This window comes from Calliphora vicina, chromosome 3 (genome assembly GCF_958450345.1).
Source record: "Calliphora vicina chromosome 3, idCalVici1.1, whole genome shotgun sequence".
NCBI lineage: Eukaryota > Metazoa > Arthropoda > Insecta > Diptera > Calliphoridae > Calliphora > Calliphora vicina.
Window position 1 is genome coordinate 7223990 of NC_088782.1, and position 216011 is coordinate 7440000.

At 30.5% G+C, this 216011-nt stretch overlaps 14 protein-coding genes across 15 annotated transcripts in view; 6 read left to right on the forward strand and 8 right to left on the reverse strand.

Annotated features, from left to right (window-relative positions):
• Positions 1–39781: 39781 nt before the first annotated feature.
• On the forward strand, positions 39782–118918 carry Nrt (Neurotactin). Its single transcript, XM_065506429.1, has 3 exons — positions 39782–39953; positions 115504–116215; positions 116286–118918. Exons 2-3 carry the CDS (start codon positions 115615–115617, stop codon positions 118223–118225), a joined length of 2541 nt encoding a protein of 846 aa, XP_065362501.1. The 5' UTR covers positions 39782–39953; positions 115504–115614; the 3' UTR covers positions 118226–118918.
• A 6676-nt stretch (positions 118919–125594) lies between these two features.
• Noc1 (Nucleolar complex protein 1) lies at positions 125595–129239 on the reverse strand. Its single transcript, XM_065504448.1, has 6 exons — positions 128862–129239; positions 128687–128801; positions 128271–128624; positions 126833–128032; positions 125966–126766; positions 125595–125898 (listed from the first exon to the last, which is right to left on the reverse strand). The coding sequence occupies exons 1-6, from the start codon at positions 129153–129155 to the stop codon at positions 125678–125680; spliced, it is 2985 nt and encodes a 994-aa protein (XP_065360520.1). The 5' UTR covers positions 129156–129239; the 3' UTR covers positions 125595–125677.
• A 580-nt stretch (positions 129240–129819) lies between these two features.
• On the forward strand, positions 129820–130950 carry Bgb (Big brother). Its single transcript, XM_065505100.1, has 2 exons — positions 129820–129884; positions 130019–130950. Exon 2 carries the CDS (start codon positions 130111–130113, stop codon positions 130750–130752), a length of 642 nt encoding a protein of 213 aa, XP_065361172.1. The 5' UTR covers positions 129820–129884; positions 130019–130110; the 3' UTR covers positions 130753–130950.
• Positions 130951–132745: 1795 nt separating this feature from the next.
• alphaCOP (coatomer subunit alpha) lies at positions 132746–137321 on the reverse strand. The gene is made up of 2 exons (XM_065504229.1): positions 136179–137321; positions 132746–135823 (listed from the first exon to the last, which is right to left on the reverse strand). The coding sequence occupies exons 1-2, from the start codon at positions 137122–137124 to the stop codon at positions 133074–133076; spliced, it is 3696 nt and encodes a 1231-aa protein (XP_065360301.1). The 5' UTR covers positions 137125–137321; the 3' UTR covers positions 132746–133073.
• An 807-nt stretch (positions 137322–138128) lies between these two features.
• Positions 138129–140728, reverse strand: mus302 (mutagen-sensitive 302). The gene is made up of 3 exons (XM_065503481.1): positions 140266–140728; positions 139961–140110; positions 138129–139877 (listed from the first exon to the last, which is right to left on the reverse strand). The coding sequence occupies exons 1-3, from the start codon at positions 140591–140593 to the stop codon at positions 138229–138231; spliced, it is 2127 nt and encodes a 708-aa protein (XP_065359553.1). The 5' UTR covers positions 140594–140728; the 3' UTR covers positions 138129–138228.
• A 2132-nt stretch (positions 140729–142860) lies between these two features.
• LOC135953527 (cold shock domain-containing protein CG9705) lies at positions 142861–143932 on the forward strand. The gene is made up of 4 exons (XM_065503466.1): positions 142861–143008; positions 143069–143277; positions 143333–143455; positions 143573–143932. Exons 2-4 carry the CDS (start codon positions 143138–143140, stop codon positions 143715–143717), a joined length of 408 nt encoding a protein of 135 aa, XP_065359538.1. The 5' UTR covers positions 142861–143008; positions 143069–143137; the 3' UTR covers positions 143718–143932.
• A 2917-nt stretch (positions 143933–146849) lies between these two features.
• On the forward strand, positions 146850–149205 carry LOC135954970 (acetyl-coenzyme A transporter 1). The gene is made up of 2 exons (XM_065505232.1): positions 146850–148531; positions 148605–149205. The coding sequence occupies exons 1-2, from the start codon at positions 147119–147121 to the stop codon at positions 148800–148802; spliced, it is 1611 nt and encodes a 536-aa protein (XP_065361304.1). The 5' UTR covers positions 146850–147118; the 3' UTR covers positions 148803–149205.
• eIF3e (eukaryotic translation initiation factor 3 subunit e) lies at positions 149188–151008 on the reverse strand. The gene is made up of 3 exons (XM_065505233.1): positions 150783–151008; positions 150314–150706; positions 149188–150253 (listed from the first exon to the last, which is right to left on the reverse strand). The coding sequence occupies exons 1-3, from the start codon at positions 150870–150872 to the stop codon at positions 149429–149431; spliced, it is 1308 nt and encodes a 435-aa protein (XP_065361305.1). The 5' UTR covers positions 150873–151008; the 3' UTR covers positions 149188–149428.
• A 4910-nt stretch (positions 151009–155918) lies between these two features.
• On the reverse strand, positions 155919–166298 carry JIL-1 (JIL-1 kinase). Of its 2 annotated transcripts, none has more exons than XM_065506239.1 (8): positions 166143–166298; positions 162343–163589; positions 162046–162114; positions 161844–161977; positions 161551–161635; positions 160668–161488; positions 160108–160568; positions 155919–160042 (listed from the first exon to the last, which is right to left on the reverse strand). In XM_065506239.1, the coding sequence occupies exons 2-8, from the start codon at positions 163394–163396 to the stop codon at positions 158644–158646; spliced, it is 4023 nt and encodes a 1340-aa protein (XP_065362311.1). In that variant the 5' UTR covers positions 163397–163589; positions 166143–166298; the 3' UTR covers positions 155919–158643. The 2 variants fall into 2 exon arrangements, with proteins under 2 accessions (XP_065362311.1, XP_065362310.1); XM_065506238.1 differs by having other exon boundaries at positions 165340–166298.
• A 3399-nt stretch (positions 166299–169697) lies between these two features.
• On the reverse strand, positions 169698–170813 carry Iyd (Iodotyrosine deiodinase). The gene is made up of 2 exons (XM_065502979.1): positions 170587–170813; positions 169698–170522 (listed from the first exon to the last, which is right to left on the reverse strand). The coding sequence occupies exons 1-2, from the start codon at positions 170741–170743 to the stop codon at positions 169810–169812; spliced, it is 870 nt and encodes a 289-aa protein (XP_065359051.1). The 5' UTR covers positions 170744–170813; the 3' UTR covers positions 169698–169809.
• Positions 170814–173765: 2952 nt separating this feature from the next.
• On the forward strand, positions 173766–181634 carry LOC135953213 (novel acetylcholine receptor chaperone). The gene is made up of 4 exons (XM_065502981.1): positions 173766–174031; positions 179290–179428; positions 179489–179640; positions 181294–181634. The coding sequence occupies exons 1-4, from the start codon at positions 173912–173914 to the stop codon at positions 181360–181362; spliced, it is 480 nt and encodes a 159-aa protein (XP_065359053.1). The 5' UTR covers positions 173766–173911; the 3' UTR covers positions 181363–181634.
• Positions 181635–181759: 125 nt separating this feature from the next.
• On the reverse strand, positions 181760–184884 carry Vta1 (vesicle trafficking 1). Its single transcript, XM_065502980.1, has 5 exons — positions 184769–184884; positions 184526–184697; positions 184400–184461; positions 183110–183260; positions 181760–182843 (listed from the first exon to the last, which is right to left on the reverse strand). The coding sequence occupies exons 2-5, from the start codon at positions 184633–184635 to the stop codon at positions 182279–182281; spliced, it is 888 nt and encodes a 295-aa protein (XP_065359052.1). The 5' UTR covers positions 184636–184697; positions 184769–184884; the 3' UTR covers positions 181760–182278.
• Positions 184885–185387: 503 nt separating this feature from the next.
• sinu (sinuous) lies at positions 185388–187069 on the reverse strand. Its single transcript, XM_065504966.1, has one exon. It carries the CDS (start codon positions 186987–186989, stop codon positions 186249–186251), a length of 741 nt encoding a protein of 246 aa, XP_065361038.1. The 5' UTR covers positions 186990–187069; the 3' UTR covers positions 185388–186248.
• An 18121-nt stretch (positions 187070–205190) lies between these two features.
• Oatp74D (Organic anion transporting polypeptide 74D) overlaps positions 205191–216011 on the forward strand; it is a 25159-nt gene continuing 14338 nt past the window's right edge. The window contains exon 1 of the mRNA XM_065502728.1: positions 205191–205663. The gene's annotated coding sequence lies outside the window, so the exon portion shown is untranslated. The remainder of the gene's footprint in view (positions 205664–216011) is intronic.

A 216011-nucleotide genomic window follows, 5' to 3' on the forward strand; every position in this document is an offset into this window, starting at 1 on the left:
AATTATATTTTTTCTCTGCGTGCGGTAGTGTGCTGGACTATCAATCTGCGAATTGCGGGTTCGAATCCCGCCAGAGATTCTGGGTGTATTGCAGACAAGCAAAACGCTTCGCAGTTTGTGTTTGTTTAAAAAAAACTACGTCTACTATAAGCGCTGCAGAATCGTTAAAATAAGATGATCTTTAGTTTCAGCAGGAATCAACGGTCCATCAAAAGTAACCAATAGTATGAGTTTGTTGGCAAGAGGGGTGCAGTAAAAGCAAATTCAAAAGAGAATTGATAAAATTGCATGACTGAAAAGTCATAGTTTGAATTCCGTATTAACCCATTAAACGTCTTGTCGATGTCAGTTGTCTGCCTCAGAGCTACAATTTGACCCCGTCAGGATCGATGCTATTGGGACAGTTCAGAAAACATGATTAAGGCGAATATTGTTAAAATACGGACAGAAAGCTCAAAGCATTCTATACAAATGGTGTATTTTTACTTAATCTATTCCTTTTGTATTAAAGGCTCAGATTTCCTAAAAACTGGACTAATTGCCTTAACACTCTACTAATTCTTTAACAATTATCACTAAAGGTATTTATAGACGGCAACACTGAGTATTAATATTTGTCAAAAACTCAAGTATCATAATACAATTTCATCGTCAAACCCCCAGTAAAACGAAGACTGGTTATGTGTTAACTAACAGTTATACTGACAGTTTTCATACAAAAATAATTTTAACCGACAGTATAACTATTAGTTAAGGCATAACCAGGCTTCGTGTTAATGGGGATAAACAAAATTTTGTATTAGATTTTCAAAAAATACAAATGATTTTTTTGATTTACGGTCGGTATTTAAAATTTGTTTAAAACAATTCAAAAACTTTTTATTTTCATATGTATCGGGTATGTATTTACAAAAATACAAATAAGGCAAACAAAAATGTTAAGAAAATATAAAATAAAAATAAAGTTTGCAGAAAAATATCAATCAACAAAGAAATAAAATATTTGTAATACTATCGTGTAAACAATAAATGTTTTTTTCGAAACGATTTTTTGAAATACCGAATGATTTCAATAATATTTTAATACTCAGTATTGCCGTCAATAAATACCTTAATAAGCACCTAATTGTCGAATATCGATAGCAAATCACATTAAGATTTCATAATATTTAATATATAATGAAAGTTACAACCGGAATAATAGAATCAATAAAGTCTAATATTGTTGATAGTGGATAAGTATTGTATGTGAACTAAAATTTTTAATATATCTCTGAAACTTTTACTATTTAATAAAACATTTATAATAATTAATAGTATTTTGTTATTAAAAACCTTAAATAGACACGAAATGAATTTATTAAGTCACGACTTTAAAACAATTTCCAAAAATAAAAACCGGATGAGATCCACTCTCATTAAACTAATTGTTTTGTTTCAATATTAAGTAAGAGTAAGTAAGAGTAAGTAAGATGTCAATGATTTCATTACAATTCATAAATACACCTAGCACTTGTTCGTATTGTTTGTTGAATAACAAATTAGATAGATTAAATAATTATAAAATATTTTTTATTAGTTAAACACACGACTCATGAATGAATCCTATTTGTCATGTGCCTATGCAATTGTCATGAATATTCAATTTTCGAAGATAGTAAGAAGTTCAAAACCTAAAAGTAGTGGAAAGTTCATGGAATAAATTATTTGTATGATTTTTTTTTTATAGGTTGGTTGCCTATTATTAAAACTTTTATCGTGATTTAGTTTAAGACTAAATAGTAATTAACATAAACAAATATTGAATGCAATTAAAACCAATAAATATGATGCAATACTTTAGATAATTTAGTATAGAATTTTATAAATATTAGTTAAGAATTAAATTTTAAGTAAAGTGTGCTAACATATGGACATGTATTTAAATATGTACTAGCAAATTTGAAAGGCAAATAAATAAAATAAATATTTCCTTACAAAAACATTTCAATATTTTATTAGTTTGTTCTACATTTATTTAAATTAGATATTGTGCAAAGATTATAAATTGAATACTTTAGTATGTAAAGGGTCTTCTAAACTTTGTCAATTGATAGCAGCCATATTGTTGAAGCAACATCTGTTGAATTGGCTGTCATTTATTCAGTTTGTTTTGCCAAATTTCCATGGACGGAGATTTGGCAGCTTTCAACAACACGTGCAAATGCTAAAATTATTTTATCAAAATCGGCCCTGGAGCAGCTGGAAACTGACAATAATTTTCATAAAAAATCATCTTCGACAAACAAAATTGTCAATTTCAATCCACATGAGATCCAAGAATGTCCAATGCATTCCGAAAAATCACTGTTTGTTGTGGATTTTGGGCTGGGGGGTCATCGGTCCATTTTTCATTAAGACAGACATTGGCCAAGCCATCATCATATTTTGGCCTGAATTGGATGGACACTAACGACATGTGGTTTCAACAGGAAGGCGTTACGTGCCACACAGCTAATGCCACATTGGACATTCTGCTCGATCGATTTGAGGGCATGGTCTCACGTGGTGGTGATATAAACTGGCCACCGAGATCGTACAATTTGACCCCATTAGACTTTTTCTTGTGGGTTTTTCTTAAGTCGCAGGTCACAATAATAAAAAATAAGTCACAAACCACAGCGGCCCTCAAAGCCAACATAATCCATGCCATCGGTTACATTCAGCCTAATTTATGCGCCAAAGTCATGGAAAATTTGATATTTCGGATGTGCACCACAAAGCGAAGCCGCGATAGGCCTTTCAAACTAATAAAAAATGTCGATGATATCTCATACACACTTTGTTTTATATTAAATTTAAAAGAGAAAAAAATAGAGAGAAGAGGGAAAATTTATTGATCCACCCAGTAAATAGTTGTTATTCCTAATATAAGCCAAAAATGGTAATTTTTAGTTTTTTGGCTATAATATCCATATCAGGGTCGGGGTTATCGGGACCCTTTACAAAATAATTAGAAACATATTGAGCCACCTATAATCGGTTACTATATTTTGATATCGCATACGCGATTTGAGAATTTTTGCCCTAAAGTTTTATTTTACATAAAAAATAGGTGTTTTTTGAAAGGACCTGGTCCCCTCGGTAACAACAATTTTGAAACTGGTTTTCCTTTAAAATATTTTATGAAAACTAAGCTTTCAGAAAGTAGAAATTCCTTATACATCCTCTTAGAAATTTTTTGCGATAACTTAAAAAGAAAAAAAGTTCTTTTTTCTTTTTTTTTTACATTTTTTTAAATTCAAATGCGTATAACTTTGGACTTATTCATTATTTTTAAACAGATATTTTTCCATTTGACACATACATGTGTTGTTAGTCTAATAAAGGAAAACTGGAGAAAATCGGGAAACATTTGGATACGCTGTTATCAAAAAACTGGAGTAGGGTGGATAAAAATGTTGAAAATTTAATTTTCAAATTGGAATATCTCCTAAGCTATAATAGATAATTGATAGCTACGACGAGGATTTTTGTAGTGCTCGATGAGAAGATTCTACATGTATAATGTTTTTGAAATCAGAACTCAAACCAAGAAATAATATCGTTTTAAAAATGTAACATACCCGAGATGTCCTACTTTGAGGGCCATTGGTGGCGCCCCTGGTGGGCCCATGAGGTCCACGTTCAAAACTTAAACTCGACAACACTTCTTCTTTGCGTATGTGAAATTTCATTCAAACCAATTTAAGTATTTAGAAGTTACAGATTTATTTCCCTCTATTTTTTCTATACCACTGTGTGTCGCTTATGATAAAATTTGTTTACTGTAAAATATAAACATATATTTTTGATGTTATTAACAATTATGATATTCTGAGAACGCAAAAACATCAGTCGGTCATAAAATTTTAATTTCTGCAATAAAACAAAAATTTTAAAAATGTCGCTTACGATAATTTGGCGCTAAGGGCTCGATATCACGGCGCGCCGCGGCGGTCTCCTAGAAAATACAAAATATTACTTTGATAACTTTTGGGGATCTTGACATGCTATCCTCCTAAAAGATATCTTCCAACTACTGCAGTAAATGTTTTAATTTGATCCCCGCATTTAGAACTTTATTATTTACAGTGATATAATTATTATAAAACTGAAAATTCAACAATATTGGATGGAAATTATTATTAAAACATTTTTGTTATAATATTATCATTGTCATACAAGTTTTAGTGTTTGTGTTGTTATTTGTTATTTGTTATAAACTGTACTACATAAGCATATGGCAATACTGATCAACATGACTTTGGGTTTATGTCTATGCTAGATTATGTATAACAAGTGGCAACACCCTATGAGCCGACGCGGCTGACTTTAGCAAAACTACAGATGCCAGATTGGCAGCATTTTCACTAGTTTTTTTTTTGTAACGGTTTAAAAAACTTAATTTTTAATTATTTTAAATGTATATTATTGTAACCCGTTTTTTAAAAATTAACATAGCTTCAAATAGTTCAAAATATTTTTCACGATTATATTTTTTTATTAAAACAAATTGGTTTTGTTTAATTTTGAAATTAAAGCTTAGAGACGTACACAATTTTTGTAATTTTTACAACACTATTAATGTTGGAAAATATATTTGGATTTTAGATACAGTGGTTTTTCGGTTTAACGAAAACTGAGGAAAAGTAAAATATTTGTTGAATTAATTTATTATAAAATGCCTTAAACATTTTAATGATTTCAATTTTGCTAATTCAATTCTAATCGAAATTGTATGAAAATAATTGTTTTTCATTAAATTTGTGTTTGTTTTTAATTTTAAACATTCAATAAATATTATTAAGCAATTGAGGAGCCGCAGAACAAAAGGTACTTTTTTGAGAATTTAAAAATTTTGGGAAATTGATTTTTTTCTAGAAGATTTCAACCCAAATATTATAAACATACCAAAAAATCAATTTGTAAAAAAATTCGAAAAAGTAGCTTTTGTTCTGCGGTTCCTCAATTGCTTAATAAAATTTATTGAATGTTTAAATTTGTAGTGGATTTGAATTAAAGAAAATTTGCATGATTCCATAATGAATACTCAAAGGAATGAATTCAATAATTTTGAAATTTAAACTATGAATTGATTCTTAATGAATTCCTTAATGAAATGGAGTGCAATTTAATTTCATTTTAAAATCTAAATATAAATTAATTGTTTTGAAACATTGTTAACTACCGTATTGATAAAAAAAATTAAAATTTAAACAATATTTTAATGCAAAATAACGTCCATACACAATTTAAATTTAAAAATTGTTTATGCCTTATATGTATGTATTTGATTTTATCCATAGACTTTGTATAACTTTTTTCAGCTACGAACTGTAATTGTTTAGTACATGCAGCAAATATTGTAGCATACTTCTAGGCTTATTTTAAAAGTCAAGTAAACAAATTGCCAGTGCAACGGAATGAATTTTTAATTATTATTTTAAATTTAAATTAAAAAAGAAAAACGTTGTTAAGACAAAAACAAATCAAGCTTACTTATTTCAAATTAGTTTGGCTTGTGCTAGGAATCTAATAAATTTAAAAATCTACAAGAATTACACAAAAAATATGATATTTTCAAAACGATTTAATTTCATTCTTTTGTAAAAAGTTCACAGATTTTATAGTTTTTAAATACGATAAAACATGTGTGCAATAAATCCATTACAAGATGTTTATAACTGGTATGTGTTGTGTGAAACATCTGCTCTATTAAACACAAATCATTGTCATTATTAACTCACAGTAGCTTAACAATAAAATCGAAACAGAAGTATTGATCAAAATACAAATAAGAGGATTAAATAACACAAATGTCAAACAATATCAAATTGGAATCCCTTATTGTCACTGCATGTCATAGAAATTTCTATTTTTTTTTTATTATTTCAGCACGAACCATATTTTTGATTTCAGCTACAGCTACAGCTATTAAGTTGCATTCGAAAATTATTGATTTATTTGTTTTGAAACAGAATATGTAGGATTTTATGTTAATGGGAGTGTTTTTTAGTGAGAATAGATAACATCTTCCAATTTACTTGGATATTTTTGTTTCACATCGAGTATGAAAAACTTATGGAAATTTTGTAAAGTGTTTGAATTCAAATTTCGTAAACAGTAATTCAAATTTAACTTTGCTCAAAAAGTTTATCAAATCAAAGGTTTTGCAATCTCATGTCATCGATTTGTTTTAGCATATTATGTTATAAATGCATATTTTGGAATATTTATGTAGCTTTCGTTTCATGATTTCCTATAATTTAAACTCCAACTAAATGTAGCAATCTTGCTATAAACGACAACATGGCCAAGCCGTTCGTTGCAACCCTCGTATATATAACAATAAATTAAAGATTTATATGTCTAAATACATATGTAAAAATCTGTTAAAGTTAAGGGTGACATTGAAATACAAATGGAAAAATTAAAAGCAAATACTTTTCGAAGTGAAAGTGAGTAGTGATTTTCGAAAAATCACCCTCTATAATACAATATATGCAATCGAAATACAAACAAACAAAAAAAGCCTAAATTTTGAATGCAAATGCATTTTGCCAAACGATGGGAAAACAACAGAAAAAAAGTTATCACTGCAACCCTTATTATCAACAACCACTAACAAACTGCTCAAAGTAACCCCCTGAAGGACAATATTACATTACAAACGAACAAACAAACAATCTGTAACATAATTATTATTGATTAGTAGTCTGAAACTGAAAACAAAGGAATATACATAAAGTATTATGGTTATAAAAATATAGATGATTCAATGAACGATTCTTAAAAAGGGGCTATATTTTGACTTCATCTGAATACTTGTTAAGTTGATCAAATCATTGTAGAAGACATTTGCTTCGAAGATTTATGTAAGACGTTTTTGATTTTGTCACTTGTAGCTTAAGATGTCCTTAAAAGTTAGTTTTGTAAATGATAAAATGAGCGACAAAGACTGAGAGTTGTTTTTTTTTATAAAATCCTGCCGGCTTTAAAAGCTATTTAATCTTAAAATATGTCTCCTATCAACTCTGATTACACTGTGTGTAATTTTTTAAGTCATGGAATATAACCATATACGGACACCACTACGTGAAAAGGCCAGTGTCTCCTAGTTTTGCTCAAAGTCATGCACTTTTTTTATGGGCCCCCATAGATTTGGGGCCACGGTTGCATTTTTGCAAACAAGTGATAATTTTCTGAGGCTCATATCTTGCAAACAGTTCGGAATTATGATTTACTTTCTGAGGCAAAGTTGTAGCCCTTGTCATAAAGAACAAAAATAATCGTTGGCGACAAATTGAAAGATGTTATCGCCTATATTAACATTAAATACAACATGGCGAAATTAACGCTCTATAATATCGTCGAAAGATATATAAACTGGTCCCTTTTGCAGTGTCAATGACGACAACATGATAAGTGACATTGTCGGTGAAATTAAAGTTTTAAAATGTCGTAGAAATTATATAGAAAGATACTGGTCCCTATGGCAGTATTAAAGACAACATGATAAGCGATATTTTCGCTTTCGGCATGGATTATATGGACGAAATTGTCGTCCCTATAATCGTTGCCGTCTAAATGGATATTATCGCTTTTATAAAAGTTGACGAACAAATGGAAAGCCAATATAATATTTGGCGTCAAAACAAATTGCATTGACACTCATATAAACATTGAAGGCAACATGGTGAAATGTTGCCGACGAATATGTAAAGAAACTGTATACTATTGCAGTGTCAACGAAGGCATGACAAGCGAGATTTTCACTTTTGTAATCTTAAATTGGACGAAATTGTCATCTATGTAATCGTTGCCGTCCAAATGAAGGATTTTTTTTGGCTTCTATAATCATTAACAACTAAATGGAAAATTTTGTCGGCGGTATAAAAATTTAAGATAACATGGTGAAATAACGTTTTGTAATCTTCTATTATTTTCGCGGAAAAAGTCGTTGAAGACTTTATCTTTATAATCTTTTAAGATCAAATTGTCGCTCATATAATTGTTGGCGACAAATTGGAAGTTAATGCCACTTGTATATTCATTGGTGGTGGCATGATGGAATTAATATTTAAAAGGGCAGTTGATAAATATTTATATAAAGGAGATTTTCATTGTTTAGATAAGCGACATTGTCGCTCTTGTATTATCGCGCGATTATTGTGGCACTTTTTCCAAAATCTACTCAGATTTAGACGACCCAATTGAAAGCATTTTTATACCTAACAAATTGTTGACGACATATAATACATTGATGACAATGTACACGCGGAGAAAAAATATAGTTGGGCATGGTTACTGTAACCATTTCAATATTGTTACAAGTTTTTTAACAATATTATAGTTACAGTAACCATTTACATGATTGTGGTAACCATATATGTATATGGTTACAGTAACCTAATATATGTTTGTGAAGGAATTATCATATTATGTTGCTCTCGGCTTAAGGCTTATCATAATCTGAGAACAACATATTATGATAAAATTATTCATCATAAATATGGTTGCCACAAACATATATTTGTTTACTGTAACCATATATATGGTTGATACAATAATATTAATCGTAAATTAACCATATTATGGTAACCACAATCATGTAAATGGTTACTGTGACTATAATATATGTAGTTAAAAATCTTTTAACACTATTTAAATGGTTACAGTAACCATGCCCAATTATATTTTTTCTCTGCGTGTAGTTAGATTAAACTTTTATAGACCAGTCAGTCATTATTACAATATGAGCGACATTCTCGCTTTTGTATGCTTGCGATGACGAATAAATGTACAATCTCTCCTACATAATCTTTGGCGTCAAAATGGAAGATATTGTTGATAATCTTGTCGATGAATATATTAAGAAATCTGTCATTGTAAAAGGATCAATTACAAGTTTAGAGACATTTTCGCTTTGTAGTCTTGCTCAATTTTTACAATACTTGTTGGAAAATATCGTATACGTTGTCGCCCATATAATCGTTGACGACAAAATGAAAGAGTATCCCGCCCAAATAACCATTGATGACAACATGGTGGAATTAATATTATGTAATGTTGTCGATGGAAATCTATATAAAAGGATTGTCATATCCACAACAAGATAAGCAAAATTATATTCGCGAAACTTGTTAGGAAATGTAGCTGAGGATTTAGCAATAGAATTCTAGACGACCAAATGGAAGACATTGACTAATACTATATAGTTATTGATGAAATTGTCGCCTATTTAATCATTGACGACAACAATATTGCATTAATCTTGTTTTTTTATTATTTTTAATGAGCGACAAGAGTTCAATTTTTGCGACACTTATTAGAAAACGTCGCACAGTGGCCCCATTTGAGTTTTTAGATGCTAAAATCATAACTTTTGAATCAAATGAGATAATTAGAAAATGTAAAAGGCATATGATAGATAATTGATCAGTCTATGAAATGAGTTTTTAAAAAGAGTTCAATGCCTTTTAGGTGCCTACTTATGGGTTACCAAAGTTGAAATTTGTGGAAAAATCAATTTTATGGGAAGTAAAATAAAATAGTTTTTTTTTAAATTTTTGATTTTTTATGTTTCTTTTTATGATTTAAAATTATTCCAGATAAATTTTTTTTTTTAATTTATTTTTAATTTTTTTTTTGTAAAATACCAGAAAAGATTTAATTATTTTATAAATTTAATTTTTAATTTTTTATAAACTTTGATCACAATTCGTAAAAAAAGTATATCTATTGGGTTTTCATGGTTATATGTCATAAATTGCCTTAAAATTCATGCAACACATTTTTGGAACCATGTCTTTTTTCAAAATTTGAAGTCAGGAAAAAATGGGGAAAATAACGGGCAGCAGGACATTTTTGCATTAGGCAAAGGAATGATCAAAGAACTTATTTGGAAAATATGGCAAATATGACAAATACATAGTAAACAGTACAATTTTTTATTATTTTCTTAATAAATAGATCTATCAATGGAATCAAAAATAACGACGATCCGTTACCTAGTTTTCAAGATATTGGCTCATAATCATAGTCAAACACTAAAGTCGGTTCTTTTTAAAAACAACTTTAAAATAAAAACCTGCTTTTTATTAATTTGCAATCATAGTCATAATTAAAGTATTTTTAAATTGAACCGACTTTAACTGGGTGTCACCTCAAATGTAGAAAATGTTTTCATACAATATACAACAAAAAACAGACAAGTGGCAACGCTGAACAGCTGACAAACAAAATTAAAAAAAAAATCCAAAAAACGTAAACAATAAAAGTAACCGGGACATCTAAAGAAAGAAAGTTGTTTGTTGTGGAAAAATGGAAAAGATAAGATTAATATCATAATTACGATATTTTGGTACTAATTTTATTGATAACTGTTCAATAATTGCAAAATCTCTACCAATATCTTGTAACTTAAACATTTTTTACTTTGTGACGAACTTTTTTACTCGGCGAAGAACAGCTGATGCTGTTGTTAAACGAGTTAAAAACTACTTTTATATTTAGAGTCGACTTCAGCGTCAGAAGTATACTTTAACTTGTCTATGATAGACCTAAAGTCCACTCTTAAGTAAAGTCGAGTTTAATTCTCTTAAAATGTACTTTACTTTTGACTATGATTATGGGCCATTGTATCTGAAAACGGACCAAATTACCTAAAAATACTCTGTTTTTTGAAAACTGAAAATCAGTCAACTTTGAAGAGCTATATCTTCAGAACCAAAAATCTGATTGTAATAAGAGTAGCATATTTGAAATAGTTAGATAATTTCCTGTCAAATAGGTTTATTCAATATTTTTTAGGGGCACATGAAATTTTTGATTTTTGCAACGATTTGACTATATAATTGTCGCCCATATCGTTAACGGCAAAATTAAATTTCGCCCATTTATCTGATGTCAACATAATGAAATTAATATTCTATAATGTCGTCCACGACTATGGAATGTTTTCAATCAGTTTCCACGTATTGAGCCAAATCCATATAATTTAAAACCCTAAGAAGTCACTAGGGTCCTTGTCAATCAACGAAGGGTTATGTTTTATTTCCATAGACTTGTTTCACAATCCAATTTTTGTCATTTAATGAATTGAATTAATTTGTATAAGGTATCAGAAACAGAAACTAAAAAACTAAATATTTAGACGATTTATGTATCCCACGTTCCACTATTGTGCAATAAGGGCTCAACACTTTATAAAATTTACATTATTTCATGCCAGCATTATACTAGTATGTACGTGCCACAAACAGCTGCAACTTTTGTATTCAGTTTTGTTATTGTTTTAATGACGTATTTTGATCTACCGCTAACGAGATTGTTTGATGATGCCCAACTACCGGTATTAGAAGGTACAGTTTTGTTCTAATTGTACATTTGTCAGTAAGAATTTCTAATAAAATAAATACACATACACACAGAAACACACATGAATGTGTTTTGTTGAATATACTTTTTAAAAAAAGATAAAACCTGATGAAGGGTTGTTTGATTACGTATGTGTTTGCGTTTGCGGCATGTTGCAAGTATGAGTGTATCTTATACATTACCCAGCAAATGTTATTTGAATTAGTTAAATTTTGTTGGATTCTCAGGTTGCAAACAAATTTACTTTAAAAATATGAGATATTGAAGAAATTCCTAAAGCGTTAAGCTACGAATACATGGTTGTCAGATTGTCAGAAACATGCACAGAAAATGGTTAATACAATGGTTAACCATTTATTGAACATTTTCTAACAACTTTGTAAGAATATGACAACCGTGTATTAGAGGCCTTAGTTATGAAATTTTCTATAATTTAAGTAAAAAATATTAAAGTTTGAGAATATAATAGAAGCTTAAAAAACTAAAAACCTAAATTGTCTAGCAATTGTAATGGTGGCAGGCTGGTCTTTGGCTATACATACTCATGTATATTCATTTATACCTATTGTTTTTTTTTTTTTTTGTAAAACCCTTTTTTTTATTAATTCTTTCAATTAAAAATTACATTTATTTCTTTTACGTTTCGTTTTTCTCCATTAACATGAACATCATGCTGCCCGTTTCAATGGTTCTTAAATTACCAATGTAGAACGAGTAAATAGTTTATAAATAACAAAACCTTTCTTAACCAACAAATGACAAACAGCAAACCTCTATTTGTAGGCATGTCATGCTTTTCTGTCATTAGAAAACTGTGAGGATTTACAATAGTAACGATTCACTTTTATTGCATTAGATAATTAGATTTAATGACAAAACCGTTCGTTCCATGCTTACATTTTGTAAATTAAATACAAGTTAAAGAAAACTTTTATAAATATGTTCAATGTATTTAATTGAGCAAAGCAGCTCAATCTGTGATTACTTTTAATTTTGAGCAAATTCGTTTTTTTATATAAAAAGCTCAAACAATCTTTTATGGTCAAAAACTTTCTAAATAAGGGTTTATTTAAGAAAAGTAGCTCAATCTTTGAAATTTGTTATTTAATACTTAAATCGTAGTTTGGTATGGACAGTAGGCGACAAAATGGAAACTATTGTCGCTCCTATAATCGTTAATGGCAACATAATGAAATTAATATTTTATAATGCAATCGAAAAATATGAATATGAGAGTAAATTTATTAATCTGGCTCAAGTTCATTTTTTTAATGTAATAATTCATTGTTACAGTGTCAACGATAATAGGAGCGTCATTGTCGCTCTTGTATTCTCGCACGATTTTCGCGACACTTGTTCAATAACGTACGTACTTAAGTTCGCATAGTTAACGACAAAATACATTGTCGCCCATATAAACATTGATGAGAACATAATGGCCCATAATCATAGTCAAACACTAAAGTCGGTTCTTTTTAAAAACAACTTTAAATTAAAAAACCGCTTTATATTATTTCCCAACTATAGTCAAAATTGAAGTATGTTTTAAATTGAACCGACTTTAACTGGGTGTCACCTCAAATGTAGAAAATGTTTTCATACAATATACAAAGAAATACAGACAAGTGGCACCGCTGAACAGCTGACGTAGAAAATTAAAACAAAAACCAAAAAAGGTAAACAATAAAAGTAACCGGGACAACTAAAGAAAAAAAGTATTTTGTGGTGGAAAAATGGAAAAGATAAGATTAATATCATATTTAGAATATTTTGGTACTAATTTTATTGATAACTGTTCAATAATTGCAAAATCTCTCCCAAATTCTTGTAACTTAATTTTTTTACTTTTTGCCGAACTTTTTTACATGATGCTGTTGTCAAATGAGTTAATAACAGCTTCAGCTTGTTTTATATTTACTGTCGACTTTAATGTCAAAAATATACTTTAACTTGTCTATGGTAGACCTAAAGTCCACTCTTAAGTAAAGACGACTTTATTTCTATTAAAATATACTTTATTTCTGACTATTATTATGGACCAATGAAATTAATATTATATAATACTAGCTGACCCGGTGCGCTTCGCCACCCCATTTAGAAGAAAGAAATAGTACTATCAAGTCTCACTTTGTGAATCTAATTGTAAATGTCTAATTTCATATTTCTGGGTCCATTATTATAGAAAATGCAAAATGTGTTCCTAATTTTAAATTTTTAGGTTTATTATTATAAAATATTCAAAAAGTACCATTGCAATAAGGAAATAGTACCATTGATTATCACTTTTAAATTCGCATTCACTAAACCATAACCCGTCAAGCTTGAATTTTAGATTTGTATATCATTTCCTATATTATCAACTAATTTTGTTTCTATAATACTTAAGATTTAATAAATTATCACAAAACCGAAACCGATCGGTTTTTAATTTTTTAAAACCGGTTTTTAATTTTTTAAAACCAAAAACTTCGATTTTTTGGAAAGTCTAGGTCCATTATTATAGGAAATTCAAAAAAGTACCATTATAATATATAAAAAGTACCAAAAATCCCCCACTTGTGGTTTCCCACTCACTCGGGTCCATATAAGCTTAATTTCATGGCTTTAGGTTCATTGGTGTAGAAATTACAAAAAGTACCATTCGAATAAAGAAAAAGTACCAAAAAGTCTCCCCTAGAATTCTAACTCACTTAGGACCATGTATGCTTAATTTCATGTTTTTAAGTCCATTGCTATAGAAAATTAAAAAAAAGTACCATTAGAATAAACAAAAGGTACCATGAGGTATCCGCTTGAATTTTCAATCACTTAGGACCATATACGCTTAATTTCATATTTCTAGGTCCATTATGTTATAGAAAATTCAAAAAGTACCATTAGAATATAGAAAAAGTACCAAAAAGCACCCACTTGTAGTTGCTCACCCACTCGGGTCCGTATAACCTTTATTTAATGTTTCTTGTTTCATTGGTGAAGAAATTACAAAAAGTACCATTTGAATAAAGAATAAGTACCAAAAATTCTCCCCCTAGACTTCTCACTCACTTAGGACCATATATGTTTAATTTCGTGTTTCTAAGTCCATTGTTATAGAAAATTCAAAAAAGTACCATTATAATATAGAAAAAGTACTAAAAAGTATACACTTGTGGTTTTCCAGTCACTCGGGTTCATATAAGCTTTATTTCATGATTCTAGGTTCATTGGTGAAGAAATTACAAAAAGTACCATTCGAATAAAGAAAAAGTACCAAAAAGTCTCCCCTTAGAATTCTCACTCACTTAGGACCATATATGTTTAATTTCATGTTTATAAGTCCATTGTTATAGACAATTCAAAAAAGTACCATTAGAATATAGAAAAAGTACCAAAAAGCAGCCACTTGCGGATTCCCACTCACTCTGGTCCATATAACCTTTATTTTATATTTCAAGGTTCATTGGTGAAGAAATTACAAAAAGTACCATTCGAATAAAGAAAAAGTACCAAAAAGTCTCCCCTAGAATTCTAACTCACTTAGGACCATGTATGCTTAATTTCATGTTTTTAAGTCCATTGCTATAGAAAATTAAAAAAAAGTACCATTAGAATAAACAAAAGGTACCATGAGGTATCCGCTTGAATTTTCAATCACTTAGGACCATATACGCTTAATTTCATATTTAGGTCCATTATATTATAGAAAATTCAAAAAGTACCATTAGAATATAGAAAAAGTACCAAAAAGCACCCACTTGTAGTTTCCCACTCACTCGGTTCCATATAAGCTTTATTTCATGTTTCTAGGTTCATTGGTGAAGAAATTACAAAAAGTACCAATCGTATAAAGAAAAAGTACCACAAAGTCTCCCCATAGAATTCTCACTTACTTAGGACCATATATGCTTAACTTCATATTTCTATGTCCATTATTACAGAAAATTCAAAAAGTACCATTCGAATATAGAAAAAGTACCAAAAAGCAGTCACTTGTAGATTCCCACTCACTCCGGTCTTAATTTCATGTTTTTAGGTTCATTGGTGAAGAAATTACAAAAAGTACCATTCGAATAAAGAAAAAGTACCAAAAAGTCTCCCCCTAGAATTCTCACTCACTTAGGACCATATATGCTTAATTTCATGTCTCTAAGTCCATTGTTATAGAAAATTCAAAAAAGTACCATTAGAATATAGAAAAAGGACCAAAAAGCCCACACTTGTGGTTTCTCACTCACTCGGTTCCATATAAGCTTTATTTCATGTTTCTAGGTTCATTGGTGAAGAAATTACAAAAAGTACCAATCGAATAAGGAAAAAGTACCAAAAAGTCTCCCCCTAGAATTATCACTCACTTATGACCATATATGCTTAATTTCATGTTTCTAAGTCCATAGTTATAGAAAATTCAAAAAGTACCATTAGAATAAAGAAAAAGTACCAAAAAGTCTCCCCCTAGAATTCTCACTCACTTATGACCATATATGCTTAATTTCATGTTTCTAAGTCCATAGTTATAGAAAATTCAAAAAAGTACCATTAGAATATAGAAAAAGTACCAAAAAACCCACACTTGTGGTTTTCCACTCACTCGGTTTATATATAAGCTTTATTTCATGTTTCTAGGTTCATTGGTGAAGAAATTACAAAAAGTACCATTCCAATAAAGAAAAAGTACCAAAAGGTCTCCCGCTAGAATTATCACTCACTTAGGACCATATATGTTTAATTTCATGTTTCTAAGTCCATTATTATAGAAATTTCAAAAAAGTACCATTAGATGAACAAAAAAGTACCTATAGTACAGTTCACACATTTTGGTACCTAAATATTATCCCCTATTTCTAACACTAACTTCACTCAAATACATATCAGCTAACTTTAATGTCGATAACTGAAATAATTTAAAATTTTAAAAAAAGTACCATTAAGAGAAAAGTACCAATTTCCCTTTTCTTACTTTTCTTACCCCTCAAGTTTGAAATTTAAAAATATTCCATTTTGCCAAAATTGTTTATGCTATATGCATGTATCAAAATATTAAAATATGTGTTAATGCCCAAGAATAAATATGTTTTAAAAAAAGTACCAAACTGTTTACCCGGATTTGGCCCAATATACACCTTGGTACTCGAGTTCCAAATAACACGCTGTTAGTTAATTTTTGTATGAATCCAGGAACCAACGTTAAAAAAAATTATCAAAATTGGCTTAATAATTTCAAATAAAATGTATTTTCCCGATTTTATCCCCTTTTTGGTACCTTTTTTATCCCCAATGAGGTGGTACAATTTCATTCAAATAAATTTCTGTAACGTGGTGGGAGCTCATAATAAAATATTCGTATGTCTATGTCAAATTATAGAAAAACATATTTTATGAAAAAGTACCAAAAATTAACACAATTTTTATCCCTTAAAGGTTCGAATTTCCAAAAAGTACCAAACTTATATTTTTTATTTTTTGTTAGTTAAAGAATACGATTTAAAATTTGTTTCTATGTTTATTGGTTTAAAAGATACATAGGGTGCAAAAAAAGTACCAAAATACAGTTTTTACCCGTTTTCTCCCCTAAAAGTTTCGAATTTCCAAAAAGTACGAAACACCTGTCAGCTTATTTTTTAAATGGAGTAACATGCTATTTTAAGTTTTTTTGTATCTTTATTAGTTTTGAAGATATAAGGTTACCGAATTTACCCGTTTTTACCCTTTTTTACCCCCTAAACGTTCGAATTTCCAAAAATCCCTTCTTATCGGATCGTTTTGGGGAGGGAGGAACCCACAGTTAAAATTTCGTGATTCTAGCTTCAGCCGTTTGGGCTGTGCGATGATGAATCAGTCAGTCAGTCAGTCAGTCAGTCAGTCAGTAACGTTACTCTTTTATATATATAGATAGTGTCAACGAAAAGATGAGTGACATTTACGCTCTTATTAGACTATTTTTTTGGCAATTGTTGGATAATGTCGTGGAAGCTTTTCTTATAAACTCGTAGACGACCTTCCATTATAAATGAAATTGTCACTATTACAGTGACAACGATAAAATAGCGACATTGTCGATCTTGTATTCTCGCAAGACTTTCACTGGTACATTGTAGCCCATATGATAGTTGACGACAAAATGCAATACATTTTCGCCAATATAAAATTAATATTATAGAGCGTCATCGACAAATATATAAATGTCAACGACAAGATGAGCGACAATGTCGTTCTTCAAAGATAACATGAATACAATATCGCTTGCACTATTTTCGCGACAATTATTATCGTTGAAGATTTGCTTACACAATCGTTGACGACCAATTGGAAAACATTGTCGCTCTTGTAATTATTAACGACAAAATGAAAGCTATTATCGCTCATATAATCATTAACGATAAGATGAGCGACATTGTGGCTCTTGCATTCTGACACGATTTTCGCGACACTTGTTCGAAAGTGTACTTAGATTTGTCCTAGATTACAAAAGCGGCAATGTCACTTAACACAGCTTTTGAGGTCAATAACGAATCAAACCAATATCGGATATTCTTTTCCAAAGTGAAGCGTTTCCCATGTTAAATTCTCTGCGAGTTGTTAAGTTTTCCCTAATTAATTTGCCACGTTAAACACATAAAGTAGACATGTTATATATCAATGGATAGGGTCTTTTATCTATTTTTCAAAAATATAACTTTTGACAATTTAAAAATTCATGGAATACTTTTATAAAAAATTTAACAAAAATTGCTTTTTATTGGGTTTTTGCAAAGATACAAATTTTTCAATCGAAATTACATTTTTATTTATGAATATTTTTTAATCAAATTTTACAGTTACATACATATATAGTTTTTGTCATTGAAAATAGAAAACTAAAAACAAATTTTGAAATTTGTAATCAAGAATCCCGCAATTCCCAAAAAAGTATTGAAAAATCCCAAAAATGGGCTTTTTTAGTTTTTTGGTTATAATATCCATACCAAGGACGGGGATATCGGAACCCTTTACAAAACAATTAAAAACATATTTGGCCATCTAAAATGGGTTACTGTATTTTGATATCGAGTATGCGATTTGAGAATTTTTGCCCTAAAGTTGAATTTTAGATAAAAAATAGGCGTTTTTTGGATGGACCTGGTCCCCTCGGTATCAACAATTTTCAAATTTGTTTTCATTTCAAATATTTAATGTAAAGTTAGCTTTTCAAAAATTATAAATTCCTAATACACCTTTTTAGAAATTTTTCAGTTAACTTAAAAAGAAAAAAAAGTACTTTTTTCCCAAAAACTTGCGAAAAATCGATTTTTTTAATTTTTAAATTCAAATGCATATAACATTGGAGTCAATCACTATTTTTAAACAATTCTTTTTTTGTTTATCATAAATATCTGTTTTTAGTCCAATAAAAGAAAAATGGAGAAAATCGGGAAATATTTGTTTTTTAAGTTGAAAACAATTTGTCAAACCATCATTTCGAGATTGTCTGTATGAATAATATAAGAATTATACGGCTGAGCATTTCAAGAGTTGTAAGATAATACCTACATGAGTCTCATACAATTCTTGGCATGCTCTATTACAGACTCTTTAGATAAACTCTACACAAATCTCAAACGATTCTCTTTACGATTAATATTAGCGTCATTCGCTGTGTTGTCGAAAAATCTCACAGAAGAATCAGATGATGAAACAGTTACTCCCGTGCAAGGGATCTTCTGCGATTAAAAAATGCGCTCGTCGACGATCAAAAACGACCTTCATCGGATTCCCACTGTACTCTTCGACGATTGAAAATGCTAGCTGGGTCTTGTTGAGTTTTACAACAATCTTCATGGAGTAATTTCTCCAATTCTTGGACTTCAAACTTTTTTGGCAGGCCTGTTCAAAATGCACACATACATATAAGTTATTAAAAACAAAACAAACTAAGTTCAAAAGATATTGTAAATCGCACAATTAAGACAATACACCCAATAAAAAATGGGATTTACGATTTGCATTAAATTTTATGAATTTTTATATTTCGAAAGCCATCACGAATGTAACACGAGTACTCTTCACCATAAGTTTGTAATTCCGTTAGTAATTTCTATATTTTTAATTTGCGACCGCACATTTCTGGATTGTTATAGATAGCGGAGTCAATATATCCATGTCTCTCTGCCCGTCTGTATGTTGAAATCAACTTTCCGTAGCCCCCAAAGAACTTAAATACATGATTCATAAAATAACATATCCACTTGAAAAAAACCAGGACCTCGATTTTTGATCTATATCTGGATTACTAAGTCATTAATATAGACAATATGGACATCTAATGATAGATATTTCAAAGGTATTTGCAAACACCATAGTAAGTCGGACCTACAATGGGTCAAAATCGGGAAAAAAATTTTTAACTTGATTTTTTTTTTCACTAAAAACATTTTTTTTGTAATACAATATTTTTCAACAATAAATTTCAAAAAATAAAAAAAAATTTAAAAAAAATGTTTCTATAAAATTTTGACACAAATATTTTTTAAAATTTTTTTTTTAATTTAATATAAGATTCGTCACAGAATATAGCTATAAATGGCTCGGATTCAATCAGTAACTAAAAGTTCGAGGTAAAAAATTAAAATTTTTTTCTAAAACTTTCTTGGAATCCATCGATCTTTATTATAATTGTTTAAATAAAGTTCATCCTACTTAACATTTTATATTCATTCCATTGATTACTTTAGAAACAGCCAGCAGAAATGTACAACAAATTGTGTCTACTTGATTATAAATAGTGTTTATTACATTTTATTTTATTGTATTCCTATTAACTAATTCCCACATTTTCAAGTGAAACCAATCTCAGACAATATTAACTAATTATTACATAAGTAAATACATACTACATACGATTTTATTTATTGTATTTTTGTACTCGAACAAATGAAAAATAAATAAAAGAAATTGTTCAATTCGTTGTTTTCTTATTAAGCTGGATGGAGGTGGTTCAATATGACGATGATGATGATGCTGATCTGAATGTAAAAAATACATTGGTGTTTTACATACGACAACTGTGTATTGTGTAACTATTAGGATTATCGAGAATTCTATGGAATACCAGCTCAATATTAAAATTAAAAATTATAAAAACTCATAAATTTATTATGGTTGCATATGGGAGATAAGAGAAGCTTGTTTTTTTATAGGTTTTATGAAGAAAAAATGTGAATAGTTTTCAGTGAATTAAATCAATATACTATACATAAGTTACATTTAGTTTTTATTTTATTTAGAAAAGCTCATAATCTGTTGTAGTAGCAATGTACAGTGGTTCTTATCGCTAAACAAAGGGTAATGTTACTGACTGACTGACTGACTCAACATCGACCAGCCCAAACGCCAAAAGATAGAGACATGAAATTTGTACAATAGGTTCCCCTCTCCCTAGGAAATTCGAAGGTTTAGGGGGTAAAAAACGGGTAAACTGTTGGTTGTATGAATTAAAAATGTGGAATTTTTTCAAATGTTTAGCTTTTATTTTTAAACATTTGTACAATATAAATTTATTCAAAGTATTGGCCATTGTTAGTTATGACCTTTTTCCATCTTTCTGACCAAAGAACTGCTCATGTTTTGACGTCAAGAACGAATCAAACCACTTCCAGATACTCTGTTTCGAAGTGAAGCTTATCCCAGAGATAGCGTTCTGTATCGATCGAAACAAATAGTAGTCGGACGGGGCAAGGTCTGGACTATAAGGCGGGTGAGACAAAACTTCCCAACCACGTCTTTCTAAATAGTTTTTAACAGGTATTGTAACATGTGGCTGAGCGTTGTCTTGATGGAATATTACGGTTTCTGTTTAGCCACATATTTGGTCGTTGTTCGGGAAATTATTGTTTCAAACGAATCAGTTGCATTCGCTACAGGTTCCATGTGATGGTCTGGCCAGATTTCAGCTGCTCATAATAGGTAGGACCCTTTTGCTCCCACCACTTAGCGCCATGGATATTTGGCTTTGGTATCAATTCAGCTGGTTGGCAGGGCTTCACATACGACCTATTACGATTCAGGTTATCGTGCAAAAAGGATTTTATTTTATAAACATCATTTCAGACTTGCAAAATCGTTATTCAAGATCTCTCGGGTTCAATTCGAATGGTAGCCAATTTCCTTGCCTTTGGATGAATCCTGCTGCTCGCAAACGTTTTGAAATTGTAGCACCCAATGATATTGCAAGCTCTTGTTGAGTTTGACAACAATCTTCATGGAGTAATGTCTGCAATTCATGGTTTTCAAAATGGGCGATCTTTGTCTTCCGTATCAAAATCACCATTTCTGAACCGAACAAACCCTCTCGCTCTCGTTGAAACCGATGAAACACATTCACCATAAGCTTCGGTGAACAATCGGTGTGCTTCAACGAGACTTTTTCAAATTAAAGAAGTAAAGCAAAACTTCCCGCATGTCGCTTTGTTGGCACAAAATTCGACATTTTTGAATCAACAAAAAACATTGTTGTTTACACTATAATGTTCAATAAGTCAGAATAAATGACAGATATGTACCATTCAAAATGACATAAAGGTTATTAAAAACCAAAACCGCGTTCAAAAGATACGTCATTTACTGCAAATCCCGCATTTTTAAGTCATAGATTATTTGGGATTAAATAATCGCGGGCGATTATTTCCGCGAGGTTTAAACTCACTCCTCCAAAGTCAATATTCTGAAAGATGAATTCTCCTTCTATTAACGTTCTGAATTTAAGGGAAATTTAAACAGTATTCAAGAAGTAACATTTGCTCCATGGAAATTGCTTCAAACTAACACTTCTGAAAGATGAACTCCTCTACTATTGACGTTCAAAATTTTAAGAAAATCTAATCAGTATTTTCAAATTAACATATTCCAAGACAGTATTGTAAAAGATCAACTCATCTATTGACGTACCAAATGTTTAATGAAATCAGACCAGTATTTTATCATTTATTTTGAGGGAGATCATACTGAGCTCTTTAGCGCGGTCTGTGCTTAAAACTTATACCTGCAAAAATAATATACCAGAGAAAAGAGATGATTCCAATTTAAGTCGGAGTTTGTTAGTCAATGGGAAGCTACATATACATGAGCTCAAACAAGAGATTTATTTCGCTGTCCAGAAGCAATTCCCAAAAGCTAATACCGCTGGACCTAAGGGTGACCTTAGGATACTTATGGGATAGTTTACTATACTGTTTACTAGTGATCTTAGATACCACCAGTACGTTCTTAATGCTGCCACGGGACCGTGTAAATTCTATAGGTTGCTAAACTAAACCACATAGCATGTACTTTGAGACTTCTCCCTGGATGGGAACATGTATAACCCATTTTATTGCAGTTATCATATCACTTCCAGGGCATTATTTAAATCTTCCACCACAAAGGATTTGAGCTTCATAACATATTATAGTAAACTGTAGGACTGTGCAAAATATAATTCCATATCATCGTACGTGACATTTGTACGCCTATAGAGTGGAATAGATTTTTCAAAAATAAGAGTAACTGAAAAATAATTTGGTCCTTATGTTCCATTCAGAGGGTACTATATTTTAAAATAATAAAAAGTTCTTTCGAATCATTGTTGTCCAAAATATTGAGCGAAATAAACGAAATATTTTTCCTTTGCAATCCGTCTTATTTAAATAAAAACAATCTATGGATGATTTTATAATAAATAAAATTTAATATTGTACGTGACATACCGTACGTGACAAATTTTTCTCTTATAATTAAACAATATATATTCTGTAAATATATGTATACAAAAACTAAAAACTGAATAGAAAATATACATTCGGATTCAATAAACAATTTGACAATAGCAAAAAAACAATCAGAGTCAAATTCATTTCATACTACAAGCTAATTGGGAGCCTACTTTTCGCCGCAATTTTAGCCTAAAACATACATTAAAAAATTAAATATAATGGCCCATAATCATAGTCAGAAATAAAGAATACTTTAAGAGAATTAAACTCGACTTAACTCTAGAGTGGACTTTAGGTGTATCATAGACAAGTTAAAGTATACTTCTGACGTTGAAGTCGACTTTAAATATAATACTAGCTGAAGCTGTTATTAACTCGTTTAACAACAGCATCAGCTGTTCTTCAACAAGTAAAAAAGTTCGGCAAAAAGTAAAAAATGTTTAAGTTACAAGATATTGGTAGAGATTTTGCAATTATTGAACAGTTATCAATAAAATTAGTACCAAAATATTCTAATTATGATATTCATCTTATATATTTTATTTTTCCGCAACAAACAACTTTTTTTCTTTAGTTGTCCCGGTTACTTTTATTGTTTACCTTTTTTGTTTTTTTTTTAATTTTGTATGTCAGCTGTTCAGCGTTGCCATTTGTCTGTTTTTTGTTGTATATTGTATGAAAACATTTTCTACATTTGCGGTGGCACCCAGTTAAAGTCGGTTCAATTTAAAACATACTTTAATTTTGACTATAGTTGCAAAATAATTAAAAGCAGGTTTTTATTTTAAAGTTGTTTTTAAAAAGAACCGACTTTAGTGTTTGACTATGATTATGGGCCAATCAGTTTAAACTATTATTTTTGTCTTTAAAATGTTGTAATATGAACTTTCACATAGTAACATTTTATTATTTTCTTCTATTCAAATCATCTTGAAAAAAATAGGCGATACATTTTTGAAAGTTCTATTGATGTTTCAATAAGTTTGCGATCGGCCCCACTGTACAATGTAATGTCTGAATAGATTATTTATTGTGGTGAAACTGTTGTGATGATTCTCATGTAGACATTACTTGAGTCATCATCAGTATAAAATATGTCACAGTAACCAGAAAATCATTAGACTTTTGATGATTTGAAAGCCCAGATTTTTGTATAATTTTTATTATTACAATTTCAATGTGAAATTCAATTATATTTGAAAATCAAAATAAAATTATGGACCCTTAGAAATTACTGCGATTTGAAAACATGTGTGATAAATAAAGAAATACAGAAAACTAATAAAATTAATTCAATACAAAATATGTATGTGTGACTGTAAATTGATAAAATTTTATTTAAACAAATAATACAGACCCTTAACAAACTACAAACATTTATTATTACAAATCGAATTATTTATAGTTATGAGCTGTAATTGTTACATGTAGGGAACCCATTCATTTTCAATAATCAATCCGATCTTTTGATCTTTCAACACCACAGAAATGCAACATAATTATAATGCATGACCGAACGAGCAGACGACCACCGGCATAAAAACTCCAAATTACTACTGTTTTCTGATTTATTTTACAGCTTTATTAAATTACATTAATTGAATTATGTTTATGAAACCTTTCATTGGTTTAATTAAAATTTATTTAAAAAAAAATCTGTAAAAATTTACCAGTTTATAATTCTTTTTAAACACACAAGTAACATTTTATGTTGTTTTAGTATTTCGACAGTTGTGTGTGTTCGTTTTATGTTTTTTTTTGTTATTATTTTATCATAAAATTTATTATTTACCTGGACATTTGAATTTGGAAAAATTGTTTATCATTATCATCATCATTGGTCGCACTTCGTTAATCAGCTTAATTGTTGTTACAAACCATTGTTTTTATTTATTCTAGCACTCACTAACTTGGTTTTGTTGTGTTTCTGACCATATTCGCTAACTTCTTCTAACACAATTGCAGACACGCATAAACATGCATATGGATAACAGTGTTGCCATTGAGAAATGTTTACGAAATTCTATAAATTTCAAGTTTAACTACTATTATCCTATGTCTATGAGTGATACATTTTTGTCATGATAAACTTCAAAATAGTTGTCAAGTATTATTGCTCCGTTATGACAACATTTTTATTGTTTTTATTCAGATAACTTTGTGTTGACAGCAAACGTTATTAATTGTTATGATAAATATTTGTCAAGTATAGACCGGGGGTTATCGTTAAGCTAAGTATAGCTAAAATTGCCAAAATACCATCAATAATATACGAATTACCCTTATAGTGCATTTACACCGACGCGAAATCTAGTGGATTTGAATTGAAATCTTTGTCAAAATCTATACCATTTATACCGCTGTTTTCTCACATTTAGCAAGATTTCATTTAATAACAAAATCAGCTGACTAACAAAACCCACAGTAAATAAGTAAATTTTTAGTATTATAATTGGTATTTTGAGATGTTTCCTAACCTGTGCATATGTATCACTTAACTTTTATTCATATTTGCATCCATTGAAAATATTTATCAAACGCTAAAATTTTTCCGCACTTTTTATATTTTTTTTCATTTGTATCTGTCAAATTTTATTTGTACAGTGCTGTATTTTTTAGTCCATTATTAAGAAATTCACGGTTGCATCACTTGGTACTGAGTAGATTTGAGAAGATTTCCCCAAAATCTTGTCACGAAGTAGATTTCATTTTGTATGGGAAATCTCGTCAAAATAACTAGATTTGGCTCGAAATCTCATATGTACTAGATTTCGCTTCGGTGCAAATGCACTATTACCTTTTAATCGTTTTGAATAGGTAGCCAACCTTGAATTTCGTTTGAAATCAGCTATTTAAATGAAAATATTGGGTGTATGACTTTAAACTGCGGGATTTACAATAGATGGCGTATCTTTTGACCGCGGTTTTTGTTTGTAAAAACTTATATGTCATTTTGAAGAGTAAATATCTGTCATCATAAATATCATATCTAGTTGTTGAACATTCACCCTTGTCGCGAATCAATATTTCACATGAAATATGTTCCCTTTTCCCATTTTTCGTTCATAAACTTTGTTCATGTGAAAAATTCCCCATGTAGGGAAATTTTTAGATGGAATTTTGTAAACAATAAACATCTGTTACGAACAAAATCAACTATTGTGAATGAAAAGTTCAGGGGAATATCACGATAGCAATTTTCCCTTCGAGGGAAATGGATATTTCATGGGAACATAAATTTTACATGTTTTTCATGATATGGGTGATTATAGTGTAAGCAACAACGTTTTTTTTGGCATATCAACAAAGCGTCATATGCGGGAAGTTTTGCTTTACTTCTTTAATTTGAAAAAAAGTGCCGCTGAAGCACACCGATTGCTCACCAAAGCTTATGGTGAATGTGTTTCATCGGTATCAACGTGCTAAAACCACCCAAATGGAGGCATTACTCCATGAAGATTGTTGTAAAACTCAACAAGAGCTTGCTAAATCATTGGATGCTACTTAAGTAGCAATTTCAAAACGTTTGCGAGCAGCAGTATTCAAGCAAAAACAGGGATATTGGGTAGAATTGAAGCCGACAGATCTTGAAAGACAATTTTGCTTGAACGCTATAAAAGAAAATAATTTTTGCACCGAATTATTACTTGCGATGAAAAATGGATCCATTACGATAACTCGAAGCCTAAGAGATCGTATGTGAAACCCGGCTAACCAGCCGAATCGACACCAAAGCCAAATATCCATAGCGCTAAGGTAATTCTCTGTGTTTGGTGGGAGCAAAAGGGTTCATCTATTATGAGCTGCTGAAATTTGACCAGTCCATCACAGGGAACCTGTACCGAACGCAACATATTCTTTTTAAACTCCCAGAATATGCGGCCAGACATGAAACCGTAATATTCCATCATGACAACGTTCGGCCACATGTTGCAATATCTGTTAAAAAATATTAAGAATGAAGTGATTGGGAAGTTTTGCATCACCCGTTTTATAGTCCAGACATTGCATCGTCCGACTACTATTTGTTTTGATGGATGCAGAACGCTTCACCTTGGAACAGAGTATCCTAAATTGCCTTGATTCGTTCTTGGCATCAAAAGATGAGCAGTTCTTTTGGCTCGGAATCCATATGTTGCCAGAAAGATTAGAAAAGGTCATAGCTAATAATGGCCAAACTTTGAATAAACTTAGATTGTATAAAATGTGAAAAAATGCCGCATTTTTAATTCATTGTATGAGAAGTTTTCAAATGATATTTTTTACTACACAGAGAAAACAGATTCGTTGTTGCAACCATAAATTATAATTGTTTTATGTATGATGTGAGTTAAATCCTCCATTCCAAATTGATGTAAGTACATATGTAGATAGAAACTTGGTCTTGCCTTGACGGTCACAGGCTTTTTTCAGGATTTTCATATAAACACGATGATTTTATCACAACCAGTTCAATAGCCGACAACCACCTGCAGCGGATCTGCAATAGAAAACTCTCTAATGTTATACATTCTCTGGTTTCAGTTTAGGCGCTGGTTTATAGTTACACGATTGTTCGTTTACAATTACAGGATTTTTATTCATATTAAAACAACTAAAAGAACATAAAAAAGTCATTACCAAAACAGAAATAGATTTAGGGAAATAAATTCATTAAGATGTTACTTAACTTACCGTTACATAAACATTTGTTGATTACTGTTTATAATTCAATTTTTCCTGCCCAAAATTTGTACACAAATAAATTATTTCTGTTTCTATTTTATTTTTTCATAAATGTCAATAAAACCAATAATTTCATTATTTTATGTCGGAACCGAATTTTTCGATTACAAACCCTAATAATATTGATTGTCTTTTCCGAATGAATAAAAATCATAATAGTAAAGACACAAACCGACGTTTTACAGTTATTCCAACCGTAATTCAATTACAAAAACGATTTTACAGTTTTAAACACAAAAAATCGATTAGATATATAGTTATTTAATGATTACAATAAAATCTTGATTATCTTAACTAAATTTTATTAATTACAACCTATTTTCAAGTAATCTGTTTTCTGTGTGTAGGAAGGGTTCAATTAAGTTTGAAGAAAATGGAAGATGACAACCCCAGGCGAAAATTTAATAAAATAATAGTTGGCTACCGAATTAAGGAAACCAAAAAGCAGAAAGATATCACCTTTCTAATTTGTTGGATAAAACCCAGAACGGCAACACTGCCGGCCACAAACTACAAAATGTTTGCCTTTTAAAAACCCAAATCTATTAACGGGCGGGCGGATGTTTAAAGAATTTTTTGTTTATATTTTTATTGCTCTCTTCATGTTTTGTTTATCTTTTTTTTTGTTCAGTATGTCACTGTGCTGAGTTGTTTTGTGTCTTATTACGAGCATATTTTTCGTTTGTTTATTTATTACATTTTTTTGTCGGTGTAATTATCGATTAAGTTGAGGTTGTTATCGTTGTTGTTGTTTATAGTGCGTTTATTGTGTGTGTTTGTGTTTCTGTCATTAGAGGTGGGTGAGTAGACTGAGTGATATTTATCACTAGTTTTCACGCGTTCGCATACATATGTCACATTTTTATATGTTTTAACAATTTTTAAAAATTCATTTCATCATTACATGTGAATTTAACAACTGTACAACACAAATTAATGTTTTTTTTTATCTCTGCTGTACTTTTTTCTGTGTCTAGCACTCTTTCGGCTTTTGCATTTTCTTTTAGTTACTTATTTATGTTGCATATGAGTGAATGTTGGCTTATTTATGTCTGGTCATTAGAGAAAATCAATATGTAGTAATTTAATTCATATATTTTTTTTGGGGTCCGTGTGGTTCCTTATGCTTTAAATGTTTTACAAGGTGTTAGTTGATTCGGGTTGTTCGGTTTGGTTTGGTTTGGGTGGGTGGTCATGGGCTTGACAACAAGCAGCTTTTTGTTGAGAAACATGTAATTAACCGGAAGTTGATTATCGCTTCTTACAGCTGTTAATTTATTGTAAATAAATAATTATTGTTATAAATAATTGCTTTACATTCTGCAGTTTGCTGTTATTTTGATTATAAAATAAATTTGATAAGCTGCGGGTGGGAAATTTAAACAAAAAAAAACTAATTATACAACCTAACTTGTTTATATCTGTGGCCAAAAATAAGCGGGGCATAATTGACAGGTTGTCAGACAAATTTTAAAATCTGTTACCCGCTGTCTATACTTGACAAATATTTATCATAATAAATAATGACATTTGTTGTTAAGACAACTTTGTCTGCGAAAAAGCACTAACAATTTTGTCATAACGAAGCAATAATACTAATAAATTTAGACTATACCTGACAATTTTTTTATCTTGACAATCATTTTGATGTTTATCATGGTTAAAATTTACATATTCGTAGTACAAAGTTGAAATGTTTTGATAGCTGTAGAATCCTTTTAAGAAGCTATATGATCTATAATAATCATGACAAATCCTGCATTTCAAAGAAAAAACAAATGACCATAGATTTTTAATCTACATTTTCAAATCAAGCTAACTTGAATTCGGTTAATATTATTAATTGTCTATCATTAATTATTTTCCCTATTAATGTTGCAGAAAACATCCCTAAAAGTTAAACTAATCGATTTTATTGAAGTGATTAAAGCAATGATGTTGCTTGCACCACCAACAAACATAAAAGCGTCCAATTATTGGCAGCTGATTTTGTTAAATAATAAATTTCGATTAAAAGCAAAACCGTCTCGTCTACTAAAGTTTGAGCAAACAAAAGTATCTTCCAAGGGTAAATAAACCAACAAAAAATAAAACACTGTTATTTAAGCCCCTTTCAAAAGGCTTGAAAACACAACACGTGACTTTCGCCAATTCTACGGATATTGTTAGGAAATATTGTATAAACTCATACTTATTTACTGGTAATAAAATATAAAAATTCTATACAATTATTTATGCAGTGTGGGAGTTGTTGTAAACAGTGGGAAAAAGCAGACAGACGGAAAGTATTCAAATTATTGTTTTCATAAGAATTGAAAAGTTTTCACAGAACATAGGAACGTGAGTTTTTAATTGGTAATTTTAAATTCAAACTTATTAAGAAAACAGAAATAGAAAAAATAAATGGCAACAAATATGGTTAATAAAAAATAACATAGGATAACTCGAAAAAGTTATCCTCCATATTCTAAAGATTTTCCTTAATTATAAGCCATTGCACTATTGTTCAAAGTATCACTTTTTCCGTGCGAAATTAATAACTATTAACGTATATCAGAGCTGTAAATGAATCATTCTTTTTTGATTTTAATTCATTATGAATTAGCTAAATTTTGAATTAATTCATTGAATTGAAAAAATGAATTGAATGAAATTTGAATCAATTCAAACGAATTAGGCAGAAATGAATTTCAATTCATTTCTAATTCAAATGAATTTGTAAAAATGAGTTGCAATTCATTTACAATTCATTTGAATTGAATTGATTTTGAATTAATTCAAACGAATTAGAAAAAAGAATTAGCAATTCAAATGAATGACTCAAAAATGAGTTGCAGTCAATAAGATTCGAGAGCAGATCTCTAGGGGGAATGAAAGATTTCTCCTACCAAAATGAAAATATCCAGTACAAAAAATTAAAAGCCTTGTCCTGTATACGCGCATGAACAATGAAAACATGGTGTTTGTGGTTTATTTCTTCAAGAAGAACTGATTTTTATTTTTAAATACGCTGAACGACAAAAGATATTTAATATTCAAGAAGCAATTAATAATTTTTCAAATTTTGTGACCCACGACCACCCAACGACAAACTTTTTGCTAATATTTATATTATATTTATTTCAAAAAAACAAAACTATCTTCCAAAAATAATCAAAAATCAGGAAAAATAACAATGTATGAACAATGTTTTGAACTAACACAATTGAGTTTCATAAATAAGGCTAATTATATTTAATTAGAATGCATCATTCACCTTAAACAATAATAGCTTTTCAAAATTATCATCTGAAAGAGATCCACGTTTAGGGATGTTTAGAATAGAGGCGTACGAAAATAATCTTTCAACGCCAGCTGACGATGGTAACGGCGCATTATATTTAAAGAAAGATTTTTTAACCGTCGATTAATTATACTGCATACTTGATGACTTTGAACAACCTGCTAAATATGCTGCGAATTTCGCGTCGGAGTTGGAAATGAATTGCTAATTTTTTTTCTAGTTCATTTGAATTAATTCAAAATCAATTCAATTCAAATGAATTGTAAATGAATTGAATTAATTCAACATCAATTCAATTCATTTGAATTGGAAACGAATTGCAATTCATTTTTACCAAATTCATTTGAATTAATTCAAAATCAATTCAATTCATTTGAATTAGAAACGAATTGCAATTCATTTTTACCAAATTCATTTGAATTAACTCAAATTTCATTCAATTCATTTTTTTGTGTGAATGATTCGTGAATTAATTCAAAAATGAGTGATTCATTTACAGCTCTGACGTATATATGGTCCAAAATTGGACCATAGGTAGAAATACTTATATTTTCAACAAATTTAAGAAAAAATTAACCCTTTGCCGACCATTAACCCATCAGGAGAAAAATAAAGTAAATTCATTGCTTTTGATTAGAAAAAATTTATTTCATATTAGTTTTCAGTCAAATTAGTTGAATCAGTAATTCATTTTGTAAACACATTTGATTCAATACATATTAATTGAAGTATCAGATAAAACTTCGCACAGTGGTATAGAAAAAAAGAGGGGAATAAATCTGTAATTTCTAAATCCTTAGTCCTTAGTTATATTTGAATAAAATTTGACATGCGCAAAGAAGAAGTGTTGACGAGTTTAAATTTTGACCGCATGAGGACACCAGGGGTGCGTCCTGGGGTCCCCATATTAGCATATGTATTAGGTTATGTTCAATTTTTAAAACGATCCTATTTCTTCGTCTGTGTCTTATATCATCTGCTTCGAATGTATTAATGCCTTGTGTACGGTGGATGTCATTGGTAACCAAAGATACAAATCTGAAAGCATATATCACCATTAAGCCATATAGTGTTTTCATTTCGAAAATTATCTTCCTTTCTTCTGCATTTTTGACATTTTACTTTTAAGTAATTGCAGACAAAATGGCGGACTTTTTCATCCAATAATTTCTTACAGCCTTTAGGAATAACAGGAGCACAAATTTTCTTCAAAATATATTTAATAATAGCATCATACTTTGTGTGTTTTGGGCCAAATTTCAAAAAGTTAATTTTTTTTATAGCACAGTAACCTAGAAAAAATTAAATTACTCAGAAAGCGCAAAAATGCGCAGTATGAAATAAAGTGAAATGAATTCACAACATTCCAATATATTTATTTCTTTTTAATTCAAGTTTAACAAACGTTAACATTTTTTTAAAAGCTTCTATAAAGTTAAAGTTTTGTAATCAAAAGAAATTACTTTAAGGTTATGTTTAAAATTTGTAATTTTTAATATAAAAGGAAATAGTTTCCAAATATTTAGGAAAGAAAAATTAAGTACTTAGACGTCTCGTTGTTTTCCATTTTAAACATTATTTAAATTATTCACACACTTTCCACAATTAACGGTTAAAAGTTACAATACAATATTGATACTATTCACAATTTTTTAAAAATGTATCGAAACTTTGACTTTGAAGGCGTGCTGTCAAGCAGTATTTTGTATTTTACAAAAACCAATTGCGAATTTGATTGCATTGGAGTTTTAGTAACAGATTGACAACAAAAAATAATGAATAATGACAACTTCGAAATTTGAATTTAGCACGGAAAAAGTGATACTTTGAACTATAGTGCATTGGTGTGGTTAACAACACATAAACAACTTAGAGTTGGACCATGAGGGTATCCCGAGATAATAAACATTTTGTAAAAATTTCTTAAACTTCGCTGAATAATCAAAAAAATTCAAATATATTTTTAATCATATCTTCGTCATGGGCTTGACAGTTGGCCGATTTTCATAAATTTAGTATATTATTAATCGTAGGAGACTTTAGTTTCCATTTCCAAAGGAAAAAGTATAATAAATTTAAACAGTATCCTTTAAGCAAGAATACTTTATAATGCATTTCCTTAAATTCTATAAATTATTATTTTAAAATTAATAAAATTTATTCAAAGTATTGACCAGCTATGACCTCCCCCCTTTTTCTGGCAACATATGGCTTCCGAACCAAAAGAACTGCTCATCTTTTAAGGCCAAGAATCAAGCCAATATCGGATACTCTGTTCCAAAGTGAATCGTATCCCAGAGAGAGCGTTATGCATCAATCGAAACAAATAGTAGTCGGACGGGGTACGATCTGGACTATAAAGCGGGTGAGGCAAAACTTCCCAACAAATTCATGAGCGTTGGGAAGTTTTCGATCAATGCTCGCTTCAAACAAATCAGTTGCGTTCGGTGATGTCCTGGCCAGATTTCAGCAGCTCATAATAGATAGGATCCTTTTGCTCCCATCAAATACAAAGGATTATCTTGGCGCCATGTACATTTGGCTTCGGTGTAGCAGCAGTGAATGCTGAGTTGACAGCCCTCGGCCGAGGGCTGTCGTAGAAATACTTCGGTGTCGATTCGGCTAGTTGGCCGAGCTTCACAGATGATGTCTTTCGCTTCGGGTTATCCATTTTTGAAGTAAAGATTCGGTGCAAAAATTATTTTTTTATAGCATTCAAGCAGCATTTCAGACATGCAAAATCGTATTTCAAGGTCTCTTGGTTTAAATTTTTTAAACTGCTGCTTGAGTAGCTCCCAATGATTTTGCAAGCTCTTGATGAGTTTTACAACAATCTTCATGAAGTATTGCCTCCAATTTTTGGTCCTCAAACTTTATTGACTGGGCTGTGCGATATTTGTCATCTGTGTCAAAATCAACACTTCTGAACCGAACAACCATCTCTCGCACGTTGATACCGATAGAACACATTCATTATAAGCTTTGGAGAACAATCGGTGTGCTCCAGCGCCACTTTTTTCAAATTAAAGAAGTAAAGCAAAACTTCCAGCATATGACGCTTTGTTGGCTCAAAATTCGACATTTGCGAAGCAAAAAAACTATAATGTTCAATAACTAAGTGAGAATAAATGACAGATATTTACTTTTCAAAACGACATATAAGTTATTAAAAACAAAAACCGCGTTCAAAAGATACGCCATCTATTGTAAATCCAGCATTTTGCCAATATCTCGAAAACCACCATGGTCCCATTCTGAATTTTAAATATGTTTTTAATCGCACAATGGCTCATATTTAAGGAATATTTTGGAAAATAAAAGAGAGTTTGAGATTTTCAACTATAGTTTTCTATGATACATCCTGTTTTGATGGGAAACGGAATCTACGATTGATTAGCATTAATATGAGGAAAATTTTAAAATCTGACTAACATTACTAAAGTTTTTAACAGTTTTACTTAAATTACTTTTTTAATAGAAATTTTTCGTTTCGTCCCTAAAAAAAACTCCTTAAATTCAAATTTAAATGCTTTAAACATACTCCTAGTATACATTTCAAGCAGTTACTTTAAATCCTGCCACTATTTGCTGTTACATGCTTCTCAATTCTATTAATATTGATTGTTTTATCCTTCTGTACACAATAATTTCTGTACACTGAATAACTACTCTACATACAAGTGCATTGTAAAATAATATGAAGAATATGATATTTTTTTTTTTACAACTTTTATTGTATGTTGCTGCTGCTGCCACAATAGTACGAATAAATATTTAATGTTCTTTTGTCGAATACGTTGCAGGCACGTACACAAACTCGTTATTATCGATTATCACCCACAGACATCAATGATTCGTATCTCATTTTAAATGGATTAGTATCTGGTCACTCCATATGCAATGTTTAATGGTGCACTATTGCGATGAAACTCCCTAAAATTGCACTCTTTTCTTCGGAATGGAGAAATAAACAGTGATGGTAGTCGAGGCACAATTGTTCTAGCATTAGTTTCATTTAATATTATTTTCTAAAATTTAAAGTGTCTGATTTACATAATATTCTGTACAAAATTTGTTTTAAATATTGCTAAAATGATGGTAGCGGTTCAAAAATATTCGCCATTAAACAAAAAACATTGATAAACTAATAGCTATCTTCAAAAGTCGTTGATTTCTTCCTAAATTTTTTAATTTATATATATTTTATTGAACAACCCAAAAATCACATAGTTTTCCGTAATATACTCCAATCCGGTACTTAATAAAATTGGTATTTAAATCTCATCACTGATTACAATTTTATTCCAAGCTCTCTCATGTTTTGATTACATTCTCTTCGATTTTCTTATTTTCCAGTTTAATTGGTGATGCTAAATAAACGATTTTTTTGGTTAGCTTCCCAAAGATCGTAATTTTGCAAATTTAAAGTCATTTCGTTATTATAACTATATAAATAAAAATCAAATGTCGTTCGTTGGTAATTGCATCAGTTGAGAACAGCAGTACCGATTTGGACAAATATTTTTTCGTCATAGTTTAACTTAGATTTTTGAGGAAATAAAAATTGACCATGCCCACTTTTTTCGATTTATCTAAAAACGGAAAACGTTTTTAGATAAACCTACTAAATATTCGTAGTAATCCAATTTAAGTTTTTTCTGAAATAAAAATTAACTGGATGATGTCGAACAAGCTATTATCTTAGTTAGGCATGACAGCTCCCAATCGTCCGATGCAGACTGCGTTTAATCAAGAAAAACATTTTGATTGCGGTGCCTTCGAACAAATGTTCCCCTGTTGAATTGACAACCAAAAAATGCGTACGACACTCTTATGAAAGTTGTGAAAGATGGAACTAGAGAGATTTATATTTGGGACGCTCCTGGTGGAGCTGGAAAAACTTTTTTGATTACGTTGATATTGGCTACGATACGTTCGCAGAATGATAATGCACTTGCTTCACCAAGAATTGCCGCTACGTTGTTGGAAGGCGGTCGCTCTACATATTCAGCACTCATGTTGTCATTCATTATGCAAATCAATGAAAATCCATCATGTAATATTTCCAAGAACAGTACGATGGCCAAAGTTTTACAGTAAATCAAACGGTTGGGATGAGTGTTTAATGCCGCATAAAAAGTATTTGGAGACATTAGACAAAACGTAGATTGGTGCGATGATTCTGTTGGCAGGTGATTTTTGGCAAACATTGCCAGTAATTTCACGGTCAACGCCAACCGATGAACTAATGCATGTTTAAAGTCCGTTTGTGGAAACACGCCAAGAAACTCAAATTGATTGTGAATATGCGTGTGGAGCTGCAGATTGATGAGAAGTATTTTCCAAACAATTGCTAGACATTGTCAACGGCAAAATTCCGGTTGACATTTCGACCGCAATCAATTTCTCGTGGCATTCTGTCAGGCCTCTGAATCAAGATGATGTCGTCTACTATCCAACCGAGTTTTCAAACTCGCTGGAATTACCCGGATTACCACATCACAACCTCCAACTGGAAGTCGGATCGTTAATCATAATGTTACGAAACATAAATCTACCACGTCTTTGTAACGACATCGAAGCAACAATACTTAAAGGAAAGTACAAAGCAGAAGACGTTTGATACCACGGATCCCAATGGCTGCGACCAACATGTCATTCGATTTTAAACTCTTGCAGTTTCCGGGCTGCCGTTGCGTGTTTGCGGCATTAACATTGAAAATCCATGGTTCCCGCATGGTCAATTGTATGTCTCCTGTTCAAAACAAAAAATTTCGTGTATCATAAATCAGACACAATCATTTTTTCTAATTTGGACAGGACAACGTCTGTCGGGTTGGCTAGTATGAAATACAGTAAGACCTCGATTATCCGTAATCGTCAGGACCGGGAGCATTCTGGATAATAAATTTTCACGGTTTTGAGTACCAATTTTTAGTAGTTTTTTAATATTGACAGTTTTTTGATAATTACATTTAAGCTCCATATTGCAATCTGGTGGAAAAATTTTCACAATAACGTTTTCAGAATTGAAATCCTACACGTCTGCATGTGCTGGGCAGTTGTCCTGTAGCAGAATGATTTTACTATCATCTTTTAGACCGACTTTCTTAAAATTCTCTTTCACAAAATTATTCTCTGGTACAAAATTATTGTTAAACCATTCTCATGGACATTTTTTAAAGCTCTATCCAATAACAAGTGCTTTACACTAATGTGGGTAGTAGGGTATTCAATTAATCGGGTTTCTGATTTAATCGGTTAATCGAGCAAATAATTAATCGGGGTTTAGATTTAATCGGTTAATAATCGGTTAATTTTAAATTATTCGATTAACCGAATAATTTCTATTTAAATATTAAACTGAAACTAAATCATGAATTTTGTGTACTTATTGAAGTATTTTATTAATAAAAAGAACAAAAACATAAAAAATAAACCAAAACAACAATTCAACCAAAAAGTAAATAATTTTCTTTAGTTTTAATAAAACTCGACTTGGAAAAAACTCTCTCGCTAATTGTAGATGTTGGAGAAATCGAAAGTAAGACGTGATAAATAATATCCAATTTGTCTGTTATTTTTTTTAGTTTTTTCTAAGCATATAAAATCCTCCATTATACCATAGGAGTCCTTTTTAGATTTTAAATACTTTTAATAATTTCGATAAGTTCTGATAAAAACTCGTTTCAGTAGTGTCTCCAGTTTCGCCTATTATCATGTTCTCATCCGACAATTACATGTAAATTAAATATATGTATCAGTTATTGTACTCCCTAAACATATTTCTTGAATGTTAGAAAAAATATGAAATTTTACTTTGACATTTGTATTTGAATTAAAATGGAAAATTAAAAACAAAAAAAAAATGTTAAAGTGCAAAAAAAATAAATTTCGGTTAATCGGTTAACCGACACAAATTAATCGGTTTATTCGTTATTTGAAAATCGGCAATTTTGAATTATTCGAACAGTTAACCGACCAAAATTAATCGGTTAACCGATTGAATACCCTAGTGGTTAGTCTCTCCTTTGAGACCTTGTGTCATTCTATGAAATTTTCATTATGGCAAGCCAAACTACTCTCAAGTAAACACTTTCCATTCTCCATTATCTCATTGGTGAGATAATGACAAATTGTGTCAGCTAATGACTTTTTCTGAAATTTGGGTGCCTGGAATATGATTTTTTTGATATGTGCTAGTGGAAATTTTTTTCCTCATGCCAAAAGCTATCGAAAAAATAGTCAGTTTAAATGACATCTCATAGACAGTCCTAAAAACAGATTGCTTGTAAACAAAACGTCCTTCGACCACACTCTAGGTTACTTAGAGACAATAAAGTGACAATTGACTTCACGCTAGGTTACATGGAATGTCAGTATACATAAGCTAAAAGAAAATAAACTGTATGGGAATTATATCAACACTATTTATATATTGTCAGAGTTGCACGTTGTTGTCACTCTTTGTCTCTTGACCTCGTATTTATACCCTACACCACCATAGTGGGGAGGGTATTATGCGGTTGTGCAGATGTTTGTAACGCCCAAAAATATTAATCTAACAACCAACGATGTCCGTCCGTCTGGCTGGCTGGCTGTCCATGTAAACCTTGTGCGTAGAGTAAAGTTCGCAAATTTTGAAGATATTTCGATCAAATTTGGTACATATTACTTTTTCAGCCCAAGGACCAAGCCTATTGAAACTGTCTGAAATCGGCCTAGCCCCCATACAAATGTCCTCTAGAAATTAGACTTTATCGGTCATAAATGTTTAATTTATCTATGTATCTACACAAATTTCGCTCCAAATAAGTTTTATATACACAAAATTCATGTCACCAACTTTTTTTACAATCGGTCCATAATTAGTCATAGCTCCTATATAGACCCGCTTCCAAAAATCACTTTAACATGCATAAATCTCTTTAAAATGTTGGCATATACACAAAATTCAACATAAATAACTTTCATATAGACATAAATCACACGACCTAATTTCATGGTGATCGGTCAATAATTGGTCATAGCTCCCATATAAGGCCCACTTCCGAAAATCACTCACGAATATAAATTATTGAAATTTTAAAAGAAAAATGTTTTTGCTTTTTTACTTAGTGTAGGGTCAAGCCCGACCATACTTTCTTACTTGTTTTATATCTTATTAAGGAGATCAAAAAGATAGACTTCTTTAATTTTTCTGTCTTATTTTACTGTTGAGCTATAGTTATTACCTATCTTTACAGTTAATTGCCTTCTTGTTGCGAATTTTTCTTATTTTGCGATAAAACCAGCTGGTATTAATTTGACAACACTTGCAACATAAATATACAGTAAATTTTATACAAGTTTAAGCATAAAATCATGCAAGTATATGGGTGTGAGTAACTGACTGACTGACTGAGTGAGTGCAAGTCGAGTACAAGTTTATTTTATTCTCTTTTTTTGCAAAGATGTTTTGCGACTCCATTCGTTGCAAAGTCGTGGCCGGCAAATGTATTGTATCTCGCGTTTGAAAAGTTCTCTGTTAATGTTAAATACAAACAATTAACAAATAAAAAGTTTGTTGGAAATTAAACAAAAAATAAAAACAAGTTGTTTGTGATTCACAAAAAAAAATAAAAAATATAAATAAAACAAAAGTTACTATTATTTTATAATAAAAAAATAAAAATAACAGAAAAAAAGGAAAGATATAAAACATGAATTAAAGTGTATTTGTGTTTGAAAGTATTGAAATAAAATTATTAAGATACCGTTAATTTTTAACAAAAACAAAAACAACTAAACCAAACTTGGATACGAACAGACAGTTGGACGAATGCGAACGGAGAAAAAGGAGTGTAAGTAAGTACCTACAGACAAATTTGATTTTTCAACCGGGTGTGGTTGCTTGCAATTAAATCAAACTAACTTAGATAGACAAATATAGGTACCAGTTATTTATTTAATTTATAACATTTAGTTTCCTTTTTATAGCTGGAAAACTTAAATATAAAACACAGTAGATTACAATGGACAGGGTTAAGAAAGATGCCTGCCTGCCTGCTATATATTTATTTGAAACACCCCCTTAACTATTTTGTACAATTGATTTTTCAAAATCCTCAAAAAAGAAGATAGAATAAAAGATACATACATAAATAACAGTTTAATGTGCTCATAGGATTTAAATTTGTCATTCGTTTATTATAACAATAAATTCATACAAATAATAAAAACTATCACTAACTGAACAATAAAAAACATTTAATAACACGATGTAAGAGATCATCCCCATGGTCCACTTTATTTATGTATGTTCGTTTTTTATTTATATCTATAGATATCTGTATGTTGGTACTTTTGCAATTATTCAGTATGTATTCATTTGTTAGTTCCTTTATTCATTTCTTTATACAAAAAAAAAAAATAAATATAAAAAATTGAATGTAGCTTGATGTGACGATGACTCCCTTTTTTTTCAAGATACAAGAAGAAAAGATATATTTACTACTACAGCAATAATTTTATTATTTTTTTATTGCTTTTATTTCGAACGTTTTTCCATTGTTATTGTGTTTGTTTGGGGTGTAATTGTTTTCAGCAAAAGATGTTGTCATTGTATACTTGTGGGACGGGACGGGACGGCACTGGACGGACAATCATACAAATCCATACAATAGAGTGGAAAACAGTAGTGTGCAATCAGTTGAGAACAAGTACAACAAAAATTGCAATAAAGGAAAATAAAGTTTTAAACAAATAATTCAACACACAAATGGGAATTTAAACGGTAACATGATTTATTGTATTAGTACGGTTCGATTAGTCGCTAGATATCGTTTTGAAACATGACAGCTGAGACTCAAACCCTCATAGATATTAACTAAGTAAGTAAGAGTTATCAAAAAACCGTACAAGGGGGGTGAAAAATAGAATTTGCACTCCCAAATTGGAAAGTTTTAATATAACCAAATAAGTTTTAATATAAACAAGAATTAGGTAAACAAAATTTAAATTTTTTTTTTTCAAATTTTTTTTTTTAATTTATTAGCGAAAAAATTTTATGACAAACAAATTTTTTTTTAAATTTCTTTTCACCATGATCAAGAGTATATATAAGTATGTCATTCCGTTTGAAATTTCTACATTTTTCATTTCCAACCTCACAAAGTGTATATATTATCGTTATATATAGCGAAGTCGATATAGCCATGTCCGTCTGTATGTTGAAATCAACTTTCCGTAGCCCCCAATTATCTTTCAGACATGATTCATACATCAATATATAGGGAATTCTTCCGGCTAGGTTGTTGTTTAAAATCGAGAATCGGCCCACAAATGACTGAGATATAAGCAAAAACCGGGACAACCTCGATTTTTGGGCTATTTTTGATCTATATCTGGATTACTAAGTCATTAAGATAGACAATATGAATATCTAATGATAGATATTTCAAAGTCCATTGCAACGATGTAATGATGCTATAGTAAGTTGGACCTACAATGGGTCACAATTGTTAAACATATTTTTTAACCTGATTTTTTTTTTTTTTTCATCAAAAAATTTTCTTTTGTTTAAATAAAAATATTTGCATTATAAAGCCTTTTTTGACGCTGAGGCGATATTTTTTACTATTGAATTAAAAATATGAAATAAAAACAAGTAAGAGTGCTATATTCGGCTGTGCCGAATCTTATATACCCTTCACCAAATTATACTTCAAAATTTTAAATATTTTTAGGTAAACAAAATTTAATTTGTTTCCAGTTTTTTTCATTTTTTGGAATTTTTTTTTTTAAATTTATTTTTTTTTTTAAATTTTAAATTTTTAAATTTAAAATTTTTTTTTGTGAAAAAAAAAATTCGGGTTAAAATTTTTTTTCCGATTTTGACCCATTGTAGGTCCATCTTACTATGGTCTTATATAAGTCGTTGCAAATGTCTTTGAAATATCAATCATTAGATATCCATATTGTCTATATTAATGTCTTAGTAATCCAGATATATGTAGGTCAAAAATAGGTCAAAAATCGAGGTTGTCTTGGTTTTTTTCCTCATATCTCAGCCATTTGTGGACCGATTTTGCTGATTTTAAATAGCAAAATTCTCGAAAGCATGTCTGACAGAATTATTGAAGATTTGGATCCCGAAGATATCTGGGGTCTTCAGAAAATTGATTTCAACAGACAGACAGACGGACATGGCTTAATCGACTCCGCTATCTATAAGGATCCAGAAAATATGTATATACACTTGTGGACATTGAATTAAGTCATTTAATGTCTCTGATATTGCAGTTAATAAAATAGCTTGTTTAATAAAAAGTAAACAAAAACAACTTAATTTTTATTAAATTTTAAACTTATTCTACTATATTATAACAAAACAAATTCACTTTTAATGATTTTATGTTCTAAATTAAGTTATTTCAAAATTGTTTGAAAAAATAGCATTAAATTAAAATATTTTAAATTAAATATATTTTTAACAACTAATATTTAGTAGGAAATCCTTTCTGGCGAATTACTTCCCCACATCTATTTGGCATTGTTTTTACTAAATCGTTGCACTGTTGTGGAGTAATATTATTCCATTCTTCTTGAATAATATCCCAAAGTGAACGTTGGTTTATGGGCTTTCTGTCCGAAACGGCTCGTTTTATGATCCCCCATAGATTTTCTATGGGGTTTAAATCGGGACTTTGTGGTGGCCACTCAAGAACATTTATTTGATTTTCATCTAACCAAGACTTAACGACCCGAGATTTATGTTTCGGGTCGTTATCTTGTTGAAACGTCCACCCTGGTGGTAAATTTTCAGCATAATCGCCATTAAGGTAATTTTCTAATATGTTCTTATACATTTCACCAGTCATTTTACCCTCTCATTTTACACCAGACGAGGAAAAACACCCCCAAACCATCACTGATGACCCACCGTGCTTCACCGTTTTTTTCGTGTACTTGGGGTTCAATTCAGCATTTATTGGTCGTCGTACATATGGCCTACCATGATTTCCAAACACATTAAATTTAGATTCGTCGTTCCAGACTATCATTTTCCAAAAATTTGAATCTTTATTGATATGATTTTTGGCAAACTGCATACGTTTCTTAATATTCTTCTTTGACACGGTTGGCTTTCGACGTGCTATGCGACCATGAAGGTTATTTTCGGCCAATCGTCTTCTTACAGTTCTTGACGTAATTTGAACATCATATTTTGATTCCATCAGAGATCTAATTTGAGTGGATGTCAAAAATGGGTCAGCTTTACTTATTCTGACCATAATCCGGTCTTCAGCTGCGGTCGTTTTTCGCGGTTGTTTTCTTTTTAAATTGTTAAAAGTTTCATATTTTTTATAATGCGTAACTGCGTTAACAATTTTTCCCCGGGATAATCCTAATGTTTGTACCACTTTGGCGATAGAAGCAACATTTTGGAAACAATTCCAAATTATCTCCCTTTCAGCGGGAGTAGTGCTTTTATTTTTACCCATTATTTAGAAAAATCAAACGACGTTATGGGGGAGGGTGCTAAAATATTTAAACTGTCCATTAGATCCATTTTTACAACAATTTACCTTTTTATTATATCCATTTACCTTTTAAAATTAAAATGACTTAATTAAATGTCCACCTAAATTTTGTTGAGGTTTCAAGAAATGATTGACTATTAATAAAGCAAAGCACTAAAATGACAAAAATTCTTATATTTACAAATAATCCTAAAGGAACTTTTTTTTGCATAAACATTGCAATGTAAATATAAAAAAATAAACAAGTTTTTTACACTTAAAAAATAACTTGCATTAATAACTTAATTGCATGTCCACAACTGTACTTTATAGGGTCGGAAATGAAAAATCAGTTTCAACGTCCGAAAGATGGTTTATGCGGTTCAGAAGTGGTGAATTTGACACGGAAGTCAAAGCAAAAAATGTTTGAAAACCAAGAATTGGAGGCATTCCTCCAATAAGATTGTTGTCAAACTCAACAAGAGCTTGAAAACCCATTGGGAGCTACTCAATCAGCAATTTCAAAACGATTGCAAGCAGCAGGATTCACCATGCGAATTGAAGTTGAGAGATATTGAAAGACGATGTTGTATGTCTGAAATGCAACTTGAAGAACATAATTTTTGCACCGAATCATAGCTTGCGATGAAAAATTGATCCATTACGATAACCCAAGGCGTAAGAGATCTTATGTGAAGCCAAAGGCAATTTGGTGGGCCCAAAAGGATCCTATCTATTCAGTTCTTTTGCTTCTGAATCCATGTGTTGTCAGAAAGATAGGAAAGTTCATAGCTAACAATGGCCAATACTTTGAATAAATTTATGTTGTACAAATGTTTCAAAATTAAAGCTAAAAATTTAAAAAAAATATATATGCACATATTTGCGAGAGAAATATAGCGACGCTGACAAATGAGCCGCTATTTATTCTCACGTTTTTCATGTATTGTTGGGAGTCATTGTTCAGAAAACTTTAAAATATAATTGAAGGAGCAAATCTACGCATAGAAAACAGATTTGTGTTCACAACCGAATTTGTCCCCAATCGAATTTTTCGGTTGCATATAAAATCTCACAATTCGATTCCGACTACTGTAAGTATGGTATACGCAACGCCTTTGAATATAAAGAAAATTGGGTCTGTAAACGGCAAATGGCACCCAAGACGATCGAAATGTCGTTAAAATCATCAAATGTGATCCATTTAAATCTGTCAGACAATAAAAAAAAGAATTCAATTTAGAAGTTAGAAATTACTGCACAGAGAATACAGATTCGTAGTAACAACCGAATTTGTTGCCAATCCAATGATTCCGGTGCGCATATGCAATTTTTGGTTCTATCAAGAAAAAGTCAGTTAATAAAGAAGAATTTCGGTTGAAGCAACCAAACATTTGTTACCCCTTCTCTGTTTGTCATGGTAGTTCCATTATCCATTTTTTGCGAATTTACGTTTTCAATAAGTTTCGACAAACTTGAGTAAATTATACAATACTGATAAGATACAGAAAGATTAAAAAAGTCATAGAGAAATATACATAGAAGGAGACACTCCTTTTTGTCAAACCAAAATAAAACAAATCTCATGTAAGTTACAGCAACAAAATACATTGACTAACATGGAGAGTTAGGTTTTTGACAATAACATTTCGCCTCTATGTTGGCCTGTTATATTTTTATTAAAATCAGCCTTATCATGTAAGGCGTAGGCGTTTTACGACAACGACAGTTTCGTACTAGATTAATGATACAGGTTGAATAATTTCTTTAATCTAGTACAAAACTGTCGTTGTCGTAAAACGACTAAGCCTTACATGATAAGGCTGCATAAATATGTAGTTTTCATTGTTAAATTTGAAAAATACTTGGATTTACATTCATAAAATCCCAAATCCCCGGAATTAAAAATCCAGACCGTTTGGCAATCCCAACTCTTTTTGGATCCTAAAACATATTTTAAAAGGATAGTATAACAACTGTCTATGTCAGCTGCAACAAAACTACTAAAACACTGCGGTTAGACACAATTTCTTGTTTCGACGAATGCTACTACTGCCACTTATTACTTAAGAAAATTCAGTGGCTCAATTTCGGTAAAAAAAAATAAAGAAAACTGTCTGTAAAATGGTCATAAAATAAAATAGAAAATTGGAATAACATTTGTTAAGATTAACAAGACGAAATGAAATAAATAATTTTAAAAAACATGTTCTATTAATTGCAACATTTACAAGATAAGAACTTTAAACAAAAAAAAAACTGTGTCATACTGACTGACACACTCAATTACAAACTTATTCTAATTCCTAAGAAAAAAAGAGAGCAACAAAACAAATGGACAGTAAGACAGACGGACAGACGGACGGACACGAAATACTTGTAGAATTATTTCATTTAATTTCATTTCATTTCTTCACTTGAGTTTTGTCTATGTTACTTTATTTATTTTGTTCTGGACTTTATTTAATTGTTGTAAATTCTTTAGAAATTACAATGGTCGTTCGTTTTAATTAATGTTAAAGTTGAAATAAGTTTTATTTTATTTAACAAAGTTGTTGTCGGCTGGATTATTTTATTTCTTATTTTTTATTTTTTATATTTTATGTTTAGAATTTTGTCCATTGACCCCTTTATTTGTGGCAGGAAAATTGTTAAACAAAAAAAGTTGGTTTATTTATTTGTTTGTTGGTTATTACCATTTTATTGTTTTCTTTTTTTTGCTGTTTTTAAGTTGTTAATGCATCTGTGTATGGATCTGTTTACCCAGCAGTTCTGCAAGTAGTCAAGGATACCCCTTATAGGCAGTAAATTTCATTAAAGTCTGATAACTACTTGGCTGACTCCAATTCTAAGTAATCTAGAGTTCCTAATTAGCATTTTTAATGGAATTCAAGTTAAATTCAAGTGTAATTCAAGCCTTGAATTATAATCAAGCAATTGAATTACAGTTGTATTACACTTTATTCAAGCCATATGCTTTTTGTTTGAAAACTGTTTAATTTTTCAAGTTTTTGCATTCAAGTCAAATTCCAGCAAAATGTTCAAGTGCTTGAATTTTTGGGATTTTGGTGCTTAGTGAGTTTAAAGGTTTATTTTGTACTGGAATTTTTTGTGAATAATTCGAACTGGATTTTTGCTTCCCAGGTAATCTAGCGTGAAGTCAATTGTCACTTTAGTGTCTCTAAGTAATCTAAAGTGTAGTCACTTTATTTTGTACTGCACTTTAGAAAGTACTTATTTTACCCACCAGAAGTAATCTATGGGAGAGTAGTCGGAGGAAGGTTTGTTTACAAACAATCGGTTATTGGACTATAGGAGAGGTCACCCATAACTGCTGGGTGTGTTTAAAAAACACACTTGTAGTTTGTGCATCCGTTATAGTTTTAAAATGATTTTTTTTCATTTCAACTTCATTCAGCTCGTATATCAAATGCACTCAGGCATGTCTTACAAAATGTTGCAGTTTTTTTTGTTTTTTCGTAAATTTCCTTCATGTGTGTGAGTTTTTGTGTTTAAAAACATACTTTATTATTGTTACTTTTTTTAATTGTTTTTTGTGTAAAAGTCTGTTAAAAACACATTGTATTTTAGAACTATAAAACACCACACAACGCTTTTAACTATTGTTCTTTTTTTTCGAACAACAATCATCATGAAATAGACAGATAAATCACTACGTCAGTATACGTCACTGTGACAGCAGTGATTGTTTGTTTCATAATTTTTTGGATTCTTTATATGAGATTCTTTGTTATTGTTACATTTTCAATTGGTCTTTCTTTCATTCTTTCTTATTATCCATATTATTTTACATTCATTATGTTTTCGATTGTTCTAATCAATTGATTTTTCATACGTTAAATATCATTATTATACTGATGGGATAAATATGTACAAGAGAATAGACTGCTCCAAAATATTTTGGAGAAATAAAAAAGTTCAAACTAGGGTCTGTAGCTCTCTCTTTATCCATCTCTTTCTTGAACTGTTTATTTACTTTTATATATAACCACATGATACCCCCCAAAATACCCTTTCTGATAATTACAGTTACCGACTTAAAATTTTTCTAAAAAACTTTTTTTATAAACTCTGATTAATATATATTATATATGTATTAATAAGATATTAGTTAAAAAACAATGGCCCATAATCATAGTCAAAAATAAAGTACATTTTAAGAGAATTAAACTCGACTTTACTTAAGAGTGGACTTTAGGTCTATCATAGACAAGTTAAAGTATACTTCTGAAGCTGAAGTCGACTCTAAATATAAAAGTAGCTGAAGTTGTTTTTAACTCGTTTAACAACAGCATCAGCTGTTCTTCGCCGAGTAAAAAAGTTCGTCACAAAGTAAAAAATGTTTAAGTTACAAGATATTGGTAGAGATTTTGCAATTATTGAACAGTTATCAATAAAATTAGTACCAAAATATCGTAATTATGATATTAATCTTATCTTTTCCACTTTTCCACAACAAACACCTCTCTTTCTTTAGATGTCCCGGTTACTTTTATTGTTTACGTTTTTTGGATTTTTTTTTTAATTTTGTATGTCAGCTGTTCAGCGTTGCCACTTGTCTGTTTTTTGTTGTATATTGTATGAAAACATTTTCTACATTTGCGGTGGCACCCAGTTAAAGTCGGTTCAATTTAAAACATACTTCAATTTTGACTATGGTTGCAAATTAATAAAAAACTGGTTTTTATTTTAAAGTTGTTTTTAAAAAGAACGGACTTTAGTGTTTGACTATGATTATGGGCCAATGTTTTTAAATTTATTAGTGATAAAAATTTTATAATAAAAACAATTTTTTGGTGAAAATATTCAGGGTAAAACTTATTTTTCCCGATTTTAACCCATTGTAAGTCCGACTTACTTTGGCCTTATATACACCATTGCTAAGGTCTATCTATTAATTATTAACTAGTAAATCAGACTTGGTAATCCAGATATAGATAAAAATAGGTCAAAAATCGAGGTTGTGGGCCGATTGTCTCGATTTTAAATAGCAACCGGAAAAATTCCCGATATATTGATGTATGAATCATATATGTAAGTTATTTGGGGGCTACGGAAAGCTGATTTCAACATTCCGTGACAAAAGAACTGTTCATCTTTTGAGGACAAGAACGAAACAAACCATTTTCGGATACTTTGTTCAAAATTGAAGCGTATTCTATAGAGAGCGTTCTGCTTCGATCGAAACAATTAGTGGTCGAACGGGGCAAGTTCTGGACTATAAAGCGGGTGAGGAAAAACTTCCCAACCACTTCTTTCTAAATAGTTTTTAACAGGTATTGCAACATGTGGCTTAGAGTTGTCATGTAATATTATAGGTTTTATGTTTGGCCGCTTATTTTGGGCGTTTCTCGGCAAATTGTTGCTTCAAACGAATCAGTTGAAGCAATTGAAGCTGATCATAATAGATAGCTTCCACCAAATACAGAGAATTACCTTAGCGCAATCGATATTTGGCTTTGGTATCGATTCGGCTGGTTGGTCAGGCATCACATACGATCTCTTACACTTAGGGTTATCGTAATGGATCCATTTTTCATCGCAAGTAATGATTCGGTGCAAAAATGATTTCGGACATGCAAAATCGTCTTTCAAGGTCTATCGGCTTCAATTCGTAACCAATTTCCCTGATTTTTAATGAATTCTGCTGCTCGTAAACGTTTTAAAAAAAAATGTTTGGCTGACCTGGGCGATCTTTGTCATTCGGCAAATATTTGGGGTCTTTGAAAAGTTGATTTCAACAAACATGTGGACAGACTTCTTTATCTAGTGCGATTAGGTGAGAAATTTGTTAATAATATCAACTGTTCGATTATTTAAATAACGTTTACCAATTTCCAGGCAATAGGTTTTCCAATTTTTTTTTCGAAAATTTTGTAAAAAAATATATTTTTAAACTCGAATTTTTTGGTTTAAAAAATCCTTCAAAAATTAACTTTTTGCTGGAAAAAATCAAACTCTTTTTTTGGTCGGAAAAAGTCGAGAAGTTAACTTTTCAGTCGACTATTCCGAAATTTATAAAAGTCGAAAAATCGACTATGCAAAAAGAAATTTTGTTTTAACTAAAATAAGATAAGAAGTCGTCCAAAAAAGTCGAAAAACGGCTTTTCATAAATACTATTCAAAAATTTATAAAAGTCAAAGAATCCACTATTCAAAAATAAAAGAAAGTCTAAATGTCGTTGTTTTAACTATAGAATCCTAGATTTTATAGTACGAAAATTCTAAAAGTCGAAAAGACGACTTGTCATAAATTAGCAAAAGTTGAAAAATCGACCTTTCAAAAAATTTATAAAAATTTAAAAGTCGACAATTCGAAAATCGAAGAATGTTGAAAAGTCGACTTTTTGTTTTAAATATAAGACCCTAGATTTGAGAAAACAATATTAAAATAGAAGGTTAAAAGGTCAAAAAAGTCGAAAATACGACTTTTAATTTATAAAAGGCGAAAAATCGACACTTCAAACTAGAAACAAAAATATTAAAATAGAATAAAAACATCAATAAATCGACTTAAAAAGAGAAACAAGATAAAACAATACTCGTATTAAATAGAATAAATTGTGGACAATTTTGAAGCAGTCTAATACCACATTTATGTAACAAATTCAAGTACTTCAAGTGGCGATTTTCTTTGTTTTACTCATCAAAATTTCTCACACATTTTCTCAACGATTTTCATATTTAATTACATACATATTTCTCATAAATTTTTGATAAAATTGAAAATAATTTTAAAACAAATTTCTTTTTATCTTGTGTGTAACCCGAGAATGGCGCTGGTGCTAAGTTGAAAGTTAAAACCAAAAGGTGTCTTGGGTGAATTATAAATAGAGTCGGGCCTTAACCCTGAATTAAACAAACGAAACTTAAATCTCTTGGATTCGTTTAGAGCAAATTCTGGTCCACCTGATTATATATAAAAATAGATTGCTACACAGAGAAAACAGATTCGTGATAGCAACCGAATTTGTAGCCAATCGAATGATTCTTCTTAGTGACCGAATTTTACAGTTGTGACTACAATATTTTGTAAGGGGTAACTAAAGTTTGGTTGCCTTAACTGAAATTCTTCTTTATCAACTGACTTTCTGTTATTAGAACTGAAAAATTTTATGTGTGCAACCGAATCATTCGATTGGCAACAAATTCGGTTGCTATCACGAATCTGTTTTCTCTGTGTAGTGAATCATATAAAATGCTAAACCAACATTTTCTTTACTCCATATTTAGAGTGATTTTACTAAAGCGGAAATATGTCTGAATAAAACATATTTTAATGATTTCTTTGGCCATAACTCGTCCTGTCTACGTACATACATATGTATGTATGTTTGTATATACGGGAACTTTACTAACATTTAATAATGCCTTAGAATTTCATAGTTTTCTTCTTTTTTATTTAATTTTTTTATAACATCCGCTATATCTTCATTATCTAAGAGTACATACACAAGACTTAAAACTTTTTTTTAGCATTTTTTTGTTGCTGTATAGCCTGAAGATGAAATGCATTTCTATAACTTGTTTGCCAGTTTCCTGATGTTGTTCTCTTTCAAGAACGGTCTAACCATTTCAATTTCTTTTCATTGCAAAAATAAATAAAAAAAAAAACTAATAAAAAACACATCATCAAGCTCTTTAAGGAACAACGGCAAACAAGTAACTACAGTGCTAAAGAATAAAATTCGTCTATTTTTATGGGATTAAGGTTTTAGGTTAAAGGAAAAATTGAAGTTGGGGAATTGTTTAAATTAGATTTAATAGGGAAACTAGTAGTAAGTAGTTACCGGAAATGATTATATACTAACATTTTTAAACAAATGCATTAATTTATCTTCTATCTATATAGAAGAGTAACCTTACTGATTCAACATCTCCCAGTCCAAACACCAAAAGGTAGAGAGAGACATGACATTTGGACTATAGGTTCCCCTCTGCTCATGTAGTCCCAATTTATCTCCTAAACTAATGTAGATACAAACAAAGTGTCTTAATGTCTGCTTTAAAAACTGTTTGACACTTTTTTGAAATTCCAACCTTTTTTTTTCTTGGACCAGCACTCAGGGGATGACACCTACTCATGCAAAGTATTGTGTTGGAACTAGGAAAATAGGTTATGGGAGAGAGGATAGAGGGAGTAGTGTTTGTCGACATTAGATTTGAATTTTCATATATTGAAAGTGACAGGAAAGACTTCAGGAGGTATCTTATCCACATACGGTATTTGGTACTTTTTTGCTACCCCATGTATCTTTTAAACCAATAAACATAAAAATAAATTTTAAATCGTATTCTTTACTTATTAAAAATTAACAAATATAAGTTTGGTACTTTTTTGGAAATTCGAACCATTAAGGGGTAAACGGTATTTATTTTTGGTACTTTTTCCAAAAAAAAATATGTTTTTCAATAACTTGAAATATGAATATTTTATTATGACCTACGAATTTTTATCATTTTAATTTTGATAAAAAAAAATTTACTAAAAGGTAGAGTGATCAAATATTGATAATACTTAACTGATAACTGATAATACTGATAATGTTTTATAATAATGTACCTAGAAACTTGAAATATATCATACATGGTTCTGGGTGAATAAGAATGAACCAACTTTTGAAATCAATGTCTTCCGATCGGGATGAAATTTTCACCAAGGTTAGTCATGTTATAGTAAATTTTTCAACAAGATCGGTCCAGAACTCTCTGAGTCAGGGGGGTCAAATTTTGGTCAAACTGGTTCTTAGCAAAATATGTCACAAATAGTTTAGATAGCTATTTTTTAATCTTTCGAAAAAAAAAAATAAAAAATTTTTAATTTTTTTTCCGAAATCAAAAACTTTTTTGACTTTCTTTTTAAATGGTCCCGTTTTTGTTCTCAAACAAAAGTTTAGATATTTTCCTTGAAGACCTATTTGGTCGCTTAGTGTCCTTTTCTCATTTTTCCTATTCAAATTCAATGTGAAAAAACTCCCGAGGATAATTTTTGACTTTTTTTTGCAAAATCAAAAACTATGTTGATTTTTTTTTATACTTTATGGGGTCGCAAATGAAAAATGTAGAAATTACAAACGGAGTGACAAACTCATGGGATTTCACATTTTATCATGTTTTTGATATAACATGGGCTATCGATGTTAGAAAATTTTTTCATTTAATCGTCTTTTCGACTCTTTTGATATACACATATTGAGTGTTCGGACCAAACAGTCGATTTCGATTAGTTCAGCAAAAATGTTATTGTTCGAAAGATGATTTATAGAACCCTAGTAAAATCAAATAAAATAGTGGACTTTTGTTAATTTATGAAACGTCGAAGAGCTGACATTTTTTTATAGATTTTTTTCCGATATTTTGTATATTTATTATTTTTATACCCTTCGCCTTCGTGAGAAGGGTATATAAAAGTTTGTCATTCCGTATGTAATTTCCACAAAAAAATGTTCCGACCCTATAAAGTATATATATTCTGGATCCTTATAGATAGCGGAGTCGATTAAGCCATGTCCGTCTGTCTGTCAACTTTCCGAAGCCCCCAAATAAATTAGGTACACGATTCATCTATATATATAAAAGAGTAACGTTACTGACTCACTGACTGACTGACCGACTGACTGATTCATCATCGCACAGCCCAAACGGCTGAAGCTAGAATCATGAAATTTTAACTGTGGGTTCCTCCCTCCCCAAAACGATCCGATAAGAAGGGATTTTTGGAAATTCGAACGTTTAGGGGGTAAAAAAGGGTAAAAACGGGTAAACTCGGTAACCTTATATCTTAAAACCTAATAAAGATACAAAAAAAACTTAAAATTGCATGTTACTCTATTCAAAAAATAAGCTGACAGGTGTTTCGTACTTTTTCGAAATTCGAAACTTTTAGGGGAGAAAACGGGTAAAAACTGTATTTTGGTACTTTTTTGGCACCCTATGTATCTTTTAAACCAATAAACATAGAATCAAATTTTAAATCGTATTCTTTACTTATTAAAAATTAACAAATATAAGTTTGGTACTTTTTGGAAATTCGAAACCTTAAGGGATAAAAATTGTGTTTATTTTTGGTACTTTTTCATAAAATATGTTTTTCTATAATTTGACATAGACATACGAATATTTTATTTTGAGCTCCCACCACGTTACAGAAATTTATTTGAATAAAATTGTACCACCTCAATGGGGATAAAAAAGGTACCAAAAAGGGGATAAAATCGGGAAAATACATTATATTTGAAATTATTAAGCCAATTTTGATAATTTTTTTAACGTTGGTTCCTGGATTCATACAAAAATTAACTAACAGGGTGTTATTTGGAACTCGAGTGAATAGGTGTATATTGGGCCAAATCCGACTAAACAGTTTGGTACTTTTTTTAAAACATATTTATTCTTGGGCACATTAACACAGATTTTAATATTTTCAGACATGCCTGTAGCATAAACAATTTTGGCAACATGGAATATTTTTAAATTTCAAACTTTCAAGGAAGAAAAGGGAAATTGGTACTTTTCTCCTAATGGTACTTTTTTAACATTTTAAATTAATTCAGTTATCGACATTAAAGTTAGCTGATATGTATCTGAGTGAAGTTAGTGTTAGGAATAGGGGATAATATTTAGGTACCAAAATGTGTGAACTGAACTATAGGTACTTTTTTGTTCTTCTAATTGTACTTTTTTGAAATTTCTATAACAATGGACTTATAAACATGAAATTAAACATATATGGTCCTAAGTGAGTGAGAATTCTAGGGGGAGACTTTTTGGTACTTTTTCTTTATTGGAATGGTACTTTTTGTAATTTCTTCACCAATGAACCTAGAAACATGAAATAAAGCTTATATATAAACCGAGTGAGTGGGAAACCACAAGTGTGGGTTTTCTGGTACTTTTTCTATATTCTAATGGTACTTTTTTGAATTTCCTATAATAATGGACCTAGAGTTTCCAAAATATCGAAAAATTTCAAAACCGCGGCTTCGGTTTTAAAAAATTAAAAACCGATCGGTTTCGGTTTTGTGATAATTTATTAAATATTAAGTATTATAGAAACAAAATTAGTTGATAATATAGGAAATGATATACAAATCTAAAATTCAAGCTTGACGGGTTATGGTTTAGTGAATGCGAATTTAAAAGTGATAATCAATGGTACTATTTCCTTATTGCAATGGTACTTTTTGAATATTTTATAATAATAAACCTAAAAATTTAAAATTAGGAACACATTTTGCATTTTCTATAATAATGGACCCAGAAATATGAAATTAGATATTTACAATTAGATTCACAAAGTGAGACTTGATAGTACTATTTCTTTCTTCTAATTGGGGTGGCGAAGCGCACCGGGTCAGCTAGGTTTAAATATAAAACGAAGCAGGACTGTACCTGATATATTTAGGTATCAATAATGTTTTTCAGTTATTTGGAACATCGTCGCAAATGAAAAATGTGAAAATTACAAACGCAATGACAAACTTATGTTGAAAGGTAATAAAAAAAAAAGTATTACAGACAAATTACTCAATTTACACAAAATGTGTGAGTCCTTTTTGAACGGCAACAATTATGTTTCTTTGTAGCTAAAATTTTGGAATGCTGTCCAATTCATACAACATCATCAGTTACTCCTCTTAAGGAACTCAATTGTTGTTGTTGTTGTGTTATTAAGCAGTGTCTCAAAATAGCTTTGTTTACGCTTTAAAAAAAAACAACAAAGTAATCGCAATTCCCAGCATTGTCAATAGTATTATTACTCAGTTGTGGTGGCTTGAAATGGCCTTTTATATATTTTTATTTATTTATTTAGTTTTAAGAAAAAATTCTTATTCAATTACATTTTTTTTTAGAAAAAAAGAAAAGAAAATTATTTATATTGTCCATTTAAGGCCGCAATATTGTTGTTATCTTGACAAGGAATGTGTGATAACCCAGCAAACAAAAGCACTATTGGGATTTCAAATAGTTTAGATTTGTATAAAAAAATATGTGAATGTTATCTGTTTTTTATTAATATGTTTGTTTTTTACAATAATTTTTATAATTTAAAACAAAGTTTGCTGGGTAAGAGCTAGAAATGGATGTGAGAAGTTATTTTGTATAAAGTCTTGGCTGTAAGATAATAATGTCTTAATAAAACAAGCAAAAAATATTCATTCAAAAGATAAAAAATAAATTATTTTCAATTTAAAGCACGTAATTATTTTGAAAATGTAATAAAAAAAAGATCAAAAATAAATAAATTTTTCAATTATACAAAAATTCTAATTATTTGAACTTTGACCTTAATAGGAAACTGTTTAGGGTGGCTTGACTTTTCTTTGTTTTAAACCAAGTGTCTCAATATTTAAATTACTCTTTTTAGATAGTGCCAGTCTAATGCACATTTACTTTATGTATCCTTCTATATAATAATCTTTAACACATTTATGTATAATGGAAATTATGATAGATGTGATTATTTTTGTGGGCACCACACTCACTCACTCCTACTCCTACTAAACTCCTATTTTTACACAACAATAGATTTGGTTACATACCAATATTTACTTTCTACATACATACATACATATGTATGAACACTCGTTGCATGGTTTACATGTCAAACACAATCAGAAATTGGCACGCAAACAACTGCTACATAATTTCTGCTTGGTTAAGTTTTTGGTAAACATCGCTTAAGATCTGCAATAACTATTAACAGCCAACCAGCCAACCAGCCAGCCAGCCAGTCAGTCATTCTGTTAGTCAGTCCTTTTCTAAGGTGAGGTTGTTTGGCTGCAAGACAAATGCCACGCCTGGTTAAATATGATTGTAACATTTATGTAGTTTATTTTTAGTTTAGATTTTTTTGTTTGTCATTGTCGTCAACGTCAAAATCAGTCTTTTAAAAATATATTTACTAAAAAAATGTCAATATTAAATGGCACATTTATGTCTTAGAATACACCGAGACAAGGCATTTTTTGCAGACATCATATTCTTTAATCAAGACTTCAATTGTAACAACTAACATGTTGCATTGTAGTAATAGAAATTGGAAAATAAATAAATAGAACCTTTCATATTTCTTACGACAATATGTTGATGAATCATCAACCCTGTCTATACTTGACAAATATTTATCATAACAATTAATGAAGTTTGTTGTCAAGACAAAGTTGTCTGAGCAAAAGCACTAACAATTTTCTCATAAGGAAGCAAAACTACTAATAAATGGGGACTATATCTGATAATTTTTTATCTTGACAACCATTTTGAAGTTTATTATAATAAAAATTTATCAGGTATAGACAGGGGGTCACTCACAATGTGCTGCATAACATTTTTCTGTTATTGGAATGTCGACTTTTCGCATTTTGCTCATTTAAAAAACTCGTATTCACGACTTTTTGTAGTCGACTTTTCGACTGTTTATACTCTTGTTATAAACAGCTAGGACCTTTCATTGATGAATCATTCATACTGTGTATTTTAGGGCCCCTTAGTTAAAACAAATAGTCGTCATTCTTCTATTTTTGAATTTTTAACTTGAATTGTGCACATTTAAAAAAATCGTATTCACGACTTTTCGACATTTTATACTCTTTTAATATATAGATATGACTAGAGCAGGGAAGCGCAAAAAGAGAAATTGTAGTTTGTGTGCATGTATGGGTTAAAAATAAAAAATTCGCAACAACATCAATCAACAGAATGAAATATATGTATTTTTACGCTCTATTGTTTGCAACTAAATGAGTTATTTGTATTTTTTACGCTCTTGCTGTGTGTTTTGTTTACTTTCGGGTTGTGTACGTGTAAATCAGAGGTTCGCAAAAATAAATCCTCTCACCAATACACTTACTCTCACCAACACATTCAATTCCTTATTTTATTCAGTGCACCTACAAACACACAAATACAAAAACTGAAAAAATAAAGAAAAAGTCATACACCAGTGCTCATGCGTATTCCTAGTTGTCTCGTTGAGTGGACAACGACTACTAAAATGTAAGAGCATAAGAATACGTGTGATTTTATTTTCCACAATTGTGCTATGGCCTGCGCATTACTGGTGTAAATTCACGAAAATGTTCATAATCTCAACAATATGAACGCCTACCAATGGACTAGAGCAGGGAAAGGCAACCTATATTATTGCATTTTACGATTGTATTAGTTATACACTCTCTCCGCTCTCACCACGAATCGGTGTTGCCAGTAAATTTTCGTCTCTTTTCCCCAATTAAAAATGTAAAATCTCTATTGTTCACCATACATCTTTAAAAGTTGGGACATTTTTTTTTCACTGGCAACGCTGATTCTTAAATTGTGCGTTAAAAAAACGATACACAGCCTGCTTGTTTAAGTTCTCAAGCTAGACTGATTAAAAGTTGTTTATTTCTCTACAATGCGTGTGAACACGTACGTAAGAGAAGAGTAAATGAAAAACGCGGCGCCCATGTTTTGCCTTTCCATGGACTAGAGTATCCAAAAACGAAACCGAAAACCGGTCAACCAGTTTTTTTCATCTTTGTAAGCTACACCGGTCTTAATGAAATATATTTTCTAAAGCTCATTCAAACATATTTATGGAAAACTTTGATACCATTTTCAAAAACATTGATTTATTTGATAGAAAATTATAGCATTTGACAATATTTCGTAAAAGATATAAAATAATTGCATAAAGATAGAGCCTTAAGAATTCAAAAATGCAAAATGTCCGAAGATTAAGTACACAATTCTTAACACATCCCCTATTAGCGTCCACAAATAAAAATTAATTTAAAGAGACCTTTTTCATATTAAATAAAAATGTAATATAATCCGGTTTTTCTGAAGACAAAAACCGAAACCGTTTAACCGGTTGTTTTAAAACACAATAATCAAAACCGGTTTTTTCAAAAACAGAAACCGGTTTTTCAAATTTGCCGGTTTTTTGGACACTCTAGATATGACCTTCCATTGATGAATCATTCATACTGTACTCTACAACTATACATTAGACAGCTGCAAAAGAAATTGAATTTTGTCTGTAACTTCTTACAACTGTGGAATATAGGGTCCCTTAGTTAAAACAAAATGTCGACTTTTTTGACATTCTTCTATTTTTGAATAGTCGACTTTTTGAATTTTGCACATTTAAAAAAAATCGTATTCATGACTTTTTAAGTCGACTTTTTATACTATTGTTTTATTACTGTGAAATCTAGTGTTTTATAGTTAAAACAAAATGTTGTCATTCTTAGATTTTGAACATACTAGATTTTTCCATTTTAGCTAAGTTTTGAAGTATACTTTTCGTCTTTTTATCATATTTTAATATTGGTTATCCTTGTTTCCACTTAAAAAAGCGAAATTTACAATTGATGGCGTTTGTTTTAAACGCGATTTTTGTTTTTAATAAATTATATGTCATTCTAAAGGGTACATATCTGTCATTTATTTTCACTTAGTTATTGGACATTATAGTTTAAATAACAAAGTTTTTTTTGCTTTGAAAATGTCGAATTTTGTACCAACAAAGCGTCATATGCGGGAACTTTTGCTTTACTTCTTTAAGTTGAAAAAAGTGCCACTGAAGCACACTAATTGCTCATCCAAGCTTATGGTGAATGTGTTTCATAGGATTCAATGTGCAAGAGATGGTTTGTTCGGTTCAGAAGAGGTGATTTTGACGTGGAAGTCAAAGACCGCCCAGGCCAGCCAAAAAAAGTTTGAAGACCAAGAATAGGAGGCATAGCTCCATGAAGATTGTTGTAAAACTCTACAAGAGCTTGTAAAATCATTGAGAGCTACTCAAGCAGTAATTTGAAAACATTTCATCCAAAAGTAGGGGAAATACGATTTTGCATGTCCGAAAAGACAAAAATCACAGTTAACCTGTACCGAACGCCACTGATTCGTTTGAAGCGAGCATTGCCCGAAAAACGCCCATGTTAAAAAGTAGAATGCAGTCCAGAACGTGCCCCGTCCGACTACTATTTGTTTCGATCAATGCATAACGCTTCACTTTAGAACAGAGTATCCGATATTGGCTTGATTCGTTTTTGTTCTCAAAAGATAAGCAGTTCTTTTGGCTCTGAATCTATATGTTGCCAGAAAGATGGGAAAAGGTCATGACCTGACAATGGCCAATACTTTGAATAAATTTACAGTGGTGGCCAGGAATTTAAGACAAAAATTGTTTGCTAAATTCCATGTAATTGTCAATTATTTTTTCAAATATTTCCACAAATATGTATGCATGAGGACTGTTTTAACACACAAGTGTGTTTTATTCGACTGAGTCAATTCATACATATTCACCACGAACACATACAATTTTTCTACAACTTGACCAAAAATTTGTTTTTTTAAATAAACATATTTTCTCACATTTATATCATTATAATTTTATTATTATAAAATATTCGGACCAAATTTCGTATTTTTAGTTCCATTAGTTTCGGTCATATCATGTTATTAACAGCTGATGTTCGCTGAGGTGTGTCAACGTATTTCCACATATCTTTGTCCATATATCTTTTACCGATTTTTCCAAACATTTTTCAGAAACTAGAAACATTAATAATAAATTTCATACCCTTAGAGGTCCTTTTATTTTGGCTCTATCGCACTTAAAATTCAGTTGATGAAAAAAATTCAAGTATTTGTGTTAAATTGGTGGCCACCACTGTATATTGTACGAATTAATAATCTGAAAAAAATCCCGAATGTTTAAGTCATACACAAAACATGTGTTGGTTTTTTCGACTTTTATAAATTAAAAGTCGTGGTTTGGACTTCTTTGGTCGATATAGTGACCTTTAATCTCCTATTTTAATATTGTTTTCTTAAATCTAGGGTTCTGTAGTTAAAATAAACAGTAAACTTTCGTCGATTTTTGAATAGTCGACTTTTAAATTTTTATAACCTTTACTAATTTATGACAAGTCGTCTTTTCGATTCTTTAATATTGTTTTCTTACTTTTAATTCTAGGATTCTGTGGTTAGAACGACTTCTAGACTTTCTTCTATTTTGAATAGTGGATTCTTCGACTTTTATAAATTTTTGAATAGTATTTATAAAAAGTAGTTTTTTTTTCCTACTTTTTAGTCGACTTTTATAAATTTCTTATGAAAAGTCAACTGTGAATGTTTGACAAAATTATTGATTAGAAAACTGATATTTTTAAATTTTTGTTATAGAGCCCATACACAACACCATCGTTATTGAGCAATCAAGTGATTGTGCAATTAAGCTTGAAGCACACAATACAACAGCATGCTGGTACAAAATTATTTTTTTTTTTAAATTGTGTGGAAACTGTTATAATGAATAATGATAAAATTTGTGGTGCACTTATTGTTGCTATTATCCTAAAACGAAAAATGAGCAAAAAAATCGTATTTGGATAAAGAAATTGATAGAAAACAAAGGGGAACTAGAACATATTAAACTTCTAAAAGAATTGACAATCAGCGCAGAAGGTGATGATGGTACATTTTCCTTCTCTGGAACATTACTGATCTTCCAAAAATTGAGTTTATCGTAATACCACAACGAAGACTCAAAAACATCATCTGTTCCTGCAGCAGATTTTTCACTTTTTTGGTCGAAAAACTTGTAATTTGTTCGAAATTTGTTCTTTTTACCACTTTTTCTCTATCTGCTTCTTGGTCCACCTGTTTTAATTGTTCTACCATTCCTTACTTTTAACATTCCATAGGCTAGGCATTGTTTACGTTCGAGAAATGCTCCCCAAAATATTTTTTTTTGGCATTCATATTAATTTTTTTTATTTTTTTGATGTTTATGCCATGACGATTTAAATTTTATGATCTAATTTTACAACACACGATTCAATTATTATTCATTACAAACTTTTCCACAAAATTTTTGGTAAAAAATTAATTTTGTACCAGCATGCTGGAGTAATGTGTGCTTCAAGCTTAATTGCACAATCACTTCATTGCTCAACAATGATGGTGTTGTGTATGGGCCATATTAAGCACCAGCAGCTGGTACAATCACACCACAAGCTCATACACGGTCAATCAGCTGGCACAAGCACTTGATTGCACAATTATATATTGCTGTGTATGGGCCCTATTATAAAGATTACGATTTCCGAACAAAAAGAACCTTAGCAAAATCAAATTGAATATTCGACTTTATTGAACGACTTTTTGCGATTTTTCACCTTTTTATTCTATTTTAATGTAACAAATACATGAGTGTAAGAATTATTTACAACTCTTGAACTTTTGTAAAATCAAATTTGAATAGTCGACTTTTACTAATTTATGAAAAGTTGATTCTTCGACATTTTCCGATTTTCATCTTGTCACATTTTTAAAATTTTTGTAATAAAAATAAATATAAACATAGAACCGTAGTAAAATCAAATTGAACAGTCGACTTTTACTAATTTATGAAAAGTCGACTCTTCGACTTTTTCCGATTTCTCGTTTTTATACCCTTCAGCTTCGTGAGAAGGGTATATATAAGTTTGTCATTCCGTTTGTAATTTCTACATTTTTCATTTCCGACCCTATAAAGTATATATATTCTGGATCCTTATAGATAGCGGAGTCGATTAAGCCATGTCCGTCTGTCTGTCTGTCTGTCTGTCTGTCTGTCTGTCTGTCTGTCTGTCTGTCTGTCTGTCTGTCTGTCTGTCTGTCTGTCTGTCTGTCTGTCTGTCTGTCCGTCTGTCTGTCTGTCTGTCTGTCTGTCTGTCTGTCTGTTGAAATCAATTTTCTGAAGGCCCCAGATATCTCCGGGATCCAAATCTTCAACAATTCTGTCAGACATACTTTCGAGAATTTTGCTATTTAAAATCAGCAAAATCCGTCCATAAATAACGGAGATATGAGCAAAAATCCGAGACAACCTCTGAAAATTTCATCAAAAAACACAATGTATTGCATGCTTTGACAAAAAAACAACAAAACGTATGCTTGGGTGTGCAAGCTTTGTGTATTTGGTTTTTTTTTTGTTTTTTGTTTCTTTTGGCGTTGTTGTTGTTTTTTATACAACTAAACGTTTGTTTGGTTGTGTGTTGGTTTTTTAGACAAAAAAGCAACAAAACGTATGTTTTTGGATGTGCATGCTTTGCGTATTTTGTTTTTTTTTGTGTTTTGTTTCTTTTGGCGTTGTTGTTGTTTTTTATACAACTAAACGTTTGTTTGGTTGTGTGTTGGTTTTTTTGACAAAAAATCAACAAATCGTATGTTTGAATGTGCATGCTTTGCGTATTTTGTTTCTTTTGGCGTTGTTGTTGTTTTTTATACAATTAAACGTATGTTTGGATGTGTGTTGGTTTCATTGCCTTGCGTATTTTGTTTTTTCTTTTGGTGTTTTGTTTCGTTTGGCGTTGTTGTTGTTTTTTGTGTTCTTGATAAATTTAGGATGCTGTACGCTGAAAGTGGGCAATGTACATACATATATACTAATTATAAAAAATAATAATGCATCCACAACAAAGGTGAAGGGTATATAAGATTCGGCATAGCCGAATATAGCACTCTTACTTGTTTTATCTAATTTTTGTGTAGATCGAATGATAATAGTTTTTGGTCCTAAAACATAATTTGATTTGATAAATAAAAAAAAAAACTAATTAATTATTTCAAGTGTATTTTTAGCATGTTTTGCATTGCAGCTAACGCTATGTTTATTCACATGCATACAAATGTGTTCGTTGATATAAATTTATGTCGCTTACCGAATATTGACTGCTGCATGTTGTATGTATTATCAGTTGTTGCACATCCATTTATGGCACAATGACAAGAGGGGGCCACTCATGCATTACACGCAAGCACACGTGTTGCACTTTTTAGTTTTTGCAGCTGCAGATATCCAAGGAGACTAGAGAGGAGACACTTATGTTTGTTGCTCCGTGATGTTTTGTTTTGTTGCCTTTTAACATTTTCCAACCAAATCAAAAAGCAACAATTTTCCACAAAAAAATCAAGTTTGTTTGTATGTATGGGTGATTTTGAGTTTTTGTATGTATTTTGTTGTTGAAAAATGTCAACAACAATTATTGTACAACATACATGTTGTTGCAATATGAAGTTGAAGGTATGAACTTGAAATCAAATCATTTGGATGTTGGATTTACACACATGTGGGCCACACTCTTTCTTGGTGTCTGTCTGTTTGACTGTCTCCCCACCTCCATTATCTCTTGTTATGCGAGTTTTTTTTTATTTATTTTTATGCCTAGAAATAATGGCATCGCTCTTTCGCAACCAGATCGTTACAAATGAAAAACTGCAGTTTTTGAGCAAATAGTTTAAATAGGTTTTTATGTATGCAATCTAATGATAATTTAAATAATTTAACGAGCATAGTTACTGATTGCCTTCTGGGTCCGAATATGATATTTTATTTACCTGCAAACAATACGAATGTCAATGAAGTTCGTAAAAATTAGCAAATAAAAAATAAAATTCACAATCAATAGCAGATCGGAATACAAAAGAGAATGAAAGTGCATAAAATTATAATCCAAATTCGATGTTCTTTTTATGACGACCACTGTCCCAGACTGATATACATATGTACTAGCCTATCTGAACTCATATTTTGTTCAAATTCGGAAATAAGTCCTTTTTGTTTTCACATGTATAAGCTAACCCCCAGTCTATACTTGACAAATATTTATCATAACATTAAATGACGTTTGTTGTCAAGACAAAGTTGTCTGAGCAAAAGCACTAACAATTTTGTCATAACAAAGCAATAATACTAATAAATGCTGACTATACCTGATAATTTTTTATCTTGACAACCATTTGCACGTTTATCATGATAAAAATTTATCAGGTTTAGAGTTTGGATGCTTTGGTCTACAGAACTGTATTTACATACATATTTTCCATTGATATCTCATTCGATATGAATTTCGGCGAAATGATTTGTAGTTAAATTTTCAGTTATGACAGTTTTTCGCAAATGAGCCAAACCAGAGAGTGCATGAGAATGTATTTATCCATTCAGGGATGGAAACTTTTGTTCGGTATCAAAATAATATTCAAATAGTGCTTTTTCACTCACAGAGTTACTTTTGTAACTATTTTTTATATAGTGCAATTCACAATCTCTATAAACTATTATACACCAAATTGTCTGTAGAATAAACTGTTATATACAGAATTGTATATAAAATAAATTTTTTTAAATATTTTTAGGTGAACAAAATTTAATTTTTTTTTAATTGTTTTTCAAAATTAATTTTTTTTTAAAATGTTTTTTTAATTGTTTTTTTAATTTTTTTTAAAAAAGTTTTTTCCAAATTTTTTTAAATAATTTTTTTTTTAAATTTTTTTTTTTGGAAAAGAAATTTTTTGATGAAAAAAATATTTTTCCCGATTTTGACTCATTGTAGGTCCAACTTACTATAGCCTTATCTACATCGTTGCAATGGACTTTGAAATATCTATCATTAGATATCCATATTGTCTATATTAATGACTTAGTAATCCAGATATAGATCAAAAATAGGTCAAAAATCGAGGTTGTCCCGGTTTTCTGCTCATATCTCCGTTATTTATGGACCGATTTTGCTGATTTTAAATAGCAAACTTCTCGAAAGCATGTCTGACAGAATTATTGAAGATTTGGATCCCGAAGACATCTGGGGTCTTCAGAAAATTGATTTCAACAGACAGACAGACAGACGGGCATGGCTTAATCGACTCCGCTATCTATAAGGATCCAGAATATATATACTTTATAGGGTCGGAAATGAAAAATGTAGAAATTACAAACGGAATGACAAACTTATATATACCCTTCTCACGAAGTTGAAGGGTATAAAAATAAAAATTCAATATACGTTTTTTTGTTTAAATTATTTACGTAAAAATAGTTAAAATTTTTACTTTAAAGTTCAATTTAGTGAAGGGTATTTAAGATAAGTTCTCTTACTTGTTTCCATCCCTGTATCTAGTATTAATATTTACATTTGTGTCTGTTTAATGTTGCAATTTATTTTCGGAATTATTATGGGGAGTGCCACAATGATTTGTAAACTTAACGTATGTATGAATTCTTATTGTTGGGAAATGTAAATTGGAAATTACGATAAACCGTGTTTAAATTAGGTTGGCCAACTTGACATTCTTTTTAATTCTCAATTAATTGTTAGAGTTTTGAATGTTATACAAAATATCCAACAAAATAAAAATCTCATTTTGTATTAAATCATTTCCAGAAACATCCATTATTTCAATCTCTAGACAAATCAACAAATTTCAAAACAAATAGCAACCTTTTAAACAGCACGTACGACAAAAATCCAACACAAATATGTCATCAATGAGCAGAAGAGCGCGAGCACGCGATGCATCACTTCCTTTACAACAACGAAACAAAAAAGAAGAAGAAGAAGAAGTAAACATGGAAATAATTAATGTTATAGCCACAGTGGCAACATACATACATAAATAAATAAATAAACAAAACAAAAAAACCATAAACAAAGTTGTACCACAAATTAACAAGGGTGAGAATTCTAGGATACCAAACTAAAAGTATCTTCAACACCAAACGACACCAACATATCAGGTGTTAATGTTAAATTGTTTAGCATTGTTATTGTAAATAATGTTAACTTTTAGTTTATTTCGTATTTCGTATTTGTTTATGTTGGCATTTGTTAATTGGTTGGTTGGTTGATGTGTTGCACTCGCAGTCTTAGTATGTATCTTGCAACTCATTAGATATAAAATATGTGTGGAAGAGATGAAACAAACAGAAGACAAAATAAAATTGAAGCAATTGATCTGTTTTATTTCAAATAAAAACAAACACTCACTCACTCATTAACTTTGTCTTCTGTTTTCATACTCTGTATCGGAGGCATTGCAATCAGTGTATCAGTGTATGCTTTGATGCTGCAGATCTATACATCGTAGTATTTGATCTCTGCCACCCTCCTACTCACAACAGACTTATACAAGATTTTCCAACATTATTTCTATAATTAAGACCACCAACCATGTGTGTTTCGTGTAAATAAAATGAAAAAAATAGAACGTTTATGAATGGATGAGGGAGATAATTTATAATTTTAATTAAATATTTTGCTGAACTTGATCATGAACTTATTATTATTATTACTTGCTGAATTGAATTGAAGTTGTATGTATGTTGAGGTTTTATGTATGTACGTGTGAATTATGAAATAATCTTAGAAAAAATAAATTCTACAAGAAATTATATTGAAATATTTGTTAAAGGCATTTAGTCAGATAAAAATAGGATTGAATTCTCTTTCACTCAAAAAAAAAAACTCAATTACTGCCAAATTGAAAATGATCTGGCAACTTCGTCATGAACTAACGCGCAAATTTTTTCGCTAAGAAAATAATTTAAGAAAAATTTATTAAATTGTAATAAAGTGGTTTTTATTTATACAAAAGTTGTTAAAAAGTAAAATTTTAAAGTGCCATCTGACAACAATATAAAAGTTTATTTCATACATTGTTTGTTTACTAAATACAAGTAAACATCCTATAAGCCGTACTCTGTGGCCGAAATCATACTGGCTGCTTATAATATTGGGGTTGCTGTTTTATACCAATTATTGTTGGCGTTGAGAATACAAATTTAATTTGTTCTCCAAGATTTGCTGTTCTTGTTCTTCCAATTTGGAGTAATTTGGAGAACTCTTGTTTATATATTGGTGCTGCGGCTGCCTGAACTACATTTGTTTATTTACATCAGAGCTGGGACTTATGAATTTATTGCTATTTTAATCATGTCTAAAGTTCCATTTAAATGCCCTATTTGTGATAAAAATATAACGAAGACAAACAGAAGTATTGATTGCTCTTATTGTGAAAAATATTTTCACATATCCTGTAGTAATGTATCAGTAGAGCAACATGTTTTTCTTACGAAGAATAGAAATTTAAAATATGTTTGTGAACACTGCTCAAGACTACCAAAATACTGCAACATTCAAGAAGAACTAAGAAATGGATTTTCGGCTCTTATGTCCTCCTTAGAAGAAAAGTTGGAACAAAAATTCCTTGAAGCTAAACGTAAACTTGAGGAGCAACTCGAATGCAATCTTAAGTTACTGGAGGAGAAATCTAAGTCTGCTAACAAAAATATCTTGAATTGTGATAGTAGTGAGCAAATTAAATCGGATATAAAAAATTGTTTTGACGTCATTAAGGTTGTCGATAATGCAGCAAACGATAGAATATTATATTTAGAAAATCAAAACAACATTTTACAGAGGCGCTTAAACCGGTCAAATATTATTATTTCGGGACTGCCAAAGAAAATTAAAGATTTAAGAAAACCTATTTTAAAAATTTGTACATTATACAATGTTCTATTATCGTACACTGACATTCAACACTGCACATATTTTGCTGGTGGGAAAAAAGTCCTTGTGAAGTTCAACTCTGTCCAAACTCGTGATGCGATAATGATAAATTATCATAGGAATCGAAACCTTAAGCTGAATGATGTGATTGGTGGAACCTTACAATCAAATGTGTACCTTAATGATCACTTTACTGAAGTTGCTAAGAAGCTGATTACTGTTTGCCGAAAGTTAAAAGAGAAAAGTAAAATTATGAAATATACATTTTTGAATTATGACGTTCCCAAAGTTATAATTAAAAACACGGAAAATGCGGAAGAAACTCTCACATATGATCAATGTTTAAAATTACTTGAGGGAGACGAATTGAATGACTGCTCATTATCTTCTGCAAATAATCTTTAATCTGGAGATAGCTCAAGTATATACCTATTTATTTACATACATTATATTCATCATGAAATTTTTATCTTGTCGAAGCTTTGTAAAATGATTTTTTTTCTCTCTTTTTTATGAAAATATTGCTTTATAAAACTTTGATAATATATGAATTTCATTTTGAATAAATGATTCAATCCATATATTTCATTGTTTTATATAATAGTAGAATGTTATGTTCTCTCTATTGAACTTTGTATATCAGCTTTTATTTGCAATTTATATATATTTTTCTTATTTATTAATTTATATTAATTATTCATCTCAGAAGTTACATTTTTTTTAACGTCAGATTATTATATTATTAATTTGCATATAGTTATCAGCTTTTTTCTTATATATATTTATTATGGATTCCTTTGTTAATTTGGGTCCAGTATGTAGCAACAACTCTGTGCTTCGTACTAATCTTTTAAACTTTGTGGGACATTTAAAGATCGGTCATTATAATATTCAAAGTTTTAGTACATCCTCATCTTCATTTAAATTAAATGAGATAAGAAACATTCTTAGTGGTAATGTTCTTGACATTGTGGGTCTGAGCGAAACATGGCTTAAGCCGGAAACTTTGACTGAAACTGTCAATATTTCTGGTTATGATATGTGTAGAAGTGATAGACCTAGACCTGTAAGGGCTGGGGGAGTAGCTTTGCTTATATCTAAGAATATTAAATATAAGGTGGTTTTTAAATCTGATAGGTATGGTGTATTTGAATCAATATTTATTGAAATAATCTTACGTGGAATAAAGATTCTAATAGGTGTGGTTTATTTACCTAAGGGTGATTTTAATATTATGGATGAAATTGTTGGTGATATAATTGTTAGGTATACTAATGTTTGTATTATGGGAGATTTTAATATAAATATGTTTTGTTCTAGAAATTCTAATATAGTTAGACAGATATGTCATGGTATGGGTTTGATTTGTCATCATAATTCGGCTCCTACTCATTATGATATTAATAATAATTCTACTTCTCTTATCGATTACTTTCTGTTGAGCCCCTCTCTTGTTGTTGGTACATCTGGTCAAATGCAATGTCCAGGTATTTCTCATCACTCTTTTATTTATATTTCTCTTGATATTCCTACTCAATCATTCACAAAATATGTCTCATATCCCGATTATAATGCACTAAATATGGAAGCATTGGAACATACTGTGGATTCGTTAGATTTTTGTGGTATGTACTCGACTGCGGACGTAAATATTCAATTATCAGTTTTTATGTCGAATGTTGATATTTTGCACTCCTTGGTACCAATTGTGCGGCGTAAGATTTGTTTTAAAACTGATAATTGGTTTAAGTCGCCTAATATATTATATCATATCTCGTTACGGGATATAGCCTATAAATATTATCTCCGAAATAGGAATCATAGAAATTGGACAATATATTGTGAATATAGAAATCGAGCTAAGAGAGTAATTAAAGTAGCTAAGGAGCGTGCCTATTCAACTATGTTTCAGAACTTTGGTCCGAAGAAAATGTGGAATTTCTTAAGGAATAATGGTTGTTTAGAGACTCGAGATGATCTCATTACTATAAATCCTAGTGAAGTTAATGAATATTTTGTTTCATGTCAAAATGAAGATGTACCTTTCTCACTTGACTCTCTAAATGATAACACTGCAGGAGCTTTCTCATTCCATTGTGTGGATCTTGAGGATCTATATATAGCTTTTGGAAAAATTAAGTCGAATGCATCAGGTCATGATAGGTTGTCGTTGAAATTCTTAAAAATTATTTTTCCATTTCTTTCTTCCCATATACTTCATTTAGTTAACACAATCATTACTACATCGGTATTTCCCGTAGAATGGAAAATGGCTAGAGTAGTTCCTATAAGGAAAGAAGGTGATTCTGTTTCTTTTAATAATTTGCGTCCGATATCTGTCCTTCCGATTCTGTCTAAAGTTGTTGAACATATTTTTATGAAACAAATGTTGCTTCATCTTGATGGTAACTCATTGTTACATTCAGCCCAATCTGGGTTTCGATGTGGCTATAGTTCCAGTGCACTTCTTGTTGGTTTAACGGATTCAATACGAAATTTTGTAGATAAAGGCAAGAATGTTGTTCTTATTTCTCTTGATTTATCGAAAGCATTTGAGAGGGTTATACATTCAAGACTTGTGGTAAAATTATTACGGCATTTTGATTTTTCGTTTTTGGCTTGTAAGCTTATATATTCTTATTTATGTGGTAGAAGCCAGTATGTCTCGATTGGAGACTCCAACTCCCCAATACTTCGTGTAGTAAGTGGTGTACCCCAAGGCTCTGTTATTGGGCCATTACTATTTATGTTGTACTTGAATGACCTTCTGAATATAGGAAATGGTCTGCCTTGTAGGCCTTTTGTCTATGCAGATGACGTTCAGTTTCTTTACTATGCAGACTCACAGTTTCCTGATGTCTTAAAGGAAGGAGTTAATTACATTATTAGTAGAGTTTTAACTTGGTCTTCTGAAAATGGATTTAAACTTAATTCAAGAAAGACTAAATTAATGGGATTTGGTTTCCGAACTGATAATATGGATATTACACTTGATGGCACATGTATTGAATTTGTAAATAGGATGAAATGTCTCGGTGTCTTAATTGATGATCACTTAAATTTTAAAGCTCATATTAACAGCATTTCTTCCAGAATATCATTTTTATTGAGAAGGTTATATTCACTTGATATATATCTTCCATTTTCTATTAGAATGCGTGTCGCTAATGCTTTATTGATGCCACATATTTTGTATTGTATAGAAGTATTTTCTGGTACTACGGGTCGTGAATTTGCTACATTTAAAATAATTTTCAATAGAATCGTGAGATTTGTTTTTCATTTGGGAATACGTCACCATGTAACTCCCTTTGTGGACAGATTCCTTCGATGTTCATTTCATAATTATGTAGCTATACGGTTATTAATATTTTTTTACAAGATTTTTGTAAACGGTTTCCCTGATTATATAGTAGACAACTTTCATTTGATAAACTCTGATAGGAACCCTCAATTTTTATATCCACTCTTTCATTCCGCAATATTTGAAAGATCATTCCAGATAAGATTATCAAGAATATGGAATACACTACCTAGGGATCTAAGATGTTTCTCATCTTCGCCTTATGCCTTTCGAAGAAAACTAATGAATTATGTAATTACACATGATTTATAATTTTTTCTCCTTCTCTTTAACTAATCCTCAAAATTTAAAAGATATGCACTTTCATGCATTATAATTTTTTTGTTTTATTATTATATAATGATTTAAAAAAGGGTCTGATAACTATATTTTTTATTTTTTTTATTAAATTATATATACATTTATATTTATTTAAATGTTTGCATAAAAGAAAAAAAAATGTTAATAATTTTGTAATTACTTGTTTTTAACTATTTTTATTTATACTATTTTTGTTAAAAGTTAATATATTTAATTATTTTATTTAGTAGCTTTTATTAGCCATTAATGGCCCCTAAGGCTTGGTTATATAAATTGAAGAAAAATAAATAAAATATTTATTATACAAAAAAAAAAAAAAAAAAAAAAATTATCACTCAAAAACTTGATAATCACTTTTAATTACTGAATAAAATACTTTTCAATAGCTACTACATACCATCAGCATTACTTAGAAGTAGTCGTATAATGACATATTTCTTATCTATTATATACGGCTTCCGTGTAACTAATTTTAGTAACATTAAAGTAATGACTTATTTATAAGCGATTGTAGCAAATTGTGGTAAGTTCTTGCATCCAATGACACTTTTACAAGTATGATCCAAAAAAAATTAGTTTGTAGAAATAAATTTTCCGAAGACTCCAGATAATCTATGAGACCACATGTGATATCAATATATCAGATAAACATTCGAGAATGCTGGTATTGAAAATCAGCTCATATTTGAAGGTTGATACCTTTGGAATTACACAGATACCAAATAGAAATAAAAACAAGTAAGAGAGCTATATTCGGCTGAGCCGAATCTTATATACCCTTCACCAAATTATACTTCAAAATAAAAATTTTAAATATTTTTAGGTAAACAAAATTTTTTTTCCAAAGTTGTTATTTTAATTTTTTGGAAAAACTTTTTTTTCGAATTGTTTTTTAAAATTTTTTCAATTTTAAAAAATTTTTTTTTGTTTTTTAAAAAAAGCTTTTGGTGAAAAAAAATACGGGTTAAAAAATATTTTCCCGATTTTGACCCATTGTAGGTCCAACTTACTATGGTCTTATATACATCGTTGCAATGGACTTTGAAATATCTATCATTAGATATCCATATTGTCTATATTAATGACTTAGTAATCCAGATATAGCTCAAAAATAGGTGAAATATCTCAGCCATTTGTGGACCGATTTTAACTAGCAACCGAGCCAGAAGAATTCCGGAGATATTGCTGTATGAATCGTGTATGTAAGTTATTTAGGGGCTTCGGAAAGTTGATTTCAACAGGCAGACGGACAGACAGACAGACGGACATGGCTTAATCGAAGGATCCAGAATGTATATACGGAAAATTATATTGCAGAAATTGCAAACGGAATAACAAACTTATATATACCCTTCTCACGAAGGTGAAGGGTATAAAAACTGTAATATATAAGTAGAAAATACTGTTACGAAATTGTACTTGAATTCAAATATAACGATTTTAAGGGCTGATTTAAAAGTAGCATAATGCTTTCAAATAACAGTGCTGTAATAGCAAACTGTAACATATCTGTGGGCATTATTAAATAAAAGCTTTCAGTTGACCATTGATCATAAGTTGGCAACGCTGTTTGCTGCGACCGTATATCCCTGTTCGGGATCCAACACCAGACCAACCATGTTTTCTACGACAAAATAAAGTGAAATTCGTCGCTCTACCCAGACCACCACATCTGATATAATCGTTAATTTTGTTCTTTTTAGTTTAAAATAATTTATATAATGTTTCTCAATTTAATTTAGAATTTTCCCAATTTCATTTAGAATTTTCTCAATTTCAATTGGAATTTTTCCAATTTCATTTGTAATTTTCTAAATTTCAATTTGAATTTCTCAATTTCATTTGGAATTTTCTCAATTTCAAATGGAAATTCTCAATTTCAAATGGAAATTCTCAATTTCAAATGGAAATTCTCAATTTCAATTGAAATTTTCACAATTTAAAATGGAAATTCTCGATTTCATTTGGAATTTTCTCAATTTCAATGAAAAATGGTGTAGAATATTCGAACTTTGACAGTTAAAAAGCAATCTAGAGTGCAGATGGCAGTGTTATAAATAGTGGCAGAGGTTGCAGTCGTGAGTGAGTTTATCAGAGACGCTTTTCGAATAAACATCAACTGAGTGCCTTAAAGAGTGCTGTGTTTTTCAAGTGAATTCGTGTACATTATAAAGTGTGTCTGTATTTCTGCGAATTTCTAAACGTGTATAAAAAACATTGAGTGACTATTTAATTCTATTGTTGTACATTTTAAATAAATAAAGAGTTGTTACAATTTTCAAACTACTAAACGGCTTTTATTTGCAATCAAAAGTATCCGGTTTATTTAAAGGAAATAAACCAAACGTTTTGAAAAGGTTAAAACGTAACAATACTTTCTGAAGTATTGAAAGAATCCATATCGGTCCATAAAGGGCCAGGTTTTTGGTTCTACACCATTTTCAATTGTTTTTCAGAATTTTCTAATTATATTTCAGAAACGTTCATAAATTTAAAGAGAATGCAAGGTTTGTGAGTTTCCTAAATCATAATGTACTAGTATTTGGTATTATTGAAAACCTTAGGACTATAGGATTAACATTTTAAAGAATAAAATGTATCCTATCAATTTTCAGAATAAAATTTTTATAGAAAACTGAAATTTCATGATTTAATTATTTTGGGTGAAAAAAATATTACCAACGAAATTTCGCTTTACTTCTTTAATTTTAAAAAAAAGTGGCGCTGCAGCACACCGATGCTCATCAAACTTATAATGAATGTGTTCCATCGGTTTCAACGAGTGACAGATGGTTTGTGAGGTTCAGAAGTGGTGATTTTGACACGGACCTACGAATATCGCCCAGGTCAGCCAAACAGTTTGAAGACCATGATTTGAAGCCATTACTTTATGAAGATAGTTGTAAAACTCAACAAAAGCTTGCAAGATCATTGGGAGCTACTCAAGTAGCAATTTCAAAACAATTGTAAGCAGCAGGATTCATCCAAAAGCAGGGAAATTGGGTACCATACGAATTGAAGCCAATAGAACTTGAAAGACGATTTTGTATATTTGAAATGCTAAAAGAAAATAATGTTTTCTCCGAATGGATCCATTACAATGGTTCCATTACAATAACCCGAAGTGTAAGAGATTGTATGTGAAGCCCGACCAACCAGCCGAATCGACAGCAAAGCCAAATACTAATGGCGCTAAGGTAATGCTCTATATTTACTGGGACCAAAAGGGTCCTATCTATTATGAGCTGCACAGAACGTAATTGATTCGATTGAAGCGAGCGTTGGCCGAAAAACTCCCAGAATATGCAGCGAGGTATGAAACCGTAATATTCCATCATGACAACGTTAGGACACGCGTGTTGCAATACTTTTTAAAAACTATTTAGTACGAAGTGGTTGGGAAGTTTTGCCTCACCCGCCTTTTGGTCCAGAACTTGTCCCGTTCGACTACTATTTGCTTCGATCGATTCAGAATGCTCTCTCTGGGATACGTTTCACTTAAGATAGAGTATCCGAAATTGGCTAGATTCGTGTCCTCAAAAGATGAGCAGTTCTTTTGGCTGGAAATCCATATGTTGCCAGAAAGATGGGAAAAGGTCAAATGTTTCAAAAGGAAAGCTGTTCAACACCGAATGTATCCGAAATATAACTGATATTCCAAAAAAATCGACCCTAGGTAGGTCCTTCACATGAAAAAATTTAATTTCTTAATTTTTCATTTGCGACCCCACAAAATATATATATTCTTGATCGTTTAGATAGCGTAGTCGATATAGCCATGTCCGTCTTTATGTTGAAATCATCTTTCCGTAGCCCCCAAATAACTTACATACATGAGTCATACATGAATATATATGCTATATACCCAGTTCGGTTGCTATTTAAAATCGAGAAAATCGGCCTACAAATGGTTGAGATTTAAGAAAAAAACCAGGACAACCTCGATTTTGACCTATATCTGGATTACTAAGTCATTAATATAGACAATATGGTTTCCTAATGATAGATATTTCAAAGGCTTTTGCCAAAATCGGGAAAAGCATTTATTCATAAAATTGTTTTCACTAATAAATTTCCAAAAAAAAATCTTTTTCAAAAATTTAAAAATTTAGGATGTTTTTTGATATATTTTTCATTAGATATCCATACTAGCTCTATTAATGACTGAGTTATCCAGATATAGATCAAAAATCGAGGCATTTGTGGTTTTTTGCTTGTATCTCAGCCATGTGAGGGCCGAATTTAAATAGCAACCGAACCGGAACTATAGCGGATATATTTATCTATAAATATTTCTGAAATAAATCGAAATTTTCTTCCAGTGCTAGTATTAGTATTCAACATAGTAGCAAATTAAATTTCAAATCGTATGTGGTTAAAACTTATAACAAAGTTATAACTTTTGACTTGTTGTAACCAAATCAATTTATGTAATTTCACCCTCTCTCGTTTAAGAAAAAAAGCTACTTGTACAAAAAACTTAATCTCTGATAGAGTTATAAATTAATCAACCACATAATATTTCTATTAATGTCAATTGCGGTTTCTCCAAACCAACTTATTAAACCCACTTGTGTTTCAAACATTTATCTCGTAGATTTAGTTTATATTGGCCGTCCGTCTGGCCGGCCGGCAGTTTCCATTTCAATGGCTCTTAACTTTGACTGACAGTGATGAAGGCAGAGAGTGAGTGTTGGTTGCCATGTGTTCATGGTTTGGAGCCACAAGTACGTCGTCAGTTGTTATAATTGTTGTGTAGATTATGTTACATAAATGAACAGATGATGCTTTGAATTTAATGTGAAAATAAAGGGTATGCTGTGGTTTAATCAGTAGATGAAAATCTATTTTGTATTCATTCAATAATTAAAATTTTAATTTAAATTAATTAAACGTTCACACAGGTGTTTTGAATTATAGCGATTTGTTGAAAAATTTTTAGATAATTGCAAAAATCTTTTAATAGAAAGATAAATATACAAATATTGGTGTATTGTACTAATAGGTACATTTATATTGTTTAAGTAATTAATGTTTAAAGTCAATATTTGTTTGTTCCTACAAGACTTTTGTAAGAGCAAATAGCGTACAAAGAGCTTCGTACAACGGAAGAATCAGCTTCATAGCTAGTTGCTCCTTCGTCCTATGGTTGTTAGAAATATAGTTCGGTATTGATTACGATTATAAAAGGTAAAGGGTGTTTTTTATAGAGGCGGCGAACTTTAAATAAAACAGAAAAAACGTTTCATATATGGGAAGATTTGCTTTACCTTCTTTAATTTTAAAAAAGCACACCTCGGTTTCAATGTGCGAGTGATGGTTTGTGCGGTTCAGAAGTGGTGATTTTGACACGGAAGACAAATATCGCCCAGGCCAGCCAAAAAAAGTTTGAAGACCAAGAATTAGAGGCATTACTCCATGAATATTGTTGTCAAACTCAGTTAAAGCTTGTAACATCATTGGGAGCTACTCAAGCAGCAATTTCAAAATGTTTGCAAGCATCAGAATTCATCCAAAAGCAGAGGAATTGGGTACCATACGAATTCAGCCGACAGACCTTGAAAGACGATAATTTTTGCACAGAATCATTACTTGCGATGAAAAATGGATCCATTTCGATAACCCGATGCGTAAGAGAGAGATCATATGTAAAGCACGGCCACCCAGTCGAATCGACACCAAAGCCAAATATCCATGTCGCAAGGTAATTCTCTTTATTTGGGCGGAACAAAAGAGTCTTAACTATTATGAGCTGCTAAAATCTGACCAGGGAACCTGTACCGAACGCAACTGATTCGTTTAAAGCCAGCATTGGCCAAAAAACGCCCAGACATGAAACCGTAATATTCCATTATGACAACGCTAGGTCACATGTTGCAATTAGAGATGCCAAACGGGGAATCCCGTTCCCGAAAATCCCGGGGTTTTCGGGATTTCTTAAACCCCGAAGCCCGGGATTTTTCAATTTTAAATCCCGGGTTTTTCGGGATTTTCCAAATCCCGTTTTTCATAAATATTGTCATAAATATTGATTATTTTGACAATTGAATATACAATTTTCGTTATTGGTTGAATTTCAAATACAAAAATTATTGAATAGATAATTTTCGTAATTGAAACACAAAAAATAACAAAAATGTGTTTTCAATTACGAAAATTATCTATTCAATAATTTTTGTATTTGAAATTCAACCAATAACGAAAATTTTATATTCAATTGTCAAAATAATCAAATTCAAAACTCAAAATTCAATAGAAAATATCAGAAAATTTAGTTTTTGAGCAAATGAATACTTGATTTAATTATGAAATAATTGAAACCAGTTCAATATGTGACAAATATTTGAATTGAAACGGTTTAAGAAATAGTTTTTTCTGTGTAAAGACATAATTATGTACGTTTCTTTCTTATAATTTTCGGGATTTTAAATTTCCCGAAACCAAATCCCGAAACCCCGGGTGGGGTTTTCGGGATTCTTTACCAAATCCCGATCCCCGGGATTTTCAAAAATCAGTCCCGATTCGCATCTCTAGTTGCAATATCTGTTAAAAAGTTAAAAAGTTTTGCCTCACCCAACTTATAGTCCAGATCTTGCCCCGTCAGACTACTACTCTCTTTGGGTTACGCTTCACTTCAGAACAGAGTATGTGCTATTGGTTTGATTAATTTTTGGCCTCAAAAGATGAGCAGTTCTTTTGGATCGGATGCCATATGTTGCCAGAAAGATTGGAAAAGGTCATAGCTAACAATAACCAATACTTTGAATAAATTTATACTGTATAAAATGTGAAAAAATAAAGCTAAACATTTTAAACAAATCCTAAATTTTGAATTCATATTCCTAATAGTTAATTAATAAATCCAATTGGATGGATATTAAAAACGTTTTTCTATGTTTTATTTCAATTTAAAGTTATCCGCCTCTATAAAAAACACATTCTTTGGAAAACCTTTTCAATATTTAGGGCTTCTAATGAAAATAATAATCAATATTCAATCATAGAGCGTAATTTTTATAGTCAAAGGAACAATTCAATTCTATAATTTTTGTTAATTACTTGAAAACTTAAAAGATAATTACTGTATATTCGAATGTTCAAATGTTTGTATTAAAGTAAATGCTATTAAAAATAGAATATTACATATTTTCATTATTGGGATGTTGTTGATTAGCAATATCTTCTGATCTTTGCAACGCCTATGTATTTTAAATCATTATTTATTGTAAAAACTATAAAAAACACAAGCTTGATATTGGGAAAAACCAATGAAAAACATAAATACTTATTACTCCTATAGTTAGTTTACATTTTCGTTTGTACTTATTATTGAGTTTTCTGAATAGAATAATTGTTTTCAATTTCGAACTCGTATTTCATCTAGGCAATTCACATTCAAACATAAATACAACTAACTACATAACCAGCAGTTCTGGAAAACTGTCCTTAACTAGTGATTTTACCTAACATTTAGTGCAACCACTAGTTAAATAAATAGCAGGGGCTCAATTGACTCTTCATAGATTACAAAGAGACTGTCTGGTAGATGGTCCAATGTAATCAATGCTTAGGATTCACATACTGATTATATGGAGTCATATATTTTACTAGCTACCTTACTGGTTAGTTACTTTTACATGTTCTTAAATAGAAATACAATTAGGCTTTAATTACTTTAAATTGATCTAACAAGGGACTGTTAAATGATCATTATAAACACTATAAAGATTACAAAGGGACATTGACTCTCGAAAATATTTTAAAATTTTGAGCTTTTCTTTTAAAACATTTGTTCAATATAAATTTATTCAAAGTATTTGCTAGGGTATTCAATCGATTAACCGTTAATCGGTTAACCGATTAATTTTGGTGGGTTAACTGTGCGAATAATTTAAAATTTAAGATTTTCAAATAACAAATAAACCGATTAATTTGTTTCGATTAACCGATTAACCGAAATCTATTTTTTTTTTTGCACTTTAATATATTTATTTTGTATTTATTTTTCCGTTCTAATTAGGGTTTTTATCCTGGGAATTCCCGGTACAAATTTCCCGGGAATTTTGCCAATTTTTCACTACCTGGATTTTTGTCGGGAATCCCGGGAATTAAAAACTGACGAAAATACAAAGGCTTTGGAATGAATCTAAAAAATTAAATATTAGGAATGGATTTATGGAATGAAAGGCTGACATTTTTTAATTACGGATTAAGATTTTAGTGAATTAAGCTCAAATTTTATTAATTAATTCGAAGCTCTGATATTTAATAATTATAACACTAAGGCCCGTTTTCTCAATGTATCGACAAACTGCCTGTTACTAAATGTCGACATAAATTTATTAGGCCGATAAACTGTCCGTTAACAATTTTGTTTTTCTCAATATACCGACAAAAAAGATTATTTTCAGTTGGCAATACCTCTCAAAATAGATGTGAATGTTGGGAACCCTGCCTTCAATTGACAACATGTTTACGTAAATCAGCTGTTTAACGTGGCCATCGAAAGCCGGAATCTTTTGAAATATTCATTATCCTCCATGTCTGCCAGGTAGTTAGGTCTGGCATGATAAAATTTTTCAGCATTCACTTGGCACTCATGTTTTTCGTGTTCATCCTCCATCAAATTAATGTTAATTCCTCTATTAAACTTTTTTTTATAAAATCTATTTAATTTCGTTTACAAAAACACAAACACATACATACTATGAACAGCAGTCAGCTGATTGAATTTATCTGTACGATAAATAAATAATTGGCAGATGAGGTCGGGTTAGCTTTGCGACAGAATAGAAGAAAATGAGACATTGAGAAAACCAAATTTCTTTAATCTGCAGTTTTTCGTTGGGAAAAAAGATAATCGCCTAATGAGAAAACGGTCTAAGTTTTTATATGAAATTTGGATATAATATTCCTAATTTACAGTATCATTATATATTTCGGGAATAGCTGGGTACCCGGGAAATTAAAAACCCTAGTTCTAATTCAAATTCAAATGTCAAATTAAAATTACGTATTTTTCGAACATCCAAGAATCATGTTTAGTGAGTATTTAATTTACATGTATTTGTCGGAGGAGGACATGATAATAGACGAAACTGGAGACATTAGTGAAACGAGTATTTCATCAGAACTTATCGAAAAAGTATTCAAAATCTAAAAAAAAAAACCAAAAAGGACTTCAATGGTATAATGGATAATTTTCTATGCTTAGAAAAACTAAAAAAAGAACTGAGATATTGGATATTCTTTATCATGTCTTACTTTCGATTTATCCAACATCTACAATCAAGTCAAGTTGTATTAAAACTAAAGAGAATTATTTATTTTTTGGTTGAATTGTTATGTTTTGTTTTTGTTCATTTTATTAATGAAATACTTAAATAAGTACACAGAATTCGTGGTTTTATTTTCAGTTAAAAATTAAAATAGAAATTATTCGGTTAATCGAATAATTTAAAATTAACCGATTATTAACCGATTAAATCTGAACCCCGATTAATTATTTGCTCGATGAACCGATTAAACCAGAAACCCGATTAATTGAATACCCTAGTAATTGCCATTGTTAGCTATGACCCTATCCCAACTTTCTGGGAACATAAGGATTCCAAGCCAAAGGAACTATTCATCTTTTGAGACCAAGGATGAGCGTTCTGCATCGTTGGAAGCAAATATTTAGTAGTCGGACGGAGCACTTTCTGGACTATAAAGGAACTATGAGAAAAAACTTCCCAACCACTTTATTCTAAATACTTTTTAACAGGTATTGAAACATGTGACCGAGCGTTGTCATGATGGAATATTAAGGTTTCATGTTTGGCCGCATATTCTGGGCGCTTTTCGGCCAATGCTCGCTTCTAACGAATTAGTTGCGATCGGTACAGGTTCCCTGTGATAGTCTGGTCAGATTTCAGCAGATCATAATAGATAACACACTTTAGCTCCCACCAAATATAGAGAATTAGCTTAGCGCCATGGATATTTGGCTTTGGAGTCGATTCGGCTGGTTGGCTTCGGGTTATCGTAATACATTAATTTTTCATCGCAAGTAATGATTCGGTGCAAAAATGATTTTACAAAATACAAAATCTTCTTTCAAGGTATCTCGGCTTCAATTCATATGGTCCCGATTTCCCTGCTTTTGGATGAATCCAGCTGCTGCTTAAGTACCTCCCAATGATTTTGCAAGCTCTTGTTGGGTTTTACAACAATCTTCATGGATTAATTTTTAGTCTTCAAACTTTTTTGGCTGGCCTGGGCGATCTTTGTCTTCCGTATCAAAATCACCACTTCTGAACCGCACAAACCAACTCTCGCCCGTTGAAACCGATGGAACACATTCACCATAAGCTTCGGCGAGCCATCGGTGTGCTTCAACGAGACTTTTTTCAAATAAAAGAAGTAAAGAAAAACTTCCCGCATATGACGCTTTGTTGGCACAAAATCGACATTTTCGAAGCAAAAAAAAACTTTGTTATTTACACTATGGCAGATAAGTATCCTACAAAATGACAAACCGCTTTCAAAAGATACGCCAGCTATTGTAAATCTCGCATTTTTAAGTCATATACCCAATAACTATTGCCTAAAGTTCGTTACAAAATAAAACTTTAAAGTGACTACATTTTAGATTACTTAGAGACACTAATAGGGACAATTGTCATCACGCTTGATTACATGGGATGTATAAAGTAACCAATTGACTTATATCTGAACTACAAAGAGCACATACATGTCAAATGTTCTAAAATATATAAATTAGAGTCAGCCAAGGCGAATTCATACAAGGTGGTGTCAAATGTCAAAAAAAAACAAATTGAAAAATTAAACAAATAAGTATTTAAACATAATATAGTGTAGATAATTGAATAGTGAGGGCTTTACTTATTTATGTAAACAATAAATATTTTGTTAATAAGCTTAGAATATGTAGATATTTAAATATAAAAACAAGCTTTGACAGTTGTTAGAACCAAAAAGCGAAAAAAAAATTATCAGCTGTTTGACTGACTCCACCTTGTATAAATTCGCCTTGGAGTCAGCCAAGTAATCTGACATTAGTGATAATTACTGTCTATAAGGGATACATTGACTATTTGTAGAACTGCTGGGTATTTAGAACAACACAATATGTTCTAAAAAAGTAATACTCGCTCGTAGTTGGTACAACAATGCACTCACTCGCTCATCATTACTGCACGTTTGGTTCGGTACGTCCCGTTCCGTAGTATTCCAGTCCAGTCATGTTATATACACTTTGTACTCTATAAAGAAAGCTCTGTGTAGTTGTTGTTGCTGTAGTTGTTGTAGTTGTATTATTCAATAGTTTAACAGGCAGTGTTTTATGGGTTCAATGCTCTGGGTTCATTCTAAATAAACTAAATGATGGCCCCTCATTGTTGGTGCAATATTGTATTGTTTGTGGCTGCAGTCGTTAGTTGAGTTGAGTTTTTCGCTGTTGTTTTTGTTTGTGTTTGCTGCTGCTGCTGATGATGATGATGATTTCTTCATGCACTTTATTTTCTTCAATTTATTTGTACCTCTTATCTTACAATTGAAATTAGATTTAATTTATCGCTGCTACCTAACACTTAAGTCTTTATCCAGATATTTCACTTCAATTCAATGCACATTTAAACTTATAAACAGCATACGGTTAAACATATATATAGATATATAGATGGATGGATGGATTTGAAATTTGACCCGCAGGTTGATATAAAAATATTTAGACTTTTTAGCATTTTACTAAATAGGAAATACATTTTTAATTTGTTTAAATTATTGATCACAGATCGCCAAAATTTTGTCAAGTCTGTCAGACAAATTTGTCTCTAGTCGTCTGTAGCATAATCACAAATTTCGGATACTCTGTTCTGAAGCGAAGCGTATCACAGATAAAGCATTCTGCATTCATCGAAACAAATAGTAGACGGACGGGGCAAGGTCTGGATACTTCTTTTTAAATAGTTCTTAACAGGTACTGCAACATGTGGCCGAGCGTTGTCATGATGGAATATTAAGAATTCATGTCTGACCGCAAATTCTGAATATTTCGGCCAATCCTCGCTTCAAACGAATATGTTGCTTTCGGTAGAGGTTCCCTGTGATGGTATGTTCAGATTTCAGCAGCTCATAATAAATAGGAATCTTTTGCTCCCACCAAATACAGAGCATTACCTTAGCGCCATGGATACTTGGCTTTGGTGTCGATTCGGCAGGTTGGCCGGTCTTCACACACATACCATCTCTTACGCTCCATTTTTCATCGCAAGTAATGCAAAAATTATGTTCTTTTATAGCGTTCAAACAGCTCTCAGCTTCATTTCGTATGGACGCTTTTGGATGAATCCTGCTGCTTGCAAACATTTTCAAATTGCTGCTTGAGTAGCTCCCAATGATTTTGCAAGCACTTGTTGAATTCGACAACAATCTTCCTGGAGTAATGCCTCCAATTCTTGTGGTTCAGCTGCACTTTTTTTTAAATTAATGATGTAAAGCAAAACTTCCCTAATATGACGCTTTTTTGGTACAAAAAACAACAAAAACACTTTGGCCCATAATCATAGTCAAACACTAAAGTCGGTTCTTTTTAAAAACAACTTTAAATTAAAAACCAGCTTTATATTATTTCCCAACTATAGTCAAAATTAAAGTATGTTTTAAATTGAACCGACTTTAACTGGGTGCCACCGCAAATGTAGAAAATGTTTTCATACAATATACAACACAAAACAGACAAGTGGCAACGCTGAACAGCTGACATAGAAAATTAAAACAAAAACCAAAAAAGGTAAACAATAAAAGTAACCGGGACAACTAAAGAAAAAAGTGTTTTGTGGTGGAAAAATGGAAAAGATAAGATTAATATCATATTTAGAATATTTTGGTACTAATTTTATTGATAATTGCAAAATCTCTGCCAAATTCTTGTAACTTAATTTTTTTTACTTTTTGCCGAACTTTTTTACATGGCGAAAAACAGCTGTTGCTGTTGTTAAATGAGTTAATAACAGCTTCAGCTTGTTTTATATTTACAGTCGACTTTATATATATATATATATGTATATATATATATGTCCTTTATTTATATTAAAATAATCATAGAAATACATATATGTAATATAAAAAAATAAAAGTTCATGTTGAACATAGGGCATTTACAATTTCCTTCCATTTTCTTCGATCCCTGGCAAGATACTTAATTTGGTTCCATGACTTATTAACAGTATTACATTATTGTTTAACCGCTCTTATCCACGTAGTGCGTGGTCTTCCAGGTCTACGATGACCATGAGCGTTCCATTGAAGTGCTGATCGGGTGATATCATCTTCAGGTCTTCTTAAAATGTGGCCAATCCATGTCCATTTTCGCTTCATTATTTCGTGTTCTATTGGTGTGTTGTTTGTAAGTCTTAAGAGGTCTTCCGTTGATATGGTGTTTGGCCAGAAAATACAAAGAATCCGGCGCAAGCATCGGTTTATAAAACCTTGAAGTTTCTTTAAATTGGACTGTGTTATTCCCCATGTAGTAGAGCCATACAACAGCACAGACTTTACACTGCAGTCAAAGAGCCGTAGTTTTGTTTTCCTACTGATGGTGTTGGTTCTCCATACCTTATGCAATGATTGAAATGCAACTCTTGCTTTATTTATTCGCGCCTGTATATCATCAGTAGTGCCGCCATCTTTTGTAATTACGCTTCCAAGATAGTTAAATGATTCCACATCTTGTATTACGATATTTTCCAGTTTTAGCGGCGTGATTGAAGTTGTGTATACGCATAAGCTTTGTCTTTTTTAAATTAATTTTCAAACCGATCTTCTTCGCATTTACAGAAAGTTGTTTTAATTTAGCTTCTATATCATCGAAGCGGTGTGCCATTAGGCAAATGTCGTCGGCATAATCTATGTCATTGAGTTTTTCGGCCATGTTCCACTGTATGCCATTTGGGGCTTCGATATTGGTTTGCTCAAGTACACTGTCAAGAAGCAGAAGAAATAATGTAGGTGATAGAATACAGCCTTGTTTCACTCCAGCAGAGGATGAAAATGGTACACTGGTGTTACCATTAAAACGTACTCGACTGGTGGACTCGTTATATAGTTCTCGGATGAGCATAACAATTTTATTGGGAATACCTTTAGAAGAAAGTGTATCCCACAAGTGAACCCTTGATACTGTGTCAAAGGCTCTTTCAAAGTCAACAAAAAGAAGGTAAAGGTGTGTGTTGTATTCCTTGGACTGTTCAATGATGATACGTAGAGAATTAATGTGGTCAGCACAGGATCTACCAGTACGGAATCCTGCTTGTTCATTGCGCAGTATAGATTCTACTGATGGTTGAATGCGTTCTAGTAGAATCGTTGCCATTAGCTTGGAGATAGCATTTAATAGGGTAATGCCCCTCCAGTTCTTGCATTCACTTATCACTTACGTGATAAAATACCAAAAAAAAAACACCCGTGTCCCCAGTTTTGCGATTTTGGTCTTGAAGATGAAGTTTTTTTGATTCTATATGTTCGCAATTTTTGTTCTTTATGACAAAGGCTACAGGTTTGCTTCAGAAAGTAAATCAAAATTCCAAACTGTTTGCAAGATATGAGCCTGAGAAAATGGTCACTTTTTTGCAAAAATTACAACGTGGCCCCATATCTTTGGGGGCTCATAAAAAAAGTGCATGACTTTGGGCAAAACTGTGAGAAACGGGCCTTTTTTTGTCTTTTATTAAAGAGGTGGTGTCCTTATATGGTTTTATTTTTTCGTGTTGCACTGTGTTATTAAAAAACGCGTTCAAAAGATATGCCATCTGTTGTGAATCCCGCATTTTTAAATTATACACACAATAAAACATATGTATTTGTTCGGGCACTTATCGGCAATAAAGTCCTGCCTCAGGAAGATATTTGTATGTGGGCTATGTTAAATAATGGAGAGATTTTATTCAGTTTGATTCGCCCAATAAATAGTGACTCGGCAAATTTCCATACACTACCTCAAAAATTGCGACCTGTACAATTATTGCAATTTTTACATGGACAGACAGATGGACGGACATTAGTAAATTGATGCAGGAACTGTTTCTGTTTCGATTTGTATATTTGTATAAAGTGGATTTTGTTCGATCCCCAGAAAATTCGGCTAATATCTCCGGAATGCATGCAAAAACATATTAAGCGTTAATTTGTAAATTACCTTCATCTAGATATTTACTTATATGTATATTTCCCTCAATATTCTTCAGACATTCTTAAATAAGTAAATATTTCTCGAGAAATTGGCCCATTTTCAATTAAAATTTCTTATAATTTGAAAATTTTAAAATATTTTGTTGTTCCCATTACTTTTGCAAACATTATAATATTCATACTTGTTTTCTTTGCAGAAATTTAAATAAACTTGCAATAATTGCAACTACAAAAACATTAGTAAGTCTATTTAAGTAACTAGGCATATTCGTAAAGTAATTTTGTTTTCAATTTCAAAACAAAAATTTAAATGGCTTCTCAATGAGGTACTAATACTATGGATACCTGTACTAAATATATAAAAATATACTACATAGACACAATACATTTTAATACAAATTTATAAAATACTGATGAGTGGTTTTAAAATTTGAAATATGTATGGGTATGTACAATATAGAGACATACATAAGTAATGATTTTAAAGATTTATTCCAAACTTGAAATATAATTTGTGTAAATGTAAATAAAATTTAACCCTAAAGAAAACAAAAGTACTCTCAATTTTATAATACTAAGAGCTAGTTTCTGGGATAAAGATAATCTACATTATTCGTTTAAATTCGTTATTTTTATAAAATCTAATACAATTTTTGTTTGGACGATGAAATTGTATTCAGATACTTGGGTTTTTGACAAATATTTATACTCAGTATTTTCGTCTGTAAATGCCTTAATTAGCCTTGAATTTTGTTCCGCCCACAAGACAGATAATAAATTAATATAACTTAGCAAGACCTAAGATAAATGCTAAGGCTATTTAAAAATTGTAGGATTTAATATTTAAAATTTCATTTGTTCATTTAATTATCATATACGTATGTGTAAAGGCTGGCTATAAATAACAATTGGGTGTTATTAAAGAAAAGACTTTGAGCATCAAGTGCTTTCATTAATAAAATACAGAAATGACAAATTGATATTAATAACAGAATAAAAGAAAAATCACATTATAACTAAACGTATGATAATATTGTGTGTAATTTTTTGAGTCATGGAAATATAACCATATACGGACACGGACACCAGTACCTGATAAAAGACCAAACAAAAAAGACCCGTGTCTCCCAGTTTTGCCCAAAGTCATGCACTTTTTTAATATGGAACCCAACAAATTTGGGGCCTCGGTGTCATTTTTGCAAAAAAGTGATAATTTTCTCAGGCTCATATCTTGCAAACAGTTCGGAATTTTGATTTACTAACTGAAGCAAAGTTGTAGCCCTTGTCATAAAGAACAAAAATTGTGAACATATAAAATCGCAAATACTTCATCTTCAAGATCAAAATCGCAAAAAACTTAAAAAAATTCGAAATAAATTTAGAAATACATTTTTTTAAGCTGCCTAAAAGCAGTGTTTAAAAAACTAGTCTACAAGTAGCAGTAGCAACGAAAAAACACAAGTAGTCTAGTTAAAAAATTAATAAAAACTCGGAGTCAATAATTACTACTACTACTGCTACCTTCACATTTTGGTAGAAGTAGTTGTAGTAGTACTAATGAAAGAAAAATTTAAAAGTAGCAGAGTAATTTATTTTCTATTGCTACCTTATTAATTCTGCTACTTTTAAAATTTAGTAGTAATAGAAGTAGCAGTTGAGGTAGTAGAAGAAGTAGCAGTTGAAGTAGCAGCTAATAATTCTTTCAAACTCTCTCAAAACAAAAACAACACACAGTGTTTAATTCTGTCAATTTTGGTGTTATGACTGAAGATTTTCTTTTTTGACTACTTTTATTGCTACCTTAACTGCTGCATCAACTGCTACTTTACTGCTACCTTAAAAATTAAAACTCGATATAGAGCAGTAGCAATGATTTGTATTTTTATACTACTACTCCATTTACAATTCATGTTTTTATTACTTTTTATTACTACTGCTCTGTTACGAGTTTTATATTTTGAAGGTAGCAGTAGTTTTAAAAAAACAAGAAAACGAAAAAAGACAAATGCTACTGCTACCGCTACATACACTTTTTTGAAGCAGTAGTTGTAGCAACAGTTAAAAATTTGTTAGTTATCGTAGCTTTTTAAACACTGCCTAAAAGTATGCTTATAATAATTTAATAGTTTATGGCCCAAAACACTTCATTCCTTTAGTTTTTTCTTACTAACTTATATTGACATATCTAAACGGTGTTAAGACTCATTCCTAGGAAGTTCATATGTTCTAGAAAGTTGTTTATTGAGATCTTAGGTACATTTTTGCAGTTGATTGTTTCCTTGAATTTTTAACGGTTTGCTACCTATGAACCTAAACAGGGGAAAAAGGTAAAAGAAATCGAATTTTTTAAAGTTTTTTGCGATTTTAATCTAGAAGATGAAGTTTTTTTGATTTTATATGTTCAAAATTTTTGGTCTTTATGACTAGGGCTACAACTTTGCCTCAGAGAGTAAATCAAAATTCCCAACTGTTTGCAAGATATGAGCCTGAGAAAATGAATGACTTTTTTGCAAAAATGACACCGAGGCCTAAAATCTTTGGGGACCCATAAAAAAGTGCATGACTTTGGGCAAAACTGGGAGACACCGATCTTTTTTTTGGTCTTTTATCACATGGTGGTGTCCGTATATGGTTATATTTTTTGTGTTGCACTATGTTGTGGTAACCATAACTATGTTTTTTTTTTGTTTTCGTTTAGCAGAAATTTTAATTGTTTTGGTTGTGCTACTGCCAGTTGCCGCTATTTGCTAATATTGTGTGCGTAATATACAAATTCAATATAAATACAACCGGTAATAGCTAAAGCTTAAAAATATATTTTAGTCACTGCACCACAAACACTAGATGAATGCTGTTTATATGTGTGACTAGAAACTGCAATATGTGAACCCAAACCGCAACTACTACTACAAACATACTTTTAATAGCAATGTTATTCAAGAATGAAAAAGTAAATGTAACTATTTTTATTAAAGCAACTTATGACTAATATAGCAGCTATTTTAAACGCTGGTTTCAATAACTGTTTAACACCCACTCAACAATGACTCAGCAGAAAACTACCACGCAAGTACATGAACATTTACATTTAAGCGTCCATGTGCTTTTTGGCGAATGATTCATAAAGGAAGTGTGTAAATAAATATGCTAAAGAAAAAAGTTAAAATTTAAAAAAAAATAAAAGCATATATGAAACAATGGGGTAAAGAAATTTGCCACAAAAACACACGTTACAAGAAGAAATTTAGTTTTTTGAAATAAATGCTCGAATTCAAACTTAAATCCAAGCCAGCAGCAACCAATTTTTGGTTTATAGAAGTTTCTATGGTTTCTTAGTTTCGCAATTTCTACAAATGAAAACAGCCTTATTTGGAACAAGAACATAAAATTTTGCGCAGTTGCCATAAACCTTAATCTATCAAATGTTTTGTTTTTATCCCTGGAAAACATGGCAATAACTTACAATTACACGCTGAGAATGGTTGTCCCAAACGACTTTATGATTAAATACAATTTATTTCAATGTTATTTACTTGATTTTATAATTACATGATTGTCGCTATATGATTGATTTTGTGAAAATTATAACTACAATTAAATTATGATCCCAAATACTCTATAATATATATGGCCATGTCGTCTTAAAGGGGTTAAAAATCATGTTGTAATTGAGCTGGATTCATAATTAAATTGTGTTCAAACTTGGGGTAATTTTTTAAGTCTTGGAAATATAACCATATACGGACACCAATACGTGATAAAAGACCAAAAAAAAAGACCCTTGTCTCCCAGTTTTGCCCAAAGTCATGCACTTTTTTAATATGGGGCCCAAAAGATTTGGGACCTCGGTGTCATTTTTGCAAAAAAGTCATTCATTTTCTCAGGCTCATATCTTGCAAACAGTTGGGAATTTTGATTTACTCTCTGAGGCAAAGTTGTAGCCCATGTCATAAAGAACAAAAATTGCGAACATATAGAATAAAAAAAACTTCATCTTCAAGATCAAAATCGCAAAAAAGGATCATATTATGATATTTTATAATCCTAATATTATAGGAGCAGATCCAGGGGGTGAAAAAAAAAAATTTCGAAATTTTTTATTTGACAAAAAAAAATATTAAAAAAATAGTTCTTTGGAATAATGAAAACAATTGCAAGGAAAAATAATTTTTTTGGTCACAAAAAATTCGGGTTAATAAATAGTTTTCCCGATTTTGACCAATTTGACTTACTAGAAAGTAAAGAGGTAACTTCTAAACCCTTAGTCCGATTTGAATGAAAGGAGAAGTATTTTTTATTTATTTATTTCATTTATTTTAGATTGTAAGCCCTTAGGGCCTAATTATTGTAGTAGTATTGTCGAGTTTAAGTTTTGAATTTTGATCGCATGAACCTACCAGGGGTGCAGCCAGGTGACACCTCGGGCATGTTTAATTTTTAAAACGAACGAACAATTACATATGTATATAGAATCAGATCATCAATCACTACAAAAAATCAAATATCTTTAATAACTTAGCAGATATTCGCATTTAAAAATTTAATTTTCAACATTTTTACCCACCCTACTCCAGATTTTTGATAACAGCGGGTCCAAATATTTCCCGATTTTCTCCATGTCATCCTTCGTTGGATTAACAACAAATGTATTTGTCAAATCAAAAACGAATTGTTTAAAAATAATGACTGAGTTAAAACTTATTTGCATTTGAATTTAAACAAGTAAGAGAGCTATATTCGGCTGTGCCGAATCTTATATACCCTTCACCAAATTATACTTTAAAATAAAAATTTTAAATATTTTTATGTAAACAAAATTTAAATTTTTTTCCAGTTGTTTTTTCGAAATTGTTTTTCAAATTTTTTTTTTAAAATTTTATAATTTTTTTTTTTAATTTAAAAAAAAATTTTTTTTTAGTTTTTAAATTTTTTTTTTAATATTTTTTTCCGATTTTGACCCATTGTAGGTCCAACTTACTATGGTCATATATACGTCGTTGCACAGGTCTTTGAAATATCTATCATTAGATATCCATATTGTCTATAATAATGATTTAGTAATCCAGATATGGGTCAAAAATAGGTCACAAATCGAGGTTGTCTTGGTTTTTTCCTTATATCTCAGCCATTTGTGGACCGATTTTCTCGATTTTAAATAGCAACCGAGCCGGAAGAATTTCAGAGATATTGATGTATCATTCGTGTATGTAAGTTATTTGGGGGCTTCTGAAAGTTGATTTCAACACACGGACGGACAGACGGACATGGCTATATCGACTCCGCTATCTATAACGATTCAGAATATATATATACTTTGTGGGTTCGAAAAATGTAGAAATTACAAACGGAATGCCAAACTCATATATACCCTTGCCACTCATGGTGAAGGGTATAAAAAGGCGATTTTCGCTAGTTTTTGGGGAAAAAAAGTACTTTTTACCTTTTTAATTTATCTAAAAAGTGTCTAAGAAGATGTATTAGGAAAGCTAACTTTACAACAAATATTAAACTAAATGAAAAAAAATTTGAAAATTGTTGATACCGAGAGGACCAGGTCCATTCAAAAAACGTAAATTTTTTTATGTAAAATTCAACTTTAGAACAAAAATTCTCAAATCGCGTAGCAAATATCAAAATATAGTAAACCATTTTAGATGGCCAAATATGTATGTTCTAAATTATTTTAAAAAGGGTTCCGGTAACCCAGTTTTATTATAGCCAAAAAAACTAAAAAAAATCCCATTTTTGGAATTTTTCAATACTTATTTGGGAATTGCGGGATTTCTGATTACAAATTTCAAAATTTGTTTTTATTTTTTTCATTTTCAATAGAAAGTTCGATATAACTGTAAAATTTCATTAAAAAATATTCATAACTAAAAATTTATAGCCTGGCCCACGATGTCGAAAGAAAAACGAATCGAAAAAATTTGTATGAAAAACACTCAGTTTTTAAAATTCTTTCGAATAGATTTCATACAAATTTGTTCGAATCGTTTTTCTTTCGAAATCGTGGGCCAGGCTGTTAATTTCAATTTGAAAAATCTTTGCAAAAACTCAATAAAACGAATTTTTTGTCATATTTTTCAAAAAAGCATTCCATAAATTTCTTAATTGTCAAAAAATATATGGGGGATTTCAAGTCAAGTGAACCAACTTTTAAAATCGATGTCTTTCGATGAAATGTCAAATTTTGACCCCCTCTAACTCAGAGAGTTCTTCACCAATCTTGTTGAAAAATTGTGTCTGAATTACTATCCAATAGGTCTAACCTCGGAAGACATCGATTTTAAAAGTTGGTTCACTTGACATGAAATCCCCCATATATATTTTTGAAAAATAGACAAAATCCCCTAATCATTGATATATAACATGTCTACCTTATGTTTTTTACGTGGCAAATTGATTTGGAAAAACTTAACAAATCGCAGAGAATTTGCCACTCATGTTGAAGGGTATAATAATAAAATGTATTTAATCATAAAGACGTTTGCGACAAACTGCGTAAAACACAGAATAGTTGCAGAAATCATGTCATATTTCTTAAACTATCTAGTAGCCCTGGTCAAGTTTATTTTATGTTATTAAGTAATAACTTATATTGTAAGCATCCGTGGTAAGTAGTTGTCCGCGATGACATCTGCACGTTAAAGTAATGAGTTAAAATGCTAAATTATAAGTAGAGAAAAATCATTATTATAGCATTTTAAATCATTACGTGGTAATGAATATTTGTTTATGTAAATATGTAGTAAATAAATCTAAATAAATATGTTTTAAAGTAGTGTCCATTAGAACAATTACTTTCCGGTTAATTAATTAATTAACATTTGTTTTATATTTTCACTTATAATGGAAAAAAAATAATTCAAAAATACTGCAACTTCAAGAGGCTACAATATTAAAAGGCAAAACAACTTTGCAAAACCCTTAGGGGGTAATTTTCTTTTAGTATAGCCAGACAGACACTCATATGTATATTTTTTTACAATTATTTGCGGGATTTTTTTCATGCTAAATATTGAAACGAATCACATTTACAGCAAAAGTGTAAAAGATCATTATAACGCTGAGTTAGCGTAAAAATAAACAGTATTTACAATATGCGTAACACGTGTACTGCATGAAGCGTCATCCTCATTCACAGCAACTCCTCTTGCACACTTTCCTCTCTTACTGCCAAAAGAATTGTAGACTAGATAGAATATAGATTAAACACAAATTGTGAGATGCGTAGTCGTGATAAATAATCTCATCCACATTGGACGTACTATGTAGTTGTAGTGTGCGTATGCACAAATATATAAATATTTATATGTTTGACTTGTCCTACTTCCGAATATTGTTTATCTGTTCGAAAGAAGTTTGAAAATTAAAGCGAAAACAAAAAAATATTTTTGTACCACAAACATTTTTGGAATTAATGCACAACGCATGACAACAATACACAACACAGTGTCAAATGAAACAAATTGTTTTATTCTCATTTTTATTGCAGATTCAACCACCACACATACTTATCTACTTGCCCGGTTATTTTAACATCCCAGCAGTTCTAGGAGACTGTCCAGAACTAGTGATTTTTATTAACATTTAGGGTGACTAAGTAGTTACATAACTAGCTACGTGTGTAGTTATTTTAACGAGTGCTTGTCGTGAGCAGGGGGTCAATTGACCGTTTTTGATTACAATGAGACAGCTTGATAACTAATTCAAAGTATTCAACGTATTGGATTCACATACCGGTTACATAGCGTTAGTTACCTAGCACAACCATAATATGATTGTATACAACCATATTGTGATTATTATGTTTGTAGCACAATCATATTATGGTTGAGACCGACCCTATTATGATTTCTGCTTAATGACCATATTATTGAGTATTTTTGATCATGTTATGATTATAAGTATAACAAGTAAGAGAGCTATATTCGGCTATGCCGAATCTTATAACCCTTCACGAAATTATACAGTGAGACCTCGATTATCCGTAATGGTCGGTACCGGGAGCATTCTGGATAATCAAATTTCCTGGTTAATTGAGTACCAATTTTAAGCAGTTTTTTAATACATATAGTTTTTCGATAATGACATTTACGGCTTTATATTGCACCCTGATCCATCAGTTGGATCAATATCGTCCAATTTGGTGGACAAACTTTCACAATAACGTTTTCAGCATTAAGGCAAACTGCTCACAGGTAAACAATTTCAAAAAATGTCTGTTTAATCTCCATTATCTCATTGGTGAGTTTTTTCATTGATATGAATTCATTTAATTTTTCCACGAAAATTGTAGCAGCTATATTTCTCCTGCTGCATTAAGTTTGTGAATACAATGTCGCTTTTTTATTTAATTTTGAGTGAAATAATTTAGCCTTTTCTTCGCTGTTAATCCAGAAATTGGAGCTCCTTTAAATCGTTCCTTCCGGAACCATTCATAAACAGCAAAATCTACTTTTGTATATGCTTCCGAATCATCGTATGCAATAGAGGGAATTCCCCTTTTTCGTTTTATTCACATTGTTCAAAGATAATCGAACAAAATTATGCTTATAATCCCGGATAATAGAGGTAATTACGGTTAGTCGATGCAAAAAAATTAAATCGATCCAAAAATATTAATCGAATCACGGATAATCAAGGCCTCACTGTACTTTAAAAGAAAAATTTTAAATATTTTTAGGTAAACAAAATTTAATTTTTTTCCCAAGTTGTTTTTTAAATTTAAAAAAAAAATTAGTTTTTAAAATTTAAAATTTTTAATATTAAATGAAAAAAAATGTTTGTGAAAAAATTGTGAAAAAAAAATTCGGGTTAAAAAATATTTTTCCCGATTTTGACCCATTGTAGGTCCAAATTACTATAGCCTTATATACATTGTTGCAATGGACTTTAAAATATCTATCATTAGATATCCATCTTGTCTATATTAATGACTTAGTAATCCAGATATACTAGGTCAAAAATAGGTAAAAAATCAAGGATGTCCTGGTTTTTTCCTTATATCTCAGCCGTTTGTGGATCGATTTTATATAGCAACCTAGGCGGAAGAATTTCGAAGATATTGATGTATGAATCCTGTATGTAAGTTATTTGGGGGCTTCGGAAAGTTAATTTCAACACACAGACGGACAGACGGACATGGCTATATCGACTCCGCTATCTATAACGATCCAGAATATATATACTTTGTGGGGTCGCAAATGTAGAACGGGATGACAAACTTATATATACCCTTGCCACTCATGGTGAAGGGTATAAAAATATTGGTTCATAGGTTGGTTGTAGTTAGAATTTTCACAAACATAACAGCGTTCAACAGGCCAGCCAAAAAGTTTGAAGACCATGAAAATTGTTGTAAAACTCAACAAAAGCTTGCAAAATCATTGGGAGCTACTCAAGCAGCAATTTCAAAACGTTTACGAGCAGCAGGATTCATCCAAAAGCAGGGAAATTGAATACCATACGAATTGAAGCCGGGAGACCTTGAATGACGATTTTGCATGTCCGAAATGATGCTTGAACGCTACAAAAGAAACATTACTTGCGATGAAAAATGGATCCATTACGATAACCCGAAGCGTAATAGATCGTATGTGAAGCTCGGCCAACTAGTCGAATCGATACCAAATCCAAATATCCATGGCGCTAAGGTAATGCTCTATATTTGGTGGGTCCTATCTATTATGAGATGCTGAAATCTGGCCAAACCATCACAGGGAACCAGTACCGAAGGCAACTGATTCTATTGAAGCGAGCATTGGCCGACATGAAACCGTATTAGTCCATCATGACAACGCTCGGCCACATGTTGGAATACCGGTTAAGAAGTATTTAGAATGACCTTGCCCCGTCCAACTACTATTTGTTTCGATCGATGCAGAATACTCTCTCTGGGATACGCTTCACTTTGGAACAGAGCATCCGATATTGGCTTATTTCATTCTTGGCCTCAAAAGATAAGCAGATCTTTTGGCGCAGAATAGCTAACAATAGCCAATACCTTGAATAAATTTATATTGTTCAAATGTTTCAAATTTCTAGAAAAATAAAATTCTTTACTGCTGCTCGATTTAAATATAAACAAGTATTCGGCTGTGGCGAATCTTATATACCCTTCTCCAAATTATACTTCAAAATAAACATTTTAAATATTTTTTTTTGGTAAACAAAAATGTTTTTTCCTAAATTGTTTTATTTAATTTTTTGGAAAATTTTTTTTTTTAATTTTTAGCGAAAAAAAAACTTTTGGTGAAAAAAAAATTCGGGTTAAAAAATATTTTTTCCGATTTTGACCCATTGTAGTTCCAACTTACTATGGCGTTATATATTTCGTTTGAAGGTCTTTGAAAAATCTATCTTTAGATATCCATATTGTCTATATTAATGACTTAGTAATACAGATATAGGTAAAAAATCGAGGTTGTCATGGTTTTTTCCTTATATATCAGCCATATCTCGAGTTTAAATAGCAACCGAGCCGGAAGAATTCCGGAGATATTGATGTATGAATCGTATATGTAAGTTATTTGGGGGCTTCGGAAAGTTGATTTCAACAGACAATCGGACATGGCTTAATCGACTCCGCTATCTATAAGGATCCAGAATATATATACTTTATAGGGTCGGAAAATTATATTGTGGAAATTGCAAACGGAATGACAAACTCACGAATGTGAAGGGTATAAAATTACGAATTTTATAAGCCAGACCAAAATCGGACAAACCTAACTTTTTCGCCTCTGGGGTCAAAGGTCAAATTTTGAATATTTTGTAAATAAAAAAAAAAAAAAAAATACGAAATAAAATGATGAATTTTTAAAGAACTTCTAAATATTAAATTTATTTAGTTTTTTTCAATAGCCTTTTTAAGTGATAAAAGAAAAAACATACAAAATTAAAATAAAGATTGTAAAATGTATGTTTTATTAAACACTCCAGATGTGTGTGTGTTTCTACGTAAAACAAAAGTTTCACTGACAGCTGTTAAAAAGATCTCAACCCTCGCAAAAAAATTAAAGTAAAACGTAAAAAAAGGCAGATCGATTGGTTAGGTGTTGAAAACAAAAGAAAAGTTGTTTTTCTCATGTTTTGTTTTTATTTTTTTGTTTAATGTGAACTCCCAAAAATAAACCATAAATAATAACAAAAAATAATGTTGAGATGGTCTGCTTATTTTCCTGATTTTGTTTACTCTTTCTTGTCTTTAACACAACACACACAGTTAGTCTGTCAGTCGTTTTCTCCCCTAAATATCAATTTTCATCCACTTTTTCTTCCTTTCAAACTGTTTTTGATTTCTGTTTTCACTGTTTTCTTTACGTAGTATCGTACATAGTTCATGCTATGATTTCACATTAATTGTTTTTTTTTTCTTCTGTATTTTCTTCTTTATTTATGTTTTATGTTGTTTTTGCTGTTATTGTCATTATAATCATCCTATGCCACAGAACTGTTTTCCAGTGTAATTTAACAGATTGTTTTTTAAAGGAAATTCGTTAGGGCAGTTCTCTAAATGTATGTTTAGTTAATTTCGTTAAATGAAATAAATATACTGATATGTATTTAAAATGCATTGAATAAAATTGTTTACTTCCACAAGGTTAAATGTCAATATTCGGAGTTATATATATCCTTCTCCTTCGAGAGAAGGATATATATAAGTTTGTCATTCCGTTTGTAATTTCAACAATATAATTTTCCGACCCTATAAAGTATATACATTCTGGATCCTTATAGATAGCGGAGTCGATTAAGCCATCTGTCTGTTAGTTGAAATCAATTTTCTGAAGACCCCAGATATCTTCGGGATCCAAATCATCTATAATTCTGTCAGACATGCTTTCGAGAAGTTTGCTATTTAAAATCAGCAAAATCCGTCCATAAATAACGGAGATATGAGTAAAAAACCGGGACAACCTCGATTTATATATGGATTACTAAGTCATTAATATAGACAATATGGATCTAATGATAGATATTTCAAAGTCCATTGCGACGATGTAGATAAGGCTTTGCAACGACGTATGTATATAAGACCATAGTAAGTTAACCTACAGTTGGACCTACAATGGGTCAAAATCGGGAAAAATATTTTTTGACCCGATTTTTTTTTTTCATCCAAAAATTTTTTTTCTCATAAATTTTTTTTTCCAAAAAAAAAATTTTAAAAAAAAACTTTTTAAAAAAAATTTTAAAAACAATTAAAAAAAAATTAAATTTTGTTTACCTAAAAATATTTAAAAAATTTATTTAAAGTATAATTTGGTGAAGGGTATATAAGATTCGGCACAGCCGAAGATAGCTCTCTTACTTGTTTTTAATAAATTTGTTGCAATTGAATATTTTTTGCAGTCTTAATGAAAATTTAATGAAGAAACTTATTTAGTTTAAAAAAGTAGTCGTTAGTAATTAAAATAAAAAAAACATAATAAAATTAAAAAAAGTATATATAAACTGCTTTTATTTAAAATAAAAAAAATATTTTTATTTAAGTTTTTATTTTTCCATAAAAATTTATATTGATGATACGTTTTTTTTGTTTCAGAAAATAACAATTCAAAAAAACGTAAGCCATTTTTTTTTTCATAAAATATATTTCTAGAGTCATTGGCCCATAATCATAGTCAAACACTAAAGTCGGTTCTTTTTAAAATCAACTTTAAAATAAAAACCTGCTTTTTATTAATTTGCAAACCATAGTCAAAATCAAAGTATGTTTTAAAATGAATCGACTTTAACTGGGTGCCACCGCAAATGTAGAAAATTTTTCATACAATATACAACTAAAAACAGACAAGTGGCAACGCTGAACAGCTGACATACAAAATTAAAAAAAAATCACAAAAACGTAAACAATAAAAGTAACCGGGACATCTAAAGAAAGAAAGTTGTTTGTTGTGAAAAAATGGAAAAGATAAGATTAATTAATAATAATTACGATATTTTGGTACTAATTTTATTGATAACTGTTCAATAATTGCAAAATCTCTACCAATATCTTGTAACTTAAACATTTTTTACTTTGTGACGAACTTTTTTACTCGGCGAAGAACAGCTGATGCTGTTGTTAAACGAGTTAAAAACAACTTTAGCTAGTTTTATATTTAGAGTCGACTTCAGCGTCAGAAGTATACTTTAACTTGTCTATGATAGACCTAAAGTCCATTCTTAAGTAAAGTCGAGTTTAATTCTCTTAAAATGTACTTTATTTTTGACTATGATTATGGGCCATTGTAATTCAAATTTGAAAATTTTGTTTCAATATCTCAAGTAGTTTTCATTTTATATCGTTTTTTGCTTCTCCTATGAACTTGAAAAGTGATGTTACGTTATTTTGCATTTTAGGTGACGATATACTGAATACTTAATAAATTATCACAAAACCGAAACCAATCGGTTTTCAATTTTTTAAAACCGAAACCTCGGTTTTGAAATTCTTCGGTTTTTTGGAAACTCTAGGTAACCTGCAGTAGCTATTCCAGACAAGCTATTCCAGTTATTTACAGTTAAATAGCCGATAATGTTCGGACCCTGGTTGGTATTAGTGTCGATCACTGATTTTAAGTTAAATACAGCCATAAACTTAACAAACAAGCCACGTATGTTTATGTATTTTGAAAAATGAATTTGTTTTTGTTTTAAAAAGAGTTAATACTTGGAAAAAAAAGTGTACTTATTAATATTATTAGGAATGTAAGCATAGAAATTAAAGTGTATATTCGTATATTCGAGTATAAGCTAGTTGTGGTATTGGAAATAATAAGTTACACAGACACACACACACATGTAATGAAATAATAAATTGGAAGTATAAACCATCAGAGAAATATAATCCAAAACATCCCCTATTTTGGTTTTTCAACTTAAAGCAAAGTACAAGTATCGAGGGTCTTAAAAAGTCTGTATGTTTGGCTACATGTGGATGTTTTTTGGATTATTTTTATTGTTGTTGTTGTTGATTTTAAAGAAGACTCTTTTCCATTAATTATGAGAGTGTGTTTGTGTATCTATGTTTTAACACTCACTCTCTTTCTCCATGTGTATAATTGTGTGTGAGTGTGAGTTTATGCATTTTTAGATGCAACGGATTTTTCAAAGTGGCGTTTTTATGTTTTTTTTTACAATGATTATTTGTTGTTTGTTGTTTGTTTTTGTTCCCTTCTTGTAGTTGTACAATTGTTGTTTGGTGGAGTGTGGAAAATTGGATGGGTACGACTGGAGTAAATTTTATATTGTTTGGTTTTGGAACAAGTACATAATAATGCATACATACATACAAAACTATGGAACTGAGTAAAAATGCGTGTTTGTGTATGAGTTTATAGAAAAATAAAACTTCTCTGGTGATTTTACTTTTCAAAAGTTTTTGTGCGCCGGCCAATAGTTTGAACAACGCTCTGAAACGGTACGAACGTGTCGTAGAAAGTACCACGGATCGAAAATTAAAGAAAATTTTGAATTTTTATTTTTCTTGTTTAAATTGTGATTGAACTAAAGAAAACATCATCATTACAAATTGTTTCCATTTTAAATAATATTTAGCTGTGTGTAAATGAGAATGATGTTTTGTACAACAACACAGTAGTACAGTACTTGTAACATTTTAACTAGTGATGAGATACATAGAAGCAAGCAACTAAAAAACTCAGGTTGCAACAATAAAATAAAACAAAATTATTAATAATAAAAGCAAATAAATTATTTTTATATTAAAAATAATAAAAAAAAAAATTAAAAAGTGAGTGTTTTTTTAAATCTAATATTTTTTTAAATAAAAAATTCAACAAATATCTAAATTATAAACTTAAAAATAAAGAAAAATATCCTTTTTTGTTGGCTAAGTGTATTTGTGTGAATTAGCTCACAAGCAAAACTATCACACTTTACTAAACTAAAATAAATGTATCTATGTGCAAAATCATACTTAGATAGATACATACATACATCTTTATTTAGGTTTTATGTGTATTCATGTATTTGGATGTGTGTATAGGTAAATTCTAATCAAACAAAACTAAAAAAACAACTTTTATCTGTGTATTTTTTTTATGCAAAAACACCTTATAAGTCGTCATAATTTGTTCTCCACTTCCTTTTGCTAAATCGTGCTAGGACGTTATCGCAGTCCTAAAAGGTTTATTTACATTTGAACTCTGTATTTTTAAGCAGCAACATGGCAACAACTGATTTTAAAGGATTTTCTTTCTTTAATATTTTATTTAGTTGAATACCATTAAACTAAAATCATAAACTTAAGTACAAAACAATCAAAGCTTTAAGCCTCTTTTGAACACTTTTTGTTCTAAATTGGCAAAATATGTAAATAAAAAAGAGGGAATTATTTAATTATTTCCTAAAGATTTAAATTTATCGCATTTAAAGAGATAATAAATACTAAGAGCACATTGACCCCCTGGAAATAATCGTTATTATTTTGTTTTATAAGGATTCCCAAAAAACATATGGCGAACGTGACAGCCTTTGATGTGAAAAAAATAAAGAAATCTACAAATTTTCTTTTTCTTATTAACATTTTTCGATAGCTTATTTGTAGCTGTATGTTTTGTGCAAAACTTAGGTTTGGTCGATTAATTGGTATCCTGGTATCCGGAACGTGACAAAAAAATATAAAATCAAACACCCTAACCATGAAAGAAATTTTAAAGTTAATTTTTGTTAAAGTCGACTTTATTTTAAAATAGAACTTTTGTTTTTTTCATACCATAAGAAATATTTAAAAAAAGATTTTGAAAACTTTTTCCAACATATGCATATAAATTAAATAAATTAAATATAAATCAAATAAATTAATTTTTTTTTTCAACGAATGTAAATAAAACAAGTAAGAGAGCTATATTCGGCTGTGCCGAATCTTATATACTCTTCACCAAATTATACTTTAAAATAATTTTTTTTAAATATTTTCAAGTATACAAGAAAAAATTAATTTTTTTTTTTAATTGTTTTTCAAAATTTATTTTGAAATTTTTTTTGATAAAGTTTTTTTTAAAATTTTTTTTTAATGTTTTTCGCAAAAGAATTTATGACTAAAAAAATTTTTGATGAAAAAAAATTCGGTTTAAAAAATATTTTTCCCGATTTTGACCCATTGTAGGTCCAACTTACTATAGCCTTATATACATCGTTGCAATGGATTTTGAAATGTCTGCCATTAGATTTCCATATTGTCTATATTAATGACTTAGTAATGTCCTGGTTTTTTCCCTTATATCTCAGCCATTTGTGGGCCGATTTTGACGATTTTAAATAGCAACCGAGCCGGAAGAATTCCCCATATATTGATGTATTAATCATGTATGTAAGTTATTTGGGGGCTACGGAAAGCTGATTTCAACATATAGACGGACATGGCTATATCGCAAATGAAAAATGTATAAATTACAAACGGAATGACGAACTTATATATACCCTTGCCACTCATGGTGAAGGGTATAAAAAGAAATTTCAAAAAATTAAAAAAAAACAAAATGCTAAATTAAATTATATTTGAAATTTGTTTTATGGTACGAAATTTAAAATAATAGTCAACTTTATGCACTTAAAATCGACTTTAAGGCTTTTGTAGTTAGGCTGAAATAGTTATTTTAGGGAATACAAAATAAGTTTTTTCAGTAAGATTTACTTTTAATGTGCTTTTTTGCTGAATCGTTTTCGACTACCATGCAAAAATCAACGAATTGGAACATAATTCATTACGGATTTTTTTTAATTAAAATGGAATAATCTAGAATTGTGTTGATGAAATGTTAACATTGGTTTTTATTTTACAACCTTTAGTATGTTTTGTCACGCGACATTAGTAACGTGACATATTTTCCCGCATTGTTTGTAATATCGATTAGTCAAGTAAATTCATTTCCAAAGTGTGACACCCGAACGTGACACACTTTGGAAATCAAAATAAAATGTTTAAGATGATAATTAAATGCCAATTAAGTTCATAATTATGTTTGAAAATAGAATGATAGAATGTAATCATCTATCATTCATCTTAAATCTCTTGTAAATTACCAAACATTTAACCATTCAAAGGTTTAATAAATTTTGTTATGAATTAATTCAACCATGAGTGAAATAAATCCAAATAAAAACATTCAAAGGGAAACTAAAGATTTTGTTGAGAATGGTATAAAAGAATGAATTATTGATATGTTTAATTCTGAATTAAGATTTCAGTAAATTAAGCTCAAATTGAATGCTTTGTCCGTTAACTCTGTGTAGAATATTTACTTGTTATTAAATATTTAAAAGGTTTTTTACGAAAGCTTGCTTTTAGAAACTGCTTAAAAGCACAAATTATATTTTTAGATTTTAGCCACGCCCACTTTGTAAAATGTTGATAGTGGGTGTGTTGAAAATTTAAAAAAATAATATTTTATATCACAAGTTGGTTTCAAATACAATTTGAGTTATGATTTACAAGTTCTTGTCAAAAAAGTAATGAAAATTAAATAATATGATAAAATTCTACCCCATAGGGTAACATAGAGACGAGACGTAATTGTCAAAAACCTAAGTCTGTTGTCAAAAACAAAAAGAAAGAAATAGTACTATTAAGTCTCCCGCGCACTCGGGTCCATATAATCTTTATTTAATGTTTCTAAATTCATTGGTGAAGAAATTACTAAAAGTACCATTCGAATAAAGAAATAATGGCAAAAAGTCTACCCCTAGAATCCTAACTCACTTAGGACCATATATGCTTAATTTCATGTTTCTAAGTCCATTGTTATAGAAATTTCAAAAAAGTACCATTAGAAGAATGAAAAAGTACCTACAGTTCAGTTCTCACATTTTGGTACCTAAATATAATCCCTTATTTCTAAAACTAACTTCACTCAGATACATATCAGTTAACTTTAATGTCGATAAGTGAAATAATTTAAAATATTGAAAAGGTACCATTAGGAGAAAAGTACCAATTTGCCTTTTCCTCCTTGAACACCCCTCAAGTTTGAAATTTAAAAATATTCCATTTTGCAAAAGTTGTTTGTGCTACAGTTTTTATGCTACAATTTTTATCCCTTAAGGGTTCGAATTTCCAAAAAGTACCAAACTTATATTTTTTATTTTTTGATAAGTAAAGAATACGATTTAAATTTTGTTTCTATGTTTATTGGTTTAAAAGATACATAGGGTGCCAAAAAAGTACCAAAATACAGTTTTTATCCGTTTTCTCCCCTAAAAGGTTCGAATTTCGAAAAAGTATGAAACACCTGTCAGCTTATTTTTTAAATGGAGTAACATGCAATTTCAAGTTTTTTTGTATCTTTATTAGTTTTTAAGATATTAGATTACCGGATTTACCCGTTTTTACCCTTTTTTACCCCCTAAACGTTCGAATTTCCAAAAATCCCTTCTTAGTGGATCGTTTTTGGGAGGGAGGAACCCACAGTTAAAATTTCATGATTCTAGCTTCAGTCATTTGGGCTGTGGGATGATAAATCAGTCAGTCAGTCAGTAACGTTACTCTTTTATATATATAGATGACAATTAATGGCTTTTGTAGTTATAAATCAAGACACTAACAATTTTGTCATAACAAAACAATAACACTAATAAATAGAGAGAGAGACTACACCTGATATTTTTTTATCTTGACAACCATTTTGACGTTTATCATGACAAAAATTTAACAGGTATAGACATGGGGTAAATGAAATTCATTAGCGAGCTTATGATTTTTCAGACAACATTTGCTATTCGTATTCATGCAATTAGTGCAGTTGTCGGCACTTATAACCAGCAAGGCCCGAATATGATCAAGGATATTCATAAAAATTAAAAACAAAAATTACAATTACAATTAATATGGCGACCACTAAATTAAAGGCTAAGCCTTTTGGAGTCTAGGATTAGATTTTGTTATCAGTTTTATTTAGATCGGCATCACCTACTTCACTTATTTTTTTTAGAAATAAAAATGTCGTTATTAATTTAAAAAAAAGAAATTGAATACATGTGTTTTTTTCTCTCATATCTTATGTGTATGCTTAAAAATAAACACACACACCGAAAATGTTTATATTAAAATTCCACTTGTAATGTGAAAACATAATGTAAATAAATATTGTATTATTTTGAATTATTTTCTTAAATACAAACAAATTTTTTTCAACACTTTACACCAAAATTACTACGTGTATTGCTGCAGTGTGTCTCCCTATTCAAACATAAACAAACATTTTTCAAATTCCATTTAAGTTTAACGGAAATTCTAGTGTTTAGAATTACAAAGAAAAGAAGAAAAAGGGTAAACGCGTGTCTATGATTTTGAAAATTTGTGTAAATATTTTTCATTGTTTATACTAAAAAGAAGAACGTGTTGGACAAAACAATGTTTGGAGATAATTGTAGTGGTGGTGTTGGTGTTGGCGTTGAAGCGCATCATAAGGGTCTGGGTCAAATGTTTTATATCTTTCATTTCCGGCATTATTAATTAATGTTGTTAAAAAAGAAAACTTCTTAAAAATTTTGTTTCGATTCAAATACTTTAAACAGTAAAAAAACATTTGCAAGTGAAAGTAGGTTGAATTTGGTTGTTCTTTTCAAACTGATCACTTTTGGTTCAAGCTTTCTCAACGATCGCACTGTACATCAGCAATGATCTCCTGAATGGAATTCATGCTGGTTTTACTAATGATGCTGTCAGTTTTTTCAAGAGTACAGCTTTGAATGTAGACTTTTCCAATCGATAATAACTTTTTGTAATTATAATCACAGTGGGATCTTCTAAAAAGAATTTAAGATTAATTTAGGGATACAGCAGAGCTCCATTGTAATTCCTATAATATTTGTCAAGAGTGATGGAGATTGGGCTCAAGAGGCAAAACATGAATACTATGCTTAAAACGGATCTTGTAACAATTTCTAAATGGCGTATCACGTTTCTTCAATTGTATTTATGGATGCTATAACTATTATGGTTTCAGAAGCTCTTGATGTTATTGATATTCAATATGATGTCTGCTAGACTAAACACACTTTCAAGTGTCGAAAAAAGCATTCAAGTGTCTGGGTACAAGAAATACTTCATTCAGTACATGTGATCTCCTCATTATTTGCTCTACCTACATGGAATACAATTCTCATGAATGAGACGATGCTGTAAAGCAGAGTCAATCCAATAGTGAAATGCTTTAAATGAATGAATGAATTAATTCATAAATTAACTCATTCAACCTTTGAATAATTACAATTTTGTTAATTCAAATCTAATCCAAATTGAATTAAAATATAATTTTTGTTTTAAAAAATTTTTTTTTTTATTTTTTTTTCAATTTTTTTTTCAAATATTTTTTTAATTTTAATTTTTTTAATGCCCACGGATTTTTTATTCATGATTGGTCTGATAATTAAGAGGATTAAGCTATCAAATATGAGCATATTGATAAAAATAACAATGTCTCTAACTGTATCAATGATCTTATGTCTCAGCAAATCAATTTCCTTATTGAGGTCCAAATGTTACTTTATAATACTTTCTGATCAAATAAACTTTTGCTGAAAATTAAGGTTTGGTTGAGTAGAGGGGAGTCCATGCCAATTCAGGAAAGTGCTATTTTCTTCATATCCACAAGTCTATTGAAATAGGAGTCGGCTAGTTTAAAAACTTAATCCCCTCTATATGATTTGTAATATGAGTTCCTAAGATATTGCAAGTTTGTCATGGTGCCCATATGTTCGTTTCTAATTCGACTAAATGCCGGGTATTGGCACAGGTAATACTCCAGAGTTTCGTACTCCTCTTCACAAGTTGTACAGATCGTATGATTGGACATATCCATTCGAGCCAGATGAGACTTCAGCCCTGTATCTCCAGTTAATACATTAACTAGTCTTCTGAGTTTTGGTGTAGTTAGAAGGGTATTCATTAGACTAATGATCGTTCGATTAATCGAATAATTTCTTTCGAATAATTATTCGAACAATTTAAAAATGGCCATTTTCGAATAACGAATAATTCGAACAATTTTATGTAGAATAATCGAATAAAACGAATAAATGTTCATATATATTTAAATTTATTAAATTGCGTAAAATTTTTCATAATTTCAAATTTAAATAAGTACTAATGACTCACATAAATTGTATTGTTTCTGAAATTCGACAAATAACTAAATACAAAGGGACTTTCGATGACTGTAGATGAGTGTTCCGATAGCTTCTTTTATAAATATATAAATATTACTGCAAGAACTTACAATTCTAAAAACAAATCTTTCAAAATTTTAACTTAGGACTTGAACCAATGAAAGTAAAAGGTACGGAATAAAATATTTGTTATTTAGGTGGCGAAATATTAGAAGAATCGCAATTAATAATCAAAATATTAACTTTGATTAAAGTGGAGTTGAATGTGATGGAGAATGTGATTTTGAAACGGTCGTCGAAAGTGATATTGAGGATGACATTTATAATGATTACATTGAAATAGATGAAGGCCATGGTCTTAAAATATATGTATATAAGTAGTGTTATTAACCGCGTACGTAAGTGTTGCACAATATTTAATAAATCGAATGATAAACACAAATATTGCAAACTAACGTTTTGTTGCAAGAAAAGCATGGATTTCGTCTTATATAAGATTTTGAACATCGTTGAACATCTTTGTCTAACATGGTAATAAACTTTTTGCGTATTTGTAAATGCGTCAATCATGCACTGCCTGGCTTCAAATTAGCCACGTTCACTGTCAATGATATCAAACTTTGGACAGATTCCCTTTATTGTGTAATTCCCCAAAACCACTTTATTAAGCAAAGATTTGGCAATTATATACAATTTGTTATAAATAATTTAGAAATAGTGAATAATTAATTTACTAAAGAATTAGTTACTCAATTTAAAACCCGAATTAATAAACGACATAAAAAAGTTCTTAATACGATTATATTGTTACGTTTTAACCTTTTCAAAAAGCTGGTTTATTTCCTTTAAATAAATCGGATACTTTTGATTGCAAATTAAAGCCGTTTAGTAGTTTAAAAATTGTAACAACTCTTTATTTATTTAAAATGTACAACAACAGAATTAAATAGTCACTCAATGTTTTTTATATATAATGTACACGAATTCACTTGAAAAATACAACACACTTTAAGGCACTAAGTTGATGTTTATTCGAAAAGCGTCTCTGATAAACTCACTCACGATTGCAACCTCTGCCACTATTTATAACACTGCCATCTGCACTCTAGATTGCTCTTTAACTGTCAAAGTTCGAATATTCTAGATCTTACTAATACATACGCCATCTGTGGTGTACTTTCTACAATGTTCTTTAAGTCTGCTTTTACACACAGCAAGTTTACTTGAAGCAAGTCTCTTCGATTCCCTTTTAAACTTGCTCGACTGTTTACACACAGCAAGTCTGTGTTCAATTTTGTATGTCAAAACCTAATAGACGCCATAGTGAAAATGAGAAAACAAAAGAGAATTGAAGAGACTTGCCAGTACAAGCAAGTGTGTACCCCTCTTCTTTCTTCTTGCCTCTCTCTCCTATAAACTCTAGACTTGCGCAAGAAAACTTGCCCTGTGTAAAAGCAGACTAACTGAATATTCGAATTCGAATATACGGTCGCAGCAAACAGCGTTGCCAACTTACGATCAATGGTCAACTGAAAGCTTTTATTCAATGTTAATAATGCCCACAGATACGTTAAAGTTTGGGCACTGCTATTTGAAAGCATTATGCAACTTTAAATCAGCCGTTAAAATCGTTATATTTGAATTCAAGTACAATTTCGTAACAATATTGTATTTGAATTCAGGATCATGTCCTAGCTCATTTTTTTTAAAGAATAGCTCCAAAACGGAAACTAAAGGGTTTGACAGTCAATTGTTTTATAGATTATTCGGGAGTTAATCTGATCAGAATATTTTTGTTTAAAATTTAATGATGGACTTTGTTTTCGAATGTTTTTTAACATAATCAATACTTGAATTGTTAACTTTAATGTTATGTTTTGTTTTTCATTAACAATAAAATATAAAAAAAAACCGTCATAAAAACTGCATTCTTTACTTTATTAAAAAAAATTAAAATATTCGAATAATTCGATTAATTTTAAATGTGTGATCGAATTATTCGAACAAGTTAAAATCTCTTATTCGAATTATTCGTTTTATTCGAACAAAAGAAAAATCGAATAATTCGATTACCCTAGTAGTTATGTTCAGAATTTCCATTGTATACTATTGGTTTGGGTTTCCCCATAGAATGTGGTAGTTCTGCCAGTTACTGATATGTTTATTAATTGCCCTATTCTTAAAGTTCGTTCTTAAACTTGGGTAAGGTTTGACATTATCTAGGGTAATGAAAATGTCCTAGAAATATTTTAAATATTTGGACATAGCTTAGCCTCCCACCATTTTAAATCATTAAATTCCGTTTAAAAATCAAATTTTATTTTCAACTTAATTTCATATAATTCAACGTATTAAAATCTGCTGACAAACACGGATTTAAATCCATTCCCAATGCAATTTTTCAACTTTAATGAATTGTACCTTTCCTTCAAAAGGTTTCTTGCGAAAAAATTACAATCTTGGCACAGACTAATGACTTGCAATTTAGACAGGTAGCTAGCTGTCCACTAAATATCTAAATAAATATGAAGATTAACTTTCAAGACCACTACTAATGATGTTTGACCATGTCTTATTGACTCTTAAGTGGAACTAAATGTTGGACATCGCCAAAGTTTTAAATGAATTAAACAAAAAGTATGAATTTAAGGTTTTAGCAAAAAAGAAATGTACTGGTATGATGGGTGAGTAGCTGCGTGTTGTAGTTGTTTATAATAGTAGACTGCTGTCTGCAGGAACATTTCATGTCAAACAGGTAATATTTTGTTTTTATTACTTTGTGACTTTAATCCGGAAGAAAGCAGTATGAGGCAGTTTTATGACAATAGGCGCCACACGAAAGCAACATTTTTAAAAGCCTTTTACAATACATATTTACATAAATTTATATATAAAGGAGCCCTTTTCAAACTCCCACTGTTATTTTGCAAAAAGTACTTAAAATTATGCTTTAATGGTAATAAACCGTAACATTCGAAAAACACAATTTTATCGAAAGATTTTTAGATAAGTTTTTGCATCAAATTAAATTTTCAATTAAAAACAAAAATTCGAAAACCTGCTCTTTGAAATACAATTTTCTAAAGGTTTTGATTTTCCTCTATGATTTTCAAAATATGCATATGAACTTCTCTATCCCACTGTAACTTAATTGTTGAGCAACAATTAAGTCTGATGTTGTTTTAAAAATAGAAATTAGCTGCTGTTTTAATTTCCTAGTGTTGCAACATATTTATAATAAACTAAATATTTAGTTCAGTTCAAATATTACAACAGATACGAATCGTTACTCATACGACAGATAAGATGTTTTTTTTTCCCAATAATTTCTTACTGGGATGATCTTTGGGTTCAAATCTATTAGAAATATTGTAGAAAACCAACATTGTTTGTACAATATTTTAAAAGTGCGTAAACTGTACAGAGGAATGAATGCATGGCAATGTCTAACACGTCATCTTTCAAGTAGCGTGACTAGTTGTAGTTTCAATTACCACTCACTACTTGCAGCAATTAATAAAATTACATACAAAGTTTTTTTTTCTTTAAATTATATTCGTATTTTACCAAATTTTTTTTAATAATTGTTGGTGGATTTAAAACAATGATGTCACATAGATGTGAATTTGTAATTATAAAACCAAATGTTTGTAATTTTTAATAGTTTTTAATGAAGTCTAAAGATGTTATTGCATTTGTGATCTAAATTAGTTTAAAACGTTAAAGAACACGATATGCTTGGGCCCAATTGCATTTAATGATTAATTTTCTAAAGTTTCATTTAAGAACTGTAAACTAGTCCAATCTGGGTGAAATGATTGTAGCCTTCGTAATGTTCTGGGTCATAATAATATGACAATGGCAACGGCTCTTTGGTATGACTAAACGCCTAGAACGTTTATCTGGTCATATCATATCATTATAAACCCAGATTGATCTATGCCGTCTTATTTTGGTGGGAAATGTTGGAGCAGGTCAGTGCTATAGCTTTATTGGATAAGTTTTATCGCCTTATTTGCTATCCATCACGGGGGTAATGAGAACCTACCCTATATTTGTCATGGGCTTTTTTTGCACATTCTTCGCTTACCGAGCATAGACGCCATTAAAACCGGAGACTTGAAAATAAACCGTACATCAGGGTTGCACAGGACCTTTTACGGGGATTAACAACATTTGGTAGCTGATCAATTATAGTTGATTGGTGGACCTAAACAGGCAAATGGCGAAACTGTTGCGGGTATTTGTTGTCCAAATGTTAATTCTCATGGGAGAATATTCCACAATCTTTCAAGAGAGAGCTTATGCAGAAGTTGGAAGAATTCTTGTGATTTCGGATAGTCAGACTTCACTCAGGGCCTTTTTATATTAAGAAGTGAGATCAGGATATACATATATCTTTGGACGAAAGATCGAGATACCTGCTCATGAAAAACGGAAATGTCTGACCAATCTTTTGCATCCATTATGGATGTACTAGGGAAAATTCTGGTTCCTGGATTGAATGGGAGTTTGTTCGCCACAGGAGACCCATTTTTGGGCTCAAACAGATAAAGCGTTTCTCACACTGTCAAGGCAAATCTTTATTGGACCAGAACCTTTCTTTAGCATCCCTTATGGATGTACTAGGGAAAAATGTATTGAATGGCAGTTTGTTCGTCACAGGATACCCATTCTTGGGCTTAACGTGTTCATACTGTCAAGGAGAAAATCTCAAAAACTATAAAACTCCTCATGATATTAGTCCCCAATTCCGACACATTAAAGCCTTTATGAAAAAAAGACGTCGAAGAAGAAATTTGTTACCAAAAAACGGCAAGAAATGAACAAATGGTAGGACGAGAAGTGTAAAGTCACCAACGGAACTAAAAACATAGCACAGAGGCCACTCCTGCTCATATGGCAACGAAAGCAGTGTTGAGGAGGGAAGCATAATTGTATATTTGGAAGATAAGATCGATAATTATCAATGACTGACATTATTTTGCGCAGAGATGAAAATGGAAATCTGTTGATAGGGAAATCGTGTTGAGGAGGGAGCCAAACTCATATATTTGGAAAATGAGATCGAGAAGATCGAATACTATCGAAAGAGAAACGAAGCCAGAAAATTCAATGAACGAGTTTATCACCAAACAAAGGACTCTGATACTGACATTATTTTGTGCAGAGATGAGAATGGGAATCTGGTGATAGATATGTAAGTCATGTAGGCTGAGTATTTGGAAACAACATATATTATGGACGAAGTTCCAGCTAAATCACTATTGTCAATGACTTTGGATCTTCAACTAATAAGTTGAAGATAGAAATGTTTCCAAATACTCATGACAATTGCATCTATGCTCCGGAACGACGAGAGTTTCGTGAGATTCGAGAACTAACGGAAAATAAATGCGGCCAACGAGTTTATCACCAAACAAAGGACTCTGCTACTGGGGCATTATTTTGTGTAGAATTGAAAATGGGAATCTGGTGAGAGATATGTAGGTCATGTATGCTGAGTATTTGGAAACAACATTCTGGACGTAGTTCCAGCTAAATAATTGACCTAAACTATTGTCAATGATTCAGCAGGATCATCAACCGTTAATAAGATGAAGAAATGTGTTTCCCAATCCTCACGACGCGAGTTTCAAGAACTAACGGAAGAGATTCGACGCCAACGAGTTTATCTCCAAAAAAAAAAGAACTCTGCTACTGGGGCATTATTTTGTGTAGAGATGAAAATGGGAATCTGGTAATTTCTTCTGGACGAAGTTCCAGCTGAATAATTGACCTACACACTTGTTAATGATTCAGCTGGATCTTCAATCGCTAATAAGTTGAAGATATATGTAAATGTTTCCAAATCCTCACGACAATTGGATCTACGCTCCGGAACGAGGCGAGTTTCTCTCGGCCGAATTTTGGGAGTTTCTTGAAATAACGAAAGAGAAATGCGGCCAACGAGTTTATCACCAAACAAATACCTCTGCTAGGTATTATTTTGTGTAAAGACGAAAATAGGAATCTGGTGATAGATATGAATATTTGGAAACAACATTTCCTCTGGACGAAGTTCCTGCTGATTCAACTGAGTCCGCTAATAAGTTGAAGAAATGTGTTTCCAAATCCTCAACGTATCAGTCACGACAATTGGATTTATGCTCCGGAACGATGCAAGTTCCACTCGGCCAAAGATTGCAACTCATCGAAAGAACTCTAGACATCAACAGAGTTTACAGTGTCTAGGACATGTTAGTCGAATGACTATCTGGTTAATTTCCTTAGGCAGAAACTGATCAAAGGAATTTGAATAATTTCCAACTGATTTTGGTGTTCAATATAAATTACAATTTCGTTATAACTAGATTATAAAGTATTTTTATTTAAACAATTTTAAGGTGTATAACTCTCTGAGGAGTTAAGCCGCCTACATAGCCAAATTTCGCTTCCCAAATAGCTCCACGAAATTTGTTACAACGTGAAAATAGTGGCTGAAATTATTAACAAAAAAACATTGTAAAGAATGAACGAGTACGCCCCAATCTAATAAATTTCCTGAGGCAAAAACTGATCAAAGGAATTTGAATAAATTGAATAATTCCCGACTGAATCTGGTGTTCAATATAAATTACAATGCTTTTATAACTAGATTATAAAGAATCTGAGGAGTTAAGCCTACATGTAGCCAAATTTCACTTCCAAATCGGGACATCCAAATTTATTATACCGTGAAATATGTAAGTGGCTGAAATTATAAAAAAAAACTTTGTAAAGAAGGAAAATCAAGGGTATTTTATTTTAAAATGTGGAGAAAACTCTAATTTTAAGGCTTTTCCATCTCGAAATCCCAGTTTTTGTATAAAAAAAATATTCTTATGGCACATATTTCTAACGTATGCCAGTTTTCAAGAAGGTTTATTTCTATATCAATTGCAGATAGCAATACATATTAAAATGAATAGGAAAAACAAAAATTTGTGTTTACCTGGTTTGGGAAATTTCCAGGTAGTCTTATTGAAACGGCCAGGTAAACAAAATTTCAAAAGCGAGGGATTACATTGTGCAAAATCACTTAAAATATAAAAGAAACCTAGAAATGAAAATACAGGAAAATTGTGCACGTACTATTTAAACAATGAAAGGAAATGTGTCATTTGTTTTCCGATCACAAAACCAATGATACTTTAAGCACACACAAACACAGAAAAAGGACTCAAATTCACGTACACAATTGTGTACATAGTACTTACATACATACATATGTACTAATGTATATACAATTTTAAAAGATACACAAAGCAGGGTGGTTTTTTTAATACAAATTTCCAAGATACGAAATGCTAAGCAATATTTATATAAAGCCAGCTTTATCAGCTAGTAGTTAGTCATTACAAATTTATCTTTCATACGTGATAGATCCTAGATCCTTTAGAAAATAAAATAAAAAAATAGATAGAATAAATAACAAAGTTATTGTTTACGTTAGTATTTATTTTTGGTATACAAATAACTATAAATATTTATTTAAACAAATAAATTAACATCTTTATTAATATTGTATTTTTCTTCTTTTTAGATTTAACTAAACTACAATAAATACTAGCTAAACGCAGCTTGAGTCCCAGACGCAAAACAAAAGTGAAATTAAATATAAGAAATTGTGAAACATTTAACGACAATTGAGAACATGGGAGAACAAGAAGAAAAAGAAACTCCCCAGACTGAGAATAGCGCCCAACAAGAGGTGGTTGATGAGCCCAAGGAAACCGACAAAATGCTCGAAAAGAAAGAAGATGAGACCAAACAAAGTGCAGAGAAATTAGTGGAAGATAAAAAGAAATCCGCTTCAAAACCCTCTACGCCTACTACAGACAAGAAAGACAAAGAGTCAGCCGAGTCTGGCGAAAAGAAGGCTAATGGCGGTGGTGAGGAAATAATTGATATACCAGAAGGTGGTGCTAAATCGGAACCCTTAGAGGGTAACGACGAAAGAAAGTTATCTGCCGAGGAACGCGAAGTTAAGCCCAAGAAAATCCCCATTGGTGGCTTGAAACTTCCCGGCTTCTTTATGAAAAACAAACCCAAGTCAGATGGTGATGGTGCCGAAGGTGAATTACTGGAAAAGGAAACTAAAGAAGAATTGGAAGAGGTTGAGAGTAAACCAGTTAAAAAGGAGGAAAAACCAGCCAAAAATTTTGGTGAACGTTTGAGGAATTTTTTCGTCCGTAAACCCGCAGAGAAACAGGCCAAGCAGCAGGCTTCAAATGCGGAAGCTGATAATAAAAGTGGTAAGTTTAGCATACGAATGAAAAAAACGAAATTTGTTTATTTATTATTTGTTTTTTTTACAAATTTTAGAAGCTACCGCCGAAGCAGCTGAAGCCGCTGGTAATGAACAGCAAAACTCAGATGGCCCTCCCAAAAAACGGGGTCTTTTAAACGCTATCAAGCTGCCCATAGCCAATATGGTTCCAAAAAAGAAATCCGATGATGATGTAGAACTTGGCATGGGTAAAGCCGGCCTGGCTTCCATGGAGACCTTGGATGATTCCCTAAAAGATCAAGACTGTGTCGACAAGGCTTCAACTAAGAATAATGGTGTCGAAGAAATTGGAAAACTTAAGAAAACTCCTAGCGGGGAAATTAAACAGGCTAATGATGAGAAATCCCCAGAAGAAATTGACGAACAGCCAGTGTCATTTTGCCAGCGTTTACGTTCATATAAATGCTCTGTGGATGATGCCCTTATAGCTCTAGGCATTTTACTTTTTGTCTTGCTTATCGCTGTTATTGGTTATGTGCTCTCTCATGAGACGCTCACCTCTCCGCCCATTAGAGAGGGACGTTATATGGATGCTGTTACCGGCTGTGGCATGGTAGAAGGTTTGAAGGAGGATGGTGCTTTTGCTTTCCGAGGAATTCCCTATGCCTTGCCACCGGTGGGTGATAGACGTTGGCGACCGGCCCAAATAATAGAAGGAATCGACGATTGCTGGAATGGCACCTTAAAGGCTCACAACTCCAGTGAACTGTGCACCCAGAGACTGGGCAATGGCACTATTATAGGTGACGAGGATTGTCTGTATTTGGATGTAGTTACACCGCATGTGCGCTACGATAATCCCCTGCCAGTTATTGTAATGATTGGAGCTGATAGCCTGACTGGCCCCTCACCTGGTATCCTAAGGCCATCAGCCCGCTATTCCCGTTCCCATGATGTCATCTTTGTACGGCCCAATTTCCGTTTGGGTACATTCGGCTTTCTGGCCTTGGATGCCCTCACCAAGGATACTTATCCTCATTCATCTGGAAATTATGCTCTCACTGACATTATTGCCGCTCTTAAATGGATCAAATTGAATATTGCTCACTTCGGTGGAGATCCCAAATCAGTTACGCTCTTGGGCCATCGTGCTGGCGGTACTTTGGTCTCTGCCTTGGTTACTTCGAAGAAGGCGGAAGATTTATACACTCGAGCCTGGGTTTCCTCGGCCTCGGCCATTTTGCCAGGCAAGGTATTAGCCGAATCTGAGAAACGCAATCAAGAAATTATGCAAGAAATTGATTGCCAAGATGTGGCTTGTCTACGCAACACTACGGCTGAAAAATTATGGGATGCCACCCCCGATACCTGGTTGCATTTCCCTCTTGACATTCCCACAGTAGAGGAAAACTCCACTGCTCATCATGAGTGGCTGGTAATCGATGGTGATATCTTACAAGAGCATCCTGCCGAATCATGGAAGATTGAACATACCGGCAAACCAAAGTTGGTCATGGGCACAACCGCTCATGAGTCACACACTGAGAAATTGCATAAGCGCACCAACTGGACGGCCGAAGAAATACGCAACTTCCTTGAATCATCTAAAATTGGAGCTCTTAATCTAACCGACGAAGCCATACAACGTTATAATGCCACTAATTATCGTGCTCTCATCTCCATGATCAGCGACATACGTACCATTTGCCCCCTACTAACAAATGCCCGTCTCCAGCCCTCAGTGCCATTCTATGTGGTCACCCAAGGTGAAGGCGATCAGCAATTAGCGACAGTTGATGCCGATATCCAGGCTATATTGGGCCGTTATGAGCCACACACAGTGGAACAAAGACGCTTCGTATCCTCCATGCAACAACTATTCTTCTATTATGTCTCACATGGTACCATGCCACAGTACGAGCCCAGAAGACGAGTACTTAATATGGGTCAAGATCCCCTGCCACAAGAAGATTATCCCAATTGTAATTTCTGGATTAGCAACGATATAGTGCCTCGTTATGCTCGCGTCGATTAAGTCTACAATAACCAGAGACCCTTCAAAAACACTGTGCTCAGCTACGACTGATAATGATGAAGATGCTTATGATGACTGATTTAGTTTAACTTTATATTCTCGCCCACACTCACACCAAATTTAACAAATAAATTTACTTTTTGGTGTTCTCTTCATTCTGGGCATCCAGAATGTGGGTGTGTTTAAATAAAAAAAAATCCCAATAAGCAGACGATAACAAAAATCTCTCCAATTTTTATCCCTCATTCTAAATTTGTGAAACTTTTTTTTCATATTTTTTTTATATGAATTATTTTAAAATATATTGTAATTTCCAAAACTAACTGCGAAAAATTCTCAACACTTTTCATTTTTTGTTTTTAGTTTAGCTATTAAGCAAATTTAGTATTTAAAGTTTTGTAAATTTTATTAATAAGTTTTATTTTTTATACATAAAAGAAATCATTTTTATTTTTATTTTTAAATAATATATAAGTTATGAACTAACAAAAAAAAAAGATAAGAAAATTAAAACAAAATAATAAACATACGAACATAATAATTTATGCAAAATACTTGATATAAAACAAAACATTCATACGTATTTTTTATGTAATTTATATATTAAAACAAAAACAAAACAACAACAACAAAAAAACACAAACAACATTTTTTAAACAATAAAAAAAAGAAAATACTTTAAAAGTATACAAATTTGCAATCTCTATTTGTTTTTTCGCACACACTGTGCACCGTGTGTACTGTACTATACCATCAATGTTTATTAGGCCGTTTCTCCGTCCATGCCAGTAAAGTTCCCTTTGTAAGCAGCGCATTACAAAGAATTTTTCAATTTCTATTTAACACTTTTTAAAGTTTATCCGTTAGTCTTACATATTTCACATTTAATTTACGATTGTAACTTCTGAAAAAACTCACATCACATACCATTATACAAGATCGGTAAACTTCAGATAAGCAAATTGAGTTAGGATCATTAGAACCTCGATTGTTGCATTAACCGAGTATTCAAAAATACATTAATTTTTTAAACAAAATTCAAAAATAAATGTTGAAGTTAAGCACGAATTCTTATGCCGCTTATTTTCAGAAACAAATTTTGAATTTTTTCAAATGCAATTCACATTACAAAGTAGCTAAGACTTTTGAAAATCGTATGTATAACAGTTTATAGCTGAATTTTCTATAGAAAATCTTTTGTATAGCTATACTTTTTTAGAAAATCTTGTGTATAACAGTATTTTCTATAGAAAATCTTGTGTATAAAAGTATTTTCTATAGAAAATCTTGTGTATAACAGTATTGTCTATAGAAAATCTTGTGTATAACAGTATTGTCTATAGAAAATCTTGTGTATAACAGTATTGTCTATAGAAAATCTTGTGTATAACAGTGTTGTCTGTAGAAAATCTTGTGTATAACAGTGTTTTCTAGGGGAAATCTTGTGTATAACAGTATTTTCTAGTGAAAATCTTGTGTATAAGAGTATTTTCTATAGAAAATCATGTGTATAAGAGTATTTTCTATAGAAAATCATGTGTATAAGAGTATTTTCTATAGAAAATCATGTGTATTAGAGTATTTTCTATAGAAAATCATATGTATTAGAGTATTTTCTATAGAAAATCATGTGTATAACAGTATTTTCTGTAGAAAATCTTGTGTATAACAGTATTTTCTATAGAAAATCTTGTGTATAACAGTGTTTTCTATAGAAAATCTTGTGTATAACAGTGTTTTCTATAGAAAATCTTGTGTATAACAGTGTTTTCTATAGAAAATCTTGTGTATAACAGTGTTTTCTATAGAAAATCTTGTATATAACAGTGTTTTCTAGGGAAAATCTTGTGTATAACAGTGTTTTCTAGGGAAAATCTTGTGTATAACAGTGTTTTCTAGGGAAAATCTTGTGTATAACAGTGTTTTCTAGGGAAAATCTTGTCTTTGACAATATTTTCTATGGTAAATCTTGTGTATAAAAGTATTATCTATAGAAAATCTTACATACAATAGTATTGCTATAGAAAATCTAAAATACAGCAGTATTTCTATAGAAAATCTTGTGTATAACAGTATTTTCTATAAAAAATCTTTTCTATATATCATCTTGTGTATAACAGTGCGTTCTATAGAAAATCTTGTGTATAGCTGAATTTTACATATAAAATCTTATGTATAACAGTATTTTCAATAGAGAATATTCTGTATAACAGTATTTTCTATAGAAAATCTTATTTATAACATTATTTTCTACAGAAAATCTTGTGTCATTCCGTTTGTAATTTCTACATTTTTCATTTGCGACCCTACAAAGTATAAATATTCTGAATCGTTATAGATAGCTGAGTCGATATAGCCATGTCCGTCTATACGTCTGTATGTTGAAATCAACTTTCCCTAGCCCCCAAATAATTTACATACATGATTCATATATCAATATATCGGCTATAGACCCGGTTCGGTTGCTATTTAAAATCGAGAAAATCGGCCCACAAATGGCTGAGATATAAGGAAAATACCAGGACAACCTCGATTTTTTTTTACCCATTTTTGATCTATGTATATCTGGATTACTAAGTCATTAATATAGACAATATGGTTATCTAATGATAAATATTTCAAAGTCCATTGCAACGACGTATATATGGGTCATAAAAAAATATTTTTTAACCCCCATATGTCATACAGTTTTTTCACCAATAAATTTAAAAAAAAAATATTTAAAAATTTAAAAATTTTTTTTAATTTTGAATACCTTAAAATATTTAAAATTTTTATTTTAAAGTATAATTTGGTGAAGGTTATATATAAGAGCCGAATATAGCTCTCTCGCTATTTGTTTTCTATAGAAAATATTCTGTATAACAGTAGTTTCTACGGAAAATCTGTAGAAAATCTAACATAAAACTGTATTCTTATAGAAAATCTTAGATTTTCTATAGAACATTTTATTAATAAACGATTTTTCTATAGAAAATCTTGTGTATAACAGTACTTTCTATAGAAAATCTTGTATATAACAGTATTTTCTGTATTATATAGAAAATCTGGTCTATAACTGTTTTTTATGTATTATATAGTAAATCATGTGAAAGGGAGTTTGTAAAATGATGTTTACAACAGGCATTAGGTATTTGAAATTGACATATTTTTGTATGTTAATTATGAGCGTTATACATTGCTATCATTTTGTTGTTGAATTGCAAAAGAAAGCTACGATATTTTGCAAAAAGATCTGCATTAAAACACAAGTACATAGTACATATGTAATAAATTGAAAACTATTAATAAAACATATTTCATAATTGTTGTTTGGAAGGCGATCGGTCTATAACGTACATTTGTGTTCGGCCATCATCTGCATACACTTAAACCAAAAAAGTAAAAATTTAGGAAATTATACAACAAGAAAATAGGAGTACATTTTTTAAATTAATTTTATTATAATGAACTATTACAATATTAACATTTGGAAAGCATTTATTTATTTATTTATACATACATATATAAAATGTAGTTAAATCCAAAATTTAAAACACACAAACTCTTGAGACTGTTATTAAAACCAAAATCAATAAAAAAAAACAAAATAAATCTTAAAAAAAATTAAATAATAAATCCAATTTTTTTACTCTGCTACAATTAAATATTAAACTTTTAAATTGTAAACTATCTAAATATATGCGTGTCGAAATTAAATTCAAACAAAAGAAAAAAAAGACAAGTTTATTTCCTCGAAATTTACACAAAACAGACGCAAGAAAGTTAAAACGTAAAAGATATTGACTAGTGACCAAAGTTTTATTTTTTATTGTATATAAAATATAATGGGCACAAGAGGGTTAAATATTTTAAACTCGTATAATACCCAGCCTTAAAAATTTATTTATTGATTTATTAATTTGTTCCCCCCTAAAATATTATACAAAAAAAGTTTATAAAGTTCTTATACAAATAAAAGTTTTGCATAAAAATTGTATTGTATGTAGATGTTATAAAATAAAAATAAAAACAAAAAATTAATTCAAATTGAAATGCTTTGAAATCGACTACTATATAGATCTTTTCATAAAATATGTAACTGTTAATTCGCTAAACAATCTACACTTACCATACATCCATACATTAATTTAATTAAATTTATTTTTTAACTTGCAGACTTACATACAAACAAACAAACAAACATTCTTTCAAATAATTACAATTCGAAAAAAAAACTTGGTAATACATACAAAAATGGTAATTATAAAAAAATTAAATCAAAAGATGTAATCGATGTAATTTTATACATATGTACATGTATACATTTACATACATATGTACATACTTATATATACATATATATACATACATATATATTGAAAATCCAAAATTTAATAAAACATAAACCTTTAATAAAACTTAAAATTTATTTAAAATTGAGTTTAATTTGGATAATTGAACTGAGAAAATGGGTTTGTTTGTCTTATCGTTTTGAACGTAAAAATAATATTGTTTCAAAGTTGAATTAACGATTTGAATTTAACAGTCTATAACGGCTGCTTGCAACACTCATTATAAATCTTGCCAATGCTCGAAACTTCTTCGAATATATTCAGTTTATAGACGCTGAAATATTGTATAAATCAGACATTTGTAAATTCAAAATTTTTAAAAACTTGTTCGACTTAACCCCATGTTTTAACATCTATCTATATATATAAAAATTAAATGGTACATGTATGTAATGTCATCACGTGAGAACGGCTGGAGCGATTTGGCTGATCTTTTTTCATTAGATTCGAAATTTTCAGGAAAAAAAATTAAAATAATTCCGAGTAAAACTCGGAAATTTTTTTTGGAGTCCAGTCAACAGTAATAAAAAAAGCTCCCTAAAGTATGCTGTACAAAATTAGATATTTTATTTGCAAATAAATAAAAACAGGCAGGTGTATGTGGGTTGGAGAAATTTGAAGAACTAACAGTAGTAAATAGCTACCGGGGGAAGGCGTGGTGGTGTGGTCAACTAGTAAAGCTATAATTACTGTTTTCATACAAAAGATATGTTAACCTGCAGTATAACTATGGAATATAATTAAATTTCTAAATATTTGTATTAAATGAAATCGAATGACAGGAAGACTAAAACGATATTCTTATATCAAACAGCAAATAATTCTGAATCTATAGGAATGTGTAAATTTGTATTTTTATGATGGTGGATTAAAAAGTTCGTGCTTTTTGGATAAAAAATTATTACGGAAAGCTTTCTCATACCCAAAAGATCATTCCAAGTTGAAACCGCTGAGTCATGTGATATACCTATGGCTTCCACAATCTCTCGCACTTTCAATCTCCGATCTGCCAACACCATACGTAATTTTTTCAATTGTTGCAGGTGTAGAGGACTCAACTGGGCGTCCAGAACGTTCGGCATCTTCCGAAATTCAGTACACCACTTTTCGAGCATTTAAATTTATGGTGCAGAGTTCCCATAGTACTTGTCAAGCTTAGCATTTTTTCGCAAAAAATAATGCTTAATGAGCAGACTAAATTAACTTTCCCAATTTCTACTCAAGTCAAGAAGTAGTGTGCTATCAATGGCTGTCAAAAACAAACTACCTGTTGACAGGAACTGTTCAAAATTATCAGATGAGTCGCGTTAGTAATATGTACGATACTTTTCAATCAGCCCAATTATGAATAAAAAATTCCGCGGGAGTTTGTTCCCCGGGAGTTTTTACCCATTGAATTTGAATAGGAAAAATGAGAAAAGGGGAAAAACTCCCGTGGAATTTTTATTCAAATTGGGCTGAATATGAAATAGTATAAAAAAAAGATACGAATTTTATTACCAATATAATTGTTGTACCTATTCTCTTATTGATTGTTACGAAATTAGATAAAATTTAAGACAGTGTAAAATAGGAAATTTAATATTTAATCAAGGGATAACATTAAAACTTACCCCGTATTTATCACTGTTTTCTTACTATCCCAATTCAGGAATAGTTTTCAGCTGCTGGTATAAGTCGATAGCGAACACTTTTTGGAGGTCATTGAAAATGTGCTAAGTGAACAAATAAATTTAAAAGTCGAATTTGCACATTATTTCGATCTTGTTACCAATTTTTGAAAATAATTTACAGTTCAAAATGTTAATTTGGAATTTGCAGCACTTCTATAATAACTACACATTTATAGGGAACCACCGTATTTATCTGCAGTTTGTTGCAAGTGTGTTCAATAAATAAATATCAAAATTCCAAATCTATTTTATTTAAATTTTACAATATTCTTATTATTTTAACTTTTATTGGTATTGTCATTGTTAATTAAACTCTTTGAAAGGTTTTTCAATATTTTTAGAACTAAATTTTCTTCCACCATTAAAACGGATTGAGCAAATAAAAATAACTGGTTTTAATTGTTGTGTTAAGAAATAAACTTTTTTATTTACAATTATTTTGCATTGTATTATAAATATAATCAAAAATTTTCACAAATAGAAAGTTAATCAAAATACATAAATACGTTTAAAAGCGCGTAAACTTAAAAAACAAAGAGTGTCAAAATGACAACATGCGGCCAGTTGCAAAAATTAGTACTTATTAGTATTATTTATGTATGTAAATAATAACACCTCAAATCTTTAAAATTTAGTTAAATAAATATAATGTTCATATTGTTATAATCAAGCCTTTTGTGATTGACTGTATGTTTACATAAGTTATACCGAATTGGATGGGTGGATTTCCCTTTATATTTAAAAAAAGTCGAAAAGTCGACTTTTTAGAAATTGATAGGTTAATCTAAAAAGTTGACCCTAGTAGTAGAAATTTGGAATATACGATGCCTTTTAAATCATGACTATGAGTTTATAAATTAAATTTGTATTTTTACGATAGTGTGCCTTTTTGTATGAAACACAGGTTTTTGGATACAAATTTTTTTATTTTTCTCCTTTGAGAAAGGTTGCACTTTATCCAACGTTTCTCCAATTTTTGTATCCCTTCCAAAAATTAAGATTTGCCGAGGTCATCAAAATAGGTATTTATTGTGAGATGATTTAATCGATGTAGTCAAATCTCTTTCCGCCGAGACATTTCTTCAGGTTTGGAAACAGAAATGTCACTCGGGGCTAAATCCGTAGAATAAGGCGGAAGTATTTCGTCGCTTAATTCATGGATTTTCCCCATGGAAACTGGAATGCCTCACTCCACTGGGATGGTCATAATTAAAAAATTATTTATAGAATATCGGTAATGGTATTTACAGGTACGGTAAAATACCCATAGTCCACCTGAATGGGTATTTTAGGGGTAACCTTAGCTTCGCAGCAACATTGACTAATATACATACCTAATTGATGGCATATATTAAAAACCCATTATTGTACATATATAAAATTTTAAACTTTTTTTATTTTTAAAATAAACAATAACTATTGTAAATAAAAATATAATGTTATTATTAATGTTTACGTTTCTTCGAAAACATTTTACCACCGCTTGGTTTTGATTTATTTTTGTATGATTTTGTATTCGAACGCCTCTGTTCTTCCCATTGTAATTGTTTTTCTGAGGACTTGTCGGCGTTGAAAACAGCATTTAAGGTACCTTGACCTTTTGTTTTGCCCGTTTCTTCTAACAATTCAGCAAAGTCATCGGCAGCAGCAAAGAGGGAACTCATATCTAAAAGAAAGGAAACCATAAAAATGATTATTTATACATAAATTTAACATTGATTTTATTATCTTACCATCACTGTGTTTTAACTTTTTGGCAAAGTTACGTTCGTTCATGTCTGATAATGCATCTTTCTTTGATTTTTTATGTTTTGGTTCATCGTCATCATCATCTGCATCGATATCACTGTCACTACTATGGTCCGGTTCATCTTCGTTGTCCTCAAATTCATCCATAGATATTGATTGATCGTCATCGTCTTCATCGCCATCTTCATTTTGATTGAGATCAATAGAACCATCCTCGTCCATTGACAAATCACTGCCTTTGTCATCATCATCATCATCGCCCCAATCGGCATCAATATCTTCCATATTATCCTCTTCATCAGCAGCAAGTTTTTTCTTGGCTTTTCCTTTACTCTGTTTTGCATCTGCTCCCAGGACATCTTCAAACTCTTTGAGAAAGTCTAATTCTTCGGCATCGGCCTCATGTTTCTCTGCCTTAGATGACTTTTTACCAAAGAATCCATCTAGATACTGTTCAAATTCATCGTCATCTACATCTCCAGTTTTTAGTGGACTCTCCTCGTCATCTTCTTCGTCTTCAGTTTTTGGTTTTGTCACAACCGATTGCTTACGCTTTTGTTCCAGATAATTAAATATAAACATTTCCTCTTCGCTGCAATTGTTACGAGTTAGATTCTTTACTGGCATGCCACGAGGTCCATACGATATATAATGCTTGTGACCTAATGCCGTTACATTTGATTTCTCTTGGTCCAGCTTTTTGGGATTCTTGAAAGAAAATCTTTCCAAAAAATGTGGTAGACCAAAATCACGCAGTGGGTCACCATAGTAATCAATACGTTTATCTAGAAAAACAGACACAACACATTAAAATAGTTACTACAAATAGAATTGTTTAACTATGAACTTACTGTTTAAGATGCTTTCGGCAAAAACTTGAACAGTGGGATGAAAATGTTCCCGCAGCAATATTAGCTCATTTCGCAGACAGTATTCGGCTCCGGCAAATGCTGGCACTCTATGATAGGGGTCATATTTACTGGGATTCATTTCACGAACTTTACTTTCAATCTCACATGGCGCTACTTTGGAATGATGCCATGAAGATTCGACATTGCCAGTGTCTGGGTTTTCCTCAATCTTGCCGTCATTTGTGTCGACAACATCATCATACTTTTCTTCGCCATCACTATCGAACTTTGACAATTCTTCGTCAGTCACTGATACTTTCACGGCATTACCACCAGTTGTGTCGCTTTCCTCCTCAGGACAAAGTTCCTTACGACTACGTAATAATTTGTGTATTACGATTAAGCAACCAGCTGCCATATTTGAGGGCATGCAAAGAGCCAACTGCAGCAACCGTTTGACAAAAGCTTGAGCACGAGCCAAATTCGTATCGATAAATATCGCCCTGTGGACAATGTGCAGCAACTGGGCGGCACATTTCGTGCCAATAGTTGTTAGGTTCATGTCAACCAATTTAATGTATAAGGCATTATAGAAACGATCACTTTTCTCTGTCTTGACGGAAACCAATTGCAGCAACAAGCCAAGTGTCTGTATAGAAACCCGAATATCGGCCAAATGCACCAAACGATATATAGTATCTTGCATCTCTTTGCTTAGCAATTCAGTGCTGCCAGAAGCCGGCTTGGCTTCCAATATGGCCTTTTGTAAACAGCGTAATATGGCCTGCATAGTTCGGTTATTGATAGCTCCCTTTTGGACCAGAACCTTGAATAGGGAGAAGCAAATGTGAACTAATTTTGTGCAGACCTCTGGTCGACCGGCAGGTGCTATGCTTGACAAGTAGCAAAGAGCAAAATGTTGGGCTCGCTCGGAGATATTATTACGGAATAGAAGTTTCTCAGTTTCATTAACAATCACTCCACACATATTGGGATGACGATGGGCCACATCACTCAAATGGTGCAAAGCTTTCGATGCTATTTTAGCCACCGGGTCACCCAATTTATTAATCAGCATTGTCAATAACATTTGCTCTTTTTCAGGGGCAAATGATAACAGTTGTGATGCCGTTAGAATTGATACAGTTTTATTATTATCCTGTCCGGTCTGGATGCCTTGTTGAATATTCTTTAAAAATTCTAAAAAGACATAAGAAATACAGTGGAATTACTAATCGCTCAATTAGGAAAATGTCAAGATTAGACCGAAAGAAAATGGGTTTTGTTACTCCCTCAAAATAAAACTTGGTTTGTTCTTCATAGTTAAATTTTTGGAAACATCATAAAACAAACCAAAGTTTATTTTGAGGGTAATTTTTCCCCCCTCTATATGAAGTGAGTGGCACTAATATCGATATACCATTAAGTATAATCTTACCAAAATACTGGTCCTTCAGTTCATTTTCAAAATGCCAATACGCATATATTTTTCTTTGCTGTTCTTTAGTAAGATTTGTGTCCTTTCTAACTAATTTCCAATCCGCACCTCGCATTTGAAGGGAATAAAGCTTTCGATTAGGAGGCAGCAGAACCTCCTTCCACAAATCAGTAACTATAGATATCACTTCAGCGCTAGATTTATTTGATATCTTGGTAAATCCTATGAGTGTTGAAAGTGCCTCAAGATTAGCTAAAGGATTACTGGTAACTAATAAGGCACCAGCATTAGCTCGATCTTTGGCTGTACCTTTGTGGAGAGCAGTTTGAAGCCACCTAGAATCGGATGGATTTTCTAAAGCAAAAATAAAAAAAAACATTTAATGATTGTTCTATGTTCTCAACAAATATACCAACGTTTTAAAAATATCGCTTTTTCCTGATCATACGAAGAGCGGCAAATATTATACAATTCCATCTGATCATTATCTTTCATATCTAAAATTTCCTCAGTGGCAGGGTATTGTGGATACTGGAATGAACACAGAATCAATAAAGTTCAAAAACAATATACCTATTTAATGTTACTTACAATGTAATACCACTTTTTCTGTGTCTCGGATTCCTTCTCATTGTTATCATTTTTTTGTTTGGACTTTTTCTTTTCCCTCATTGAGAAATAGTCATCTTCTTCCTCTTCAGCAAAATCTCCAATTTCTGCATCATCCTCATCCTTGACCGCATCTACGTTCTCTGCATCAGTATTTTTCACCGACTTTTCCTTTTTATTTTTCGATTTTTGTTTTGCTTCGCTGACGATTTCGCCATCATCATCAAATACAATTTTTTTCGGTTTTGCATTTGATTCGATTTTTGGAATAGCCATTTTCGAAACACAATGGATATTTATTATATTTTGGAAACAAATTTATTTTATTTTGTTTTAACAAGACTATTTATTCCGCACGTGTAGGAGCATAAAAAATATACACACACATGTTTTTGACAGTTGAAACAATATGGATTGGAACATGAAAATAATAAATTGTTTAAATCTACGTCTACACGAGACAGAAATTTACGGCATAAATAAAGTCGAAAGTTCGAAAAGTCGACTTTTCATAAATTAACAAAAGTTGATTATTCGATTGGTCGAACGACTTACAAATCGTTTAAATCTACATCTACACCAGAAATTTATCGGTATAAAAAAAGTCGAAAATCGAAATGTCGACTTTTCATAAATTACCAAAAGTCGAATTTTTAAAAATCAAAATACGTCGAAAGTTCGACTTTTTGTTTCAACTATAGAAATACTACACATTCATAATATATGATCTCCTGGTAGAGAGAAAAATAAAAAAGACATTATTGTGATGAAATGTGAGCCGACGCGGCTGACATGAGCAAAAACTTTTTTATATTAAGTTTTTCGTAGCTAGAAATGGGGGGTCTTCAAACCAATCTGTCACATAAGAAATGCACGGTGTGTGTGTGTACTCATGTTGGATGTGAGCCAGATGAGCCGGAGGAGTATAAAGTTGCCAGATAAAAAAATAAAAATAACATGGCATCACTGTGATAAACAATAGCCAGGAAAGAAAACCGCAAAAATGTAAGTATAACACAATTCGTATTGAAAAATTAAATACTGGAGAAAATTAAAGCAAACCGTGGAAGCATTCATTTTCTTTAAATAATATATAAATATACTGTTAATTAACAAAGAAAACATTTCTTCTGGGTCAGTGTAAAGTAAAAAATCATCAAAAATTGCTGCTCAACACAAGTGGGACTACTCCCAAACGAGTCTTTGTTGTTTTTTTGAAAACCAAAACACCATGAACGAAGCAGCCTTAGCTGGAATGATACCGTACGATACAATTGGTCTATACGAACAACCGAAACCACGTTTCATATTTAAAATGCCTCGTGTTGTCCCCGACCAAAAGTCCAAATTCGAAAGTGATGAACTGTTCCGCCGTTTGAGCAGGGAGAGTGAGATACGGTACACCGGATACCGTGAGCGAGCATTGGAAGAACGGCAAATACGTTTTCAAAATGGCTGCCGAGAGGGTCACACTGAGATTTCATTTGTTGCATCGGGCACAAATTTACAACTTGTTTTCAATGCCACCCAGAATCCCTATATACATGACAAGGAGTGCGAATTTGAAAAGGAGCCGGGAAAAGTGCACATTAAATCGTATTTCATTATGAATGGTGTTTGCGTGCGATTCCGTGGTTGGCTAGATTTGGAACGGCTTGATGGTGTCGGCTGCTTGGAATATGACGAACGCAGAGCAATGCATGAAGATGCTATACTTCGAGATCAAATAGATCGATATAACCAAAGATTGCGTGAATTTGAAGATTCAAAAAGAGCTTATCGAGAGAATCGTCCAGAAGACATGGATGCAGTACGCCGTGGTGTCGCTACCGGAGGCATTGGAGTTGGGGCAGCAAGCATGTGGCGACGTTAGAGATAATACTGATAAAAATACATCATATAACCAAATTTCATTTAACATAAATCAGATCCAATTGCTCTCATTATCAACACATTTTTAAATATTTAAGATATTCGAATTAAATGTTAAGTACTAATACATTGATATATAATAACTGCATTCTATTATAACATCACCCATAAATATATAAATAAACCCTTGAAAAACAAATTGTATTGGTTTTGTATTCTCAAGTTAGTATGAATCACACCTTACTATCATTATTAAAAGCCAATCTAGCAAATACTAATTAATCAAACTCGATTTCATATATTGATCTACTTTGGATTATTTGGATAACGAGAAATCACAATTTTAGATGTATGTATTCTAAAAGTATTTCTAACAGATATATACCTATCTCTAGAACTCATAATTATAATATGTGCTACAATTCTCAGTACTATACATGAAATAATAATACATGTTATTTTGGGTGTTCGGAAAGTTGATTTCAACAGACTGATTGATGGGCGGGCGAAATGACAAACTTAAACGCTAATGGTGTAAAAACAAAACTACAATTAACAAAAGAGCTATATGTATTCTGCTGTGCCGATTATTCTATACCCTTCACCAAAGTATACTTTAGGATAAACATTAAAAATTTTGTCGGTGAAACAAATTGTTTTGGTAAAAAAAATATATGAACAAAAACAAGTAAGATAGATATATTCGGCTGTGCCTAATGTTCCTAATATTCACTAAATTATACTTTAAAATACATATTTTTAGGTAAACAAAATGTAAATTTATTTTTCAAAATTAAATTTTTTTAAAATTTTAATTTATTGTAAGTCCAACTTACTGTATATAGCCTTATGTACATCGTTACAATGGACTTTGAAATATGTCATTAGATATCTATATTGTCTTATTAATGACTTAGTAATCCTGATATATTTAAAAAAAAATCGAGGTTGTCCCGGTTTTTTCCTTATATCTCAGCCATTTGTGGGCCGATTTTGTCGATTCCGAATATATTGATGTATGAATCATGTTTGTAACTTATTTGAGGCCTACGGAAAGTTGATTTCAACATACAAACGACTTCGCTATCTATAACGATCCAGAATATATATATAAAATATTACTTTTTGAAAAATGTAGAAATTACAAACGTATGACAAACTTATATACAGTGAATGTCACTTAAAATCGTACACCAACCATCGTAGTCAAATTTTATTCATTAGTTTTAGAAAGTTGATGTTTTGGAAATATTTTAAAATGCTATTTTTATATTGTGTGTGCTATTACCTATCAGAAAATTGGGTATAATTTTAATTGCCCTTATTCACAAATAAAAAAATGGGTAAGACTGTCAGTGCCCAGAATATCAACGCTTCATTTAAAACCGTAAAGGCACTAAAAAATAGCAAATGATAGGATACAAAGTATTAGGATTATTTAATATTAACATTTTTTTTTTAATTTTTAAAATTTTAATTATAATTTAATATAATTGTACGAATTTAAGTGAAATATGAATTTTGTTCTTTAATGTTCTTTAATTTTCATCAATATTTTTTTAACGAATTGAGGTTTTGTTAACTTTTTTGTTGAAATACATATTTTTTGTTCCAATTAATAAAATGACTTTTAATTTTTTATATAATCACCTATTATTGCCTGTATAATTTCATAATATTTAAAAAAAAAAAATATGTTGTACGATTTTGAGTGACACTCACTGTATACCCTTGCTGATGATGAGTATAATGAAGTGAAAAAACTGTTTTAGGAAAAAAATTGGGTTAAAAATATGTTTCCCTATTTTGACCCATTGTCGGTCATTTCTATGGTTATTTGAAATGTCTATCATTAGATATCCATATTGTCGATATTAATGACTTAGTAAACCAGATATATAACGATCTTTATGGGGTCGCAAATGAAAAATGTAGAATTTACAAACCAAAACTAAAAATCGTGTTCATATTTCATTAAAAAAATTCGTAAAATATTACTTTTTGAATTGTGTAGCTTTTTATTTAAAATTTGGTTTATTTTAGCGTTTTTGATATTTCGAGTAATTAAAGAAAGATCCAAAATAAATACTGATTATTTGATAATTATGTATGTAGTATATTTATTTTTAAAGTAAAATTATGTATTAGACACATAGTAATAATTATAATAGTGTGGAATCGTTTAAATCGTGTTTTTTATAAAATAATTATTGTTGGACACTTGAAAAAAAGTTAAAGTCATACATACATTTAATGAATGAAAGCTAAACATTTGAAATATGTACGTATGCGTTTTTAATAATATTGCATTATAATAATAGTCTAACGAAATTGAAGATTAGATATCCGTAATCCAATAGAATCCTTGCCAATTTGGCTCACTTCACAGACGGTGCATATCTGGTTCTTGTATTGAGGATCGTACGATGAGGCGCAGAAGGGACAGTTCACTTCGGGTTTACCACGATACAGGGGTTTAAAGCTGATGGCACATACGCTAAATGGATTGAATTCTTCGTATTGCAGATGATGTTCATCGACGGGGTTGACTTCACAAGCTTGTAAGATTTTACGAACTTGTTGAGCCACTTCGGGACGTGGTCCCAATTCTAATAAACGTCTTGCAAATGAGGCTGCCGTCTTGTAATTCTTCAGTTTAAAGAACATGTTGAGAGCAGTGCGCAGAGTAAGTATTTGATGTACTGGCTGTAGTTTGCAGTGTGTAAAGTAGGCTGCCATTTCACATAATCTCTTCTGTTCTTCCAAAGTTGATTTGGGTAGACCTTTACGTATTGTTTCCATTTTCAATCCCAGTATGTACTCTGCACAGATCTTTAGCAACTGTTGGGCTTCGGCTATATCTTGTTTAGTTTCGACAACCAAGAAGGGAATGCTTAATAAGATTGAATGGAATTTTTCAACGGCCTCGGAGAATTTTCCAGCAGTGGTCATTTGATAGCCAGCTTGAAGTCTTTGCACCAAGTCATTCAACTTTATACCCAACGCAGGTCGCTGTTGTTTGGCATTACTTTCGGCATAATTGCGTAAAGGATAGGCTGTTAATGACTGTAAATTGGGCATGGCGGTAAAGCTTGTTTTGGAGCAACTGTAGTTTTGCATAAAGAGCATCTTGAAAGGCTGGAAGTCGACTATTCCCAACTGTTCGTTAAGCAAACGGAATGCAGTTTCAAATGAGCCTGCTTTTACATGATCCAATACTAAAGGCGAGTGGTTTGCCCAGTGTTGTGGTGGAGATTGTCCTCTGTTTGGAGCAGCATAATATCCACTGTCAAGGGCAGAGGCTTTTATTTTCGAGGCCAACTCTTCAGGCACCACCAAATCATCATCGCCTACATCCCAGCCAGCTCCATCTTCTCCAGCGCCTTCGACAGCACCACCTTCTTCCGCGTCATGCATTTCGTCGTCACCATCGTCGTCCAGACCCAAATCAGCATCAGCACCCCAACCATCGCCTGCCGAAACATCTAGGGCTGCATCAGCATTAACATTTAGTGCCTGTCTTGCTGTGGCACTAGTGCTTGCACGAGTCAACATGGCGCCTTCAAAGAAACCCTTGGATACACTTAACAGAGGCCAGTTGGTTTCGACCTGTTGTATTGGAACTGGTGGCTTCAGCAAAGTAGCATTGTGGTTTACTTCGGGCAAAGTATTTCCTTCCTGGGCTATAACTTCACCTAATGCAGCTGCCTGTTCCTCAAGACCATGTGTGGCTGCAGTCAGGTAGGCTAATGACATCTGTCCGCAATTCTTTAGGACATTGACGCGTTCTTTGACATCTCCCAAAAGTAGGGCTCCCTGATACTGAGCCGATACATCTTTTCTGATTTCCGCAATCTTGTTCATTTTGCGAAGTTTCTCCAAGTTACCCGTAATAAGATAAAGGAAACTTAATTTGTCAAAATTCTTGGTGCGTTGGTAGCACATCTCCACAATTTGATGGTTTCCCTGCAGAAGCGCTGCCTGGCCTAGTCGATCCCAACACTCCTTGTCATCGAGGGCTTTAGCGGCCTCGAGGGCTATTTCTATATTACCGCATTCGAGGGCAAGACCAAATCGTGTTTTCTCATCTTTTACGAAATGTAGGGCCACCTCTGGATAGCCCTTCTGTTGCAAATAAGCAATAATGCTTTGACCAACCAAGCGGGCATTTCGGACCATATGCAGTACTTCGTCATATTTGCGGTTGATAAGGGCCAGCTTAAATTTATATTCGGTTGGGTCGATATGCAGCACACGAGTGCGGCACTCACGATCTAAACAAAATACTTGGTTGCCTTTGACTCGTGTCAAATATATGGGCAGATCTAGTGTTCGAATAATTCCATGATCACCATTTGTCAATGCATACTTAATGTGGTTGCTGGTGGTATAAATAAACACTCCAGAATCATCCCAAGCGCCCGATTTGACACGGCAATTCTCCTGAATGGTACACAAATACTGCAAACGTCTATCGCAGATAGTAACCGAATGCTTGCACAGTAGTGCTACCAGCGACATGTCTGGAGACCAAACAACATAACGACATTTCGCCAGCTTAATACTGCCCACAGACACTAAACGTTGAACTTCATAAAGAGTCACAAATTCAGGATCACGTATTAGCAGCATTCCAGTGCCAGCATAAAATATCTCTTCGCAGAATGTTGGTATCTTTTTGGTCACTTCATTTTTAAAGTTCTTAATAACAAGTTGCTGATTGCGGTCTAGAACAGCAAATCGATTGCGTGCGACCCAAATGGCAGTTATACCAGAAGAACGTTTACTGTCATTTTCACTTTGAGATTCGGCATCTTTGGGTATTTGACACAAATCGTATGTGCTATTTTCCAAGTTGTTGGTGCGTGTGCATACGAGAACAGCATTTAAAGCTGGATTATATGACATGCTGTGCACTGGGGACTTACCACCGCCGCGCAATTGCATAACTACGGTATCCTTGGTGGTGGTAAAGTCCAATTTTCGCAGAAAACGTTCTTTTACATAATAAAGAATGTTTCCGTGGACAGCATATGCCGGACGTTCCCGTTCCAATTTAAAAACGACCATGCCTGCAAATGAAATACAAATACGTTAGAACTTGCTTATATATAAAGGTTTGAAAGAATTAATTCTTAATTCCGTTTTTGAAATCAAATTAAATGTTTGAATCATTCACATTTTCTTAAATTCATTACAATTAGCTTGAAAAATATATTACATGATACAATTTTTATTCAATTCAAAATAAAATACTTTAGTCCATTTGCATTAGATTTGAATTAACAAAAATTTTATCATTTAAAGGGTGAATTAATTATGTTATAAATTAGTTCCATTAGGAATGGCTAACATTTTTTTATTCCGAATTAAGATTTTAGCGAATTAAACTCAATTAGAATTAATTAAACAAATTTTAAAACTCACCTCCATCATGGCCAGCTGCAAACAAATTTAACGTGGGATGAGCTGTTAAAACCCAAAAACGTTCACCATCACGACGGAATGTATACAAACATTGGCGTTTTGTCATGTCCCAAACACGGATACTACGATCTTCACCATTTGAAATGATGAGATCTTGACGTGGATGAAATAGAACACATGAAACATTGTTGTAGTGACCACGGCATGTATCGACCTCCCAAGCTTTGTATTCGTTCATGCGCCAAAGTTTGACCAATCGATCGTCTGCGCCTGAAACTATTAACGGCAACGTCGGGTGGAAACTGGCCCAGTTTACACCACGATCGTGTCCCTCTAAGACATGTTTTACAACAGCATCTGCCTGTCCAAATAGATCGGCGGTGCCGGGATGTCCCTTTAAATGATCATCCAATCCTCCGGGACCGGGTGCAACATTTTTCTTACGAAGACCCGATATATCCCAAACGCGTACTGTTTGATCTAGCGAAGCAGATACAATCTGATCTTCAGTGGGATGGAACTGAGCGCACATTACATAGTGATTATGACCTGTTAACACACAAATACAGTTACGCGACTGCCAATTCCAAATACGAATAGTCTGATCATCAGAAGCGCTAAGAATCCAAGGATATTCGTGGTGAAATGCCACGGTACGCACATAATCTAAATGAGCAAGCAACGTGAAGATGCAACGACGCTGCTTATAGTTCCATACTTTGATTTTGTAATCATCACCACCGGAAACAAACAACGGCATTTGCTGATGAAATGCTACGCCACGTACTGGACCATCATGCTCATCGAATTTCTCCAATAGCGTATGCATGCGATAGTCCCACAGCTGAATTACACCACTATGTAAACTTACTAATATCCATGGTCGTTTGGGATGAAAAGACAGCCCCTTCACACGGGCCGATTTCGACTCGAAGTTGGTCAACATTTTTCAATCAATAATTATTCTGTTTATTTGTATTTAATCTTATTACCACAACGTACACATATAAAGTTATTATTTCTTAATTATTATTTGCTTTTTTCCGGTTATTTCGTAAATTATGTCGTGTACAAATTTCCTTTTTTTATTTTCTTAATACAAATCGCTCCCAAGAATATTCCACGTCATTTCACACAATAAATTCAATGATGCCACTTAACAGAGATGTCACATTTAACGATTTATCGACATTTTGGCGATTTTTGGTCAAAATTTATCAGTGAGAATTTTTATTTTTCATTCGTATTTTTGGAATAAAAATTTAATTTAAAAATTTTGCCGAAATAACATATCACAGTTTAGTACAGATCAAGTCGAATTTATTTGCAGATAGTCTCAATTCTACAACAAATACAACTCTACAAAAAATTATGGAAATACAGTTCCATTATTCTACCGATGTTATTTATTATGTTAAGTGAGACGGCGGTTTATGTATCATAACATTTTATGTAAAATCAATCTGGCAGTCCTGAATGTCCCATCTCAAATTAATCGCAAAAAAATTTTTGAGTCACCCTATTCTATTCCTTTTAAAGGTACGGTCAGACGATATGTTTTGTGATATGTATTCGATACATATGAAAATCCATGAGTGTCAAAACATGATACAAATAACGTGTAGAAATTTAAATCGCATGGGTTCTATAATTGAAATAAAAAGTCCGCCTTTAGACTTTTTTTGATTTTTAGTAGTAACTTTTAAGCGTAACTTGTTTGAGTTTTTGTAATTTGGACGATATTTGACTTTATACTGATAATTAGGGTTCTCAAAGTATTGTCTAATAAAGGAAATCGAACCCGATTATACCCTTATCATGGTTGGCGTAAACGTCTTACGCCTACGACAGTTTAGTACTAGATTAAAGAAACAGTTTGCATTTTATCTTTAATCTAGTACGAAACTGTCCTAGGCGGATCAACTAATAAAAAAAAATATATATTTAAAATTGTTTGTTTGATTAAATGTAAACACTTATGTATATTAAAACAGTACAAATAGTATTTTAAGTGCTATGTATATTAGGTAATGATTTAAGGAATTATCCTTTAGGTAGAGTTTAACTTGTATAGTCTGCATTTGGTTTCGGTTAAGGCGGCCAAATATGTAAAATCTTTTGTGTAAATGGGACAAGTATCGTAAACTATATCTTGCGCCGGCAGTGATTGTATGCACTGCTCGCGACTAGCATCATATAAAGATAGTAGTTTTGAATCTTGTATATATGCCGCTACAAGTGTATTCGATTCCACAGCAATTTGGGAACATCGAGCCATCACAGGACTGTTTGTTGAGGCAAAAAAAGTTACTTGAACTTCAAAAACTGGAATGCCATTGATTTTATTAAGTTGCCCGAGTATATAACGTGCACGGGGATGACGGGCGCAGCTTCTTGTTTGTACCACCAGCCTAAATGTAGCGGCGTCAAAATCCATTGAAATGAAACGACCTTCAATAGGTAGACGCGTGGAACGTGTTGTCGCACCAGAATGTTCATAAAACCACAAAGATGTAAGTTTGCAGACAAAAAATCCTCCACAAGGAAATAATTGTCCGGCTGGTATAGCTGCTATTTGTATCACGGGGCTAAGATCACATTCGGCTTGATGTTCGTTGACAAATGTTTCCGCAAACCGTGTGTCATATACATAAATACTACCATGCTGAGATCCCAAGTAGATAATGTGTTCACTATCCTTTCGGCCTAAAGAACACGACCACAAAGGTTTCTCCGCCGGCTTAAATGTAGCAGTCACTGAAAGAGTACGCAAATCAAATAGTTTTACCTTGGACTCCATGCAAGCGGCAGCTAGTAATTGCTGATCATCAGAAAGACTTATGTCTCTCAATAATTTAAGGGAGGTATGTAGAAAATTAGTTGGTTTAAATGAAGTCGTATCCACGAATCTTAAGCCATAGCCGGGAAAAAGATTCTGAGTACTCTTTTGGGATACTATTAAAGCGGTCTGCTCCTTGGCATAGGTGAGGACACGACAGCCAGGCTCTCTTGATATTTCTATGTTACGATCCATAAATAACTTGTACACAAAAGATGGTTTCTGAGCCACAGATTTAGGAAATGTGTAACTGCCACCGCTTCGTAGCAATACATTAAGCGAATCATTGTCAGATTCTAATGCTTTAAGTTTTTGAGTTACCTGAGCATAAGACATTTTTAATGTTGCTAATTCGAGTGTCAAACTCTGAGCTCTGTTTTGAACTTCAGTTAGGTGCTCTCGCATTCGGTGCTCTTCACTGCGATCTATGGCTCTTAAACGTTTTGCATATAAGTAACGTATATCTTTGGCATGCGCTTTTGTTTTACATTGTGGACATACCCTTTGCCCTGATTGACGAGCGCTTTCTTGCAACCAACGACGAATACAAGAATCTCCAAACAAATGACCACACTTAAGTGATGCCAGTCGATGTTCCCCAGACATTTCCCAATTATCCAAACAAATCGGACAAGTTAACCCATCATCTTCATCATCCAAATCGTTTTCGTTTTTGGCTTTCACCTTTGGAGTGCCACTGATATCTTGAGCCTCTAAGGATAAACGTTTTCGTTTTTTCGGTGGCGAAGGGCTATCCAGAGTTATTACATCAGCGTTATTATCATTTGTGTTGTCCGTTTCTTGAACTTCAGGCAAATTAGGAACGAGACCAATTATCTGTGGAGTATCTTCAGCAGTACCTAATGGTGAAATTCATGCATATTAAAAAAATACAATAAGTCAAATTAAATAATCGTTGCGTTACTACATGTATGTATCATACCTGTTTCTGAAGGCGTAGATCTCGATGATATCGAATCGCTTGTTTGCTCTGAAAAATTTGTTTGCTCGGATGAGGTCGATTGTTCAGAAAAATGTGTTCGATCCGAGGATATGGTTGTTACCGTACTAATCGAATCTTCTGATCTATTATCTAATGAAAACAGTCATAGATTATAATCTGCTATGTCAAACAATACTGACCAAAACTAAAACAATATTAAAGGTGATAGACAGACAATTCTCTGTCTATAAATGATTAAATTAGAATATTGCTTTAGTTTTGTTCAATTATACAATGTGTTTTACCTGTTTCATATGTTACAGTAGAAGAGCCTGAATTTAAAACATCATTAGCAGCATCAGTGTTTTCGTCGTCATTATCATCAAATATATCATTATCACTTTCAAAGGTACCTCCAGAGGCATTTATAGTTATATTATTTTGGCTTACGCTCGCACCTGTAAAAATACTAACATAATTGTGGTCCGAGTTTCCCGACGTCGACTGTCCTGAATCATTACTCCGATCACGTATTATCCGTAATACTGTCCGGGGACGCAGTAAATCATAATTTTCATTTCTTAACCGACTTGCGGCATATGCATGGTCATTTTCTGTTTCATCAGTTGACATGATTGCTATGTGAGCTTTTGTTTACTATTTCATCTATCATCTGTCTTAAAAAAACATTTTACAATCAAAATCTATTTTTACGAAATATACATTTACAGAAATTTATTTGTTTGACTGATTATTATTGTATGAAAGAACGCTAGAGTTGCTAAAATATTTGAGTACTGAGTACTCAATGTTGCAAAAAGTTCGTACCGACTACTTACATACTAAATATTTTTTAGAGTTGAATTTTTCAGTACAACAAGCTAAAAGATAGAATAACTGAACAATTCAGAAAATACTTGGCAAATTTGTGTCATAATACCAAAAAACCCAAATTGTGATTTACATTTTGTGATACAAATTTATCTCTCAAAATAAAAGTGGTATAAATCAAGATCAGCGAAACAGCTTGCATTTTTATAGTTTCTTTGGTGTTGATAACTCTCATAATTAGAAGCACAAAAACGTTAATATTTTTGCCTGCTCTCTCTTAGTTTAAGAGTTATATGAATTTAAAGTCAATACATATAATAGTACATTTCTCATATATTTGGAAAACAAACAGATCGTTATGGGTATCATTGAATAGTGCTTCACAATACCTTTAATATTTTGGCCTTTTTAGGCTTTGTATTACAAATAAATGAAATAAAATTAAAAAAAAAAAAAATTAACTAGTACTGTCATATAAAACCAAAAATTCCTTTTTGATTTTATATGACAGTACTAGAGAAAATTTTGATATACAGAAAAAGTGATTTTAGCGAAGCCGGTGTTCGATACACCCCAGAGTTAAAAGTCCCTCCACCCGGCCAAAGGCCGGCAATACAGAAAAAGTGAATATTAACAAAAAAAAATATAAAAATATAAACTGTTACGCGGATCTTGATTTGTTCCCATTTTTACGATGTACATTTCCATATCATAATCCCGAATAGCCCTGACGATGTAATAAGGATATATACTGACAGTAGGGTCGGTGGAGGTTTCTTTATTGATGAAATCCTACTTAAGCCTACCTTTTCAGGCGGAAGACACTGTCATTAAACGTGCATCCAATTGGCTGTGGTTATCGAATATCTGGTGATATATGTATATTTACTGATAGCAACGCTGTCGTTAACGTTAATAGCGGGTGTCTTCATGACATCTAGGTTTACCGAGGAATGCCGGGAATTCCTTAGTGAGATAGCGAGACGTTCTAGAATAAAGATTCCCTGGACACGATGGAAATCAGAGTAATTGTATGGCAGATGAATTGGCCAAAAGGGGTGCGATGATGAATGATGAGGCGATTGACCACTTTTCTGATATTACCCTTGTTAGATGCAAGATGGTTATACACCAGAAACTATATGAGACTGCACAAAGCAGGTGGACCAACGAGCCTTCCTGTGCTAGCACAACGAATTTACTTATGAAATTTCATTACAGGACACTGTATAATTGGGACAGATGCCAGAAGACTGGACATAGAAGAAGACGAGACTGTGTTTCATTTTTCTTAGAAGAAAAATAAAGAAAGAACTCTATCTTGTTTGTTTGAGTTTTAAGTTACTTAGCTGCGATAGTAGCTAAGGATTATTTTGCCTGTATTTAATACATAACGCCATCACCAATTACGGCTTACGCCTAAAGAAAAGTCTCGCCCAGGAACTGCCACATCGACCTATACCTTCGTATATAAAGCCGGAATTCTCGAACTCAGCTCCTAAGTTTGATGGTCTCCACCAAATTTGAATTAGAGTTTTGTTTGGTTCTCCACCATACATATATCAAAATAAATTTTTGGTTATAATACCAAAGTCGAATGCATGTGGTTAATGTACACTTCGAAGAACCGTAACGCGGTAGTTATACGACGACGTCACACATTAACCAATGCGAGTGAAACGCAATTCCTCGAAGGTAGCGAAAAAAGGACGGCCTGATTGCCCTTACGCGGTATTGACAATGACGCGCGAGTTCTTCCTGCACCCAGAGCTGAATTACGAATGGGGCTCTTTATTTTTATTTGAAAGAATTTTCCAAGGCGTATTAATACTGTTAACATCGTTATTATAATCCGAAAAAATGGTCAAAAAATTAAAAAAAATTGAATTTGTAATTTTTATATTTATAATTTCACTATGAACAAGTTTATACACATAGAAAATATTCTGCAATATTTTTACAATAAATAAAGTTCTTTAAAATGTATGGATTTCCCATAACACCCAAAAATTGTGATTTTATAAAATAGTACTTTTGTGCAATGTTACCCTTTGCCATTTTTAAAGAATATTAAAAAAAATTGGTAACTCCATGACTTTCATAAGTAACGCGAAAATTAAATCGCACTGATTTTTGCTAATTTATTTTTATTAGAATAATTTGTTATACCAGAAAAGTGTACAATATTTATCCGAAAGTCAATTAATTTAACAAAAAGTAAAGTTCAAACATAAGTTCTGTGTAAAGCAAAAATAAAAAGCTTTAATATTTAATTAGCGACACAGAGCCGCTGACGCCATTTACAATTTGCTGTTTTCCATTGGATTAATATAGAAAAGGCGTAAAATGTCGGAAACACCAAGCACTCCCGAAAAACTTACCCCCGGTAAGCCACCAATATATCGTCGTAGTAGCAGTGGCAGTCCACATTCAACATTGCAACTTCCAAGTCCTATTATAACTAAACGCACAAGAACTGCATCAACGTAAGTAATATTGGAAATTAGTTTGGTATTGTTATATTAATTTGCACAATTTTAGATCGGCTCGTGCTTTGGAAAATCCCTTAGTTACCGGAATAGTCAAGTCTTTTAGTCGCACCAAAGGCCATGGTTTTATAGCACCTAAATCAGGTGGAGACGAAATATTTTGTCACATATCGGAGTAAGTATACGCCTTAAACATAAACAAATGTTTAATCATTAAAAAAAATTACACATCATTTTGTGCAATTGCTTTACCCATACATATATCCTTAATTAATTTGCCATGTCTGCTCAGCATCGAAGGTGAATATGTCCCTATGGAGGGGGATGAAGTCAAGTATCGCTTATGTGCTATACCACCCAAATACGAAAAATTCCAAGCTGTGCACGTTAATATCATTAATTTGACACCTGAGGTCCATCACAAATGGGAGGAATAAGCCCTTTCTGTATGATATTGATGATACTAATCAAAAAAAATCAATTGTGTTTTTCAAGAATTTAAAACACTAATACGAAAATAATGCCTGCCGTCAAAAATTCTAATGTTTAACATATAATATACGTTAAAAAAACAATAATGCCTCGTTTTATTAGCCAGTTGTAAAAGATACATACATTTTTAAGAACAATAAATAAAGATTTTTTCTAGCAATATTGTTTCCATTAATAGTTACATACATACATATACAGCTCAACTATGAATAAAAATCCGCGGGAGTTTTTCCATTTTCAATCTTGAAATGGGAAAAAAAACTCGGGCGAATTTTGTATTCATAATTGGGCTGATAATATAGTTTTTTAAGTTAAATAACATTTTAAATTTTTTGTTTATTCTTTACTATTTTGTAGTAAGAACGAGATTATTGCAGACTATGTAATGCTCAATTCTACATTCGTTTATTAAAGTATGTATATTTACTAAATAAATTTTTTCATTTTTTTATTGCATGTAGTATTTAATCATGAACAGACTTATCTTAAAGGATTAAACTTTTCATAATACGAAATACATGTAGCCATTTGGCCAATAACAAATTTATATTGTTATCTATGAGAACATCCCTACACATTGACGATAGCTTTCGTGCATAGTTTATTTATTTCTTATATTTACCTACCTTGCTTATTTCTTTAGTATTGTTTGATTACTTGGCTTATATTGAGTTCCCAAGGTGCATAATACGCCTTGCTCTAACTCAGCATATATTTTTTATATTATTTTACCATAGATCGGAAACTCTCCTGTCAAAAACCTAACTCAGTTGTTAAAAACGTCACCACTTACGTAGTAAAAAATCTATGTGAAAACAAAAACAACACTCGTATGCATGATTATTTTGAGTTTGTTTCTAGTTTCCGATCTATTTGTATTTCTCTATGGTTTTACCATATATTTTTCACACTGACAATAGTGAGTGGTCTCGTTTTGAATCTAACATTTTTATACATTGTATTTTTGAGTTAAGTTCAAATGAACAGCGTGAAGTTATTCAGAATAGTAAAGAACACATTATTCTTTTGGTTTGTTTAACATTACTGCAGATTTTTGAAACATGTCTTCTGTTAATACGCCTGCCTTGCTTTCTAATATTAATGAAAACTAGCTTTAAAAATTACTAATGCAGCCCAATTATGAATGAAAATTCCCCGGGAGTTTTTTGCCTTTTCTCATTTTTCCTATTCAAATTCAGTGGGGGAAAAAAATCCCGCGGAATTTTTTATTCATAATTGGGCTGAAATAAAAAATCCGCAGGAGTTTTTTTTTTGCCTTTTCCCATTTTTCCTATACGAATTCTAAAAAATCTAATTTTTTAAAAATTTCTTTACAAACTACATATAATAAATATATGCGTTTGTAATTTCCACAATATAATTTTCCGACCCTATAAAGTATATATGTATGTATATTCTGGATCCTTATAGATAGTGGTGTCGATTAAGCCATGTCTGTTGAAACCTTCCGAAGCCCCCAAATAACTTACATACACGATTCATACATCAATTTCTTTCGGCTCGGTTGCTATTTAAAATCCACAAATGGCTGAGATATAAGAAAAAACCAGGACAACCTCGATGTTTGACCTATATCTGGATTACTAAGTCATTAATACAGACAATAAGGATATCTAATGATAAATATTTCGAATACCTTTGCAACGACGTATATAAGACCATAGTAAGTTGGACCTACAATCGGGAAAAATATATTTTAACCCGATTTTTTTTTTCAAAAGTTTATTTTTTCGCTAATTTAAAAAAATGGAAAAAACAAAAAAAAAATTCTTTAAAATTTAAAAAAACAATTCGAAAAAAAAATTTTCAAAAAAAATCTTTGGAAAAAAAATTTTTGTTTACCTAAAAATGTTTAAAATTTGTATATTGAAAATTTTTCTGACACTTAAGTAAAGTCCACACCAGGGTACACTAAGAAAGGAGACTGCATCACTACAACAAATACAACAATACAGAAACAACAGGTACTTTGTTTTTGTTAAAAAGTAGGTGAACTGTCAAAGTTGCCTGTTGTTGTTTTTGCTTTTGGGTTTGTTGTATTTTTCGCCACAACAACCACAAGTGTTCAGTTCAAACTGAATAAAAAAATAATCAGCTGTTTCATCGCAGTCATCTTTTTTTAGTGTGCCCTGGTCCACACCAGGATATATTAATTATAAGGTAGCAAGGTGCATTTAATAAGGTGCCATCCGGAGTACAGCTGATTATAGAAATCGCGATAATGTCAAACTACACACATGAAAAATATTCGCCGGTACGCATTTATGTCAAACTCCCTATAAAAAAATTTGTGAATTCGCCTGTATTTATTTCAATTCGCCACTGCCAAGGCGTATTTAACAAGGTGACAGCAGTGGCGAATTGAAATAAATACAGGCGAATTAACTTATTTTTTATATATAGAGTTTGGCATACGGGCGTACGGGCGAATATTTTTTATATATGTAGTTTGACATTTGTGCGTGCTATTTCTATAATCAGCTGTGCTGCCGATGGCACCTTATTAAATGCACCTTGGCCACTGCTGTCACCTTGTTAGACCTCCGTTAGATGCAATCAAGGTGCATTTAATAAGGTGCCATCGGCAGCACAGCTGATTATAGAAATAGCACGCACAAATGTCAAACTACATATATAAAAAATATTCGCCCGTATGTCAAACTCTATAAATAAAAAATAAGTGAATTCGCCTGTATTTATTTCAATTCGCCACTGCTAACACCTTGTTAAATACGCCTTGGATGCAATCATTTTCAATCGAGGCTAGTGTCAATGTATCAAATTGATATCAATAAAAAACGGCGCGTTTGAAAATAATTTCTTCACTTTTTATTAAATAAGCCTTGTGTATAAATATAAAATTATAAATAAATTCGCATTTAAAACATTTGCACGATACCTCGTGATTACCCTTAATATAAAGAATACAAAAAAAATGTGTGTACAGTTGTACAATTATGTATTGAAAAAAGTACATTTTTTTTAAACAGGTGATTACCAATGTAAATTTTTTATATTGTTTTTATATTTTGCTGTTTTTAGAAAAATAATAAACCACAAAAGAACTTCGGAAAATACGTGCACAATTTTTATTACTACAATATTATTACGTTTTTTATTAATTATTTGTTGAATCGTACAAAAAGTAATTGACGCTTAAACAAACCAATAAATTGTTCCTTTATTTAAAAAAGGTATATCTGAAGTACCTGCTTTTGTCGCTGCACCATCAACCGCAACGTAAATGATTTTTGAAGGAGTGACGTGTCGCTTTTGATTTTATACTGATTTTAATTCACTAAGCGAGTTATAATTTGTTACTTTCATGATGGATGTTAGACGACGTAAGGAGTCTGATAATGACAAGAACCAGCTGGTTCCACCGGCAGAAACGTATAATGAAGAACGTCATGAAAAAACAGATATACGCGGCGATAGGCGTAACATAGCAATATTACTGTTTCTGTACATTTTACAAGGCATACCGCTGGGTCTGATTGCGGCCATACCAATGTTACTGCAGAACCGAGGAGCTAGTTACAAGCAGCAAGCTGAATTTTCATTTGCTTACTGGCCTTTCAGTTTGAAGCTGTTGTGGGCTCCAATTGTGGACTCATTGTATATAAAAAGTTTTGGTCGTAGGAAATCTTGGCTAGTGCCCTGTCAGTACTTGATTGGCGTGTTCATGCTATTGCTATCTTTTGTGGTGGACCGTTGGCTGGGAGGTAATGGCATAGAGCCAAATGTTCCGTTACTCACGACTCTCTTCTTTTTGCTAAATTTCTTGGCCGCCACGCAAGACATTGCTGTTGATGGTTGGGCCTTGACCATGTTAAAGAGATGCAATGTTGGCTACGCATCCACTTGCAATAGTGTGGGACAGACAGCAGGTTATTTCTTGGGATATGTGGCTTTTATAGCATTGGAATCGAAAGACTTTTGTAATACCTATTTGCGTGCGCAGCCCCAAGATACGGGTATGGTAACACTACCAGAATTCTTGTGGTTCTGGGGCGTTTGTTTTCTCGTTGCAACTACCCTCGTGGCCATTCTTAAAAAAGAAAATGATATAAAAGACGACCATTCAGAATCAAGATACACGGAAGAACATGAGTTGAACATTTACGAAAGTTATAAAATACTTATTGACATGGTGCGTATGCGTCCCATTCAAATATTGGCAGGCATTTTATTGACAGTTAAAGTTACATTCGCCGCCTGTGATGCCGTCACATCGCTCAAACTAATTGATGCTGGGGTACCTAAAGAGAAGCTGGCTTTGTTGGTGGTACCAATTATCCCGCTACAGATTGTTTTGCCATTGGTGGTGAGCCGTTATACAAATGGTCCGCGACCTATGGAAGTGTATGTGAAAGCCATTCCTTATCGAATTTTTTTCGCTTCAATGGCAGCTCTCATTGCCTATTTCACGCCTTACATCATAGCTGGCGGCGAGGTGCCAGTTTACTATTACATCCTGTTAATTGTAAATTATGGTATCTATCAAATCTTCCTGTATTGTATGTTTGTGGCTATTATGGCATTTTTTGCAAAGATATCAGACCCTGCAGTAGGCGGTACCTACATGACTTTCCTAAATACACTTTCGAATCTGGGCGGAAACTGGGCAAATACCGTTATATTGTGGCTGGTTGATGTGCTAACTTGGAAAGAATGTACAAGATCTGATGAAACAGTTGTTAGGGACAATTTTTGTTTAACAAAAAATCAAAAGGAGGTAAATAGCAATCTTATAAAGATAATTTAGACATCAAATGATAAACAAATACCTATTTATTCTATTTTCTTAGGAATGTGCCGCTGCTGGTGCCGAGTGTAAAATAGTGTTTGACGGCTTTTATATTGAATCCATAGTGTGTCTGGTGTATGGAGTTATCTGGTTGATATTTGTACGAAAGTGGATCAACTATTTGCAAAATTTGCCAACAAGAGATTGGCTGGTGGTAAACACTAAAAAATCTTCTGCGACTTCTGCCAAGAGCAGGTAGCAATTCATTGTATGACATCCAAGAGGCTACATAACTGATTAGTAGAAATTTAAATAATTAGTTTATTTTATTATTCCATAGTTTTCTAATAACTACACAAACACAAATTTTATTTATTTAAATTTACGTTTTATGATTTGGAAACGTGCCTATATAGTATAGTATATATACCAGTCCTGACTGATGCCACAGGAGAGATTTCGATGTATTATATCTCATCGAAGGGTGTGTTGTATATAATAAATATTATAAGCTTGACCTTCAATTTCCATAGTAATTACATTTTTAGGTTATCGTCTTATTTTGTAATTATTTTTAGTATAAATTATGAAAAAATGTTTGTAATCAGGTTCAAAATTAAAAAAAGAAAATAAATAGACATTGATTTGTTTTCAGCCTAGAATGTGTGGGATGGTGGTATTTTATTCATTGGGCCTTTTCCAATGTACATGGACATTGTAATGTGTTACAAAGTTTTATACAATAAAAAATGTTTTTTTTTTTATTTTTTTAGTAGTAGTAATAGATAATTTGGGAATTTTGTAAGAATTCATATATAAAAATACATGTGTTGTAGAATGCTAGTCGCAGATTCTGTTGGAGTATATATGTCTTTATGATGTTGTCTAATAATACTTCCAGGAGTCTGCAGACTCTTGATTTTGCTTTTGCTTACTTTTACGTTCAATCAAACCAGCCAAATGTTCCGATCGCATGGATAGCGAATCGATCTTTTCGACCAACTGTTGGTAGGGGCTCAACGGCTGGGTTCCCATAACAACATGACCCAATTTCGAATCAATCTTAGCATTAAGACGAGCATTACGGATAAGGTTTACGATCCAGCATTCGGCTTCAGCGGGGTTCATGTTCAATTTATCGGCCAACATGCTGATGGTGATGCATTGGTGAATGCGGCAAAAGGTTTCGAAAATCATGAGACGGGCATCTTCTACAAATTCGTTCAGACACGCAACAATGAAGAAGTCATTCAAAATAACTGTTTGACATTCATGCAATTTCAAACGGGCACCTTCAAAATCGAAATTCACATACAAACACTCGAGGAATTCGGTGATGGGGTCGCGATAAGTGTAAGACTCTTGCTGGATTACCTTAATAAGTTCCTTGAGGGCATTGCGACGAGTGCGATTGATGATGACAGCGACGGCCAAGTAACGCATAATGTGAGGACACATAGTTTGAATGGCATTCAAGTACGAGGGTTTGTTCAAGAACGTCTCAATTATTAAATCACGACCTTTTGGATGATTGAAGAACACCAACACCGACCAGTGAATGAGCCATGTACGTTGTTGCAAGGCCTGCACAGTAGAGAAGTTGGCATTGTCGATGTAATCGCGCAAGCGGGTCAAATCTTCTAAAGCTGTATTCCAGTTCAAAGTTAAGATCTCAGCTGCCAATTTGCCCCACAATACATTCAAGTAGTTCTGTTAATGTTTTTAAAAGTTAAAAATAAGAAATTTATGCTTTACTAATTCGTATCTTACCTTGTCATTGGGAGACATAACAATCAAGCAAAAGTACAAGTAGGAAGTGGATTCCTGGTAGTTACCGCACTCATACAAGTACTTTGCCAATTTGTAAGCACTATCCAAATGTTCCACTTTGAAATTGTAGTCTTTTTGCAAAGCATTTACGAAAGTTTTCGAATCTTTCATGCTTTCGCCATTTTTCAATATGTCTGTGGCTTTCATTATGGGAGCTACTTCATTTTGCAACTGCTTCAAGGTAGCTAGGACTTCAGCCTTACGTTGCACCAACTCCTCGGGCATTTCTTGGCTCAAGCCCAAACGCTTGCGGGTATCCATGGTGTAATCAATCATGTTGGTTTTGTTGACTGTCTCCAAAATATACTCCAGCAACTCCTTTTGATCGTAAATCTACAAATACATACATTTTCATTAGTCACTTTTCCAAAATAATCAAAATGCTCCCTGTCTAAGCACAAAAACTAACCTCTTTGCCACATAAAAATTCCAACAAGGGAAAAGTCAAATGCCTGTCCAAAAACTGGCAATTAGTTCTAGTTAAATCGAATTGCGCCATATTAATTGTATCCTCTTACTACTATTAAATTAATTAATAATGCTTTTCAAATATTTATTTTAATAAAAATAACGTGCTGACACGAATTTACACAAAAATTCACAAACGTCGCCTTTTTGGCGAAAAGAGAAAAAGGCAGAATAATTAGTGATGGTAGTTTACCGATTTTTAAATCCATTTGGCGAGGAAAATACTTTTGGTTTTTGGCGATTTTTTTTGTGTATACTAAAATATATTAAAAAGTTGTTTAAGTTAAAATTAAATTTAAAAGTAGCTAATCATTTGAGTTTATGAAATGGAACTCATTTATATCACTAAAAGCGTAAATATCGCCTAAATAATTATTAATAAAGCATACGAAGATTACGTGGTAATATGTGGTATTATATTACATTTTAAATTCTGCAGCTATTGAAGTTATTTTGGTAACGATAGTCGAACTGAAAGAATATTTTAGGGATAGCTGTTGTCAGCATTGTGTATAACTTTTAAGCCAAGGGAGCAGGTAAGTGGGGAAAAATGTTTTTATTGTTAAATAATAAAAACTGATTTTATCCAAAATAGATTTAGCTATTTTCTGGCGATTTTAAGTACTCCCGCTAATAGTTTCGTTGAGAAAATGTTATCAACACTGAGCATCGATAACAACCAATCGGTACTAAAAATATCAACTGCTATTATCGATAACGATGAGTAATTTAATTTGTGTCATAACACTTGTTTTAAAAACTATGTCTATACGTGAAATATTTTCATAACATAAAACATCAACTTGTGTTACACAATTTTGTTAATAACTTGTTTTTACTGAATTATAGCTTATTATTTAATAAACTAATATATATCCTATTCATAAAACAAAAATTACGTTTAAAATCACATGATTTTTATATTGGAAATTCGAAATTGTTCATAAAAATAAATATTTTGAGTGTGTGCCTAAAGGGCACGTTATAGTAGAATAATGAGAATTTGTTTGTATGTGTGACACCGAAATCGCGAAGACATTTACAAGCATATTTCAACGCGTATTTGAAGAGAGTATATTTTTTATTTTTATTATTTGTAATTTTTCTAGGCAGTATTGGAATTAAAGTTGCATCCGATATTGGCATTTTTAAATATACATACTTTCAACACAAAATCAAAATGCATGATTGACAGTCATCCAGCAAGTGTACATCAAACCATAAAATTACACGAAACTGACATCAAAAGCATTTTGATAGTGTATGGTGCCCTTAACGGTAGCAGAGTATGGCTCAATGCATGATACAATAATTGCATCATGGGCCAATGGAATTTTTGATAGAATAAAATTTTCATTGGCCCATGGGCAAAGCGTAATCATTATAAAGTGGTGTTGATTCTACAAGTACAACAATTGAATGTATGTATTAGTAAAAAAAACTATGTGAAAAAAACACCTGTATGTGTGATTGTTTTTATATTGTTTTAACGGTATTTTGTGCCTGAGAAGGCAAGCGGGTATGAGTACTGGATCTAAAAAAAGGTCTAGGAAGGTCTTACAGAAGGCCTTATAGCTGAAGGCCTCAACAATTTCGCCGCTGGGTACCCTTCACCTTCGTGAGAAGGATATACAGTGAGTGTCACTCAAAATCGTACAACATATTTTTTTTTAAATATGAAATTATACAGGCAATAATAGGTGATTATATAAAAAATTAAAAGTCATTTTATTAATTGGAACAAAAAGTATGTATTTCAACAAAAAAGTTAACAAAACCTCAATTCGTTAAAAAAATATTGATGAAAATTAAAGAACATCACAAAATTCATATTTCACTTAAATTCGTACAATTATATTAAATTATAATAAAAACTTTAAAAATTAAAAAAAATGTTAATATTAAATAATCCTAATACTTTGTAGGGTATCATTTGCTATTTTTTAGTGCCTTTAGGATTTTAAATGAAGCGTTGATATTCTGGGCACTGACAGTCTTACCCAATTTTTTTATTTGTGGATAAGGGCAATTAAAATTATACCCAATTTTCTGATAGGTAATAGCACACACAATATAAAAATAGCATTATAAAATATTTCCAAAACGTCAACTTTCTAAAACTAATGAATAAAATTTGACTACGATGGTGTACGATTTTAAGTGACATTCACTGTATATAAGTTTGTAATTTCCACAATATAATTTTCCGACCCTATAAAGTATATATATTCTGGATTCTTATATATAGCAGAGTCGATTAAGCCATGTCCGTCTGTCGAAATAAACTTTCCGAATTTAAAAAAAAATTTAAATTAAAAATTTAAATTTAAAAAAAAATTAAAAAACAATTCGAAAAATTTTATTGTAATTTTTTAACCCTGGATGGTTACTGTTCGTCGAATCGACGAAGCTCATTTACTTTTTATCACAAACATTTTTAATGCGTGTTCAAATAACTCTCTATTTGTCAACGTTTGTTAATAACGAAAACTCTAAATGAGCGGACGTACGCTGAATAATAATTTTTTTGAAGTTAAAAATTACAGGTCGTAACGACGAAGAGTAACTTTAGTGTGACTTTTTGGGCTCTAATCCAACACCAATTTCTCTGGGAGATAGAGTAAAAGTGCTGACGAAAACGTGAAACGAAACTGTTCAGGGAACGAATCGCAATGTTGAAATGAATAACTAGTTCACACCAGTTCCCCTTGCCAAAACATTGATACTAGAACACTATAAATTAACTATTGTTGACACTTTTATGAAGAGAGAAAATCCAAAGGAAATGGTCTATGTAAAAGGCCTGCGAGCTGGAACATTCATGTTTTGTTACGACAATGAACTGACTTTATTATCCTACAAACCAAATAAACTTGTTTATATTTGATCAAGTTGCGATGAAAAAGTAACCATAACTCTGAAAAAGGTTTCCCGATTACCGTACAGGTAGAATTTGACAGACAAAATGCGGTGTCGACACTTTCTCGAAAAACAAACAGGTGACCAATGTGTCTATTTTTAATTTCTATCTTTTAAGTTTTTTTTAATTTGAAAAAACCCAAAAAAGGGTTAAATTTTCGTATCGAATTTTAAGAGAGAAAAATAATTTTTATTAATATATTATATTATTTTTCTTATTTTTTGAATAAGATTCTTAACTAAAAATATTTTTTGTTTATTTTTTGCTTTAAAACTCGTTCCGTTAAAACGTTTTTTTTTTAATATTTCGTCGATTCGACGAAGAGTAACCATAATGTACTAAAATGAAGAGTAACCTTCCAGGGTTAAACACTCTGAAATTTTATTTTTATTATTCTTTTAAATACTTTGAATTTAATATCGTTTTTATGTTTTCTAATTAAAAGTGAAGAGATTAAATTCAAACGCGCCTTTCTTTTATTGATATCAATTTGATACATTGCAACTAGACGGAAAATAATTGCGACTAACGGAGGGTTAAAAAACAAACTTTACCTAAAAATATTTAAAATTTTTATTTTGAAGTATAATTTGGTACAGCCGAATATAGCTCTCATACTTGTTTTTTTCTAGTTTCCACTCTATGTGTAATTCTCTATGATTTAAGGCATATAGAAACATAGAGAATAGACATAGAGAGGAAACCTTCTGTCAAAGACCTAACTCAGTTGTCAGAAACCTAAGTGATGAGAATGTATTAGTTGAAAAAACCATGTGAAAACAACACTCGTATGTGTGATTATTTTGAGTAATTTGTTTGTTTGAGTTTTTTTCTAGTTTCCGCTCTATGTTTCTCTATGTATAGAAATACACATAGAGCGGAAACCAAAAAACACACTGTATTTGTTTTCACATAGTTTTTAATACATTCTCACTTAGAAGAGTTTCCGATCTATGATTTTAGGTTAGTGGTTGAAATAAATAGAAAAGAACACAAATCATAGAGGAATACACATAGAGCGGAAACTAGAAAAAAACTCAAATAAAGAAATTACTTAAAATAATTACACACGTACATTTTGTTTTCATACTGTTTCTTTTACTAATACTAATACCACTTAGGTTTTTGACAGGAGAGTTTCCGCTCTATGTATATGTCTCAATGCTATAATCTATGAAATAATCAAGATAAGTTATTTATATTTTCATATTTTTCGTAAATATCAGTATGTATGTATGTATTTAACTTAAAAATTAAAAGGAAAACTTCATTTGAAGCAAAGAAAGCTAGAATATTGAAAAAATAAAATAAATCTATGTAATACTATACAAAAAAATCGAAAATTTTGCAAATAATTGACATTTTTTCAATAAATCACAAATCTTACAAAAAATAATTCAAATTTAACAAAAATCTAAATATTTATGAATATTTTTTAAAAAATTATAAATTTAATAAAAAATCGAACTTTCCAAAAAATCTCACATTTTACAAAATATCGAAAATTTGTTAAAAAATCGAAAAATTTTAATAAAACTAAATTATATAAAAACGAAACTTCTACATATCAACAATGTTGATAACACGCTGTTATTACCATTATTTATAAGTATGACAACAATAATGGGTCGATTATAGATGGCAACCGAACTTCAGATCGCAACTGACTGCTATCATTTCTGTAGCCAAATTGGCAACCAGAAATTTGTGGTTGTCCTCTGGCAACGCAACTGAAGTTCGGTTGCCATCCATAATCGTCCCATAACTATTAAATCTGTTAAAAGTTGTAGAAATAGAACATTCTAGTTGTGTCCGGTTAGATAATTCATGAAACTACTATAATATGCCACTGTGTGTAGACAGTTAGACTTAACATCAACTATATTACCAGTGTATTCTTGTAAATTATAAAGTGTGTAAATTTAAATAAATAAAGAGTTGTGACAATTTATTAAAGGTAAAAATGTAACTTTGAGAAAGAATTATAACAGTTATTAAGAACAACCAAAACTAATAAAGCTCTTATTTTGAGTGATTTAATTTTTATAACAAAATATGTATGTATATGTAATTCACAATATGGGTATTTTGATTATATGGGCGTGTTATTTTCGGTCTCTGATTGAAATGTAACTCACCTAAAAAAAGTGAAGAGAATTTAGGTTTAATATATATTTATTTTTTTTTTTATTTATAACAAAATACATGTTTAATTGTTCTTACAGGGAAATATGTATGTATGTTAAATTGTCTATTACTAGTCCTTAAGTAATAAAAACTAAGTTATGTTTAAATTGTTTTTTTTTTTTTTTTGCATTACAAGTTGAGAATAGCTCAGTTCAATATCCTAACAAATGTATTAACTAATTAGTTTAAGATTTGCTATAACAGTTTTACGAAAACCCAAAAAAAAATAAGAAAAAATGTTATATATCGATTGCTTTTATATTACAAATCTTGTTCAGAGCTAATTGTATAGCTCGGCATACACTCTATATTAATATAAAATAAAAAGACTTGTGTTTCTTTAATTAGTTTACAGGAGAAGGAACGAAACATGAAAACATTTTAATTAAAAAGTTTGATATATGTATGTATGATTTGTTTTATCTTTATACTACTGCTTACGTTCCGACTATGCAAGCCCCTACTTACAAATATGTTTGTTTGTTTGTATGCATGAATGAATAATATATTGTATTATTTTAAGATATTTTAAGTGATTTTTTTTATTGTGTTTCTTAAATTAGCTACATGTTCTCTTATTCTCTTTTATTGGTTCTTAAATTCAATATTTCTTAAAATTTGGTTTATTTATATTAATATTTATTTGTAAATATGTATGTATGTATGCTGATGTTGTTTTTCTTGTTAATTTTGATTTCATTTAATTACAAGTGTCATTAGAATTGTAGTGTATCTTGTGTTTTTGTTTTTTTTTTTTTTGTTATATTTTTGTTTTCTTTTTGCATTTGTCTTGGGAGTTAAGGCATCTTTTTCAAAGGCATCTGATCTGTATTATATATATTTCAAGTATAAGTATGTGATTTTATACAAATATCCATCCACTGGTATGGCTTTTTAAAAAATCTTAATCGGGGTCTTTCGATATGTTTGTTATGTAAGTTTGTGCTTAAATAAATTAAAATTAAATTTTCTTTAATTTTTGTCCACCGTGGACTACTTTCAATTCAAAATTAAAGTACTGTGCAATTAAAGAATCTAAGTTTTCTTGAAACCCTGGCGATTTAAATTATACAAATAAAAAACGTTTGTTTTCTTTTCTAATGACGATTACGATTTTCATGTTTTTTGGTTTTAAATATTTTAAATTCAAAAAATGTCTCTAATTCCATGTTTTAACCGGTTTATACTATATACAGCCATCATTTTAATGTTTGAAACTTGTGACTGAGAAGCAATAGCAATACAAACTTATTTTAGAAAAAAAATAAAATTACAAAAAAAACATTTTTTTAATGCTTGGCATACACAGTACAACATTTTTTATATTATTTTTAATATTTTTATTAAATTTTTTCTTTTAAAGTGTGATAGAATTATCAACGATGCCAGAGATAAAGTGTGTTTTAATAAAAATGCATTGTTCGTAGAAAATTACGAAACAAAATTCAAATTTGTAAAATACTTAAAAGCTAAACTAATACTAAAGAAATAATAATCAAACAAAAAAAAAATTGTCAAAAATAATTATGCAGGTTGTTATAGGTAATATTTTCTTTTCATTCCTTTTTTTTTTTTTTGGTGTATTGAGGCATTAAATATGTTATAATTATTGTAAATCAACGCTGGATGGGATGAATGAATAACTTATTGTTAATACAAAGTTCCCGAATCCTTTTTTGAAGTATATTTCTATAATTTAAAATATAAAGGTTCGATTAATAATTACAATTTTGTTCTAAAGAAATTTTGCTAACTAAATATCAAGTTCAAGTTAAATGATACATTTTATCATCATCATCATCATTACCAGTGACAACAAGGAACAGCTTTTTATAGGAAATAAATAGAAATCTGTTGGATATTTCGAAGCTTCATACATGATGATTTTAAATTATTACATACACATATCATGTAAAATTGAAAGGTATTCAAAATATAAATTAAAAATAGTTAATATTACAATAGATATGCGCAATTGTATTTGAATCTAATAAGGAAATAACAAAACATAAACTCTATCCAAATCTCGTTAAAAAAAAAATAACCAAATCAAAAGATGAGTCTGTAATGTAACCTGAATAAAAAAAGAAATATTTCTTGTTTAAAAAACGTATTTTTTTATATTTATAAACAATATTTGTGCCCATGATTATGAAAGTGCTAAAAGCCAACATATTTAAGACAAGAACAAAAAGTCGCATTCAAAAAATTACCATTTTTAAAAAGGTAGTTTTGTAAAAAATAACATTCATCGTCATCTAGATCGGAAAAAAGTTGAAATTTGTTTCAATATTTGTACATATATTTCACAAATAGAAAAAATATTAATATGTATTGATTAAACTCCAATTCACAATCACTGGACACATTTAATCTTTCTTTGTCTAGGCATTAACTGTAATAATATATTGTATGTGTTTTTTAAGGTATAAATAATTGTTTTTAATGCGCTTGGACAAGAACTTGATCATGTCTACTAGTTGCCAAACAAAAAAAAAATTAAATAATAATAACAATTTCATTAACAATTATGGAAACAAACCATTAGTAAGTTAAAATCTAAATAAAGTTACATTCAGCAGAGAACCGTCAGTTGTAAGAAAAATGGGATTGGGATTGATTAAATTGAAACTATAAACAGCCAAATGTAATTAGGACTGTCAGGATACTTTATGAAATATATATTATACAGCAATCATTCAAAAACATAGCGGGCCCGTTGAGCACGAGCCAAACGACTGGGTTGTTTACGACACGCTAATGGAACCTCCTTGTTGGTTGATGCTTCGGTCATGGGCGGCGTTGTTACATGCTGCTTTCGCCGCGTCGTAGTTTTGTTAGACTTTATTTCCTCATTATCTTCCAATGATCGATTATAGACCCTTCGAGCAAAGTTAAAGAATTTTAAAGACATCTGGGTGCTGTGCAGTATCGTACAGAACATACGCCAACTGCTTTTGGTTTTCACTGACAGCCTTTTGCGTTCCTTTTCATCAAAGCCATTAAATTCTTCAGGCGTCCATACCTCGGGCACACACTCCTTTTTGATAATTGCACTTTGGGTTTCGCGTTGAGTTGCTGATAATGTATGTTGTTTAGATCTTGGGGATGTTCTAGTTTTGTTATTGGCTAATAAAGGTTTAGTGATCTTGCTAAGACTGGTATCGTTGCGCAATGACCGCCGAGTGGGTTGCGATTGCACACTAACATTTTGTTTAGTTTGTTTGCCACGTGCCACACTTGTTCGGCCGGATATTTGCCTGACTTTGTCGAAAATAATGAATTTGCTAATGTCTAGTAGCCAGCTGGCTATGGGTGGCATATTTTCATCAAAGCCCTCAAATCCAACCAAATCAGATAGTCGTTCATGGGGGGAATTTTGTTGAGCAGTGATGGGTATCTCAATTATTTCTTCTTGTATGGTGTTCTCTGTCAATGAAACTTCATCGGTTTCCATTGCGGTTAAACTGTTTTCATCAGAGGATTTGCTTTGGCCTAAACCACTTGTAACATCACCTTCTGATTGTAAACTCTGTTGTCTTAAGTCAACCACTTCGAGATCTTCAAGAACATGTTCCTCATCAGTTCTAGAACATGTGTCAACCACGCAATCCTCCTCTTTAATGTTGGATTGTGCGAAATCCGTGCTTGGTGTACGAATGTCGGTACTATAAAGATGACATTCGTAGCTTTCATTTGCTACTGCCAGCATCGCCTTTTGCTTTAAGGTTACATCGAACCAAGGATGTTGTAGAATTTGATTGAGAGTAAACCGTTTCTTAACATCCTTTTCCATACAACCTTGTAACAGATTTTTCAATTCATCCGATGCATCTTGCCAACGCACTGAATCCGTGTACATATTCTCGTTTAGAATACGTTGCTTTAACATTTCGTAGCTTACTACACGATCCTCTCGGCCCTGCCGAAAGGGTGAGTGTCCCATGTACATTGTAAACAATGTAGCTCCTAAACACCAAATGTCCAAAGCCTCCGAATATGTAGCATACTCTGTGTTTTGCAGCATTTCCGGGGGAGCATAGTCGATGGTAAAGCGAGGCTTATCGTGCCAGCTCTTCACATTGCCGTGATAACTAAACAATAAAAGGAAATTTACAATTCTTTGTACTATAAATTTATTTAAAAAAAAGACACTTACCAAGCCGCTCCAAAATCTACCAATTTGACGTGTTGCATCATATCGTCTACGATTAGTATAATGTTTTCTGGTTTAACATCTCCATGTATGAATTTCTTCTCATGAATATGGTGTACGGCCTGCACCAATTGATTAAATATGTCGCTGCACAGTAGTTCATCAAGCCCACTTTCGGATTGTGTTATATGGTCAGAAAGTTCACAGCCCTCTACAAATTCCTGAACAATCCAGAAGTCTGAATCTTTACGATATACTGCCAGAAATTGTGCAATTGATTTGTGTTCATCCCGAGCACATGCAATTAGTGCGTCCACTTCGGCCGGACGATAATTGGTTTCGGGTATAACTTTGATAGCAAACATTCTATCGTCCATATCATCAACTCCTATATAACAGTTTGCAAAAGCACCATTACCTCTTAACTCTTTCAGTTGTATGTTATCAGGAGCAGGAGTTGGTGTCTAGGGTACAAACAAATAATACAAAAAAAAAAAAACAAATAAATTGAATGAATCATTTTATTTTTTAGAATGTATAAGATATAATATGTATGTACTTACATAAATGGGTTCACTACAATATTCCTCATATAATTCGGGAATTCTTTCTCTCTCCAATAGCTTTTTGCGATGTTGTGGGGCCACATACGAATAGCCACGAAACAGTCTATGAGTATTTGCAGGCACTGGAGCCGGCGAATTTATAACTGGCTGTTTAGTGAATTCTTCACTAAAGTTTTGAGTATCGTCTTCACAATCCAAAGTCGGCTTAAATGGAGCTTTTCGGCGTTTACTTTTCAATTCATTCCAATTAATGCCGCGGAAAAACGGATGATTTTTTATCTCAGCGGCGTTGCGACAGTTGCCGCCTAAACGTTTTTTGGGATCTTTATGCAACATTTTCAATATAAAATCTTTGACGTTTTCGCCCAATGTGGGTGGCAGCACGGGATCTACTTTTTGTATACGTCGCGAAATATCGCTTTGAGAATTCTGCTGCTCGACAACGGTAAACGGCGAAGCACCCGTCAACAGTTCATATGTCAGCACTCCCACCGACCACCAGTCGACTGCCAAATCATGGCCATTCGGTCCAGCTCTTATAATTTCAGGTGCCATATACTCCAGGGTACCACAAAAACTATGTGCACGATGATCGGAGTCGGGTGAAAAAATTTTCGACAAACCAAAGTCGGCTAGAACAATGTGACCCTGTCCGTCGAGTAGAATATTCTCCAATTTTATATCTCTATAAATTATGCCAAGTTTATGTAGATGCTCAAGGGCCAACACGACTTCAGCTATGTACACACGAACAGTCGATTCAGAAAAATGCTCGGCTTTGTACAAATGTGTAAACAGTTCTCCGCCACTAACGTAATCTGTAATTGAAAAATATTAAATGGAAGCATCCAGAGCAGCAGAATTTAACCAGTTCACATACCTAAAACTAAATAAAGTTTTGACTCTGTTTGAAATGCGTAATGTAATCCAACAAGAAATGGACTTTGCTGAATAGCCTCCAGTACCTGAAATAAACAGTAAAATTTTTTTGTTTTAATAAATATTAATATAACATGATTGCTTTTTAATGGATCGTGTTAATAACCTTCACCATGAGTGGTAAGGGTACATGTATACTAGGGATAAATAGAAACATTCCAAAGAGCCGCGAAGAACTCAGGAAAACATTTACTTTTTGAAATTTAGATTTTGTTTCTTTTACTCTTTACTTACTTGTCTTTCTGTTGTTGTATGCTCGGCAGTCTTTTTCTTTTGAACTACGGTGTCTTTTTTCAAAACTTTCATTGCATATAATTGTTCATGATCATCTCCTCCATTCTTTCGTACAAGAAACACTTTGCCATAAGCTGTAAATTTATATCAATACAACATTTAAGCATAAAGTATAAATCATATTATAATTTACTATTCTTACCTCCGGTGCCTAGAACACGAATTAGTTCGAAATGCGATAAGTTGACTTTTTCGTCATCACCAACAGTGCCTAATTGTTATTTAAATTAAAATTTAAAATTAATATAAAGAGCATAACAATATATCAAAGTTAGAACACAAAATTCTGGCCAAAACTTACATGTACATACAAATATGTACGATTACATATAAATTTGACCAAGTTTCGTTTTTGAATTAGGTTATCTTGACAGAAAATCAAGTCACACGAATTATTAGGACATTCTTTGTGTAAAAGTAGAAATAAATTTGTACTTACAATTTGTATGGACCTGAGTGATCTCTTCTATTTCACGTTGTAAACGTTCGAGATCGGCATTAGGATTACTATTTGACTCATTATCACCGCCGTTGTTGGTAGTTTCCTTTTGTTTTTGTTCTTTATTGCTGCTGCTAGTGTGGTTGTTGTTGTTGTTATTGTTAAATGTTTGTATCTTCGAGCTGGTTGCCTGCTGTTCATGGAAATTTTGTATAGAATGATTACTATTGCTGCTGCTACCGCTAACCACATATGTTGGCACACATTTGATGGAGCTACTGGCACTGCCGTTTTTCAGTTTTGATTTTGTTTTGCAAACCATAGATGTTGCTGCTTGATCTTCCTCTTCACTATCACTGTCAGGAACTTCAACGACCTCATTCAAATCAATTGTTGTCATATTCTTTAATAAATCGTTTGTATGGTAACTCTTTTCATTTTGTATTCCGTAATTGTTGTTGTTATTATTATTGGAGTAGTCATTGTAATTTGTAGCACTTAGGCATATTTTTGTGTTCATACTAGAAACATTCTTCAGTTTTACTTCTTTGTTTATGCTGCTGTTGGTATTATTGTTGTTGTTATTGTTATTGTTGCTTTTAATAGGATTAGTTTTTTTCGAGCAAAGATTCTGTGTGTGATATGTCGTCGCCGCCTTGTTAACACTGCCATTGCTGGCAACATTGTTAGCACGGGTATTTTCAGGAAGGTTGCGACTCTTTTTAGTCATATTACCACCAACGCCAAATGACGCAGAAGTCGAGGATGTGTTTTTCTTCTTATTTCCAGACATTACTGGATGCGTCACTTGAGATTTATACTTTTTATCAACGCCATACACAGCTTCATTGGACAATTGTCTTTGGCGTTTTCCTGCACCAACGCTACTGTTCACATTCGAATTATAGCCATAACAATCGTCTGTTATGTCTTCATAATAGCCACTTTCGTGTTCCAATTGGCGGCGTGTTGACATTTTACCATATGCCCCAGCATTACTTACACTGGCTGAAGCTGGTTGGGAATTTTTATTTTTGTTGTGATACCGATTCATGGTAAATCTAAATAGACACCTGGTGAAGCAACAACTTTTCTTCTCTCTCTCTCCCGCTCGATTACCCTCTAAGTACAAGGTAAGTCAAAATTATAATTTATAATGAAAAGAAAACAATTGCAACGTAATTTTCTACGTTTTTAGAGTTGAAAATTATTCGATATATTTGGTGGCTAAGTTCTTGAGAACGAATCTGAAATAAATTAAAGTTTTCTACTATTATTTTTTTAAATATATGTAGATATAGAACTGAATAAACTATAAATATGTACATATGTATGTCGTATAATTACATGGTGAGCTGCCAGATAAATTTGCAAATTATTTTTTTTTCTTTTTAAACAAAAATCGCTAAAACAATGGCAAACTGAAGAATAATTAAGCTTCGCAAATTTATTAAACATAATCGAATTTAGTTTTCTTATTATATAAGCCAAATAATAACATATAAGCTTTAATATTGAAAAGTGTAAGGTTATTTTTCGAAAATGAAAAGTTGTTTCGCTTAAATAATGGGAAATGGAAAAAACAGTCTTATATTTAAATGTTTTAAAAATCTTTCAATCTATAAAGTATATATAAGAGTAATGTCACTGAGTGAACTGTAGATCTGAGGTTTAAGGTACCAAAAAGGTAGTTCTCCCTTGGTACTTCAAATGGTTCTTTTTGAATTTTCTATACTAATGTACCTAGAATCAGAAAAAATATAAATTATCCTAAAGAATTAAAATCTACAATAAAGGGATTTAAAGGTATTTTATTAGTTTAATATTTTATAATAGTTGACCTAGATTAAGCATTTATGGTAATATATTTCTTTATTTTAATGGTACTTTTTGAATATTTTATAATAATGAACCTAAATTCATGAAATTAGTCACACATGATCCTGAATGAGTTAGAATCCACAAAAGATGACTTTATTGGTTACCTTTTATGACACTTTTTAAATTTTATATAATTACGATTGGATGGCGAAGCTGACCGGGTAAACTGAGAACAGTAAATCTTTCTCTTTTAATCATATAAGAACATCTGGAACCGTATTAAAAACCGTGTATTAACTAGAGTTGTATTCTTTTTAATTCATAGTGTCCTGTACTGATCATATCGATAGTTTCATATACATCGCATGTGATCACTGTCTTCATAATACCCCCCACAGAAAAGTAAATTTTTCGATTTTTTTAAAGCACTTGAGAATACAATATTTTTTTATGTACACACACATACCTAGTTCCAAGTAGTATCTTGCCATATGAAAATCACGTCTCCTTTAAGAGACAGAATTGGAGCAGAAACAAATATAGGAATTGTGAAATCAATTTGGTATGACTAAGTCCCACTTGGATAATGGATAGTTTTAATCAAAGCTTTTATTTGCTTGCTTACAACTGAGCATTTATTCCCTTACACAAGTAATGGAAGTACAAGTACATACATTATAAACTTTTATTTTCTTCTGGGTACTTTATAACGTTTAGTGGACTTTTGGACTCACCTAGTAGAAGTTGAAAAATATCTCGGCCATGATTTTCATGGTGAACACCTCATTTAGATTTTGCTTTAACCCGCCAAAAGTTATTTATTGAAAAATATTAAATGCCTGCATTAAGTTCAACATTACTGCTTTACATTTACGTTGATTCAGGCAAATATTTATTCTGCGGACTAATAAATGAAATTTCCAAAAAAAAGATAAGAAAGTTGAAAAAGTGAAAGTTTTCATACACATCTTAGTTCTCGCAAGTATAAGCAAAATAAACATGAAATGATGAAGTTGTACTTAAAAGAAATGTAAAATATTTTCCAAAAAACAAAAAAGAGTAGTAAGAAATAAAGGCAGTTTTTAAATATGTATGCTCTAAGCTAAAACAAAGACCTGGTCTATGATAAAATGAAAACTTGAGGAGGCTTTCCCAGCTATAATTTTTGGAACTCACCTTTTTTCACATATGTATATTAGGATCAGTAAAAAATATTTATTTTTGTGTGTTTAGTTCACCAACACAAGAATACATTTACAATGAAATTTTTATCTTATTTATATACACATAAAGCCATATATGAATGTAGGTATGTTGGTATGTATACAAAATGAACTGACTGACTACAAGGTGAAACCCGCATACATATGTCACAAGAGTATTTTATATTTTAGGCTGAAATTGTTTAACAATTTACACTTTTCTTCTTTTTATACAATAGTTTAATTATTTTTGGTAATTTTCTTAGTATTTTCAATAGTTTTTGTTTTTCTTGGATATTAAACAACACGCGTTTTCATTTTGTTCATAATTTTCCGATTCCCCCTGCTGATCTGGTGTCGTGTCAAATAAACAGCTCACACACGTACATACTTGTACTCATTCACTAACTCATACAAATGCAATATTTATTTTACTTGACTTTTTGAAAGTTTGCTTTGGTAATCATATTCGTATGTAATGACAGCTAATAATAATGCACCACAAAGAATTATTTTTTCTATATACACTATTACTGCATTCGTAGTATTTATGGGTTAATAAGATGAGTTGAATACTGACTGAACAATAGTGTTTACCATGTATTTATTTTTTTTATTTTATTCCTCTTCTTTTCTTTCTATTTTGCTTTTAATAATAAAATTTATATTTATTTAAGTTCCTTTCGTATATACATTTTCACAATATATAAAGAACACATTGTTAACCATTAATAATTGCTTTTGCAGTATTATCACTTTAAAGAATTTCATTCTTACAATATTTCAGAATCTGCTTTTTTCCATTGAATAGTTGTTGTTATTAGCACTTATGTATATTGTTTGCTTTTTCTATTAAATAATAATTTTAATAGTTTTGTAATATTTTCACTGAATTTAAAGCAAGACGACGGCCACGAATTATACTTCCCGACTGCGTAGATATTTTTAAAATGCCAAAATGGACGATTATTGGTTTACAGAGTTGCCAGATCATCCAAGTTTAAAAATCGCCAAAACTATATAAATGAAAATCGTCAAAATTGATATAGATTTTAAAGATACTTATGTATTTTCTATTTTATTTATTATTATTTTTATTTATATTGTCACATTTATGTAAAGTTTTATATCTATTATTTAATTTATTTGTTTAATTTTCTTATTTATTTAAAGTAATATGTAGAGGGATTATATTCAAAACTGTTTATTTAGCTAATTAATAAGAAATTTTAAATTCTTCTTCTACAATATATTTTTAAGGCCCCTACTAAGTTATTTTTTAATTTTTTCATTATTGGCAATTTAATTATATATAGAGGGTTTTTTATATATAAAAATAAAACATTTATGTATATATCGACATATGTATATGTAATTTTAAATTTATTTCCGGACTTCGATGAATTCCAGAATATTTTTTCATATTATTGAGTGGATTTAAAAAATCAATAGGTACACATGTATTAACAATTATTATTAATAGAAATTAATAAGTTTAGTTAAGCCTACATAAATTCAAATTATCGTAAACAAAAATTTGTATTCCGGGAATATTAAAATTTTTAAATCTTGTAAATTCTTTAATTTATTTGAACGTATTTTGTTCGTTACGTATAACTTTTATTTTCGATTTATATGTTTTTAAAAGGACCAAAGCAATGTGTAAATTAATAAATTAAAGTAATATATTAAATAAAAACATTCTTAATTATTCCACATTTTACGAATGCAAAATAAATTCTCATTAAATCTTAAACAAGTTACGTGTTTTTGTTGAAGAAAATATGAGTTCAAAAGTACATAACTAACGTAACTCTTAGAAAAGTCAATAAATTTTTATTGTTATTCTATATTTAGTAAATCTGCGACATTTGTTTCTGCTGTAAAATAGTAAAAATGTTATTTACGAGGTTTTGTATTTCAGCTAAAGATATACATTTTTTTACATTAATACTATTTTTAAATTTTGTATTTATATTTTTTTGTAAAAGTCAATATTGATTGAAAATACTTTTAAAAATTTGTTTTAATCAATGTGAATGTGTAAGATATGTTTTTATGTATGTAGTTTTTATAATTCGGTTTTCAACTAGTTTATGATTTCAAATGTTCTTTAATTCTTAATCTGGCATCATTAAACGAATTTTTAACGCCGTCAAAAACGAAACAAGCGGCTTTGTTGTATTACTGTCACCAAAAGTGTGAATGTGTTGATAATTTCGTATGGAATTGTATTAAAACCAATAAGTGGCAACCCTAAGAGCCGACGCGGCTGACATGAGCAAAACCATTTTAACCCTGTCTATACTTGACAAATATTTATTATAACAATTAATGACGTTTGTTGTCAAGACAAAGTTGTCTGAGCAAAATGCACTAACAATTTTGCAATAATACTAATAAATGGGGAATATACCTGATAATTTTGTTATCTTAACCCCCTGTCTATACTTGACAAATATTCATCATAACCAAGGTGCATTTAATAAGGTGCCATCGGCAGCACAGCTGATTATAGAAATAGCACGCATAAATGTCAAACTACATATATAAAAAATATCCGCCCGTACGCGCGTATGTCAAACTCTATATATAAAAAATAAGTGAATTCGCCTGTATTTATTTCAATTCGCCACTGCTGTAACCTTGTTAAATAAGCCTTGATCATAACAATAAATGACATTTGTTGTCAAGACAAATTTTATCATAACGAAGCCATAATACTAATAAATGGAGACTATACCTGATAATTCTTTATCTAGACAACCATTTTGAAGTTTATCATAATAAAAATTTGTCAGGTATAGACAGGGGCTTATAACCATTTTATCATGATACAAATTTATCAGATATGGACAGCGATTTAAGTTTTTCGTAGCTAGAAATGGGGGGTCTTGCTTTTTATTATCTCTAGTTTTTTTTGTAACAACTACTTCATTTTGGAAGTAGCTATTAGCAAAAACCTAAAAAAAATTAATTATTTTAAATCTATATTATTCTATCCTGTTTTTATACCCTTCACCTTCGTGAGAAGGGTATATATAAGTTTGTAATTCACTTTGTAATTTCCACAATATAATTTTCCGACTCTATAAAGTATATATTCTGGATCCTTATATATAGCGGAGTCGATTAAGCCATGTCCAAGTTCATACATCAATATCTCCGGAGAATCGAGAAAATCGGTCCACAAATGGCTGAGATATAAGGAGAAAACCAGGACAACCTAGATTTTTGAATTATTTTTGACTTTATATGGATTACTAAGTCATTAATATAGACAATAGGGATATCTAATGATTGATATTTCAAAGACCTTTGCAACGACGTATATAAGACCATAGTAAGTTGGACCTACAATGGGTACAAACCGGAAAAAATATTTTTTAACCAGAATTTTTTTCACCAAAAGTTTATTTTTCGCTAAATATTAAAATAAAAATTTTTTAAAATTAAAAAAAAAATTAAAATTAAAAAAAATATAAATTCAAAGTTGGACCTACAATGGGTCAAAATCGGAAAAAATATTTTTTAACCCGAATTTTTTTTCGATAAAAATTTAAAAAAAAAATTTTGTTTACCTAAAAATATTTAAAATTTTTGTTTTGAAGTATAATTTGCTGAAGGGTATGGTATATAATATTCGGCACAGACGAATATAGCTCTCTTAGAGCCATTATTACAACTTGCCGTTATAGTTAAAGGTAACTTTAAGCAATAGAAAAAGGTACCCTTAAAGGTCACTTTAACTATAACGGCAAGTTGTAATAATGGCCCTTACTTGTTTAATAATTAAATTAGATTCAATGAATCACAAACAACTTTTTTTTTGATAATAAAAGAAAATTTGGTATTGTTACAGACCAATTAAAAAAATGGCAAACAATTAAGTATTCTGGAGTCAGGCACATCCATTTTTGTGGATGATTAAGAAGATTAATGGGGGTTGCAGGCCCAGGTGAGAACATATTAAAACCGTTTTCACTTTGAAAACGCTGTCTTTTATTTTGGATAAACCGCTAAAAACTCATTCGGGGTTGTCATAGAATCGGTATCGGTTTTGAGAACAAAAGTTATCGGTTTTATATTTGATCTACACCATTTCCAATTGTATTTCAGAAAATTCCAATTTCCATCTGCATTTCAGAAATTTTAATTTATACTTAAACAGTTACTAATTGTACATATTTCTGAATTTTCCAATTGTTTTTCAGAAATTTCTATTTGTATTTCAGAAATTTTTATTGGTATTTTCTTAAATACAAATGGAAATTTCTGAAATACAATTAGAAGTTTCTGAAAAACAATTAACATGTTTAGTAATGAGAAAGATTTGTATAATTTTTCAAATGGCCACAACTACAATATTTATTTAGCATCAATGGATTATTAAATATGGACTCTTCTTTTGATTTACAGTAAAGAGTGATATTTTAATTATTAATTAATACATTAGCATAATATCATTTAAATCCTTTCGATGCAAATCTGGCACTTTACAATCATCTGCTGGGTAACCTACTGGTAAAAGCACAAGTAATTTTTCATGGGATGGTCTATTTAATAGGTCTCTCAAAAAAGATCCGCAATTTAACGGAGTTGTGACAAGTGAACTTAGACCAGAAGCCTGTAGTGCACAGAGTAGAATTCCTGTTGCTATAGACACGGAAATTTCATTGTAATAATGCTGTTTGCGTTTGCCCGACTTTGTAAAACCATAAATCTGTTTAAAGATCACTATAAGATAAGGAGCATCCGTTAAATAGGGTTTAACATGATCTGTTTTTAATGGACGTAAATCTGTTGTCCATTGACGACTCATTCGTTGTTTATAGTTTAGTTCTTCTTCGAATTCGATTATCTCACGTATACGTTGTTTTAAGTCCCTATTGGCTACAACACAAAAGGTCCAGGGTTCAGTGTGAGCACCACTTGGCGATGTTCCCGCTGCTCGTATGCAGGTTTTTATTAAATGTATGGAAGGTATTGGGTGCGATTTAAAGGCACGGACACTTCGCCTATTTTCAACCATTTCATAAAATTGTTGTGCACCACCAGGCAGTTTTATTGTAGCTCCTTCATATAGTATATGCTCATGTTCTTCCAATGCTGGTGTACATTCATCGTTTTCAATTTCTTCTACTTTATTTATATTTTCTATAATCAAAATTGCAAATAATATTTAACTTTATAGATATCTATTGTTATTTGCTTTACCTACCTATTACATGATTATCAAATGATTTTCTAAGTGGCCAAAATTTAAATAATATACATTTATAAAACCAGTTAATCACAATAATTGTTAGGATAGACACAGAAATCCATGGACTATATTGAACTATTAAAGATTTTTTAATTAATAAGAGTAAATCCATTAGGTATTGAAATTTGTATTGTTCCGCAGCAATGTTGTGTTTGATACAAAATATTCTGATACAATAACGCATATAAAGACAAATGGAGGCCACTTCTCTCAATATCTGTACTAGAAATCATACCCAACCAGCATTCAGGATTCATTTTAAATTATTTAAATTTAATTTGACGTCAAGCGACCTAAATTACAGTTATTTTATTTAGTTGAAACTTGGAACATATTATTACCTAGTGCTCTGATCTACTAGAGTCTGGCCGCGATGTTTCATGATTTGTTCCAAACGTCCACCACTAGTTACAACTGAGATACAACCTATAAGTATTTAAAATTTTGTTTACTGGGTGCTTAACATACATTTGTAAACACGATCAGTTTATTTGTACATCGCTCCTATCAGTGACTTTAAATAAACAATTATTATTATTACATGTACATACAGTAAGGTCTTGTATAGCTTTGAAATTTTTAAAATTTACATACATATATATATTTTTTTGGTTTATGATTTCCTCAGAACTTAAATTTCCTCTGTCAAACACTGTATTCTGTCCCGTTCCTACATTTATATTGTACAAATATTTCAAAATAAGGTCTAAAAATTTAAAAAAAAAATCCCGCATATTTAAATCATCAAAATAAGTTTCCATTATATTGTCACTAGAGTTTTTCTTTTCCCGCACTTTTTCATTTCCCCGGAAATCGGGATTAATTTTTATTTTTCCCGGGATCCCGGGAATTCCCGCCTAGAACAAATTATTCAATTTAAAGAATGTAGACTTCGTTAAAAATCTAAAAAAAATGTCTTTGATTTGAAACTGCCATTTGTATCGGAATGGCTTCAATTTCCATTAGATTTTGTTCTACCTTCGTTAGATTCCAATTACATAATTCTGTTAATTCGCAAAAAATAAATATTTTATTTCTTTTAATTTTGAATTGGTAATGTTTTGCTTATTAAATCAAAAATTAAGTAAAGATCTTAACTGAAACTTGAAGAAAACCCAATAATATTTAACAAAATGTGGTTTTATTCCAAAAATTTTCGTTTTACTCTTTGTGAAAAGGCAAACTAAAATAATTTCTCTTTCATTCGGAATAGAATTCTGCTACTGTCCTGAACATTCATTGTTTGTCTATTTGAGATAAATCATTTTTGTTGTATGAATCTTCTGCATTTTAGAGAAAATCAAGTTGAAAAAACTTCGAATAAAACTAAGGAAAATAATTCCCGGGAATTCTCGTACAAATTCCTGGGATTTCGGAATAGAAAATTTTGCGGAATTCCCGGGAATTCTCGTGAAAAACTCTAATTGTCACTCACTGTATTTATATCGAATACTAAGTTCTATAGAAAAACAAATACACATAGAGCGGAAACACATATGGCCAATTCACAATTGATGTCGTAGTGTTGTAGCACTACGTGAAATTAAATAAATAAAAAATTGAGTATCTATATAAATATATAAATGTCTTTGTAAGTTTGTTTATTTGTTTGAGCATCACGCCTAAACGGCTGAACCGATTTTATTGAAATTTGGAACGTAGATAGATCCTTACTGGGTAGCGTCAATAGGCTATATATTTTTTATTTTACTACGACAGGGGTAGCGAAGCGCACCGGGTCAAGCTAGTTGAGTATAAATATGTTACTAAATATACAATACTTGTTTTAATTATTGGTTTATTCATTAAATTTCAACCAAAAAATGTAAATACATTTTTTAATTAAATATTTGATAATTTTAAAATGTGTTCTGATATGAAACTGAAAATGTTACAAATCCCAAAAAAGAACCTATAAGATGCAAACGCACTTCTTCTTAGCTGTGATTATTTGTCATTATAAATCATACGAAATAATTAATAATTTTGAAATAGATTTAAAAAATATTTCAAATCATGGATTTTAGAACGTTATTTGTCTCTCCTGTAATATTTCTGAAAATGACTTTGTACACTAAGCTAACGAAATGAATAATAAAATAGAATTTTAAGAACAAAACACACTACTGAAGTCAAATTTATTGGAAAAAGGTATGTACATCAAATTCAATTTAACGTTTGGTAAAATAATCATTAAGTTTATAATGAATCATCGTCCTCTATCATTGTAATTCTTAAAATATTAATCTAAAGAGGTTTGTATTGTAAATCAGCAGTTTAGGTTTCAAATCAGACCAATAATGTGTATATAATGAATATAAAAAATGCACAAAAATACCGGATAAACCGGTTAACCGAAAATAAACATTTTAAAAAATTTCGAAGAAAACCCGGTTTAGTATTTCATAAAAATAGTTTTTTATATATAAAAAAAATTTGTTTATCATGAGACGAAGGGTGCAAAATTAAAAATATTCAAAATGTTCACCTAATATACTAAACATTTAAAACCGCTAGCCAACCCTAAAAAAATGGAAAAATGTAAAAAAATCCGTGATAGTTTTTCCGGAGTGGTCCATTAAAAAAAATCCAATTATATATTTTATTTATGAACCAGACTAATGAATCTTTAGGGATGAAAAATTGAAACGTGTGCGTTTAATTTTATCAACAACCACCAGACGAATATATATGAATAGAAAATTCCTCCCTTGTTTTATTTTGCAAAAAAGTACAAATGAGCGCAAAAATGAGAAATATACATACAAACAAACATATTAGATATATTTTCAAAATAAAAGAGTAAAATCTACGGAAGGAAAATCGATTTTCGGGATGCTGGTCTCAACTTAATAATTTACTGCGAGCAGTCTCATTCGAACTCGTGTACCGTCGATGTCATAAGATTTCTTTTAAATGATCAAAATATAAATATTTGTGATTTGTGTGAATTATTTTTTTTTATTTGTTGTCTTCTCATATCCACAGAACATTTTATAAATAGAACAAACGGCTTCTAAATATCAAAAATTAATATATTTCGAAAATATTGTATATATTCGCAAAAATAAAAAAAAAATCTAAAAAAAAAAATAAAAAACGAAAGAAAATTATGTTTGTTTAATAAACAAATTAATAAATTTTATTGGCATACTCGTGTATGCTGTTTAGTGTATGTACTACAATTAAAAAACAATCGATACTCGAAATATAGTTTTAAGATTATTTTAATATTACAAAAAAAATAAAATTGCAATAAAAAAAACAAACAAACAAGAAAATGCCAGCTTCAAATACGATTGTGTTGAAAAGTCTTTCCATATTATTGGGATTATTTTTTGTTTTTGTTGGTACACTTAAATTAACGCCACATATAAGCAAGGACCTATACAAAGACCTAGTGAGTATACACATAAATTTTGAGTTGAATAATCAATAGTTTTATTTAAAATTCGTACATACTATATATACTACATAATATACATATATAGAAGAGAGTAAATATACATGGATGTACTACATTAGAGTGGTCCAGTGTACTTTCAAAATTGAGCTAAGGGATATTATTTATTTGTAATATTTTCTCTAAATTTCAAAACCTTTTAGAACACAATGAGTGATGCACCCAAATGTAATCTATGTTTCATAATTTTGGAAACATACATACATATGTATGTATGCAGTAGTTGCGGAGTAGTTACGAAAAAGGGGTTAATAAATCATACACTGATATTACATTTGCCAAGTAAATGAAAAAATGTTGTTTGCCAAAAATAATTACATTAAAAATCTGGTTATTTATCTCTAAATTGGCCTTATTTCAACCACCATTAAGATTCGGCTATAACAATTTTGATCAAATATCAGTCAAACCAAGGTAGTTTGTTGAATAGTAAGGAGTTTGAAAAAGGCAGCTTAGTTAAGATGCGCACCCATTTTTGAAATAAAGAAACTTGTATTTAAAACGTTTGTTATTAAATAAAAGTGTTCTTTTTTTTGGGAAACCACGATATTTAACTAATAGTTCAAAACATAGATACATAAATACACATAGAGCGGAAGCTCTCCTGTCAAAAACCTACCTATACCCTACACCACTATAGTGAAGAGGGTATAATGCGTTTGTGCAGATGTTTGTAACCTCAAAGTATACCAATCGACTCAGAATCACTTTCCAAATTTTTAAGATATTTCGATAACATTTGGAACATACAATTTTTTCGGACCAAGGATAAAGCCTATAGAAACTGGCTAAAATCTGACCATTATTTCACATAGCCCCCATACAAAGGTACTCCCGAAATGGGTCTTTATCGGTCATAAATGTTTAATTCATATAGGTATCTACTCAAATTTCGCTCCAAATATGCTTTTTATATACGGAAATAATGTCACCTAATTTTATGATGATCGGTCCATAATTAGTTATAGCTCCCATATAAGGGCCGCTTCCGAAAATCACTTTAATGAGCTTAAACCTCTATAACTTTCATATAGACATAAATCACATGACCTAATTTCATGGCGATCGGTCCATAATTGGCCATAGTTCCCTTATATGGGAACTCTTCCGAAAATCATTCACGAAAATAAATTATTGAAATTTTAAAAGAAAAAAAGACACGTTGAACGCTCAGAAATGGGTCAGAAGATGATTTGATGATGAAAGTTATGGTCAGTTTCCAACTCCTCCAGTACCCATTAAATTTTGTCATTTCCATGTGTTGTTGAACGCTAAATACTGAATAAATGACAGCCAATTCAACAGATGCAGCTTGGCCGCTACCAACTGTAAAGGTTCGGTAAACCCTATTGGAATACTCTTTGTTATTGTTGTTATTGAACAAAATTTTAGTTACAATATTCTTAATGCAAAGAAAAAATGTAAACAACAATTTCAAAAGTTACCAATATCTAATTTTAAAGTATTAATAAAGTGGACAAGATCTAAATATGGCAGTCCCTTCGAGTTCGTTATAACAGCGTTCGACAGTGCATACGTACATGCATAATTATCAACATTTTTATATTAGTTATACATTTCATCTGTATATTATTTATTTTGAAAAATTTCCTCATGAATTTTGTTTATCTTTTCGTTTTTATTGAAAATGACCTCGCTATTATGAGGCAATGACATTCAAAATTTATTAAACATACATATTTACGTACATATGTACATACAAATTTAAAAAAATGTGTGTTTTGAAAAATTTATTCATACTAGATCATACATGTTTGTATGTATAAAAATATTACTTGAGCAACTGTGCAATAAACTCTGGACCATCCTCGTCTGACTCCATACGATACAAAAAAAATAGGCCATTTAATTTTGTCATATTTTTGATATTTTTCTATTTTGGGTGACCAATTTAAAAAAGAAAAACTGTAGATGTTTCCAACAAAATTTTAATTTTATATTCAAAATGTTGAAAACTTTTTGCATAAAGGGGATGATCACTATTTTCTTTGATTATATTACAGGTAGGTTGTGTATTTCGAAATCTAATTAAATTTGTATCTCTTAACCATTCCGTTAATGAATTCATTATGAATTAATTCATAGGCTTAATACATTTGTACTTTAAATGTATTGAATTCATTCCTTTGGGAATTCATGTTTTATACAAATAATTCGTTATTGAATCATTCAAATTATTTTTAAATCAAATCATTTCAATTACTTTTTTCTTCAATTCAAATCTATTACAAAAAGTTTTTTCAATTAATTTTGTAAATGATTAAAATCAAAACAAAACTGAATGAATAAAAAATATTTTAATTCAACTTGTGTTAGATTTGAATTAACAAAAATTACATCATTTAAAGTTTGAGTGAATTCTGTTATGAATCAATTTCATTATGGATTTAATCAACGACGAGTGAATTTTATTTAAATAAAAGCCGTTGAATGAAGCTAAAGAATTATATGTTTGGAATGGATTTATGGAATGAATGACATATTATATTTCGGAATTAAGATTTTAGTGAATTAAGCTCAAATTAAATTAATTAATTCGAAGCTCTGATTTATTTGATTAAAATCAAATAAATTTAGGAAAATTACAAAAATAATGATTTTTGTGTTTAAATCATAGAGATTAGACATAGAGCGGAAACTCTCCTGTCAAAGACCTAACTCAGTTGTGAAAACAAAAACAACACTCGTATGTGTGATTATATTGAGTAATTTTTTTGTTAGTTCACTTAGGTTTCTGACAACTGAGTTAGGTCTTTGACAGAAAAGTTTCCGTTTTTGTCTTCAAAAAAAATCGGTTAACCGGTTTATAATAAATTTTTATTTAATATGAAAAAGGTTTACTTAAATTTATTTTTGGACGCTAATAGGAATTGTGTACCAAATCAAGCATTTTTGAATTCTATCTTTATGCTATTATTTTATATGTTTTACTAAATATTTTAAAAAAAATGTTATCAAAGTTTTTCATAAATATGTTTAAATGAGCGTTAGAAAATATATTTCATTAAAACGGGTTAACCGTCTTACAAAAACCGGTTTGTCACAAAATCGAAAACTTAAAAAAAACCGAAACCGGTGGAGTTTACAAAGACGAAAAAACCGGTTTCGGTTTTGGATACTCTACACGCAGCAAAACAATATTTATTTACATTCAAAATTATGCGTATGAAGCAAAGTAGTTTAGGTAGGGGTTCAAGTGATGACGAAGTGGAACGATTTAGGTAAAACATGAATGATTTTTACATTAGCGTGTCATTGGAGATCATGTTTTTATTCGGTTGCATAGAACCAAATCAACATCGATGAATCGACTACGTTGGAGAAATACTGTTGGGAATTAAAAGTGAAATATTTTCATTTCGAGATCGTATTTAAATACGGTTCTTGTATTTTATATCTAATTGCTTCATTATTAACGTATTTATTCGAATTTTTGAAGGCATTTAGATTTATAATGAATTGTATGTACTATTGCATTTACACTTTGAATTACTTTAATTTTGTTTGCTTGGTACATACCAAGCAGGTATGGATCCAGGGGATCATTTTGTTGCATTTCGGAGTTTGTGGTTTTGATCTATTTCGATCACTTTAATTACACCACACGTAAAAGATTAGAGAGCCAGAATATCATAGTCTAAACCGTAGATTAGTACATTCCCACCACTTAGATTTTTGACAATTGAGTTAGATCTTTGACTGGAGAAGTTCCGCTCTATGTTTAAGGTTCGATTATTATATACTGTTAAGTATTTTTTTTTTATACCCTTCACCTTCGTGAGAAGGGTATATATAAGTTTGTAATTTCCACAATATAATTTTCCGACCCTATAAAGCCATGGTAGGCGTTCATATTGTTCAGGTTACGATGATTTTCGTCAAACAACCCGAATGTGAACAAAAGAGCGCAACATCAGTTTCTTGATGTTGTTGTGGATATTTTATTTTTTAACCAAAAGAGCACACAAATTAAATGACTCTTTTTGCCTACCAATAAAGTATATATATTCTGGATCCTTATAGATATCGGAGTCGATTAAGCCATGTTCGTCTGTCCGGAAAACCTCGATTTTTGACCTATATCTGAATTACTAAGTTATTAATATAGACAATATGGATATCTATCTAATGATAGATATTACAAAGACCTTTTCAACGACGTATATAATACCATAGTAAGTTGGACCTACAAAATCGGAAAATTGCTACTAAACTTTTTTCTAGATGACAACTTTCTTTGAATTATATCAATACATATGAGTAGTTGAAATACAAAACTCGCTGAATTTTGGAAAAACACAAAAAACATGTAGCGGCTGATTAAATGTACCAAATTAGTTGAATGTTTTAAATTCTTAGATGTTACTCGATTCTTGACTAAAACTCTACAGTTGAAAAAATTAAATAAACTGCAACATAGCGAAGGACTGCCAGAATCAATAGTTATCTCAATTTTTTTTTTAATTTTTGTAACGATCGAGTTTTGCATCTCATCTACTTATATGTAATATCGATTATTATTAATCATACGCTGTCACGCTTAATGTAATGCAATTTAAATTTAAACACTAATGAGATACCAAATGAGAAACCAAATGAAATACCGATAATTGTAGGGTATTGAAATTTGAACAAGATATTTCGATATCTCCAACCATAAATTGAAGTATGTTTTTATTTGTACTTAAGATTTTTCAATATACAATAAAACATTGAACCACTCACTATATTTCGCATCTATAAACATCTTATATGTATGTAGTATTACGTATAAATTTATAGATGCTAGTACCTACGTAAAAATACATATTTATATATTACTTTTGTTTATTTTTCATATATAAACAAGAATTCTAAACAACAACCCAGCGTAAGGTATCAAAATGTTTATTTTTAAGTTTTTTCTTTTTGATGTTACAATCAAATTTAAATTAGCATTAGATGAATGAATCATTATAATAGACAAACTTAAGTATATGGACAGATACAAACTATGTTTAATAAATCCTCAGTTTTCAAACCATTTTGTAATTTTAGTTATTTATATCATAACAATTTAAACATACCTATTTCACAATTAAGATTTAAAAAGTACTTAATTATTCCTTTTTTAAATAAGTAGTAATTGTAATGTTTATTTATTCTTAATTATTTAATTATTAATTTCTTTTTAGCGCACTGAATATGTAAAATATGCCAAAGTGTTCCCTTTGACTGCCTTGTTTGGCATTAAAATTCCCTCGAAATGGTATAGACGCACCGTTGGTGTTCTGGAAATTGTATGCGGTCTGGCAATGGCTCTTATTCCATATCGTAAGAATTTTTAAATGATAATTTTTAGTTGTTTTTTAATGTGTAATTGTTTATTTTTAGATAAAGTAAAAAATACTGCTAACGTAACGCTTTTAATTCTAATGCTCCTTGGCATTTATCAACACTGGATGGTAAGCGATCCCTTTGAACGTTCTGGACCAGCGTTGGTATTCACATTTATGTTGGGAGGTCGCTTAGTCGTTTGGTATCAGGTAAACTATTATTTTTGTTTATTTTACGGTAAAAGAGCAGCAATTTATATATGAATTGAAAAAACATATTGAACTGTAAAAACAAGAATTTTGTATTAAACAAGTAATCAGGCCTGTCACAGAATTCCATTCCGATCGAAAGTGGAATTAATTCCACTTTGCTTCATCAGAAAAAGTAAAACGAACATTACTTTCGGAATGAAACCACTTTCAGTTTTCTAAGTGGAATTGATATTTTTTTGCAATTATTTGTTTTTCTAAAATTTTTAATCAGTTCTTCACATCAAAAACTTCACTTTTGCTTTAATATAAAAAACGCTGTCAAATTAAAATCAGAAATACAGAATTAATAAATTGCACGGAATTGAAGAATCTAAAATGATATCGATCGTAATAAAAACTACGGAATTGAACCATTCCGAACAAAATGCAACAACGTCATAATCCAAAAAAAGGCGTTTTGAGAAAAACGTCTTTGAATGTTTTATGACATTTTACTATTTCTCAAATAAATTTTCAACAAATCATGCGATTTCAGAAATAAAACCTGATTTAAATAGTAGATATTAATATCTTTCTAATCTGTATTTAACCCAAATTTTTTACTTGTCAAATATACGAGAAAACATGAATTTTAATTTTGACGGGTACAACAAAAAAATAATTGACTTTTTTTTTAAAACTGATAAAACTATATGAAAGACTAAAGAACAGCGCATATTTTGTATTACGCAGTTCAACCATGATCCTATTAAAATTTGGACTACTTGTTATACTTTGGTTTCAGCCATAGATAGAGCGGAAACCCAAAAAAAATTACTCAAAATAATCTCACAAACGAGTGTTGTTTTTGTTTTCACATAGTTTTTTTTACTAATACATTCTCACCAATTAGGTTTTTGACAACTGAGTTAGGTCTTAGACAGGAGAGTTTCCGATATATGTGTATTTATCTATGGTTTAAGTCATATACTACGTTTATACGCACGGCTTATTCGCAAATAAAAATATTGCAATTTGAAAAAATTGCCGCATAAACAGTGAATTATTTTTTTATTTGCGAATAGCTAACTCACGTAAACAATTCCTGATTAACGACACTATTTGCAATTAAGATTTTAAACATTGCCATATGTTTTAACGTATTTAGTCTATTAAGACATTTTATAAATATTTCATTACGTTTTTGAATTAATTGGATTACAAGATAAACAAGATTTTTTGATTCTTTTATTTTTACATTTAAAAAAATAAAAAAAATTAACATATTTTGTTCAATAACATTGTTACCAAATGATTGAATTTTACCATCCGGCATCACATAAAACCAATAATTTTCCGTAACCAAACAGAGAGTTATTTAATTGCAAATAATTGTTATTTGCGAATAGGCTACGTATAAACATAGTAATAGAGAAAATATACATAGAGTTGAAACTAGAACAAAATTACTCAAAAATGTTACGCATATCACAACTTAGGTTTTTGACAACTGAGTTAGGTCTTCTCAAAAAAAGAATGATTCCGCTCTATGTTTTTGAATCAGAGGATTAATCTCAAATTTGCGAATGTTGTCACTACAACTTAAATTTTAATTTTAGTTTTTTAGTTTTTTCTCATTAATAACAAATTTTCATTTCTTTATTATTACAGACTAGCCGCAAGGAAACTGAACAATCAGCCGTCACACAGGCACAAACAAATGGTGTGAAACAGGACTAAATTATTACTATTTTTTCACATTACGCACACATAGTTTACATTTTCTCAAAACACTTGCTCTTCGGTGTAAAAAAAAACGGTTCAGCTCTGGTTGATCATCGATCGCAGTAAACGAATTCCGAAAAAGACAAAGTTTCATAAACATTTAAGATCAAGAGCAAAATACATAATTGGGATTTAATATGCAAATCAGTTATAAGCTGCACTCGCAGTTATATTTATTAAATTCCATTGAATGCAATAATAAACTTTTTGTTCTAAAAAATTTTAAATATTTTTGGTTTTCTTTTATTTTAATTTAGACGAAATAATAAATTGAGATTTTGTTTTAATTTCTTACCCTCAATAGTTTTTGTAATAAAGGTCTGGATAATAATAAAAATGTATATTAAACAACTTTTGTATTATTTATAATACCAAAAGGTCTGATACAGGAACACGACCGAAAAATAATTTTAAAAGTTTTATATGAAAAACACTAAAAAATTATTTGAAAACAGAATGATATCATATAAAAATTTTAAAATTGTTTTCCGGTCGGGTATCTGAATCAAGTGTCAATTTTATTTAAAGCGTTTTAACAAAGTTAATTACAATAAAGGGTTGTTTTAGTTTAACTTAGGCATTTATTAAATGTAATTCTCATTAAGAGAAAATCATAGTGCATTTAATATAATATTATGTATATGTGTATACATAAATATTTATACATATACATATGTATGTTAGTATTTCATTTCACTTTCAAATTGTGTAATCATAGGTCCATTTTACAGCAACGGATTGTTTATATTTTGCCTGAATGTACTTCTCTACAAAGAATTGTATCCAATATATTTAAATATTAAAAACAGGCGATATTTATTTAAGCTGTTATTTTATGTTTAATGTTTTATATTTATCGCATAGAACAATTCTAATTATCCACCCCAGTGGTTAAAAGAGTTAAAGCATTTTGCAGATTTTCTATAGCAGTTTTGACATCATCGTAATTCAAAGCACTACTGGCGTATTTGCAATATTTTTGGGCTTTTAACATCTGATCTGGAGTGATTTGTAAATTAGCAACAGGCTCTGGTACTGTATACACTGGATGTGGCTGTGGTGGTGGTACGAAAGGTTCAAAACCTCCGGGTTTTTCTTCTTCTACAGGTGGACTTGGTAACTTGCTTGGATTATTCAATATATCCTCAATTGTTGGTTTATCGGACTCATTACTATCGGTGTTTGCGTTGTCTTGAGGTTCTGTATCTTGGGGACTTTCATTCGTTGCATCCATAGCTTCGTTCATATCATTGTCTTCAGATTGGTCTTGCATGGGACCTGGTATTGGAACTTCGCCGTTCTTCAAGCAATTGTGTATATAAGCTGCTTTCCATTTTGCATATTTACGATTGTGAAGAGCTTCTTCTGATAATTCGCCAAATGTTTGTAGCACGTCGTATATAACGCCACATGAGTAAAATGCCTTTACAACATTTCTGAAAAAAAAAACATTTTTTTTACACATATAAAAATAAGGTTTTTTCATATCGTTCATTTGCGGCTACGGAAAGCTGATTTCAGACATGACTATATCGGCTTCGCTAGAAATTACAAACGGAATGACAAACTTATATATACCCCTTGCCACGCATGTTGAAGGGTATAATTGAAAATAAAAAATTTTAATTTCAATAAACTTATGTATCGCAAATGAACGGTATAGTCATATACACTTCTATTTAGCAGAGTTAATAAAACTTACTTTCCAAAATTACCTTCGCGATCTTGCTTGTCTGCATATAGAAACAGTTTTAATGCATAGTTTTCCATGTGAGCCTGAGCAGCAACCTCATTACTAATGGCTTCATTTTCGCTATTATCCTTTTTCACTGACTCTAACCAATCCATGATACCTATTTTTTTTAAATAATATACAGAAAATACAATGTTTAGCAACGAATAATATACAGTGACTGACAATGGAAACTTTTTTATAACTATATTCCGTAATTTCAGTTTTCAAAAAACTTAAGCAAATCTATGTACATTATCTGTTCTGAAGTGAAACAAATAAAGAAATCCAAAAATTTGTTTCTTATTTACATTTTTCAAAAGCATATTTGTTTGTATCACTATGTTTAATGCAAAAGATAGGTTTTGTTGATTTGTTGTTTAAAATATATTAGCAATTTACATGGTATCCCGAAGGTGACAAAAAATAAAACTCTAGAAAGCTATCAATTGAGAGCTGTCTTGTTGTCACACGACATTCGTAACGCGACATATTTTTCCGTCATATTATTTTATATATGTATAAGATAATCTAAAAAAATTATTAAAAAACAAGCTGTTGTCGTGATCTTGATTCATGACAGAAACACATACGATCGCGAACAAGACACTTTGAATATCAAAATATAATGTTTAGTGTGTTTATTAGATGCAGTAACTTGTTTTTTAGTTAGTGCCACTAACTTTTGATTTGAATTGAAATGAGAGCCTAGTTTGGAGATTTCAGCACAACGATTGGGGTCCAATTAGGAGTGTGTATCTCGCCATATATCAATCCCATAGAAAACCTATGGAAAATTTATGTTCGCAAAATACGGATTAAAAACCATTTAAAAACCATTAAAAAAATGTTTATAGAAAATTGTAGCATTTGACAATATTTCGTAAAATTTTATATATTTTAATTGCCTTAAGAATTCAAAAATTAAGAATTCATTAAATTAGCGTATTTTTCATATTGAATAACAATTTAATATAAACCGGTTAACCGGGTTTTTTGAAGACAAAAATCGAAACAGGATAATCGGTTTTTTTAAAAGATAAAAATCAAATCAATTAAACTGGAAACCAGTTTTTTGGATACTCTAAGCTGTAGTGAGTTAACTATTTGGAACAGATTCCATTGTATTGTCAACCATTATATATATGTATCTTCAAATAAGTAAGGATCATTTTTTGTTGACTAATTTATAAATATTAATAAAATTCATTCACCATAGATTGCATAGGTAATCCCTATCTCATCAACAAATTTACTTACCTAAGAGTAACCTTGTTTCTTCCGGCTGTTGGGTGGTTATTTTAAGACCTACTTGTAAAGCACTTAAAGAAAAATACAACATTAAATGGTCAAATATTAAAACGCAATAGGAAACTATAAACTTACTAGAGTCTTGACCAATATGCGACTATGATGTCTCTGGAATCATGTTCTTGAGCCAACTTTAAAAAGTGCTGTATCTGCTTTAACGATGGTGGACAAGCTGGTAACTCCATTCTCCAATATTTACTTTTGATACTATAATTATCGATTCCTTTAGGAAATGTTTTCTTTTAAACTATAAATAATGGAGATCCCGACAAAAATTGTGTTAAATATAGTTATTTAACTATTAGGAAAAATAGTCACCTTATTAAAAATCCTTAATTTTTTAATATTATTTACTTCCCAAATACAATAATATAAATTTATGATTTCCGAATGAGCAAATTTGCAATGACTAATAAAGTAATGCCAAGTTTCGTTTCGAAAAAAACAATGGAGCAGAGCTGGAAATATGTGATTTTAGTTTGAAAGCAAGCTAAAAGTACATTTTAAAACCGAAAGTACCAAACTATTAAAAAATATTTCCTCATAAAATATTGCTTCACAAGACAAAAACGAAGTTCTTGCGTGGATTTAACTGATGACGAATAATTTATTTATTCATTCAGTTACAGAATCCTAGCCCATAGGCCATAAACGGATTTAGATGAATAATGTATAATTCTTTCTTGTATCCATGGGAGTATATAAATATATAAAAATAACTAAAATCTTCTGTTTGTAATGGATATTTTTAAACTTACATACTTCATGTTTAAAAATCTGAGTTTGAACTCACTTATTGCAAATAAGCAATAACACAAATGATATCAAGTGAATTTCCGCTTTAATTAAAATTCTATTTTTATTTTCAATATTTTAACTGTGCATCGTTACATCCTTGACCCCAAACTGTAGATTTGATAAAATAAACACAATATAATTGCTTACCACAAATTGTTTACACATTCATGGGAAAAAATATTAAACAATGGCTTTATTTGTTTCTTTATTAAAATATTGTAATTTGTATAAACATGGACGGAATGAATATCTTAATAATACACAAAAAAATATATTGTTATGACCGAAATAAACATCAGTCGTAAATTTTACATATACTAAATAAATACATAATATGTATAGATGTAAATATGTTGCATTTATACATTCGCAATTAAAATGCAATATTATTTAGGTCGTTACTTTTTACACAATTGTTTAATAATATGATTTGTACATTCAATATTTTATATGTAATCGTTTTAATTTGTTAGTCTAGTAAGAGAATAGAGATTCAAATAAAATCTTAAAAAATTGCAATAAAATGTTTTAATAAAAAATACTAAAGGCACACAACTATTCGTAAAAAAGTTTTTGATATTCGAACAATTATAATTTATAACTTATAATTTATGATTAACTATTTTAAGGAATGATATAATTTTGTATTGTCATTTTTTTTAGCGAATTGCAATAACTACTAATGTCACACTACGATATTACTATTTCCGCAAATGGGTTCAATATTTGTTTTTGGTTATTTTGTGTTGTTCGGACAGTCTTTATTGTATAATGTAATGAATTGTAAAAATAAGAAGAAAAATGTATGTGTATTTATGAACCTAAGTACCAACAAATAGCCTCCTGAAGAGCTATGGAGTCAATTTGCGCTTTGTCCAGTGTTTTTTTTTTGTATAAATCGTATGTAAGGATGTTGGTATAATGGATTTGAATTAGAAAACGTACAACTGAATAAATCCCGATTTGAGTGACAAAGTGTAATTACTGCAGTTGAAATTTATTATTTACCACCATGCATCATTTCGAAACGTGTTTGCGATTCTTTAAATAGAGTACGTTTACGGCGCTGTACATTGGCTTCCGTAAGAAAAAGGGGTGCGGCCACCAGAGCCATTACAGCTCCTACACAGGCCAATATAAATGACCAGCCAAACCAATTGTTGGCATGTTCCGGCATCCAGTTGTTCCGATTGCCGAGACTAGCAAATATAATCACCGCAATGCTGGCACATATGCCTGCTCCCAACACTACATATCCAATTACCTGTATTAATTTTATGAAATGTTTCTGATCAGGCCCAGCACATAGGAAAAATATGAGAACTCCAATACCCGATGCTAACATTCCAATGAAAGCCAGGGTGAAGAAGAACTGCGTAGCTATCATAAAAGCGGGCAACAAAAATCCTCTTATTTCATCATATCCTGTGGTAAATGGATCGTATACCCAACGGCATCCAACAAAGAAGCGCCGCTGACTGTCATCGTTGACATCCGGCAAAGATCTGAAACAGTGCACCCACAGTCCTAATCTTTCTAATTTGGCTCCAGTGATACGGTAATCACTTACCAGCCAGTTGGGTGTGGCAAATGCAATTGCGATGAAGCCAAATGCCAGCACAAAAAATCCAACTGCACAGCTTCCAGATAACGTGCGCCGCTTCATATTAACAGTGGAAGTAAAGACCGTTGGTATGTTCTCCTGGGAATCTTGTTGGGCAATATGAGATGCTTTTTGCATTCCTCGAAATTAATTCTTAAGGTATTTATTTACTTTTTGTTTCTATTATTGAAACCACAAACACAAAATGAAATGAAAAGCAACATGTATGTTTAAAAGAGGAGCTTTGATGACACATCAAAGTTGCAAAAAAACGTAGTAAGAATAATATGTTCATGCTACCAGACACATGTGTTTTATATTTTAGCGGTTTTGTATGCTAAAACAATAAACTACATAAATTTACAATAATCGTTATTTAACGTGTTTTCAAAATGCTCAAATTCTTTTAAAACTGACGATATTTCAATATGTATTTTGTAAAATTTACTTTCAGCTTAACTACCGTTACCGAAATAACAGTAATTCCCGATAAATCGTTTATTTCGTTAAATAATTTATAAATCATTTTATATTATGAAAATAAAAGTGTTTTCATTGAGTTTATTAAAATATAGAGAATTAAAAATAGTTATATAATACCACCTATCTTATTTTAAGTTTTTGTATACGTTATTATTAATTTCATTCATCAAATCGAAATAACCGTCACCGCCGTAACAAACGTCAAAACTAAAAATTAGGTTTTTATGTCAACGTTTCCGAAAAAAAATCTTTACCGAAATTATCGAAAATATTTCAGTTATTTTATAAAAAATTCAATTAATTAATTGATCTTAATGAAAAGCTTAAGAACGTTCGTTTTATGTTATAGTTACTACATACTTTGCCAAATTGTATGAGGTCATTTGGACTTTCATATTGTAATATGTATGTTCATTGCTTAATATTGGTGGATATTGTTTTTCATGACAAACTTTATTCTAATTATTTTATAGCATCAAGAAAAACATTGTATTTTCTGTCTATAAATTGAAACTTATTAATATTTTTATTATAAATTTAATTTATTATTTTATATTTATATTAAAGTTATCCAGTAGAATTGCATATATTGTAAAATTAATAATTTTGAAATTATTTTCATTTGTTTAAATTTTATTAATATTTCAGACCAAAGTTACCGTTATTATTAAAATATCGTTATCGAATTCACAACAAGTTTCTATTGACATTTTGTACTTGTTGAGAAGAATAATGAAAACCTTGATGAAAACACATTTTCACTCTGATCCGATAAAAACAAAAATATACTTAATTGACTTATTTTATTGCTTTGCTCCGAAATATAAAACCTTAATTGGTATTAGAACAAATATTAAGAGAGCAAAGGATTTTATATGAAACAAGTAAGAGTGCTATATTCGGCTGTGCCGAATCTTATATACCCTTCACCAAATTATACTTCAAAATTTTAAATATTTTTATGTAAACAAAATTTAATTTTTTTTCCAGTTGTTTTTTGAATTTTTTTGAAAAAAAAATTTTTCGATTGTTATTTAAAAATTTTTTTTTTTAAATTTAAAAAAAATTTTTTTTTTAAATTTAAAAAAATTTTTTTTTGTTTTTTCAATTTTTTTTTGAAAAAAAAAAATTCGGGTTCAAAATTTTTTTTCCCGATTTTGACCCATTGTAGGTCCAACTTACTATGGTCTTATATACGTCGTTGAAAATGTCTTTGAAATATCTATCATTAGATATCCATATTGTCTATATTAATGTCTTAGTAATCCACATAGGTAAAAAACTAGGTTAAAAATCGAGGTTGTCTTGGTTTTTTCCTCATATCTCAGCCATTTGTGGACCGATTTTGCTGATTTTAAATAGCAAAATTCTCGAAAGCATGTCTGACAGAATTATTGAAGATTTGGATCCCGAAGATATCTGGGGTCTTCAGAAAACTGATTTCAACAGACAGACAGACGGACAGACAGACAGACGGACATGGCTTAATCGACTCCGCTATCTATAAGGATCCAGAATATATATACTTTATAGGGTCGGAAATGAAAAATGTAGAAATTACAAACGGAATGACAAACTTATATATACCCTTCTCACGAAGGTGAAGGGTATAAAAATGAATTGAAAAAAAAATTCTTCCCGCTTTGTATCATATACAGTGTTTCGAGCTATTGAGTTGCTTATTACAAAATAATAGATTCGTCTGGTAATTTTAAATATATTAGTTTCTATAGGATCATTAAGAATTGATTACATTATAAATATTCCTTGAAATTACACTTGAGTTTACGATTGGGTCTATTTCTCACAAGATCTGCAATATTAATATCGATTTTTGTTGATAATTTTTCTTCTAATATTGCGGCATTAAAACTTTCGATTTTAGCCTTCAGTCCTGTCTATTGAAGTATTTCTTTGCTTCTATATTTCGACCCACGGGTGAACAGTTTTAATATTATTTTGTTTAAATTAAATAGGAACTTAAAGAAATTGTTAATATGTACATATATTTTTTTTAATTTTTAAGAACTCATACAAATATCATTAAAAAATACGGAGGTGGTAAATTTAGTCAAAGTAATCTTATGTGTATCTTTATGTATTTTCCACATAAATATTTACAATGGTGCATTTTTATTCTCATCGGCAATTAATACAATGACCCCGAAAAATGTGATTCATAAGTTGTTTGTATTTAATGCTGGCTAAAGAAATGCCCAAAATATATAAGCAAATATGTAACTGCATTATCTCATGAATCATGCACATTTCGTTCAAACATAAAATTCTACAAGTCATTTATCTCTTTAGATCTACTTTTCGGAGCTCTCTGAGTATCAATCGTATAGGTATGTATATTTTTCGTCACTTCCACATCAATTTTATACTTATTCAACCTTTTTTATTTTCGATATTCGTTCTATTAATTATTTATACAATTTTTCATTCAGCTTTCATGATTTATTTATAAACTCTAAATAAAAATTTAAATACATGCATACAATATGTTAGCATTGCCGTCACAAAGTTACGAGGATAAGTCAATAAGAATATTGGATATTGAGGTAAAAAATATCTGGACACACACCCTAACTTATTTATTTCAGTATTAGACAAATATTTAACGATAGCTGTCATACACATAAGCATATATGACAGACATACCCGATAAATATTAATACTTTCTATAACCTAGTAGAATTAGGTTAAATTTTAGATTTAGTTTGAAATAATATAGTATAGACTTAAAACAAAACATTGTTTTTCCATACCTTGCTATGAATTAATAGAGATCTGAAAATTTGTATACAACTGAAAATTGCAATTATTCAAATTTTAACCATTATCTAATTTAAAAAAATATATACATATGTATATACATACATATATATATTTGTTTTAAACTAAAATACATAATACTGATTTTTGGCATTAGCTTTTATTTATGCAAGTGTGTAGTAGTAGTAGTTTAATAATTTGGTTCAAAATAAACAACTTTATTGCAACCACATGATGTGTGTTGTTTTTTAAATGTGATTAAGCACAGAGTTCAATAAACGCACTCATGGTTAGCGAATTTAATAAATATTGTTTGTAGTAGATATATTTGCAAATATGCACCGAGTATGCGCTCACATTCAAACTACAAACTACAGCAAAACATCAACGATATCAATAATCAAATATTCGTGAGAATCAATGTTGTCAGCACTTCAGCAAATAAAAAGGCTAGATTAACAAAAAAGTTTTTTTTAGTATTTTATTAATAAATATCAAAATAAAATGGGTTTTATTCTTTTTTCAAGAAGAAGTTTAAAAGTTTCCATTGTTTTGCGAATGCTAAGAAGTTTAATCACATTCTATAAATGTATGTTTGTTAAATATTAATGCTTAAAACACTGAAATTTGCTATATTGTAATAGAAAAATAAATTTCAATTTATTTTTACATATACACTCAGGTCTCGTTTTATGCGATAGATGCGTTCCAAAAAAAATCGCATAAACTGAATTCGCATAAAACGATACTCTAGCTTCATATACAAATTAATGATTCGTTCCAAAATACTGAAAAACCGCATAAATTCAGATTTTAATTAAAAAATCAGAACAAAATCGCATAAAAAATCAACAAAAAAATATATATATTTATTTAATTTACTTACGTGCTGTTTTTCTATAGCGAACGAGTACTTCGAGTAGAAATTTAACATGTGTTTTGTTATTGTAACAAAAATAAAATACATATAAAACGTCCACTCAAAACGCTCATTCGCTATAGAAAAACAGCACATTAAACAATAAAAACCAAATACGTTAAAAAAATAAACAAAAATATAAAATTAATTCATTAAATTCAGAAAAAGTGAAAATGATGCAAAAAAAAATGAGCTAACACATTTTCTAAAGAAATTCTGTAAATATGCTTGATTAATCTGAATCACTGAATAATTGTCTGCATCGGTTTGGAATTGGTTCAACGTCACTTTCATCACTTGATGATATAATCATATTGTCATCATATGGTAAAATATAATTTTCGTCACTAGAATTAATCTAGTCAATAGGGGACGAAATCAAAGAATTTTTAGGAGCTTGCTTTTTTTCTTGCAAAATAATTTGTCATTAAACTTTGCGATTTTGAATTTTTAAGTTGCTTATGCAACTCTTGATATCCGGAAAACAGTTCAAACTTGGTTTAAATTAAAAATGGTAAAAAAGCTTTAAAAAACATATAAAATTACAAAATCTTTTAAAATTCTAAAAAAAAAAAATATTTAAAAACCGCATAAATTTGAATCCGCATAAAAAAAATCCGCATAAAACGAGACCTGAGTGTATATTTAATAAAAGGTCATGTTTTGGGAATTGAAATCACACAATATAGTTTTCAAAAAAGTTTCCATTGTATTGACGTAATTGTCAAATACCTAAGTAAGTTGCAACAATAACTAGCTTGCAACAACAAAATACATGTTGTATCAGACATTTGATTTGTATGACAAAACGGAGTGTCTCTTTTGTCAATGCCTAAAAGTATTAAAGGATTTAAATTTATCTAAAATAATAAATTTTAAGAAATTAAAATGGTTTCTACCTATATTAATTCCAAATAAATAAAAAACAAATTTGTCGCAAACACATGCTGGTACCGAGTATACTGATTAACAACTATACAAAATCCTCTTCTTTAAACTCATTTTGCATATTGTAAACAAATTATTTACATAAATCTTAGTTTTGAAGTAAAAATTGCTGATATACATATATGTATTAACTATACACGAGAATTACACATGCCAAATTATTCGTATTTTAAACTTTTGAACATTCCCTTGATTCGTGTTCGCAATACACCTTAATACAAACATATTTATGTATATATTTCTTAGTTTATAAAAACTGTTATTTGTCCTCACTGCTAAATAAATTAAATTGTTTTGCATTTTGGACAAAAAAATGGCGCGAAATATCTGATTTCTATTGGAACCAACAAAATTGACATTTTCAATTACGCAGAAAAAATGATTTCAATTAAACGACTTACATATCTAAAATAAAAACTGGTTTTAATTAGAATAATTGAATATACAAATTCAGAATGGGGTGTATATATTGAAAATAAGATTTCGTCAATTGAAATCATATTTCAATTACCCTTGATATTTGATTATAGAAAAAGAAAATTATTTGTATTAATACAAACAAAAATTAAAATCGAAAATCTATCAGCCTAACCACAAATAAAATTTTAAAGTTAATTTTTGTTAAAACCGACTTTATTTTATAATAGAACTTTTGTTTTATCGGTACCATACGAAATATTTTCAAAAAAGATTTAAAAACGTTTTCCATCACAAACATTGTAATGATTAAACGGTGTGTTAATTAATTAATTAATACGTCATGTGATTGAAAATATTTTTCAATGAATTTAAATAATAAAAATAAATTTAATAAACAAACTGTACATAAAATTTAAAATTTTAAAAAACCAATAAAACATTTAAAATTTTTACATGGTGCGAAATTAATAATGGGTTTGAAATCGACTTTAAAACTTTTGAGGTTAGGCTGTACTACTTTAAATATTTTTTAATAAAACAAGTAAGAGATCTATATTCGGCTGTGCCGAATGTTATATACCCTTCACCAAATTATACTTTAAAGTAAAAATTTTAAATATTTTTAGGTAAACAAAATTAATTTTTTTCCAAAGTTTTTTTTTAATTGTCTTTAAAATTTACAACATTTTTTTTCCATTTGTGGACCGATTTTGCTGATTTTAAATAGAAAACTTCTCGAAAGCATGTCTGACAGAATTATTGAAGATTTGGTTCCCGAAAATATCTGGAGTCTTCAGAAAATTGATTTCAACAGACAGACAGACGGACATGTCTTAATCGACACCGCTATCTATACGGATCCAAAATATACAGTGGTTGACAAAACAATGGAAACTTTTCCAAATATTCCATATGTAGCCCAAAATTTTAAATATTTTTTTATAATAAACTTTTTTTTTATTATTTTACTTGTATAGTTTTATTTATATAAATTAACTGAAAAACAAACAACATAATTAATTATATTCTAAAAAAAGGGAACAAAATTAAAAATATTCACTATTTCGCTACTGACAAAACAATGGAAACTTTTAAACTTATGCAAGAAAGAAGTGTAAACGAATATAATATTTAAAAGAACGATGTAAAAAGCATCCTGTTTACGGTTATTTTATTTTTAAATTCTGGTAATTTTTCACAATTTCTTTTTCGAAGTTTTTCGCAAAATCGCATTTCGCATTTCGCATAATCGCTTTTTTCAAAGTTAACGAAAATGGTTAAAGTTAAGATTTGTGAAGACTTAAAAAATAAAATAATTAACGATTTTAAAGCTGGTTTAAAACAAAAAAGTATCTGTGACAAATATTCAATAAATAAATCAGCAGTATCAAAAATTATAAAGAAATTTCGTGAGACAGGTTCTGTAAAAACTCAACATTTAAGTGGAAGACCCAAAAATAACTCTTCGAGAGGTTGTTAATAGCCTAAAATTAGAAATAAGTACCCGAACAATTAGTCGCAGGGCAAATGAGGCTGGTCTTGGTTGCTATCGTCGTGTGAAAAAAATACTCACTTCTAAAAAGAACCGGTCTGCTCGTCTACAATTTGCCAGGGATCATTTAAACTGGTCGATACAGAAATGGAATACTGTCCTCTTTTCCGACGAATCCAAATACAATTTAAGAGGAAGTGATGGGAGAACATTTGTAAGACGACCAAAGGGAAAAAGATTAGATCCAAAGTACACAAATAAGACTGTAAAGTTTGGGGGTGGAAATATTATGGTATGGGGATGTTTTTCAGGGCAAGGTATGGGCCCAATTCATATTATAAAAGATACCATGACAGGTATAGGATACAGAACCATATTAAACGATGTTATGTATCCATACGCTGAAGAAAATATGCCCCTAGTTTGGAGATTCCAACACGACAACGACCCGAAACACACTTCTAGGGTTGTAACCGAGTGGTTACAATCCAACGAGGTACGTGTTTTGAAGTGGCCTGCCCAATCGCCAGATCTCAATCCCATAGAAAATCTATGGGAAATTGTAGATCGTAAAATAAGGACCCAAAATTACACCACGAAGGAAGATTTATCGGAGGCGGTTATAAGGGAATGGCAAAATATTTCAAAGGAGACCATTGACTCTTTAATTGGTTCAATGCATCGTCGATGTGTAGCAGTTATAAAAAATAAGGGATACCCAACAAAATATTGAGTTATTGCAAAGTTAAAATAATACCTAATAATCTCCATTGTTTTGTCAATGCCGTAATAAAGAAATCTTTTAATTTTGTTTTCTCATTTTTAGAATTTAATTAATTATGTCCTTTGTTTTTTGTTAAATTAAGTTAATAAAAGTATACAAATAAAATCTACAAAAATGTTAAAATTTTTTAAAAAATTATTTCAGATTTTAGGTCACTAATGAAATATTTGTTTTGTCAACCACTGTATATACTTTATAGGGTCGGAAAATTATATCGTGGAAATTACAAACGGAATGACAAACTAATATACTCTCACGAAGGTGAAGGGTATAAAAACACACATTTTGGAAAGAGAATTATATATCACAGATCATTATATTTGACTCCAGTTTCAAAATGCGTTTTATAATTTTTATTCACGTCCTATTAAATATTAAAAATCGTCTAAGTGTGCGGTTTCTTGGGTTATGTGTATATGTTATTCGTCCGGAATTTTTTTAAGAATATTGTTTTGAATAACTTTGTAAAAATCGGCACAAATTGACCATAGCTCCCACATCCGAAAATAAGTTTTACGTAAAATTCGACTCAGATAACTTTTATAAATACATTAACAATAGTATCAAGTTTTATGACGATATAATTGGTCAAAGCTCCTACATAAAGCCCATAAACTTCATTAAAATTGCGGACATGCATGAGTTATATTTGATTATGATTGATATCTCAAAAAGTATACAAAACATTATGAAACGGGTTTCGGAATCAGAAATAAATTATATAAATAATAAATGTAATCTTCTCCTAACTCAATTATTTCAATCTTCATTAGGTCATAGGGTAAAATTGGAACCATTTTGAAATAAAATTTTTTCTAAAACTGAATTGTGGATAATTTTGATATTCTATGACTTTTATTTAATTTCAAATGTCGACAACTATGTTAGGTTTTTAAACAAACAAATATATATTTTCTACTTGGGTCAAATTTGACCCAAAGACCATTAACGACAGTAAATTTTAAGACCTTATGAAGGTTAAAAATGGTCGGCGGATCAAAACAATTATAATCTGGCGATTTCTGATCTGACAAGGTGGCAACTTGCATTTATGCTCTCAGTGTTGCCAGAACTATTTCAGAAAGAAATGCTGCATGACCGTTACAAAAGTCCAAATTAGTATGTATTATTTTTATAAAAATTGTTCATTATAATTATTTTAGATAAATAATCTATACGGCACTAGAATAGAAATAGAATTCGTCAAATATAGCATATTGCAGATATATGTTTTCCAGCAACTGCGAAGAATTTACTGACAATAAGAATTGATTCCTAATTCACAAAATACTTTTCGGCTGTGACCAAAAGTTTTAGATTTCAAGTAATATTTATTTATTCAGTAATATTATTAAGGTGAAACGATATTTTTGCCTTAAGCTTTTTTCGCCAAATTGTAACAGCGGAAAAATTTTGGTTTAGCTATTTGTTTGTATACCAGGGAATGCAATTTGTAAGTTTTTAATATTTATCATCTGTAATAGGGTTCTATAAGTCGTTTTTAACAACAATAAAATTGTTGCCGAAAAGAGTCGAAATCGATTTTTTGGTCGGAATAGTTGAAAAAAGTAAATTTTTTAATTTTTGTTGTAAATATTTTTAAAAAGTAGATTTCTTGATCAAAAATCTACCAACCACATATTTTTATTATAAAAATTGGTGTAACCCGCAATTGCTTAACAATTTGTTATATTTAGTGCTTTTTCAAAAATTTATCTGGCAACTTTAACATTGCAACTTGTAGTTTAATTATCGAATAAAGAAGAGAAAAACATACAAAAAACTATAAACAAACTAAAATTTATGACATTATCTTTTGCTCCCATGTTCGTACAGAGTTGTATTTTGTATTTGTTTTTCAAGATTTCCACGACTGGAAAAGACTGGATCGGCCGCGCAAGGAAATCATATTCGTCAGTCAGACCTTTCAAACACTCCATCTAATTTACATGGCGTGTTTGTCAGTCATGATTAAGCAGCGTAAAGTCAAACTGTCAGTCAGGTAAGGATTACATGTGTTCGTGTGAGGTGACTGTTTGAAGAGGTTTTCTGTCGCAGAATTTGTTTTTTGTGGAAATCAAACACAGAGCAGAATTACATATTTTTTTGGTTTCGCCACTTATTTTGGAATGTTTCAAATGAATTGCTATGTTAGTCTTCAAAAGAATATTTTTGTTCTGACTAAATTAGTCTTCATTTGCTTGTGAACGTGTTTGAATGTGTGAACGGGCGTTTGTTTATTTAAAAAAAGTTGAATTTAAGGAAAGTGTTAATAACGATTTTAAGTTTTATAAAAGTATAAAAAAAATCTTTATCATTTCAAAAAGTGCAAAGAAAATGTACAAAATATCGACCGACATATTTGTCAATCGAATTTCATGTACAAAATCAACCAAATTTTCGATATGTGAAAAAAAAAACATAACCAATCTCTCTTTGTTTTCTGTTCTCTTCGATATCGACATTCATACGTACATATGAATTTTTGTTTACGTTTTCTTATTCTTGCTTTTTTTGTTTGTTTGTTGTATTTTTGCGTTCGTTCATGAATTGAAGGCACACACAATCAGTGCTACCAGATTAGGGGATTTATCCCCAAATAGAGGATTTTTTAGCCAATGGGGATACAATTTTCGGTTAGGGGATCTGAGGATAAACCAAATCTGTTGGGGAATTTTGGAGGATTAAAATCTATAAATTTGTATTTTTTACATTTAAAAATGTTTAACATTATGGATAATATTGAAAAAGATTTTTTTCATACAATTTATACTTTGACAATTCTAAAGTTGTGCTAAATTTTACCATGGCAATCCTAAAATTTTGTGTTATTATTCTTTGTGAATAGTTGATATGAAAGAAGAAGAATATAAAAAAGCAAAATTAAAAGTCGTTAAAACACATAAGCAATTGTCTTCAAGTGTATGATGCTGTAATTTAGTGAATCGTAAATCGACTTCGATTATGGTCGTTAATCGATGATTGCTGTCATAAATCGATTATTTTGTGATTGATTTTACACTACCAACTTTATACTGAAATCGACTTTGGGCGTAGATTATTCGAAAAATCAATAATTAGCTTTTTGTGGGAGCACAATATGATGCAAATAAATATGACCACTTCAAACGCATATTTTTCGAAATATTGGCGGCTGCCAAAAATATCGTACTCACATCAGGTTGAGTCCCAAAATGAGCAAACTGTCGGGCATGAAGAGACAAATGGAATTCCACTTGAACAATACTTGAATCGACCAGTTTGCCCCCGTAACTTGAACCCCATTGAAGAATAAGAAAATTAAAAAAAAAAATTACCCAAACCTGTATATTATTGCGCTGAAATTTCTAGGGCATTGGCTACATCTGTGTCATGTGAAATTCTGTTTACAAAGGCTGGGTTTGTTATAAGTAACCAAAGAAATATATTGAGTTCAGAGCATTTGGATCAACAATTATTTTTACAAATTTTATCTGAAGAATTAATAATTCTTAAAATTTATTTTTTTTATGTTTGAACAAAAAGTAAAATATTGATTTAACACATCTTTTTGAAAAATTTAGAAACACACACACAAAAACAAAATATAAAAAATAATCGTAATCGACCAAAAAAAATCGACTTTTAGGTTCGATTAAATGAGTTGAAAATAATTGATCGAATAATCGAAAATCCATTATTAACATTTCATACCATTCACTACTGTAATTCAATGGATCAACCAAATTTTAGTTCTATTGCTAAAATGTTAAATCCTGTATTAAAGACAAATATCCCAAAAGATTTATATGAAGAACAATGGAGAAAAATACCATTTGTAAAATGGAACGATTGTATTGAAGAGTCTGGAAAAAATTTAAATGTATTTTGGTGTAATGTTTATTCCTACAAAGATTCTGCTGATTCAAACCCATTCAAGGAGCTTGCTGAACTAGTTTTAAGTATTCTCAAATCCTATCTTTTTTAGAGTATTTGGGGATTTTTGGGGATAAAAAAATGGAAATGGGGATGAGGGCTGGCAAAAATCTGGCAGCAGTGCACACAATAAATGTCTCACGTTGGACAATTTTTTTGTTCCACAACCTCGCCAGTTTTTGTCAATTCCTTTTTCGGATACTCTATGTATGTAGTACATATAATTTAAAACAAAAATTTATAACAAGTTTGTTTAAGTTAATTTAAACAAATTGAAAAGATCTACATACATACATATGTATGTAGTATGTATGTACATTAGACATGCCCTTAAAAAATCGATAACTACTTCAAAATTTAAGTGTAATCGGATTACTAGAACACGTGCCGGAAATCGATTGAAAGTTGTAAAATTGGGTGAATTACTTTTTTCGATATCTTAAAAAAATTCCCTTTTAAGCAGTGTTTTTTTAAACATTTGCAATAAACCTATGCTTCTAGAGACAATCATCTTTCTAGTAAGGTATAAAACATGAACATCGAGTTAAAAATAACCAAGTTATTAGAATTTCCCTACGTCATATATTCAAGAAAAATTTTTGTATTATTTACTCACTGTTTTGCATGCAAAAGTTATGTAAACAACTATGTCAACAACAGAAATGCGAGTAAAATGTGAGTAAACTAGCACTTTTTGCTCAATATTTGGTCAGATAAAACTCTTATAACTTTGTTATTTTTCATTCGAAATTATTGTTTTATACCTTGTTAGAAAGATAATTTTCTCTAGAAGCTTAGGTTTATAGCAAATGTTTAAAAAACAGTATTCAAATCGGGAATTTTTTTAAGATATCGGAAAAAGTACCATTATTTACCCAATTTTACAACTTTCAAACGATTTCCGGCACGTGTTCTAAATTTAGCAGTGGTTAGTTTTAGCTACTAATGAACAAAATAAGACCCATCCAAAGCAAATCTATTTTTTAAGGGCATGTCTAATGTATATATTAACAGTCACTGTTAAAAGCAACAGTAGCCGCCACATCGAAACAAAATTTTAATTGAACTTATTGTATTTGTTGTTAGTGTTCACCGAAAACACGTCATAAACTAATAAAAAGTGAAATTAATTAAATTGGTTCTTTTATTTGATATTCAATAGAGTTTAATATTGTATCAAATTATCTCAACTTTAGTTTTAGAAAAAATCAATCACCTAAATCTGTTATTTACAACAAACTAAAATTAAGGCAGGGTATATAATCAATGTTTACAGGTTGAAAGTAGTAGATGCAAGGTATAGATATATATATTCAAAATTTGTACTATAAGATTAAATCTTCGACTGACATTGTAAATATATGATAGTAATAAAAAATTTGGGAAAACAAAAAGCTAAAAATTGTTTGTAATATTCCAACGAATTATCAAACATTTTATTATACAAAGTGCAACATCGATTTTGTGTATTCTAGGATCGCTCATCTTATTATTACTTTACTAGGTATTTCCTAAATTTAAAAAAATGTGTATTGAAAATGCTGACAGAAATATATATTTCAGTTGAGACTGGCTAAAAACTTTAAATTTTACTGTTACATTAAATTTTTACTTTTTTACCCCCATTAACACGAACTCTGGTTATGTTTTAACTAATAGCTATACTGATAGTTTTCATACAAAAATAATTTTAAACGACAGTATAACTATTAGTTAGCACCTAACCAGACTTCGTGTTAATGGGGGTTAGCAACATATTTAATCTTCACATTTTTATGTTAAAACGTCCTTGTAATTTGGTCAGAACAGGTGTTCGGTAGGGTAACACAGAGAAGACACGTAATTGTCAAAAACCTAACTCATGCAACAACAAAATACTTGACAGTAATGTATTTTGTTTTTGTATCAGACATACGATTTGTTGAGGTTTTTTTTTGGTTGACAATACGGAGTGTCGTCTCTGTGTATAATTCTGTAAGACATTTCGACTTTTTCGATTGTCGACTTGTAGAACCCTATTTTTAGCATACCTACAAATATGGATTCCAGATTTATTGATGCGAAAACGCTTTTTTAATATTTTTTAAACACTACAACGCTTATAGAAAAAAAATTGGTTAGATATTGATATTATTTTGTAAATTATAATTTTTTAAACAGTTTTATTTAATATAATTCCTTTTTTTTTGAGAAAAATCTGTTAAATATTACCTTTTCTTAAATTTTAAAAAAGTTTTTTGGTAAAATTTATTTTACATCTCGTCCAATTTGAATTTGTTTTGCACATTCAGCTTAATACCTTACCCGATATTGGTTTGTCGTACATTTCTAAATAAAATTTTGAAATTTAAAACCCTAGACAGAAATATTTTAAGTATGTATGTACATATAATAGGGTTCTAACCCCCAGTAACACGAAGTCATGTTATGTTTTAACTAATAGTTATACTGACAGTTTTCATACAAAAATAATTTTAACCGACAATACTATTAGTTAAGGCATAACCAGACTTCGTGTTAATGGGGGTAAAGATGACACAAAAAGTCGATTTTTTTTTAGATTTTTAAAAGTTAACTTTTCGAATTTTTGTAAAATTTTCGACTAATCAACTTTTGGTAATTTTGAAAAGTCGATTTTTTATACCATATCTGAATGTAAACAAGAACAACATTCACCATTTTGTTTTTTTCTAAATTTTATTTTTATTTTTAATTTTTTTTTTTTAAATTTGTTACTGAAAAAAAGTTATGATGAAAAAAATTTTGTTGGTGAAAAAAATTACGGTTAATAATTTGTTTCCCTATTTTGACCCATTGTAGGTCCGACTTACTATGTTGTCTATATTAATAACTTCGTAATCCACATATACTTAGATACAAAATAGGTCAAAAATCGAGACAGTCCTAGTTTTTTCCTTATATCTCAGCCATTTGTGGGCCGATTATCACCTTGATAATCCTGAACTCATTAATCCGGATTATTCGGACATCAGTTTTCATTACATTGTGTACTCTATAATCCGGATTGATTGCATCTTTATAACTTTATAATTCGGATTGCATACAAACTGCAGTGTTAATTTCTATTAATTTTTATTCCAAAAACATAGTTTTTTTTTCTAAAACATAGAAAAGATCCGAACAAGACCTTTTTTATTATTTCTTTTCTTGTTTTTTCTTCTAAAGTTCAGTAAAGAGACCACACTGTTAGATTTGTTCTTTTTAAATGTAATCATGTATTTAAATGATACATAAATATAATATATCATGAGATGTGTGTTTTAAAACCATTTTTAATACAAGAACAATGTTTTTAAATTATTATTTGGTAGTGCGGATAATTTGATAATCCGGATTAGGGTCTGCAATCAATTATCCGGATTATCAAGGTTTTACTGTACTGATGTATGTAAGTTATTTGGGGGCTATGGAAGTTGATTTCAACATACAGATGGACATGGCTATATCGAATCCGCTATCCGGAATATATATATACTTTGTGGCGTCGCAAATGAAAAATGTAGAAATTACAAACGAAATGACAAGGTGAAGGGTATAAAAATACATGTTTTCTACATTTATTGATGCGCATTTTGCAATAAAAATTAAATGTATCACGGCGATAATGTATTAACTAATAAATATTATCACTTTTGTTTCAAATATATTTAAATTTATAAAATAGTAAACAAATTAACATTACTGATTTGGCATGTTATTATCAAATACTTTTATAAAAATTTCTGCAATTCGATAATACACGATAAGTTGTAAAAGTCTTTGTTTTTATAGACATATTTTGGATGAATTTTGTGTACACTGTTGCAATTAAATATTTTTATAACAATATGTTGCAATTAAAAAGTTGATTTTTTTCAACTTTTATCGAATTTTTGAGATAATAAGTCGATTTAGATTTTTTTCAGGAAATTTTAACATAATAATATACTGAAAAAATAAAAAAATCAGGATATATAAAAAATTACTAGGAAAATTAAAATAAATCAAATTATTTCACTACAAATATTTGTTTATACAACTAAGGACTTTGGTCCTTTTGCCATGAGTGTACTTTTTCGTCTTTTTTTAGTTAGTCGACTTTTCTTTATTTTTGAGTAACGTAAACGAGTGTAAGACTTTTTTCCGAACAAAAAGTCGATTTCGACTTTTCTCCGTTACCAAATAATTGGAAATACAGTCACCTCTAAAATACCGTTATTCTATAACGTATTTTTGTAAAATATTTTGAAATTTTGACAAAAAAAAAACGCTAACATAAAGTCATGAACAAGTTACCGCTATTCAAATAATCGGAAATACCGTTATATCTAAAAATTCCGTTACCGTTATTCTATAAAAGTTTTTTAAGCAATTTCGATCAAAAAAACCTAAAGTCGTGAACAAGTTCATACACAGAATGAAAAAGGTTTGGGTAAAAAAGTAATTTTAGATTCATACAGTTTATGTAAATATATATTTGGGGTATTCACACGGTGTCCTATTAGTCATATTGTCATAATGTCCTAATATATTATAACAGTTGTTGTTGTGTTTTAAACAAAAAAAGTATTATTTTATGACAAAACAATAAACATAGTTCAAATAGTCTTATTAGTTTAGAACTTTTTTGTTTCAAATACAACAAAAATTTGATTAAACTATAATAATATATTAGGACATTATGACAATACTACCAAATAGTAGACCGTGTGAATACCCCAATTATTCATTACTTTAGTACAGTGGGTGTGGTATTCTTATTATTCGATGTTGCCAACATAAGCACAAACGCATCATGCGTTCTTAAAATATGGTAGGTATAGTAGGGTATAAATATATCTAATATAAAGTTTAAAATGTGATTTTAATTGCACAGAGGTCAATTATTATTATTTGTTTATTAGTATTTGCAGTAGGTTTAGGTTTTTTTTGCACAATGATTAAATGCAGTTGAACCTTTTTGTTAAAATTGTTAGTTTACAAACATTATTCACATGTTAGATAAAATTATAGGTGTAATTGCTAGAGGTTTTATGTCAAGGTATAGGTTTTTAATTATTAATTTAATTATATATGTATGATTGGCATCATGTATGTATTTATTTGAATTTATAAATAAATGTCTGGACTTTATTTTTGCAGTTTCTGGAATAGGTTTTTATTGTCTGTGATTATACATTCAAAATATGCGTAATTGATTCTTTTTCATTCTCATTTTTCGAATATCTGCTGCAATATTAACTTAAATAGTAAAAACAGTGACAAACAAAACAGAAAGAAATTGAAGTTTAGAATTGCAAAATTGCAACGATGTCAACAATTGAAAATGTAGAAAAGAAAGAAAGAAAATGTCTTAAAAATTATTGATTTACTTTCAGCCATTTGTGGGCCGATTATCACCTTGATAATCCTGAACTCATTAATCCGGATTATTCGGTAATCCGGACATCAGTTTTCATTACATTGTGTACTCTATAATTCGGATTGATTGCATCTTTATAACTTTATAATTCGCATTGCATACAAACTGCAGTGTTAATCTCTATTAATTTTTACTCCAAAAACATAGTTTTTTCTAAAACATAGAAAAGATCCGAACAAGACCTTTTTATACCCTTCACCTTCGTGAGAAGGGTATATATAAGTTTGTCATTCCGTTTGTAATTTCTACATTTTTCATTTCCGACCCTATAAAGTATATATATTCTGGATCCTTATAGATAGCGGAGTCGATTAAGCCATGTCCGTCTGTCTGTTGAAATCAATTTTCTGAAGACCCCAGATATCTTCGGGATCCAAATCTTCAATAATTCTGTCAGACATGCTTTCGAGAAGTTTGCTATTTAAAATCAGCAAAATCGGTTCATAAATAACGGAGATATGAGCAAAAAACCGCGACAACCTCGATTTTTTACCTATTTTTTATCTATATCTGGATTACTAAGTCATTAATATAGACAATATTGATATCTACTGATAGATATTGGAATAGGTTTTTATTGTCTGTGATTATACATTCAAAATATGCGTAATTGATTCTTTTTCATTCTCATTTTTCGAATATCTGCTGCAATATTAACTTAAATAGTAAAAACAGTGACAAACAAAACAGAAAGAAATTGAAGTTTAGAATTGCAAAATTGCAACGATGTCAACAATTGAAAATGTAGAAAAGAAAGAAAGAAAATGTCTTAAAAATTATTGATTTACTTTCAAGTATCTAAGGTAGCAAATACATTAATCGTTTTTTAAGAATGACATGATAAAGATCTTTGTTTAATCCTTGTTAGACTTGGATAACATAAAAACTCTATCATAAGAAATCAGTTTCTGCCACCATATTGCATTTATATTATAGACTTTGGACTTGCAAGACAATTTGATTTAATCAACACTAAACAATAGCAAGTTGCTATTTTTTGTCCCCAACTGTATATATATAAAGATGTGTACTTATACAAATATATGTATATGTCAATAAATACATACAAACATATGTAAATATATATGTACGTATGTATGTATGTATGTATCAGCATATAGTAAATACATTTTAAAGATTTTTATATTTGTGTCATTTTGAGCTACATTTTACGTTTTTCTCAATTACTTTCAATTTAAATTCTGTTAAAAATTTCGTGTGCCCAACGAAGTCTTAAATAATGTTCTCAATACAAAACAGCAATTATTCGCTCTCGAACCGTCTCAGAAAGTGGTTTAACAAGGAAAATTTAATAAAAATCGGACCAAAATATCAATATAGCGCAAAAAGTGTTAAAAATACCAATTGAAAAGTAACTGTATCTTTATACAATATAAACAACAATAAAAATAAAAAAAATAAAATTAAAATGAAAAATTAATTGTAACAATAAAGAAGAATATTACTTGAAAATAAATTAAATGCGTAAATACAATAATAGCATGTACTCGCAAAATTATATACACAAAAAAATGTATATGTTACAAAGATATTAAAACAAAAACCAACAAAAAAAATACACACAAAAACGGCAGAAATAAATTAAATTAAATAAAATAAAATATTAAAAAGTGTTTCATCAGTTTAAGTTGTGCGAACGTACCTACTACATTTATTATAAGTTTTAAAAGAATTTATCGCATATTAAAGCATTTTACCTAATTTTTCTACAATTAAATGTTTAAGGAATTAAATTGTGTTATTTTTTTAAATTAAATGTGTTATTGACTTTTGTCCATAAAGAGACATGTGTAATCGTTCTCGTAAATCTAAAATATTACTAAGTCAGTTATACTGCTGGTAAGTTAAAATATCTGTAATAAATGAAAGCATTCTGATGGATCTGCAATTTATAACATCGATTAATAATTTCAACAATTAAATTTAAAAAATGTTCATTGTAAAACATTTTTAAGTAATTACATTTTCTGACGTCAATTCCCTTAATAAATAAATTCAAAATTTGTAGATTTAGAGATAGTTTTTGAGTTGAAAGAGTGAACTAAATAAAGCTTTACTATGTTACAATATTTATATCGTAACATAGTTTTAGCAATGTGCCAGTATAAAAATATTTAAATTTTCTTTAAAATTTTAAATTTACAAAAAAAAAATGAAACCTTTTTTTTAAATTTTGGTAAACAAATTTCTTACATACACCAATATATCGGGAATTCTTCCGGCTCGGTTGCTATTTAAAATCGACAAAATCGAATCACAAATGGCTGAGATATAAGGAAAAAACCGGGACAACCTCGATTTTTGATCTATATGTGGATTACTAAGTCATTAATATACACAATATGGATATCTAATGATAGATATTTCAAAGTCCATTGCAACGATGTATAGGCTATAGAAAGTTGGACCTACAATGGGTAAAAATCGGGAAAAACATTTCTTAACCAGAATTTTTTTTATCAAAAAAAATTTTTGTCATAATTTAAAAAAAAAAAAAAATTTAAAAAAAAGTTTGGAAAAAAATTTGTTTTAAAAAAATTAAAAAACTATTTCGAAAAATAATTTAATTTTGTTTACCTAAAAATATTTTAACAAATTTATTTTAAAGTATAATTTGGTGAAGGGTATATAAGATTCGGCACAGCCGAATATACCTCTCTTGCTTGTCTCAAAGTAATACGTATCCATGTTTATTATTTTCTGTGATCTCACTCTTGGGCACAGAATTTTTATATAAAATTTCTTTGAGGTACAATTAACTCTTATTTGGTGAGTTTCTGAAATCAGTTCTCTAATCTATGAGTTTTGCTTTAAATTTTGACCTTTAGAATGGTTCTTCCATCAATGCTATTATTTGAAATAGTTACACTTGTCACTACATAGTTTCGAAAAAGTGTTATTATAAAAAGTTTAAATTCGATTTCGGAAAATATATGAGCGGACCATTTATTGAAATAAACGAAAATCTGGGCTACCAAAAAAAAAAAACGAGTTAGGGCCTTTCTATATTAACGATATACTTATATTAAGTTAAATAAAACTTAAACCGTTCAATATAAAAATTCTCAAAATACCTAAATATATTCAAATCTTGTACAAATTCATTAAGCATTAAAATATTGGTATTTATAAATTTATCCATTTACTCGCAACTGATCTGTTTGATACAGGCAAACATTTTTTTATTGTAAATTTTTATAAACACCCTAAATTTTAAGCTATTTTTTGATAAAATAATATTTTTACTGCAATTTTTTTTGTTATAAACTTTTAAATACATTGCATTTAATATTGTTTTTATGTTTTCGAAATAAAAAGTGAAGAGATTGTTTTCAAACGCGCCTTTTTTTATTGATATCAATCTGATACATTGCGACTAGTCTCGCTTGAAAATGATTGCGACTAACGGAGGGTTAAAGATTTTATAATTGGTTCCTTTTTGGAGGTTTCCTGGTGGTCCACTTACGCTTAAAATCGAACATTTCCACAAGATCAATCAATTCCTTTCCACAGAAAGAAGTTCTGAACAGTTGGTGCAAAATTTACATTATTGTTTGAATCTAATGATAGATATTTCAAAGATTATGATTAGATATTCAAAAATAGGTAAAAATCGAGTTTGTCCTGGTTTTTTCATTATATAGGATATATTGATGTATGAATCATGTATGTTAGTTATTTGGGGGCTACGGAAAGTTGATTTCAACATACATACGGACAGACGGACATGGCTATATCGACCCAGCTATCTATAACGATCCAGAATATATATACTTTGTAGGGTCGCAAATGAAAACGTTATTTACTCATAAATTTGCAATTAGCAATAATTGTTTATGCAAAATTTTTATTTGCTTTTAAATGTAATTTTAGTCTAAAATTTATTTTGGTTGGACCGATTTTGTCTATTTTCAAAGCACATTAAATAACATAGGGTAACATAGCAACGAGACCTAATTGTCAAAAACTTGTCAAACACCTAACTCTTCCAACAACAAAATACATGTTAGTCAATGTCTTTTGTTGATGTATCAGACATATATTTGTTGTATTTTTATTTGACAATACGGGGTACCTCGTGTAAATGTATAACTTTTCTCTGTGTTAATAAATTGATAATTTGGAAAATAAAAAAGAAAGACAAATAAGTAATGTAACCCAAATATTAAGAGATAAAAATTAAGTAATATAAATATAAGTAAATCCCTACATAAGTAACATCTTTAAAACTGTCTGTGCCAATACAAAATTACCTTTGCTTTCTTAACGTATCTTTCAGACTTTTTTTGGACAAAAGGATAAATGTCCCACTTTAGGGAGAAAGTCAATATTAATGCCCTTCAAAAAATAAAATGTATAATTTATAAGCACATAAATATTTACATGTAAGCATTTATAAATGTTATTAATTGCCGAATACATTTTTATTTACAACATTAAAATTATTTATTTGTATTTCAATATTTTTGTAATTTCTGAAGAAAATATTGAAATTTATTAACTGTTGCTACAAGACAAAAAGTTGAATATCTCGGATGGATTGGAAATTATGTATTGTCATTTAAAAAAGAGAAATCGACCAAAAATAAATGTTCTCCCTGCATATTTATTCATACAGCTATAAATTAAATTTTAATAAAATTTGCAAAGAATTCACAAAATTCTAATTTATATTCACTTAACATGTTTATGTTTTTACTGTGAATAGATATGATGTACATAATAAATACATATTATGTATGTAGAAATAATTATACATAAGTGTATGTAATAACAAATAAATTCTAAATTACATTAAAAAAATCATCAGGTGTCTAGCAAAATGTACAGGTACTTGCTTATGGATGGATACGTATGCATTTATAACAATAGATATTTACATTCATACTCACATATGTATGTACGTACATACATATGTATGTATGTACATTTATATGTACTTTATTTAAAACAAATAAACAACTGACAGCCAAAAAAAAAAATACATAAAATAAAAATATCAACAACAATAACGTGTGGGTAACTTTCAAAAAATATTTTTTCTGTTAATTTCATTTTGGAATTTTTATCGGCCAAGCGAAATAGTTTTAAGACCGGTTTATTTACTTTTTTTATTTTATTTTTTTCTTTTTTTGACTCTTATTTTTATTATTATTTCTTAAACACCAGCCAGTCGTACCATATTTCAGACGACTCAACTCAAATCAATGATAAAATTTGTATAATAAATAACTTTAAGTTTGTAATTTATTCAGTACTTGGAAAGTTATTTCTGTTGGATTGAATGTCTTATTGACTTAATTAAAGAAATTTTAGAAATGAAACAAATCGTAGATTTGCTTTTCTTTAAAATGTATTCCCTTAATTAGATATGCATTTGAAAATATCGCTCATTTGCTGCAACAACGTCATAATTAAAAAAACACAAATTTCGAGTTAATAACACCATTGCATAGTTTTAATAATTGACAAAGTCTTGTGAACTAGCTTCTAAAATTACATGCAGGATCGCCATTTAATTTTTTCCTAATTTCATAACCTATTGTCTATTACCACAAGAGTTTTCCTTTTACCGCAATTTTTCATTTCCCGGGAAATCGGGATTCATTTTGAAATTTCACGGTATCCCGCCTAGAACAAATTATTCAATTTTAAGAATGTAGACTTTGGTTTTAAAATGTAATTGGATACAAATAAAAAATCCAGTAAAAATTTAATATAAAGAGATAAACTGACACGATTTCTTATTTTGGTTATATGCATTTGTCATTTGTATCGGAATGGCTTCAATTTCTATTCATTTCTGTTAATTCGCAACAAAAAAAAAATATTTTATTTTTATAATTTTGAATTGCATTGTTTTGCTTATTAAATAAAAAATTAAATAAAGATGTTAATTAAAACTGGAAGAAACCCAAAAATAATATTATTCCAAAAATTTTAGTTTTACTCTTTGTGAAAAAGCAAAATAATAAAATAATTCCACTTTCGATCGGATAGAATTCTGTGACTGCCTTGAGTTTTTGAAATATTTGGAATAATGTTACTGGTCTATTTGGGTTTAATCTTTTTTCTTGTATGAATCTTCTGCATTTGTTTTGGAGCTTTAAGCATCTTTTAGAGAAAATCAAGTTTAAAAAAAAACACATAAAACTAAGGAAAATAATTCCCGGGAATTCTCGCACAATTTCCCGGCATTTCGGGATTGAAAATTTTGCGGTGAAAAACTGTAATTACTGGATAAATTTTTATCATCATAAACGGTAAAATAGTTCTCAAGATAAAAAATTATCAGGTATAGTCTCCATTTATTAGTATTATTGCTTCGCTATGACAAAATTGTTATTGCTTTTGCACAGACAACTTTGTCTTGAGAACAAACGTCATTAATTGTTATGATAAATATTTGTCAAGTATAGACAGGGGGTTACTTGCAATAACGTATTATTTTAGTTGTGCGTTGCCGTTTGTGTGTTCATGTTAACGTTTTAACCAGATGTTATCTGACCAAATTGGACCATATTATTTTATTATATATGTTATTTTCCTTAAAATATTAACTAAAATATATAGGTTTAAAATCTAAAACTGAGTCTCCTGAAACATTAATTTTTTTGAGTTGTGACGACTTTACAGCAAATGAGCGATATGTACTTTTTGTATCTGGGGAATTCCCATATGTGAGAAATCCCATATGTTAAGGTTAACTTAAAATACATATCATAATTTACAACCTTATTAAGGTTTTCAAAAGTAGGGAATAAAAACCGGTTTCATTTGGCTTCAATAAATTATGTATATACAAATATATATTTTAATATTTCTGATAAATTATCACTATTGTAGTTTTAAATAAACAGTGGTTGACAAGACAAAGGAAACTTTTCCAAATTTTTACATATACATACATAGGACAAAATCCAAAACAAAATTTGTATTTTTCCCTGACATCTTTTTTTTACCGTTAACGCGCTATTTTCTTAATATCATAATTTAAGGGCTGAAATTTTCTACAAATATTCTCTGTTGATAAGGTTTGTTTGGTATTGAAAATGAGCAATATCGTTCAATGATTTCACATAGCCCCCATATTGGTGTTCCCCTGAAATACTATTAAGCATGTCGATTATGTGGAAATCTTGATAAAATGTTGCACACATTTGATCTAAGTACTCTGAAATTATACTGTAAGGTATGGCGGGCAACATTAGCCTCTAGCCCCCTTACAAGGTCCCTCTCAGAAAAATATCGTAATGAAATTGGGCATAAACGAGAATCTAAATCGTTCTACCGACTTTTGTGAGGATCAGTCCATAATTGACCCTATCCCCCATATTTTTTTTATTTTTTGTTGGACCAAGCATAAGTTTTGACTTTGTATAAGTTTTTTCTGTCTCACTCTTTAAGACTTTTACTGTGACATTTTTCGATCTTATTTCTGACTTTATTACAGCTAGGGAACAATTAGAATTTTATTAATAATCGAATCATTGCAAAGCGATTCCTGTTACATTTTCAAACAAAGACTTTGTTAGATCTTGATTTATAATGAGAAGCAAAGTTCTTCTAGAACATCTTGTAGAAAAGTCAAACTGAAATGAGGATTCAATGTTTTAATTGTGTCTGTTAGAAGGCCTGTAAAGCAAAGCCCTATAAAATTGTAACCACTGGGGTATAAACAGTGTAGTTATATGTATGTAGTACATACATTACACTTAATGTTATACAATGTACAGGAAGTTAATGTTGCAGTAAGTCTAGATGTTAATATTGAAAAAAGTATAACTATTAGTTACAAAGTCCAATTTTAGTAGTTAAACCAAAGTTTTCTTAAACAATAATTTCCGCAATGAAAAGAAATTTGTTAATTTATCGTCATATATCTCCTCCTTCAACAGTATGCTAAGGTGTAACATGTGCAATGTACAATACTTTCCGTATATTTAAAATGTGCGAAATTGATGATGATTTACTACAGCTAGTGCATTCTAAATCAGAGGGCTAGTAACCTTTTTTTACATTGCTTCATTACATTACATTTCATTTGAATTTCTAAGTTATCACAATGGCTAGAATTTTCATTTCAAATATAACAGTTGCATGGCTGTGCCGAATCTTATATACCCTTCACCAAATTATACTTCAAAATACAAATTTTAAATATTTTTAGGTAAAAAAAAATTATTTTTTTTTCCAAAGTAGTTTTTTTTTTATTAATTTTTTGGAAAAAAAACTTTTTCGAACTGTTATTTTAAAATTTTTTACATTTTAAAAATTTGTTTTTTTTTTGGTGAAAAAAGAAATTCGGGTTAAAAAATATTTTTTCCGATTTTGACCCATTGTAGGTTCAACTTACTATGGTCTTATATACGTCGTTGCAAAGGTCTTTGAAATATCTATCATTAGATATCCATATTGTCTATATTAATGACTTAGTAATACAGATATAGGTCAAAAATAGGTAAAAAATCGATGTAGTCCTGGTTTTTCCTCATATATCTGCCATTTGTGGATCGATTTTGCTGATTTTAAATAGGAAACTTCTCGAAAGTATGTCTGACAGAATTATTGAAGATTTGGATCCCGAAGATATCTGGGATCTTCAAATTGATTTCAACAGACGGACATGGCTTAATCGACGCTATCTATAATATAATCCAGAATATAAATACTTTGTAGGGTCGGAAAATTATATTGTGGAAATTACAAACGGAATGACAAAATTATAGGGTATAATAAGAATTTGAAGTAAAACTGGTCATATAATTTACAATTAGAGGTACTGGTTAAGTTAAAAAATTAAATTCACAAGGAAGTTTATCAAATGTTTAACAAGTTTTTGGTTGATACTGCTTCGAAACATTTCCAGGACTACCCCTTATATAATAATATATCTATGGAGGCTTCGTCCGCCTAGAAATATCCTCATTCCCAAAATCCAAAAAACCATTCCTTAAAAAAGTAATTACATATTAAGCTTCATTCATTGTTGAATTAATTTATAATATTAATTCGTTTGTATGGTTACATTTTTGTAAATCCAAATCCAAATTTAATGAATATTTGTGTGTTTCTTCAATTTACTTTTGGCTTTTGGTCGTTTACAAAATATTGATAGAAAAACACGTCTAAATCTAATTTGTAATTGAATTTTAATTTAAGAAAATGTATATGTTTCAATTAATGTGTATTGAATTTGAATTAAAGACAACTTTAATGATTTAATAAGAAATTGATTCTTAAAGAAATGAACTCAATTGGTTTAAAGCACTAAGAAATTAAACCTGTGAAATAATTCATAACGATTGTTTTGTTGGGATATTTAAGATATTAAATTTAATTTGATTTTGAAATTAAGAATTAATTCCTTCGAACCTTTGGTATTTATCATAAATACACATTTAGAATTAAAAACACTTATGTACTATTAACAATTTATGTCAAGCTTTTGTCTTTTTGCTTTAGTCTAAATATTAATAAGACATTTTTTTAGTTTTAAATCGTAATACGAATATGAGATGATACTTTTAAAGAGATTTGTCTAAACTTTTAATAATGATTATAACAAATTTGTGGTCAAATGTTTTGTTGTCGACTAAAACTTCTATGTATTATATGGGCCCAACTATAATTGACTTAAGCAACCTTAAGTTGTGTCAAATACTCAATTAAACCAATATTTAAGTTTTGAATTTTTCTCTAATGTGTTTTTACAAGTTTTATAGTTTTTTTCTTCAATTTAATAAATATTTTTTTGTTGTAATATTTTTTCTAATGTAGTTTAAAACAAGTGTGAGAACTATATTCGGCTGTGCCGAATCTTATATTTCACCAAATTATACAAAAATTACACATATTTTAGGTAAACATTTTTTTATTTTTAATTTTAAATTTAAAAAATTTAGTTTAACATTTTTTTCACTAATAAATATTTAAAAAATATTTTTTTTAAATATTTATTAGTGAAAAAAATTTGAAGGTAAAAAAACATTTTTTGTTTTGTGAAAAAAAACTGGGGTTAAACTTTTTTTCCGATTTTTACCCATTGTAGGTCCATTATTGTCTATATTAATGACTAATGACTTAGCAATCCATATATAGGTCAAAAAGCGAGGTAGTCGTGGTTTTTTGCTTATATCTCAGCAATTTGTGGGCCGATTTTATCTATAACGATTCAGAATATACTTCTATACGCAATTGGAAAATGTAGAAATTACAAACGGAATGACAAACTAATAAATCCTTGCCACTCATGGTGAAGGGTATAAAAACATTGCTTTACGTCAAATGTTTTTTTTTTGAGGGAAATTAATGGTTGGCAGTGATGACACAAATTTTTGCATTTACACATGAACAAAAATATAATTCTTTAAGTTTTTTTTTAAATTTTTCTCATATTTGTTCTAAATAAATCAAATGCAATTTTGGTATCGTATGAAATTATTATTATATATGTATATTAACTATTAATTTTAAGATTTTCATCGCCAACATTTTTTTCACTCCATACAAACGAGGCCAGCCTAATTAATTTTGTTGCAATTCAATTGTTTAAAAAATTTGTGACTTTATTGCGTTTATTATATTATACTATACTATATTATGCTATTTTGCAATCAATCTAACTAAATGTGTAACAACACTATCATCATCTACTTTTCACTTTCATTTGGCCAAATGATTTCCATTTCAGTGATTTTGAAATGAAACGTTAATTCGAATCAAAACAAAGAGCACCACATACTACATGTATGTAATTGTTTGTTTTAATGTATAAAATTCCGTCTGTAGGCAATTGTAATATGTAAAAATCACGAGTTTCTGTATAGAATTTCAACCTACATACATTAGAACGTATGTAGAAGAAAGTAAAGTAATTTTCATACTGTAATAAACATAATATAAAACAAGTATGAGAGCTATATTCGGCTGTGCCGAATCTTATATACCCTTCTCCAAATTATTCTTCAAAATACAAATTTTAAATATTTTTAGGTAAACAAAATTTTTTTTCCAAAGTTGTTTTTTCATTTTTTGGAAATTTTTTTTTTCGAATTGTTATTTTAACATTTTTTAAATTCGAAAATTTTTTTTTTAAATTTAAAAAAAAAATTTTTGTTTTTTAAATTTTTTTTCCGGTTAAAACTATTTTTTCCGATTTTGACCCATTGTAGGTCCAACTTACTATGGTCTTTGAAATATCTGTCATTAGATATCCATATTGTCTATATAATAACTTAGAAATCCAGATATAGGTCAAAAATCGAGGTTGTCCTGGTTTTTTCCTCATATCTCAGTCATTTGTGGACCGATTTTGCTGATTTTAAATAGCAAACTTCTCGAAAGCATGTTTGACAGAATTATTGGATCCCAAAGGTATCTGGGGTCTTCAGAAAATCGACTTCGCTATCTATAAGGATCCAGAATATACATATACTTTATAGGGTCGGAAAATTATATTGTGGAAATTACAAACGGAATGACAAACTTAGGTGAATGAACAGCCTGTGCTAAAAATTTATAAAATATTGCAAAATAGTTGCAATTATAATAGCGGAAAAAACTAAAAAAAAAAATAGAAATAAAAACAAAAACATGTCCGAACAAACTTTTAAATATACATATGTATGTGGATCCTAAACTGTTTACCGGTTTCAATCAAATTTTCTAGATCTTCTCGTTTAGAACCTATAGTGTGTTAATTGTTTTTATACCCTTCGCCATGAGTGGCAAGGGTATATATAAGTTTGTCATTCCGTTTGTAATTTCTACATTTTTCATGCTATATTACAAAGTATATATATTCTGAATCGTTATAGATAGTGAAGTCGATATAGCCATGTCCGTCTGTTTGTTGAAATCAACTTTCCGTAGCCCCCAAATAACTTACATATGTACATGATTCATATATCAATATATCAGGAATTCTCCCGGCTCGGTTGCTTTTTAAAATCGACAAAATCTGCCCCTAAATAGCT

Bases quoted from the DNA above. Each gene is read 5' to 3' on its own strand.
- Vta1 (XM_065502980.1), bottom strand. From the start codon at position 184,635: ATGGAGTTACCAGCTTGTCCACCATCGTTAAAGCAGATACAGCACTTT. The intron at 183,261-184,399 runs GTAAGTAAATTT...TAAAAAAAATAG, and splicing joins AGAAACAAGGTTACTCTTAG to GTATCATGGATTGGTTAGAG. The intron at 182,844-183,109 runs GTAAGTTTTATT...TTTTTTTTTCAG, and splicing joins CGCGAAGGTAATTTTGGAAA to AAATGTTGTAAAGGCATTTT.
- Noc1 (XM_065504448.1), bottom strand. From the start codon at position 129,155: ATGGCTATTCCAAAAATCGAATCAAATGCAAAACCGAAAAAAATTGTA. The intron at 128,033-128,270 runs GTAAGATTATAC...ATGTCTTTTTAG, and splicing joins ACTGAAGGACCAGTATTTTG to AATTTTTAAAGAATATTCAA. The intron at 125,899-125,965 runs GTAAGATAATAA...CCTTTCTTTTAG, and splicing joins AAAGTTAAAACACAGTGATG to ATATGAGTTCCCTCTTTGCT.
- LOC135954970 (XM_065505232.1), top strand. From the start codon at position 147,119: ATGATGGATGTTAGACGACGTAAGGAGTCTGATAATGACAAGAACCAG. The intron at 148,532-148,604 runs GTAAATAGCAAT...CTATTTTCTTAG, and splicing joins TAACAAAAAATCAAAAGGAG to GAATGTGCCGCTGCTGGTGC.
- JIL-1 (XM_065506239.1), bottom strand. From the start codon at position 163,396: ATGAATCGGTATCACAACAAAAATAAAAATTCCCAACCAGCTTCAGCC. The intron at 161,978-162,045 runs GTAAGAATAGTA...ATAAATTTACAG, and splicing joins TCGTGTTCTAGGCACCGGAG to CTTATGGCAAAGTGTTTCTT. The intron at 161,489-161,550 runs GTATGTGAACTG...TTTCAATTACAG, and splicing joins AAAACTTTATTTAGTTTTAG to ATTACGTTAGTGGCGGAGAA.
- Iyd (XM_065502979.1), bottom strand. From the start codon at position 170,743: ATGGATTTACTCTTATTAATTAAAAAATCTTTAATAGTTCAATATAGT. The intron at 170,523-170,586 runs GTAGGTAAAGCA...TTTTGATTATAG, and splicing joins ATTTGATAATCATGTAATAG to AAAATATAAATAAAGTAGAA.
- eIF3e (XM_065505233.1), bottom strand. From the start codon at position 150,872: ATGGCGCAATTCGATTTAACTAGAACTAATTGCCAGTTTTTGGACAGG. The intron at 150,707-150,782 runs GTTAGTTTTTGT...ATGTATTTGTAG, and splicing joins AATTTTTATGTGGCAAAGAG to ATTTACGATCAAAAGGAGTT. The intron at 150,254-150,313 runs GTAAGATACGAA...AAACATTAACAG, and splicing joins TTATGTCTCCCAATGACAAG to AACTACTTGAATGTATTGTG.
- Bgb (XM_065505100.1), top strand. From the start codon at position 130,111: ATGAACGAAGCAGCCTTAGCTGGAATGATACCGTACGATACAATTGGT.
- sinu (XM_065504966.1), bottom strand. From the start codon at position 186,989: ATGCAAAAAGCATCTCATATTGCCCAACAAGATTCCCAGGAGAACATA.
- alphaCOP (XM_065504229.1), bottom strand. From the start codon at position 137,124: ATGTTGACCAACTTCGAGTCGAAATCGGCCCGTGTGAAGGGGCTGTCT. The intron at 135,824-136,178 runs GTGAGTTTTAAA...TTTCATTTGCAG, and splicing joins TGCAGCTGGCCATGATGGAG to GCATGGTCGTTTTTAAATTG.
- LOC135953213 (XM_065502981.1), top strand. From the start codon at position 173,912: ATGCCAGCTTCAAATACGATTGTGTTGAAAAGTCTTTCCATATTATTG. The intron at 174,032-179,289 runs GTGAGTATACAC...ATTTCTTTTTAG, and splicing joins AGGACCTATACAAAGACCTA to CGCACTGAATATGTAAAATA. The intron at 179,429-179,488 runs GTAAGAATTTTT...GTTTATTTTTAG, and splicing joins AATGGCTCTTATTCCATATC to ATAAAGTAAAAAATACTGCT.
- mus302 (XM_065503481.1), bottom strand. From the start codon at position 140,593: ATGTCAACTGATGAAACAGAAAATGACCATGCATATGCCGCAAGTCGG. The intron at 140,111-140,265 runs GTAAAACACATT...TGTTTTCATTAG, and splicing joins TACTGTAACATATGAAACAG to ATAATAGATCAGAAGATTCG. The intron at 139,878-139,960 runs GTATGATACATA...TTTCACCATTAG, and splicing joins ATCTACGCCTTCAGAAACAG to GTACTGCTGAAGATACTCCA.
- Nrt (XM_065506429.1), top strand. From the start codon at position 115,615: ATGGGAGAACAAGAAGAAAAAGAAACTCCCCAGACTGAGAATAGCGCC. The intron at 116,216-116,285 runs GTAAGTTTAGCA...TACAAATTTTAG, and splicing joins GGAAGCTGATAATAAAAGTG to AAGCTACCGCCGAAGCAGCT.
- LOC135953527 (XM_065503466.1), top strand. From the start codon at position 143,138: ATGTCGGAAACACCAAGCACTCCCGAAAAACTTACCCCCGGTAAGCCA. The intron at 143,278-143,332 runs GTAAGTAATATT...GCACAATTTTAG, and splicing joins CGCACAAGAACTGCATCAAC to ATCGGCTCGTGCTTTGGAAA. The intron at 143,456-143,572 runs GTAAGTATACGC...ATGTCTGCTCAG, and splicing joins ATATTTTGTCACATATCGGA to CATCGAAGGTGAATATGTCC.